Below are 236,116 nucleotides of genomic sequence, written 5' to 3'. Positions count from 1 at the left end.
ACCCCTCACACAGCACAGCAATTCCTGCCCATGGATCCTGTTCCCATGCATTAATAAAGTCATCTTTTTGCACCAAAGGTATCTTCAAGAACTCTTTCTTGGCCGTCAGCTCTGGACCCCACGAACCTCCCATCACCCGGAAACTTCATCATTAGGAGTTACTGGATAGTATGGTAAATTTATATCTAACTTTAAAAAGCTACTGTTGGGGCGCCTGGGTGGCTCAGTCGGTTAAGCGGCCGACTTCAGCTCAGGTCATGATCTCACGGTCTGTGAGTTCAAGCCCCACGTCTGGCTCTGTGCTGACAGCTCAGAGCCTAGAGGCTGTTTCGGATTCTGTGTCTCCCTCTCGCTGACCCTCCCCTGTTCATGCTCTGTCTCTCTCTGTCTCAAAAATAAATAAAAATGTTAAAAAAGTAAATAAAAAAAAAAATAAAAAAAAAATAAAAAGCTACTGTTTTCCAAAATGATTGTGATTTATGCTCACATCAGCAATCTATGATGGTTCAAGTTTATCCCTATCTTCACACACTGTCATTGTCTGATTTTTCATTATAGCCATTCGAGTGAGTGTGCAGTTGTAATTTATCTCATTGTAGTTTTAATTTACATTTACTAAATGACTAATGGCACTGAGCATCTTTTCCTGTGTGTATTAACTATTTGTATATCATCATAGACAGGTCTGTGTAAGTCCTTCGCTATTTTTTAATTGGATTGTCTTATTAAGTTATAAGAGTTCTTTATGTACTATGGATACACCTCCTTATGATTTCAAACATTTCCTTTCAGTCTGTGGTTTGTCTTTTCACTCTTTTAATGGTGTCTTTTGAAGCTCAATAATTTTCAATTTTATTGATTAAACTTATTACTTTAAATGTAATAATTAAATTTGTCAATTTTTTTTTAAATGACTTGTCTTTTGCTATCATGTCTAGGACTTCTTTGTCTAACCCAACACCATGCAGATTTTCTCCTTTGATTTCTTTTATCAAATTTATAGTTTTTTAAAAAGTTTATTTATTTATTTTGAGAGAGAGTGAGAGAGAAAGCATGTGAGCATGGGGGGGGGGGGGTGGTCAGAGAAAGAGGGAGGGAGAGAGAATCCCAAGCAGGCTCCAAACCACCAGCGCAGAGCCCTATGTAGGGCTTGAACTCATGAACCATGAGATCATGACTGAGATGAAATCAAGAGTCAGATGCTCTGCTGACTGAGTCACCCAGGTGCCCCTATCAAATTTAGTTTTAGTTTTTATATTTAGGCCTATGATCCATTTAAGATTAATATTTTTGTGTATGATGTGAGGTAAGGAACTAAGGGTCTTTTGTTTGCTTGTTTGTTTTTTTGAAAAGACTATCCTTTCCACATTGAATTATCTTGGTACATTTGCTAGAAATCAACTGACCATAAATGTAAAGGCTTATTTCTGGATTCACAACTTATTCCATTAAGCAATGTGCTTAGCTCTGTGCCAACACCACACCATCTTGATTCCTGTAGTATTGTAATAAGTTTTGAAATCTTGACGTGTAAGTTCTCCCACTTTGTTCTCTCTCTCTCTCTCTCTTTTTATGTTTATTCATTTTTGAGAGAGAGAGACAGAGCATGAGCAGGGGAGGGGCAGAAGGAGAGGGAGACACAGAACTCTAAGTAGGCTCCAGGCTCCTCTCGGTCAGCACAGAGTCTGACGTGGGGCTCGAACTCATGAACTGTGTGAAATTATGACCTGAGCCGAAGTTGGACACTAATCGACTGCGCAACCCAGGCGCCCCTGTTCTCTCTTTTTTTTAAATTCGTGTTCTAGGACTTTTGCATTTCTATGTAAATTTTTAGATCGCTATGTCAATCTTTACAAAACAAAGCCTAATAGGAATTGTCAAAAGCTGTGAAAGGTCTGAGATTTTACCCTTATTGCAAGCTAACAAGTTATAGAAAGTTTGCAGACCTCTACTTTAACCCAACATTCCAGGCCATTATTATGTCTCCATTCCATTTTACTTTTCTCACATTGCGTCCTATTCATTTCTTAAATGGGTCATTATTGCCCCTAAAGGATACATAGCTTAGCCATTAATATGCCTTTGTTGATCTCTCCATAAGAATGTCCTTTCCTGGGACACCTGGCTGGCTCAGTTGGTAGAGCATGTGATCCGATCACTGGGTTGTGAGTTCAAGCCCCATGTTGGGCATAGAGTTTATGTAAAACAAAAACAAAAACAAAAAAAAAAAAAAAAAAACAGCTGTTTTTTCCTATTATCTTTTCATACATGGATCCTATCTATTCTTCAAGGCCCCAAATCAAACATCCATCTTCCCCCTTTCCTGCACTTTCTTCATCTCTTCAATCAGAAGTAATCTTTCCTATCTCTGATTTCTTACAGCACATTATCTCCTTACCACCCGGCTTGCTTTCCTTTTATTTGTTACTTACACATCTCATTTAAGTCAGTAGAAATGTTTTGCGAGGTTTTTTTTTTTTTTTTAACCTCAATACCTGGGATTCATTGTCTCGCTGCATTGAAGGATGAAGGCGTGGACACAAAATAAAACGAGCAGCAGGCAAAAGTTTATTAGAGCATAAGATCAGAAAGAAAGAATTGTATGAATGCTCTCTTCATTCAAAAGTGAATGCCATGTATGGAAACCAATTTGACAATAAATTTCATATATTAAAAAAAAAAAAGTGAATGCCAGAAACTGTAGGCAAACTTATAAAACTCTGTTCTATAAGGTTTTGATCAGCCCCTCTCCTTCCCCCTTGTCCCTTCTCAGGTTTCACCCTTATTGGCTAGATAACTCTAAATGCCTAGTCATTCCTTTTTGATTGGCTCGTTTCCGTTGTATGGGGGTGTTCTACGGCCAAACTGTTCCTTTTGGGTCATATCTTTTATGGTCTACTACTTATTTTTAGTTAGGTCTTTTGTCAAATTCCTGAGGGAAACCTGAGGGGGGCGGGTAGGTGGTGTTTGTTACATTCTTAAGAGGAACCTTGCGCCCTCAGGTGTTTGCTAGTGGTCAGACGCTCCCCAGCATTGTTTTAAAATATGTGTTTTCCCCACCCAGGACCTTCAAGCCTTAGCCTCTCCCTTTCTGCTTACTGAATCTTATCTTTTCCCATCCTAGAACCTGTATATTCACAAGGCCTGTACTTCCCCTAGTATTCTTATACAGGGTCTTAATCTATAAATATGTTTGCTGAATAGAGTTCTTTTGGTGTTAGTGTGATTTTCCTGTTCCTGCTGTTAGGTGACAGTGCTCAAACCTTCTAGTAACAAGAAATCCCAGGCTTTAAAGTTAAACAGGATTCTGGTTCTGTGGCTTATTAATTTGCTGAGCAAGTATTTAACTAGAAGTCTTTTTTTTTTTTTTTTTTTAAGTTTACTTATTGGAGACTGTGCGAATGGAGGAGGGGCAGAGTGACCCTGGGAAAGAAAGACTCCCAAGCAGGCTCCATGCTGATGGGGGGGGGGGGGAGGTGGGGGGGTTGGGGGGGCTAGAACTCACTAACCACGAATCATGATGTGAGCTGAAATCAAGAGTTAGATGCTTAACCGACTGAGCCCTCCAGGCGCTATCTTATCCTCTGCTGTGAAACAATCTTGTCTTACCATATTAGGAGGTGCAACAATACAACCAAAGGAACTTATTCGTTGCTTCTGTATAAAACTCTTTATTTGTATTGATCTTTTTGGTGCGTATTGTGATTGATATTGTAGAAGATTTACATTAGGGGTTAGTCAGCTAGCATTTACAAATGATGGTGTAGGCCGTTTGTGATGATTTGAATCAATGGCGTTACCTACTAGACATATAGATGCTACCAATGCTCCCCAAATTAATATTTGATAGGTTAATTTTTTTAAGTAAATGATGGTGATAGTTTTATTAGATTTTCAGACTTCCTTGCTTCTCCCTCCCTCCCTCCCTCCTTCCTTCCTTGGAATAACAGAATAAGATGGACTATGGGTCCCTCAAAGTAAGGTAAAATGTTTTGGCCTGATTCCAGTATGGAACAAAGTTTCCATATTTTATCTAAAATCTTTGCTGACATAATTCCTCCAATGTTTCCTGGAGAATTTCTAGAACTTGGACTAGAACTTGTGAATTATGCCAAGGAGGACACCTGATTGGCCCACAGCAGGGTTAGAACTACTTTTTGTTTGTTTTCCTATTAAGTATTGGGCTTATTTGTAGGGAGGATAGAGTGAGCCAAATGACACTATTGTATATATAAATATATATATTAAAAATGAAGATGTTTTTTGAAGGAAGATTGGTGGAAACTCTATGGAATATCAGAGACTTTCTGTAGGAAATTATAGCTTCTATTTTGATACAGGGAAAGGATTCCTGTTTGACAGACCTCTCTAAACCTAACATGGACTACAGAATCACCTCCCTTGATCTTAACTTACAGCAGAACATTTAAAAACAATTTTTTTTTTTTTACCATTTATTCATTTTTGAAAGGCAGAGACAGAGCGTGGACGGGGGAGGGGTAGAGAGAGAGACACACACAGAAACAGAAGCAGGCTCCAGGCTCTGAGCCATCAGCACAGAGCCCCAAGCGGGGCTCGAACTCACGGACCGCGAGATCACGACCTGAGCCTGTCGGCCGCTTAACCGTCTGAGCCACCCAGGCGCCCCCGAACATTTTGATAATAAATCAAGATTGGTGAGGTTTTTGTTGTGTTGTTGCCTGAGGATGTTTCTGAAGTTTCTCCATGAGATTCCCTGTATTGCAACATTTGTTAAATCGCTCTACTTAGCAGTCCTCAAAGAGTACTGGGAATTTCCAATTTAACAGAATGTTGGCAGTAACAACTGGGCACACTAGGACAATAACCTGTTTCCCTTTAGGTCTCTGATGTGTGAGTGTACCTAGATGAGGAAGAGGATATTCACTTTCCGGTACCGTGCAGCACAATTCATCTCCTCAGCATAAACCTTGGTTTGGACAACACTTTGGTTATCACGCATGGGGGCTGGGAGTTTTTTCTCTTCCGAACTAAACAATGATTACAAGTTTTTCAACAAAGTTCTTTCCGCAAGATCCGTTTTCATTCCAAATTACACAAACCAGGTCCTCTTCCTCTTTGCTTTCTCTGCTTGCAACGCCCCTCCCACTCTTCTCAAAACCGGGGAAGAACTCGTACTCATCCTTCAAGATTCAGCTCAAATGTCTCTCCCTGGTGGAGGCTTCCTCAACATGCCAGGCAGAGCCGGTTACTCTCTGTCTGCTGCTCCCGTAGCTCATTGCGAGCAACCGGGCTTTTAACACAGCACAGTGGGTTTCCATTTATCGGGCGGGTCTTGCCCCCGCGGTCTGAGCTTCCAGCGCCGAGACCGCGTCTTTTAGTCACTCCTCCCCCCAAACCCCGTGAGGATCGTCCACCGTTTGGCACATGGTAGGCTCAGAGAAGTTGGATGACTGAAACTCTTATTAACTGGCGACCTTCTGGCCACAGGAGCAACAAGCGACCCAGGTTCCTCCCGACGTGTGATAGGCGGCTCAAGTGAAGGAGGAGTTTCAGCTGGCACCCGGTTCCCGCCAAGCCAGCTTTTAAAAACAAACAGCTGCAGATACCGAGGCATAGAGGGTGGGCCTCACGACGACCGCCTTTCGTGAACCCAGGTGGGTGAATAGCCGCCAGGTGAGCTCGCTAAGGCCATTTCGGAGTTTGCTCAATTAAGGGAAACGTCTTAGAGCACTCGGGGTCCCAGAGCTATTTCTCTAACTCTGGGCAGGAGACGCTGTCCGTTTTTTTCTAACGGTAACAGGAAGTCGAAGGAAAAACGTGGGATTCAGAGGTTTGGGCCTCTCAGACACGAGGATCGCCGAGGATCCGGGTCTGACGTCTGTGAGGGCCGGCGCCCAGCACTCCGCCACCCCAGCCCCTAGGCAGAACGCCCACCGCAAGCGGCCGCTCCCTCTTTCACCCTCACCCTCGGCGCCCCGCCCACTCCCGGGCGCTGAGCCGCCATCCTCGCGAGAACACCGCTAGCCTCGCCTCTTCGGACTCCAGGCTCTCGCGAGAAGAGGCTTAGGAGCCGGCCTGTAACCTGCCCCCGCGGCTCTGCTGGCCGCAGCCGCCTGAGTGGCCGCTGCCACAGACACCTCCAGAGGGACCCAGTTGAGGAGGAAGCGGAGGTGTCGCTGGCCCCCCGCCTTCGCCTAGGTCCTCCCTGGACACTCAAGAGGGACTGCAGGTTCGAGGGTGACTGGACTCACCTGGGGAACTCGGTGGGGGCGGCGCCGGAGGCTGGGCTGGGCTGGGCGAAAGAGGAAGGGGGCGGAGGGCGAATCTGGGCTTGAGCGCCGGGCTGCCGTGGCGGTGGTCTGGGTGTCTCAGACCCTGCTGGGAGACCGTGGGTGGGGTTCTGGGCTCCGGCAGCTGGCCCCTGATTCGGAGAGGCAAGGAAGGGATTTGGATTTTCGGCGGTGCTGTTTTTGGGTTGGGAGTCCCGAGGCCCTTCCCCAAGGGATGAAGGCGATACCCTCATCCCTCCTTCCCTGGGCAGAGTAACCCCGTGCCCCGCCCCTTTTTCTGTCACCACTGGGCTAACGCAGCGACATCCTTAGGAGGGCGCATCACAATAGAGGATAGAGTGGCAAGGCAGTCTCCCTTTGGGTGAAGAGGAGTGAGACTCCAAAAATGTGCTGCGTGGTTTTCTGCTGTAACAGTATCACGTATGGTGAAGCTTTGTTTTCCCAAAACCTACACAGAAAAGCTGCCTATTTTTTCCTTCTTCAGATGCAAGTCCCGTAACACCCTTTTTCCTCCTTAATGGGGTGCTGGGACACGAGACATAATTTGGTAATTTGTTAGTGTGGGGGTAGTGTGATCATCCCTAGAGCCCGTGGATTTGGTACAGTAGTTGTCAGTACTTAGAGTCCATGTTAAAAAGTCGCTAGTCCACACTTGCTAAAGATAGAGCGTCACTTGCTTGGCTTTTTGTGCACTTAGCATATGAAGATTATTTAACTTTTTTTGGTCTTTTAGAGTCGTCATGCTTTTAATTTAAATGAATCTCAATGAAACAGCGCAGTATATTGGTTTTATTTGGTTAGGCACCCCCACCCCCACTCCCCACGCGCACAAGGCTTTGATCAAGGCCTTTTAGAGAGGGAATTAGGGATAAATTTTGAATGAAATAGACCATAGAGATTGGAATAAGAAGTCTAATGAGGAATGCAACCATAAGGGCCAAAAAAAGTTTCTGTGCTAGAGAGCCCATCCAGGACTGAAGTCCAAGCCTTGAAAATGAGGACTGCAGTTGTCATTTGAATGTAAATTGAAAAGCGGTAGAAAATACTTGGGAAAGGACTTGATGGTTGTTAAGACTGTTTAAAAGAGTGTGAGAATTACTTTTGAAGGTGTAAAGTGTTTTATAAATTTCCCTAACATTTCTCAGAGTTTATGATCTATCTGCTATTGTTATACATAAAGAGGAAGTAAGGGGGATTCTGAAGTGTGGAGTGTGGTAATAAACCATGGAATTAACATAGTGTTCAATCAGGAAAGCTTTCAGTAACTCAACAATGTTTTTGAGCTCTTTCACCTTTTTTCTCCCAAAAAAGCTTTCAGATGGGCTTTTTACTTCTATGTCACCCTTCCACCAGTCAGAATATTTTCTTTCTTACACTTTTTTTAAAGCCTAATGAAAAAATATTTTAAAATATTTTTTTAAATGTTTATTTTTGAGAGGAGAGAGAGAGAGCTCGAGTGAGAGCAGGGGAGGGGCAGAGGGAGAGGGAGACACAGAATCTGAAGCAGTCTCCAGGCTCTGAGCTGTCAGCACAGAACTGGATGTGGGGCTAAACTCACAAACTGTGCGATCGTGACCTGAGCCAAAATTTTTTTTGTTATTAACTATTAAATTGCAAGCCAGCAAGATCTGCTTTGTGGTTTTTTTTACATTTAGGTGACTTGGTAAAGTGTGAGAGTGATCTGGAAAATATGCACCTTTCATAGGAGTACATTATGAATAGCAAACTCCTACGCCTTCAGGTACCAGGCAGATGAAAGTAACTGCACTAGAGGGTTTATGCTTCATCTTAGAGGGAATCTAGTTCTCAGGTCCACTTGTTTAGTGCCATACATGAATATAGGCCCAGTTTTCAGCCTTCTTAATAGAACACAGTATCTTTTGATTTTTGCTTGAACCCAAACCTGTCAGTAGTTGTAGCCTGCTTTCCAGTTTGGGACCTCTGTTATAGGTCAGAATGAGTAAATTTTACAACTGAAAAATAAAAAAGATTTAAAGCAAGTATCCCAATTAGTTTGGAATTTCAGACCTACGAAGATTTGGGGAAAATGTCAGGTCTAATTGAAAACAGGTAAGTTTAATAGCCAAACTTAATAACTTTTAAGTACAGTAGGGCAAATGGAACTGGTATTTATTAACATTTTAACTATGGAAACAACTGAAGAAGAAACTTCTCAGTATTTATGGTTTAATGACTCAGGGTTCTTTTTTCTTTTTAAATATAATTTATTGTCCAGTTAGCTCACATACAGTGTATACAGTGTGCTGTTGGCTTGGGGAGTAGATTCCCGTGATTCATCGCTTACATACAACACCCTGTGCTCGTCCCAACAAGTGCCTTCCTCAATGCCCATCACCCATTTTCCCCCCTCCCCCCCATCAACCCTCCGTTTTTTCTCTGTATTTAAAACTCTCTTAGGCTTTGCCTCCCTTTCTATTTGAAACTATTTTTTTTACCTTCCCTTCCCCCATGGTCTTCTGTTAAGTTTCCCCAATTCTACATATGAGTGAAAACATACGATATCTGTCTTCGCTGACTGACTTATTTCACTTAGCATTAATACCCTCCAGTTCCATCCACGTTGTTGCAAATGGCAAGATTTCATTCTTTCTCATTGCCAGCTAGTATTCCATTGTATATATAAACCACATCTTCTTTATTCATCAGTTGATGGACATTTGGGCTCTTTCCGTAATTCAGCTGTTGTCAGCACTACTATAAACATTGGAGTACATGTGCCCATGTGAATCAGCACTCCTGTATCCTTTGGATAAATTCCTAGTAGTGCTACTTCTGGGTCGTAGGGGAATTCTATCTTTAATTTTTTGAGGAACCTCCACACTTTTTCAGAGCAGCTGCACCAGTTTGCATTCCCACCAGTAGTGCAAGAGGGTTCCCGTTTCTCTGCATCCTCGTCAACATCTGTAGTTTCCTGAATTGTTATTTAACCACTCTGGCCGGTGTGAGGTGGTATCTCAGTGTGGTTTTGATATGTATGTCCCTGATGATGAGTGATGGTGAGCATCTTTTCCTGTTTCTGTTAGCCATCTGGATGTCTTCTTTGGAAAAATGTCTATTCATGTTTTCTGCCCATTTCTATACTGGATTGTTTTTCAGGCGTTGACTTTGTTAAGTTTTTTATACTTTGGATACTAACCCTTTATTTGATATGTCATTGGCAAATATCTTCTCCCATTCTGTCAGTTGCCTTTTAGTTTTGTTGATTGTTTCCTTTGCTCTGCAGAAGTTTTTTTATCTTGGCGAGGTCCCAATAGTTCATTTTTGCTTTTATTTCCCTTGCCTTCAGAGATGTGTCGAGTAAAAAGTTGCTGTGGCTAAGGTCAAAGAGGTTGTTGCCTGTTTTCTCCTCTAGGGTTTTGATGGTTTCTTGTCTCACATTTAGGTCTTTCATCCATTTTGAGTTTATTTTTGTATATGGTGTAAGAGAGTGGTCCAGTTTCATTCTTCTGTATGAGAGAGACTGTCTTTTTTCCATTTGGATATTTTTTCCTTCTTTGTCAGAGATTAGTTGGCCATACATTTGTGGGTCCAGTTCTGGGTTCTGTATTCTATTCATTGTTTTATATGTCTGTTTTTGTGCCAGTACCATAGTGTCTTGATGATTACAGCTTGGTAGTACAGGCTAAAGTCTGGGATGGTGATGCCTCCTGCTTTGGTTTTCTTTTTCAACATTACTTTGGCTATTCAGGGTCTTCTGTGGTTCCATACAAATTTTAGGATTGTTTGTTCTAGCTCTGAGAAGAATGCTGGTGCAATTTTGATTGGGATTGCATTGAATGTGTAGATTGCTTTGGGTAGTGTTGACATTTTAACAATATTTGTTCTTCCAGTCCATGAGCATGGAATGTTTTTCCTTTTCTTTGTGTCTTTCATAAGTTTTCTATAGTTTTCATAAGTGTCTTTCATAAGTTTTCTATAGTTTTCAGCATACAGATCTTTTTACATCTTTGATTAGGTTTATTCCTAGGTATTTTATGGTTCTTGGTGCAATTGTAAATGGGGCCGATTTCTTGATTTCTCTTTTTGTCGCTTCATTATTGGTGTATAGAAATGCAACCAATTTTATACATTGATATAATCCTGTACGTTGATTTCATATCCTGTGACTTTGCTGAATTCATGTATCAGTTCTAGCTGCTTTTTGGTGGAGTCTTTCGGGTTTTCCATGTAAAGTATCATGTAATGACTCACACTCTGAGCAAAGCTGATTTATAGGTATCTTGTAAGGAAATTGGTTTATTGAGAGGCCCTTTATTGTACTTGTAATTAATATGTGAAGTTAAATTCAGAGGACCCTCTGTAACTCATCTATGGTTTTGAATGTTTATTGGTTGCTCTGCCATCTCACATTGTCTTCTCAGTCATTGACACTTACTGGAAGCAGTATTGGTTCCTTGGATTCTGTTCCTGGCAGATGGGGTGAGGAGAAGGTGCATAGTGATAGAAATGGGATGGGGAGAGTGTGATGTGAAGCAGGCATTCATGTTCCTCTTCTTTACGTTGTACATTAAAAAACTGATTTAACTAGTTTTTCTTGTAAGAATAGGTACTTTGACAAAACACAGTGCATTATACATTGTAGAGCTTGGTGATATTTGTAGGATTGAACCCCGTGGATTAAAGCACATTTACCCATTAGTATGAAATACTTTAATCACATAATCTGATTCATATTTAGTTGGGCTGAAGGGAATGGAAGTTTAGAGGTCAGACCAAGAAGAAAAGTGGACCTTAGGCACATTGAAGGCAAGGTGGAGGGTCTTTGATGGCTGTAAGGGTGAGAGAGGAGGCTAGGTAAGGGAGAGAATTTTGAAAAGGAAGATAAAATGGTGAAGTACCCTTTTGTCTACTGTGTAGTTTTACAAAGTTTTACTAAATTTACCATAACGCCTACAAAGACTACAGAGAATATTGATTTTTTTATGAGGACTACTTTGGTAGTTTGAAGACTTGATTTTCTACCTTTTAGCTCAGTCTTCTCAAATCAGACTAGTCTACTATCTCTTCATCAGTCCCTCCTCCTCTCTCTAGTATAGGAAGTGAAACAGGCACTGTGTAATATGTCTGTTTGTGAGGTGTTGCTGTTTGAGAGTTTTAAAAACATTCTGAAGTGGGGCGCCTGGGTGGCGCAGTCGGTTAAGCGTCCGACTTCAGCCAGGTCACGATCTCACGGTCCGAGTTCGAGCCCTGCGTCAGGCTCTGGGCTGATGGCTCGGAGCCTGGAGCCTGTTTCCGATTCTGTGTCTCCCTCTCTCTCTGCCCCTCCCCCATTCAAGCTCTGTCTCTCTCTGTCCCCAAAAAAAAAAAAAAAAAAAAAAAAAAAAAAAACGTTGAAAAAAAATAAAAACACTCTGAAGAATCTGTTGTGTATTTGTGGAGATTATGTTTGAAGGGGGAAACATTTTCTGCTTCCTGTGTTTCTGCCATGACTTGTAAAGTAGGAAGTTCTCTTTTGGAAGTAGCTTTCCTCCTTTTTTCTATCTCCTGAGCTGTCTTCCCAAGAAAGCATTAGGTGAAGCTAGAAGGGATTGAGTATGTTTTTGCTCAGTGCCTTTTGGTTCTGTTTTTGGAGCTCCCAATTCTTAGGATGTACATTTTCTGCTTGTGTGTATGGTAGATTTATCTGAGCAGGCTGGGGCCTGAGGAGGGAAAAAGAACTGGAAAGCTACAGATCTAAGTAAGTTTAATTTATGTTTGAAGTAATAGGAAGCTTTTTTGGCAACTGGTTTTAGCTGTATTTTTATCTTTGACTCCTGTATTTTGTTTCTTTGTTGGTTATGAACCCACAGTAAGGGGGGAAGAGGTAGTTATTGGTGTTCATTAAGGGAGGAAGAACTGTTTAATAATTTTTTATCCTTTTGGATAGAGTGTTTATTAGGGTTCAAGTTAACATTGCATTTCTTCTATGGCTTGCTCTGGTTTACTTTGGCATCCTTGAAACACACTTCCTTGCTAAGCAGGTAGCAATCTAAAGCACAGAGATGGAAGACAAGCAATCAGAATTCAGAGATCCTCCCTGAGAGAGGATCAAGAGGTTAGTAAATGTTAGTGGTAGATGATGGGAATACAGTGAACTCTGAGTACTTGAAACAGCCCAAACTTGAACATAAACGAATAAAGATTTTATGTAGAATATGTGATCTTATGTCACAGTAGATTGCTGAAGATCAGTAAGATGTTAAGAGATATCTTTGCCATTCAAAGCATCTTTCATTGCCCTTAATTAATAGTTTATATTTTTCTGATTGAAAATGTAAAATATCTGGGACTTGGTGCTTACTTTTATCTTTAATTAGTTGAAATGAGTTATCTATTAATATTTTTGGTCACAAATTGAAATTAACATTTAGTATTTGGCTGAGGATGACAGTCTCATAGTGAATCACTGATTGAAGTACTTTATTAGAAACTATGCATAACACTTTTCTGAGGCCATTTTAATTATAATCCTACTTTTCTGCTTGTACTACCCTACTTGGGATCATTTAGATCTGAGTTTAAACAGAGATGTTAGCTCTGTGAGGTTACTTCACCTCTATGAGCCTTTGTTTCCTCACATGAAAAGTGGAACTAGAACACAATTGTCATGAGTTTAAGAATGAAATAAAAAAAACTTATGTAAAAGTGCCACGTAAATAGTAAAGTGACTATCACTTGTTAGTACGTTTTTCTGTGCTTATGCTTCAAAAATAGCACACATCCATCAGGGTAAATTTACATCTAGCTATCTCTCTTGGATAGAAACAAGTTCAAATGGCTGTTTACAGCTTCGCTATATGGCTCTTCCACTAGAAATTATAAAGGTGTTTTTTTGTTGTTTTTTATTCTAGTCAGCACTGAACAATAGGAAGTTCTTTTTCTTGCTTTTCATGTAGGCATCCATTGACTGATGTCTGGAATTCTATGTAATTTGAATGCCAGATGGAATAGTAGCATAGAGTGAGATGGTTTGGCAATTTAAAAATCATTTATTTGGAATGTCTGGGTGGCTTAGTCAGTCAAGCATCTGTCTCTTGATTTCGGCTCAGGTCATGATCTCAGGGTCAAGAGATCTAGCCCCACATCTGGCTCCGTGCTGGGTGTGGAGTCTGCTTAAGTTTCTCTCCCTCTGTCTCTCGGCCCGTGTCCCATTTGTGCTCTTTCACTCTCTCAAAAAAAAAAAAAATTAAAAAAATAATCTGTTAGGATACTGTTATCTACTTCTAAAAAAATAAAATCATTTTTACCAATTTGGATTGTTTCCCTTTTGTTTCTTTGGTCACTGCTATAGCAGGTAAGTAGAAAATTATTCTACATTTTCTATTTGTAGACTACATTAAGTTTCACCTTAAAAATAAGTTTTAGGGGCGCCTGGGTGGCTCAGTCGGTTAAGCGTCCGACTTCAGCTCGGGTCATGATCTCACGGTCCGTGAGTTCTAGCCCCACGTTCGGCTCTGGGCTGATGGCTCAGAGCCTGGAGCCTGCTTCCCATTCTGTGTCTCCCTGTCTCTCTGCCTGTCTCCTGTTCGTGCTCTCTCTCTCTCTCAAAAATAAATAAACATTTAAAAAAATTAAAAAAAATAAGTTTTAAAGCTCAGAAACCTCAGAATCTCAATCTGAGATCTCAGATACAAAATTGTACAAGAAAGTATTTTGATAATTTTCTTATTCTTGAATGATCATACAAATAGTGCTGAATTATTTTAAAGCTAATTATTTCATTCAGGGCAGCGTGCTTTATACAATGCAGGATTGAATTTGATTTTTCTCACATTTGGAGAGCAAACAACACACTCTGCTCAGCCCTTTTGGTTCCTCATTTGTTAATTGAGACTTTTCTTCAAGACGTTCCTGTAAGATGGTAATTGTGGGGCACTGTTGTTTCCTTCTTATTGAGTAGTCCACATTGTCTGAGTTTCTCTTTTAAAAGTGAATGCTGAGTTATTAGTGGTGGAATTATAAAACCATAATGCTGAAAATACTTGAAATCATTAATACTCTGATTTTTGGAAGAATAAATTGAAGTGCAGAATAAATCCTCTTACTTGATTTTGATAAAAGTTATTGGCTGGTAGTGGGAAAGCTGAGACTAGAATACAGATCTGCAAGTCTCCTGTTTCTGAGTGATTTATTTCAGTTATCTCCCTAGTGGGTTGCATGTACTTCTGGAAGTGTATGAAAAACTTGTTTGTTGTGCCATTTGAAAGAAAAAATAGAACTTCCATTTATATATACTTTACTCAGTCCCTTTTTTTATTTCCATTTTGTGTTTATGTAGTGTATTTATAATACTAGAAAGCAGTATATATGCATTATTTATATACATGTATGCATATGTTGTTGTTAAATTAGTTGAACTCAACATTAAGAAAGGGGTAAAAGTGTCATTTTAGAAGAAAAGTGGTGTGACATCTTTCATTGCTTTCATTTGTCATTCATTAGTGACTGATAAATTTAACAGTAGTCTTGAACACTTGTTGGTTTTGAAATTGTTTTACAATGAGCACTTTGAAAAATTACTTATGAAAGTATATTTTTGGAAGTAATTTCTTTTCGACCAAAAAAGTATAATGCAGTGCATGCAATTTGGGACATTTAGCAAAGAGCAAGGAAGAAAATAGCACTGAAATCCCATGACCCAAAGATTATGGCTTCCAGAATCTGTCGGTCAGTCTGTCTGCCTCTGTCTTTTTACACACGCACACACACACACACATTTATTCTCTATGTAACGACTTAAAAATTTTAAGAAATTAAAAGAAAATTTGAATAATATAACAGATATGTAATTAGATTTAAAAATTAACATTTCTTCCCTCCTCTTTCCTTTCCCCTTCCTCTTATCATAAATGCTTTGATAAACAATATTTGTAGGATAAAATTTTAAAAGGGTTCTTGTGTCAAAGTGTATGATATCCTACAAGTTTTACAATTTATATTCCCACAAGCTTGAGTAGCCATCTTCTCTATACTTAAGCCATCACTGTTTGTCATTAAACCAACCAGCAAACCTTTGGCGATTTGATGGGTTAAACATCTCAGATTTAACTTGGGTTTCTTATATTACTAGTGAGGTCGAATATTTCTTCTTTTCCCCTTTTTGGCCACTCATATTCTTTTTGTAAATTGCTAGTTCGTGAACTTTGCCCATTTTTCCATCATAGTATTCAGGTACTTTAATATGGATATATAAATATTCTCTATATATTTAAGATTTTAATTTTTTATTTTGTATGTAAAATCTTTTATAGTTTTCTTTGAGTTTTATGTAGTCTAACCAATCCTTCTTGAAGCCTGTGTGCCATCCTAAATCTGATCCCTGATGAAGTTTTTACTAGTTTTTGTTGAGAATATTAGCTTAAATTGGCTGGCAGCACATTCCTGTTTCTCATACTAGCAGTCTTTGGCTTGATGGTTTTGTTTTGTTTTTTTTCTGAGACTTGGAAAGGCTTAGATACCCCTTCTTTATTCTGAGTCAGATAATTATTCACTTATATTTTCTCCTTGATTTTGTTGTGATTTTATGTTATACTTTGAAATTTTTAATGTGAAATTTGGAAAGGATCTTCTGCTCAAATAGGTAAGCAGTTAATTTTTTTTAGAACCTGTATCTAACCTTGAATCTGTCTGTAATCCAGCTATCTAACTCTTACTGATTTGAAATGCTACCACTAGCACTTTTTATTTTCTGGGAATAGCATTTTAATTGGTTGTGTATTAAGTTTGAGAGACAGTGTATATATATAGTATGTTGGAAAAAACACTGAATTTGACTATAGCGGTATGTATCTGTGTCCTAGCTTATTTATTAGCTATATGACATTAGGCAAATAACATAATCCCTTTAAGCCTAAGCCAGTTTCTCAATTTTTTAGAAAGGCATCAGTAGAAGACCTCTCTTGTGTCTTACAGGATTGATATGTGGATTAGCATAGATAATATATGTGAAAATCCAACCTGTTATCCAAGGTTTCCTGAATTAGATGCATCTAGCCCCTGTACCTCCGTCCTACTTGAAAAATCTCAGTAAATATTTTGCTGTAGTTCACTTAATGCTGAAACATATTTAACCTACCACTAGTCTGGTAAACTTCCCAAATGAGGATAGCTTCACCTTTTTCTTCAAGAACCCATTTTGATAATGTCTTGGTCATTGCTTACTATTCTAGATGGAGGTATTTAATAGGACTGGAATGCATTTGAGTGACATGGCAGTCCTTTTCATTGCTACTAAATCTGCACTTACATTTATAATGTGCATCTACTGTTTATTTAAACAAAACCAAAGAAACTGAGTGTTGCAGTTTAGAACATGCTAATAGTAGGCCTTTTATTTACTTAGAGTATATAAATTAACACAGTGTTCAAATATCAAAACTATATTAAAAGAATACTCAAAAACCTTCCTTACATCTGTATTGCTTTCACCCCATTTCCATCTGTCCCTGTAGGTAACCATTTCTATTAGTGTCTTGTTTATCTTTCTAGAGTTCTTTTTGCAAAAATAAATAGATGTATATTTGTGTTTATGTATAGATATATGTATATAATTTGTTCAGAAAAAAAAAAACAAACCGTATCCTACTTGTTCTTCACTTTCCCCCCCCCATCTAATAATATATCTTGGATATGATCGATAATTGTACATGGGGATCTCCCTTATTCTTTTTTATAGATGCATAGTAGTTCATTCTGTCGATGTACCAGTTTATTCATTTAGCCTCTTTTGACGCACATTCAGATTGCTTTCAGTTTCGTGCCATTACAAATAATGCCACAGTGAATATATTTTGAATATTTTGTTTAGTATTTGTGGAGTTGTATCTTCAGGCTAGATTTTTGCAAGTGGGACTGGTAAACATTTGTATAATTTAGATATTATAAAATTTTTCTCCATGGGGGTTATATTGTTTGTTTTTCATTAGCAGTGTATGAGAATGTAGAGAATATCTGTTTCTCCTCAGTCTTACCAACACAGTTTATGGTCAGAATTGGAGATATTATTTTGCATTTCTCTTATGAGTTAGGTTGAACATACTTTAATAGATTGAAGGCCATTTACCTTTATTTTTCTGATAATTTCCCATGTCTTTTGAACATTCTCTATTTCTTGTGGGGGAGAGCTGTGGGGTTTTTTCTCTTTTTAAAGAGCTTTTTATGTAGTGAAAAGTATTTTTTAAGTTTTGTTATTTCTGCTGCTTTTTGTAGTACAATGGTGTTTATTTTTATGTAGACAAATAAGAAAGGCTTTACCTTCTTCCAGATTATAAAGGAAATCACCTATTTTTTTCTAGTATATGAATGATTTCAGTTTTTAAAATAGCTGATCCATTCGGAGTTTATCCTAGTATTTGTGAGGTACGTGTTCAATTTTAAGTTTTCCCAAATGTTATTTATCCGTTTGTCCCAATACCACTTATTAGTGTCTGTCTTTTCCTCAAGTGATTTGAGAAACCACTTCTTTATCATATATAAAATTTCATCATGTTTTAGGGATCTATTTCTGGACCTTTTATTCTGTTCTGTTGTTTTGTCTGTCTATTCATATACCAGTGTCACAGACTTTTAGTTTTTGTAATAAGGCTCAATGATCTCTGAATATAAGTAATTTTATTATTTGTTAAATTTTTTTTAACGTTTATTTTTGAGAGAGGAAGAGAGAGCTCAAGCCAGGGAGGGGCAGGGGGGGCGGGGACTGAGGATCGGAAGCAGTCTCTGCTGTCAGCACGGAGCCTAACATGGGGCTTGAACTCACAAACAGCAAGATCATAACCCAAAGTCAGATATTTAACCGACTGAGACACCCAGGCGCCCCGAAAATAATTTTTATTTTATTTATAAGTGGAACATTACCTGTAATATTAAGATACAAAGATATGTATAGTGTGTGTGTGCAAGTAATTTGTCTCAAGGCAAATTTTAGATTCCTTAAAATGAAACATTTAGAGGACAAAACTATTTTGGTGGGGGAGGCTCTGATATTCTGCCTCTAATTGTGCTGGCATATATGATAGTTACTAGCCACATATCGCTTTTTAAATTTAGATTAATTAAAATGGAAAATTAAAAATTTCCTCAGTTGTACATTCTAAGTGCTTAATAGCCACATATGGCTAGTTGCTACTTTTTGTACAGTGTAGACATAAGCCATTTTCATTAAAACACGAAGTTTTGTTGGGTAGCACAACAGTCCAGAACTTGAATATACTTATGGCCTTTTCTGGCCTGTTGAGTTGATGGCAGATAAACAAGCAAAAATCTGAAAGGAATAGAGGGTAGCAGGGATAATGAACAGGGCAAAATGGAACAGTATAATAAAGGTTATATGAAGGAAATATATAACTTATTTAAAAAGTCTCAGAAGGAAAAAAATATTTTTTAAAGGGTCATGGAGGAAAAAAGAAAACAATTAAGAGTCTTTGTTTAAAGGGTGCTTGTTCTTAGGAGTTGAATGTAATCTCCTTTGATTTAGGCACTTCATCAGCTTATTGGAGATTTGCCTATATTAAATTTTATGTCAAGGTGATTTGTTCAATTAAGATGTTTTCAGTTTTGAATGCAATACTATTTGGTCATACAAGAAAAGGAAAAATGGGGACATATGAACAGAAAACAAAACTTAAAATTTTTTTAGAATATTAAAAAAATCATAGGTCTTTTGTGAGTTTTAAGAATTTAGCACTATAAACAGCATCTAGTTCTTTACAAATGCTATCCATGTAATGCAGGTACTTAGAAAATGCTTAAGATGTGGAAAGATTTTCAAACATTCATTGATCTGTTTAAGATGATAAAACAAACATTTCTTGAAGTGTTAGTGCCTTGACTAAGAAGTCAGCAAAATTTGAATAGAAATTCTATGGGGCGCCTGGTTGGCTCAGTTGGTTGAGCGTCCGGCTTCGGCTCAGGTTTTTTGGTTTTTCAGGTTTTCGGCTCACAGTTTTTGAGTTCAAGCCCCGCATTGGGCTCTGTGCTGACATCTCAGAGCCTGGAGCCTGTTTCAGATTCTGTCTCTCTCTCTCTCTCTCTCTGTCTCTCTCTCTCTCTCTCTCTCTCTCTCTCTCTCTCTCTACTCCTCCCCTGCTCACATTCTATCTCTCTCTCTCTCAAAAATAAATATTAAAAAAAAATTAAAAAAAAGAAATTCTCCATTTTTAAGAGTCTCTTATGCTTTGATGGGGGGTGGGAGGGAGGGGAGGGTGGGTGATGGGTATTGAGGAGGGCACCTTTTGGGATGAGCACTGGGTGTTGTATGGAAACAAATTTGACAATAAATTTCATATATTGAAAAAAAAATTCTATAGAAGTTGTAAAATCAATTACCTCAAAGATTTTATCTCCAAGTAGCCTCTGGAAGATCAGGGGCTGAATGTGAGTTGGCATTGGAAGTTTTACATTTTGGTGGATTAAATAAGGAGGCCTTTTAAATAGCCAAAGAACTTTACTTTTAATGGAAATTCCATGCAATTTTATTAAATCTGTGACTATCTCTAGCGGTTAGCAAAACATCTGAAGAAATGTTAAGTACCTAATGAATACATTTTGAACGAAAGCATAAATCATTTAAATTTGATATCATGGAACTAGTTACACAAAATTTAGTCAGACATAATCTAGTATAAAAATAACCTGAATAAACTTCTTAACTTTATTCACTTGCCTTACTTTAACTGTATCCAATCAGAGAAGGACAAGCCTTGACAATTGAAAGGGCTTCCTTCTGTGAAATTGACCCACAGCTTTAAGGAATATTTTGGGGAAACTTAAGGGTTATTTGATAATATTATTTAAAATGTTTTCAGGGCTATTTCCTATACTTTCCCTCCTTTAACCCCACTTTCTTAGTGTATATCTCCTGAGAGCAAGTATTGACAATAAAAATTGAATTGTTATAATTTTTGCTCATTTGAGGGTAGGATTCACATGATTGGTGCTCTTTACCATAACTAAAACATGGGTATAATTATATGGTACTATTCTTTTTTAATACAAGCAACTAAGTTTAAGACTGTCCAAAAATCTTCATAATTTATATTTCCCTTTACTAATAGATTGTGTTAAATGAAATTTCTTTCATCTTAATGTTAAAACATTTTGTAAAAGCTTATATATCAGTTGTACTAAACTGTGGGGACACACTTGAATCATACTTTCTTCTTGTCCTTAAGGATCTTACAGTTTAATATAAGACACGTGGCAGAAACATTCTACCAGTGCATAATGATGGGGCTTGGCACATGCTACCCCAAAATGTGGTACCTTGGCATATCGATTACTTTAAGCTGAGGGAATGTGAGAAATGGCATGTGTAGGATGGACTTTCTGACCTGTCCCTAAAGCAAGTCAAAAAACCCTCATGAGAGGTATCTTCCTTTATCCAGAGGAAAGGATTATTCTTCTCTCTGAAGATGAAGAGATACAGAGAAGAATCAGAGGAACAGGCAGTTTGCTACACTTAGCTCATACTCTGTCCTGTTACATCTTTCCACAACTTTCCACTCTTCATCACATAAGAACTAAATAAGAACCCTCAGATTAATGATTTCTTCAGGTTTTAATTTCTTTATGAACGCTCCAGTGTCATGTAAAATTTATATTAAACAAATCTGTATGCTTTTCTTCTGTTAATCTGTCTTTTGTTACAGGGGTTTCAGTTGAGAACTTCCAAGGGTAGAGGAAAAAGATATTTTCCTCTTCTATAATATGTATTGACATATTGTAGAAGCAGTCAGAAACAAACAAACAAAAACTACACTTAAGCAAGTAAAATTAAACAGGGAAGATAATTTCTGTAACAGAGCCACCTCCAAGTACTTTATTGTAGATAATGCTGTATTATGCAAACAGCATGTGTTATACTCAAATACTATAAGGAATATAGTGAAAAGTCTCATTCCAGCCTTTCTGCAGAGGCAACTTTGTCATAAGTTTTATGTGATATTTATAATGATTTTAAAAACATATGCATGCATGGGTATATATATTTTATTTATTTTTAAAGTAAGCCCTATGCCCAACAAGGGCCTTGAACTCACAACCCAAAGATCAAGAGTCACATGCGCTGCTGACTGAGCCAGCTAGGCACATCGTGTTTGGTTTGCATATGTATTTTTATTTTTAAATTTAATTAAATTTTTTATTTTTTTAAGTTTATTTTTATTTATTTTGAAAGAGAGAGAGCAAGTGGGGGAGGGCAGAGAGAGGGAGAATCCCAAGCCCCATTGTGGGGCTCAAACTCACAAACTGTGAGATCATGACTTGAGCTGAAGAGGCAGATGCTTAACCAACTGAGCCACTCAGGTGCTCCCTGACTCATCTATTTTTTATAACAATTTGATTGGAAGTTATAGGTAATAGAGAAAATAATGGTAATGAGAATTATGTTATTTTTTCACATTTAAGGAAATTGAGGACTTGGAGGTTAAGAAGCTTCTACAAAGTCATACGACTAGTTTTTCTGATTCCAAAATCTTTTTGTCTTAGTCACTTAGTATTGTGGCAGAAGTAGAAAGGTTCCCACCAGTTTTCATTATCAAAAGTTATGTGTGTCATTATGGCAGTGAGCAGTGGGAAGATAGCTAGAAGTATCCTTGATGGTAATGGGGACAATATGATTTAGGTTTTTTGATTAAAACTTGGTTTAAATATGTCATGCTAATATGTTTGATAATTATAAGTATTAAACATCTCTGCTAATTTTTTCACTTTCTTTTTGAATTTCTTTGTAAATTTACATCCAATAAAATTCTCTTTCTGGTGTACAGGTCTTATGAATTTTGACAAAGGCATACAGTTGCATAACTACCACCACCGCAATCCAGATATAGAATAGTTCCATCACCCCCCCCAAAATTAACTTGTGCTGTCCCCGTGTAGTTCCCCAAGCCCTAGGCCCTGGCTGTTCTGTTCTATATCCCTGTCTTCTCAAGAATGTTATAGAAATGGAATCGTCTGGTATGGAACCTTTGAGTCTGGTTTCTTTAGCTTACCATAACACTTTTGAGATTCCATTTTGTTGAGTGTATCAGTAGTAACTCTAATTACTTACATGTTGTATTGTTAGATGCTTTCCCACCTGTGTTTACAGATAACATCCAGTCTTTGTTTCTCTGTAGTCTATGGATTGGGTAATTTCTACTGATCTGTTTTCAAGTTCCCTTATTTTTTTCCTCATCTTGTGTGCTGTTTTGCCCATCTAATGAAATTTTCGTTTTAGTTATTCTTTCCAGCTACAGCTGAAGTTTTCATTTTTTGATAATGCTCATTTATTGAGAATCCCTTTCTGCCATTCATCAAGACCACCTTCTTATTGTAGTTCTTTGAATATATTCCTTTAATTGTTTAAATATGTGGTTTGAAGTCATTCACTAAATCCTATATCTGGGCCTACCTGGAGTCACTTTCTATTGATTGCTGTTTTACTTTCTTATTTCTTTGCATCGCATAATTTTTGGCAGAAACCAGGGTATTGATTATAATGTTCTTATGAGTATTGTTGTTTTGTTCTAGTGGACCATTAAGTTGCCTGGACTCAATCGCAAACATTGTTTCCCAAGCAGTGTATACCATCTGATATCTGTGCTTAGTTCTTACTTCTTCCAGCTACTTGTTTTTTAGTATGGTCTCCTGGGAGTGAGTGGAGGAAAGTGCTCCCGCCACCTGTGTAATTTGGTGATCAGCCAAAAATTTGGGCCTAGATTACATTCACATTTTGGAGCTCACCCTCCCTGTACTTCCTCTACTTTTGGATATTCCCTTTTAATTTCTAGCTTCTCTGGCTCTGGTGGTTTCTGTCCTCTGACACTCTTAAGCCAATAAAGGTTTCAGCTTTCTGCTGCTTGGGCTGTGTATGGTTGGGCCTACACTCGGTTTAAAAAGCATCAAACTCCTAGATCTTATGCCATGCAGCTTTCAAGGGTAAATTCCTCTGTAGTCTACCACAGAGGGCCTGGAGTCTCTCCTCCATGCATGTGTAATTTAGCCTAGTAGAATTTATGTTTAGATTTTGGGCCATACCTCTGTGTGGTTCTTTCACTTCCACTATGTCTGACTTAAATTTCCAGCTGCACTTCTAGTTCTGAATTGTTTTCTCTACTACTTTGAGCTGTATGGCTGGCTGGTTTCCTTCACCATATTTCTAGGGGATTGGGAAGGGCACTCAGCATAAGAACTTCATCTGAACACAAAATTCTGTTACCTTTCAGAATATGCTCTTCTTTCACTACTTTATGCTTTGGGATATTTGCCAGTGCTTTTAAACAGTAGTTTTAAAAATATTTTATCCAGGTTTACAGGGGGCCTGGGTGGCTCAATTGGTTAGGTGTCTGAATTCGGCTCATGTCACCATCTCACGGTTTGTGGGTTTGAGCCCCACGTCGGGCTCTGTGCTGACAGCTCAGAGCCTGGAGCCTGCTTCGGATTCTGTGTCTCCCTTTCTCTCTGCCCCTTCCCTGCTTGAACTCTCTCTCTCTCTCTCTCTCTCTCTCTCTCTCTCTCTCTCTCTCAAAAATAAACATTAAAAAAGTATTTTCTCAAGGCTTAAATCATTGTTATCTGTAGGAGGCTCACATGATTGCTTAACTTGGCTGCCTGTACAGGTTTCTTTTCACCCCTCTGGTTTACTTTTCTTTTAAAAGTTGCTTCTAGGGGCATCTGGATGGCTCAGTCAGTTAAGTGTTGACTCTTGATCTCAGCTCAGGTCATGATCTCAGGGTTCCTGAGATTGAGCCCCATGTTGGGCTCTGTGCTGACAATGCAGAGCCGGCTTGGGATTCTCTCTCTCCCTCTCTTTGCCCCTCCCCGCCTCTCAAAATAAATAAACTTTTAAAAAGTTGCTCTCACCTGTTGTTTTTATTATTTTTTAAGTTTATTTATTTTGAGAAAGAGCAGAAGGGACAGGGAGAGGGAGAGAGAGAATCCCATCAGGCTCCACACTGTCAGTGCTGAGCCCGACAGGGGGCTCAAACTCACAAAGTGTGAGACCATGACCTGAGCTGAAATCAAGAGTCTGAGGCTTAACGGACTGAGCCAGCCAGGCAACCCCCTCCTCCCAGCCTGTTCTTTTTCTTTCACAATTATCTGTAGCAGTATTCATTCTCTCCAGCCTCTCCAATTATTGATGTAGTTAAAATATCCTCTGGATACTTGCCTTTCTTTGCAGCCAAAGGCAGTCTTGTCTTGGCTCTTTGGGCTGGTATCACTGTGTGATTTTATTCTTTTCATTGTTTTTCCACTTACTTATCAGGTCTTTCTCTCCAGTAACCACCACACTTGAATTACTTTGTTTGCAAAGTTTGAGAGAGAAAAACAATTTCCCGTTAATAGAAAAGTTCTCATATAATGACACTATTCAGAATGAGATCCCAGTAGGATGAACAAAGCCACAAGATGGCTGAAGTTTAAAAAAAGACATCTGCTGGCTGTAGGGAACAAATGTTATGAATTTCTGTATACCTAGCTTAGTATGTTAGAAAGAACATGGGCTTGGGACACCTGAGTAGCCCAGTTGATTATGCATGGACTCTTGATTTTGACTCAGGTCATGATCTGGTTGGTGAGTTTGAGCCCGCGTTGGGCTCTGCACTGACAGAAGCCTGCTTGAGATGCTCTCTCCCTCTCTCTCTGCCCCTGCCCTTCTTGTGCATGTGCCCGCCCTCCATCTCTCTCTCTCAAAAAAAAATAAAATAAACAAAAAGAACATGGGCTTTCTGTTAGACTGGGATTCTAATGTTAGCTCTAAGATCTTTTCATCTATAAAACATGATTATAATACTAGCTTGTTTTGAGCTTTAAATAGGAGAAAATTAAACTTCCTAGCCCACTGATACATAACATAGGACAGAATAAAGTCTCCATGTACTATCCTTTTTTCAAAAAAAAAAAAACAAAACTTTTCTATGAATCATTGCCATTAATTAATACTACCTGGAAATAGTATCCTAAAGGCCACTTATTTATGTTATTATAGTCTTGAAGATTCTGTTCCCCCACACCCCCTTTTTAAATAGTAATATCCAAGAGAAGAGAAGTAATTGAATTGCCTTTTTCCTAGTTGACTTTTGACAGTCTCCTGAATGCATGTCTCTAGCCAGTTGGCCTAGTTGTTCCTCCCTCTGCAGAGATTATATCTAAATTATTTAGAATTTAGATTATTTCTTGTCATAGGCTCTGGGTCTGGAGTTTTCTCTTGTCCAGCAAGAGAGTGGACGCAAAATTGAAATGCAAGAGAGGCTAATGTCTGGGAGGAGACAGGAGCCCCTAGTAAGGGTCCTTGCTCTGACCCTTGCTCCATTTTGATTAGGATCAGAATGGGCGTGCACAAGGATACAGTGAAACCGTGGACATTAACTCATGGGCGTGGGAAAAAGAGGTTTTGAAGATATGCAGTGTTAGGGGTTTGGGTCAGTACAAAACAAAATTCTGGTGCTTGCCTGGAGGTTGTATACAGCAGACAGGAGGCGCCACCTCTGTTTACCTAAACTGGCCAAGAGGACAAGAAAGACGAAGCATGCTACCTCAGGGTCAACAAGGCACCTTTCTTTTGCTAATTAGTTCCACTCAGGGCAACTTCTGCTGGCTGTTTTCCATAGTCCTGTTTACCTGTTTACCTATTTTGGTCCTTCCTTCCTGTGAAAGCAGCTTTCTGCTATTTTACTAAGTTGGGTGGCATTTCAGCCCTGAACACCTAATCTTGTTTACCTCATTTTTGATGCTTTCATCCTGAGGCTTTTCTATTCCTATATCTTTGTCCTGTACTGGGAGCCTATGCCCTGTTTACCTAATCTTGTTTACCCAAACTTGGGTGTGTTCATCCTGTGGCTTTCTAATTCTTTATGCCTTGTTAACCCATCAGTGCAGTCTCAGGGAATTCCTAAGTTTATTCCCCACAATTTCTGTCATGCCTAAAAAAGCAATGAACTGTGACGTGTTTTCTAAGAACTTTGTTTCTAGTAGTCCAGTAATTATGTTTTTGATGATTACAAGATCCATACAATAATAAACTTTAGTTTGCCTTGTATGAAGTATACACTGAGGAGCCAAAAGTCCTCTATTTTAAAGGATCTTTTTATGGTAAGGAGTTTAGATCAGGACATGGAGAGTCATTAAAAGTTCTTAGATAATTTTGATTACAGTGCAGCTAGTATAGACTGAATGGTGATAAAGAGGTCAACCAAAATCCTTACTGATACATGTTAAGGATTCAGCTGAAGGCAGCAGCCTTACGAATGAAAATGGAGAGGAGTCAAAATTTTGAAGTAGACTTGATGTTGGGAAATGAGAAGTCAAGGATGACTTCGGAGTTCTTGAGTTAGTGAATAGAGATGACATTAGTTGATGTGGGAGGCCAAGGTAGAGCCTGGCGTTGTTGAATTTGGGGTGCTTATTGAAGAATTCAGAGATAATGAAAACGGTGTATGTAGTATGTAAAACCTGGTGTTCTCAAGGGTTTGGTCCTCATGGTTTTTTTGTCCGCTGTCTCCCTGGACCCAGCAAATGAAGATGGAATCCTAAAGAACACCCAAGTTTTAATGGAGATGAAGAATTGGGTAATGGTGTAAGAACTATGCAGGTAGGAGAGAGACACAGGAGTAAGTGGTATGTGGAGCCATCAACTGAGGCTTTTTTCCTTTACTAGGGTGAGATTTGGAGCACAGGAACAATGCCCAACTTGATTTAGCATCTTATAAATAGCTTGGCGTATCATATTTGGTGTTCAGTAAGTCCTTGAATGAATGAATGAATGAATGAATGAAATGAAATAAAATATAATGTCACTATGATGCAGAGATTGATTAAAATAGAAGAAATTATTACACATTTCAAACTAGTATATGTGTGTCATTTACCTTTTATCTATTTGTAGTCTTGTTTATAGCTTATTGATAACATTTGAAAGTATGCCAGCACATGTAGGCAAATACAGGCATATTTTTTCCAGATATCGCAGTTTGAATTTCCCTTGTTTTTAGCCTGTTCGTAGTCTTGACTATTGGGAGTAAGGATTGGGAAGAAATCTTTCACATGGTGATACCCAAGTTTTATTGACAAATGTAAATATGATTTTTCAGTTGACCTTTTTGATAACTTTCATCTGAAATTCTTTACTTTCTTGTGTCTGGCTGTAAAATACATGCTTATTAATTTTCATAGATTGATTAGTAAGACCTACTGGTATTTCCCATCTGCTACCTACATGCTACCCACTGTAAAATGTTGGAAAATGTAGATCTGAATTTGCCTTATATATTCTTTGAGGTTCTGTTTTTTAGTCACTTTCTCTATCATTCTTCCCCCAGTGGACATCTTTGGGTATCCAGAGGGGTGTGTCTTATAGTTAAATGTCAGGAGGAGATAAAACGCTCTTGTAAAGAAATGTTAATGCCTGAAATAGCTTATTGGAAGACCTCCAAAGTAAGGAAAAAATTCTAAATCTCATTCTACACAACCTACTAAGCCTCTCTACGTCTTTATTTTTCCTTTTTATTTTTCTCGATACTTGTTACCACCTTTTTCTTTTTCCTTTGTCTGATTTGTTCTTTCTTACCCTTCTCTTCTGCCTCATCTCTCCTGTACAGATAAGTAGATACAATATCAAATTGAAGTTTAAAGAGTTTCTTTTTTAGTAAATACATTTTTATAATTAAAAACTGAAGTGAGATTGCAATTTTTTTTTCAAAATAATTTTATAGTTTTTATGTTCCTCTGATATCTGATTGATTTTTAATTATTCACTGATCCTTAAAGAAACAGGTTTCCTTTTCCAGGAGCATTCAGCATATAAACTGTGTGGCATTTACTTAGCAATTTGAATTAGCCATTGTACAATTCTCTGACTTTGCGTTTTCTATTATTTTTTTAAGTTTATTTAAGTAATCTCTATACCCAGTGTGGGGCTTGAACTCACAACCCTGAGATCAAGAGTTCTGACTGAGCCAGCCAGGTGCCCTCCTTTTCTGTTATTTTAATTTCACTCCTTGATCTACCTACTTGTTTACATATTTATTATATTAAAGTGTCCACTTATTGTAAGATTTCAATTGTTTTTGAAAAGAAAGTATTAATTAACTATGAAGAAAAAATTATCAAATAGCGAAAACAATTTCTGTAAAGTGGAAATCTATATTTTTTAACCTTTTATTTTTTATGGAAGTAATTCTTTTTTATGAGCTCTGAGGTAGATTCAAAATTTGAATGAATTTACCTTCAGCATTTTTTATGAGACTGTACTGGAATTTTTAAAAAATTTTTTTCTTTTTTAATCTTTATTTTTGAGAGAGAGAGAGGGAGGGAGGGGTGGACAGAGAGAGAGACACACACAGAATCTGAAGCAGGCTTCAGGCTCTGAGCTGTCAGCACAGAGCCTGATGCGGGGCTTGAACTCACAAACTGCGAGATCATGACCTGAGCTGAAGTCGGACGCTTAACCGACTGAGTCAACCAAGCCACCCCTATTGTATTGGAATTTTTTATAAAAGTAAGGTATAGTATTTTTCCAAATCTGGATTCCTTTTGATGTTTATGTACAATTCCCCTCACTTCCCTCTATCAAATCCATCTTGGAAAAGTGCATAGGAAGCATGTAGGAGTGGGTGTCAGGAAACCTCTGTTCTGGTCCAAATTCTATAACTTTGTTCTGGATTGTCTAACCTCATTTAGTTGTGTGTGTGTGGTTTGTTTGTTTGTTTGTTTTTGATGTTTGGAGACTCTGAAAGTCAAATTTGATTATATCCAAACAAAATACTCCTGCTTGAACATTTATCAAGATCAAGACTTCATTCCATATAATAAATTCTCATTATTCTTTATAATCCTGCCATTTACCGACATTGTGATCTTGGCAAAGTTACTAAACTACTGAGACCATTTTGTATTCTGTTTATGATAATAATGTCCACCTTGTAAGGTAAAGGTTAAATTGGATAGTGAATATACTTTAAAGTACTTAGCTCAGGTGTTCTGTAAAGCTATTGTTAATTTTCTTATAATTTAATGACTTTAGTAGAAAAAACAGTCACAAGTCTCGCATGTGAAAAGGCATGAAATGTATGAATCACATCAATACTGTATTTTTGTGGTAATTACAATGTAAGGAAACATCACGGTGTTTACATACTTTTATTTTAGAGCCCACACTAAATTTCTACAGGGGCTCTTAAAGAAATAACAGCTTTGTTATTTGGTTTTACTAGATGCTTTGTTAAGCATCTTAAAACTTTTAGTAATTAAGAAATGTATTCCAGGTGAAATTTTGTCCAAAAGAATCATTTTGTGGAATTGCTTTGCTTTTTTTGGTTCTATATTAATGTTTGGAAACTTGAGGTACCCAGAGGGCAGTTAAGTGTATTTGCTAAGTATAAATAACACACTGTTAAACTGTTGCATAGGGGTAAGCAGATTTGATAGACAAATCAGATGAAAAGTACCTAAAAAGACTTATGGTGTTTGTTTTAATCCCATTTGTGGCAGTTTGTATGTCTGATATTTTATAATCCTGTTCATCACTTTAAAAATCTGTCACAGTAGTGTCAGAAAGCATGTAAAATTGTTGACTATTTTATTCTGCGTGGACCAGATTTAAAGGTCAACACTACTCTTTCACGTAGGTTATGGGTGCTACATATGCTTTCAGAGCAGTAGTGTGAGGAAGCTTGAAGTGGGATGGCAGGACGGCCTCATCCTTATGACAGTAACTCCAGTGATCCAGAGAATTGGGATCGGAAATTGCATAGTAGACCTCGTAAACTTTATAAACATTCAAGGTAGGTAGAAAATATGTATTTCACATATCAAAGCTCTGATAAAATTGACCTTTATAAAGAACCAAACTGCATTTGGTTGTGGCAAGTCCTGCAGGGGTTGGGGGCTGGTTTACAAAGAATTATGTTTGTATTCCTCCTTAAAAAACTTGTACAGAAGCATTTCTTTCCTTTTAATTTTCTTATATTTGTATTTATAATTTTCTTATTTGTATTTATTTGAATTTTTGTTTCTAAGTAATGTTAAAATCTCCTTAGTGATCCTGTGAATAAATGCTATAATTAATTTAACTGTGAACCCTGGCAAGACAGGTTAGTTCTTTGTATTTAAAACTCTCTAGTTGAAATTTATTTTGTGTTCTAAGTATATTGTCTGTGTAGATTATATATAATAATTTACAGGCTATGTCATATTTTGTTGTCATCTTGATACTAATGGGAAAATCAGTCTTTCTGCAATGACTCTACAGGTTCATTTAAAGTTTGATGCATTGAATGAAATTCATTTCAAAAATTTCAGCCCATTTATATATTATATGTAAGGCTTTCATTTTGTGCTGTGCAGCTTAATGAGGAATACTTCATTTAGAACACTTCATTATCTGATAATTTACTGTGTTAATTGGCAGCTCATAAACCTCACATATTGCAGGTATGTAAGCATGTTTTCCTATAGAGTATTGTGCTTTGTGAATATTTACTTAGGGAATATTAACAGGCATTTAACTTACTGGAATGTAAAGTTCTAATCTGATAACTGTTAGTAGTTTTCGTGAAAATGCCATGATATTGAAATCCTGTTTGTAATTTTTTTTTTGAAATCCGTTTTGTAATTTTAAAGAAATAATCCAGGTACTTTTAAGCCATATGCTGTAGCTAGAAAATATGAGAAATTGGTACTTTTTAAAAAAGTCTCCTGACGAGATGTCTGTCTTTATTGTGGACTTTTAATGTGGTGAGGTCTTGAGTGAAAAAGTTAAGTTGACTTATTAATTTATAAGTGCACAACAATGGTATGAGTGTTTTTTGGTTTGTTTTTTTGGGTGTGTGTGTGTTTGGGTGTGTGTGTGTATGTGTGTGTGCTTCAACCAGTGCTCTAGTACTTTTTCTTTATCCTGCTTATATGGATAATTATTTTGTCTTTGAGATTAAAGAGAAATTAGTTTTATCTCATTAAGTGTGGGCTATTTATATCTGCTATGTTGTATACATTTTCCAGGTGAATTCTATGTTATCCTTTCTAGTTCTTAATATTTTTTTGCTAACGTACAGTACTACATTATATGTAAAATGGTGACTTCATATATAGGTAAAAATAAGCTATTGTTTATTTTATAAAAGGTGCATGCATACAATGAGGAAAATTTATAAAAACTAACAGTATTTTTTTTTCATTCCTGTATTTCAGTGATAAATATCATAGCTCTTCTTGATAGCTATAGCATCAGTAACTTTTTGATGCTTTTTTTCACGTAGACTGCATCAATATTGGTTGTTTCAGTGAAAAATATTAAAGAGAAATAGAAAAAAAATACCAATACATTATTTGTTTTAAATGAAAAGACCGTGAACTCCTTTGGGCTTATTTTAACCACATTTATGGAAATTCTGCCCAAGGGAAAATAGCTTACTTTTAGAGACCTCTTGATCTTATACACTTAGGAACATATGACTTAGGATACTTTAAAAATGTATACAATTTGACTTTTTAAAAATGGCATTTTTTTGGAATCGATATTAAATTAATTGGGAGATTTTACAAACTAACAATCAGCAAATATTGTTAAGAACTTGTACTCATTGCAGGAGAGATTCAGAAGTTTGTCAGGGTTCAGCTTGCCTGGGTGGCTCAGTTGGTTAAGCAACTGACTTGATTTCTGCTCAGGTCCTGAGTTCGCGGTTTGTGAGATCAAACCCCGTGTTGGGCTCTGTGCTGATAGCACAGAGCCTGTTTGGGATTCTCTTTCTCCCTCTCTCTGCCCCTCCTCCACATGCATGTGTGTGCATGCACTCTCTCTCAAAATAAATAAAATGAACTTAAAAAAAAAACTTTGTCAGGGTACCAGCATGGAATGCTTTAATATCCACACGTGGAACAATTAGAGGACAACAGGGCACCGAACTGTGGTAGTGAGTTGTAGTAAAATAAGAGTTCAGAGAAGGATTCAGTATCAACTTGAGTGGGTAAAAATGAGACTTGAACTAATCTTTGGATGATTAGGTAGATGGAGGACATTCCTGCCAGGGACTTTCTGTAGGTAACTGTGACTAGATTGGAAGGTGGAGCTCTATGAATAGGAAGTATTACCGTCCCCATTTGACAGATGAAAAAAAAAATGATGTTAATAAACTTGCCCAAGACCATCCAAATTCTAAATTGCAAAGTTAAAATTTATAACCAAGTTTCTCATTCTTTTTATTTTTAAAAATGTTTATAACTTATTATGGTACATTTTAAATATATGCAAAGTAGAGAAAACGGGTATAATAAACTCCTCTGTACATATTTCTCAACTTCAGGTTATATCAACTCATGACCAGTTGGGTTTCATTTATGCTTCTACCTACTCTCATCCTTTTTTTTTTTTTTTTTTTAATGTTTTGTATTTTATTTAGGGATATTTAAGTGAAAGAAAGCCAGACTAAACACGGTTAAAGTTAGAGGTTTGTTTTTCTTTTATGTAAGTTCACAAGTAGGCAATACTTGATGTGGATTTAGTGGCTTAAGTATATTAGGATCAAAAATCTCTGATATTCTTTGTTTTTTCTCATGATTGCAAGATGGCTCCAGCCATCATGTCTACCTTCCAGACAAGAATGAGGGAGAAGGGGGCAATGGGAAAGGGGTTTCATTTGTATTAGGAAATTAAAATTTTCAGAAATTTCTAGCAGGCAGGCATCTACTTATAAATTGTTGGCTAGAACGATGTCATATGGTCATCTCTGGATCATAGAGGCTAAGAAATATAGATGGTCGTGTTGCCACCTGAAACTGAGTTGGGGATTTAAATTTATAAAAAGTAAATGTCTTAGTCTGTTCATGCTGCTATAAGAGAATACTGTAGATCAAGTGACTTATAAACAACAAATTTATTTCATATGGTTCTGGAGGCTAGGAAGTCCAAGATTAGGGTGCTGGCACATTTGATATCTAATAAGGGCTCCCTTCCTGGTTCAGACAACTCTCTTTTTGCTGTGTCCTCACATGGTAGAAGGGGCTAGGAATCCTCTGGGGTCTTTTTTATAAAGTACGAATCCAATTCATGAGGGCTTTGTCCTCAACCTAATTACCTCCTTACCTCCAAATAGTATCACATTGGGGGAATACATTTCAATACATGAATTCGGCGGGGGGGGGGGGGGGGGGGGGGGGCACAAACCTTCAGTCTTTAGCAGCAAAGAAATGAGCATTCCTTATTTCTTAGTGATTCAGTTTTTACACATAATTTAAAAAGTTGTCTTGTTTAAACTTATATTTTGTTCTATTCCCATTTTGGAATTGCATGCATTTTTCAGTCTTTTTTTCTCCCCCACCTTTACTGGCAAGTGTAAAAATAAATTTCTTGAATTCTAAAAGTAATAACAATAGTTACTATATAGGTATGCTTACCAGTGAGGTTTGAGGGTTTAGTGGGCATTGCCTTGTGGTTTCATTTCCATCTAATAAACTTTAAGGTACTTTCTTCTCTGAATTTTCTTTTGAATGTAGATTTGGTATGTATAGCATTGTGATATAAAAGACAAGACAAGGAAGCTAATCTCAACACGGATGTACTTCAGGGTGTCTCTTCCCTCTGGCTTAAGCAAGTGCATACAAATAAATGGGTTAATAAATTACTGAACTTTGTTTCTTTTTGAATAGTTGTGTAGTTAATACTTGTGTAGAGGCCCTTGTAGCTTGCTGAAAGATCCATTTCAGCTGAAGTGTATTTGGCCTGAATTGCAGCAGCTTTCTTTAGAAATTACAATAGTTTTTGTATTTAAAAAGGAAAAAGAACACCTTTTCTGTACAACTAGCATTAAAATGGCTAGATTGACAATATGCTTATTAAAAGCTCTTGAATATTTGAATTGGGTTAAATACAACTATTTAAAACTCAGAGCTGCAGTCTGCTCAGGTTACTAAAGATAAACGTATCATACACATTCAATATCAGACTTTGCTGCAAGGTTTCATTCCCACATACAAGTACGCATGCTCATTTCTTCTGAGACTGCGTGAAGATTGAGCTTTACAGTTTCCTTTTTAAGCCACTTTGTAGTCTCAGTTTAGAAATAGAAAAGTTTGGTTACTTTAAAGAATAGTTCTTGAGTGGATTCTTAAAGTACACAGAATATTTTTCCTTTGTTTTTTAAAGAGAAGCTTTACTGCCCAGAATGAGTACACAATAAGATATTGAAAGGAAAAGAAGAAAGTTAGCTGCATCCTAGTTTTCTAAAACCTGGCAAGCTGGCAGAGCTAGAATTAGCATTACAGATGGCATTTGGCAACATAGCTACATATCACTAAGCCCTCATCTCCTGAGTTTTCTTCAGCCTGTCTATCAATTACAATATCCAATCACTGCACAGAGATGGAGAAATGGGATGATCACAGCTCACACGATGCTGTTTGGTTAGAAACGTCAGTGCTGCACAACCCACGGCTGAGTCAGTGTCTGTGAGAAAATGAACTGAATTAATATGTAGAGGGGGTTGTAGCTCTGAACATTTGCAGCCTAAATAACCGCAATAGCATTATTACATAGTAGAGGGAGGAAAGCTAGAGGAAGTCTGTGGACAGGTGAGGTAGGGGGAGACTGCATATTTTCTGATGTTCAGAAGAATCTTGAAGATGATGGAAATATCAGATGTGCTAAAGTTTCCTAGTAATGCCCAAGGATGCTGACCTGGCTTTCAGTGCTGCATTGTTTGAAAAAGCAGAGTCCCTTTATACTCTGATTTCAGAATTTTTTTCTTGTTTTTGTGTGTCTACCTTGGCATATACTAAAGTAAGGTGTGTATTCATTTATTACATGATATCACTGGGTTATAATTCTATACATCTATGAATATGAGAGAGATTGAGAAAGATGTTTGGCCTTTATTTCATTATGATCATTTACTTTTCTGGATGAAGAGATCATATGTCTTGATTGTCAGCTTAATGGCAAGTTATTTAAAATCAATGGAGTGTGTTTTTACTGTTTTCATGGGTTTGATGTTTTTTATTTCGTTTAAAGTGTTAGTAGAATCTTCATGTAACTTGAGAATGCATTATGTTTGGTATTGTTTTTTATGACTATCATAAAAAATTTAAGGAAAGGCTAATTTAAAATAATATTTTTAATATGTTTGAAAATGAAATTCAAGATATACAAATAAAATCGTTGAAATAATTTCCTAAAGAAGGGGGTAAATGCATTTTTACTTTTGGATGAATTAATCATTAGTTGAACCACTTACATGTAGTAGTATTTTACAAAACTGAATACATTTGAATGATGACTTTTAATTGGTTAAAATGACTTTTTTTCTAGTCTTTTAGAACGTAGACTCTGAATAAGATGCTGCCATTGAAATAGAGAGTAAATCAGATAAGTTTTTGGATTATTGCAAGTTTATTTTCAACCACACAGAATTTATAAGTAAAGATAATTGTTCTTGTTATGAGATTTTCAATCTTAACAGGTGACATTGCTTACTTTATTTATATTTGGAAATTTTAGCTCAGTATTAAACAATTTGACTAATTTTTTTTCTTTTGTCTTCATTATCCCTAGCCTACTGACCCTCATTTTGTGGGGGTTGGGGTGGGGGGGAGAATATACATTTTAACATTTTTTTTTTGTTTTTAATGGTTTTAAATGGTTCATAACAGACTTTCCTTGAAATGACGGGAAATCCTTGTGATTTCCCCCCATTTAATTTTTAAAAGTTTGAATGGTCATCTTAATGGTTGTCACGACTTATTTATATATTTAGGCTAACTGGTATCTTGTGTTGGCTTTTTTTGTGGTTTGGTGACCAGAAATGTTTTTCTAAGCTTGTTTTAGAAATAGAGTTATAAAAGCAGAAATCTCAAGCTAGACCTTTTTGTCTAATACTTTATAGAATATTTTCTTTGGTTTTGTTGGTTCTCTTAAAATAATAATGCCTGTGTTATTGTAAAAGTGATACATATTCATTACATGATTTATAAATATAGAAAGCACATAGAAGAAAACAAAAATGTTATGCTGTGATCAAAAGAAATATACTTTAAATATTTTTGCATCTAACCTTTTATTGTGTATATAAAAATATAAAATCACACATATCTTTAAAAGTGGTTTTGAATTATTACTACTGTATATACTGTTATATAACCCTTTTTTTAAACAATCATGAACATCCCCTTTGTCACGAAATAGTCTTTTATAGCATAATTCTTAAGAACTGCATAGTGTTTTGTGTGTATATATTTTTTAACTTGCCAATTTGAGTTTTCCCAACTTTTGATTAGAGAAAAGATATCATGATTCTATAGGATAAATTTCTCTTAAAAAGGAATAATGTCTTAGGGAGTTAAGTACAAATGTAATTTTGATATTTTTTGGACAGAAAAAGATCCTTAGTGTGATTACACAATAAACTCTTTAAAGATATGCACTACTTTTAAAACAGAGCAAATAGCTAAGATTGCCATAATAAAGTTTATAAAAAATAAATCTTTATGAGAATTAGGAAAGCAGGAGCTCAAATGAGCTGAGATGTTTAAAAAATGCAAAGACCAACCAAAGGGTTTCTTATAAAACATTTAAAAAGGTAATCAAGGAAAGTGTAATAATAATGCCTAGCAATGAAGGAAGAGAAAAAATCCCTTAGCTCTTAGGAAGCTTCTCTTTTAAAGAGGAAGAACAAACCACCACTACCACCAATAATACATAATAACAAAGCAAACATTGCTATGAAGGACATAAAAGACAACATGGGGATAGAGATAAAGAATACATCTAGTTAAATGGATTACCTTCTCAGCTAGTTGAAACATCTTAACCTTTACAAAAGGAAATGCCTATAAAATTTTAAGGTTATTGGTATTTGTGGTTTCTAAAGGTTTTAGAATACAAGAAGTACTAAAAGATAGGGGAATCTAGGTCTGATTTTGAGAAGTAGAAGATTTTAGAACAAAAAATGAAAGGGTAGTTTTATGACTAACTTGAAGAAAAATAGGTTAAAAATGATCCAGAATGGGTTTGCTAAAAATAGATGGTCAGAGCAACTTTGATTTTTTTTTCTGATGCAGTTGTTTGACTAGTAGCAATATAATGTATTTGGACTTAAGCTTAGTTTTTGGTAAAGTCTTTTTTTATATCCTTGGGTGTATGGTGAAGGAAAAATGAGTTAGCTACAAGTTGATTATGTTAACATGATTTCAATTTTGAATGACCCTACCCAAGATTAATGATCTTGGAAGGTGGCTTTGTTCTTTGCTTTGTCTCGTTGCACATCTGGAAAAGGCAAATTAACAAATTTATAGGTGACCATGAACAAAGAAGGACAGTGCATGATCAATTAAATGATCCAGTATGATCTCTGAGTTGGTATTGTTGGACTAAATTAAAATGAATTTTTTTTTGGAAATCTACGTAAGACCTGAAAAACACTAACATACATTAAGTTAGCATGGCTTTAAAACACTGCACATGGAAAAGACCTGGGGGTGGTTTTTGGCAGTAAACTTGATACAAAAGTACAATATAACTGCCATCATCCCATTTTCTCCCCCACCCTCCCCACTAAAAAACCATCATAATTAATGGAAAAGAAGGCTAGAGCCACTCTGCTGTACACCAAAGTATTGTCTTTAGTTCTATGTATATTCAGAGGAAGGATGTGAAGAAGTTAGAAACCTTCTAAGTTTAAGGAACTGATTAGAGGTCTTGGGGGCAACCCTGATTGATATTAAGGAATCTCGTTATAAGAGGCATCTTCAGATATGTGAAGATTTGCCCTTTGGAAATGACATTAGACTTGGTTTGAGTCAGACTTGTTTGAGATTGAAGGCATGAGCTCTAAAATTGAACTGCTTCGTTCCCATCTCAGACCTGCCACTTAATTTGCTATCTAATTTTAGGTGAATTCCTTAGCTTCTAAAGCTTCCATTTTCTTGGGGAGCCTGGGTGGCTCAGTTGGTTGGGCATCTGACTTCGGCTCAGGTCATGATCTCACTGTTTGTGGGTTCGAGCCCCGTGTTGGGCTCTGTGCTGACAGCTCGGAGCCTGGAGCCTGCTTGGGATTCTGGGTCTTCCTCTCTCTCTGCCTCTCCCCCACTCATGCTCGGTCTCTCTCTGTCTCTCAAAAATAAAGCTTCCATTTTCTCAACTGGGGATGGTTTTGAGGATTAAATGAAAATATATGTAAGGTGCTCAGAATTGTGCTTGGCATGTATTAACTGCTTAGATCTTAGTGTTGTTGTTACTGTTATTCGGTCCTAGTAGATAGGGCTAGGACAGTGGTTTTCAACTAGAGGCATGATTTTGCTCCTCATTTGGCTGTGGCAATGTCTGAAAGACATTTTTGGTTGTTAACAACTGGGAAGAGGGAGTGCTACTCATACCTAGTGGGTGGAGGCCAGGGGTGCTACTAAACATCCTACAAGGCACAGGACAGTTCCCCCACAACAAAGAATTAACTGGCCCAAAGCCCTGAACTAGGGTCGGATGACAAGGTTTAATTAAGCTTTAATGTTAAGAAAAACCATCTAAGTCAGCTTTCCAAAGGTGGAACAAAACTGTTTAAAAAAAAAACAAGTTACCCTTCCCTGTCATTAACAGCAATAGGTCAGCCAATTCATGAGAACTTGGTAGATGAGATTCAGAAACGAGATAGGTGTTTAGATTACATTTCTAAAAGGGTTTTCCTGAACTTAGATTCTGTGTTTCTCTAGTTATTTCTCATGATAATACTTAGGCATATTGAATGCCCAGTGTCAAAAGGCCTCTGATGTAAATTCTCTCATTCTTTAATTTTATCAATCTAGTTTAGTTTAGCAGGGTAGTTTAGATTTTTAATTTAATTTAATTTTTATTTATTTTTTTAAGGTGGTTTTATTGAAGCATGGAGACAGGACCCATGGGCAGAAAGAGCTGCCTAGATTTTTAATTTTAATTCTTTTACTGCTTAAAATTTTAGCATGAGGCATAGAGAAGGGAATTTAATGGAATAAGTCTGTTTTCAAAAGGACATTTGGAAATATGAGTGATTGTGGAGTTGCTATAATTTCTCTCTAGAAAGGTGTTTTGTGAAACTAATTAGTTAAAATATTCACAATTTGATATATATTTCTAAAATGAAATCTTGTATTTGTATTTCATACCTTTCTTCCCACTGTTTTATTTCCCCCCTTTAGTAATAAGTAGGATAGGTGCTCCAAAAGGTTTTTAAAAATAGTAATTTTTGAAGCACCTTTAACAGTATGTGATTATGTATGCATTATAATATTACTCTCAGTCATGAATAGCAACTGGCATAAAGTACTCAGTATATATTTGTTGAATGAATGACTAATCAATAGATACAAAATATATCTGACCATTAATTTAGATCTGTGGAGTTTTTAATAGTGGTTAGCTATATTTTAAAGCTACTTTATAATTTTCTATGGTAGGGAGCTGCTTGAGAATGTCAAGTATTTGGAGATTCCAATTCTTAAATTTTTATCTCTAACCCAGACCTCTCCCCGGAACTTTAGACTTATGTGTCTAACTCGTTATTTGATGTCTGCATTGGATGTTGAATAAACATCTCATTCTTTAACATGTCTAAGATATATGTATCCTTTTCAAACCTAAGCTTCCCATTGTCATTCTCATCCAGGAAATGGAACTTCCATTCTTTCAGCTGCTCAGACCAAAATCATAAAGTCCTCCTTGACTCCTCTGTCTCATATCCTACATTTGATTTCTGAAATTTCAAAGTCTTTTTTTAAATGTTATTTTTGAGAGAGAGAGAGAGCATGAGCAGGGGAGGGGCAAAGATGGGGGCGGGGGAAACCGAGGATCCAAAGTGTCAGTGCATAGCCCAGTTCAGGGCTCGATCCCACGAACTGTGAGATCATGACCCTAGCCGAAGTTGGACACTTAACCGACTGAGCCACCTAGGCACCACTGAAATTTCAGAGTCTTATTCTTCAAAATATCTAGGCTAGTCCACTCTGCCATGTTTGCTGCTACAACTCTGGTCCCAGTCGCTTTTAGCTCTCACCTGGATTATTTGCAGTAGCCTCTGAATTGGTCACTTGATTCTACCTTTGCATCCTTTCTTGCATTGTCCACTTGATCTGACATAAGTTAGATTATGTAATTTACAGTTAACTGGTATCAACAGCAAAAGCCCTTTATTTATTTATTTATTTATTTATTTATTTATTCATTCATTCATTCATTCATTCATTCAAATTCAAGTTAGTTAACATACAGTGTAGTATTGGTTTGAGTAGAACCCAGTGATTCATCACTTATATATAACACCCAGTGCTCATGCCAACAATTGCCCTCCTTAATGCCCATCGACCATTTAACACACCCCCCGACTCACCTTCCCTTTAGTAACCCCCAAGTTTGTTCTCCATATTTAAGAGTCTCTTATGGTTTGCCTCCCTCTCTGTTTTCATCTTATTTTTCCTTCCCTTCCTCTATGTTCATCTGTTGTGTTTCTTAAATTTCACATATGAGTGAAATCATATATTTGATTTCCTCTGACTTATTTCACTTAGCATAATACACTTTAGTTCCATCCACATTGTGACAAATGGCAAGATTTCATTCTTTTTGATGGCTGAGTAACAGTCCCTTGAATGTATGTATGTATGTATACACCGTGGATATATACCACATCTTCTTTATCCATCAGTGAACACTTGGGTTGATTCCCTATCTTGGCTATTGTAAATAACCAGTAAACTTGGGGTGCATATATCTTTGTGAATTAGTGTTTTCATTTTCTTTGGATAAATACACAGCAGTGGAATTGTTGGATTCCACCTTGTTGGATCGATCATAGAATAATTGTGTTTTTAATTTTTGGAGGAATCTTCATACCTTCATTTTTTGTGGAACCCTTCCACTATGGCTGCACCAATTTACATTCCCACCAACAGTGTACAAGGGTACTTTTTTCTATTGAACTTTCTTGCTGCTTGTTGTTCCCTGGAGCTGCCTTACTAGACTTGTTGACAATCTAACAATGGGATTTTTTAGGAAGAGAAAGATGTTAGGATTTAGAACTCATATTAAAACTACTCTTGGGCTGTATTTCTTGCTAAAGTTGTTTTTAGTGGGGAAATCTGGGATTTAAGTAACATTTAAAATATTTCTATGGGAAAAATGGATTAAACAACAGACTTACAGATGACCTTTGAGACCATAGCTCAGTCCCCAGTTGAGAGCTTCCCTTTTCAGTAATTAGCCTTTGTTCCTTGGGAAACTGACAATATACTAAGCAGAAAAAAAGCTTATAGAAAGGCTAATTGACAAAAGGGGGTGGGGCGGAAGATGAGAGAAATTTGCATTAAATTTGTTGAAAATAGACTTAGAAATTTGATAGCATTTCTTATATCATCACAGTTACTGACACTCAATGTAGAAATGGGAAACATTTTCTGTAAAGGGGTGAATAGTAAATATTTTTGACTCTGTGGACTACACAGTATCCATTATAATCACTCAGTTTTGCCATTATAGAGTGAAAACAGTCATAAAAATGTATAAACGAATGGGCATAGTTGTGTTTTAATAAAACTTTATTTACAAAATCAAGTAATGGGTTGCAAGTGGTCCATGAGTCATGGTTTTGAATCTCTTAACACCTTAAAAACTATAAACAGCTTACAGATTAAGTGCTTAAAAATATATTAATATGAAATCATTTAAAAGGCTTAGTTAAAAAAACTAAAACATAAAATATACTTGTTATAGTAATAAAAACTTAGTTTTCCCCAAAATAAAAATAGGCTTTAAAATACTGCTTTTTTAAGGACAGGCTAATGGATAGGAACATCTAATGCAAAATTTACAAGGATGCTAACCTCACTTTTAAGAAACGGTATATGTTAAAAGCTTGATTAAGTGTTTAAAACACCTTATAAACTGTAAAGCTTTGTATCCCTGTACACACACACACACACACAGCAAAGAATAAGCAACCAGTGAAGGGAAATGCTTAGATATTATATGTACCCTGAAACTTCAGCTAAGTTCAACAAACATTAATAAGATGCACCAGGTTATGATGTTAGTTGCTGGAAGTGTTTAAATATAGGCAATATAATTGCTCAAACTAGGAAAGTGCTTTCACATAAGGTTGTAATATGTGTGTACTATATAAGGGTGCCACACAGAAATGAGTATCATTCACTTTATAGATATTTTACTTTTTGTGTATTTATTACAACTAGTTTCTCTTGGATACCAGCAGCAGTGCTTAGTAATATCAGTTACTTCCACTGCTTAGTAATATCAGTTACTTCTGAAGATTTTTTATGTATCATTTCCCTCCATTTTCTCTCTTCTCTCTGAACATATATTATTTGAATGTTGACCTCATTGATTAATTCTCTAATTTTCTCATCCTTTCTCTCTTTATTTTCTATATTTGTCTTTCATTCCCAATATTATCTTTCAATTCTTCTAGTAATCCTTTAAAGCTTCTGCTGTTGTGTTTTGAATTTCTAAGACTGCTCATTCTCTATTTTTTTTAAAAACAATATCCCTCTCCTTGTTTTATGGTTATAATATTTTTTTCAAATCAGAGTTTATTAATTATTGTTTTGCTCTTTTTCTCTCTACATTGTCTGTTTTCTTTTTGTTATGTTTACTAAACTTTTTATTATGAAACAGTTTTAGATTTATAAGAAATCACAAAAATTGTGTAGAGTTCCTAGGTACTCTTCACCCAGCTTTCTTTAATGATAACATCTTACATAAGTGTAGTATATTAGCAAACCAGGAAATGAACATTGGTACAATACTATTAACTGTAGGCAGCAGTTTTTAGATAAACTTTTTTTTCTAGTATATATCCTGTGATATTTTATCAAATACATAGATTCATGTAACTATATCCACAATTAGGAAACAGAACTGTTGCATCACCACAAGCAAACTCCTCCCTCCTGCTATCTCGTTAGCATCTGGCAACCCCTGATGTGTTCTCCATCATCATAATTTTGAGAATATTATATAAATGGAATCAGAGAGCATGTAAACTTTTGGGTTTGGGGTTTTTCATTGAGTATAATGCCTTTGGGTCCATTCACATTGTACATATCAGTAGTTCTTTTTTTTATTTCTGAGTACTACTCCATTGTATGGATATACCACAGTTTATCCCTTCAGAGATTGCAATACTGTTGGATTTTTCAAACTCTATACATACTACTTTACTATTTCCCCCCCCCGTAAGAGTTTTTTTAGTTTTACTGAACAAAATAAAAAAGACCCTTAAATTGCTCTTCAGTCCTTAGGAACTTCCCTGCCATTGGAATCTGTTGCCGAAATTGGAATTTTGAAACAAATTAGGTGGCAAGGTCATAAGCAGAGGTTCATACAAAATGAACATTCTGAAGCTTGATATAAATAGATACTTGCTTCTGAGAGTGACCATCTTAGTAAGATTTAATTTTGGCAGGAGGAGACTTACTGCCTGTTGATTTATCTTTTGCTTCAAAGCATGATTTTGAAGTTAAGTGAATAGTTGGTATAAAATAAGTCGGAAGCATAATTAGCTTATAAAGTTGCAAGATTTAAAAATGGAAGTATTTTCTTTTGGCAATAGGATTTGTGTTTAAGGTTGGTTTATTAGCGAGGTGCTGTGAGTGATATTATTGATGAAAATTGTGATCTTAGGGAATTCATGATTATGAATTCTGATTTGGGTTTCTTGTAGTAATTGTTGGGTAATAAATGCTGATCTGTGAGGTTTTCAAGCGGTGATCAGTTGGAGATGGTAATTGTTTTTAATCTTATTGTCTAAATGTTTATGGTTTCATGAGAACAAGAACCATGTTATGAGAGGAAATCCAAGAATCTATGTTGGTTAGTAAAAGAGAGTTTAGAATTTATTAGGAGAAAGGCATGACTTTTATTACTTAAGTGTAATTGAAATGGCAGGTAGAAACTTCTGGGAGGATAGCCTTAAGCAAGCCATGTTTTAGCCAAGAGGCCAATTCTGGTGTAGAGTTTGATAAGTTTTGATATAGGTATGTACTTATGAGAAACATCACTGCAACCAATAAATGAACATATCCATCACACCCAAAAGTTTCCTTGAGGTCTTTTTTTTTTTTTTTAAATATTGAAGTATAATTAACATACAATGCTGTATTAATTTCAGGCATGTAACATATTGATTCAACAGTTCTTTACATTTCTCAGTGCTCACCACGATAAGTGTAGTCACCATCTGTTACCATACAACATTATTACTGCAATATTATTATTACTTTTTAAATTTTATTTATTTTGAAAGTGAGAGAAAGAAAGAAAGGATGAGCAGGGGAGGGGCAGAGGGAAAGGGAAAGAGAATCCCAAGCAGGCTCCATGCTCCACGCTGAGCCTGATGGAGGGCTTGCTCTCTGAATGACGAAATCACGACCTGAGCCAACTTAGTCACCCAGGTGCTCCTTCAATGTTGTTGACTATATTCTTTATGACGCACTTTCCATCTCTGTGATTTACAATTGTAAGTTTGGACCTTATGGGGTGCCTGGGTGGCACAGTCAGTTGGGCCTCCGACTTTGGCTCAGGTCATGATCTTGCGGTATGGTCTGTGAGTTTGAGCCCTGTGTTGGGCTCTGTGCTGATAGCTTAGAGTCTGGGGCCTGCCTTAGATTCTGTGTCTCCCTCTCTCTGCCCCTCCTCCATTTGTTCTCTTGTGTTCTCTCTCTCTCTAAAAAATAAGTCAAAACATAAAAACGTTTTTTAAAAATTAAAAAAATTGTAAGCTAGTACCTCTTGATCCCCATTATCTATTTCTCTCATTCCCTCTACCTACCTCCCTTCTGGCAACCACCAGTTCTCTGTGTTTCAGAATCTGCCTTTTGGTTTTTGTTTTTGTTTTTTAGATTCTACATATAAGTGGAATCATAAAATATTTGTCTTTCTCTTTCTGACTTACTTCACTTAGCACTATACCCTCTAGGTTCATTCATGTTGTTTCAAATGGCAAGATCTCATTCTTTTTATAGCTGAGTAGTATTCCATTATAGTATATACACTGCATTTTCTTTACCCATTCATCTATTGATGGATACTTGGGTCGCTTCCATGTCTTGGCTGTTGTAAGTAATGCTGTGATAAACATAGGGATGCGTGTGTCTTTTCTTCTTCCCTCCCTTCCTTCCTTCCTTTCTCCCTTCCTTCCTTCCTTCCCCTCCCTCCCTCTTTCTTTCTGATTTTACTATTTTATTTTATTTTATTTTATTTTATTTTATTTTATTTTATTTTATTTAATGTTTATTTATTTTTGAGAGAGACAGAGACAGAGTGTGAGTGGGGCAGGGGCAGAGAGAAAGAGAGACAGAATCTGGAGCAGGCTCCAGGCTCTCAGCAAGCTGTCAGCACAGAGCCTGACGCGGGCCTCGAACCCACAAATCGTGAGATCGTGACCTGAGCCAAAGTCGGACGCTTAACCAACTGAGCCACCCAGGCGCCCCATCTTTCTGATTATATTTTTAACTAATCTCTACAGCAGTGTGGGGCTCAGACTTACAACCCTGAAATCAAGAGCTGCATTTACTGACTGAGCCAGCCAGGAGTCCCACAGATGGATATATCTTTTCAGTTCTGTTATTGTTTTCTTTGGGTAGTGGAATTGCTGGATCATATAGTATTTCTATTTTTAATTTTTGAGGAACTTCCACCACTGGTGTCCACAGTGCCTGTACCAATTTACATTCTCATCAACAGTCCATGAGGGTTCTTTTCTCTCCACATTTGTTAATTCTTTCTGGTTTTAGCCATTCTGATTGGTGTAAGGCGATACCTCATTGTGGTTTTAACTTGCATTTCCCTGATGATTAGCAATGCTGAACATCTTTTCATGTGCCTGTTGCCCATCTGTATGTATTCTTTGGAAAAATGTCTATTCAAGTCCTCTGCCTGTTTTTTAATCTGGTTATTTGTGGGTTTTTTTTGTTTTTTTTTTTTGTTTTTTTTTGGGGGGGGGTGTTGTAGAACTTCTTCATATGTTTTAGATATTAATCTCTTATTGGATATATCATTTGCCAGTATCTTTTCTTATTCAGTAGGTTATCTTTTGTTTTGTTGATGGTTTCCTTTGCTGTATGAAAGCTCTTCATTTTGGTACAGTTCCAATAGTTTAATTCTGTTTTTGTTTCCCTTACCTGGAGAGACATATCCATAAATGTGTTTGCTAAGGTTGATGTCCAAGAGATTACTGCCTGTGATTTCTTTTAGGAGTTTTGTCCATCTCACATTTAGGTCTTTAATCCATTTTGAGGTTATTTTTGTGTATGGGGTAAGAAAGTGGTTCAGTTTTATTCATTCGCAGGTAGCTGTCCCGTTTTCCTAGCACCATGTATTGAAGAGACTTGTCTTTTCCCCATTGTATACTCTTGCCTCCTTTGTTGTAGATTAATTGAATATATAAGCATGGGTTTATTTCGGGGCTCTCAGTTCTGTTTCATTGGTCTGTGTGTCTTTGTGCTAGTACTATATACTGTTTTGATTACTGCAGCTGTGTAATGTATCTTGGAATCTGGGATTATGATACCTCCAGCTTTGTTGTTATTTTTCAAGATTGCTTTGGCTATTCAGGGTCTTTTGTGGTCCCATACAAATTTTAGTATTATTTGTTCTGGTTTTATGAAAAATGCTGTTGGTATTTTGATAGGGATTGCATTGAGTCTGTAGATTGTTTTTGGCAGTATGGACATTTTAATGATATTAATTCTTCCAACCTGTGAGCATGGAATAGATTTCTATTTGTGTTTGTCACTTTCACTTTCTCATCAGTGTTTTATAGTTTTCAAAGTACAGGTCTTTCACCTCCTTGGTTAAGTTTATTCTAGGTATTTTATTCTTTTTGGTAAAGTTGTAAATGGGATTGTTTTAATTTCTCTTTCTGCTACTTTGTAGAAATGGAACAGATTTCTGTATATTGATTGTGTGTCTTGCAACTTTACTGTTAATATATCAGTTCTAATAGTTTTTTGGTGGAGTCTAGGGTTTTCTATATATAGTATCATGTCATCTACAAATAATGAGTTACTCTTCTTTACCAGTGGATGCCTTTTGTATCATTTTCTTGTCTGATTGCTGCAGCTAGGACTTGTACTATGTTAAATAAAAGTGCTAGGGTGGATATCTTCGTCTTGTTCCTAATCTGAAGACAGGCTCTCAGTTTTTTACCATTGAATATGATGTTAGCTGTGGGTTTTCCACATAAAGCTTTTATTATGTTGAAATACGTTCCACCTAAACCTGCTTTGTTGAGAATTTGTATCATGAATGGGTGTTGTATTTTGTCAAATGCTTTTTCTGAGATGATCATATGGTTTTTATCCTTTCTTTTGTTAATGTGATGTCACATTGATTTGCGAATATTGAACCACCCTTCCATACCTAAACTTTACTTGATTGTGGTGAATTGCTTTTTTAATGTTTTGTTGAATTCAGTTTGTTAATATTTTGTTGAGGATTTTTGCATCCATGTTTGTCAGAGATCATGGCCTGTAGTTGTCTTTTTCTGCAGTGTCTTTGCCTGGTTTTGGTATCAGGGTAATAATGCTGGCCTTGTAGAATGAATTTAAAAGTTTTTCTTTCTCTGCTATTTTTTTGGAATAGCTTGAGACGAATAAGTATTAGCTCTTCATGTTTGCTAGATCTTGCCTTTGAAAGTGTCTAGTCTTGTACTGTTGTTTGTTGGGAGTCTTTTGATTACTGATTCACTTTCTTTACTAGTAATTGGTCTGTTCAGGTTTTCTATTTCTTCCTGATTTTGGAAGATAATATGTTTCTAAGAATTTATCAATTTCTCCTAGATTGTCCAATTTATTGGCATGCTTCTTTGTATTTCTGTGGTGTAAGTTGTTATTTCTCCTTTATTTCTGAAATATTTATTTGAGCCTTTATCTTTTTTTCTTGATGAGTCTGGCTAAAGGCTTATCAATGTTTATCTTTTCAAGGAATCAGCTCCTGGTTTCATTGATCTTTTACTTTTTAATCCTCTATTTCTGCTTTAATCTTTTCTCTTTTTTCTGTTTTAATCTTTACTGTTTCCTTCCTTCTGCTAGCTTAGGGCTTTGGTTGTTCTTTTTTCTAGCTCCTAATTTTAGTTGTAAGGTTGAATTCTTTGTAAGGTTGAATTGTTTTGAGATTTTTCTTATTTCTTGATGTAGACCTGTGTTGCTGTAAATTTCTCCCTTAGAATTGCTTTACCTGTGTCCCAAAGGTTGTGGACCACTGTGTTTTCATTTTCATTTGTCTTTGTGTATTTTTTTATTTCTTCTTTGGTTTCTTGGTTGACCCATTCATTGCTTAGTAGCATGTTGTTTAGCCTCCATGTATGTGTGTTCTTTCCAGATTCCTTCTTGTGATTGCTTAAAAAAATTTTTTTTTAATATTTGTTTATTTTTGAGAGAGAGAGAGCACAAGCCAGGTAGGGGCAGAGAGAGAGGGAGACACAGAATCCAAAGCAGACTGCAGACTCTAAGCTGTCAGCACAGAGCCCGACCCGGGGCTTGAACTCTCAAACCACGAGGTCATGACCTGAGCCAATGTTGGTCACTTAACCAACTGAGCCACCCAGGTGCTCCCCTAGAAAAATTGTTTTTAATGTGTATTTATTTTTGAGAGAGAGAGAGAGAGAGAGAGAAAAAAAAAAAACACAAGTGGGGGAGGGGCAGAAAGAGACACATACAGAATGTGAAGCAGTCTCCAGATTCTGAGCTGTCAGCACAGAGTCCAACACAGGGTTTGAACTCACGAACTGTGAGATCATAACCTGAGCTGAAGTCAGATGCTTAGCCAACTGAACCACCTAGGCACCCTTTGTGATTGATTTCTAGTTTCATGCTGTTGTGGTTGGACAAGATGCTTAATATGATATCAGTCTTCTTAAATTTATTGACTTGTTTTATAGCCTAACATGATCTGTCTTGTAGAATGTTCCATGTGGACTTGAAAAGAATGTATATGTTGCTGGTTTTGGTTGGAATGTCCGTAAATATCTGTTATGTCCATCTTGCCTAATATGTCTTTCAATCACTGTTTCCTTGATTCTCTGTCTGGCTGATCTATATATTGATGTAAGTGGGGTGCCAAAGTTCCCTACTATTACTGTATTACTGTCAGTTTCTCTTTTTATGTCTTTTGATAATTGCTTTATGCATTTAGGTGCTACTCTGTTGGGTGTATAGATATTTACAATTGTTATATCCTCTTGTATTGTTCTCTTTATCATTACGTAGTGCCCTTCTTTTTCTCTTGCTACAGTCTGTTTTATTTTTTATTTTATTTCTATTTTTTGATATAGTCTGTTTTGAAGTCTCTTTTGTTATAAGGCACCTGGGCTTTTTTTTTTTTTCACTCCCATTTGCATGGTATATGTTTTTCCAGCCCTTCTTCACTTTCAGTCTGTACATGGGTTTAGGTCTGAAGTGAGTCTCTTGTAGGCAGCATATAATGGGTATTGTTTTTCTTATCCATTCAGTCATCTAGTGTCTTTTGATTGGAATTTTTTTTTTCCATTTATATTTAAAGTAATTATTGATAGGTATGTACTTATTTGCTTTCCGGTTGTTTTTACAGTTTTTCTCTGTTCCTTTCTTTTTCTCTTGTTCTATTCCTTCCTGGTATGATGGTTTTCTTTAGTGTTATGCTTGGATTCCATTCTCTTTATTTTTTTGTGTATCTATTATAGGTTTTGGTTTGTGGTTACCATTATGTTCATATATAACATCTTACACATATAGCAGTTTATATTGAGTTAATGGTCACTTAAATTCAAACACATTCTAAAAGCATTAAATTTTTATTCCTCCTTCCACTTTTTAGGTATGTGATGTCATATTTACATCTTTTATTTTGTGTATGCCTTGACTGATTTTTGTGGATGTAGTTTGTGGATGTAATTGTGTTTCAACCTCTGTGCTGCTTTTATAAATGATTAATCTACTACCTTTGTTACATGTTTGCTTTATCTATGGAATTTTCTCCTTTCATAATTTTCTTCTGGTTGTTGCCTTTTCTTTCTAATCAAAGAGTTCTGCTTGGGATCCCTTGTAACTCTTCCTTCTGCCTCTTTCAACACCCATATTCCATGCCCGTACAAGTACCACTTTATTTTCTGACACTGTACTTTAGTTTGTGTTTCCTAGAGTTTGATATAAATGTTCCCTTTTTTTGGATGGTGTAGTGATCTAGCTTCCTTCGCTCAGTATAATTTTGAACTTGACCCATGTTGTAATTTGTATTAATAATTTGTTTCTCCTTTTTGTTGAGTAGTATTCCATTGTATGCATACACCAAAATTGTTTATCCAGTTACCTGTTTATAGGCATTTAGGTTGTTTCCAATTTGGGGCTGTTACAAGTAAAGCAACTAACAATGTTTGTATCTTTTTATTGACATATACTTTTATTTCTTTTGGGTAAATAGGTAAGATGGAATGGCTGGGAGAATATATTTAACTTCTTAAGAAACTTTCATACTGTTTTCCAAAAACGGTTTTCAAAGTGGTGGTACCATTCTACATTATCATCAGGAATATGTGAGAGTTTGATTTTTACACAAATTCATCGACACTTGATATGGCCATTCCTTTTATTTAGCCATTCAAATAGATGTGAAATGGTGTTACATTGTGGTTTTAATTTGCATTTCTTTAAGAGTGATGATGTTCAGCATCTTTTCATGTCCTTAATTTTTTTTTCATCTGTATATCTCAAGTTTTTTTTTGCACATTACTTTGGGAGTTCTTCATATTCTAAATACGTGTTCTTTATCAGATACGTGATTTCATTCTCTTTTTTGGGGGGGGGGTTATCATCATTAGATTTATTTTTTTTCTTTATTTTTTAATTTACATCCAAGCTAGTTAGCATATAGTGCAACAATGACTTCAGGAGTAGATTCTAATGCCCCTTACCCGTTTAGCCCATCTCCCCTCCCACAGCCCCTCCAGTAACCCTCTGTTTGTTCTCCCTGTTTAAGAGTCTCTTATGTTTTGTCCCCCTCCCTGTTTTTATATTATTTTTGCTTCCCTTCCCTTATGTTCATCTGCTCTGTATCTTAAAGTCCTCATATGAGTGAAGTTATATATTTGTCTTTCTCTGACTAATTTCGTTTAGCATAATACCCTCTAATTCCATCCACATAGTTGCAAATGGCAAGATTTCATTCTTTTTGATTGCCGAGTAATACTCCATCGTGTATATATATGACATCTTCTTTGTCCATTCATCCATCGATGGACATTTGGGCTCTTTCCATACTTTGGCTGTTGTTGATAGTGCTGCTGTAAACATTGTGGTATGTATGCCCCTTTGAAACAGCATACCTGTACCCCTTGGATAAATACCTAATAGTGCAATTGTTGGGTTGTAGGGTAGTTCTATTTTTAATTTTTTGAGGAACCTCCATACTGTTTTCCAGGGTGGCTGCACCAGTTTGCATTTCCACCAGCAGTGCAAACGAAATCCTTTCTTCCACATCCTTGCCAACATCTGTTGTTGCCTGAGTTAGTGTTAGCTATTCTGACAGGTGTGAGGTATCTCATTGTGGTTTTGATTTGTATTTCCCTGATGATGAGTATATTGAGCATTTTTTCATGTGTTTGTTGGCCATCAGGATGTTTTCTTTGGAGAAGTGTCTATTAATGTCTTTTGCCGATGTCTTCACTGGATTATTTGTTTTTTGGGTGTTGGGTTTGATAAGTTCTTTATAGATTTTGGATACTAACCCTTTATCTGATAGGTCATTTGCAAATGTCTTCTCCCATTTTGTCAGTTGCCTGTTAGTTTTGCTGATTGTTTCCTTCCGCTGTGCAGAAGCTTTTTATTTTGATGAGGTCCCAATAGTTCATTTTTGCTTTTGTTTCCCTTGCCTCCGGAGACGTGTTGAGTAAGAAGTTGCTGCGGCCAAGTTATAGAGGTTTTTGCCGGCTTTCTCCTCGAGGATTTTGATGGCTTCCTGTCTTAGGTTTAGGTCTTTCATCCATTTTGAGTTTATTTTTGTGTATGGTGTAAGAAAGTGGTTTAGGTTCATTTTTCTGCATGTTGCTGTCCAGTTTTCCCAGCACCACTTGATGAAGAGATTGTCTTTATTCCATTGGATATTCTTTCCTGCTTTGTCAAAGATTAGTTGGCCACAGGTTGGTGGGTCCATTTTTGGGTTCTCTATTCTGTTCCATTGATTTGAGTGTTTTTGTGCCAATACCATACTGTCTTGATGATTACAGCCTTGTAATACAGCTTGAAGTCCGGGATTGTGATGCCTCCTGCTTTGGTTTTCTTTTTCAAGATTGCTTTGGCTATTGGGAGTCTTTTCTGGTTCCATACAAATTTTAGGATTGTTTCTTCTAGCTCTCTGAAGAATGCTGGTGTTATTTTGATAGGGATTGCATTGAATATGTAGATTGCTTTGGGTGGTATTGACATTTTAACAATATTTGTTTTTCCTATCCAGGAGCATGGAATATTTTTCCTTTTTTTTTTGTGTGTGTCTTTTTCAACTTCTTTCATAAGCTTTCTATAGTTTTCGGTGTATAGATTTTTCACCTCTTTGGTTAGAGTTATTCCTGGGTATTCTATGGTTTTTGGTGCAATTGTAAATGGGATCAATGCCTTGATTTCTCTTTCCGTTGCCACATTATTGGTGTATAGGAATGCAACTGATTTCTGTGCATTGATTTTATATCCTGCAACATTGCTGAATTCATGGATTAGTTCTAGCAGTTTTTGGGTGGAATCTTTTAGGTTTTCCATATAGAATATCATGTCATCTGCGAAGAGTGAAAATTTGACCTCCTCCTGGCTGATTTGGATGCCTTTCATTTCTTTGTGTTGTCTGATTGCTGAGGCTAGGACTTCCAATACTATGTTGAAAAACAGTGGTGAGACTGGACATCCCTGTCTTGTTCATGACCTTAGGGGGAAAGCTCTCAGTTTTTCCTCATTGAGGATGATATTAGCATTGGCTCGTTCATATATGGCTTATATAATCTCAAGGTATGATCCTTCTATCCCTACTTTCTTGAGGGTTTTTTATCTAGAAAGGATACTGTATTTTGTCAGATGCTTTCTCTGCATCTATTGAGAGGATCATGTGGTTCTTGTCTTTTCTTTTATTGATATGATGTATCACATTGATTGTTTTGCGGATATTGAACCAGCCCTGCATCTTAGGTATAAATCCCACTTAGTCATGGTGAATAATTTTTTTAAATGTATTGTTGGATCTGGTTGGCTAGTATCTTGTTGAGGATTTTTGCATCATCAAGGAAATTGGTCTATAGTTCTCCTTTTTAGTGGGGTCTTTGGTTTTGGAATCAAGGTAATGCTGGCTTCATAGAATGAGTTTGGAAGTTTTCCTTCCATTTTTATTTTTTGGAACAATGGAATTCCTCTGGAAAGCCATCTGGCCCTGGACTCTTGTTTTTTAGGAGATTTTTCATTACTAATTCTATATCTTCACTGGTTATGGGTCTGTTCAAATTTTCTCTTTCTTCTTGTTTCAATTTTGGTAGTTTATATGTTTCTAGAAATTTGTCCATTTCTTCCAGATTTCCCATTTTATTGATGTAAAATTGCTTGTAATATTCTTATTATTGGTATTTCTGCTGTGTTGGTTGTGATCTCTCCTCTTTTATTCTTGATTTTATTTGGGTCCTTTCCTTTATCTTTTTGATCAGACTGGCTGGGGTTTTATCAGTTTTGTTAATTCTTTCAAAAAACCAGCTTCTGGTTTCATTCTGGGTTTTTTTGTTTGTTTTTTTTTTGGTTTTTTTGGTTTTGATAGCATTGATTTCTGCTCTGATCTTTATTATTTCCTGTGTTCTGGTTTTGGGTTTCATTTGCTGTTACTTTTCCAGCTCTTTAAGGTCGTGATTTCATTCTCTTAAGTGAGAATGAAATTTTGCTCTTTGGAAGAGTGAAAGTTTTTAATTTTGATGTAATCCCAGTCCATCAATTTATTAATGAACTGTGCTTTTTTTCCCCCATCAGAGTTTTATAATTTTAGGTTTTGGATTTAGGGTTGTGATCCATTTTGACTTCACATTTTGTATATGATGCAAACTTTAGATCAGAGTTCTCCCTTTCCTGCAACTCACCCCCCCACCCCCCTTTCTAGGTGCTGGCAGTGGAATATACATTTATATTCATTCGTTTCAGCACTATGTGATCAAAAGACTCTTGAATTAACTTTGAACCCTTATTGAAAATGTGTTGTCTATGTATGTATGTGGGCCCTTGCCTGATTTATTGATCTAGTTATCTGTCATCATGCCAGTAGCATCCTGTGTTCATTCCTATAGCTTTATAATAAGCCTTGAAATTAGGTTGTGTTACTGTTCCATATCTGTTCTTTTAAAAAGTTACATAGACTATTGTAGTTCCTTTGTTTGTCTGTATGAATTTTTAAAATCAATTTGTCACTTTCGAGTAAGAAACCTCAGTTTTTTATTAGAATCATAGTGTATCTGGAAGCTTGAAATCAACCACAGGAAAAAGTCTGGAAAACCTCCAAAAGCATGGAGGTTAAAGAACACCCTACTAAAGAATGAATGGGTCAGCCAGGCAATTAGAGAAGAAATGAAAAAATACATAGAAACAAATGAAAATGAAAATACAACAATCCAAACGCTTTGGGATGCAGCGAAGGCAGTCCTGAGAGGAAAATACATTGCAATCCAGGCCTATCTCAAGAAACAAGAAAAATCCCAAATACAAAATCTAACAGCACACCTAAAGGAAATAGAAGCAGAACAGGAAAGACAGCCTAAATCCAGCAGAAGAAGAGAAATAATAAAGATCAGAGCAGAAATAAACAATATAGAATCTAAAAAAACTGTAGAGCAGATCAATGAAACCAAGAGTTGGTTTTTTGAAAAAATAAACAAAATTGATAAACCTCTAGCTAGGCTTCTCAAAAAGAAAAGGGAGATGACCCAAATAGATAAAATCATGAATGAACATGGAATTATTACAACCAATCCCTCAGAGATACAAGCAATTATCAGGGAATACTATGAAAAATTATATGCCAACAAACTGGACAACCTGGAAGAAATGGACAAATTCCTAAGCACCCACACACTTCCAAAACTCAATCAGGAGGAAATAGGAAGCTTGAACAGACCCATAGCCAGTGAAGAAATTGAATCAGTCATCAAAAATCTCCCAACAAATAAGAGTCCAGGACCAGATGGCTTCCCAGGGGAGTTCTACCAGACATTTAAAGCAGAGATAATACCTGTCCTTCTCAAGCTTTCCAAAAAATAGAAAGGGAAGGAAAACTTCCAGACTCATTCTATGAAGCCAGCATTACTTTGATTCCTAAACCAGACAGAGACCCAGTAAAAAAAGAGAACTATAGGCCAATATCCCTGAAGAATATGGATGCAGAAATTCTCAATAAGATACTAACAAATCAAATTCAACAGCATATAAAAAGAATTATTCACCATGATCAAGTGGGATTCATTCCTGGGCTGCAGGGCTGGTTCAACATTCGCAAATCAATCAATGTGATACATCACATTAATAAAAGAAAAGATAAGAACCATATGATCCTGTCAATCGATGCAGAAAAGGCCTTTGACAAAATTCAGCATCCTTTCTTAATGAAAACCCTCGAGAAAGTCGGGATAGAAGGAACATATTTAAGATCATAAAAGCCATTTATGAAAATCCCACAGCTAACATCATCCTCAATGGGGAAAAACTGAGAGCTTTTCCCCTGAGATCAGGAACACGACAGGGATGTCCACTCTCACCGCTGTTGTTTAACATAGTGTTGGAAGTGCTAGCATCAGCAATCAGACAACAAAAGGAAATCAAAGGCATCAAAATTGGCAAAGATGAAGTTAAGCTTTCACTTTTTGCAGATGACATGGTATTTTACATGGAAAATCCGACAGACTCCACCAGAAGTCTGCTAGAACTGATACATGAATTTAGCAAAGTTGCAGGATACAAAATCAATGTACAGAAATCAGTTGCATTCTTATACACTAATAATGAAGCAACAGAAAGAAAGAAAATAAATAAAACAGAAAGAAAAATAAAGAAACTGATTCCATTCACAATTGCATCAAGAAGCATAAAATACCTAGGAATAAATCTAACCAAAGATGTAAAAGATCTGTATGCTGAAAACTATAGAAAGCTTATGAAGGAAATTGAAGAAGATATAAAGAAATGGAAAAACATTCCGTGCTCATGGATTGGAAGAATAAATATTGTCAAAACGTCAATACTACCCAAAGCTATCTATACATTCAATGCAATCCCAATCAAAATTGCACCAGCATTCTTCTCGAAGCTAGAACAAGCAATCCTAAAATTTGTATGGAACCACAAAAGGCCCTGAATAGCCAAAGTAATTTTGAAGAAGAAGACCAAAGCAGGAGGCATCACAATCCCAGACTTTAGCCTCTACTACAAAGCTGTAATCATCAAGACAGCATGGTATTGGCACAAAAACAGACACATAGATCAATGGAATAGAATAGAAACCTCAGAATTAGACCCACAAAAGTATGGCCAACTAATCTTTGACAAATAGATCTTGGAAAGATCTTTGACAAATATTCTTGGAAAGAATGGAAAAAAGACAGTCTCTTTAACAAATGGTGCTGGGAGAACTGGACAGCAACATGCAGAAGGATGAAACTAGACCACTTTCTTACACCATTCACAAAAATGAACTCAAAATGGATAAAGGACCTGAATGTGAGACAGGAAACCATCAAAACCCTAGAGGAGAAAGCAGGAAAAGACCTCTCTCACCTCAGCCGTAGCAATTTCTTACTTGACACATCCCCAAAGGCAAGGGAATTAAAAGCAAAAATGAACTACTGGGACCTCCTCAAGATAAAAAGCTTCTGCACAGCAAACAACCAACAAAACTAAAAGGCAACCAACGGAATGGGAAAAGATATTTGCAAATGACATATCAGACAAAGGGCTAGTATCCAAAATCTATAAAGAGCTCACCAAACTCCATACCCGAAAAACAAATAACCCAGTGAAGAAATGGGCAGAAAACACGAATAGACACTTCTCTAAAGAAGACATCCGGATGGCCAACAGGCACATGAAAAGATGCTCAACATCGCTCCTCATCAGGGAAATACAAATCAAAACCACACTCAGATATCACCTCACGCCAGTCAGAGTGGCCAAAATGAACAAATCAGGAGACTATAGATGCTGGAGAGGATGTGGAGAAACGGGAACCCTCTTGCACTGTTGGTGGGAATGCAAATTGGTGCAGCCACTCTGGAAAACAGGGTGGAGGTTCCTCAAAAAATTAAAAATAGACCTACCCTATGACCCAGCAATAGCACTGCTAGGAATTTACCCAAGGGATACAGGAGTACTGATGCATAGGGGCACTTGTACCCCAATGTTTATAGCAGCACTCTCAACAATAGCCAGATTATGGAAAGAGCCTAAATGTCCATCAACTGATGAATGGATAAAGAAATTGTGGTTTATATACACAATGGAGTACTACGTGGCAATGTGAAAGAATGAAATATGGCCCTTTGTAGCAACATGGATGGAACTGGAGAGTGTTATGCTAAGTGAAATAAGCCATACAGAGAAAGACAGATACCATATGGTTTCATTCTTATGTGGATCCTGAGAAACTTAACAGAAACCCATGGGGGAGGGGCAGGAAAAAAAAAAAAAAGAGGTTTGAGTGGGAGAGAGCCAAAGCATAAGAGACTCTTAAAAACTGAGAACAAACTGAGGGTTGATGGGGGGTGGGAGGGAGGGGGGGGTGGGTGAGGGGTATTGAGGAGGGCACCTTATGGGATGAGCACTGGGTGTTGTATGGAAACCAATTTGACAATAAACTTCATATATTGAAAAAAAAAAAAAGATCTGTAGATTAACTTGTGGGGAGAATTGCTATCTTAACAATATTGAATTATTTGACTTGTGACCATGGTAAATTTTTCCATTTATTTAGGTCTTTTTAAATTACTCCCAGCAATGTTTTTGTAGTTTTTGGCATCTTTGGTCAGATTTATCCTTATATATTTCAAGTTTTTAATTCTATTGTAAATAGTGTTGTTTTAAAATTTCAATTTCTGGTTATTTTGTTGCTAGTATAGAGACCGTTGAACAACATGGATCTAAACTGTGTGGGACTACTTACACGTGGATTTTTGTTTTTCTCAATAAGTATACATACAGTGCTGTAAATGTATTTCCTGTTCCTTATGATTTTCTTAACGTTTTCTTTAGCTTACTTTATTATAATATACATATAACATACAAAATATGTTTTAATCAACTGTTTATAAGTAAGGCTTTTGGTGAACAGTAGGCTATTAAATTTTGGGGGAGTCAGAAGTTGTACGCAGATTTTCATTTGTGCATGGGTTGGTTCCCTGTGTAACCTTGTTAATAAACTCATTAGTTCTAGTAACTTTTTGTACTAGACTCTACAATCGATGATTATATTGTCTGCATATAAGGTTGGCTTTACTTCTTTTCCAATCTGTGTGCCTTCAATGTCTTTTTCTTGGCATATTTCTCTGGCTAGAATCTTTCGTACATTGGTGAATAAAAGTGGTGAGAGTGGACATCTTTGTATAAGTATGATGTTGGTTGTAGGTTTTCCATAAATATCTTTTGTCCAGTTCATGAAATTCTGTTGTATTCCTACTTTTGCTGAGAGGTGGGTTTTTCTTTTTCTTTCCCTAATCAGGAATGGGTTTTGTATTTTGCCAAATGTATTTTGTATGTTTAGTGAGATACAGATTTTTCTTCATTAATTTGTTAATATGGTGAATTATATTGATTGAGGAAAGAGTCTTTTATTGAAGTATAATTGACATAGTAATTGATTTTGAGTATTCAAACAATCATGCATTTTTAGGATGAATCTCATTAGATCATGATGTGACATTTGTATATATTGCTCTATTTGGCTTATTAAAATTTTGTTGAAAATATGCATATTCTGAGGGATGTCAGTTTTTAGTTTTCTTGTAAGGCTTTGTCTGGTTTTGGTACCTAGGTAATGCTGACCTCATAGAATGAATTAGGACATATGTTTTCTTCAGTTTTCTGGAGGAGTTTATGTAGGTATTAGTGTTATATCTCTCAAGTGCTTGGCGAAGTTCGTCAGTGAAGCCATCTGGGCCTGGAGTTTTCTTAGAGGGAAAGTTCTTAACTGCAAATTCAATTTCTGTAATAGAAATAGAGCTATGCACCTTATCTGTTTCTTCTGGAGTGAGTTTTGGTAGTTTGGAATTTGAGCAGTTTTTCAAAGTTGATGAATTTATTTGCATAAAGTTATTTATAATATTCTTCTATTACTCTTTAAATATAGGTGACCTTTGTAGAATGTCAATTTTCTCATTTCTGATACTCGAAATTTGTATCTTATTTTTTTCCCAGTCTGGCTAAAGGTTTATAAATTTGTTCCCCCCCAAAGAAATTAGGTTTTGTTTTCATTGATTTTACCTATTCTTTTTCTGTGTTCTATTAATTCTGCTTTGTACTCTGAGCTTTATTAATGATTTTTATACTTTGGGTTTGATTTAGTCTTTGTTTAGTTTCTTTTTCTTGTTTTAAATGTTTGTTTATTTACTATTTTTGAGGGGTGGGGGTGGAGCACAAACAGAGGTGGGTCAGAGAGAGAGAGGGAGACACAGAATCTGAAGCAGGTCCAGGTCTGGGCTGTCAGCACAGAGCCTGACAGGGGGTTCGAAACCACAGACCATGAAATCATGACCTGAGCCGTAACTGGATGCTTAACCAACTGAGCCACCCAGGCACCCCTAGTTTTGTTGAGTTTCTTAAGGTGAAACTGAGGTGGTTTTTTTTTTTTTTTTAAGAACTTTCTTTTTTTTTTTCTAATGTAGACGGGTAATGCTATAATTTGCTCCCTAACCACTACTATAATGTCGTGCCATTCTACAAATTTTGATTATGTTGGGGTTTTTTTACTTGAACATTTTCCATTTTCCCTTTTGCTTCTTTGCCCCATGGGTTATTTAAAAGATGTTATGTAATTTCCAAATATTTGGGAAATTTCCATATATCGTTCTGTTACTAAATTTTAATCTAATTCCATTGTAATCAGAGGACATATTGTATGTGTTTAAATTCTTTTAAATTTATCGAGACTTGTTTTGGTGCCCAGAATATAGTCTGTCTTGGTAAATGTTTTGTGTGGATGTGAAACACATGAAGTTTTTGCTCTTACTGGGTTAAATGTTCTATAAATGTCAATTAGGTCAAGGCAGTTATTAGTGTTCAAATTGTATTCATCTTTCTGATTTTCTGCCTACTTGCTCCATTAAGTATTAGAAGGAGAGTATTGAAATCTCTGGTCATAATTGTGGAGTTCTTGTAATTTTATATTTGTAGTTTTTGCTTCATGTATCTTGAAGCTCTGTTATGAGGCAGAAGGACTTTTGGGACATGCTTTTATTTGTTTTATTTTTTATTTAATTTTTTGAGAGAGCATGAGTGGGGGTGAGGGGCAGAGGGAAAGAGAGAATCCCAAGCAGCCTGTATGACCAGCATGGAGTCCAATGCAGAGGAGCTTGATCCCATAGACCTGGGATCATGACCTGAGCTGAAATCAAGATTTGGAAGCTCAACTAACTGAGCCACTCAGGCACCCCTGGGATGTGCTTTTAATGAATATGTTCCTTTATTCTTATGAAATGCCTTGGTCATGTTCTTTGTTCTGTGGTCTGCTTTGTCTGATATTAACATAGCTACTTTGGCTTACTCTTGATTAGTGTTTACAATGTTTTATCTTTCATTATCCATTAATATTGTACCTCTTTGTAGCTTTATATTTAAAGTGTGTTTCATGTAGGCAGCATATAGATGGGTCTGACTTATGTATCCAGTGTAATGATAATCTTTTGTGGGTTGGGCCACTTACATTTAATGTAATGATAGATATGATTAAGGTTAAGTCTGTCATCTTGCTGTTTATTTTCTATTTGTCCCATTTGTCCTTGTGTCCCCATCCTCCCCCTTTTTCCTTTGCCCTGTTTTAGATTAATTGTATTTTTTTTTTTTTTTACAGTTTTGTTTCCTCTTTTGTTGGCTTATTAGCTGTAATTCTTTATTTCTCTACTTTAGTGGTTGCTTTAGGGCTTATAATACACATCTTTATTAGCCTATCTTCAAATGATATTACAGAACACAAGAAATGGTTTAAGAGCCACAGTAGTGTACTTCTGTGTCTCTCCTCCCAAACTATGCTATTATAGTTATATGTGTATGCTATAAACCACATGCTGTATTACAATTATTGTTTAATCCTTTAAAGAGATTTAAACAATTAAAAAAGCCTATATCTTCCCAGGCAGTTATTATTTCCAGTGTTCTTCATTCCTTTATGTAGATTCATATTTTCATCTAGCATTACTTTTTCTTCTAACAGGCTTCCTATAACTCTTCTTAATAATGCAGGTCTGCTCATGATGAATTCATTCATCTTTGTGTGTTTGCCTGAAAATTCATTCCCCCCCTTTATTTTTTATTCATTTATTTACTTATTAAAGTGTATTTATTTTGAGAGAAACAGAGACTGTGTTAACAGGGAAGGGGCAGAGAGAGGCAGGGAGAATCCCAAGCAGTCTCTGTACTGTCAGAGTGAGCCCAATGTGGGGCTCGATTTCATGAACCTTGAGGTCATGCCCTGAGCCGAAATCAAGAGTCAGATGCTTAACCAACTGAGCCACCCAGGTGCCCCTGGAAACTCGAAGACCGTAATTTGGAGCAGTTATCTCCTTTGTTTTTGATCTTTCAGGGATCACTCTTTCTTTGCTGATATGCTGTGTCTTGCAAACCATTGTTTTATATATTTTATCCATTTTGGTTATTTTTCCAGATAGGAAAGTAAATGCAGTCCTTGTTATTTTGTCTTGACTAGAAATAGATGTCAGTCACATATCTCCAACTCTTTTAAATGCAGCATGAAGCAGACTTATCCCCTCTGAACTTGCTTGTCCTCATTTTCTTTTACACATGTTAATTATTTTTGCCCTTGGAGTGCTTTTCTGATCTAAAATTATTTAATTAAATAAAGTAGGACATCATTAGTCTTCCATGACATCTGGTTTTGAAGATCTGATTCAGAGTACATTCCACTTGGGAATGAAAAGAAAGAATGGAAGTGTATTATGACAACTTTTGTATTTATTTAAAATCTATACAGTTTAGAAGCAAAGCCAGTATTTTAGCAGAATGCTTAGTAGTATTTAATGTTTCAGTTACAGGGATGTCTGGTGGAAACGTTTTTTCAATTAATCAGTCTGCTTGGCCCTTGCTCAAACTGAAATTTGTCCTGCATTTGCCTTAGTTGTAGTTGTTGTATATACCATATCCATTAGATTATCAGTTAGATTCATATTTTGAAAATGCGCTTCTTGACACATTTAAAACTTAACTGCTAGAATAATTTGAGGAGTTAATTTTTTCAATATATAATCCTTCCGTTATTGTAGATTGCTTTCTTTTTCCTACTTTAGGACATAAACCAGAAAGTCCATTGTTTCTACTCTAAGGTTTTTACCATGAATGCAGTAGAATATTTTCTATTCGAAGAAAAAATACGTTTCAAAGATGCAATCCTACTCTGATCTCTTTCACTGAAAGAAGGTGGTAGTACAATTTTTTATTTTTTCTATAGGTTTATGAAAGACAACTGACAAAGGGTGATAGGTTGTCTTTATTTTCCTACAAGTAACTCTTAGGGTAAATGCAAAAATTGGCCTTATCTTTTATCTTTGTAGTCTGTTACAATGAGGTGATGACTGATTTTCATAATGAAAGAAACCACTAAAATAACAAAGAATTATAGGTAATAGGCCAACAGAGGAGATGACCCTGAAGCACTATGGAATTTAAAATGAAATCAAGAAGATTAAATTTTAATTAGTGTGGTTTCAGTGATGGAGTGCAGGGTAATATTATGGAGGGGGCCCTGGAATGAATCAAAAGGCTTGAGTTACAGTGTTACTAGCATATCTACTAAATATCTCGTGACTGAGCAGTCTCATAAGTGAACTTTAATATCTTCATCGGTCCTAACTAAACTAGTATTTAATGTGTGATTCTTTTGTGCAGGTACATTGCTGGTAGCTTGCTTATACTTCTTTTAATCCTTATATTAAGCCTACAGAGTAAATCGAACCTGTATTTTACACATGAGGAAGCTAAGGTTTCAAAATGTTAAGTAATATTCAACAACGTTGAGCAATTAAGTATTCAAGTACAAATCGATTCTAAGTCTGTATTTCTCTAAAGCTGTGAAGTTTCTTCTATTTTTGTTTATAAGAAACTGTAGTATTTTTAAACCATGAACCATGATATATGCTAAGATGGTAAATTTCCAGTATATTAATTAGGTCTGGCTCTGTTCTGTCAGTTTTCCTACCTGCAATGTATTTTGATTATTAAAATTTTATTTGCCAGCACCTTGGTTCACCAGTGTTTAACTTTATAGTGATGTCTTATTCTTCTGAGATCTTAAAGCATTTATTATCTGTAACTTGTTTATTAAATATTTAAGATATATTTAGCCATTTTACATGTGAAATTTGAGATAACTCTTGTTTAAATTTCTACATGTTCATGTATTACTGCTACACTTAAATCATAAGTTCCTTGAGGGTGCTTCTTTATAGCATTGTGCACATAGTACATACAAGTTTATAAATAATTTTGTTACTGAATTCTGTCAACCACATTAATCATCATTCTCAGTTATTCACTTCTCATGAGCAGATTTACCTAAGATGTTTTAAAATTTTCAATTCTGTGACTTTACACAGCATAGTAAAGTTTTTAGAGAAATGATTTTGAAAAATTATGAAGAGTTAGTCAAAATCAAAATTAGCTGATTAAAGTTAGCATGTAGACGTATTTTATTTGGCTAGGAAACTAATTACTTTGTCCCATACCTCATTTTTTTAAGAGTTCCAGAAGCTGGTGTTCTTGCTCCACCTCCCCATCCCCCAAATCAAAGAGAGCAAAGTATTTGAACAATATTTAGGAGATGTCGGTGGTGTCGACTACTATTACTACTATACTAACTCAAAAGTTAATGAACATTTCTGGGCTTTAGTTTTGTCATTCTTAAAAAAACTGAATTGGATTATATGATCTTTAAAGATACAATGTTTCAGAATTTATAAAACCTACAAGTTTAAGGTAAATTGCATTTCAGAATTGTAAAGTAGCATTTGATTCTTACACTTCAAAATAGTAGTAGTTTTATGTTAATTGCTTTTTTCTTTAAAAGCATTTGTAATCTTACGTTCTACTTTTATGGTTAATTTTGTTTTCTGACTTATTAGTACTCCCGCACGTGTTGCTAAAGGAGTTGTTGACCACACCAAAATGAGTCTACATGGTGCTAGTGGGGGACATGAACGATCAAGAGATAGAAGAAGGTCAAGTGACAGATCGCGAGATTCATCTCATGAAAGAACGGAATCTCAGCTCACTCCTTGCATTAGAAATGTTACTTCTCCAACACGACAGCACCATGTTGGTATGTAAAATTCACTAACCTTCCTGACGTTTTTATAAGCATGCAGTTACCTTGTTAAAGCAGTAATGACAGTGAATTGTGCGTAGTACTTCAAGGTAAAATTAACTTCTATTCAGTTGCTTCTATTTAAACTTAGCTTCTTGCTATGAAAAGATCAGTTTATTAAATGAGACTTAAAAATGAATTTTTTTTAAAGAATCTAGGACAGTCTTCTAAAAGAAGTGATTTTAAAAAGGCTTTAAAACTGTGATAAGTAGATTTTTTAAATCTTTCAAATTGATTTTTATCTTATGAGATACATGGCAGTGGTTTATTTTTTAAAATTGTAGTAAACTATTGATAGTAATTCTTGGTTAATCATGCTAGAAAAGGAAGTAAAAGCTAGAATAACCATCATGTAATTTATTTTGAATTTTGACAGAATTTTTAATTCAAAAAACAAGACGAAAAAGAAGGTGTGAAGTGTTTTGTTTTCTTGACAAGTAGCTCAGGTCTTTTTCTTCCTACTTATTACTATAAATGAACATTATTATACTTGAGGTAAATACATTGTGTGACTATAATGCATGCACCAGTCTGAAGCAGAGGTGCGTAAGCAGTCTGAGCATGCTGATTTTCTTATTTTTTTTTATTTAAAAAAAATTTTTTTTCTTAAGTTTATTTATTTTTGCGACAGAGAGAGACAGAGCATGAACGGGGGAGGGTCAGAGAGAGAGGGAGACACAGAATCGGAAGCAGGCTGCAGGCTCTGAGCCATCAGCCCAGAGCCCGACGCGGGGCTCGAACCCACGGACCGCGAGATCGTGACCTGAGCCGAAGTCGGACGCTTAACCGACTGAGCCACCCAGGCGCCCCAAGCATGCTGATTTTCATTTGCCTCTGGGGAAGGGGCAAATTTAATACCTTGACTTAATATTTGAGGTTGTTTTTGATTGTTCCAAAATTTTTTTTTAATGCTTATTCATTTTTGAGAGAGACAGTGCGAGCAGGGGAGTGGCAAAGAGAGAGGGAGAGACAGAATCCAAATCAGGCTCTAGGCTCTAGGCTCTGAGCTGTCAGCGGGGCCCTGAACTCACTAATTGTGAGATAATGACCTGAGCTGAAGTCAGATGCTTAACCAACTGAGCCAACCACCCCTGTTTTTGATTGTTATAAATCAAAATCGTTCATCTTAGGGCCTAATTATACAGAGAAGTTATCATATCAATATCAAAGTAGGTCCTTAAAGTCAAACTAGCACTGATAAGCCAGAAATCAACACAAGTATAAATAAGTTGTTGTATGCTAAGTTCATTACCTGGGAAGAGAATAGGAGGGTGTAATAAATGATTTTATTCAGCAAATTTTGCTTTTGGGATGCTACCAGCATTCTGGAAACAGGCAATAAAATGGAGGTGTCAGAATATCTCTGGAGATATAGCCGACCTAATTATATAATCAGTAAAGCTGTACAGAGTGTTCTAAGTAGCCTGACTCATGGAGGAATTTGGCAGAAGCTGATGAATCTGATGAGATGGAGGTACATTTTTAGGTCACCTTTAAAGTTTAGTTATCTAGCCTCTAAAGGGAATTTACCACAGAATCTAATCTTAGTTTTAATTTTCCCTTTGTAGAATATTAGAACAGCTAAAGAGTATCTTCTGAATTTTAACACTATTTCCTACCTAATTAAAATTATAGATAGTAATCATATGGTCCTATAAAATTTGTGGCAGTACTTTTATTCAAGCAAAAGTTATAGCATCAGCTGTTGAAGCCATTTTATTTGGGAGACATTAAAAGTCATTTGAAAAATACAAATACTTTCTGTGTCCTTAGTGACTTTTTTTCTTCCTTTGGGACCTTGCTTTTGTGAGATAAATTACTAGTTTGGTAATGCTCTCATTAACATAGTGAGAGTCCTAAGTTTGTACTTTGTGTTCTCAGAATAGTACTAATACTTTTAGAATTTAGGACAGTTAAAATTGGTATTTTTATTAATCATTTACTAGCTTTCATTGCTTAGTTATTTGAGTTGGAAGACTATTCTGTTCTTGGGTTTCTGTGTATTTACAATAATATCATAAAATTTCCCTTAATTTTGATTGGTCTGGGTCAGCATTAGCCATCAGTACATCTTTAAAAAAAATCTACAACAATTAATTTAGAAAACATTTTGATGTTTTAGGTTTTATTGCTGGGAAATAATATTTATGGTGTTCTGTGGAAATATTACTTGAAATCAAAAAGGAGAAATAGTGTGATTTAAAACAACTTTTCTACATCAGGATTTTTAGAAGCTATATGTGGATTTTGAATTTTTTAGAGGACAATTTGCATAGCTTTTTTAAACATCTTTCTTTCAGAACGAGAAAAAGACCACAGTTCCTCTCGTCCAAGCAGTCCTCGTCCTCAGAAGGCATCTCCAAATGGTTCTAGTAGCAGTGCCGGGAACAGCAGCAGAAACAGTAGTCAGTCAAGTTCAGATGGTAGCTGTAAGACATCTGGGGAGATGGTGTTTGTATATGAAAATGCAAAAGAAGGAGCTCGGAATGTAAGAACGTCGGAGCGAGTAACACTGATAGTGGATAACACTAGATTTGTTGTAGACCCATCCATTTTTACTGCACAGCCAAATACAATGTTGGGCAGGTTTGTATTATTGCCGTTCTTTGTAGTATTATAAAGCACTTTCACATTATTTTATTTATTTATGTTTTATAGTAATTCTTTCTTGGAATGTAACATTGCTGTTGGTACAGATGAACTGAGCTTTGGAGGTTAAATAAAGTGTTCAAGTTAATACAACTAGAAAGTGGTAGAGCCAGATCTTAAACTTAAGTTTTTTTTTTTAGTTCATTTTTATTTTTTATTTATTTTGAGAGGGAGTGTGTGTGGGGAGGGGCAGAGAGAGAATCCCAAACAGGCAGAAGCGAAGCCCGACGCGGGGCTTGATCCCACAAATGATGAGATCATGACCTGAGCTGAAACGAAGAGTCAGATGCTTAACCGACTGAGCCACCCAGGCACCTCTTGAACTTAGTTTTATTTCTAACCATCTTTGCTGTATCAGCAGGAAAAACAAATGCATATATTAGTTAATGAAGATAGGGTCCCAAACGATCTGCACAGCCGAAAACCTTAAAGTGTATGTGACAAGGTAAATTTAACAGAAATAATGTGCTTTCTTCACCTGGGGGCTCCCAAATTCAACCACCGAATATAGCAGGCATCAGCATTGTTTAAAGAAAAAAACCCACCAGGTTGGTTATCTGAAAAGTCAGCATAAATTGTCAGTTTGATGTAGATACTTAAAAAAAAGAAACATTATTAACAAGTAGTTAGTAGAATGAAGGAGAGGTACTAGCCATCCTCAAATCTTTGCTGGTTCAGAGTAAAGATTAACGTAGTTTGTAGTTGTGGGAACTGCAGTCTTAAGAATGATACAGTCAATATACACTTGATTTTTCAACGTGTCCTAAACTAGGATCAAATACCTTTTCATTGTAAAATTAGTATCTTTTTCTATTCACTCAAGTATAAAAAGAAAGAGGATATAAATGGAATAGAAGTTAACATGTAGAAAAAACTTGTTTTTTTTTCTAGGTCACATATGAGGAACCAACTATTTAGAATGTGTCTGTGTGTATGTGTATGTGTGATTTCTTAGTATCTCTGCGTATAGAATAAAAGCTAACGTATGACACTACATTTTCAAATAAATGCTCCTTTTAACATTGGCAATTAGACTTTATATCTCTCAGGAAAAAAATAATTATGGCTTTCATGTATTTTTAGCAGCACAAAGGGGTGTTATTTTTTTTTTTTAACTTTTTTTTTTAATGTTTTATTTATTTTTGAGACAGGGAGAGACAGAGCATGAACAGGGGAGGGTCAGAGAGAGGGAGACACAGAATCTAAAACAGGCGCCAGGGGCGCCTAGGTGGCTCAGTCGGTTGGGTGGCCGACTTTGGCTCAGGTCATGATCTCGCGGTCCGTGAGTTCGAGCCCCGCGTCGGGCACTGTGCTGACAGCTCAGAGCCTGGAGCCTGTTTCAGATTCTGTGTCTCCCTCTCTCTGACCCTCCCCCGTTCATGCTCTGTCTCTCTCTGTCTTAAAAATAAATAAACATTAAAAAAAAAAAAATTTAAAACAGCCGCCAGGCTCTGAGCTGTCAGCACAGAGCCCGACGTGGGGCTCAAACTCACGGACCGTGAGATCATGACCTGAGCCGAAGTTGGCCGCTTAACCGACTGAGCCACCCAGGCACCCCACAAAGGGATATTATTGATGGGAGGTGTCAGGAGGATGACTTGACACTATTAATACTTTTTATTTTTACCTAAACTTTAAAGAAACACACTTAAAAAGTAGATATTTGAAATTTTGCTTCATTTGTTATGTTACATTTTTTAAAAAAAGAAAAAACAAAGCCCAACAACATATGTGTGTGTGTGCATATGTGTGTGTGTGTGTATCCAGATTGATCTGTGTTCTGCTTTTGTAAAAAAAATTCAAGTATTTAAGGGACACCTGGCTGGCTTAGGCTATAGAGCATGGGATCTCGGTGTTATAAGTTCAAGCCCCACATTGGGTGTAGAGATTACTTAAAAATTAAGTTTATTTTTATTTCAAGTCTTTGAGAAAATTACATGACATTTGATTCCTGAAAGACTGTTGTCTTTTTTTTTTTTTTTTAGATCAGTGAAGTCATCTTTTCCAATGTCAGTTGAGTAATTAATGAAAATTAATATTCATGGGAACTATAAAAAGCATTTGGCATTCTTTTGGAAACTTTGAAATGAAAAAGCTTTGTTTTTCGTAGATTTCTGTGTTATAATAAAAGAGGAAACAATTTAAATTGGGAAATTGTTGAGTGGAATACTCAGCCATGTTTACTTTAGGAACAATGGTATCATGGAATTCTGAGGTTCAACTTCCTTTAATCACAATTTTTAAATTGGGAAAATTTCAAAGAACATATTCTGCAAGTTGCCTCTTGTCAAAATAGTTACTGTTAAAGGGCCAAGAGTATTACTTGAAAAAATAGAAATTGGTATTTTCTTATGTAAAAATTAATATTAAGAGCTTTTTACTCATTTGTTTAAACTTTTCATTCATCTCTTAACTTCTTCCTTCCTCTCTACCTGAGCATTTGATTGCTGTTTTTTTCAGTTCTAAGATGCAAGTGTAAGAATTCCGAGTGATATTTCTTAGATTTATAGTGAAAATTATGAAAAGTGAAACAGCCTCATCTTCCTTTTTCCTGTATGTGCTGCACTACAGCATTAACTTTGAAGTGAAGAAGGCAGCAGTCTTAAGGAGAAGGCATAGATAACATGGTTTCCTTTTTCTTTTTCTTTCTGGTAAGATTATTATAAAAATCATCTTTCCCCCTAGACTGATTGATTGATTGATGGATTTTTTTTTTTCCCCCTGAGAAGCAGGAGCTGGAAACTTCTTTAGCTTCAGAATTTTATCATTTGATTTTGTTTGCTTATAGGGAATCTATACTCTTGTTCCCTCCCATCAGAAAGGAAGTACTTTTACTATTTCTTCATTTGTTACATTTGCCAAAATAAATTGCTGATAAGAATTTTTGAGGTAGGGGCACCTCTACCTCAATGGCTCAGTTGGTTAAGTGTCCGACTCTTTGTTTCAGCTCAGGTCATGATCTTACAGTTTGTGGGATCAAGCCCCGCATCAGGGCTCTGTGTTGACAGCATGGAGTCTGCTTGGGATCCTCTTTCTCTCTCTCTCTCTCTCTCTCTGCCCCTTCCCTGCTTGTGTGCATGCTTTCTCTTTCTCTGTCAAAAATAAAAATAAAGAATGTTTTGAACTAATCTGATAAATTTTAATTCCTTTTTACTTATGTACATGAAATAAATTTTCCCTCTGAAGGAAGTATCGTGTTTGTTACATTTCTCAATTATTTATCATCATAGGATGTTTGGATCTGGCAGAGAACATAATTTTACACGTCCCAATGAGAAGGGAGAGTATGAAGTGGCAGAGGGAATTGGCTCCACTGTGTTTCGAGCTATTCTGGTGAGTGCTTGTTTCTTACGTGTATTTGCTAAATCACATAACCTCTTTTTGGTAGGTACTTGGACTGGAAGCAGAGTTCGATTTGTATATCTGTATGCAGAATATTGTTTTAAAAAAATACCATTTCATTTATTTTTATTTTAGTACATAAAGGTAATACGACACAAATAAATGAATTTTATGACTTTTGCACAGATAGGACAGGGGATGATTTACCTCTTAGGTATAAATAGGCAGTTCTTTCAAGGGTTTAGTGATAATACTTCTGGAGTCATATTACTCCTCCCTTCCTAATTCTCTTAAATACAATAAGTTGATCATTTTTTGCTACCTGAGAATGAATGAGACTATATGAATTTTAATATTTTATTGCACATAGCTGGCACTGTGGACAGTTATGAACATGTAAAAGTCATCTCCAAAATGTAGTTGTTAGCATCTTCATTTTAAACCTTGTTTTGAGATTTTCACCTTTTATTTTGATGAATATTTGAATTAGTATTAGAGTCCCTTCTTATAATTTCAAATTAGTGATAAAGATTTGATTTATAGTGTGTGACAGTTTATGCCACAGTCTGAAAATACGGTTTCCTGAAATAATTTTAGGGAAAGTAGGCAGGGGGATCCTGAGGTACAAGATAGGAAAAGAAATTGATCTTGATTGGGTTGTTAGTACTTGGACAAGTACCAGAAGACATCTTGCTTCCACTGGTGTAGCAGCTTTATTAAGTGCGTTATTGTGGCTCAGAACCCCAAGGAAGCTTGATGGAGGGGGGGGGGAGATCTTGATTTGGGGGATAAGTGCTTACAATTCCACTTGACCCTCCAAGTAGAGGTGACAAGAAGTTTGGGGGCTAACCCTTAACAACTTTTCAAGTAGATTTTAGAAATGAGGGCTAGTGATTGTTCATCATAAAATTGGACACACCAAAGAATAGTATTTGGAAGAATATCTAACTGTGCATTCTGTTTATATATTTTAATATTTGGATATGACTTTTAAGTTCTTTATTAACCATAAATTTTGCTCAATTTTCTAGGTAATATTGAAGGTAACTTAAAATCTGTCACTTAACTTTTTTTTTTTTTCAGTTTATTTATTTTGGGAAAGAGGGAGAGGGGAGGGAGACAGAGAGAGAATCTGCACTGATAGTGCAGAGTCTGATGCAGAGCTTGAACTCACAAACCAAGAGATCATTACCTGAGCTGAAGTCAGATACTTAACCAACTGAGCCACCCAGGTGCCCCTTACCTTTCTTTTTTAAAAAAAGTTTAAAAATTTGATGATAGTTACATAGAAAAATAACTTGCAGAGGGGAAAATACATGTGAATTGGCATGATACAGTAGAGAGAAGAAATGCATCATTAATGGGGAGACCTGGGTTCTAATCTTTCCTCTGCTATTAAATAATCGTATGACTGGGTGAGTCAGTGAACCCAAGTTTTCATATTGGTAAAATGAAGAAGTGGTTAGATGAACTGAGGTCCCATCTAACTTTAAAATTCCACAGTTCAGAAATCTCAGAGCTCCACTGTTTTTGAAAATGCTGCCAGCTTAATTTTAATAAAAAGGTTTTGGACACCTTGTGCTCTAGATGTTTTATGCATTCTTTACTTTTTTTGTAGGATTACTACAAAACAGGAATAATCCGTTGTCCTGATGGCATATCTATTCCTGAACTGAGAGAAGCATGCGACTATCTTTGTATTTCTTTTGAATATAGTACTATTAAATGTAGAGATCTCAGTAAGTATGATGTTTTTTGTGTAAGTGGTTTGCAGAGTTACAGTATTGGAATGAAAAGCCTGAAATAGTGCTATTTACCTAGGCATCAAATATTTAATTGGATTATAAAGCATTCTAATACCATCAAGATGATTTGTGGAAGTCTACAGAGATCTTTACAAGATCTTGTGCAATTTTCCAAAACTTTTTAGAAATTTTATGTATATATTTATGTATGCATGTATTTATTATTTGGTAGACTCTCCCAGATTTCCTCCTTGATCCCTGTCTCTGTCTTTTGTTGCAACTCTTTATCTTCCAGCTTGGGAACCCTGGCTTTGGTCAAGTACGGTATTTGGCTTCACTCTTCAGATCACATCAACCAAAAATTTAATTATATTTGTACTTTGCATGTGAAATAATATCTTAAGCCCCTGTGGAAGATAAAAATAATTCTCAAAAACAGTATTTGTCATTACATATCTTAAACTGGATACTTAACCCTCAGTTCATACAAAGGGCTAAGTCACTTTGAGAACATCAAACAGCCTCAGAGCAGTCTAGAACTTTGAAAATCCTAACTTTTTGATTGATATTTTCCCCTCACTACCTCCACAACATCCCTCCCTCTCATTGTTATGCCATGCCTGGGGTGGGGTGAGGAAGGGTGATAATACACAGAAAGGTTAAAATAGAATAGGAGAATTTTCAGATATTGACTTGGATGTTAAGTGGTTGAAGAAGTTCAGGAGAGGTTATTGTGGGGTAGAAGGATTGAGAAAGAGTTCAGAAGAAGCAGGTAGTAAAGAATAAATAGGAATAACTTAGAAAGAGTAGAGTAGGGAGGTGACTCTAATGTTGAAATTTTTGGAATAAAGATGCAAAAGATATATTTTGAAAACAACTAGTTGGAGCAGAGACTTTGTATCAGTACCAGAAGGAGATGGGAATAAATAAATGGACCACATTATGGAAAGTCTTTAAATCCAAACTCATGTTCTTATATTTTTATCCTATATACGGTGGAAAGCCATTTAAAAAGTTTCCTATGCATGGTTATAACCTTGTTAATCTCAGCCTTATGGTTATCTTTACCTGATTAACCTAAACTCAACACTAGCTTGGCATACCTTCTCAAAAGTTTAGTGTGTTAGAAACTGGGAATGGAAATATTATTTAGAAATTTAAGGCACCTACTGTATGCTTTAATATAGCTGTTTTTTTTTTCATACTTAGTTAAGCTCTCATTGAAAATATGTGGCCTTATTAAGTTTTTCCCTAAGTACCACTTTATTATTGCCAAAAATTCTTTAAAAAGTCTCCATAAAAATATCAGTAGGTTGAGACAAAGTGGCTGGTCCACGTCTGAGTCCATTTCTCTATAAATGATATTTAAAAGTTTAAAGTCAGATAGTTGGACAGGTAGAGCATACATGTGTAAACACAACCAAAGTTTGTTTTTTCACATCTTGAAAAATGTTTTTACTAAACCATGAGCATTATTATAATTACAGATTTTTTAGTTCACGTCCTGTGGTTTTTATTCATGGGAACATTTTTAATTTCATTTCATATAATTAGATGTTGAATTTTGGTGACTGTCAGATAAAAAATTGATGTGGATTTGGTTTTGTAATCCTTTGGACATAGACCTTGTCATCACTGTTAAGTCTCATTTATTTGTTATGGAATTAAAGGTAAGAGTCTTTATGTAAAATACATGCCAAATGGTTTTTCTAGACTTTTGGCTTTTAAATAATTATTTGTAACTGTTTCTAGAGTATTTGTAATACACGTTTTTTAAAATGTAGAGATTCTCTTAGACTTTATTAAAACTATACAGAATTTGAAGAGACAAAATGGCCTTTTAAAAACATAAAAGGATAGTGTAGGTGTAGGCTTGAGTCAAAACTGCATTTTTTCCTGCTAAGATGTGTCTTAACTGTATACTGGAATGGCACTTTACACTAAGATGTCTGTCTCTCTTAACTTAAAACCATACAAGTACTAAATGTTTATTGAATAGAGAGTCCTGGGTTTTTTGGACAAATTATTTAAAACTTTGTTTCTTAGTTCCCTCATCTTTAAAATGGAGACAATAATATTACTTATTTCACAGGGTTGTTGTGAAGATGAAATGAATAGTGCTTGACACATAGTATTATATACAGGTTTCCTTTTAAAAAAGATAGCAAAATTAGGAAATAAAAGTAAATTTAAAAAATATTGTATCATATTGTACATGCTATTTTGTAGTATTTTTACATGGAAGTATATTGTGAATAATTATATTAGCAAATATGTTTTAATAACAACTTATTTAATGGCTTATCAGTCATTTTCTGCATTTTTATTGAACACATAGTTTATACCAAATATTAGGTATATGAAAGGCAACAAAAAAAAGACAGAGTCCCTGCTTTCATGATGCTTGTAGTATTGTGGGGAAGACAGACAAGTAAATTATATTATGGTGTTAGAGAAATAATAGAGTACTAAATGAGAATATAGGAGCCGTACCTAACTCAGGAGTGGAGCCTTAAGGAAACTTTCTGGAGGAAGGGGAAAAGAAAGTATGTTCCAGACAGAAGGAATTGTATGTTCAGATTAGTACAGGAAGGAACTGACTTCTTAATCTTCTGTCATAGAACTTACCATATAGTGAAGGAACTCTATGGCAAATAGTAGCTCCCCAACTATGCTGTAAATTTCTTCAGTGTCCATCTTCTCAGGCAAACACTGTAATCCACATAAGGGTTTGAAAACCACAGCTGAACTCAGGAATGAAAGCCCAGGGCTAAAAGAAATGAAAATATAGTATCCGTGGGTAAAAGTGGTATGGAAAATGAAATTTAAAGTTTGAATAAAGCACCAGTTCGGAGGGCCCAAGAAGAAAGACACTGTAGGTAGGACACAATGGGACTGCAACCAAAGGCTAAAAAACTAAAGTTATATCAAAGCTATTGAGAAAGGGAGATCAGAGGTAGAGCCTAGTTATGGAGTCATGGAAACAGAGAGACACCTAAATGACAAGAGTGACTGTGTTCTTTCTCTCTCTCTGTCTTGCTCTATTTTTTTTAGTTTGTAGCATTAAACCAGTTTGAACTTGAGGGTAGGGACTGTACCTTTCCAGCTTGTGTCCATAGTGCCTAACACATGGTAAGGAAGGACTCAATAAACATTTGCCAAATAAGTAAATTATTTTATCCCTCATGCATTTTTTAGGACCCTATTCCAATTCTTGTCATCTTCTCTAGTACCATTAGTCTTTTCCTCTCTATGTAATCTTCAGCCTCAGACTCAAATCTGACCTATGTCTGTTGTAGATATTAAAAAACAATTATTTAAAATATTTTAAGTGAAGGGGCGCCTGGGTGGCTCAGTCATTTAAGCGTCCAACTTCGGCTCAGGTCACCATCTTGCAGCATCAGGCTCTGTGCTGACAGCTCAGAGCCTGGAGCCTGCTTCGGATTCTGTGTTCCCCCTTCTGTCTTTGCCCCTCCTCTGCTTGCACTCTGTCTCAAAAATAAACATTAAAAACAATCAAAAAATAAAATATTTTAAGTTTTTCATTGGAATTATTTGAAGTTAATGTTTTAGAAGATAACATATTTACTGTACCGTCTCCTCCAACTGCTATTTACTAAGTTTTATTTTTATTTCTTTAAAAAAATTTTTTTTTACATTTTACTTATTTTTGAGAGAGAGCGAGCGCACGCGTGAGTACAAGCGGGGGAGGGGCAGAGAGGGAAACACAGAATCCGAAGCAGGCTCCAGGCTGTGAGCTGTCAGCACAGAGCCTGACCCAGGCTCGAACCCACAAACCGCGAGATCATGACCTGAGCTGAAGTCAGACACTTAACTGACTGAGCCACCCAGGGGCCTCAAGTTTTATTTTTATTTCTGCTCTTTATTTTTTGATATTTTGTATTTTTGTTGTGTGTAAAATATGTTTAAATTTTCTAACTGCTAACATATGAGAAAACTACTGAATTTTGTACATTTGTATTTAGCCATCTAACAGGATTCTCTTTATTTCTAATAGTTTTTCAGTTGGTTCTTATATATTCTTGGTGGATAATTGACTCTGTTGTAAATAACACTTTATTTTTTTTTTTATTCTTGTTTAAATATGTATTTATTTTGAGAAAGAATGAGTGTCAGGGAGGGGCAGAGAGAGGTAGTGCAGAGCTCAATGTGGGGCTCAAGCTCACAAACCATGAGATCATGACCTGAGTCAAAATCAAGAGTTGGATGCTTAACCAACTGAGTCACCTAAGTACCCCTAAATAACACTCATTCTTTCTCCCTCCCTCCCTCCCTCCCTCCCTCTCTAGATAGATAGATATCTTATTTAATTGTCTAGAATATTTTGAACGTTGTTTCAAAATGTAGTGATAATTCTGGCTGGTATCCCTGTCTTTAAAGGCATTTCCTTTAGGTTTCACTATTAAGTCACTCCTTTCTTCTAGACTCTTTCTTCCTTTGGCTCTTTGACATCCTTCTTTCAAGTCTTCTGTTTATTATTCTCTCACTTGCTCCCTGTTCCTATATCTCTTGAATGTAGTAATTCTCAAGCATTCTGTCTTAAGCTACCTTCTTTCTCACAGAATCTGTACATTTATTCTAAGTGATGCCATTCATCATTATGGCTTCAGACATTTCCTATGCAGTGTGGATTTCCAATTCTTTAATTCTTTTTTTAAAAAGTTTTTTTTTAACGTTTACTTGTTTTTGAGACAGAGAGAGACAGAGCATGAACAGGGGAGGGGCAGAGAGAGAGGTAGACACAGAATCTGAAACAGGCTTCAGGCTCTGAGCTGTCAGTACAGAGCCCGACGCGGGGCTCGAACTCACGGACCGTGAGATCATGACCTGAGCCGAAGTCGGACGCTTAACCGATCGAGCCACCCAGGCGCCCCTCCAATTCTTTAATTCTTAAGTATCAGCTATGTGTTTCTAGTTTACTGCTTAACTTATAATCCCCTCCCTTCTTAATCAAGCTTTCTAGGAGTTCCATGTATGTAGTATGAGTGAGAATAAATATGAATGAGTATAAATATAAATACGAAGTGATGGATAAGACATTGTCCCTGCCTTTATGGCATTTATAGTCTAGTGGGGAAGACAGGCATTCGACAAGTAATAAAAAGCTGTGAAAAATGCAGTGAAGAAATGAGATGCTATGAGAAGTGTGTGGTAAAGGGACTATGGCAGATCATCTCCTTGACATTAAAGCTAACACCTAAAGGGGTGGTGAAGAGGATAAGATGCTGACTGTTGCAGGCAGCAGAAAAGGTGTTTGCAGGGGCTGTCAGGTTGGAAGGAATATGACACACCTAACGAACTGAAAGAAGGGAAGTGTGGCGAGAGTGGAGGGATGGAGTGTGAGAGGTGAGAAATAAGGCCAGAGGAGTAGGGAGAAAACAAAATTTATTAACTGGACAACTATCTGATGACTGTTCATTCTGTACCATTCTCTTCTGAGTTCTGGGGATACAGCATGAACAAACCAGGCAAAACTTCCTGTTCTAATGGAACTTAATACTTTTTGGGGGAAGATACACAATAAACCAGGTAAACAAGTAACATATGGTATGTTAGTGATAGGTGCTGAGGAGGGGGAAGAAGTAAGGAAGGGACATAGAATAGCCAGAGAAGCCTTACTTGGAAAGGAAAATTTAATTTCAGGCAGAGGCTAACAATGAGTGCAACCGTTGAGGCAGCTTGCCTGGCATATTTGAGAGCAGCAAAGAGTTGGAGTAAAGGAAGTTAGAGTGTTCGTAGTAGGAGATGAGGTTAGGTGGGGACCTAGGTCATGTAGGGCCTTTATCTTTTGGCTTTTATTCTGAGTGAGATGGGAAGCCATTGGAGGGTTTTGAACAGAGGAGTGATATGATCTGTGAGGTTGCCGTGTTGTACCATTTCACGGGGCACTGGTCACACAGAATTTCATGTAGAGTTGTGTGGTGCTGTAGTCCTGATCTGACTGTGGCTTAAAAGGATTACTCTTTGCTGGTGTGTTGGAAATGGACTGCAAGGAGAAATAAGGTAAAAGCAAAGAGATAATTAGGACGCTGTTGCCATAATTCAAGTAAGAGATAGTGGTGGCTTAAATCAGGGTGGAAGCAGTGGGAGGTGATCTAATTCTGGACATGTTAGATGGTAGAGTTGTGGGATTTGCTAGCTAACGGAATATGGGATGGGGAATAGAGAAGAGAACTTTTTTTCTTTTTTTGAGAGAGAGACAGAGGATGTGAGCAGGGGAGGGGCAGGGAGAGAGTAGGGGGGAAAGGAGAGAGAGAGAATCCAAGCAGGCTCCATACTGCCAGCACAGAGCCTGATGTGGGGCTTGAATTCACGAACCATGAGATCAAGACCGGAGTCAAAGTCAAGAGCCAGACGCTTAACCAACTGAGCCACCCAGGCGCCCCAGAAGAGAACTTTAACTTGAAATGTGGAGTTGCCATTAAGTGAGATGGGGGAGACGTCATAGGGAGCAGAAATTTAGAAGCTTGATTTGGGACATGTTAAATTTGAAACCCTTACTAGACATCCAAGTGGAAATGCTTAGTGGGGCATTGGGTATACATGTTTACAGTTCAGGAGAGAAATACGGGCTAGACTAAATTTATATGTAGGGGATATACATATATATATATATATATATATATATATATATATATGATGTATATATACATATGTAAGACTTATGTGGGCTATATGTAGTGTTTAAAGAAAATATTTTTTTAAAGGACAGTACACATTGATGTGTGATCTCCTTTTTCATGTAACAGACCTTTATGGACCAAGTTGGGGATCTGGGACTTTTATTTTAAGGATAGTATAAGCCGTGACAGATTCAAACTAGAGGAGATGCATAATTTGGCTGCTGAGGGGAAGATGAATTACACAGGGGCCGAAGCAAACGTTGGGGGAATGTGATTAGGTTTTATAGTAGTTTGGTGAGAGTTAAGGATGACTTGGACTTGGGGGTGGGCATTGGGGATGGAGTGTGTTCGGGTTAATTATTGTTCTGCAACAGACCATTCCAGACATAGCATAAAGTACAATCATTTTTATTCTGTGGGTCAAGAACTCAGACCAAGTAGAGGTGGCTTTTGTCTGCTTCACGATGTCTGAGTCCTCATCTTATGAATAATTGAAGGGCTGAGGTGACGTAGAAGGCTGCAGGCTTCTTCACTCACATGTCTGCTGCCTGCACTCGGATGACTCAAAGACTGAGTTCAGCTAGGACTGTCAAACAGGGTACCTACACATGGCCTCTTCATGCATCTTGGACTTCTCCAAACCTGCACACTAGGTTAGGTTGGGAAGCATTTGGAAAGTGAGCATTCCCCAAGACCGAAGCAAAACCACAAGTCCTACACTGTCACCTCTGCAATGCTCCCCTGGTTAAAGCAAGTCAGTATAACCAGCCTACATTAAAGGGGAGGGTTAGACTCCACCTCCTGGGAAGAGATGTCAAGGTCCCACTGCAAAAAAGCATGAGGCATAAGAGATGTTGCACTTATCTTTAGTTAGCGTATTCCAGAGAAGGAAATGACACCATTCCAGGTGTATTTAAGAGGTAGACATGATAAGCCTTGGGGAATAATTGAGTTAGGATATGAAAGAGGAATCAGGGATTCACTTATTTATTCTACAAATATTTAAGTTCCTATTATATGCCCGGCACTCTTCTGAGATGATTCTGAGAAATGAATGGGATGATGTGGCCAGTTTAAGAAAACAGTGCAGGGAGAAGCAGATATGATTAAATTCGCTTTTGAATATATTGAGTTTGAGGTACTTGTGAGGTGGCATCCCAGTAAAGATTTTCAGAAGGCAGTTGAATATAATGCATCTAGAATATAGAAGATGAGAATTAGTAGAATAAATTTGGGAATTATCAGCATAAGGTAGGAGAAGAAAAGACAGTTGTCCTGAGAAACATCAGTATTTAATGAACAGCTAGAGGAGAAAGAGCTGGTAAAGATGATCGAAGAACATCCAGAGGAGAAAGAAAAACAGGGATAGTGGCTTCGGAGAGTCTTAGGAAAGAGAGTGTTTTAAGAAGAAGAGGGTGATGGTCTTCATAAGAGATTCAACTGAGAATTCAAATAAAAACATGATCTAAAGATGTTCATTATTTTTACCAATCTACAGGTCATTTGGAATCTATATTGAGAGCAGTTTTGAGGAGTACTGAGTGTAGAAGCCAGATTGGAATTGGTTCAGAAGTTAAAGGAAAATCAATATGTTGATATATCTAGGAGTTTGACGATAAAGGGAATTAAAAAGAAATGATAATGGGAAGTAGCCTTCCTATATATCTAGCAGTTTGGTGATAGAATTCAAAAAAAAAAAAAATCATAATGGGAAGTAGCCAGCCTAGAGAGAGGCATGGCTAAATAATAACATTTTATTTAATCATTTGTTATATCATTATATGTTATTAATAACTATTACATAATTAGCAACATGGTTTAGGGGGGGAAAAGCCCTCCCTCCGGAGACTATAGATTAGATTGAGTTCTAATTCCTTCTCTAAGCCTCTCAGTAGTTCTGAATTAGTAGTGCCTTAAATAGGAGATAGGACATTGTCATTGACATAGAAAAACAAAAAAGATTAGGTCAATGCAGGTGAGTTTGTGGCTGTGTATTTGGGAAATTGAAGTTACTCGTTACGTCTGTACTTAGCCTTTTGCTTTCCTTATCCCAAAATCAATTCACTTCTTTGCCTACACTGAAATATTAATGTTTGTGAATAATTTTCTGAGAAAGAAAACATGGGAGATGGAATGTGGGAGCTATTTTAGTTCATATGGACAATCTGAAAAGATCCTTAAGATATACCCTAAGATACAATTGGATATATTGATAGAAGACAACATGATATAGTAAAAACTACCCTGGGCTAGGGAGGGGTTGGGGGATTTAATTCTGATTTTGCAAATTAGTTTTATAACCTTGGGCAGATCACTTATGAAGTATAAAATGGAGCTTGTGTTAGATACTTTTAATTGGCCCTTCTTGCTGTAAGATCCTACAGTTAGTTCCATAACATCTCTTCCTAGGATTTTTTTTTTTTTAATATTTATTTTTGAGAGAAAGACAGAGTGTGACTAGGGGAGGGGCAGAGAGAGAGGGGGGACACAGAATCCGAAGCTGTCAGCACAGAGCCCAATGTGGAGCTCAAACTCACGAACTGTGAGATCATAACCTGAGCCCAAGTCGGACGCTTAACCGACTGAGCCACTCAAGCACCCCCCAAGTTTTTTTTTAATGTTTGTTTATTTTTGAGAGCGAGAGAGAGGCAGAGCACAAGCAGGGGAGGGGCAGAGAGAGAGGGACACACTGAATCCAAAGCAGGCTGCAGTCCCTGAGCTATCAGCACAGAGCCCGGTGCAGGGCTTTAACCCACAAACTGTGAGATCCTGACCTGAGCTGAAGTCGGATACTTAACCAAATGAGCCACCCAGAGGGCCCCTAGGAAAAGTTTTGACAAAATAATAACCACTATTATTTTGTCTGTAGGGTTGGATGTTGTGTGTGTGTATTCCTCCTGCTCTTCTTTTACTCGTCAGTCATCAAAAAAATCAAGGTATTTTTGTGGGTTTCGTTTCAGGTGCCCTAATGCATGAGTTATCAAATGATGGTGCTCGTAGACAGTTTGAATTTTATCTGGAAGAAATGATCCTGCCTCTCATGGTAGCTAGTGCCCAGAGTGGGGAGCGAGAATGCCACATAGTAGTGCTTACAGATGATGATGTGGTTGATTGGGATGAAGAGTATCCACCACAGATGGGAGAAGAGTATTCACAAAGTAAGTGTTGTGGCATGTTTTCTCTCTCTTGAGTCATCATAGATTCTCTCTGTATCTTATAATACTGACCAAAGGACAGTTTTTATAAAGAAAGTACGTTGAATTCTTACCTACACCAGGTCATCAAACCATGGGCTGTGGGCCAAAATCCAGCCTATTGCCTGTTTTTATGAATAGTTTTATGTATTGTCTTTTGCTGCTTTTGCGCTACAGTGGCAGAGTTGAGTAGTTGCAACAGAGACGGCATGGCTCACAAAGCCCAAAGTAATTACTCTGTGGCCCTTTAGAAAATGCCTGTCATGCACAGAAATGGTTTGCTCTTTATTGAGTATCTGGATCTTGATGGATTTTTTTTCTTTGCATTTAGAAAGAAGCCTTCTACAGAAGTAGATCTTGGAGTTAGATTATAAAAAAATCAGCTGATTTTTTTAGATTAATTTTTATTCATATATAAAATGAGAAGCTTCAACTCATTGATTTCTAGGGTGATTTTAAGTTCTAAGATATTCCCTTTTTAGTATCATATATGTGTTCTGGAGGATATAATGATCCTTCAGAAAGCTTTGTGGAACTATAGTTAGGTATTTCTGACCAAAACAGCTTATCTTGAGCATTAACAATGACTCTTTCCTTAATAGACTTTTAAACTTTCTCTGATATGAGCCTTTTGATTTTTTTGTTGTTAGAAAATTTATATTACTTTTCTTGATGAACCCAATATAATATTTTTGAGCAGTTTTATAGGTTTGAGAAGATAGAGCTAAAAGAATGATTTGAGGAACTAGATAAAAGAACCCAGCACCTTGTTCTGTACTCCAGTCTATGTTGACTTGGTAAAGATTAGGGTTTAAGTGAAAATACAGGAATATAGAAACTTACAGAATGCCTTAGTCTCTGATTTTTTCGTTTTACTTATCCTTGTCTAAAAACAAAACAGTCCCCAAGTGGTATTCTTTTTGAAGATATCAAAAGATTATTTTAACATAAGTTATAGAAGCTCTTTTCAGAGTTTACATTGAGATGCTCCCTTTGTATGATACACTTAGTGTTGTGATTCTTCTCTGGACAGTTGTAGTAACAGCCATTTCTGTTGTGTTTCCTCATTCCTAGCTTGTTTTCTGACAGTTTTCTGTAATAAAATGTGGAATAACAAGTTGAGCAAAACACAGGAAAAATGAAAGGCTAACAAAGATTAAAAGAGATATACTAGAAAGTATAGAGCCAGCTATAGAACATAGAAATGACATGATAGTGATAGAAGAACTATGGTTGACCTGGCTTTTCCCTCTGAGTTGTTGAACTTTCCATGTCCGTGTTCTTTGGTTTGTTTTCATGTTTTTCATCTTCAGCTTGGAAACTTAAAGAGGACTGAAAACATTTTTACTTAATTTGCTTAAATATATTTCATTTTGTGCTAAGATGTTCCAAACTAAAGAAGATTGATTTGAGGAAACACAGCCTCTTCAGCGTGATTTTCCTAAATGTGACATACACCATTCATTGAGATGTCAGCAAATTTTTGTTTTAAAATACCAGTAATCTTAAGGATGTAAATCACAAATTTACCCCATGAGTAGCATCTATATACGTATTTTCCTTTTATTGGCTCTTAAACCAGCATGTTTGGTTTGTGAGTGTGTTTTTCTTTTTTTGAAAAAACCTTTGCAGTTCACCTTTTAAGGGAGATAACTCCACCTGAAAGAGAGAAGGCGAGGAAGGTCCATCACTCTAACTCCCTGAAGTTCCCAGCACATTTGGAAGACTCAACATGTTGTCAGTGGAATGTCTGTCCTTTGCAAAGCCAGTTTGCTCTAAACAGACTAACCTAGGCAGAACATGCTCGAATCTGCCATTTTTTAACATCAGTAGTAAATGGGGCTGTTCGCCTGAATTGGAAACAGTTTGTGGGGAGGGTCTTTGCCTTTTTGGGGAATTATTAATAGTTGCTCAATCCGTGAAATATAAGATGTATCCATTTTATAGTTTCTGACGAGGCAGTTTTTCCCCTTCCAGACAAGGCCTTATAGGCATTACAGCAAAGTCCTTGAGTTGGGCTGCTTGATAATGATGTGATATTGCTATCTTTTGGTTCTCTTATTTGAAGAAATTGGGGCAGATCCCATTCTAGTAAGTTTGTATATGATAAATCTTTCAGAAGGAGATTCTTCCTATGGATTGGGTTACCTGATTGGTTATTAAAGCTTTTCTGGTTTCAACTTAAGTAGACATTTGCTTATTCATTAACTGTACTGAATTGTCCTGTCATGTTGGCTAGTCACCCTTCCGCATCACTGCATCCATGATTTGGGCTTATAGGGTTGTCAGGCCCCTTTGAAGATGGAGATAATTTTAAGTTTATCTCCAAGTACTTTGATTTTTATTAAGAAAATATTTCGGTGTTTTTTGTGTTTCCAGTTATTTATAGCACAAAATTATATAGATTTTTCAAGTACATTGAAAACAGAGATGTGGCCAAATCAGTTTTGAAGGAAAGAGGTCTTAAGAAGATTAGATTGGGAATAGAAGGTAAGACATTTTCATTATTTTCTATTAATTTTCTTTAAAAAAAAAAAAGGGCTAAAAATTGAATCCCATTTGGAGTATAGTTTGAGAAATACATACTTTGAGAAGAACTCAAGTGATTACTAGATGAATGCTCATGCAGTAGACCTATAAATAACAAATGTTAGCTTCCTTTATCTGAGAAGATAGAAAGCCATTAGAAATTATTTATTCCGTAAGATCCCCTAACAATATAGAGAGATGAATTTATCTTTTCTGCCATAGGTCACCTTGATGATTTTTGAGCCCATATAGTATGTTTGGGCACACATGTACATGTTCCCATAAGATTGGCAGAGCTCTTTGCCCAGTTGTGATCATTGGAGCTCCTCAAAGCCGAACAGAACTAAAAACCACTTTCTGAAAGTGGATGTAAAAGCATATTAGTAACTTACTGGTTCTTAAGGTATAATAATAGTTAACTTATTTTCACATTAAATACAAATTTCAAACTTATTTCATCTTCTTAAATGCGTGCATTTTTAGATGCTTTTACTTTGTGATTTAAATAGATTTTTCCAGATGTCACGTCAGATACTTTTAAGTGCCCTTACTAAGAACAAAGTATTTCCCTTGGCATAATATGGCAAAGTGTAAAGATTAAAGGTTCTAGAGCCACACTGCTTGTGTGTTTAAATCCTATGACTTAATAGTTGTATGACCTTGGCCAGGGTGCTTAACTTCTCTTTGCCTCAGCTTCTTCATCTAAAATGAGAGCATTAATGAGTACTTTATAGGGCTATTATGAGGATAGAGTGAACCAATACAGGAGAACCACTTAAAACAGGGCCTTGCACATAGTACTCTCTCAGTATATTTGTGATGCTGATAGTGGTGTTGATCAGTGACCAGTTGAGCTGTTGGAGATGACAGTAATGGGCTGCTGAGACATATGGGAAAGAACAACCAAAAATAGGGTGTTTGCAGGAAGGGGAGGAGACTTTGGGCTTAAAAACAGTGGAATTGCTCACACATTTGCTTCACCAGTGTGTGTTGTTCTCTGTCATTTTGTAAATAGTGGAATTTAGCTGTTTGATTTCAAAGCTAGAAAGAAGGCACCTGGAAGCTACTGTAGATTAGGAGGTTGAGGAAGGCCTCCCTAAGGCAGACATACTTGAGCTGAAGCCTGATGACAAGTAGTTGTAAAAAAGCCTTACATACTATGCTAAGGACTATGGACTTTCCCTTGAAGCATGAGGAAACCATTGGTAGGGTTATTTTAACATTTATTTATTTTTGAGAGAGCATGAGTGGGGGAGAGGCATAGAGAGAGCGAGACACAGAATCCGAAGCAGGCTGCAGGCTCTGAGCAAGCTGTCAGCACAGAGCCTGATGCGGGGCTCGAACCCACGAACCGTGAGATCATGACCTGAGCTGAAGTTGGATGCTCAACTGACTGAGCCACCCAGGCGCCCCAACCATTGGTAGTTTTTAAGCAAGGCTGTAATATTACACTTGTGTCAGTGTGGTGACTGTGTGGAGGACAGATTGAAATATGGTGAGATAGGAATTTAAAAGACTTTCTAATAGTCCAAGAGGAATCAAGGACAAAGGAATAGATCTGGAGACCTTTCTGAACTCTAGAGCTGCCCTTCAAATGGTAATTGATTGGGAGTGTGAAACGACATCCTGCAGAAGGTCTTGAAAACGTTTTTAGCCCTGCTTGCCCCTGAGCTACATACGTGCACATTCCATACATGGCTAAATATACTAGCTACCAATGATGCCTACATACATCCTTTATGCAATAATTATAGAGACCCTAGTGTATGAGGTTTTTCTAGTTTTTTCTGATGTAAAAAATTATTTATTTAGCTAAAGAGAGAGCGAGCATGAGCAGGGGAAGGGCAGAGAGAGAGAGAGAGGGAGACGAGAATCACAAGCAGGTCCCGCACTATCAGCACGGACCCCGATTGGGGCTCAAGCTCTTGAACCATGAGGTCATGACCTGGGCTGAAGTCAAGAGTTGGATGCTTAATCGACTGAGCTACCCAGGTTCTCCCTAGTTTTTCCTGATTCTGATATGGTCTGTGGCCCATGAGCTTAATCTTGCCCATTGCCTGTTGTTTTTCCTTCCATTGTCTGTTCTTTATAAAGTTTTTTATTGGAACATAGGCATGCTCATTCGTTTACATATTTCTGTGGCTGATTTCACTTTATAGTGGCATAGATGAGTAGTTGAAATCCAAGCTAAAATGAGCCTGAAATATTTACTGTCCGGCCCTTTACAGAAAATGTTTGCCAGTCCCTGGTCTAAACTAGCAATTCTTGCTAGTAGGAGAGAAGGAGGGGACTTACAATAGCTTCTAAGAAGTGTTAGGTTTTTGGAAAAATTACCTTCCTGGTAAATGACTGAAACTTTTCCCAAACTAGAAGTGTCTTTGCTGACCTATGTGCAGAAGTGTACTTAGAACCAGTGAAGCTGGAGAGCTCTATGGCTCTTTATCTTTTAACAACATCAACAACAAAAAACTCAAAGCAATATAAAGAGGAGATTTAGGTTTAAGGAAATTAGAAGGCTAATGTGGCAATAAATTGGAGGCCTTGAGGCAAGATAATCCTGTGAAGGGAAAGGTTCAGCAATGTTAAGGACACACAGGTAGAGCCCAAAATGCACTCCATTACATGCCATTGTATTTGGGACCTATCCCCTCCATGCTTTTACTTTATGAATGTTTTTCTGGTGGTTGGTGTATTGAGTGGAGAGGATGGGAGAAACCTGTATGAATTGTATCTGTAGGGTTTCAGTTTCTGGCTGTTGAACTGATGACTAAGGAGATAGAATATTGGTTTCCCTTCTTTAATTTCTGTTTGTTCAGGAACTACGGCAGAAAAGCCCTCTGTAGGCTAACTTGCGCGAGAAGTGTACAGGGGTGTGTGTGTGTGTGTGTATCCTCAGTTTTTAAAATTTTTGTCTCCTCCAGGTTATCCTACCTACAAAGAAAAAGTAAAGAAAAGGCCTGGGGGCCGCCCAGAAGTGATTTACAACTATGTCCAAAGACCCTTTATTCGAATGTCTTGGGAGAAGGAAGAAGGAAAGAGTCGGCATGTAGACTTTCAGTGTGTAAAGAGCAAATCTATCACCAACCTTGCAGCAGCTGCCGCAGACATTCCCCAGGACCAGCTGGTAGTCATGCACCCGACTCCACAAGTAGACGAGCTGGATATTCTCCCGATGCACCCTCCTTCTGGCAACAATGACCTCGATCCTGATGCACAGAATCCAATGCTGTGATGCTGATGTTCCTTGAAACCATCGCATGCTACCCTTCACGGTGACGTCGCGCTCTCCTCATTCTGCACTACAAGGCCACGCTCTTCATCGTGAGATGCACATAACAATGTTTAGGATATTGCAGTGGAGGCTTTTTTAAAGACCAAAGGTAGCTGAATGGTTTTTTAAATGAGTACAACTCTAGCATCCTGAGGTTCCAGTTACATAAATGTATTTGTTTACCAGTAGGTTTGTGAAATTGGTTCTTTGTATGGGGGACTGTCCTTTTTCACACATCTAGATATTTTCAGAAGTGGTGAAAATTGGCAGCTGGGGTCTTTTCAGCTTGGATTGATACTCATCACACCCCAGGTAAAATGTAGAATATTACATAGTTGCACTTTATAAATGGTGGTTAAATGGAACTGTTCAAGCCATTTTTATAGTTGTGATGCACAATATAACTGAAATAAGTGCTTCTATCAAAGTATTCCTTCAGTAAAATGTGTATAGTTTGCTGCCCATGATGAGCAAAAAAAAAAAATGAGTATTTATCATTGGGCTTATTTGAATGATTAGGATGAGATTCAATGCCCCTATCTATCTTCTCTCCAGTGCTGTTCTTGCCCTTTTACAGTGAGTCACATGCAGGAAGTGTGAACATCCAGTCTGCCTTACCCTTTATCTGTTCAGATATTTATTTACTAATTTTTTTTTCTTAAGAGTTATGGGATAGGAAAATGAAGTGTTTGCTCTTCATTTACTAAATGATTGTAAACTCGAGTTTTTCATCAAAATAAAATTCCATTGTTTTAATGTTTCTCAAGTTTATAACCATCTTGACCAGATCCCTTAGTCTCATAGATTTCCTGTCTTAGTGGTAGCTCATGGACCTCCAGTTTGGTTGATGTGCGATGAAGCACTTAGATTCCCTATTAAATCCGAAGCAGTGTTTGAGCTAAAAAAAAAAAAAAAACATTTTCTAGTCAAATCTAACATCAAGAGTGATGGCTTTACTAGGTTATAGGAGAACCTTAGGTTTCGGAGACAATTTCTGACACTGGTTTGGTGCTTTGTCCGTTATACTGTGCTGTTCTTCTTAGCAAACTATTTGTGCAAATTCTTTTGAAAAAAATACTCTGTGGCCCAATTCACGAAGGAAGCAAAAATGCTTTGGGTCAGGGGTTACTTACTGTGTGAAGCTATACAACCATGAGCAGAGAGGAGTTGTAGGAAATAAGCCCATTTGCTACACCTACTCTTGAATCTGTAATTTCATAGGATTTGAAATATGTGTTTAAGCAGTAACATTGTACTCACATAAAACTGCCAACTATTTGGGGAGGAATTATTTTAACAGTATAGCTAAGCTATTAACACAGGGAAATTCTGTAAGTCCTACGTTTGTTACGAAGGCCAGAAAGGCACTGTAAATGTTATGGGTGTGGCTTGTCCTTAAACACCCACTGTAGAAAGTTGATCCAGCCCTGTAGCACAAACAGTATTTATAGAACAAGGGAAACATTTATTAAAAATATTTAACTGTCTAATACATTATACTTTAACCCATATTTATAGTAAAGGATTCTTACAAGGAAGAATAAACGGCTTTATGATACAATTAGTATAAGAAATATCCACATGGGGGACTTCTTTGTAGTGTAAAAACACCATACATCTGAAATGACCATTTGCATATAAAAGCTACCAATGATGCTTCTGTGCACGATGATTAAAAAATTCAACACAAACAGAATCCAAAATATACAATTAATGCAAGCTATCCACAGCTAGCCCAATAATCAATGATGAGAAAACACTGGAGCAGGCTTAGTTCCACTTTGTCTGAAGTTACACATAGTAAGATTGACTTGTATCAATGGCTCTGAGGTGGCTTTTATGAGGACAGTACATAAAAGCTGTTCTCTCCTTATCCAGTAAACTTCACAGACTGTAAAACTCCACCAGTAATGCACTTTGATACTGTAGCTGTTGCCAAAGCAACATGTAGTGTTTACAGCGGCCATGGCAAGTCACTGAAGTCAACAGGACCTCCCAGCCCAGCATCTGCTTCCAAGAGACTCATTATGACGGCCATTGCTGCTTCATCATTGCTGGGACTGCTTGAGCCTTGGTCGTTTTCTATCATGTCTATGCCTATGTGAGGGTTCTCACCTGTGGGAGAAGAGGAAGACTGGTCAGTCATAATCCCAAAGCATGTTTAATATTAGTAGTACATAACAGTAAGGGGAGAATGGTGAGAAAGACTGTGTTGAAGCTGCATTGCCTTTTTTTTTTTTTTTTAAACTTTGCTGTGTCTCAGAATAACCAACTTTTTAGAAACAAAGTGCTGAAAATGCAATAAAGATAAAAAGCATTGGAGTTGACCTCATTTTAATATTCTGACATAACCAGTTACAAGGAGGGAGATACAGAAGGAAAGACAAATAGGAAGGTAGGGATTTAGGAAAAAAAAGATATGGAAAGACAAATGGAGAAAAAGATGGGTGAGATGGGAGAAACAAACTCTTTATCACTTCATGACTTTTAATACCCTCTGAAATGCTTATTGATCATCCTTCCAGGCTTTATCTCTGAACCTTCAGCAGCTCTCCCACTGAAGATTTCTGGCCCACATGGGAAAATGGCTGTCTCTAGGCTGCTGGAGTCTCCTTTTGACTTCCAGGGACAAACCTGGAATCTCCACCTGAACTCAACCACTAAACTGAACTTTGAAGTAAAGATTTAAACAAATTTTAAACTAGTTTAGAACTAGTGTGTTTTATTCATTTCTTAAAATTGACTTCATGCCAGATGTTGTGCAAGCTTCTGACAGTGGAAACGAGTAATAATGCTACTTACCAAGAATAGAAGAACTATCAGAATATGGATAACCTGGGTTTTCCTGAGCCTGCCCTGGTAGTAGGCCACTAGAAGGAATGTCTGGAGTCCCTCCATTTAAAATCTACGAACAAAAAGTGAAGTTTTTGTATCACTAACAGTTTTAATCAGTATTGGACTCAAGATCATCAAGAAAACGAAGCATGTTGAAAAGAGAAAGGTAGGGGGGGAAATGTCCAGTTTCCTATTCGAGGATTTCAAACAGGAAGGTATTAGGAATGGTCACAGTAAGATAAACCTCTCCCCCAAATTATTTTCTCTGGATGATTCAGCCCACACAGGCAATTTAAAGACGGAGTAAAATCCCTAGAGCATTTGTTTACCTTGGATCACACTATTCACATGATTCTTGAAGGCCAAGGACTAAAACCTCAGCAGCTGATTAGATTTCCAAGGAGGCAGTGATTGCGAGTCTTGCCAGTAGGTGGCATTACAAATTGAAAACTCCAAAGACCATATGTTTATGTATGCTGTATTTATCAATATTTCCTATATGCGAAGTTACAACTAAAAATTTTTAAAATTAATAAACCTATTATATGTTAACCTGAATAGCATTTTAATGAAAAATAGCTTTTTTAAAACAACAAAAGTTCAGAAATGTCCTTTTTTTTTTTAAATCAAATGTCTGGCTTAACTGGATTTAACTGGATTCTCATTTTCTTCTCCTGTTTAGATGTTGTTTGGTGGAAAAGGGAGGTATATTTGAATAGTCTTTTCAAATAACTTTGGTATTCTGATGATTCTATATCAAGACTCAAGTGGAAGTTTCTTAAAGATTAGGTACAACGTGGAATCTGAAACCTTATCGGTGAAATTCTTGTACTCTAGTATATAAAAATGCATCGGTGTACCTTTGGATAATTTTGCGTTGGTCATTTGGAAAATACTGGCTGAGTCAGGCAGATCTAAATATTGACACATTTCACCATACATCAAAACATCACCATCCTTAATATTACCTCTATCAGCAGAAATACCTTTTAAATTCCGGGAAACTGGTGAGCTCAAAGTAGCAGATACAAGTTTTCCAAAAACTCTAAGCTTTGCTTGAAAGCTAAAATTTTCTCACTGGCAACAAACACTGTCAGTTGTTTTCCTTGCACTCACGTACATTTTCAAGAAAATGTCTCTAAATACTCAAGTCTGAATAACCGCAGTTTGCAGTAGTAAAAATGGCATATGCTATGACAAAAACAATTTGTTTAGCTCATAACTTGGTCATGCAAGTGCTTTCCTTTGAGGCAACCAGGGCAGTACATAGTTCATGCACATTCCCCAGTTGTATCAGTATGAAAACATTGACTCAAGGATTTTATGCGGTATTTTTACTGCTTATTAAGGACATTCTAAAACCGGCTTGAAAATTTATTTTTTTGTGAGTTGATGGTGGTGAAGAATACAATGACTACTAGTACAGTTTGGTGCCACTGCCGTGATTTTTGCAAAAGCACCAGTTTTACCCGACACTGCTTTTGCGCTGTCAGTTCCTGTATTAACAGTGGGAGAAAAAAAAGTTTTACATTATGAAAATAGTTTTGGCCTTGGGAGACCCCTGAAAAGGTCCTTCCCCCCTCAACACCCCTCCCCTGCCCTCCAAAAAAAAAAAAAAAAAGACTGCAGATGATATTTAGGGGAGCTGCCACTTTATCTGAACCTACCTTATGCCTCTGGATGTCCAGACTCTCCCTGGACCTAGGAGGTTCACTTAGAGCCTCACTTTTTAAGCTTGACTCTGAATGAACTAGTTGTCAAACTGAATGGCTCATTTTTGGACCTGCCCAATTTGAAAGTGACTGGGAAGGGCTGGAAGCCTGGGGCCACCTTTACTCTCATGGCTTTGGCACAATGCTGCTGTCATTTCTAACTCCATCTTGTTTAAGCTGCTCTTATAAGTCCTGTTGCTGAGGACTCCTATTCAGAATTTCTTCCCATTTTTATAAGCCCCCCCCTGCCCCCCCCCCCCCCCAAAATTCCGTAAATGCCTCAAAAATACTTGGGGCATTGTGATGTAGAGTACACTTCTGGATCTCTGCAGTTGTTGGTGTGAAAAGAATCAACAGTCGAGACCTGAATTTAAGTTTTGGCCTATACTTGTTAAATGATTAGCCCAGCATTTAATATTTGGGAACTTAGATTTTGTCACCTGTACGGTTGTTAGACTAAGATGAGAAAATGTGTAAGTTCCCTGAGTAATATTTAAGCACTCTACTGGAGTGATAACCTTTCAAAACAGAGTAGCGGGATTCTTGGTAATACCAGGAAGTCAAAGGTCTAAAAGTTGAAGTGAGAAGCAGAGAAGGGGAGCCCACCCTAAGGAGATGCTGGACCCAATATGGATGGAGGATCTTGGGATAGAACAGACCTAAGAGCAAAACCTGCAAACAGGGATTGAGGATGTGCCAAGCCTAGGCTTTATCCACTGGTGCTATTTTCTGAGTCTAACAAAGGCCAGGAATTTTCACATATATTACCTTATAACAGGGCTTAATGTGCAAAGATGCCGGCTGTCCTAACCTATAGTAGCCTCGTTATAAAACAATAAAAAACAAGAACTAGGACTAAATAATTATACAAGGGCACATAGCTAGCACATGGCAAAGCCAGGCTTCAAGCTCGGGTTTTTCATTGACCACTCTTACCCATTAATTGACTTTCAAACCTTTATCGGGTTTGGAAACTTATTTTCAAATAGAAATTTTTACAGAAGATTCATGTATAAAATAAAGCTGCCCTGGTAGAAGCAAGAGTCCCGACCTTACCCTTACCCTCTCCATTCCCCCAACTGCCCTTGCCCCATCCCACCTGCCAGCACCACAGCTCCTGGTAACCTGAGCCTCTGAGGAATGCAGTTTTGAAAACCCATGTCCTGCGCTTGACACAATTTGTGTTCTAGGAGTCCTGTCTGTGTAAATTACTAATATTCTTTCTCTCTGTATGTTTTGGGAGATAGGAGAAGGATGATCTATGTCCAAAGATGCTGGCCCTTGGATTATCCTAATCTATGTTGACATCAGGCACTATAAATGCATGTATGATTTACAGTTAAGATGGCCCCTACACTTGTAAATTATCTGGCAAAGATGGAAACAAAAGAGTGGTTTCTAAGCCTATTTATAGTGCAGTCTTCTAGCCAACTCTTCATGAGGGCTGGTGACATAAAATTCTTGTGCTGTCACATCACAGGAAACCCAGGTAGCAGATCCCCCAGGTATTCTGCAGCTGCAAAGGCATGGTTTGGCTTCCACAGCACCAAAGTTGCTTCTGGTAGTATTCCTATTTCCAGTGCCTGCACTGGACACTGAGGATATTTTTCTCCCTTGACAGTTCTTGGTAAAGAACTAGATAGTTTTCGGTGCAAGGCACTCACTGATGCTTTCTTCATGGGAGCTCTTGAAATACTCCCTCAGTGTGGTGGCCTCCCCATTCCTTAGAACATCCTTTCTGCCTTCCTGCATTCACATGAAATAAATCCTCTAAGGATGTCAGCAAGCCTCCCTAACTCCACCGGTATGCATTCTACCTCAACTCCTATAGATGCATTTACTTAAAAGGAAAAGAGCGTCCACGTTGTTTCAGCAACCATCACTAATTATTTACTCCCACCCCCAGTATTTCAACTTGGAAAGAGGCCCTCCAGATCAAGAAGGGCCTTAGTCTGAGAGTCATCAGCCTTACCTTTTTGCCTCCTGGAGAAGAGGCATCAGGGGGAGGTGTACTTGTGATATTTAATGGGCTGGAGCCACAACTGGAAGGCGATGACCCTCTTATTCTGTCAGAGAAAAGAGGAGTTAGTTATTTCGTCTTTCATTTTCTTCAGTGGTGTGTGAGGGGTGGGGGTAAGGAGAAGGATGAAGACCCAGAATAGGGATTGGCAAACTTTTCCTATAAAGGATCAAACTAACTATTCTAGGCTCTGTAGGACATATGGTCTTGGTCACAATTATCCACTTCTGCCATTGTAGCTTGAAAGCAACCATAGACCATATGGAAATGAGTGAGTGTAGCTGTGTTCCAATAAAATTATATTTAGGGCGCCTGGGTGGCTCAGTCGGTTAAGCGTCTGGCTCTTGATTTCGACTCAGGTCATGATCTCATGGTTGTGAGCTGGAGCCCCACGTGCCGACAGTGTGCAGCCTGCTTGGGATTCTCTCTCTCATTCTCTCTCTGCTCCTCCCCCACTTGTGGGCGCACCCACAAGCTCTCTCTCGCAAAGAAGCAAACATGTAAAACATGATATATACAAAAACAGGCGAGAAGCTGCATTTATCCCACAGGCCCTGATCTAGAATGCAGACCCTGGAGCCTAGCATCTCCCTGACAAAGCCCTCGGATTAGGGTTTGCATTTCAGGTGGTTGAGTTTCAGGCCAGTTTCATTTCTTACAGTATCCAGATCTCAGAGTTGGAGGGGGCCTTAGAAGTTCCCCCTGTAGCTTTTTGCATACCATGGACTAGAACCCACAGCAAGTGACCTATCCTCTTCCCTACAAATACTTTTTATCTAGTGAATATTCTAAGGAAATGGAATGTGCCAGGGTGGTTCAGCCACACCTAGAAAGTAGCCTTGCAGTAGTGGTAGCGGCAGCAGCAGCTGTCCCCACCGCCTTCTAAAGCAACAGGTGATGAAAAAGGGGTCCGAGTCCTCTCAGCTAGTATGTTTCTCAGTATAGTAGATTAACAGAGAGAAGAAGTCTTAGAACTGCAAATCCACATATATGCTCGCCAGGCTCAAGGACCTCAGGAAAGGAAGCCATGGCCTAGCGGTGAAGCTCGAGTATGGTGGCTGCTGTGTGACCACCAGGCCTTTAGCTTCTACGTGGATGAATGCAACTTGCGGGTTACCCAAGTACCCCTCCCTCCACTGCCTAGTAGCCTTCTGGCCATTGGCCTGTATTGCCCTGTTCTGTAGAGCTGGGAGTGAATAAGCTTTCTCTCTCCTGGATCATAAGCTCCTCGAAGGTAGGTTACAGCTATATACCATGCACCCTTAGAACACACAGATGGGTACTAATTGCTTACTGAAAACTTAGTAAGCTTACCAAACTTACTAATGCTCACCTTCGTCTCTTCCTATTCCAGTCTAACTTTCCATAATGATTAGCACAACACTTTGGACATCTGCTCAGCCTCCTACAATGAATGGGCTCTTACAATTTTTTTTTTCCCTGTCTAAACTTCTTAGCATTATTTATTAGGATTCTTAGCAATCTCCCTTCCCTGCTTCAGCTCATGCACTCTCCCTTTTTTGTGTGATCATAAAGAAAACAGACTTCTCAAAGATTATAAGATCCTTGACGTCAAGGACTGTTTTCTACTGTTCTTGGGTGGTTTCAAGCATCATTATCAGTGGTTGGTAAGATTCTGATTATCACTGCACACTGCCCCACATCTTGAAGTAGACTCAAGGGGCCATACCCATCATTCACAGAGGGTTGGAACAGAACTATTCTACCCACTGGGATAAGAGCCTCCTCTATGGCTAATGAGAAAGCAAGACCAGCTTTCAGTTCTCCTGAGAGAAAATCCATGGCAGGAGAGAATAATTTTTCCCTTCTCCTACTATGTTCCATTAAGTGTGCATTCCTAAGGACCTGGTTACTACCCTCTTGATTCCCCAAATTCAGATGAATTTATAACTGCTTCCCTCTCAATCACTACTCTTAAAGACTTAGATGTAATTAACAGTGTTTGAGCACACACTATTGTCAGTTTCTGTTGTAGGAACTTCCCGGAGATCTCTCACACTCCTAGGGCAATCCTTGAGAGATACAGTTATTGCCCCCTTTTATGGTTTAGCTCAACAGACACCAAAAAGTTAAGTGAATCTCTTAAGCACAGCTAAGTAGAGGCCCAGAACTCAAACCCAGGTAAATTGCTTCTGCTGTCTTTCATATGGAAAAGAAGCCCCCTCAAGAGAGCTTCTATTACTAACTGAAATGCTTGGTCTCTATTACTAAAGCCAGGCAGCTTTTTGACTAGAAGCAGCGAATGTCTTGTTAAGGCCCAGGTCACCGGCTGTCATCACTCTCCTGTAGTCCTATAATGTCCATGTTCATCTGTCCTTGTTAGCTCCTTAGTAGTAAGAAAATTTCCTTTAACTCTGGCCTGTTTGGGTTTTGCTTCTTTAAGGCAAGATTTTTCGTTCTCGACACTACTGACATTTTGGACGGAAAATTCTTCGTTGGGGGTGGGGGGAGTTTGGGGGGGAGGCAGTCCCATGTCCTGCAGGATGTTGAGCAAGCTGCATCCCTGGTGTCTATCCATTGCATGTTTAGCAGCAACATTACCCAGTTATGGCAACCAAAAGTGTCTCCAGCCATTACAAAACATCCCTTGAGGGGGAGGCAAAAGGCCCTGGATTGAGAACCACTGGTTTAAGGGAGCGACTAGAAGATATTACTTGCCTGTGGATCTCCATGATTTCTTCAGCAATCATTCGACCTATTTTGCCTGCCCCAGCCCTGGTTCCCCCTGGAATCCCTGGAACAGTGGGGTGGGTCCTCTTTGGGCCACCTACAACAAAGGAATCTGAGAGTGGGAAAGGGGAACCGAGGAAGAAATGCTATTATCAGTTAAAACCAGTTCATCTCGTGATCCACTTGAAGTTCCACCTTAGGGTTATGCCCTAGAGGACAGCAGGGCCATAGCTTGTCAGGAAAAGGCATTCCAGCAGAAAGCTCAAGTTTGCTTCCAGGATCAGAAGCCAAGGCAAAGCATTTAATTCCCCTCAGGCACTCAACATCTGTTTCCTGACCACCACTGTACTGCCGGCCAGCCTCACAAGTCAGCATCTCTGCCCTCAAGGAGCTCACTGTCTAACAGGGAGACAGACAAGAACAATGGCTGAAACAAGGTGTGGTAAGTTTGGCAGGGAAGCGCAAGGCACCCCCACTCATCCAGGGCCAAGTGCAGCTTCCTGGAAAAGTTGAACTCTGAGCTGAGTCTTGAGAGAGGAGTATAAATTAGCTTGGCAGAGAGGTAAGGAGGGGAAGGCATTCCACGCACAGCAACTGATCTATGCAAGACCACTGAAGCAGGACAAAACTGGGGAGATGACTCCAAGAAACTCATCATGAAGATGATAAAGGAGTGATAGATGAGACTGAAGACAGGTACCAATCAGATCAGGAAAGGCCTGGGATGCCATGTAGCATTTGGACAGTATCCACGGACGATAAGGAGTGCCAAAGGACTTGACACAGAAAGGGCGCTCAGATTGGGTTATTGGAAAGTCCACTGCATGGAGAATGATCTATAGTGGAAGAAGGGGATTGGTGGCGGGTGGGTAGTGAGACTAGGGTTAGAAAGTTATCTGCAATAATCCAGATGACAGATGGGAGGGCGATGGAAGTCTAAGTCCCTAAGTAGAAGGGACAGGATTTCGTGTTCAGATACAATGGGCGAGAAGGAGTTGTCAAGGTTTCTGGCTTAACCAACCAGATGAGGGAGTGCAGAGAATCGGTTTGGAGATGCCGAATTTCAGGTGCCTTTGAGACTCCTGGTGGCTCTGTCCAGGAGGCAGTTGGAGAGACAGACCTAGAGCTCCGGAGACAGACCGGATGTAGGAGTCACTGATGGAGAGGTAGGGGATGAAGACAGCCAAGCAAGCAGAGGTGGTCCCGTGGAAGGATAAGTCAAGTGCAGAACCCAGGGGCTGGAGCCAAGCCAGGGAAGGAGCCCCACTGGGTGTGGCACATACCCCAGTGCTGACACCACCCTCCTCCCACCCCAGGAGCCAGTCACAGTCAACAAAACGCACTTCACGCAACACAGAGGAAAAGCGCAAGAGGAGAAAGGACTTTGCGGTTTCAAGGGCTTCCAGGGTGCAGGCAGCCTCAAGAAAGGCAAAATAAGCTCCGGGTTTTCCAGGCTCAGCAGAGAAGATGAGATGACCACGTCGTTAGCGCTCATCCCCTTGAGGCCTCCCTCGTTCCATAAAATATGGTAGCTGGGGACACCAAATACTTGGGGGGATGGTATGCTGGCCACAAGCAGCTACTCATGGGCAAGCCCCGATGCCCCTGCGGGACATAGTTACCTTCTCCAGAGGGCAGCATGCTGTCCATGCTGTGGGGGGACGCTGTGAGCTGCGGGAAGGTTGGGTCCCCGCCTTCCAGGACGTTGGCTCTGTGAACATCCCAGCAATAAGGAAACATGAGTCAGGCCTGCTCACGACCGTGCAGCTCGCACCTCGGCCAAGGTGTCCAGGGTCCACTGTGGACCTGGACGGGCCAGAAAACGAAGGGTCTGAGTGGCTCAGCAGGTCTCCTGTCTCAGCAGTGGCTCAGCTGTCTGAGAACACAAGGGACATCATCCCGGCCTTTGGCCTCACTGCCTGCCTGGGCCTTCCTAGTTTGTGTGGGACACGGTCCAGCAGAGATGGTGACTGTGGCAGCCCGCCGCCATAGCTACAAGGCCTCCTCTCCTGCCAGTCTGCAAGGCACCCCACCCCAGCCCCTCACTCAGCTCTAGCCACAGGCGGGGCTTTGGACACCACGGGGAAAGAGAGGTGTGGTGCAGTCCTTGCCAAGGAAGAGGTCCTTCCCTTCTCACCTAGCAGGCCTTTGAGGCAACGCTCCAGCTGCCAGTGCTCAGGCTACCGGCCTGGTGGGCAGGGATACCCGCCCATCCTCAGCCAAGGCTACTGTGAGCTGGCACCTGTTTGTCACCCCTTCTCCGCATGGCAGTACCCGTGGATGTCCTGTGTGCAGGGCCTTCAGAATTCAAAAGCTAACTGCTTTATTGGGAAGGAAATGTTGCTGTTTCTTGGAGCAATTCCACAAGCCAGGGGCCTGCATGCTATGCGTACTGAAGCATGTCGTTAACAGAAATTTTGGCTTCTGCCCATCCTGAGGCTTCACGGGATATGAACAAGGTAGCAGTAAAGGATGTGATGCCGGCTGTCGCCTGTACCCCCCTTGCCCAGGTAAGGAGCCCAAAGCATTGATCTCTGAAGCAAGGGAGCCTCTGATAGAGGAAAAACACTTACAAAACAACAGTGTTGGTTGAGACGATGTATTCTACTTCCTTGGTCCAAGGGTTCATGAAACTGAACCATCGACTCCGCAGCGTGATGAAAGAACCATCTTTGATTTTAAACTTATAGCAATTAGTCGTAATCTTTTCTCTTGTCTGTAAAACTGAAAATGAAAAAAAGAAACCATGAATGTTGTTTCCTCAGACCCATGTATTAAAGTAACCAAATCCTAAGCGCACTCAGGCTCCATGGCATCACTCTTTAATAAGCCAAGGGAGCTGGCACTCGGAGAACAGGCTGTTTCTGAGGGTTTGATTCAGAGCCTCTCGACGGCATTTATGAATTTCTTGCTAGTTTTCAGTGTACAAAATGGAGGCTCTGGGGAATAACTGACTGCATTATAGACATCTGACCGGAATCGGCTACGAAGTGAACCACTAATGAGAAAAAGCCCTGTCCAAAGGGCCCGTGTTCTTTCCCCATCATCAAGCCAGAGGGCAGTACAGCATTTTTAGGACAGCAGAATCCAGGGAGGTCACTCACCTATTCACATTTTACTCTTTTACGTAACTAACAAGCATCTTTCGTGTGCCAGGCACCGGAGATAGAAGAGGAGACGGGATGGGACCCCCACCCTCAGGACAGGAATGAGACACAGCTATGCAGAAGAAGAGGTCAGAGCCTCGAGGGAGGAAGAATCCAGCAGTGCCTGAGGAGTGGCAGGGAATGAGGAGATGTCTCTCTGCAGGCAGGGGTGAGGCGTGAAGCTGAGGAGGTGGGGCAGGGCCAGGAGGGGGAGGGTCTTGAGTGCCTGTCAAGGGTATTTGGCCTTGAGTCTAAAGGCGGGAGGTTTAAGCAAGGATGTGACGGTATGGAGCTCAATCGACTGGGGCATAAATGGGCTAACTATGAAAGATGGAAGGTGACTGGGGGCAGAAGGGAACACAGAGGCCTGCTGGATGTCTATCACAGTGGTCAGCTGGGCACAAGGGCTGAGCTTGGGTTGTGGCAGTGGAGGTGCAAAATGGGGCCTCTTTGGAAATGCATGTCTGAGGTGAATGGACAGGATCTGGTGGACAGTGAAGGAACGGGTCAATACTGGTTCCTCTCTCAGGAGGCTAACATGGGCAGTGCCCTAAGTCAAGAGGAAAATACAGGAGGCATTGCAGGATTTTATGGAAAAGAGAATCAGATCTGTTGGAGCCATACTAAATCTTTACAGGGTCCGTGTAAATTCTCTGGGCAAGAGATGCTTTCTAGAAATTGAACTGTCCTATGTACACAAAAGTGCTAGGCTGTCAGTGGGTTCTCTGTAAGGAGACAAACAGGGCCTGGGAACATCGGCTTCTCCTCTTCGGAGATGTTCTGGCCTGGAGATTCCTAGGCTGGCTGACATCACTGGGGGCAGATTTCTCTGGAACACTTATGTGGACTAGTGTCGAAGAAGAGGGACGCCTTAAACTTAAGGCCTTTTGTACAGCTTACCTTGCCTATGACATTCTGCGAGATGTCCTATGTCATCTTGGTGAAAATATTCATAACATGATGTGCCTAGAAGTTCTTGCGGTAAATATGCCAAAATAGCTGTTGCCCTAGAATTTTTTTTTAGAGAAAAAGTTAATTCAGACAATTAGCCTCTCTGCAGTGGATGAACCCCACTACCACCAGTGAGAACAAGGGTCAAAGCTGGCTGGATTTTCAGAGGGCTTACTACATGGATGTATTTTTGTTGGTGCACCCGAATCTAACCAACGCTATACAAACAGAGGGAAAGAAAGTAGCCTTTCAAAGGGGTCATCATCCCAAGAAAGGAGGCTTAGAAACGATAACAAGTCAGATAAAAATGTGGTAGGCAATCTAAACCCCAGTGCAAATTTCCATTTTACTACCCCCCTCTTTTTTTTTTTTTTTAAATCAGGATGACCAAACATTGGAAGTTATGGCGGCGGGGGCCATAAGGACCTTGAAAAGTGGTGGTGTCCTTTTCCAACACACAGTGACTATTTCTGATAGCCAGAAAAATGATCTGCCTGTGAATATTCTCAAGGAGGCAGCAGAGAGCAGTGGAAAACACGACGTCTGGGTTCTTAGCTCAGGTCCATTACCACTAAGCTGTGAATTGGAGGTAGCCAGTCTTCAGGCTGGGCTCCAGTTCCTCACCCGTAAAAATTAAGATTGGACCAGATCAGTGTGGCCAACAGAGCTTTCTGCGATGGAAATGTTCTAGATCTGTGCCATTAGCCTCATGTAGCTATTGAATACCTGAAATATGGCTACTGAGCCTGAGGAATTTTTCTTTACTCTTTTTTTTTTTGTAACTTAAATGCAAGTTCGTTAACATACAGGGTAATATTAGTTTCTGGAGTAGAATTCAGTGATTCATCACTTACCTATAACCCCTAGCACCCATCCCAAAAGTGCCCTCCCTAATGCCCATCACCCATTTAGCCCATCCCCCCACCCAACGCCCCTTCGGCACCCCTCAGTTTGTTCTCTGTATTTAAGAGTCTCTTATGGTTTGCCTCCCTCTCTGCTTTTATCTTCTTTTTTTCCTTCCCTTCCCCTATGCTCATCTGTCTTGTTTCTTAAATTTCACATGAGTGAAATCATAGGTATCTGTCTTTCCCTGACCTATTTCGTTTAGCATAACACACTCTAGTGCCATCAAGCCTGAGGAATTTTTAACTTCATTTTGATGAAATTAAACCTTGAACAGCCATATGAGATCACCACAGCCAAGGACTACTCCATCAGACAGCTCAGGACTAGATCATCTTCTCCAAGCCCTACATTCCAGAATTCCAGTCACTGTAGTGGCCCAGGAACAGTCCGTACATTCAGATAGCATATATCATGGCTACTATTTCTCTTCTGGCCATGGACAAACCACTCTACTTCACCATCTCTGCATACCAAGGACATTAAAGGGAAACATCTCTGTATTTATGATGATATTCCGAGAGGTCTCAGTTTTTAGCAGAGATCCCCATCACTTCCTTCTCTCTTAGAAAGCCAGCTGATGGCCCAGTCTTCTCTGCTTCACTCAGAGCTGAAAATCTTGTACCATTCTTGTTCAAGGGTAATACACAGACTCTTACCTCTGGTCTACAAAAACAAACTTCCCGTCTATCGCGTGCCGAGACACATATTCCATAGACTTCACCCTGATTTCCCCGTTCACCGGCTGTGGAACCACGTGAGAATGTAGTCGTCCGATTGCGACAAGGCAGCTGAGATTACAGCCCTCGTTGTCTGGTTCACTGTCTTCATCCAGCCCCATCTTTGTGGGCGGCCAGCTCTTCAGATACCCTGTGCTGTGGATGGTGCAGAAGCTCTTTCGATCTGCTAGAAAGCAAAATCCGTGGTCAGTGTCAGCACAGCGCCGTGTGCGCGGACACGGGCAGCCTTGGGTGGGCTGGGATGCCAGAAGGGAGTCAGAAAAATAAACAGAGCTTTACTCTCCGGAAGTGAGACTCTAGTGAGAGAGGACGACACAGAAATAGACAACTATCATCTGGGGTCATATATGCCGAGCAGGGCCGGTTATGCCAAGGCCGTCCCATATACCAAAGGAAGAGGTATCTAAGTCTACCTGGAGAGAGGAGGCTGCCCAGGAAAACAACATAGGAGGTGGATGGATCAAGAAGGATGAGCACTGGCCAAGGGACTAGAATGTGCGGAGGCTGAGAATGTTCCAAGGCACAGAGGTGCGCCCTGTACAAGAGACAACAGAGAGCTCTGGGTGGTTCAAAGGGAAAGGGCAAAGCTGAAGCCTGTCTCCAGCTGAAGACACAACACAGATTGAGGGGCAAACTGGGGCAGATTACTAGGGTCTTAGACTATTTGCTAACAAATGTGTTTATGAGATGGGCAGTGGAGAGCTTCTAAAAGTATGCAAGTGGGGAAACAGCAAAAGCAAATCGTGCTTTGGACACCCGAGAAGCAGAACGATAGGTAAACTGGAAGAGACTAAGAACCAGGAGGAAGACAAGCATGCACCAAGAGGTGATGACCACTGGACTCTGGTTCCACAGTGAGGATGAGGCAGGGAAGGATGTGGGAGAAGTTTCTGAGAACTGCTGAGATTTGGTATGAATATCAAAACACTTGGTATGAAAGAGAATGAAGAGAACGCCAACAGTTTTGGATTGAATTAGCTGCTGGTGCTATTCGCGGAGCCAGGGAAGAGAGAATACACAGTATGCTTTAGAGAAGAGGGAGAAAGGTTTCACTTTGGGACACACGGAAGACGGGACACCTGTGAATTTCATCAACAAATCCTTATGGAGTGTTTCCCAAGCATCAGGTCTGTAATAGTTACTGGGAAACTGGGAAACCAATCAGACGTGCCATCATGGAGTTTCTAGTCCAGTGGGGGAGACAGATTTCAAATAAACAACTATACCAATAAGGGCACAAGTGCAACTGCAAGAACATGCTAGAAAGAAAATCTGTAGGGTGTGACAGGAAGACGTAAGGCGGCCTGAGGGAGTGAGTGGCAGACACTGATGCACATCCCTAAAGGACCAGCTGAGCTATTGGGCTGAAAGAAAGCTGGGGGGGGGGTGGCATTCCAATCAGAGGGGTCAGTGTGGAGAGACCCTGGATAGAAAAGGGGGGTTGGCATCGAAAGGGAGTCGGCAGAGCTGAACACAGGAGTGCTGGTAGGAGTGGAGGGTGCGTGGTTGTGTTCAGGACTCTCAAATTTTCTTCAAGAGCAGCAGGCAACCCTGCACAGTTTGGAGCAGGAAACTGATGGAAAGACTCGCTTTACAAAGATCATTTTGGGGGCGCCTGAGTGGCTCAGTCGGTTGAGCGTCTGACTCTGGCTCAGGTCATGATCTCACGATTCGGGAGTTCAAGCCCTGCTCCAGACTCTGTGCTGACAGCTCAGGGCCTAGAGCCTGCTTTGGATCCTCTGTCTCCCTGCCCCTTCCTTGCTCACGCTCTCTCAAAAATAAAAACTTAAAATAAAAAAAAAAAAGGTCATTTGGGGTACTGTGTGGAGAGATGGAAAGTGTAAGGAGCCTACTTCGCTGGACGTGGGGAGAGCAGAGAGTGGCCCGGGTCTGAGTGGCACGGTAAACAGGGAGGTAGATAAACATACTTCAGAGAACTTCTGCAGAAGGAATTCATTGTGGCAGGATTTTGTAACTGACCGGATGAAGGGAGGGAGTAAACCCAGCTGAGGGTGCCTCCCCAGCTTCCACTACGTGATGGTGGGGCCATTTACGTCAGGGGAAGCTCACGCGGTCACTTTTACACAGATCAGGTTTGACATGCCCTTGAGCTATCGGAGCAGGTAGATTTCAGAAGTTAATTTGTGGGTCTGGAGCTCAAACTAAAAACCTGGGCTAGAAATACAAACTTGGAGGTCACTGGCATCTAAGTGGCGCTGTGGGCTAAAGCAGTAGAGGACATTACCTATGGATCAAGTGCAGATACAAGGGTGGCTCAGGACAGAAGAGGAGCCAGTGCAGGACCTAGGAGGAGGGCCTAGAATGGCAGAGGATGGGGGAGACGGGAAGAAAGGGTTCGTGGAATCCTAGGGAAGACGACACTTCAAGATGGAAGAAGAATGTAGTGTCCATTGTGTTTCGCAACATGAAGGTCGCTGGCGAATTTAGCCAGAGTGTTATGGTGGATTGGGAGGATGCTCATAAAGCGGCTGGGATTGTGGCTCAGAGAATTTTTTCTCAACCACATTAGAACAAACAGAGTTTAAACCAAGGAAGCTCTCCCACGAACCTCTGTCATCGTGACACCCACCAGGGCTTTCCAATCTCCTCTGCTCCCCAACGGCCCTACACCCACAGTGGGGGGGGGGGGGGGGGGATTGTGGCACGCTGGCCGCCGTCCTGGGATCTGCAAGGCACTGAACCAACGCCCCGCCGAGCACTCCAGAGCAGAAAGCCAGCCTGAGCGGTATTGGGATTTTAAAGCGGTGGAATTGGTTACCTTTTTTCTTTGAGCAGGTAGAGGGGAAATCCTTGTCTTCAACCTTTACCGAAGGCCTGTTACACTTCATCCTACAGAAGAAAGAACGTCGTGCTCCAGAACATAATCGAGACGGCCCAGGGGTTATATCTGTCTTAACTGGAAGTCCAGCTGCAAATCAATACACAAAATGTGATAAACCGAGAGTAGTATTGTCTGTCAGGAGGGGGAGTGTGGCCTGGAAGAAAGCCTCTTCTTTCCTGCCTCACTGTTTTAGGTGACGGGAGAGTAACATTCCTCAGGACAGTTCAGGCCTTACGAGACGCGTGGGTAAGTGCGGGTCAACTGAAGTGTTTCCAGATCCCCCAGAATGCAGCCACTGGACAAGTGGAGTTGCGCTGGGGACGAAAAGAAATCTAGCATGGGGCTCCCATCTGGCAGGAGCTTCCGACTGAGAAGGGAAATGCAAGTTCCCCATGGAAAGAGGAATCATGCCAGGTGATGTAGGATTAGTGCCAAATCAATGGCAGAGACGGTATGTGTTTTCCAGAGAGGGAGCTTGGGCTGGCACTGGAAGGATGGGGAAGATGTGGACACTGGAGTGGGAAAGAGGACGCAGAAGAGCCTCAAATTCTCAAGCCTGGCTATATGCCAGAGGCCCCTGGGGGGTTAATCAACATAGGTTCCGGGACCCCGGTCTAGATCTGGCTACTGAACACGCGCAATGTGGCTATTCTTTAAGTGTGAATATACACAGGCGTTCAAAGACTATACAAAATAAAAAGCCTCATTTTGAGTTACTGGGTTAAATTTTAAATCACACGTGTGGCTTATACGTGTGGTTTGCTCATGTCTCCACTGGCCTATGCTGTTGTACACCAACTGAACTGGTCTCTGGAAGGGGGAACAGGACTACGATCCTGCCATGACCGCCGGCTACTTGTCCCCAGAACGCGTCTGGGGAAAACGAGCGACCGCTAGAAGAGGGGCCGCCAGGGCTCCCCCTGGGTCTGCCCCCTCCCCCCGCACCTCCCACAGGGCCGCCCTGCCCTGTGATCTCCACCCGAACGCACACAGCCTGGCCCGCCCCCGCCCCTGCTCGTTTCGCTCCACAGCGGGAGCTACACCTCTGTATCCATCCAGAAACGTTTGCCCTGCTCTGTTCCTCTCTTCACCTGGCACACAGTAATTCATCCTTTCAAACCCACCTCAGTCGTCACCTACTCCACCTACTCGGGGCTGCCTGTCCTCACGCCCACACGGGAATGAATCATCTGTTCTCCAGGCCTGCTACTCCTTCCACGGCGGTACCTGTGCTGCAGGCTGCCGTCTACCTTCTCCTCTCCCTGACTCTACGGTAGGAGCCTTAAAGGCAAGGATCAAACATCATCATCTTTTTCTCCTCACGTCACTAAAAAAATTTGCCAGGCCAGACAGGTAGCAGGGGCTGCGCCGAACTCTTAGGAAGACGACCGCCTTAGTGTCAAGGATGGTTTAAAGATTCCTCTGGAGGTGTCACCCTCCGGGAACGGAAGTGGAGAGTGTGGAAGCAGGAAAGTAGTCGGGCCTGACTGTGCCGACCCACGACATCGCAACACTGACACTGGGCCTGCTACCTGCCAGGAACTGCCCCACAGGCTTTACGCACGTTCGTGTATTTAATCCTCACAACATCCCGATGAAACAGGTACTATTTTGTAGATCAGGACGCTGAGGCACAGAGAGGTGAAGTAACTTGCTCATGGTCACACAGCTTGGGAAATGGTGGAGCCAGGAAGTGAGCCTAGCACTGTGATTCCAGACTCCATCCTCTTAACTGCTAGAGTCTGCGGCCTCCCACGAGACTGAGACTGACGGGAGGAGAGCTACCGGGCAGGCCTCACACCGGAGGCCCAGGAGGGCTGCGGGAGGGGGAAGCTAGGGTTGGATCGGAGCGGTGGTTCCACTGCTGCAAGAAGGAAGCCGGGGCGGGGCAGGCAACTGATGAGGAACAACCACTTTGGTCAAAGAATCTTCGATTTAAATGTCAAATTTTATCTTAAGAGGCTGCAGATGCGTAACTCAGGTAAACAGAGGCGATGTTTCCAAGGGGAACAAATCGCACTGGTGTGAGCCCTTTAAACTCAGAAGCATGCAGTTGCGAACTTCTAGATTCTTGGGGGGGAAAACGACTGAAAATCAGAAAGAATCAAAGTAGCTGTTGTTCCTCTCGGTGAATTTGGACGCTGAGTTGTTTCTCTTTTATGTACGTGCAACAAGACCAAAACAAACACGAAGGAATGTAGATAAGTGCATTTAGCCAGAGACCCAGATAAAGGGCAGAGGAGGGGGGCCAGAGGCCGAGACCATGGGGCACATGCTGCGGTCTGAGTGGCCCCAGGAAGCAGCCTCAGCCTCTCCTGTACTCACTTTTTGCATCTATGAGCCGCTCCCGGGGCGCCGTGTCCGAGGAGGAGAGCTGCTCCTTCACTTTGGCGATATCTTTAGGGTGCAGGTAGTCAAACAAACTCTGGCCAATCAGATCGTTCTGCGGGGAGGAAGCATTAAACCGGCAAGTCAACAGCACGTGGTGTAGAACTTCCCCAACCAGTGCCGTGCCTTTGTTTTGTATTTCTAAGCGTGAGAGTTTCAAGCATTGCAAATGTGAGCACGTACACGTGTCCAATCGCTTTGCCTAGGTATAGACACAGGGAATGAGGCACCGGGAGTTTGGTTGTGATAACGCAGGAGCAGAGAAGGGCTTACTTATATTTGTAATTATATAAATAGCTCATGCTCCTCCAAGGCAGGAATCTTTCAGCGGAACGCGTTCCCCGTGATTTATTTCTGATGCCCACGAATGCCCGTGCAGGAACACAGGGCGTGGGTGCTAATTCTAAGCCTTTCCGTTCTGAAACAAGCTGTGTCAGACTACGTGCCGCGACAGCCTCATTCTTTGCAGAGAGGATAAAAACTTCCTTCGTCACTATTCTCTGAGACCAAAAAGAGCAAGACACTCTGGGGGACCTGAAACATTAATTTCTAATTTATGTGTTATTTTGATTCTTCAGTTACCAGCTTTCCATGCAAACACCAGCATGTGAATGAGTGAGTGGGTGAACAGACGAATGGGTGGGGGAATAAGAACTCCAGGGACAGAAGAGGTGAAAAGCACTGCTCTAGAAACTTTCATAAATGTTTATCTTATCTGATCCGAAGAACAAATCATAAAAGGTAGGGGTTATTACAATCATTTTCTCTTAGGGGAAGCCAGGGTTAAGCAGAACTAAAAAAGGGACACCTCATCACACACACAGTGTGGGTGGATTCCCATTTTTTTTTTATCCTCTGGTATTAGATTATCTGCCTTTCCTTGCTGGGCAGCCCCTCCCCCACTCCCTGCCCCCTTTAGTTGCGGGATATTCATTTCATCGCAATAAAGCATAAAGCTGCTGGGGAGATCAGCGTCAAACCCTCCAGTGAGGGAAGCACGGAAGTCCTAAAAGCTTTTTCTACATTTAAATTCATTCCTCTTTGAAGAAATGAAGAACTTTCTGGAAGAAGCCTTGGGCATGGGGGTTACAATACAAGCATTTTACATGACTTGTATATTCTAATTATTCTGGAAAGGGAAGGTGACCTCTCTGGCGGCTGTGAGGCTGCCCGCCACCTATAGACCCCGGAGCAGTACCTGGCTGTAGTTGAGGATCTTGAAGACAGACTCTGAGACAAAGAGTATCTTCCCTCGGTCACATCCTACGACAAACAAAAATCCATCTGCTGCCTAATCAGGAGAAATGGATAATCAATTTATCACACTTTAGGAAACACGATCTGTAATCACTCTGATCGCAAATAAGGATTTCTTTGGTACGTATCCAAAGCACGGAACTGCGCTCATCAACCGTAAAATTCTCTCCACGGCAGACATATCTCATCTAATGACTACAAGGGGACAGTCCAGCTGAAGTCATTTCTTCAACGCTGAATTCACTTTAAGAATTCTCCTTGGAGAATATGAAGGTTCGGCAAAGTCCTATTTTATTGCTTTAATTGTAACGGTCTATGCAGAATCACAGACTCTAGGATTGGAAGGAAACTTTAAGATCAAAATCCCCTCTCCAACATCCTGGCCACCATCTGTCCTCAACTTGGACACTTCCACTTACAGAGCGCTGTCTCAACATTTGGGGCGGTGTGTGGTTTGTTTGTGGTTTTTATGCTGCGGGTCTGGGGAGGCGCTGGGTAACTAGCATTGTTTTTACCCCCACCCCCAAAGGATTCCAACGTACACAGGGTTGAGAACTGCTGCTCTCAAATATCATTCCTCCATCCAGGGCCGGGCTGCTTATATCCCGAGAGAGACAAAAAAGCAAAGCCAAAACTTCTCCCCTACATTCTTTTTACCTCTTCTTTACTTTAAATACAGGTAAAAATCTGAAGTCCCAGTGAAGGCAGGTATGGAGACAAGATGCTGTTTATTGGACTGAAGTGGATAAATACCAAAGTGTCCGAGAGCTCAGGCTCCATGGTGTACACGTGTGTGAATCCTACCCACGAGTCTGCAGCTGGACAACTACCCAGCTCCCACAGGGCTCCCCCCCGCCCCCCGGGATGGGGAGGTCACATACCCGCTCCTGTGCTCGCCCCTACAGTTCTGATTCAACATCTTGCTTCGTTCACTAGTCCTTGGTCTGTTCTTTGGCCAACCCTAGAGAAACTCTAGTCCCTGTTCCACAGAAGGGCCTTTGGGGATGTAACTGAGTTCAAAGAACTCAGAAATGAATTCATGTGCCAGAGGCCCAATAATGGCGCATGCACCTGAGCGGAGACGCAAGCAGGAGGGGCTGAATCACTGCGGCTGAGAATGAGGGAGGCCGCTCAGCCGGACGGGAGCTGCGGGTGGGCTTTTCCCGAGCTGGCCCTCGGTGCTAGCAGGGGGACAACATCGGGGCAAGGGACGACAGTGGAGAGGAAGAGCCTGTCCCAGCCCCATCTGCTGGAAGCCCCATTCTGTCAGAAAATAAGGTATTAATAACTTTGCCTTCCCTGGCAGCCCATCTCACACCTAGCAGGAGTGCTTTGGGGCTTTTTGTTGATGAAGTGAGGTGCCACAAAAGGGGCCTGTGACATCCTGGAGGGAATGCTGGGCCTGAAGCCCTGACCTGAGCAAAGTGGGTTCCAGCACCTCCAGGGAGAGAGTGGGCTGCAGAGGCCAGCATAGGGGAGGCTCAAAACGTTCAGGCTTTCACTTCGCCACCAGAGGAAGGAGCCGGGGCCCAGGGAACAGCAGACGAGCAGAGACTAGGAGGAGGCCACCACCAGGGCCGGGCCACAGGAGGACGAGGGCCGGCTCACTCTCGGGGGAGGACAGGGTCAGTTATAGGTGACACAGAAGTCCTGGGGGGTCTGCCTCGTTTTCAAAACATGGCGGGGGGGAGGGTGGAAGATCGGACGTTACAAACTAATCCGGCTGACCACTCCTTGACGCTCTCTTCGCTGAAGACATCCTGAAAGTTCTTAATAAAGAAAGCAGTCGGCCAGATGGGCACTGGTAAGCAAGAGCAGAAGTCCACCTTCTGCCGCCAAATGTTTCAAACCCCATCTGAGCGGACCCTGCCTTCTGCTGAAGCAAATTCCTGGGACCTGGGCAGGAATTCCTGGAAGGGGCAGGCGTTCTGTGGTACGTCATAGCCATGGATACGTGCCAGGGAGGGGAGCAAGGTTCCAGCGGGGAAGACAGATCAACGCTGATGCCTTTGGGCACAGAGGCACAGGAAAGGCAAGGCCAACACGAAGCATTTAGCTTAAGCAGCACTGAAATCCTTGCGGGCATCGGATACGAAATTTAGAGAAGTTATTAAGCATTCATCATTACAAAAGGAGCCAATTCATATATATTATATACATAAATACGGAAAAATATATAGATGTGTTATATAGAATATGAACTTCACGTGTTTTATATATAGGCGTTCAAAACAAAACACATTTGTACATGTACCTGTACATGTAATTTTTTTTCCTTAAAAACAGCAAATTAGGAGTATGGCAATCAGGGCCAGCCACGTTAATTCGTGGGGCCCAGTACAGACTGGAAACGCAAGGGCACTTGTTCAAAAACGAGGGCCTTCCAGATGCCAACAGCAGAGCGCTAAGCCAAGCCCCAGGCCACATGCGGCCGCGTAGGTTATGCACCCGTGAAGCCAGCCCCGGTGGTCTCTCCAGAGATGCTGCAGACATGGTTTACATCTTCATTCAGCAAGGCTCCCCTGAGAACAAGGACATCTTCATGAAGAAGGATGGACAGAGGCGGGCAGATCTGTGTCTGATTAACCGTGCCCTGAGGGTGGTGGCCAAAGGGCCACTCCGAACTTGTGGACGCCCTGGCCCCCGTCTAATGTGTTTACTGTTGACTTGGATTTACCTGGAATGGTGCCATGCACATAAAGCAAAGCCTCAACAGGATCTGTTGTGTTAGTGCATGAAAGACACAGAAGGCAGGCCTAGCAGATCTATTAAGTCACAAGAGGCTCCAAAGGATCACGGACAATAAACTGCAATGTAGGACCATCCGATAAATAGATTTTGACAGAAATAAAAGAGAAGTTCAAAAGAACTCAGTGCACCTATACGGGATAGAGAACACCTGGCCGAACAAGAATCTACACACACGAGATGGGGAGGGACAGTAGTACAGCTTCCCAGAGCGTGGCACTCATATGATGGCTCTTTGGCAAAGAACGCACCAGAACCATTCCACCCCAGGCCAACCAGACCACAGCTGAAGTTCTGTGCCACCTCTATAGGAAAATCTAGCCAACGGATGTGGCTCTGCAAAGTGTGTGTGGCAAATGCTGACGGCGGGCCAATTCCTAACCCCCTTCTCTCTTGCTGGCCTCTGCCACGGAGACTGGACAAATCTAAATCCTTGGCCTGAAGCTAGGGGTGATCAGGTAACATCTCCTGGAGAAGCTGACATCTACTATGAAGCTTTCAGGAAGGCGTATCCTTTCTCGATAGGAGGGACAGCTGGCCTGGACCCTCCCCTGCCCCTGGTTTCTGGCTAGCGGCCATGCTGAGGAAACAAGCTGTACGCTGGGTCAGCAGGGCTGTCCGAGAAGACAGAAAGAGCCTGATCCGTCTGCCCTCGTTGAGCCACTGCGCAAACTCCTTGTGGCCCCGCCGCGGGACCAGCTACGTTTGAGAAACGCAACCCTGTTTGTTCATTAGGTCATCTGTTCCTTGCAGCGGAAAGCTTTCCGATTCAGACAACCTATCAGGAGGGGACGGATAGAGAACACTGGAGTGAACACACAGACCAGATGCACAGAGGACCGGAAGGCAAAGTAGAGCCGGAAATGATGGTGACGACGGAGTAGCCTGTATCCTAAGGCTTGGCAAACGCCTGCTCAAAGAAACGGGCCCAGATGCCGTCAGGCCTTAGCAAGCAAGGCCCACCCTGGCTGTGGGGGGTTGGAGGCTGCTATCGCTCCCAGTGAGATTTTTCTAGTTTCCTTTTTACAGTTTGCAAGAGGACGTGTTTCTGAATCCATTTGTTTCTCTTTAGTTTCCAAGTGGATCTCACTCTCGCCAGAGGCAGACCTAACGCTGCACGGCGCCACCTCAATGGCCTCTCTGCAGAGACGAGCAAGATGAAGCAAGCGCTTCAGTCAAGAGGGGAAAGCCTCACCTCCCCCATTTCTTCTTCTCCTCGGGCAGAGGAGTCTCTGGAAGCCCTGTTGCTTTGATGGGATGCTGGCGTAAAGATGTACGCGGAGGCTTTGTGCGAGCGGTTAAGTGAGGAGAAGGGAAATTCTCCGTTGTTAGCAGTCTCCGCCCCTTTCTAAAACCTTCACTCAGGAATGGGATGCTTAACCACCCATTTTTAACAAAACCCTGCCTCCTCTGAGGCACAGGTAGCCCGGGCCTTCAAGCTTTGTCTAAGCAACGGTGGAAGGGGAGGAGAAAGACCCCAGGGAAGGAATGTGAAGACCGTCCAGACAGACAGACGGAGGCGGAGACGAAGTGGGCCTCAAAGGGTGTTCAGACATCAAATTCCCACACGTGGGCACCTCACTCAGAAATGCGTCAAAGTGTGGACAAAACCATCACCTGATTGCAACATACCCTGAGAATGAGGTGTTTCAATTCATCATCTGACAGAAAAGTTGGTTTGTAGTTCGCTTCTGTGTATGGATTGGTGGCACCTGAGGGAGGGAAAAAAAAAAAAAAAAAGAAAGAAAGTTGGTACCCTTTCTACTCAGGTAATGTCTTGTTCCACGTCACTGCCTCCAACCTTCCGGATGTGGCCAAGTCCCTACCACCCGGGACTGCAATCTTATCTTCTTTCTCCTCAACAGACACAGGGGGCTAGAGGGGGCTTCAGACAGAACCCACCGTTGCCCACGGGGGACCTGACGAGTTTGCTCTGGTCACTGTACGGGAGCCAAGAGGTAACAGACCGAAGTAAAAATCTGTTTCCACGAGAGAAGGCAGCTCTGGAAACCAACCCACAGAGGCTCCCGGAAGGGTCCCCTCCTCCCAGGATCTACATTAAATGGGTTGTCTAGCAGTCCCTCAAATCCACGCTCCCAGCCTGCCTGGGAAATCATCCAGTCTGCCAGGCCCTGAGTAAGTGAATACATTGTAGAAGGCATCTAGTGGGAGTTCTTCATCAGGGTGAGGCAACAGAGCTTGGCACTCCTTCCGTGAGCCACGCTGGCTCCTCTAGCACGGAAAGGGGACATTTAAAAGGCCGTCAGTCTGGCATCTTACAGAACAAGGCCAGCAGCGAAGGACCTGGAATCTGCAGAATGGTTAGAACAGCGAAGCAATAAAATGGAAAAGATCCGTAACCATTCCAAGTACCGTAGTGAAGGAGGGAGACAGGATGGGTCTGGGATTTTCAGATCAACCAACAAGGCACATACAGAGCCGCATCCCTGTTCTTTACGGTAACTCGACGTTTGTCACTCGTTTCCTTCCACTTTAAATTTTTTTTTTTTTTCAACGTTTTTTATTTATTTTTGGGACAGAGAGAGAGACAGAGCATGAACGGGGGAGGGGCAGAGAGAGAGGGAGACACAGAATCGGAAACAGGCTCCAGGCTCCGAGCCATCAGCCCAGAGCCTGACGCGGGGCTCGAACTCACGGACCGCGAGATCGTGACCTGGCTGAAGTCGGACGCTCAACCGACTGCGCCACCCAGGCGCCCCCCTTCCACTTTAATAAGACTTAGCTTCTAGTAATCGAATCTCTATCATCTTCACTAATAGGAAGCTTTAGATGCTATTCTCACAGCACAGGACATAACATGGCCATGTCTGAATAACACTCAGAAGTCAGACAAAACCGACCACTTCTTATTTCTGGTGGCTTTGGGGAAACATAAAGACTCAAGTCTTTTACCACGCAGGTCACAGGTCTGACTAAGCACCCGCTTTCAAATTTCCTCGGACGGTCCAAGACTGGCTATGGAAAATGCCAGGAACAGCATTCGCTGAAGTTGCCCGATACACCGCAGATTCCTCCTGTGGTTTGGGTAAGTCACTTCCACATTTCTGCCTGTTTTCTCACCCACCCCACATTCAGAGAAGAAGGAAAATTCTGCCTCCCTCACAAAGAGTCTATCTGGCTTGGGAAAATTCCAGGAACATGAAAATATCATCAGTGTTCATCCCTGACAGTAAAACGCAGCAAGAACCATCAACCAGTGACTCACTCTTTAGAGGAGCCATGAATTCTCCTCTTCAAAACGGAAACAGACTTTTCTGTGTCACACTGTATGGGTGGGGTCCAGGCACACACATATGCCAAATGGACATCAGCAGTGTCCTCTTTGGCGTGCGTGTAGCCTGATTATCATGTACACATGCAGACACGTGCACAGAGCACAGACTCTACCCGTCACGTCTATTGCTGGAAATTACACGCCTGTTACTCAAGGCTACACATTGGCCAACGACTGACAGTGCCTTGGGGACTCGGGAACATCCTAGGCCAGGGTGCTAAAGTTTCTGGGCAAAGGCTTGAAGAATAAAGCCCCAGGTCTCACCTCGTAATGTTTTCATGTGCTGAACAGCCATCCTTAGCACAGTGAGCTTATCTAATTTCCTGGACATGGCATTGCACGTAGGTACCAAAGACGCCAATTCGTCAATAAAACTGTTCATTTTGTCCCGACGCCTCTTTTCAATCTGGCTGTGAGCTTCCCTGAACAACAACAGGAAAAATGATTTCTATAAAACGAAAACGAGCCTCATGGAAGCGATGACAAAAATAAGTTAGAACTGCTTTCGACATTCGCCGGACTGGAGCATCTTTAGAATTTGTACAGTGTTTTGAACTAGACTTTTCTACTGAAGTCACCAGAAAAGGGGCTTCACTGCCACGTCAGTATTACTATTTTTTATGCTTAGCTCATATTCAGAGACATAAAGAAATGTCTTCTCAGAGTTAACTCTACTGCTCATTTCTCATTTCTTTTCCTCTTAGCCTCTGTCAAGTTGGATTTTAAGACGGGTGTAGAAGGAAAGCGAAGGGAGGTGGGGGGTGCAAAGAGCAAAGCCTCCAGCACAGCCACTGGGGGGATCCTGTGGTCCCTCGGTGATCTCTGGGGTCTGTGAAGACCCCACTGTGTGGCCTGTCAAAGACTCACTGACCGAGTCACCAGGTAACGGACGCTGCCATCTTTGGACTGACGATGACCCCACCAAGATACAGCAGATGCCACATCTGTCCCAGGAGCTTCCTCTGAAGGCTGTCACACTCCCACCTCCCGGGAGTTGCTGCCTGCCGAGGCAGGAGGGCGCATTCACGGGCACACACGCTTTCCCTGACTGGCTTACCCCTGCCGTTCGGGACTGTCCCCCGTGGCGGCACGTCAGCAGTGGAAGTGGAGTTCGCTGCCAGAGCAACAGGGCCACCAAGCAGGACCTCCCACCAAGGCTGGGCTGAGAGGGGAAAGCTACCAGTCTCGAGTGAGTGCAATTCCGCAGCTCCGATTCTGTGTCATGACACAGCCTCGGATGGCCCCGGGGCTACTGCAGGAGAGCGGAGGGCCCACATGGATGGGGTCAGCGAGCATGGCTAACGGCACGAAGGACTGAATTAGAGAACCTCCTCGAGGGAGCAGGCAGCCCCCATGCCTGGCCTTGCGGCGCAACACGGGCTGCTTCGCGGGGCAAGGCCCAAGAGCAGAGTCACTGGGCTCGGTCTCTTTGGGAGGGCCCTCCGGTCAGCAAGGGGCAACCCGCTGAAGATGGAGGAAAAGCTTCAGCCTTAATGGACTTCCTGCTACTTCCCAAGTCCCCTTCACGTGAAACGCGCTTCGAGAGCCACGAGTGAAGTATGGAGAGGGCGAGGGGCAGGCAGTCACATCAAGCCAAGGCCCCCACCCCCTTCCGCATCTCCTAAAGGATGCTTAGACGGACAGGGACCAGACAGAGCCGCCTCAGCGGTCCTCAGAGGGCCCAGAACCAGGACAGTTTACAGGGAGAAAGAGGGTCCATGCTTACCTTGTTTTGGGTTTTGTTTTTAAATACTTTTTGGTTTTTAAGTTTATTTTTATTTATTTTGAGAGAGAGATAGCAAGCAGGGGAGGGGCAGAGAGAGGAGGAGACAAAATCCCAAGGAGGCTCTGCACTGATATGGGGCTTGAACCCACAAACCAGGAGATCGTGACCTGAGCTGAAATCAGGAGCCAGATACTTAACTGACTGAACCACCCACGTGCCCCTACCTTGCATTTTTGATCCTTCCTTGGTGCTCTGTATATTCTAACCTGGAGGGGGGGGGGGGGGAAGAAAAAACAAAAGATAAAACACAATCCCTGGGAGACTAATGGCAAAGTTATACAGCTCTGTTTTCTTCCCAGTTGAATTCATTTCCCTGCTTAATCCTGCTCATCTCTCTCAACACACGAGGGCTCTTGGCTGTTAGCCACTCTGGGGGCTGGGGGCTGCGGAGACCATCTTGAGCTCCCAGGCTCAGAGGCTCCTAGCTTATCCCCAGTCGAGGACATGGGTGAAACCCACACCAACTACACAACATGTAATTATATAAAGAAAATGGCTATAAAGGATGAAGTTCATGACTAGGTTCATGGTACCTTCCGTGAGGGTCATCTTTGTCCGTGTCCATGCTTTCTCTGAAAAAATGAGAGAACATAACTATTTGTTAACAAAGACATACAAAACTGTTTCTTACAATATAGAAGGCTCTCATTTATCCAGAAACTAAGTAATCAGAAAGCTTAAATAGCCAGTGTTGACTATCGACTTAGAGTCCAACAAAGACAACTTGAACCTCCTACACAAGGACTGCTTCTCCAGAGTATCAAGCAAAAGCTAGGTGTCGTCTCCGAAGAGTTTGCACGTTAACATCTTTTACAACATATTTTGAACATCAGGAATAGACAGCATTATGGAAATTCTTAATCAGAGTATCCAAATAACTATACTACCTCATTCCCCTCATTGTTCTGGATAAATGAGGTCCATTCATTTGCAAAACATACCAAGCCTCAAATATACGTGTGCATACATATATATTTGGGGGGGGGTGGTGAGGTGAAGAGGGGGAAACCAAAGTACCCACAAAGAAGCACTGAGCAGAGCCCTCAGGCAGCTTTTCAAAGGCACTGCTACCCAATGTTCTGGTTCTCAGCAAGGTAGGGAACCCCCAGGTCCGAGGAGCTGGGATATAGGGCAGGAGAGGGGCTGAGGGTCCTGGGTCACCAGCAGGGATCTACCTCCCTTTCAGAGACTCCAGAGATCCAAGTTTCAGGGCACCTTGTGGTTCGGTAGAAAACAGATGGAAATCCTCCAAGGAAGGAGTTCCAAATCCTCCTGGGGTGAGCTCACACCCTTCTCCAGCCCCTAAGTTTACCAGGAGGGCACTGACGAACACCTGAGCTTCTCTTTTTCTTGTATCCTATTAAGAACAGAGGGATGTGGCCCTTCAAACAATGTAGTCTCAAGGGCAAAAACAACTTTCCCAGGGGCACTGAATCACACTGTGGGCATTCTAGAACAGTGGTCCAACCAGGAGCCCTTGATTTCCTCATGGGCAGGGAGTTTCTGTAGCTAGTCCTAAAGCTCAGAAGCAATCATTCAGGCCACGGAGGAAAACGAAAACTCCCCCTCCCTTTTTGTCTAGACTCATGTGTGGTCATGGAGGCCCAGATGATCATCCCAGGTGAAGAGAGCTCCGCCTGACCGATCAGACTTTAGCACATTCAAATTACAGGGAAAGGGATCATGGGTGCCTAATGGGGTCTCCATGAATCACAGAAGATTTGCAAACAGGGTGCATGAGGGAAACCTGGAGGTCTCGGGTGGGGACAAGGTTGGAAACCACAGGTTGAGAGAGCAGAAGTCTTAGAAGGCACCAGTGACTCTATCAGCACTTGCCTAAGACAAGTGGTCCCTGGAGAGCGTCTCCTGGCCTCCCTGCTGGGAGTGACTACACCCTCTCCGTACTCACACCCACTCTCCATCCCCTGGGCGGTTGCTTGCTCAATCATCTGGGGTCACTTACATATTAATCATAGCACCTCCTAGTGGGCATCTGACCTTCAGCCACTGTGCTCCCCAAATTCGACCTGTGAACTTCAGCAGAAAGGACATCTGCTGTAGGGGAGACACCTCCTTGGAGATTTTCCCTCATTAAACAAAAGAAAACCTCTTAAGTGGACATTTGGATGAGATTCCACGCAGTTGCCTCAACAAAACAAAACGTGCCTTTGAGTGTTCTACGCAGCACCCTACTGCCTGGGGGTTTGTACAGATACAGAAGAGTTGACTGGAAGTGTGCAAATTTACTTACTCAAAAGAAAAGTCATCAAGTCTAAAAAGAAACAAAAGTACTATTTAATATAACAGGTACATACTAATTTAAATAATGTTTCAGGACAGTATCAGTGTTCCTACAGTGTTTTGGGAGAGGACCTGTACTTATTCCTTCTACAAACACAATGAAGCGGCTGAGGTCTTCCTCCGAGAGAGGCCCTCCGGCAAAGTTCTCTTTGAAATCGCCGAGATTACATCCATAGGCTTAGCCAGCTTGCTCAAAGGAGCCAAGGATGACGAAGGAAGGGGTGAAAGACCTAACTCGGCTTTAAGGTTCTTCCTTTTCCCTTGACGTGGAACAGTGTGGGGACAGGAGGGGGTTCGTAAGTGCCTCAGCAGTGCTGGAGGCTGCCTCCTGCTGACAATCCACGGGGAAGAGAAAGAAAGAAAAAAAAAAAAAGCCAATCACGTGGCCACCTAGACTTGGATCTTTCATTTCCATCCCTTTGCACCAAGAGGACCCCTTCTTCCAGGAGGAATGGTAGATGGCCCCTCGATGTTCCGGAAACGGACACCAGGTTTGGCCAGAGGAACATGAACCCTGAAGGGCTTACTGGTAGTCGGTGGAGCTGCCTTTCCGCTTGCGGTTGCAATCCGTGCCGCCGGGGCCCAGGGGGCTGGAGAGGAGGTCGGTGGTGCCCGGGGACATGAAGTCACTGATTGTTGAAGAAATGTCCATTCTCTGGTCGGCCATTGGAGGTTGGGACCTAGCACAAGGAGGCACAAAGGCGCATTTGTTGCCACGTGCTCTTCTCACATGGTGGCGGGCCAGGGTGGTCTGGTGGAGGGCCGGGTACTTGTGTATTGCACTAACACCACTCCCACCCAGCCAGCTGGAACAGGGACGTGGCAGAAAGGAAAGAGCGTCGTTCAGACTTCACGAGTTATGGCCGAGCATTTAGGTTCACCTGCTCACTGTTCTGGTGAAGACACAAAGCTCAGAGAAACCGGGTGGCTTCTCCCGTGCTACGGCAGAACCCAACACGCTAGGAGTTCTCGCCCAGAGCTCCTACCTCGGAGGGGACCTGCTATTCCCTGACGGTTCGATTTTCTTCCAATCTATAAAGCAAACAGGATTCCCTAGTTATCTTCGTATTTTTGTTACAACTTTTGAAAAAGTGAGGGGAAAGCAGAAAATATCCTTTCTCAGACTTGAAGTCTCTCTTGGGAGCCAGGAAAATATGGTCCCTCCCTATCACCGGGCCAGGCAAAAATCTGTCCCATCTTTCCCAGCTGTCCGTGGTACCCCACATCCCCTGCAAGGAAAAGCTGCATGAGGATATAGAGACCTTGTAGAAAACTTTGCAAAACACCTTGAGAATTCACATTTCAAAAGCGTGGAGTCAGCCGGCCCAAAAGAGAGGCTGACAAGTACCTTGCAAGGGACTGCAAATCCAAGCCGAGTTGAGAGGGCCGCGCACTGCCCGAGGACGGGCCGAGCTCCACACCACGTGACCCGGGCGCTCACTCCCTCTCCCTGGGCTCAGGTTGCTTCATCTGCAAAGCAAGAGGGGAGACTGTGAGGCCGTTTCCAAGACGATGGTCACGGCCACAGATTAGTGCACCAGGGTTAGGAGTGGGCCAGCTTTTCACTTGCGGGGCCACTGCTGGAGGGAACATCTTTGTGCTCTATCCCCAGGCAGCTGAGCTATGATCTCTTAGGACAAATCTAAAAGCATGACAGAAGGGACCGCACATAGTATGTCTGGGTACATTCTGGAACACCGTGCTTCAGCAGAGCTCCAATAATTTATATCCCCAACAAGAGTGCCTGTCAATCTGAAGAAAAAAAACAAATCCCCATTGGTTTTTACTTGCATTTTTAAATGATTACGGATGGTGTCCCTATGTTTATAGGCATTTCTCTGGTTTCCTTTGTGCCCACTCATGTCCTGCTTTTCTACCGTATTTTCTTCAGTACGGACGGGCCTCCTAACTCATGTTCACCTGGACACCTGAACCTGCTGGAAGGAAAGCACACAATGAACTAGCTGCCCTCACTTTCAATCCACGACCTCTCACCACTGACACCAGTGCTGCCGGTGGCCCTGGAATCCCCTTCTCCGCTCCTGGGAACATCACACCTGCTCTTTTGTCCCCATCCGTACTCTCAGCTGATACTTTCTGCTCTACTTCACTGAGAAAAGTGAGCACATCTACGGCCCACCTACAAGCTGCTGCTTAGGACCCTCTGCCCCCGAGGGGTGGGGACTCTATCCTCTCCCACTACTGAAGACCAGCACTCCCGAAGTCTCCCCCTGCCTCCGACCCTGCACCATCCACTTTCCCCCCTCTACTGGATCACTCTCCTTTGGATAAAAACACACAACTCTCCTCTTGAGGAAAAAACAAACGCTTTGTTGAACTCTACGCCCTTCTAGTCCCTACCTCATTTCTCAGTTTCCAATTCCTTTCCTTTTACTTGCTATAAACCAACTCAAATTGGGCTTTTGTACCCATCATTCCAATAAGACAGCCCCCGTTAGGTTCCCCAGTGACCTCCTCGTTGCTAAATCCAGTGGCTGGTCCTACATTCCCTCCCTAAGTGCCCCATCCCAACACCTGCTGGAGCTGATCTGTCCCTCCTCATTGGCTCTCGGCCTTGGGGAGGCCAAGTTCTCATTGTCCCCTTCCGCTTTACTGGGGCACCTGTCCCCTGATGGGGTCTTTTGTTGGTCCCTCCTCCTCTCTCACCCCTACATTGGGGTCCTGCGAATGTCATCACACTTCCTGTGTTTATACCCACTTCCTAAGAGGTCTGTGTACTTTCATTGCTTTAAATATGATCCACGCTAGGAGAACTCCCAAATATATACCTCCAAGCCTGGACATCTCCTCAATTCCAAAGTTATGACTGTTTCCCGGATGTCTCCCTTTGAATAGACAACAGAGACCTCAAACTCAAGTATCCAAACCAAACCCCTGGTCCTCCCCAAGCCAGGCCCCCTCGTGATGCTCACATCAATGGTACTTCCATCCTTCTCAATGCTCAGGCCCCAAACCTAGAAATCATCCCAACTCCTTGCTTCCTTTCACAGCCTGCACCAGATCCATTAGACAATCCCATCAGCTAACCTTTTTAAAAAAAATCCAAATTCAACCACTTTTCCCCCATTCTCTTTTCTATTTCTGCTCAAATGTCACTTTGGCAGTGAAGCTTCCCTGAATGTCCATAGCAGCACCAATCCCCTCTAACCGCCCCACCCTGCTTCATCTTTACCCACAATCCTTATCAATAATCTATTTACTAGCTTCCTTTCCGTTAGACTAGAAGCATCAGAAGGGCAGGGATTTGGTTTAGTTCACAGCTTACACCCTAGTAGCCTAGAACACTCTCTAGCATAAAACTCAATAAATAGGGGCACCTGGGTGGCTCAGTCGGTTAAGCGTCCGACTTCAGCTCAGGTCATGATCTCATGGTTGGTGGGCTCGAGCCCTGAGTCAGGCTCCGTGCTGACAGCTCGGAGCCTGGAGCCTGCTTCCGATTCTGTGTCTCCCTCTATCTCTCTTTGTCCCACCCCCAATTGAGCTCTCTCTCTCTCAAAAATAAACAAAATTTAAAAAAAATTAAAAAAACAATAGATGTTGAATGAATAAGTTTGTATGTTAGGAATATTCATTCTTGTATGTCATAGATGTCATAAATATCAGCCCCCTTTTGGCCTTCTAACTTTGCTTACGTATTTGTAGGCACAGTTAAAAGTAACATTAAAAAAAAGCCTTTTCTCAGCCCCAAAATACAAATGCCCTCTTTACTAATATTTTTGTAACTTTATTTAGCTCTTTATCCATTTGGAAATTATTTTTGATACACTACTTACGGTTGGAAACTTATTTCCGTCCAATGGATAGATAACTGTGCCAACACCATTTACCAGACCTTCTGTTACCCGTCATTTGAAAGGCCACCTTTATTGGTTTATTGTCCTATTCCGTTCCTTTGACCTAGTTACTTCCAGTCCAGTCCTATGCTATTGTGGCTTTATAATACATTTTAATATTGGGTAGAACAAAATCTTCTCCCTCTTACTACTTTTCATCTTCAGAATTCCCCAGTTATTCCAATGTATTCCTTGAGAAGCAGGTTATAATCGTTTAATCAGATCAACGGTGGCTGCCATGATAATCCTCATTATTACTGACAGTAGGAGAAGGAGACCAAGGAGGAGTAGAGTCCTACCCTCGGGGTCTCGGCGACCCTCTGGGCTGCGGGTCAGTTGCAGGGTGCCACGTCTAGCCCCCACTGTCTCTTTGTGAACAGCCAGACGACAGCCTGAGGTGGACTATTCCAAGTTCCAGGGCTCCCGGGAGAAAGCACCCTTCCCAAAAAGAACTCCCATGGGAACTGCCAATGACAGCAGGTGGGGGGGTTGGGGAGGTGATTTATTACCTGAAGTTAGAGTTCTTAAAGCTCAGATCCACTGCGAGAGAAGCAAGGGGCCACGGGGCTTATCGGTCACCTCAAAGCGATTTTCATGTTTTGTAGTTTCCTTTCGGGCAGTCAACTTCTTCCAGAAACCTACAGTGGGGCCCACAAGAAAAGAACACCCAGCCAGGTCACTTGGGGGAAGATAAACTGAACGATCTCCTGTTGGCTAAGGGACACGGGGGAGCTAGCTCCCGACTCCTGGTCAGAGGCTCACAATCCCAGCCTCCAGCTGCCTATTAAACCCAACTGCGGACACATGAAGGAAGCTGGCAGGCGAGATTTTTCTACAAAAAACAATCCTTTTTAAGTGATTAAACATGGATTCCTGGACGTGCCTTTAAGAGAAAGAAGATTAGCTGTACTTTTCATTTCTCCTACTGGCTCTGTGTCAGGCACTGTTCTCACCGCATCATGTAGATTAATGTATTTACACCCCAAAACAACCACGAGGTAGACGCTACTATTTTCTTCACTGTACCGATGAGAAGGCTGAGGCAGAGAGAGACGTGAAGACACTAGCCCAGGTCACACAGCCGCGGGGCCCCATCGCCGCTGAGGACAGCCTCCGCTCTCTCCCAGGTGAAGAGCCGTCCGAGCGCAGACAACAAGGAACAACAGAAAACAGGCCTTCAGGAAACACTAAGCCAAAGCACGTGCGCACAGGGCCAATATCTGAGACTGCTAGAGGCAAGGTAAGAGGTTTATAGGAAATGCCCGTGAAGCTCATGTACAGAGTCTGGGCACCTAGAGCTAAGGGGAAAGGCAATTCGGAGAAGGTGCTTGTGTTATCAAATGGCCTGCCGCCCTGCCCTTCTCCTACTGGCGGGAGACGGGTCTCCTCTCGGGCCTGTGGTCCCCGCGTCTAGAAGGAACTGGCTCTAAAGGAAGAGGGCCACACCTGCCCTCCCATTCCCTTTCTGGAGACGTCAACATCAGGTCTTGAGTGGGCCTTTCCTGACCTTTCTGAAGCAAAAATTCTGGGGTTTCACAGTCTGCTGGCTACTTCTTGCAGCCTTTGGAATACCTTGGTCTTGAACGTCCAGAAATAGGGCTGCTTTTGTCCTCTTGACTTAAGCTTCTGTGTGGTCTGATTCAGACACCCTCACTGACCCGGGTAGCCACAGTCTGGACACGTGCAAACAGCAGGACAGGATTTTGGGGTTCTAGTCCCTAAGCCTCAGCTGAACAGCCCATGGACATCAAGTCCCCAGGGCAGTGCTGCCCAAGCACTTACCCTCCAAGAGTGTCTTCACCACGCGTGACTCGGATGGCGACACCAGGGCTGGTCTGGAGCCCCCCCACCTTTGCAAGGACCCCTCTCACAGTTACCTGTTGTCTCTTGGAGCTCCCTCCCTGGGTTCGGTCTGATTCCCCACATGGGTCCCACGCTCTCCTCCAGCCCCCAGATGAGGACCCACCCTGGGCACCCCCTCCTTCCCTCACCCTGCTTGCCCTCTGACGATGGGCCACTGCCTCCCTCCATGCCGTTCTCCTCCCCAACCTGGGCCCTCCATACTGTGGTCACAGATAGGATCCCCCCCTTATTTAAAACACTTCAGTAGCTCCTCCCCTGCTCTGCCCCAAGCCTTCCAGAAACTCCCTACCAGGAAACATCAAACCTCCACAACAGGTTGGTTGGTTGGTTGTTTGCTTGTTTGCTTGCTTGCTTGCTTGCATTTCCTGCCCCGCCCAGCCCTCCCCATCTGATGCCTAAAGCTCTAGGCACTTAAGTTCTCAAGAGCACGTGACCTCCACTGGCCCACGCTGCTTTGCCCTTTACTAATTGGTCACCTGGTGAACGGCTCTCCTTTCAAGTGCCTTCAGGTTGAAGGCATTTCTGGCTCCCCCGAGAGGCCTTCTGGCTCTGCCCATGCTGTTCTGACCCTTCTCTTCACACCCGCGGCCCCTCCACTCTCTGCCCCGCCTCCGTGATCTCACTATTAGGGAGTCCCCTGGTACCGCACCTCACTCTCTTTCCCTCACTTCTCCAAAACTTAGATGAAGGCTCTCAGTACCAAAGCCCATATGAAATTTCTTATCTGGATCAGTTGTTCCAATACTCAAATTTCCTTTATAGAAATAATGAATGCTCCCACAAATGCTGGCACTATATTTTGCAAAACAAAAATCAGAAAGGCCTTTCCCGTATGCTTGGACAAAGTAAGGAAGCTTGAATCAGCTGTGACAAGTATTTCTGGAAAGCTGTCTTCTCTCCAAGAAGGTGTTCTTAGATGTAAGACAATGAATGAAACAACAAAAGAAAACCCCTCTTTCTGTGATTTCTTCCGATAGAGAACTGAGCCCAGGGAGGGAGCTCCAAGAGACAATAGGTAACTGTGAGAGGGGTCCTTGCTAAGGGGAGCTCCGGGCCAGTCCTGATGCTGCCATCGAAGTCACACATGGCAAAGACACTCTTGGGGGAGCCTGGCCTGGAATCGGGGACCCCATGTGTGTCCACTTCTGAGCTGGAGACTTCCAAAGGAGGGGGAGGCTCACCGGATGTCAGAGGAAGCAAGGCACAAAGAGACTTGTGCAGTGTGCTTGGGGAGAGCTTGATGGTACCCTCAGTAACCCCTCAATCCCCTCGTGCTCCTTGGAGCTCAGGAAGAAGAATCTCAGGGGCTCCATACAAAGGAGCACGGGGCTGGAAGGGGAGTCCCAGCCTCGGCTAGCCCCTGCAGAGCACCTTGGCAGCTGAGAAGGGTGAGGGTGAGCCGAAAGCCGGAGAAACCCACAGGGGTCATCGACGAGAGGATGAGAAACCCACCCATGTCATCTACAGGAGGATGACCACATTGAAGACCACCGATGGCAGACCAGGCGTCTCTCTCTGCTTTCCCTCCTCCTTGACCCAGTACCCCAACATGCTACAAGAAGGGGAGGGGGCGTGTAGCTTGCATTATGGTTCCAACTGTTAGCCTCCCCTCCCTGCGAGGACAGTGTGCAGGACGCCCCAGTGTTGGCCCTGCCACGTGATTCTCCTTGATGGATGAATGCCAGCGGAAGGGACGGCCTCAGCTTTCTAAAAGAATCTTTACCACGTGTTCCTTTGTGCCGAGAGCGGGAATTTCCCGGAGCGAGGCTCCTCCTTTCGAGGAGGTCCCGGATGGATAGAGGCACGAGGAAGAAATAAAGCTTTGCTACTGGGAGCCACTGAGAGGCTGAGGCTGGGTGTCACTAGGGAGACCAACTCTTCTGTTTGCCTCAGACCTTCCCACTTTAGCACCGCAAGTCCTGCCTCCCAGAAAACCCGTGTCCCCCACAAACCAGGACAGTCGGTCACCTAGTTCCTACCGCTGCATCTCTCACCCATCCGAAGCAGACCGACACAGGCAGGACGAAGGAAGCACAGACGGGATCCTGGAGCCACTGACGGATCCCCTGATCTGGGAGGAGGGAAGGGACAGGGATGTTCACACTGGCCTAGTTTCATCTTCACAATAACCCATCCGTTAATTGTGGTCATTATCCCCATTTTCCAGGTGAGGATGGAGGAGGCAAAGCTAACTTGCTTAAGATAACGCAGCTGGCAGGTGGGGACGGAAGCCCAAGTGTGCCCGGCTCCATGCTGGGTCTTCTGACTACCACACCACTGCCAGTCCCATCCCCAAAACCACCCCCAGCCCCAATCCAAGCATTCCTGGAGCAGGCATGAGGGGAAGTAAGAAAAGGCAATCCTAGTTCAAGACAGCTACAGAACCTGAACCAATAGGTTTGTCTCTGGGCTTCCTGGCAGCCAGGGCAGAGAAGGAAACGTCCAGCCCTCACACTGGCTGGGAAGTGTATCCTCCGGACAGACCGACCAGGGAGGGGTATCTGTCAGGAAGGTTTATGGGACCTGAGCAATGCCGGGCCTAAGGGCTCTGAGGCAACAAGCTTTGTGAAAGAAGAGAGTGCTTCCCCCTTTTAAAATGGGACCTCAGTGAACACCTGCCCCGGCCTGCCCCTACCCTCAGGTGTGACAGCTGATGGTGCTCTGTTAAGCCACGTTGTGAAGCCCCAGTATGTCACTAGGGTGGCAGTGTTTGATGGCGTAGCTTAATAAGAGGGCGTGGCTTAGGAAAATATGGACGCTAGGGAATCAGCATCCTCGATTACCCTACTAGCTGTATGCTTACTGATTTGCTTCCTCAAAACCCCAAGCCTTCCAGTAAGGGCCCCTGCATGGCCATCTCTGTATCCCACAACCTTCAGGGGCCTGCCCTGGGCACAGAGGTGTTCCAGAAGTACTTTCCCTCCCTGCCTACCCCCCCCCCCACCCCCGACCAACCCCAGAGGGCCATGGCAGGTGGCCCTTGGTCCCATCCTCCACGTTCTCCACGATGTGGTGCTGGGGCCTGGCTCCAAGTTTACTGAGGGAATGGATGAGGAGCTGCTCTAGTCCGTTCAGGTGGTGGTGGTCTCTGAGCAGAGGCAAGAGGCTGGAGGGGCTCTGTCTCCTCTGCAAGTCCCTGGGCCCTCCATGGTCTCTATGACAGCCTGTGGGGAGTTCAGTTGCCTTGCTTTGCAACAGATGCATTTAGAGAATGTTCGCCCAGTAAGGCCAGGTGCTTTGAGCCTAAGGTAACAGGTGTTTGCATCGGGGTCATTCAGCGAGGATTTGTCTAGCCCCTAGGGCACTGGGGACACAGGGAGGAATCAGCAGTCCTAATGTTCAAGATCCCCTCAATCGAGTTGGAGAGACAGGATCTAAATAAAGACATGACCGCATGCTCGCTGCAAGGGGCGGAGCCAGGCTTACACTTGCACAAACAGCACAAGTCCGGGATGTGCCTCTGCCGTGGTAAGTGGCAGAGATCTGCGGAGCCGTTATGACAAACTTCCAGCAGGTGGCAGTCAAGTGTCTTGAGGAAGGAGGGCCTTTCTTCCCTAGCTGTGAGGCAAACGTAAGGGACAGGAGCAGAATGGAGGAGGAAAGACTTAGCTTAGGGGCTGGTGTGTGTGTGTGTGTGGTGTCGGTGAGGGAAGGAGAAGGAACCAGGGTGGCGGTGAGACTTGAATTAGGGGCTGCAGATGCTTGCCTGGTGGACTGGGCTGTTGGAAGTCTGTTCTGAGCTGGGGAAAAAAGCACTGACCGTGGCTGTCAGGGGCCAGGGGATCCCTGTCTGTGGCACCTGTGGACAATCCTGCTGGTAGCTCTAGATGCTTGGGAATCCCGGAATCAAGCACAAATCAAGGAGGCAGCGTTTGGAAGCACAGGGCTTGGAGGGCCAGTTGAGAGGGTCTCACGGGGGCAGGATTTGTAAGTCCTGGGGAATTCTGTGAATGAACACAAGGCTGGTTCTTGTGGAAGAAGTCTTCAACACGATCAATGGAACAGGACCTACAACATCCCAGTCTCCAGGGGCTACTGAGGGCCCTTAGTGGGATTCAGAGATCTCATGAAGAGTCACGAGACAGAGCACGCACCTCGCCCAGCACAAGCGCTTAGTAAATGTTTGCTGAATGAATGATAAAAGAGATGCCTTCTTAGACCTTCGCCAAGTCTATTACTGAAGTCTAGGAAGAAGAACCTTTCTTCTTCTTTTTTTTACTGTATAGAATAAGAGAGCCTGGCCCTAAAGACTCAGAGGGAAGAACACTATTTCCACCAGAAAACTTACTGCCTGAAGTTGAAGAAAGTTCTGGAAAACTTCCGCATCTTGTTCTAAAGGAAACCAAAGGATGCAGTGCTGTTATCTCGTGGTAGAATCAAGACACTGGTGTGAGGGAGAGCAGACGGGGAGGCCTGGGAGGCACTCTGAGTTCCAGGTCAGGGCTGTGGATGGAGGCAGGCTGGCCCAGCCAGCAGGGGTGGACCCAAGGAGGGTTGAGACTCTGAGGAGAAAAGAGATATGCCTTCTCTGAGGATGTGGGCAAGGTGAGAGAAAAGGGGAAGAATACTGAGCAGGTGTTTCTCCAGAGCCGGTGGATCAGGCATGTGACGTCCTTGGCACTTTCACAAGCAGGGGCTGGGGAAGAGCTGAGACTCTCCCCCTGGCAAGGGGCAGGTGGGGCATGGACAAAAGGGCGAGATCATGGGCACATGAGGAGGGAGGGCAGGGCAGCGGTCAGTGCAGGGCCTCTGGAGCCAGACGGCTGGGTTCAAATCCCAGCTCTGCCACCTACGAGGTGTGCGTCCTGGGCCAGTTCCGTGACCTCTGGGAGCTGTACTTTCTCCCCCGTAAAATGAGAAGGATGCAGTCACAGACTGAATGAGCTCAGTATCGGAAAAGCACTTAGAACGCTCATCAGATTAACTGTGCTTATTGAAATGGAGGGCCTCACGCTGCTGAGGAAAGGAGGGGTAGGAGGCTGTGGAAAGGTAAGCTGTGATGTCAAAGAAATGAAACTCAGACGGGACACTCTGGAATGAAGGAGCTCAGAAATGGTAAGAGCAGAGTGTGTGTGCCTGCCAGTGGACATAAAGAACTTAACAGGGGGCTCTGGGGACCAGGAGGGAGTCAGTGAGGGGGGCTGGGGAATGGGTAGAGGAACCTGGGCATGGGGTGGGGGCCGGAGGAGAGGGCAGTATTTTGCAGCAGGGAGGACTCATGACAACTGGAAAGCTGAGTGGTATTTCGGGAGTCCAACCCCTTCATTTTACTTCAATGAAACCAACATACAGGGAAAGAGCTCCTCCTACAGAAAGCTGGGAACAGGATCATGAGAAACTTAAGTCAATAGCTGATAGTAACAGAACTGCCTGGGAAGGTGAGGTGGAGAAAGCAGGGACAGTGATTTCCCTACAGAGACGGGCACCACAGCGGACAGCTGGCTGCCCAGGGCTGGGGGACTCCCAGCTGAGGGGTGTTGGGGGACAGGAAGTAGATGTCCCTGTTATGGCTCACCTACCATAGGTTTTGGCTGACAGGTAAGGAGGCCTCAGATGGTTACCAGGCGCCCAAGGCCCTCAAGCAACCCCCTCAACGCACTCTACTGAGCACCCAAATCCACCAGGTAATTTGTACGGTGAAAAGAGTCAGGGAGTTGAATAAGTTTCCACCACAAACTGCATGTGGCAGTCAAATTTCAATCGAGGACAATGTCATAATCATGAAGACACCGTTAGCGTGCGGGTCCACAGTCACTCATTCGTTCATCTTTCAGCAAATATTTGCTGAGGGCATCCACATGCCAGGCACCGTTCTCCACAGCGGGACTGCGGGTGAAGACACAAACATCCTTGTCCTCACCTGGTACGCATTCTGGGGAGGAGGGCAAGCAGAGACGAGTAAGTAAGTGATGCTGGCAGGTGGGGAGCGCTGGGGCGAGAACTCAGAGTCGGGGCGGGAGGAGCTCTGGAGACGTGGCAGCGGGGAGGTGAGGAGGTGAGACGTGGAGGGAGGAGCACTCCAGGCCGGGAGGAGCCTGCACAAAGGCAGAGAGGGAGCCGAGGCTGTCAGGGGACCAGCCCTGGAGCAGGGTGGGCACAGACCACGTGGTGCCTGGCGGGCCCCCGTGAGGGCCTTGGTTTTGCCTCTGAGTGAAGTGGGGGGATGATGGGCCCCCACTTGGGGCTAAGCCTGGCTGCAGGGTTGAGAAGAGATGGTGGGGAGGGGGGACCTGTGTGTGCAGGTGCATGTGGCGGTAGCGGTACTGGGTGGGTGGGTGCACCTGCTTGTGCGTGAGCGTGCCTGTGCCTGCGTGTGTGCGCACGGGTGAGCGTGATGCGTGTGCGTGTGTGGGAGTGAGTGTGCACATGCTTGCATGAGTGCGTTGGGGAGGCCCGCGAGGAGAGGGCTACGATGGCCTGGGGAAGGTGACACAGCTCGGTCCCCGCCCAAGAGTGCGGGCAGTGAGGAGGGCATGACAGGGCTCGGGGCTGTGTGGCCAGGTGAGGTGATGAGTTGCGGTCACTTCCTGGTATACTCTGGAGGAACAGCTGACCGGACTTTCTGATTTTTTTCTGGCATGAGGGGTGACAGCCACTCTGTGAACTGCACAAAGGCTCCCAGGTATGGGGGTGCCTGGGGGTGAAAGTCCCAACGTGAGCTCTACTTGCCAGGCTGCATGCCCTGTGTGACGGCTGGAGGAAGAGGGATCTCTTGTCGTCCAGCCAGAGGCCAGCAGCCATTGGTTGGGGAACTGTTAAGTGAGAGGCACGACGAGACATCGAAGTTGCAGGACGGAGTGCACAGCTGCGCACTGCACTCCTGCTGCCCCTCCCCTCCCATCTGGAGCGGAGACTGCCTCCTGGTTACTGAGCATCACCCCTGCTGGGGACGGTGCTGACTCAGATGTGGCTTATTTGGTGGGCATAACAACCTTTTGGGAAAGGCATCATCATCAACATAGTGTAGAAGATGGCAATGAGGCTCAGAGAGGTACGGCCACTTGTCTGAGATCACACAGCCAGCAGGGGGAACAGACACCCAACCCCGATGTGCCCAACTGGAGAGCTGGGCCCCACATGGTTTGTGTCTTCAGTGACTCAGCAGAGGAAAGCGAAAGTAGGAGATGTAGGGCAGGGCCAGCTGAAGCCCATCCCACCTCCTTCCTATGAGGCAAGGATGTCAGAACACAGTAAGGACGTGCCCCGACCAGGGTACTGGGGGGATGGCCAGTGTGTGTCTAACAGATGGTCCTCTCCGTTTTCACTCGCAACAACTGGAAACCTTTCTGAAATGTTCTTGTCCACCTGCCCGTCCCGTGAGCACAACTTGAGGAAGACGATTTGATCTTGGGATGGATCTCAAGGCCTTCCCCCAGTGCCCCAGCTCCCAGATGTTGCTGTGAGTGTTCCGGACCCCAGAAACATCCCTGCAAGTTCCTCTTTTAGCTAAAACGGAATCTGCTTGTTTGCTTTCATTCCTACGCAAGGAATAAAGCCATTATTTCAGTGATTTTGGTTTCCTTTTTCCAAGCTTTGGTTACAGCAAGTGACCGTCACATGCTCAAGGGTCTGGAAAAACACGAGTTCGTAAGGTGCTTTTCCTGGGAAAATATTCAGTGCAGGGACCACAACAAAAATAACAATGCAAAAACCGTGGCAGCAGAGACCACACGCTGGGCTTTTATGTTGTGCCAGTCAGTGTTGTTTCACTGAGTTTCCAAAGAAGTAACTAATTCTCAGAGATGTGAAGTAAATTGCCTGAAATTCTTAGCTCATGAACAAGAAAGTCATGATTCAAACTCAGGTCAGTTTGACTCCAAAGCTCTGTGACAGGTGAAGGACTCTCGTCCTTTCTTAATTAGACAAAACAAAAATAAAACCTCCTATAAATCGACAAAAAGGCAAATACCTCCCTGGGAAACCAAAGGTTACCAAGAGGTAAATTCACAACATTCACACAATTAATTCGTGTAGGCAGAGGACATAACACAACATGGTTAAGAACAGGGGCCTGGCCGGTTCTCCTTTCTGTAAAAATCTACACATGGATGTTCAAAAAAAAAAAAAAATGTATGTACAGGTGGGAGAGGTGAAAAAAAAACAGAGATGGCAAAGATGAAAAAAGGTGATAAAAATTCCTTTTCAGACTCTTTATGTATTTGCTAAAAGGGACAGGGGAAAACATCAAAACACCTTCTTTGTCTGACAAAGGATGCCATTAAAAATTCTGACGTCGGTTACATATCCTTAATGTAAAAGGACATTTTTTTAAAATTTTTTTTAACGTTTATTTTATTTTTGAGACAGAGAGAGACAGAGCATGAACGGGGGAGGGGCAGAGAGAGAGGGAGACACAGAATCTGAAACAGGCTCCAGGCTCTGAGCTGTCAGCACAGAGCCCGACGCGGGGCTCGAACTCACAGACCGTGAGATCATGACCTGAGCCGAAGTCGGACGCTTAACTGACCAAGCCACCCAGGCGCCCCTAAAAGGACATTTTTAAGAGAAATCAAGCAATTTTTAAATTAAGTTTTTATTGTTTATTCGTTATTCTTTTATGCTTTTTTAGGACCTAGTGTAGAGACTCCTTAAGTTCTAAAAGGCTCCTGGAAGAATTATCTGTCCCTAGGTTCTCCTGCCCATTTTCAGAAGCAACCAGTTACAGAAAGTACCTTTGTGTTTCTGAACAACCGCGGATGGTACTGCTCATCGACACCCCAGTTTTAACCGGGATCTGTTCACTTCTCGCCACAGAAAAGGGAAATTCACCTCTCTTCTATTACCTCTGTCATTATAGGCATGCATAAGAACCTAACCTCCCATTCAGCCAACAAAGTTGCATAATTATTTCGGGCAGATGAATATTCAGCTTTCATATTTACTATGAGCATGTAAATCCTAGGCGCGGTGGGGGCTATGTGGGGTATTCTGACCCCATTCCTTTGCTGCATACCTTTCTGTTTCCCTTTAATTGTAACCTGTTCTTTTTAAAGTTAAAAAAGATACGTCTAGGTATGTATATTTAACCCATTCTTCTACATTTGACTACGTCTCCCTTCAACTTATTCAAAAAAAACCATTTCTTTTCACTTCAGGTTTATCCTAAGGTTCCTCCAGCTAATTTATAAGCTAATATGCACACGCGCGCGCACGCACACACACACACACACACACACACTCCCTCTCTCATACTTGCAAAGGTTAAACAAATATTTTAAGATTCTTTTCACTTTCCTGCAATTTGTGAATAATATAACACACCAACACTTATAATTTCAAACACAATCTGCATAATACCCTGACTATAACACACAAAAAATAAGTTGGTTAAAATAAGATACTACGTACAGAGTCAATATGCAAATGTTGGGCACAGCTACTCCAGAAGACATGATGAAAGATCTAATGAGGTGCTTGGACCTATTTATAACGCATAGTAAACCTCATATACTTGGTGGTTGTGTTCCTGGAAAATTCTGTATATATTAAAAGCATGCAAAAATTATGTGTGTTTAGGTGTAAAGTAGAGTCATATTCCAGGCTCGGTCAACAGGGTTCCACCTCCATGAGTGCCCACTGAACTTCAGGAGGTTGTGTAGGATGCTGGACAATCCTTTGGTCTCCATGGGTGACATGCAGCAAATCCGCTTCCTGGAAGACAGCCCTGACCTCATGACCATCCCTGTCACAGCCAAATCGCCCTGCACATCCCAAAGACGTCCTACAGGGGGCGCTACGTGCCCATTCAGAACCAGCAGTTGGTTCAACTCTAGGTTTTCTACAAAGGGGCAAAGAGACACTAAGATCTTTATCCAAAGTCATATAGGAAAACGAACAGCAGTCAGGAGCTGATAAGGAGAAGGGGTTAACAGTAGAGGAAAAGGAAATTCTATTTGTGGTTATTGTCAGACATAACAGAAGTGCCAGGTGCCTTTTGTTATGCTCACCGGGATCTCATCTAATCCTCCTCCTATCAACCTAAGGGGTTAGTTCTATCAGCACCTCTAATTTTCAGATACAGACACCACCTTTCAGGGAGGTTAGGTCCTTGCTCAGGACCCCAAATTAGATTTTGTCCAATCCTTTCTCTATTGCTTCCAGCTGCTTTCACTCCAGGTCCCTGGGCCTGCACCTCAGGGATCAGGTCCCTCACTTTGCTACTTAAATCTTTAGGAACGACTAACTGGGGTGCACGCTGTCTGAAAAGCAATGAACAAAAAAGAAAGATGGTTCAATCCCAGCCTCTCGGCCCTCCTGGTTCAGCCACCGTGTGGCCTGTGCCCAGAGGTTTGTAAGTATGGGAAGCAGACTCCAGATGAAGCCAAAGACTCCTGAAGGAGCCCAGCCTGACCTGCCAGAGGTCAGGCCAGGACAGCCAATGTGACCGCGGGGACTTTTCCTGCCCTGGAAGGCCCATGCCTCCACAGTCCGTTCCACACTCCACAAGGTGGCAGGCAGCCCAGGGGCTGCAGCCCACACCACCGATGCAGGAAGGGCCAGACACCGAGCGAGGGCTTGGTCACCAAACCTTGAAGTGTCAGGTGTGGGGAACACTCTAGAACAGTCACTGCAGCTTCATGGCATGTCCGCCTCTGCTTATTTAACCTTCAAATCATCCCTATAAGAAGATAGTGCTATTTCCACCTTACGGAAGAGGGAACCAAGACCACAAAGGCCTGGCATCTAGATACAGAGCTGGCGAGGGGCAGGGCCAAGGCTCAAGCCCAGGTCAGACCGGCCCCAAGCCCTCCCTCTCCTGCCCTTCCTGGTTTATGCACTTCAGAGAAAAAAAAAAAAAAATGTGTATTTGACACCCTGCACCCAGCTTTGGAGGGCAGGTGGCCATCACATCCCCCTACCCCCTAACCTCTGGGGCTGTTCTGTGAGACTGAGCATTGGAGCAAGTACCTGAAAAGGGGGTCCACGCTTATAATCCTCAGGTACCTTTCTCCCTCAGCTTTCTGGCCACAAAACCATGAATAAGCACTTTAAACAAGGAACCCGTTGCATCAGACTTGATGTTCAGGAAAAGAAAATACAAATAGCCCATATTTGTCATCCTGATCGAAACCCACCCCACGGGGCCTGGTGGAACTCGGACGAACCCATCTGTTTGTTGATGACCGTGCACAGGCCTCTGCCCCATAGCCCACTGTGTGGAAACAAACCCTGAGGATATTTCATAGAAAAGGGTTCGACTCAGGCTCCGGTCAAGAGATTTCTTGGAAAGTAAGTCAAAGCAGGGCCAGGCCCCAGTCTAGCAGGCGACGAGCTTACATTGGGCACCCGGCCTGTGACATGTTATAGCCTCACAGCTAAGAGCACAAGCGTTGGAGCCAGACTGCCGGGGTCCACATGTCTGCTCTGCTGCTTGCTTGTGTAACTCTGGACAAGATTTGACCTCTGCTCCTCGGTTTCCCCATTGGTAATATGAGAATAGAGACAGTACCCGCCTCACAGAGTGGTTGGAGGCGGTAATAAACGCAACTCACGTAGAGAGCCTACAACAGTGCCTGGCACATGGTGAGCACTCAGGGTGCCTGTCGTTGATGGGACTACTGATTGCCATGTCACAGAAAGAACGGTTGATGGCTCTGGAGAACACAAACCCTAGTGAAGGAAAGGGGGTCAATGAGGAGACAGGGCCAAGAGGCAGAATTGGGTCAGAAAGAAGAAGGATTTTCTAACAAGCACACGTGTCCAAAAGACGGAGCAGGATGCCTGGGGTGTGGGCGCCTGAGGAGGCCCAGGGGCCCGCCTGCCTGTCAGGAACAGTACAGATGAGGTTTTCCTGCACAGGATGGTGGCCAGAGGAAGTGACCCCTGATGCCCCTTCCCACTGGCCCACGCTAGGACTCTGATGACGAGCAAGTAAGTGCCGATAGGCAGGGTGCGGCTGAGCCGCCTGAAGGAAGCGGGGAGAGACTTTGGACCGTCTTCACGTACACAACCTTCGGGACTTTCACTTCATTTTCTCAGAACACCATCTGGGGGGTGGGGGTGGTGGCGGCAGTGGACGCCATGACCAGCAATGGCTCGGTGAAACTCAGAAGTGTTTCTTGAACACCTGTGGGGTGCCTAGCAAAGCAATTCAGAAAGCGTGAGATGTCAGAGCCGTGGCAACAAACTATCAACATTTTCTTACTCCGGAGAATCGAACGACAGCACCATTTACTGAAGCTACTGTTACTGGGGACACGGACTGTGCAGTCATCAGGTGGGCCCGCTCCACAGGCAGCGCCTGGGGCAGGAGGACCGGGGGTCGTTCCGGCTCACAGGCAGCCTCCCAACCATCGCTCTGGCAAGGTTTTGGTGTTCTTTACCACCGAAACGTCCCCTGACCTGGTGTGCTTGGTTCTCTGGGCACAGGCGAAGACGCTGGGACACAGGGAAATGGCCAGGAGCAGGGGAGAGGGAAGGGAATACTCTGCTCCTTGAAAACGGATTCAGGAAGCATCCTCCACCATCATTTCAGTATCACCTTTGTCAACTATAAAAATGGAAAACATCCTTCAGAAGCAGAAACCATTTTATCAATGAAAAATTATCAGACGGTATAAAAACCACGATACCAATCCAAGAAAAATGATCAAATTCTGACACGAAAGCTCACCCAGCTATTTTCCAAGGATTTCGTGTATAATCGTGACTGCTAATTTATATGCTCTCAACTCTGAGAACTCAAAAGTGGGTAAGCGGCGTATCAAACCGATTAAGAAAAAAAAAAATTTATGGAGAGGACGCTGGAGACATTCTTTGTGCCGATTTCAGTTCTTTGCCTCCTGGAAACGCCCGCCAACATTGGTGAGAACCACCATCTGGAGTGGTTGGGGACTTACTGGGCAGGAAGACAGACCATCTCTTCTGCCTGGTAGGTTCCCGTCCCAGGCCATCGCGGTCCTTCCCCCTCGGGTGGCCTGGCTCTCTGCAGCTAACCCCTACTGCTGCTTCCTCCTGTATCTCCTCCCCGCTTGCTCCTCTCCGTGCTGACTGCTACGGCCTTAATTTAGGCCCCAGGCACGCCCCTCCTGGCCTACTCACATCCTCCCAAATCACTGGCCTCCAGCATCGCTAAGACGTGACTTTTCCAGAAGCTTCCACAGTCCATCCTTCCTCAACCTTTCTCCCCCCCCCCCCCCGCCCCGCCTCCTCCCAGCCTCAACAAGAGAACTAACACCAAGGCGCACTTCTGCGGGCACCGTGCAGGGCATCAGCCCAGGGAAGACAGAGACAGGTGCCAGCTCACAGGCCAGCTCCCATCCAGGGATACTGGCAGCCGAGTGCTGCACGAAGAAGGGTCCCGAAGGGCGGAAAGAAGCCACCATGAGCAGCACCTGGGAGCCCGAGGACGGGAACCGCCGGGCTCAGCCCCCGCCCCACTCGCCATCCCAGCTTAGGGCAGGGCGCCGCGCACGCTCTGGACCGCCTGTCCCTGGCCTGTGCTCCAGTCCCGCACTCCCTTTGGTGTTCCCGTAAGTCTCCTCAATGATGCGCTTTGAGGGCCCCTCCAAAACCGCCGTCTCTACTTTCCCGGGCACCACTGTGGCACCATACTCTCCTCCCCCAGTACTCGGCAATCGTGCGGCACCCTCCTCCTTTGGCAACCTCCCAGCATCCACGAGGCTTTTCCAAGTGGGTCGGAGAGCAGCTGCTTTTACCTTTGCCTCAGTGTCCCAATACACAGATTCCCAAGTCCCCCTCACCATTCCCCCCACTCAACTCGCCGGCTGTTGTACTCACACAGCCCTGTCTACTTGAGCACGTGGCGGCCACTGGCCTGTCTTGATGTCTGCCTGCCCGAGGCTGGGAACGCTGAAGGACAGAAATCACATCTGTTTAGCTCGCTGGCTCCGGGCCTGGCACAGGAGGGCCCCGTTAGAGCCCTGCTCCGCCATGACTCGCTGAGGAGCCCTGGGAAGGAGCCGCCCTCCTCCCTGGGCCTCAGCTTCCCCACCTAGACTAAGATGTACTCGGAGCTAGAGGGTTCCTGACGCCTTGCCCAGCTCCGACACACCACGAGAACACAGGCCACGAAGGACCAGCTGCGTGTCTTTCCTGACTGTGCGGGTAATAATCACTCAGTGATATCACCCTACAGCTCCTCTGGGTGGCACGGATCTGCCATTGCGAGGAGTGAAAACCCGGGAGCAGATACCCAGTGCTGGGGGGTGGGGGGGGGGGGTGTGCGCTTGTACCGCTAAGTATAATGGACAGCGAGGAGTGATTTTCTCTCCCTTTGAGAACATAAGTACACTCTTCTATATTTATACACCCCATCTCCTAATTTAGGCAGTGTAGAACTTTTTCTGATCAGCACTCACTTGCCAATAATCTCGCTCTACATCTAAATGAAGACTAGGAGTCATATAAGTTCACAGATTGAATGGATGGCTGATTTACAAAGCCCTTAAAATGTGGCTGCAGGCCGACGCTGGCAACCCCATAATTAGATATGGCATGCTCTGCGATGATGTATTTTTTACTGTTTTTTAATAACTCAGTTCTCCTTCTGGGATGAGGGGAAAAATGGAATTTGTTAAAAATAAATCGAGATTTAGTGGCTTTTCAGCCTTCTGCTGCTTGTTGCTCACAATATTCTATAAATAAAAGCAGCCCGGCCCTATAGTGCACTGTAAACACCCACAGACACTCAGAGCCAAATTCTTCCAATTATGACCCTGTGCCAGTTGCCAAGCTACTGCAAGGACCCACTTGAAAGGCGGCCATCTAGGCCATCTTCTGATTAAGCCGCCCTGTGACAAGGAGGAGGGCCTGCCGCTTTGGCACTGTGTCTAGTCTGAGATAATTGTTCCGTTTTCTTGAAATTAAGCCCTTTCCTCGTGATCGAATTACAATTCAGAGGTAGATGAGAAGCTAACCACCTGTCCATCCGTCCATCTGCCTGGGTCACGCGTGTGCCTGAGATCCTGGGCTGTCACACGCCGGACTTCCATCAGGCGGCAAAAGTGCCTTCACGACAGCGTCTTTAACTGCACTGAGCAAATCAAGGTCAAATAAAAGTGGGTCAGCAAAGAACATGACAGGTGAGTCACAGGCGGCCTGCCCTTCTACTCAGCAGCTTTCCTCACTGATCAGTTTGGGTCCCTCTTGTCCAATGCGGCAGACTGAGACGGTCATTTAAAAATCTGTATTAGACCCCGCGAGGGACGACGTGGTCAGGTCGACTGCTCTGGGGCTCAAATGCCATTGCACAAGCTGGGGCTGCCCCGGCTGCCCAGCTTTCGTGTGGCCCCGACCAGCCCTTGAAACACTGCATGCAGGGAATCAGGGGATTGCCGCGTGCCACGGTCTCACTGAGAGAGAAATTACTTCCAGTTCCTTAGGAACCGGAATGCTCAGGGCAGCACTGAAGCACAATGGGCTCCGGCTAGAAACCAATCACCCCCCCCCTCCTCCCTTCAGTGGCAGTTCTCCTGCGGGAGTGCTCCGAGGGGAGCACAAACCCCAGCAGGCCCAGGAGGCCTGCAAAAGGCCCCAGGCCACAGATCCAGCTGCGGAGGCTCAAACACTGAATGGGGAACCAATCGGTGAGTTCTCCCAAAAGAGAACTGATAGGTGCTCTGTGGCCAGATTTTCCAAACTCAAAACTGGGACCTACACTGAAAGGGGTAGAACTGTTTACGGCTGGAAAGTTTGGGACCTGGGGGTCACAAAACACGGAGCCTCATTAGAGAGGTCTCCCGTGGGTGTCCCATCTAAAGTGGCCCTTCCTTGGGGCGCCTGGGTGGCTCAGTTGGTTAAGCGCCCGACTTCGGCGCAGGTCATTTCACGGTTTGCGCATCGGGCTCTGTGCTGACAGTTCAGAGCCTGGATCCTGCTTCGGATTCTGTGTCTCCCTCTCTCTGCTCCTCCCCTGAACACACTCTCTCTCTCTCTCTCTCAAAAATAAATAAATGTTAAAAAAAAAAAAAAAGATTTTTAAAGTGGCCCTTCCTATAACTCACTTACCATCTGGGGGTCCTCATTTCTTAATTTCTGAAATGGTCTCTTTTCTTTGGGCCCCCCTCTGATTAGAAGGTGAGCCTCATGAGAGCAGAGACCCCCTCTGTCCTGTTCTTGAGTATTTCCAGGACAACTAGAATGGTGGCTGGCTCATGGTAGGTGCTCGATAAATATTCAATGAGTAAACGAATCCATGCCAGACCTCTGGAAGACCATTCTGCGTACCAGCGTCTCTCTATGTTCATGGCCATGGTATGAGGGGAAATCATTACCTCTTCTGTAACAATGAGAAAAGCAAGGCTCAGAGAGGGTGCATGTTTTTCCCAGGGCTGCACATCTAATGCGTTCATGGAGCTGGGATTCCAAGCCAGGCGTGAAAAGTTCTAATCCTGGCTTTGAAGTGAGCATCTGTTGCTTTTATAATTTAGAAAAAGCAAAGGAGAAAAACTTTAGAGGAAAAAGTACGCATCAGAAAAAGCTTTACATCAAATGATCTAACATATGACAGATTCGGTTCCTGTGCCCTAAAACCCCAGCTGCAGAGGGCATCGGCACCACAGGCCCGTAGCCAGAGCTGGAGGAAGGGCTCTGGGGCCCCCATTATGGAAGGTCCATTCCTGTCTTTCCGTGGGGCTCCAAAGGCCAGGCAGGAAAGGGAGAAGCCATCAGCAGTGACACCCATGACTCCTATCGCTGTTAGAAACAGCAAGCTTATTCCAGAATTTGCTGGAAAGTTTCCAAGGAGAGGCCTGCAAGCAAATTAGAAGACTGCGGAGTGTTTGGAATCTGACTTCCCTTTATACCCATACCTTGAAAATTGGAATGAATAAAAAAAAAAAAAAAAAGGAAAGGAAGCATACTTTTTAAGACTGAAATTTCAAAAATCTTAAAATTGAAAAGCAGAGATTTACATATATCTCAATTTAGAACACTGAACCCTGCTGACGTTAAGCTTCTGAACCTTTATAATCTGTATATCACAATAAAATTCCTATTAGTCTGATGATATTTTGGGCCACAACTCCTCCCCGGCCTGTCTGCTAGATGCAGGCAGTGGTTTGAACTGATGTGTAAATCAGCAGGTCGGTCCATCAAAATGACTGGCCAACTCTAGTGCGTGGACACATTTCTCAAATATGGGAAAGTAATGAAAATGGCAGCTTGTATCGATAAAACAGGTTTTTCCAAATGCTACCAGGACAACCTGTGAATACAAACACCCTACAGAAAGAAAAGCCCCTCCTGATTGTGAATGAGGGGTGGCAGGACTAAAGAGAACCACATAAGCTAACCTTTCAGAACAGAATTTCTTAGCTACAATTAATTTCTGGGTGGGCTTCGGGGCAGGTGTCTCATTAACAATATTCGTCTTGAGAGTATTTACCACGAGCATTTTTTGGAGAGAGGCTCCATAAAATTCACTAGATTCACAAACTGATCTGTGACCCCAAAAGACAGGGACCCCCACCAGCCGTCTCTGCTCTCTCTCCCGTTTTCTTTGGACAATCCTGTAACATAAACAACAAGATGGCTTTCAGAGTAGACAAGATGACATTGACAGTCAGGGAAAGTCGCCCAAGCTCTTGCCTGAACAGCCCGGCCACTGGGACTGCTCACATCAATGAGTGAAAAGAGGTCATTGGCTGGAAGGGACTGGGGGGCTACTGAGCTTTACCTTGAGCCCAGTGCCCAGAAGAGACCAAGAGAGCAAACTTAGTGACCAGTGTGTCTTAGGCAAGATGAACTTGGGAGCAACATTGTGAGACAGGAGAAAGAACAAGGGCTTGACAGCCAGGCAGGGCTACCTTCAACCCTGGCCACGTAGCTTTGAGACAAGGATGATGACCATGACAATGGTGACGATGATGCCAAAGACAATATCTACCAAGAGCTTTTACCGACGGCACAAAGTCTAGCGTAAGGTAAGCAAATACTTATATACTTGTGAAATAACATATGCTGTTAAATTTTCGCAGCAACACATGAACCTTCTCTATATTATCTCCATTTCCTATATCTGGAAAAAGAAGGTGATGAAGATTAAGTGGCATGCCCAAGGTGCACTGCGAGGTTGGGATTCCAACCTGGGTCTGTGCGACTCTAAGCCCACACTCTCAACGACTAAGGTCCACCGCACTGCCAGGCCTTGGCTTCCTCATCTGTGAAAAGGTTAATAATACTCACCCTGGCAGGGTGGTAAGGGTTGGACAGAATGCACGGGAAGTGTTTAACACAGTACCTGGCACACAGGAACTCCACAGGATAGCTATTAATGCAATGTAATGCGATGGCATCTGGACCTTTGGAAGAGAGAAGAAGGATGGTGGGAGGTGGGCATCTGGCTATACAGATGGTGCAGCATTTCACTTCACGGGGTTCGACAAACAGGATTAGGAACTTTGGACCAAGGCTTAAGAGCCTGGGATGGCATATTCTCGGGAACAGAGAAGGGACACCGCAGCAGGATGGGTAGGAATGTGTTTACTCTGAGATGAAAGGCTTTTCTTTGAAAGTTGGAGAGGACTGGGGACTTTTTGGAAGGAGGAATAAGTCAAGCCTCAAAAGAAAGTTTTCAAGAGGCAGCGCCAAACAGCACGGCTATTCCTGGGCTACAAATACATGCCCACCGACCACCCGACTCTCTGACACCCGAGGGAGAAGAGTCCCTGTGCGTGTTTGCAGCAAGGGAGATGCCGAATCCCCAGGTTATTGGTAAACCCTGTCCGGAACGTGGGCAGAGCAGAGGATCTGTTGTTACAGCAAGTCTCCTTTGGAAGTCAATATGAAGAAAAGTACCCATTGCAAGCGAGAACCAAAGATTTAGTGTGGCTTGTGGTGTGTAAGAGCAAAGGGCCTGTCTGTGGGAAAAAGTATCAGCCTCACTGACATTGCCATCTTGACTACCCTCTTATTGAAAGACTAAACGGGGGAGTCTGGAGAGCCGCAGAGTCGCTCCTCAGAGAGCCAATGGCACTGCAGAGAATGTGCATCCCAGGGCTGACGTCTGCCGGGGGAGAAGAACATCACGGAGTATCGCCAGGCTCTCCCCAGACCAGCTTCGCCCCTGTGTTTCTTAGAAAGGAATTGCTCTACCAAGTTACCCCAACAGGCACCAAAGACGATCAAAGGTCCCCACACCCTGTCACGGGTCCCCTCTCCTCTGTTCCCACAGCCCGACGCAGGACGCAGCATCAATTTCCTGGACCAAATTAACTGCCTCTAACTAGTTCTGCTGCCCCCTCCTACAGTCCAGCCCCCACACTGCCACCAGCTGGCTTTCTAAAATAAAAGTGCTGACCACGTCACTCACCTCCTGAAAGATGTCTACTAGATTTGCACTGCCTACGGAATAAACACCAAAGTCTTCACTTGCATTAATTCATTCATTTTTTTTCTCCCCCTCACCAATCTAATGTGTGATGATCACCTCCTGCGCGCCAGGCTCTGTTTTATGTCCTGGAGATAGAGTGGTGAATGAGATAGGTAAGGCAGGCACCCGTCCTCGTGGATTTATATTCTAGGGCAGTAAGACAAATACTAACGAAGACAAACAGATACAGAAGTCAGGTAACAACGGATGCTAATAAAGAGAAATGAGGCAAGCTAAGAGGATCAAGGGATCGGTTAAAGGGTGGGGTAGGACAGCGCATTTTAGTCCTTGAACACGGTGACTAGAAGTCTGTTCCTCTCTGGCCCTCATTTGAACGGAGAACAGAGTGCAGCGAAGGTGAGCCAGGCAGTGATGTCGGGGAAGACAGATTCGGGGGGAGAAGAGCAAGGGCAAATGCCCCGAGGCAAGAAAGAGGAACAGCAAGAAAGGCACAGTGGCTGGAATGGAGTGAGCAAAACAGAGAGGTCTAAAAGGAGAGATCAGAGAAGCAAGAGGGGCTGGCAGGCCATGGCAAGCAGTTCTATTCCAAGCATGCCGGGAAGCCGTTGGAGAATTTGGGCAGGGAAATGATACCATCTGATTTTACCTTTTAAAAGGTCATTCTGCCTGATTGTGTGTAGCAGTGGGGCCCGAGCAGAAGCAGGGAGACCTGCTGCGAGATGGGGGGCATCTGTAGGAGGGGAGGGAGGGGCGGTGCTTTCAGGGTTCACTCTGATGGGAAACCTGTCAAGAACTGTCCGCAGACAGCGTGAAGTGCAAGGTTTGGAGCAGGATCCAAGGTGATGCTGATATGTTGCGCCTGCGTAACCAGGGAAATGGTCCTGCCACATAAAACGGGGAAGCTGGGGGAGGGGCAGGGTTACGATTTTGCCTTTTTTCCTCCTGTTAAGAAGAAAAATACCAAGACTTGTATTTAGTGGCATTGGGTCCGGGATACCCATTAAACATCAATGCGTGGATGCTGAGTGGGCAGCGGGTATGCGGGTTGGGGCTCCGGAGAAAGGTCCGAGGGCGTCGTCGTCCCGACCACCACCAGGTCCTCCAGCTGTTGGCCCCAGCTCCAGACACGCGGCCAGGCATCACTTCCTCCAGGCTCTGGCCTCCTCCTGTCTGGAATGTTCTGCCTGCATACTTCTGCAGTGTAGACTCTTACCAGTCCCTTAAGACTTGCTCAAAAGTCACCTCTTGTCTATGAGGCCCCTCCTGACTGCCCAGGGGAGAGCGCCTAAGCCCCTCCTTCTCCCACAGCGCCCTGTCACGTGCCCCGATGGCCTTGTGTCACCCCTATTTTTGCCCTTCCTCACTGTGAGCTTCCCAAGGGCAGTGAGTGCAAGACTATTCCTCTGTGCACCCTGCCTCCTAACATAAGGCCTGGGCACGGCAAACATTTGCCAAATGAACGGAGTTCTCTCTGTGAAGAGACGCAAAGGAGCCACCTGCACGCAGGCTGGTGGACACTGCCACTGCTGTCCTCAAGGGGACAGGGGGGGAAGTCAGGCGTCACCACAGCACTGCCACGGCTCAATGTGGTAGAACGGTATCTGCCCTCGAGCAGTTTCTCAACAGCACGCGGGAGCTTCGAGAAATCCATGAGCTTCGAGAAATCCACCACAGATGTGGTGAGGTGTCGTGAGCACCGCACCTGAGAAACGTGTCGGGTCTCACTGCAGGAACACCCAGCGAGTCCAAAATCAAAGCACTCAGGAGTCAGAGACGGAGGGAAGGAAACAGCCCTCGTGTACATGGACTCCTGTCCTCCTGACGGTGAGCCCGGAAGCAGGTCCTACTTGCCTTCTTTCGCAGACACAGGCAACGAGCATCCAAGAGGTTAGGTGATTTGCCCAGGGTCACAGAGCCGGGAAGTACGGGAACCAGGATTCACACTCAGGTCTTGGCCAATCCAGCGCCTGCGTTCCTTCCAGCAGATCGTACCGTAGGCAGGATCCTTAGGGACCCTCTCAGCCCCACAGTGTGCCAAGGATATGTAATTCTGGGGAGGGGATGTGATCTACCCACTGTGACTGAGGAGTCACTAAGCCCCTGACTCCCGGGCCGGGCTCCTAGAGCACTGCACGTGCACGGTGCCAGGCATTTCTTACAGGGCACAGGCAAAGCCGAGCACAAAGTTTTAACAATCCAACCTATCTGCTTTCAAGTGCCCTAGAAATAAAAGCGAGGGACGGGGCGCCTGGGTGGCTCAGTCGGTTAAGCGTCTGACTTCGCCTCAGGCCATGACCTCGTGATTGTGGGATCGAGCCCTGAGTTGGGCTCTGCACTGACTGCGCGGAGCCTGCATGGGATTCTCTCTCTCTCTCTCTCTCTCTCTCTCTCTCTCTCTCTCTCTCTGCCCCCTCCCCACTTGTGCTCACTGTCTCAAAATAAACTAAAACAAAACAAAACAAAACAAAACAAAAAAAGTGAGGGGAATGGGAAACTGTATTTTGTACCAACTATTCCTGTGATCCTGGGACCCCATCAACAGGTGGGAAGCCAAGTGAGAACGCCGTGAGCGCACGGAGAAGGTCACAGAACTAGCCCTGTGAACCAAGCGGACTAGCCTGTGGCAGCCTTCTCATTCTCTGGGCAAGTGTTCGCTGCCCACCTACTGTGTGCGAGACACTGAACAAAGCAGCACAGGACAGGGAGAAGCCCGGCGTTGAACCATGGTTCCCCGATGTGTGTTACAACCAGCACATCGACCTCTCTAAGCCTACTTTCTTCATCTGTAAAGAAGAGCCCTGTTTCACAAAGCTGTTCTGGCTACTGAGTGGGGTGACCCATGCCCCGGGTATATGGCAGTGACCCAGTCAGCACCAAATGGCCGGGGGTTTGTTCATTGCTGAGAAAGCAGAAGAGCTTTACTCATGCTGGAGAGAAAAGGAGTGGATGAAAGGTAGCCACACCAAAGCTCTTGTAAAAACTTGGCAGGACTGAAGTAGCATCAATCCTCTGAGGATTTACCAAAGCATAAAGAAGTCCTTTAAGAAACTGTGAGGCACTGAAATATCTTAAGGCAGGGTGGGGAGAAGGAGAGGCAGAGTGAAAGGAAAAAGGAAAAGAGAGAGAGGAAGGATTTGAATAGATCAGTGCATTGGTAAGGGTCAATGAAGTTAACATATATATATATATATATATATATATATATATATATATATATATACATACAAAGTAATGTCATTTGATTGCTGATGGATAGAGTTGCCTATTCATTATGTATATTCTTCTCCGTCAAGCTCCTATTCAATCTTCAATACCCTACTTGCTTGATAATTTCTTCCACCACCACCACCCCCCCATTCACCTGGAGGTTAATTAATCTTCGCTCTGTTAGTTGATTCTTACAATGTACACGTTACATGGTCTCTGCTCATTGGGTTCCCCTACCTAACAGTGAATTCCTGAGAGCACATGTTGTATATGATTCATCTTGGTGGCCTTCCTCTGTCCCTAGGATCCCCAGCCAGCAGCCAGCAGGTTGGAGCATCCCCAGAGGAGAACCTTCTCTCTACAGCAGGAAAAGGAGCCAGGACTCATATTTATAAGTATCCATTCTATGCTGAACATTTGAGAAGCACATTCCAAGTCTTAATTCATATATTCTTCAAAATGCCCCATGAGGGAATTATTATCCCTATTTTGTAGAAAGGAGACACTGAGGCTCAGGGAGGTGAGGTCAACAGCCAAAGTTTCATACTGCTAGTAAAAGTGATGAGGCCAGGATTTGATTCTCGGTCCGTCAGACTCCAGATCCCCTTGTTTTCAGTAGACCAGCCCACCTGCATGAGTCTAGTGAAGCTGAAGGCATCCAGAAAGGATGAGTGGTCTGGACATCAAATCTCCCTGCAGGCTCATAATGAGGTTAGTGCTAAGGAGCTTTGACCAACACAGGGTAACCTGTTAGCAAAAGCCAGGCACCAGGTCAGAGGGACAGAGAGGAGGCCTTGGGAGAAGACAGAATTCTAAATTTCAGATACAGTTAGCAAACGGCAAATTGACCATCTCCCCAGACCCATCCTGTCTAAGGAGAAGAAAACACATTCTGGGTCAGCAGTTCTCAACCACGTGTGATCAGTTAAGTCCCCTGGTCCAGAATTCACAGATCCTTTCTAAACACTGGGGAAACATTCAAGAACACGATCCTAAGTGTTAGCACTCCTGGGAGAAAGCTGTGGACAGAAGTGACCACAGGACATCTGGGAATGTCACTTCCTTGTCCTTTCTCCAGCCCCAGCCCAGTAAAGGAAACTTCCATGGTGCGCTGTAGGCCCAAAGCTACGTCTCAGCCTCACAGGGGTCTGACTCCACTGCATTTGGAGGACCTGCGTCCAAGAGACTGTTCCTTACCAGCTGTGCAACACTCAGTAAGTCAGATCTTCTTTGGGCCAAGTGTCCCCAGATATAAACAGGGGGAGGAGGAGAATGCCTGCTTCAAAGGGAGGTCGTAGGGACGCTATGAGAAAACACATGTGGGAAGAAACTGTCCATGTCAAACGGCGTTCAGATGTAAAGAAGGGGTGCTGGGAATCGTGGGGTACCTCACCACATCACCTGCTGCCCCCCTCCCCAAGTGTCCTGGGCTTAAGGCCCGGCACTCCCGGGTGCAGCTCCTTCAGTGCCGAGCTGGCCTCTGTACCGATGGTTCAAGGGAGAACACAGGAGCACTGGGAGAGCTGTGGAACAGGAAGCTGTGATTTGGCCCTCCTCTTCCAAAGGCTACCGGGCACAACAACAGCCCTTAAATAAGTAGTTAACAATTGGCTACAACAGTTGAGGAACATTTTTGTCATCATGCAGGATGATAACCATCACCAAAATCAAAATATGAAAATCATTTAATTAAACCTATAGACTAAGACAAATGTATCATTTTGATGGCATATTTGTGAGTTTTTAAAGTTTTAAGTGTTTAAGCAAAAAAAAAAAAAAAAAAAAGAAAAGAAAAGAAAGAAAGAAAGCTAGATAATTAAAGTTATAATTGGATACTCTTGGGAGAAGCATGAATTGGTACAGCCTTTTGGGAGAGCAATTAAGCAATATTGATTCAAATTATATTTAAAAAAATTTTTTAATGTTTATTTTTGAGAGAGAGAGACAGAGCATGAGCAAGGGAAGGGTAGAGAGACAGGGACACACAGAATCTGAAGCAGGCTCCGGGCTCTGAGCTATCAGCACAGAGCCCGATGCAGGGCTCAAACTCATGGACCGCAAGATCATGACCTGAGCTGAAGTCGGATGCTTAACCGACTGAGCCACCCAGGCGCCCCTGTATTGTTTCAAATTTTAAATTCAAACTATTTAAGTTGGAAGTCCCACTTCTTGGTGCCTATGCCACAGAAAATCTCATGTAAAAGTTCACAAGCGTGTACAACAATTCCCACATCAGCAGCCGTGGCGATGGCAAAAGAGCAGAACCTGGGTGTCCACCAGCACGGGAATGATTAAACAAACTTGAAATGTATCCATACCATGGAGTTGCCAAACATAAGGCACGTCTACCTGTACGTAGCGACTTGTAAAGATGACCATAAGCACTGACAGTCGGCCACTGAAAGGAGAGCTACAGGATGGTACAAATAGAGAAATTCCATTTTTACAAAACAAAAGTGAAAGTGTGTATGTTGGAGATAAGGGCAAAGGAGGTAGAAGGAACACAAGCGAATGAAAAAGTCCAGGACTATACCCAACAAAGTCTCAACTGCCCATCGGTGGAGAAGGCTGGAGGTAGAGAAGTCACGAAGACTTCCTTCTTTCATGCGAGTGCACTTCAGTGTTGTCTGAATCTGCTACAAGTGTAGACTCCTTTGTGATGACAAAAACAAACAAAAATAGACCTAAAAGGTCACAGAACGATGATAATTTTTAAAATTCCAGTGCTTGCAAGCACTCCCCTAAAGTAAGCACCCCGGGACGTAGCACAGCCTCTCCATCTCTGCCGGTGGCCACCGGCCCTGTGCACACCCCTGGGCTTGCCCAGGAAAAGACTACAGGTGGGGATCGTCTCCAGGACAGAGAATCTCAAATCCCTCAGCTATTTCAATAAGAATTCTACCAAATTACAACTATTTCAACAAGCTGGCTAATAAAAAGGACTAAGTGTCTTAGTCAAATTTTATAACATCATAAATTACTGAATTCAAGTTCACTTGTTGGCAGCCTCTCTTAAATAGGGGCCATCAAAATTGATATCCTGCATTACCCAACATTGTATGTTGACTGATTGAGTCTCCACTGAAGAGTTCTTAAAAACTGCTTAATGAGGAAATCCCACGGGGAGGAGAGACGGTGACTCCCCCAAATCCAAAACGGGCCTATGTAAAACACTATAGTCACTTGGGTTCTCATAAAATCCCAGCTTATGGGGTGAAGTAACCTTCCTATCTATGGCCAAAGTTGCTGATGAAACAAAATAATCCTAAATCAATTCAGTGTCTACGAGGTGTTGGGTTACATTTAGGAGAGACCGCCCAGTCCGTGACCTGCAGGCCAGGTGAGCAGCTGGGCAGGGCTGGGCAAAGGTGGGTAAGGGTGAGCAGCTGGGCAGGGCTGGGCAAGCCAGAGAAGCCACTGGAGGAGGGACCGCCACTCTTCCCCAATGCCATCAGACCTCCGATTTTTCACGCAGGTTAGAAATCCAGATTTCTAGACAATATCTACCATGTGTCAAGTGTTGGCCACATATTCCAAAGTTTTACAATGTCGTGAGCACTGACAAAATACATCTGCCAGCCAGATGCAGCCCATGAATCAAGTTCTCAACCTCGGCCTGAAACTATCTACATTTTCTTAATGGGTCATCTTTGTGCAATTTAATTTTTAGAAGGATGGGAGGAGGCAGGCAAATAATATGGAACGAGAGTCAAGTGTTTGATAAGTAAGAAAATATTTCTAACGTACTTGAGGAAACAATGGTAGTTGTCTGGGTCAAATTCTGAAGAAATTGTTAAAATTTGTTGGCTATACCAGGCATGAAGCACTTGAGAGGGAGAACTTCCCGGGTCCAGAGCAAATTTCCACAATTTACTGTCAATGAATCTCCAAGAACTTACTCGACTATGTTTATCGTAGGACATTGAAAATAACAACATCAAGTACAGATGCCAGGTGTCACTCAGGCATTCGGCATCCGGGAGCACCAGTGTGGGTCACGCAGCCTCTGGGCAAGATTCCAAGAGAGGCCTGACGAATCTCCCTCCAGAACCAAAACCAAACTCAACCAAGACTTTAGAGTCAACATCAGAAAACTGTGCTCATTTTTCCCAAAGCCAAAAAAGTCACAGCTATATTTGTGCTAATAACAATATCTGCACATAAGCTGCAACTCACAAAGCACTTTTCTGAAGCACTAGCTCACTCCTCGGAGCCTTTAACTGCATCGTAGACTTTGTATCTCGTCCAAAGTCGTCTTACAGTTACTGCTAATGACACTACTTTTCAAAAGCGACAATGATAACAGATTATTTGGCATTTGCTACATGCCAGGGCTAAGCACATTTTCATTTCCCCTTCACACGAGCCTCACAGAGGTGATCACGAGGATCACCATCCCATGCGGCAGGGGAGGAAACCGAGGCCTACAGAACTTGGGTGGGCAGTCTGAGTTACACCATCAGCAGGCACAGAGCTGAAATACTGAAGCAGGTCTGCTGGGGCCCGTGCTCTAAGCCAATCTCAATTTGCTGCTGGCAAGTGTACCCAAGGCGTGGCCAGGGTCCTTCTGCTGCTCCTCCCCCACACCCACTTTCCCCACTTGGTCAGAAGCCATTCTTTTTATTTTTATTTTTCCCACTCAAAACTGGTATGAATCACTCCGGGCTCAGCCAGCCTGGCCCTACAGGGCCCCAGAGGCCTGGTGAGGTGCCCCTGAGGGACCGGCTTCCTCGCTGCCAGCTTAAGGAGGGTAGCCAGGCCTGCTGGGGTCTAGCTGGGGCTTTCACGTCACCGCTGTCTGAATAGGGTCTGGGAAGCGGGTGCTGACAAGTCACAACAACCCTGTGAAACGGTCACTGAGGTACCAAAGAGGCGGGTGGAGGAGAGGGGAGGCGCCTGCAGCTTGGGAAAGGAGAAAATATTTATTTAGCCAACGGCTATGAAATATCTATTATTCGAGGCCCCATACCAGACCCGTGAAAGAGGGAGACACTGTCTCCAATGTGCACAAGGATAAATTATGCAAACAAAAACACGGAGCAAGAAACACACACACAGCCCCGTTCATACACATATACTCACCAACACAGGCACACGCACTTGCAAACTGCATCGTCCAGCAGCTGCCCTTAAGGCGGTAACCTCTGTGCTCCCTTCCCCAATTCCACAGACCCCTCGGCCCTGACTATGCCAGGTACTGCCCTGCCACAGACACCACACCACGGCTGGTCCCCAGGGGTGCCAGAAGGACAAGGAGGGCAGGCACACAGATCACGATGGCCCTCGGTGGTCAGAGCCATCCCCCAGAGTGTGTGCAGGGCCACAGGAAGGTGCTGGCTCTATCCTAAGGGGAGAACAGGGTCCACTTCCTTACAAAAGGAGGAGGAGGTGGAGAAAAAGACAGAAGGAGTGGTCCCGGGGGTCTGAGACAAAGGCATCCCGGCGAGGCACAGACCCTTCCTCAGCACAGCGACTCTGACATGGAAACAGGTAAGGGGTACAGGCTAAAGCGTGCGGGGGCCCTGGGGGGCCCCTTTGGCCCATCTCGCCAGATGCCCGTGGTGCAGGGGGCAGGGAGAAAAAGCGGGACATCAGGCAGGCTGTGGGGCAAGTCCATGTGGCACACCTACCTACAGGGCAGACCCCCACAGTCCTGGGCTCACCGGGCTGCCCAGTGGAGGGGCAAACGTTCACCGATCTACAACCACACAAGTAAACGAAAACCGGCCTCTGTGGCGAGCACTGCAAATGAGTGGGAGTGCGGGCTGCGGGCACGCGTGGCAGAGGGACCGCGGTGCAGGAGGGAATGGGAAGGGCGCCAACCTGGTCGGCACACGCGGCAAACCCCCACTCGCATGTCCCGTGTTGACCTGGGCCTCAGTCCCCTCAGAGGGGGCGTGTGGGATCATAATGATGACACTTGCCGCAGCCAACACCTGCCGAGGCCCTGCCACCACGTGCCTGCCCGCCAAGCACTCTGCCTGGGCTTGCCAAACAGCCAGCGAGCCGTAAGCGGTATGTGACGAGAACGGTGATGGTGACGATCAGACCCAGGTTTCTTATCGGGGAGGTCAGCGGACGCTTCCTAGGAGGCAGCACATCAGCGGAGGTCTGAAGGCACAGAGTGGGCATGGACCAGATAAACCAAAAGGAAAATGCATCCATGCGGCGGGTAGTGCCTGAGGACACCTCCGGATGAGGACAGCAGCTCCAAGTGCCAGCTGGAGCACTCTGGTCAGCAGGACGCCTCTGTGGTAAGAACGGCTACTTCCTCTAGGAAGCCCTCCCAGCTTGCCGTGAGCCCCCACGCAAAAGCTGCACGTTCAGTACAATTCCCCAGGTCTGTGGCAAAACTAGGAAGTGGAGAGGACGCAACGAGCGTTGAGCCGATGGCCCCGCGTGGAAACACGAGCACGTACTGACTAGCGCCCGGGTGCGCTGTGCCCGCTCCCATGGGGAGTACAGACGCTGACCTGGCATCTGCGGGGTCTGAGCCTCTTCCTGCGCCACTCGTCAGTGTTCACCAAGGACTTTACAGGGCTCCAAGGGCAGCTGAAGAAGCCCCCGGGCGTGTCCACAAAGGACCGCTAGCTTGTCCTCACCCCCTAGCCAGACAAGTATTCTCAGCTAGATGATGGGGGAGAAAAGCTGTCAGCGGTTAGCAAGAATCGTCATTTTGGCTAATTTAGGAAATCTGGGATTCACCCGGGCTGAAGCCGGGCAGACCTCACTCCTGATGGGCATTCCTTGATGGGTTATTTTTCATTTTGAATTGCTGTTACTGTTCCATCGACAAGGGAGTTTTCTGAAAGTCGGGGCAACGAATGTAAGGAAGTTACATTCCTGAGGCCCCAGCATGCTGGGAGACACAGCAGGCGGCCACACACCCACACCCAGAGCAATGCCTCCTGCACTGAAAGCTGAGGGGACAGGCGGGTGGCTCTGCCCAATGCCATGGCCTATGAACCTCCAATTTCAAGTACATTTGATCACGTTCTAAGTCTGCGCAAACAGACTTTACTATCCTTACTTCAACACACACTTCCTGAGCCGGATGTACTATGCTGGTACTGAGAACCAAGTGTGTGTGTGTGTGTGTGTGTGTGTGTGTGTGTGTGTGTGTGTGTACACGCGCACACGCATGTGGGGTCCCCACCCTTAAGGAGCTCAGTTTACTGAGCATAACAAGTAGTAAATCAACAGTGTGCTGATAAGCACTTTGGAAGAGAGAAATGCAGGGTGTTGTGGGAGCCAGGAGGAAGGTCGTCCCCAGGTCACAGCGAGGAGCAACGGGGGAAGGAAGGTGTCCGGAAGACTGGAAACCTGAACTGAGCTACTGAAATGGGGAGCAGGGCGCAGGTCATTCCCTAGAGGGCCCAGAGGTGATGGCTGGTGGGAGGCTGGGCCGAGGTTAGAAATCCATGAGGAATGTGCCCACAGGCCAGATCATGAAAGCCTGCAGGCCTACCAAGGAGCTTAGGTTTTATCCTGCAAGCAATAAGGAGCCCTTGGAGAGCTTTAAGCAGAAGAAAGCCATGATCAGATGTGTGAGTTATAAACATCATGCTGATAAGGAGTGTGGGGGTGGGATGAGGGAGGACAAAAATGGCCACAGGAAGAGCAATTAAGAGGCTTTTGAAAGAAATCCAAATGATGAGTCCTAAGGGAAGGAGTAGGGAGGGAAGAGAAGGGAGTGGACAAGTGAGAAGGCACCCTCTTTACTAGGATGGTCACCCACAGAACAGGACAGAGGAGGGAAAGGACAAAGCCAGGGATGACTCGTGAAGGAGACGCAACTTGGGGCTGCAGTCCCAGGCAAGGCAGGTGACACAGGGAGACAGACGTACCTGGCCGCGGGGCAGGGATGGGCCCGAGGTGCCCGCGGGCAGTGGACAGCAGCCAGCAGCGCAGCCTAGGAGGAGGTTCTGTGCTGGATATGTAGTTCTGGATGACTGCAGGGTAGAAAGGAGCACTGCACGGGCTCCGCCAGGGAGAATCCTCACGGTGATGAGAAAGGGACCAAGCAAAACCCTACCAAGCTAAGGACAAAAGAAAGAACACTAGCAAAGCAGGATGTGGAGGCAAGGGCTTTGGGGCTGGAGGAGAACCTGGAGAGGCAGGCGAGGTGAGGCAAGGCGAGGCGAGGGAGCACCTACCGAGGAGGGGAAGAGACAGTTCAGAGGCCACAGACGAGGGGCCGGAAAAGGGAGTCCTCACTGATGGAAGCAGTTAGGTGTTAGCAGCCACGACCCAGCAAAAGAATTAAGGAGTGTTGACAGTTCAGCTGACGTCTGTAGAAGTCTCAAACAGAATTATGACTTTTCCCCCAACAGCCTCACTGTCTTGCTTCATTTCTTGGTGGGGCCTTCCGATGACCCTAACTAAACTGTTGGCCACCCTCTCCCTTTACTTTACTTCAGGGCGTGATCACGCCTGCCTGACCTTACACACCACGTCTCATACCTTTATTCTGTCTGTCTCCCCTACTAGAAACATCTTCTCAGGAGTAGCCTCATGAGGACAAGAGGCCATGTCACCTCTACAGCCACGGTGCCAAGAGTCAGTGCCTGGCACACAGAGGTTAAGCACCTTGTCCCAAGCCTCTTGGCTCATTACAAACAACAAATATTCACTGAGCACATAGGACATGCCCAAGCCATGATAGATGCTGGGGGTGTGGGGGGAAACACCCAGCCCTCAAAGCTTAAAGTTGAAGGTGAGCAGAGACAAATACCAAATATTTAAACAAAAAGTCGATTATAATTGCCGCAGAGCTAGGGCTGAAATCTGGCTGTCATGCCTTCCAGTGATATTTCCTTTCCAAGCCCACGACTGTCAACCTTCTCCAAGTTCCTCCAACCCAGGAAAATTTTACCTGGGGAAACAGTTAAAGCGATTAAGGTTTGGTCTTGATTTCTTGCAGAGATCCCACACTTCCTCCACCCTTTCACCAGACTCCTAGGAAGTGGAAACACCCACACTAGGCTCTGAATATTTAACCCGCATAGCTCAGTCCGTCCCCAGTCCTTCTACATAAGTGGGAGGATTAATTCCAGACTTAGGTGAGAGAAAACAGGAAGCAGAGTCACCTGGGGGTTAGATCTGGGTTCAAATCTCCTGTAACCTTGGACAGGTTACTCAGCCTCTTTATGATCTGATTTCCTCACTACTGACGTGAGAAAACGAACTCCCCGTGTTGGAGGCTGTTGCAGAGAGGACCTAAAGCGACACCTGTAGAGCACCAGCACCATGCTGGGGACCTACTGAGGGCTCCATAAATGGTGGCTCTGAACCACTTACACCTGCTGCCTTTGTTCCCAGATCTCAAACTGCTACATTCACACAAACCAAGCCAAATGTGACTTAGAATCCAAACCAAAGAACGTACACTCAAAATGCTCAGAGCACAAATTGACAACCTGGCCGGATGACCTGAGGAAGTATCTCAAACTCCCATACATGGGCCGACCCTCCAGTAAGAGGTCTCATTTCAGTCTCCTGGTCTACCCTCTCTTCCCCTCCATTGTGGCAAATGCAACTCTTTCGCCGACAGATCACATCTTGTCTTCTGGCAGGAGTCCAGACATGGGCTGGGTTCCGTGTGCAAGCTGCGGCACAGCCGTGAGCACCACGCCTCCAAGGGCGAATAAGAACACAGTCACCAGCCCAGGGTGCACACAAACCCCCAAGCACCGCTTGGCTCCAGAGAAGGAAAAGAGCACCGGTCGCAGCATGTTGTGCCTGCCTCAGAGCTAAAGAAAAGGTAACTGCGACATGCAAATGTGTACTCCCTTCTTTTAAGGCCCACACTCTCTACGGGTGGTCTATTTTCCTAGTGTCTTCGATTCTTTATCCCTCATTTATGTCCAACCCTGTGCAGCCTGGAGCCCTCATCCCCCATTCTCCTCCTGTGGCATCATGTTCCTCAAGGCCACCTGTAACCAACTTGTCACCAAGTCAGCAGCCTTCCTTCAACTTCCTTCTCCATGGTCCCTGCTGCCCCCTTCTCTTCCCTTCCTGGGTCTCTCTCCTCCTTGGCCTTTGGTTCTCTTCTACCTTTTTCTTCCATCTGGAATTATGCACATTCCCCAAGGCTCAGCTCTCTGCTCATCATGGGGAGAACTTATTTAATCCTACGGCCTCCCTTCCACATCTCCAGACCAAACCCTCTCAGTCCCAGCTTCATCCCTGCATTTCCAATTGTCTACGGGACATTTCCTGTGGATGAACCACTGTGATCCTGAACTCAGTGTATCTAAAACCAGATGCACCAACTACCCCCCTCAGTCTCCAATGTCTACATGTGCCAATGATGCCCCTGTGAACCACCAAGTTTAAACTTCCATTTTCTTTGGCTCCTGTTCTTAAAGTCTAAGAAGACTGTAAATTCTATGGTTCTCCCTTTGCGATAGCTCTTCTATTGGTCCTTTGCCCCCATTTTCACCACTGTTAACCACATGCCATCATGCGCAGATTGCTGCTGTTCCTTTGAACAAGCCCCATGCCTCCTGTCCAGCTATGAGAAGAACGGTCCTAGCATGTCGCTTCTGCCATTTCACTTCTTTTCCCAAAATAACCTCAATGGCTTCCCACTGCCTCCAGGACAAAGTCCAAGTGCCTTAGCCTGACATTCAGGGTCCAGAGAAGGAGTCTGCAAACAACAGCCCACAGGCCAAATCCTACCTACCGCCTGTTTTTGTAAATAAAGCTTTACTGGGACCCAGTGGTGCCCATTCATTCATAGCTGCTTTCATGCTACAACAGCAGAGCAGAGTAGCTGTGATAGAGACCGCATGGCCTATGAAGTCAAAAATATTTACCGTCTGACCTTTTACAGAAGAAGTTTGCTGACCCTGGTCTAGAACAATCATCTCTTGCCAAAGGTCTGGCCCATGACTCCTCTGAAGCTCTTGCTCCTGTGGGTCTGTTGCTGAGCCCACTGCCTTTGTGTCTTACGCCCACTTTCTCAAACCCGAAAACCTTATTTCACTCTTCTCCGGATTTTTCCTTCAAAACCCAGCCAAAGCCCACCCTGCCATGAGCCTGGGTGCGTCCACCCCCTACACCTCCTGGATGCCCCTCCAGAGCATCTACTTCATAAACCTACAGTGAAATTTCACTTCTCCTGTGGATCCCTTCTGCCTGTACTACCGGCTTCTCTAGAGTCTAGGCTTGGTAACCTCCACAGAGCTGTGCCAATGATAACTTTCTTGCCCTTTATTCCAAATACCGATCCTCAACAGCATAATTTGGTAAGAAGGCATCAAACAAACTTACCAGTGAAGGCCTAGGATTCCACATTTGAAAAGTTAAGCTTGGGTCCAAATGCGTGCACTCTAGTCAGCACCACCTAAAGCCAACGAAATAAGAGTTCAGCTTAAGAGAGGCTATTTATACACTGTCTTTCAATTTACAGCCCCCAGTAAGTTTTGATTTACCATCCTCTCAGGATGCCCATTTCTGTTACTTTGCCCAGAAAATTGTGCTCATTTTTCAAATCCACTGGACAGTCTTTCCCTAAGAAGCCTCCCCAGTGTCCCCAGCAAGCCGGGCACCTCCCCCTCTCAGTTCCCATGGAACTCTCCCATGGCGAGACATTTATGGCAACACGTGACACGTGGGAGCATAATTTCTTATTTAGGAATGGGGGTCCCTAGAGTCTAGGCTTTTCAAGAGAAGAGGCCTGTTAAATTTACCCCTACTCTTACCCCACTGCCTAGAACGCTGTGGGCATTTAGGTAGTCTTCAATAAATATTTGTAAAATGTGAGGAAAAACAACCCACTTAATTCATTACCACATGCCTGGGTATTGAAAATTCTGCTTGATCACAATTTTCCCTATAGAAAGGCATGCCTCAATCCCACTGCTTTTAATAAGCAATGGCTTAACAGGAAGGGTTCATGAGATTAATGGTCTAAATGCACACCTTTGGAATGACACTCCCCTGGGCAGAGAGGCTTCAGAGGCTTCCAGAATCTAAGAAGGCAAGCCCAACTCCGTAAGCAGGCTGCCAGGCCTGCACGAACTGGCCCAGCCTGAGTCCACAGCCTCAGCTCGAGTGGCCTCCCCCACTGACCCCACAATCCAGACAAACAGGCCTGATAGCGGGCCTTCTCTGTATTCCCTCCAGCTGGAGGTCCTTCTTCCCTTCCCTCCAAATTATCTCCTATTGAAATGCCATCCATTTCAAACACTATGTCCCAGACCCAGTTCATGATGGGGCCAATAAGTTGTTTTTTTTTTTTTTTGTCTCTCTCTCGTGTGTGTGTGTGTGTGTGTGTGTGTGTGTGTGTGTGTGTGTGTGTATGTGTGTGTGTTAAAACATACATAGCAGAAAATTTATGATCTTAACCATTTTCAAGTACATGGCTCAGTGGTATTAACACGTTTGTGTTACTGTGTAACCATTACCACCATCCGTCTCCAGAATTCTTTTCCACAAAACTGAAACTCTATACCCATTAAATGATGACTACATGGTCTCCCTTTCCCCCCACCCTTACCCCCAGTCTCTGAAACCCAGTATATTTCTGTGGAATGAATAAATGCTGGATAAAGACACGAATGAATCTGACCTCAACCCTCCTCACAAAAGCCAGAAGGGCTGTCCCATAGCACTAGACGCCCATGGCACTGTCTTCATCATTCTTGGATTTCTTTCAATCAATCTACAGCAATCCTGTTTTGCACAACTGTATTCTTCTTCAGTGGGTAAACTGTGGCTTCTTTTGAGAGGTTAAGCTCTGGTCCAGAACATGCACTTGGCCTGTCCTCCATGTTGCCAGACCCAACGGGCAAGCCTTAGTCTTTGTCTTATAGCTCTTGATATCAGTAAACCATTCCCTCTTGCTTGATGACTCCTTTCACTTGGCTTCTAGGACAGCACTCTTGTTTTCTGCCCGCTGTTTCTCACTGGCTGTTCTTTCCTTTTGCTGGTTTTTCCTTCTCTCCTTGCCTCTCAATGTCAGAGTGTCCCGGGGCTCAGGCCTCATTCTCATCTCTTCTCTGTATGCCTTTAGTCACCCCTCGGTGATTTCGCCTAATGTCACGGATTCAGATACCATTTGTATGCTGAGGATGCCCAGACTTTTCTCCAAGCCCGGACCTCTCCTTTAACTCCTGGCTGGTAGGATATATCCAACTGCCCGCTTCAAGTAAGATGTCAAATAGGAGCTCTGTGTAAGTCATGTTCAATGTCCCAAACTTAACATGTCCAGTGCCGACCCCTGGCCTTCCCCCAGACCTGCTCCTCCAAGTGTTCCCCATATCAGGCTAAAGACAACGTTCGTCAAGTTGTCCAGGCCAAAACGTTTATAGAGTCATTCTTGTCTCCTCTCTCTTGCTCCATATCCAATCCTCACCAAAATTGGTTTGTACTTCAAAATATATTCAGAACATGACCATTTCTCACCCCCTCCACCATTACCAATATAGCTGATTACAACAGCCCCTGCACAGGTGTGCCTGCCCCCCACCCCTCCCTTGCACTTTGGCTCTTGGTAACACTCCTCCCTCCATCCACAGTCTATTCCCAGTACAGGAGGGAACTGGTCACAACGTAAGTCAGAACAGGTCATTTCTTTGCTTAAAATCCTGAAAAGCCTTCCTAGCAAGGCCAATGCCAAGGAGATGAATGTTTATAAAGTAGACCTGCAGGCCCAGGGGCAGGCATGGGGGGGGAGGAAAGGTCTTCGGGCCAGGGCCCAGCTCCCATCCATCTGTCAAATGGCAGTCCTGGCTGTGGCTCCTATTATCTGATTGCAAAAAGAAAGGAAACTTTAAAGGGAGACAAATACAATCAGTCAGCTTCCTTTTCCAGTTGAGGCACCACAAAAAGCCAACAGCACTCACATTTCTCAAGAAGTACATAAGATATGTCAAGTCTGCTACCACTTAATAACTGGTTTCCAAAGATAAATCTAGCCTTCTGGAGAATAGTTATTACCCCCCTTGGTGGTGGGGGGGGGATCCTCCTTAAGCCCCTCTTTTTCTTGCCTCCTCCAACTGGTCACCAAGCCCTGGTTGCCTCATTGTCTCTAGACTTTCTCCCACTCCTCTTTACCGGTGGGGCGGCTGGCGGTGAAGTCCAAATGACACAACTAAGGGCTTTAATTGGCTCAGGTCTCTTCGGCTCTCCTTACAGCTACAGTGGCAACCTCCTAACCTCTACTCACTTATTTATTTCCAACCACAAACCCAGACACAGTGTCTGTAATGACTTTTAATAAAACCTAAATATGATCAAGTCCTCTGTTTAAAACTCCCCAAAGAGTTCCTACCTTGTTGTACCATAAATTCTTCAAAACACAGAAACCATGCTAAATACTCTTTTTTTATTTTCCATACATGCTTTTCTTCTGCCTTCTTAAAAAAGACCATGAAGGCCCCAACAAGGGTGGGCAAATGGTCCAGCCCGATTAGACTACTCCACTCCCTGGCTGCAATGACAGGCACAACATCCAACCTAAGCCAGGCAGAGACTTGCTCTAGAACTGACATATAGATGCAGAGAAAGGAGTTGTCCCTTCACTGCAATTGCTGGACTGGGTCTGTCAGCAGTGGTGCCCCCACGAGGAGCACGGTCCATCTGCAGTAGAAAAGACTGATGCCAACATACAAAGAATAGCAGACAGGGAGCCAGACGGACCACTGGCAGCGTCAACTCCCATTCTGGAACCCCTTCCTTTTGTGAACTCCTGTAGCATCCTGCCCGACTACGGAACCAGTAACTCCCTGCTTATGCCTCCACTACCAGGAGTCCCAACTGGCACATCATATAAATTTCCCATTATCTGTGTTTTTCCCATATCTGTTTTTTCTCTTTGCCTGGAATGTGTGCTCCTTGGATTTTTACACAGCAGCCATACCTTTAGCGCTATGGAGGCTTCCCTGAAGGACAGCACAGTTAGTCCAGTCTTCCAGATGTGCTCTAAAATGCCTGGAAGGCACCCGTTCTGCTGCACCATAGACTCCTCCTGGTCTTCCCAGCCTTAGCTGGTTGCCCAAGCTAGAACCCTCATTCTCAACCTGGTCTCCTCACACTTCCTCGTTGCCATGTGGACTTTCCTTTTCTTGCTTTCTGTCCTACCACCCCCCTCCTTGTCTTCTCCTCACTGCATTCCAGCCACCCTGGCCATCTTTACCCTGCTGTTCCTATACCCTAATGCTCTTTCCCCAGTTAAACATACAACTCACTTCTTCACTTCATTCGCTACAGTATACACTATGGTACAAGTTCACAAAAGCCCATTTCTTTTTTCTTGGGGGCACATGGCTAGACTCTATTTCCCAAAAGCCTCCCTTGTAGTTAGAAGTAAACATGTGACTGAGTTCTCACCAATGGGTGGGAGAGATGAGTGCTCCTTCCAGACTGGCCCATAAAAAGTTCCCCACAAGGGGCATATTGGTGCCTTAGTCAATTAAGCACCGGACTCTTGATTTCAGCTCAGGTCATGACCTTACGGTTCGTGAGGTTGAGCCCCACATTGGGCTCTACACTTATCGTGCAGAGCCTGCTTGGGATTCTCTCTCTCTCTCTCTCTCTCTCTCTCAAAATAAACATTTTAAAAAATTTAATAAAAATACAAAAACTTCCCCACAAGACCATCTCTCTTCTTATTCATCCTCCAGCTGAATGGAAAGCAATCTGAGGGCCTTAAAGAGGGCAGGCCTTAAGGAATGTGGGTCCCTCGGTAACCACAAAGAAGGAGCAGCCAAACTGGAATTTTTCTGTACAAGAAATAATGTTTTCTTGGGTCGATAACACTGAGATTCAGGGGTTTGTTTGCTACTTAACCTAACAGCTTGGTCTCCTTCTCAACGAGACCTTCTCTGACTACTCTAAAATTCTCCTAACACTTCTTAGCCAACCTCCTTGCTTTATTTTTCACCATAATCTTATTACCATATTGGATAATGTGTATTTTATTATTTTGTTTTCTATCCCCCCAAATCTGAATGTGAACTAAAGGCAGGAAATTTTTGCTTTTTATTTTTTCCTTTGCTGTATCCCCTGGGTCTAGAACAGTGCTGGCCATGTTATGAACAATCACTTATTGTTGAATGACTGACTGACTGAATGTATGAATGAAGTACATGGGCTCCAAGGTCAGGAGGGCCTGGGTTGAGGCCCAGCTCTGCCATTTATTAGCTGTGCAACCTGGGGCAAGATACTCTACCTCTTTAATACTCATTTTCTTCATCTGTAAAATGGCGGAAGTAACAGCACTTTCTTTATCGAGACCGGGAATAATTAAGATCGTGAACATAAATCCCTACATAAATCCCTCAGTACAGTGCCTAATAACAGCTCAGGTTCCATAAATGCTAATTGCTATTGTTATCAACTCAAGGCCAGAGGACAAGACTGGGTGTTAGGCCCTAGCAAGGTCATCGGGAGAGCCATACTTTGCAGCAGAAGTTGAATGGATATTTAAATGCACAAACTCTTCTGGAAGAAATCGTGACAAACACCTAGGTAGTGAGATTTAAGAACTGCCTAAAAGATCCCAGTAAATTGCCAACGATCAGAAAAACATGACAACTGGTGTCAGGGGTGATGAAAAGTGTGCGCACAGTCTGCAGAAAAGTGCTACTATGGAAAGAACGCCACCCAAATGATGAGAGATCACTTTGTACCTTTTAAGAAACAATTTTCACAGCAAAGCTCCAGTAAAGAGAGGCCCCTTGCATCATGGGGACAAGGTAATAAGGTTATAAAAATGGAACTCAAATAAACCACATGCAGGGCCCACATGGGCCCAATTTCCCAGGAAAAATAGCAATTGCTACAGCATTCAGATAAGGGAGTCACGCTTGGGCCTCGGCATAGAAAACAGCTTTCAGACATCATTAGGCTGCAGAAGAGCCACCGGGTTTACCAAATTAGCAATGCCAGCTCTCACCTGCCCCTCTCCGTCATGTTCATCTCTTTCTACCCACACGAGGACACGGCTAATGATACCGAAAGCCTGTGCCTGCTTTGCCATCTTCAAAATAGAGAACCCTCCAGAATGAACAGCACGGTGCAATCTCCAGAGGCCCGCCCGTGGAGACCTTGGATCAGACCTGCTCTTAGATCTCACCTCATGGAACTCTGCAGTGCTGGGCCTTGTAGACAAAGCATCACCCACCCCACCCCCACCGCCCCAAGAAGCTCTTTCTACCTGTGGCCCCTCGGCTCTCAGCAAACTCCCCCATCCCCACCCTAGAATCCCTTTCATCTCCACTCTGACCCCTCTCCCACCTTGGTACCCCTAATCACTGGCACTCCAAGCCTCTGGTTCTAGTGTCTGTTCTCCCCCTATATCAGAGGCGTGGCAGCTCTGTGGTTAGGAACAGAGATTCTGGAGCCAAACCAACTGGGTCTGATCTTGGCTCTACAGCAGGACAATCTTGGGCAGTTGATGAGTTACTTTATGTCTATTTCTTCATCTGTAAGATGGAGGCAATGGTAGCGCCCCCCTTGGGTCACTGTAGGGATTAGATGAGTTAATATATAGGAAGTGCTTAGACCCAAGCCTGGCATCTGATACATGCCCTAAAGCAACACTGCTTCGGCCAAACCCCAAACATATCCCCATGTCCTTCCACCTCCATTTCCTCTGTCAGCCTTTTTGTTTTGCTGGGACTGTCCAGTCCCATCTCAGCCAGTCCTTTCTAGTGCTGTCAACAGCAACTCCCCCCCCCCATAACACCTTTCTTGACATCCCCCGTCCCCGCCCTAGCCTCCCGAGGAGATGGAATCCCTCTCTCTTCTCTAACAGAGTAGAGCTGACTGCCCCAGGACTCTCTTCTTAGTCCCCAGTGAAGGACCACCAATTTTAGACTTGTTTTGTCCTTCCCACTCCCAGTTCGTGGGCTCCTCAGAAACAAGGGGGGACTGGGTGTTTTCTTCCCCAGTTTTTATTCCCGGCAACTCAGCTGACATTTGCCGGTTAAAATGGTCCACGTAATCATCAACCAGAGACTGAAACAGCAACGACAGATCATCTGGGCAGAGGAAGCCTTCCCCGTCACCCCAAAGCCACATGGATTCCAGGCTAAAAAGAACACTCAGAACCAAGTCATTGACACTGGTTTGTTGGTTTCATTCTGGTTATTTCCTTATGACCAACAAAAAAACCAAACTGTTTCAGCAAGTTTGCAACCTGCTTCCACTTGGCTCCACAGCAGGATGGTCTTGGACGATCTTAGCTTCCACTGCTAGGAGCACTTCCTGACAGGCTCGTTCTGGTTTAAGGAGACATTGGAGTTTTTTTCCCCCCTCGAAAATCCCATTTACTTTTTCTTGCTTTAGGGATGGTTCATGGGCTTGCTTTTTCCATTTCTTTTTTCTTTTTTTCTTTTTTTTATATCATTTATTGTCAAATTGGCTTCCCTACAACACCCAGTGCTCATCCCAACAGGTGTAGGGGATTTCTTAAAAACATCGTGAACAAGTGATCACTGTTTATTTTACTGTTTTAATCAAAGCATCAAAAATATAGGGATACAGAATTCCTCAATTTGAGCAGAGAAATTACTCCTTAAGAGAGTGTACTGGCTCACCTCTACACTTAGGAACAAACAACAAGTCATGTATTACTTGTAAATACACAGCCTTTCACTTATATCTCATTTCACATTACTGTTACCCTGCTTCTTCATTCGTGGAAAATACAACAAAAACATTCCTAGCATTTAAAGTAAATTTTAAATATATCTTCACGACATTTTTCTTGAAAAAAGAAATTCTGATTCTCTGTGTGATCTTGGGCCATTGCCATTAGCTAGATAAATGCCAACGTAATAAAATCATTCTGCAATACACAAAGATGGCCAATGTAGCATTAGCTGAAAGAACAAAAATTAAAAGCAAGTGAAATGCCCCATAACAAACTCATGGCTTATTGAAGGCACTCCCTCGATAGAGTATTATGCGGCCATCTTAAATGAGCATGATCAAAACTAGGGAGCCACATGGAATGGGCTGAGGATATAATCTTAGGAGTAAAGGGAAGGCAGATATGTGAGCATACGTGCTGGAACCATCAGGGTTGCCCTGGTTGGGCAGATCAGGCCCGGTGTTTGAAATCAGATGCAAAGGGGGTGCCTGGGTGGTTCAGTCGGTTAAGCGTTCGACTTCAGCTCAGGTCACAATCTCGCGGTCCATGAGTTCGAGCCCCGCGTCGGGCTCTGGGCTGATGGCTCAGAGCCTGGAGCCTGCTTCCGATTCTGTGTCTCCCTCTCTCTCTGCCCCTCCCCTGTTCATGCTCTGTCTCTCTCTGTCTCAAAAATAAATAAACGTTAAAAAAAAAAAAAAAAGAAATCAGATGCAAAGGAAAGGAGGAGAAAGCTAAGAGGAGATCTCATGCAACAAGGCCAGAGGGAATGATGGTAGCTGTGTGAGAATGAGGCCCCTAGGCACAGGGCAGGGGCCATGTTTAGGAGAGCAGAATCGGAAAACAGGACTGCTTCCCGAAGCCAAGGTCATTTCAGCAATTCCATCCCAAAGCAGGCAAGGGGGATGGGAAGAGAACCCTCGCTAGTTTTGCAGAATGAATCAATCCCTGGGTGAGTGAACAATTTTCAAACGCCACTCAGTGTCAAGGCTAGTCCTCTCCACAGTGTGGCCATGAGGCCTCCCACCTGAAGGTTCAGTCCCACCCAAGCCTGCAGGGTTAATCCTGACCCAGGGCAGGAGGGATATAAGAGGCTCTGGCCTAGAACCCAGGGGTTAGCGTTCTGCTAACCTGGCAAATAAAGAAAGTGAACCACCCCAAGAGAATGAGTATCTTGACCAAGGCCTCACAGGGAGTTATGGGCCATGCTGACTCTTAAATCTGAGTTTGCCAGTCCCTGGGTTTAAAGCTTTTCTGAAGAGCACCCTGGTACAAAACTGACTGATGATTCGAGCTGACTGGCCCAGTATAGAGTGTAGAAAACCAGCTCATTCCAGAGAAACAGTGGCTTATGAATTGGTGAGCCCAACCAGACCAGGGCAGGACAATCTCTGTGACCCTGGGACACCAACAGTACCCTTCAAGGAGAAAAAGTCCACTCCTACACCCAGTCTGTGCTAAACTCCCATTTTTTTTTCTTTTTTACGTTTATTTATTTTTGAGAGAAAGACGGAGACAGAATCTGAAGCAGGTTCCAGGCTCTGAACTGTCAGCACAGAGCCTGACGTGGGGCTCAAGCCCATGAACCATGAGATCATGACCTGAGCCAAAGTCGGATGCTTAACTGGCTGGGCCACCCAGGTGCCCCTAAGCCCCCACTTCTAACTCCTCAGTCCCCTGCACTCTGTTGGTTCAGCTGAAGCTCTGCTGTCCTGTGGGTGCCAATGTCCGTCCCTAATGGCATGGCCTCTGGCACTGGTATGCCACCTGCAGGTCTCACAAGACAGTCTATCTCTGGACAGGTGACAATGACTCCAGAGCTCCTCTCCACCTCCCCTGACCCTTTTGATTCTTATACCTATCCATCAGAATCCCTAAACCGGACCCTTCCCGCCAAATACAAGGGGCCAAATTCATTGCCCTGGCATTTAAGGTCTCCCCTCATATGGCCCACACCACCTACCAAATCATGCCTCCCAAGGCACCCACCCCTGCTCCCCGGACCAGGCAGGGGCTGCTCTCCTCTTCCTTATAACATCCCCAGAAGCCATGCTCTCCCCGCCAACCCCAAGTCCCCCAAGAACCAGCCCAAGCTTTCTCTGCTTCTCCCCTCCAAATACACTGGTGTTACTCACACGGTCTCCACTGAATGAGCGTAAGTTGAATCATACTGTCTCCTTGGTTCCTGCGCAGCCAAAGGGCCAGACTCTCACTTGTGGAATGAGCAAGCCACCCAGATGCCGTCATTCAAAGGACTATGCACAGGAGGCACTCTGCTCCCCCAAATTTGTTCTAAACATACTGCTAGAGATTTTGTCACTTCAGTGGTTGTCAGACTCTCTCATGACACCCCTTGGGAGTGGGGCTGCAAACATTAGACAGCAATGCTGGAGCCAGGACCACTGGTGAGGAATTGGAGAGCTCTTTCCACCTGTCATGGCTGCCAGTGGACACTTCCTGAGCTCCTACTATGTGCTACCCCACAGGCACAGGTCCTTAGGGTACAAATCTGAACAAGTCCGTATTTGCCCCACAGGACTTTGGGCTCATACAGGGAAAAGAGTGAGACGTGTTCCACTGGTGCGGTGTGATCAATGCCACGGAGGGAGAGGACACAGAAGGAAGGGCAGCAGGGAGCAAAGGTGGCCACGATGCAGTTCAACCCAAGAAGGGGCTGGGGAAGGGCTCAGAGAAGGCCGCGCGGAGCTGGTCCCAGAGGGATAATCGATACCAATGATGAAGACGACGGCAGCGAGCGCTTACTGCGCGCTCACTTATGCTAAGCACGGGACAAAACACTCCACTTGCTTTATTGCAAACTCATTTACTCCTTTATTAGTGAGCCCCTGCTATCTTCCCGCCACCATTTCACGCACTGGGGACACAGCAGTGAACAAAATAAACACTGGTCTCTGCCCTCGCAGCTTACCTTCTATTGAGAAGAGAGACGATAAGCCAAGTAAGAAAGTAAACTGCAGAATATGTTAGATGACGTTAAGACCTAAGAGGAAAAAGAAAACAAAAGGGAAACAGGGAAACATCTGGGGGGCAGTGGGCTGAATGGTACGACTTTACACAGGGTGGCATGTGAGAAAAGACCTGAAGAAGGTGAGTAACCACACCATACAAATATCTGGGGGAAGAGCATTCAAGGCAGAGGGAGCAGTCAGAGGAAAGAGCCCGAGCCCGAAGCCAGCTTGGCATGTTTGCGGAACAGCAAGGACTCTCTCTGATGTGGCTGAAGTGGGGCAAGAGGTGGGCAGGTGGGATCAGTGCATTTGGCCACATGAGTCATGCACTGCGTAACTCGGGGTCGGGGGGGACACCACCCACATGCACCAGTGAGCTACGCATGACCCGGCCTGCTTGGTTACCCACCAGGCCCTGGGCTGGGAGATGGGGTCAGAGAAGCACCAGGCAGCCCTGGGGGCCCTGCTGAGGATTTGGTTTTTCCTTTGAGTGAGACAGGAAGCTACTGTCGAGAGGGTTCTGAGCCAGAGGCACGACTTGATTGGACCCCGGCTCACTGGGTCACTGGGCAGAGCGCATACAGAGCAGGGTAAGGGTGGAAATAAAAGACCACTGCAGAGGCTACGGCAACGATCACACTCAAGTACATATAGTGTTCCCCTCCCAATCCCATGAGGGAGTTCTGTGCTCACTCTTTCATAGATGAAGACATTGAGGCTCAGGAGAGATCTGGTAACTTGCCCAAGGTCACTGGGTTAGGCAGTAGCAGAACCACTGGGATTGGGAAGCGGGGGAAGAGAACGTTCTAGGTGGAGTGAACAGCACCAGCCGTGGAGCAGGAGTTTGGCAGGGCCTGCCACACTTAGGGAAGGGGAGGCTCATGGTCCAGAGGATCCAGAGCCCGAGGGAAAACGACAATGGCAGCCAGCGAAGGCCTGTCTGTTCCCTGTCTGCTCACACAGATGCCTACCAGTGGCATCCAAGCCAGTCTGGCTCCTTGGACTAGAACAAGCACCTCCTAACCCAGCTCCCTGCTCCATGCTTATCCCTCCCACTTCAGTCCATGGGCAGCCAGAAGAACCTTTAGAAAATATGAATCACTTATTGTCTTCGTGCTCTCAATGCTCCAGTGGCTTCCCATCATACCAGGCACACGGGGGACCCTCAGATGACATTGAATGAATAGATGACTCCCTCATCCCTGCCGCCTCACTCAGGCACGTCCTGTTTCAAGCCAGTGGAAAGGATGACTTCTTCCTTCCCTCCTTAGCAGAGGGAGGCAAACTCATGCTGAGGAGTGCAGGGGTGCCGGTCAGCCAGAAGTCCAGGCAGACGTCCTTGGTCTGCCTGGACCAAGCCAGGCCACCATATTAACCAGCTGAAACCCATGAGGAGGGAGGGGAGCCATTCAGACCACCTAAGACGCAACTTTTGGATCCGACTTGTTTTAAACAAAACTGCTTATTCCAAAGCAGACTGGACACTCTCCACCACGCTACGGCCAAGTAAAGGAGGCCTACACACAGCCCGGGCCATGATGACTGTAAGAGGCACACTCCACCCAGCAGCCCTGGCCCTGAGGCCGGCCATGAAAGGCTTTCCTCACTGAGTCGGTGTATTTAAGGGGTGGACCCAATGACTGAAGTCCTCCCTGAACACAGGGAACCCCAAAGTTGTCTCAGAAACTGGGGGAAAACTATGAAACTAAGGTTGGGACAAAACTTGACAAATTTCAGTCGGTCGATATTTGGGACCAAGGGGTAGATTTCCCAAAGGATGACGACCACTCCCGGGGTGTAAATCCAGGCCCTCTCAGGGCCACACTCATTCCAAAGCCCTTTGTTCTCCATAGAAAAAGATACACACACATCCTTACACGTGCATATATGCAGATATATTTTTAAAGAATTGGTAACAACACAGAACGGATGAGACTAGTAAACAAGACCCCCCTCCACAAGAAAATTAACTGAGTAACAAAGGGCCTTCCTGTAGGCCCTGATAGGAGAGTTAAATGATCACCGTGGGCATGACTTATCCTCTGGGTGGCAGAGAAGTGAGGGGGGGCTCTGGAAGCCAAGTGAGTCCCAGACTCCTTCAGGAGGCAGGTAACTTGGTTTCCCATACTGCATCAAGCCAGTGTGAGGCAAGTTCAAAGGCCTTGTTCTCTGGACAGGAAGACGGGAGAAGAAGGGTCAGAAAACACAGACATTAACAAGGGCTGTAGAAGGAAGAGTGCGGAGTCTTCATGGGAGGCAGGGTCCTGTCTGTCCTGGTTTTTCAGAAAGATGGGGCACAAAGAACAGGACCAATGGCTGAGCCCTCGATCTGACAGAGAAGTGTAATAGAAAAGAAGACTCGACAGGGAAGCTCACATCTCCCCAACTTCCAGCTTTTCTGGGCAGCCAAAAGCCAAGCCGACAGTGATGCTCAAAGATCCTGTAAGTGTCAGTGATCAAGAGTTTCAGGACAGGCAATGGCACAGTAAACTACCCTGAACACATTCAAGACCAGACCTGGAGAACAGGGTGTCAGGGAGGGGGTTACTATAACTAAAACGGCAACAACAAAATAGAAGACCCTGTCCCTGAAAGGATCAGTCCAATATCCTGCTAGAAGGACACGGAGAGGCTGGGCCTCGTTACAAGTTGTAAATAAGAGAGAAAACACAAGCTTGGCCATGGAAAAAGCTGCAGCGGGCACTGACTGGGACTTCTTTGTGCAAACTGGCTCTTTGCTCTTCAGAAAAGAAGGATGTGCCCCCGGGGTATGCCTTGGCTTTTGCTCTCTCCGCCTGTACGCCCAGGCCTGGCCCAGGCGGACTGAATGGGAGAAGCAGCTCAGCTTTACTGAGATATCCGCACCCCTCCCCGCCCCCCCGAATCTCCTCCCTCCCCACTAGAAAGCACAGGGGGCGAAATAGAAGGAGCCAGGCCTTTGAATCATCCTAACCCCGGCCCTCCTGCTCCACTACAAAAGGGTGCATGTAACCATCTCTGGGGCCGCTCTTACAGTCTGTAATGAGCTTCGTTTATTTCCCTGTGAACCGTTTCTCTCTCCCACGAGAATGAAAGCTCCATGACAGCAGACAGCAGGTCTGCCTTGCTCATCACTATGCCCCCTGACGGCATCTGGAACACTGACTGCCACATTGCAGGAATTCAACAGATCAGTGCATGGCTTCAAACACCAAGCAGTCATCTGTAGGAGCTGTGTCAGAGCGCGTCCTGCCGGGTACGGGCCAAGTGCTAGGTGGATGGCCCAGGGACTTCCCCAACGTCCTGCAGTCAGCTCAGTACCCCCACCCTTTCCCTACAGTCCCTGACCCCTCCTCTTCATTCTGTCCCCAGAGCACGGCTCAGGTCACTCACCTGAGCAATGACAAGGGCAAGGGACAACTGTGACAGAAAAGAGCAACAATTAGTTCTCCTCAGTCTGTAAACATGGCGGTGGGAAGAAGCCACCACCAAATCTACAGTCACAAACAGAGGGAGGGAAACATGCACAGAGGACATTGGTAATGGAAGAGTCTGAGAAAACAAAGGGCAGGGTCACCTGATCCCAGGATGATGGAGCCAGGGGTCCCCGAGGAACACAGGAGTATAAGATAAAGGAGAACAGTCACACGGTGAATGGGAAACCTGCAAGGTTCATTTCCTTAAGTGACCGTAAAACAGGCTGGTCAAATTCCAGGAGCAGAGTTCCCCCGGACATCTTTCCTGACATGTCACAGAACGATTGCTTTCTGTGTTGATTTCCACAAAGGAAAACATCCTCTTTCTAACAAATTCCTTACCTTGTCAGAAAATCACCTCGATAGGCCTGAGTTAACATGAGAGCCTATAGCCCAGGCCAGGTTGCCAAAAATCAAAATTCTTCATTTGGCTGGAGGGTATTAATTTATAAGACTCATTTTTAACTAGCCGATTATGATTATAACAGCAACACACGCTCACTGTTGAAAAATAGAAAACCACAGGGAAGGAGATGAGAATAGAAATCACCTCAAATTCTACGAGATGAGAACCATTGTTAACACTTAGGTGCTTTTCCCTCCTTCTATGCCTGAGCCTTTAACAGAGTCAAGAGCATACTGTGAATGTAAGTTCAATTCCTGCTTTTTTTTTTTTTTTTTCAGTAAAGTCCGGTTAAAAATACTCCACTGTGTTCCAGGAAAGAAGATCATCTTTAGTGAATAAACACATTAAATAAAAAAATGAATCAAAGTTAAAATTTTTTTTTTTTTTGATTATCCACTGAGACCCCATTTCTCCAGCAAAAGAAAAAAAAAAATCACTCTGGCCAGGATAGAAACAGTCCACAGGATAGAAACCATAAGCTTGTTTTTGTATTCTCTTATCTAGATCATATTTTCAGTAAACATTTATTGTTTTGAACAAGCCACATATTTTTTTTTTTCCAAATCAACAGAGGAATTTTATAACTACATCTTACTATTTTGAAGCAAGAGGTCATGTTCTAACAGCTTTGGGAAGGTTTCATCTTCTAATCTGCAGGAAGACCAGACCAGTTAAAAATGATCATTTCATATTCGGGGACCATAACATCCAAATGGAAGTCCTAGCTCCCCTTTTGTTGTATTCTGTCACCTCGTCAGTGGAGTAAGCAAGTGGCTCTGCCAAAGACATATTATATGTCCTATGCTACCTGGTTGGGAGCTGCCCTGATGTCTGCCCACACCCTGGTGGGGTATGTGGCTCTACCTTGGCCAATGAAGACCTTGGCCAATGACGAACAGAAGAACAACTCTGCCTAGCAGAGAACACTGTCCAGGACCAAGATCTCCACACAATGCAAGTTTTCCCCACCACTGCACCAGGTGCTGGGGACATACAGGTGAATAACACAGACGCTATGCCAGTTTCCATGGAGCTCAGTTTGCAGGGCACTTCCCCTTCCATTACTCACCCTAAGCCTGGGAGACAGGAAAGGCCATCACCATTATTCCCACATTGTAGATGATAAAGCAAATGTTCATCAAAGCCTTCTGCCCCAGGTTATGAAGCAGAAGTGGATGGACTCAAACCCAGGTATTCTGACTCCTAGCTCAGTGCTCTTTCTACTGTACCACTTACATTGATGAATTTCCTCTGACAACTGAAGTCTTCTAGATTATTCATATTCCCTCCAGCACCTCGGCATCTCTGGAACCTTGGTTCTACCTGGCAGCCTCATCTCTGAGCAATGAGTTGCCCTGACTTCTAGATGGCTACATACGCCAAGATTTCTGTGTGCCTGCCTAGATCCTGACCCTGGACTCAGGCATCTTCCCAGCTCTCCTGGCACCAGCTTCAAACTCTATTTAATCCTTCCCACTGGTACCACAATGCAGCATGCTGCAAATTTCCCCTCATGTTCTATATCCTCTCCACTTTTAAATACAGTTTTTGCTGGACTCATGACCTCCCACCTCAAGATGCTTCTCAGCCTCCTTCGTAGTAAGATGTAGCCGTACCTCTAGTTAGTACAACTAACTAACTAATTCTGGCCCCTAGAATAAAAGAATGTGCTACTACCAGGTCTTGCCCTTAAAATGACTGCAGGTGTTCCCCCCTTAGCTTTTCCCTCAGGAGATGGTAAAAATGGAAGCTTCTGCCTTCAACCATCAAGTGGAAGCCACATGTTGAAGATAGAAGGCTTGGACCACTGGCTGCTAAGGACTAGTTTCAGCCATGGTCCATGGATCTCTTTAATACAGGAACTTGCTTGGTGTCCCAACTGAAAAGGCTTGAGCGAGACCAGTTTTACATTCTCCTAGTAAAGCCCCTTGCCACCAAATAAATACTTTTTTAAAAAATAATTTTCTTAAATGTTTATTTATTTTTGAGAGCCCTGTGGGGGAGGGACAGAGAGAGGTGGAGACACAGAATCCGAAGCAGGCTTCAGGCTCCAAATTGTCAGCACAGAGCCTGACGCAGGGCTTGAACCTATGAACCATGAGATCATGGTTCATAGATCTCAGAGAACCATGAGATCATGAACTGAACCAAGTCAGACGCTCAACCAACTGAGCCACCCAGGTGCCCCACCAATTAAATACTTTAAAGGGGAGGTTCAAACCTATATAGGAAAACGTTCCATTCAGGTTTGTTTCATGGAAAGCTTCTAAAAAATGAAATTAGCAGTACCTCACAGATGATTTATGTTCAGATCACAGGAAAAATTGAGAGGGCCCAGAGAAGTAAATCAGCCCCCTGCACTTATAGGAGGGGAGAGAGCTCTAGGTGACAAGAATGACCAACTCTCTCTCCTAAAGCAGTTCACTCCATTCCTGGAAAAGGCACCAAGAGCTGAAATGATGTGAGCCAAGGCTAATTTCTCCATGGAAACAATGTGATAACAGGAGCTTGTGTTCCTAACCAAGAACTTGATGGTCAACTTTTAAAGGACATTACATAAATTCCATGTTTTATCATCTATTAAAGCCTTTGGACTTTTTTTAAAAATTTGTTTTAATGTTTATTTTTGAGAGCGAGAGAGAGGAGACAGAGCACAAGTGGGGGAAGGGCAGAGAGAGAGGGAGACACAGAATCCGAAGCAGGCTCCAGACTCTGAGCCCAGAGCCAGACATGGGGCTCGAACTCATGAACCGTGAGATCACGATCTGAGCTGAAGTTGGACGCTTAACGGACTGAGCCACCCAGGTGCCCCAAAGCCTTTGGACTTTTAAAGCTAAGAGGGCTGTTGGTCCAACAATATACTGCAAAGCTATATGTGTGTCCTATGCCATACAAAGTAGGTGCAAACCAATTGCCCAACACAACAACCATACATGACTTTTTATTTATTCTGATTCTCTAACAGTGTGTAGCACAAAATACTTCACCTTAATAATCCCTGCTGACTTCTCAATACAGTAAATCAGATCACTTAACATTTTCAACAGACAAAGTGAAAAGAAACTGGGGAACAGAGTAAGAGTTAAAGTCAGAAAAGCAGTGTGTAAGTCCTGGCAGTGCTACTGACTTAGCTTTGGGACCCCAGGCAGTCGCTTAAACTCCCCAAGTATTTCACAGCCAGCAAAACAAGTCTTTCTAAACACCTCTCCTCATGGCGCTGTGGTGAAGACTAAACAAGACAATGCATGCAAAAGTTACTTTGTAAATCACACATGGAGGTAAATAGTATCATCAGGATCTTGACATTTGCAAAGGCTCTTGTGGGGAGATTTTGACAAGCATGGTAATGAACACTGAGGGGAGTATAAGCTACACTTTTTGAAAAACTGACCCAGAGCAATCCCTTTCACTGTCTTATTTTTCTTTCCTTAAAATTCCCACATGCATTAGCCAGCAAGAGTTAGTCAATCTGCTACATTCAGTGTTGGCATCATTTTGCTCATGAGCTTTAAGCAGCCAGTGAGAGCTGCTCGATGTCAGCCACGGGCTACCAAGAAGAGCAAGCCACAGTGAGCTGAGGCCACTGGGTGACATGTCATTTATCAACCAAAAATGCCTTCCGGAGATCCACCGTGCTGTCAGAAACCTCAAAACCAGGGGCAGGAAGCATGTGGGGTGCCAGGAAAAGGAAGAAAGAAGGTAACAGTTGAGATTACAGGCTCCGGAGACTGTCCTGGGTCTGAATCATGGCTTTCCCACCCACTGTGTGTTATCTGAAGCATCTCTGGGTCTCGGTCTCCCTAATTTGAAAGTGAGATTGCCAGTGTCCACCCCACAGGGCTACTGTATTAAGTGGGAAAAGGCATATAAGCACTTTGCACAGTTCTTGGCATATGGCAAATACTCAAAGGTTAGATATTGCTATGAATCATCATCATCATCATCATCATCATCATCATCATCATCTTCCTCGTCATCCATGCAAAACTAAGAAAAATTAAGATGTGGCACATCTCCAGTCAAGACTTTGCTACGGGCTTTGTAATCAGGTTTTACCTGGACAGCATGCTGGCTCACCCATTAGCTCCTAGGCTAATCAAGGTTCTTCTGGATTTCTGCCTCATGTCCCAGGATAGGTGAAACATCCAAGCATACCCAACTGGCCAGTTAGCTAGATCCTGGCACTTTGTTTTCTGGCTCACACCTGCTCATCATTATCCTGAGAGGTGTGTCCAGAGAAGAGATTAACGTGAATATCTGTGCCTAACCTTCCAGTCATGCCCAGGCTGTGGCTCCCCATTTCTAGGGTGAAATACATTGTCACCTTTAAAATATGGTCATACCCAGCAAAGTGAGGCCCGTCAGCACCCATCTGGTGGACAGCGCCTCATCCCCAAACAAGCCCTGGGGGCGGAAACTTCCTTCAGCTCCTCCAGACTATCCCTGCAAGGCCAGTACACCTTCACTATTAAAACTACGATGGCTGCCCCCCTTCAACCAGGGAGCAACGTTGCAGCTTTCAAACCCCTTATTCTTTCCTTATCTCACTCCAGCATCAGAACCACGCTGTAAGGGGCTGGATGAGAAGTGTTACACCTGTGCCACTGATAAGGAATCAGCCACAGTTTGAGACATTTAGGTAATTTGACTTAGGCTATCTGGTGCTTAAGTAGCAGAAGCAGCCTAGAATGCAAGTTATCTTGTTCCTAATCTGGTGCTCTTTCCAGAAAATGTGGGTATTTGTTTTTTAAACATTCAACTTCCATAATGGTGCTTTGCTTCTGGAGAATTCATTAAGCAAGGCATTTCGGTCACAGTACAGTGCAGATTCACATACTTGAAAGGCACTCACAGGCAGATGTTGCCTGCACTCTAAAGATCTAAAGGGTGACAGAAAACAGCCATGCCGATTAACATAATTGACAATTCCCAGCTCTGGCTCCCTCCAACTCCTGTCTGGATTCAGCTAGCAGCCTCCTATCAGGTCTCTGCTGCAGCTAGTCCTTCTTTGTTTTCTTCAGTCCAACAGAAACGCTCACACTGGACTAATGCTCTAGGGATAATTATTTCACATCACTGAAATGGTAATCATAATCACAGTGGAAACAACTTCAGTGATTCTCCTTCCACTGCTTAGCAGTCTCTACCTCACCAGGTAAACTTTAACTTGTCACTTAACCTGCAGTTTCTTCATCTACAATATGAAGGAGTGGGCTAAATAGAGCCTTGTTCACTTTCAGCTCATGACTCTAACACCCCAACTAAATCCAAATCCTGCAGGTGGAGGACACTGGGAGACAGCAGAGTCCAATGGTCAAGAGCTTCTATGACTTGGTTTTTAAGCTTGGACCCTCTACCTTAGGGAGGTCTCTGGATCACTCTGTGCTTCAAGTTCGTCCTCTCTACAGTGATGCTAACGATAGTTCCACTACGTGGGGTTTTGTGGGCATTAAATCCGATAATACATGTGAGGTGCTAAGGACATCATAAGAACTCTGTATATATCACCAATTGGTATCATCTGAAATGGCATGCATCATGTTTAGGCACTGACTAATTTTCCAAACTTAAATTCCCACCACTATTTGAGAACTCTCCATTCTAGGCAAGTCTCTATGCAGGTTGGTCATTCCTACCTCTGCGCTTTTAATGGTGCTATGTCCCCCCACTCCATCCACTCCCTGGTCTGTGAATCTAAATTCTACCCATCCTTAAAGGTCTGGATTAAACCTGCTCATTTCTAAGAGGCCTCCTCCCTACCATAACAACTCACAAAAATCCCTCTGGTCTCTGAATTCCTGTAGTACTTATTGGTAGTCTAGACCACTTTATTGGCATTATACATGGCCTTGGATTATTTTTTACCAACAGATTAAACTGAAGGCTCCTTGGGTACAACAACTTTCTTCTCTTTTCTTTTGTTTTTTTTTTTTTAAGATTTTATTTTTTAAGTAATCTCTATACCCAACATGGGGCTCCAACCTACAACCCCGAGATCAAGAGTTGCCTGCTCTACCAACTGAGCCACCCAGGTATCCCTACAACAACTCTTTCTGCTCTTCCTCTAGGTGTAGCCTGGGTGCCGGGTATAATGGCCCTTCAGACATATGTTGACTGAATAAATAAACGTGTAGTACTATGCCCAAAGAAATACACAGTACATTTTCTTTTAGTTGATATGGTTCGGCTATTGATTTGTTGTACTTTGAGGCCAATTAAAGATAACACAAAGATGAACATCAGCCAGGCAGGGACAACCATGGCCAGTTAAGTCCTGATCATCAATAAAAGATACTGATATCTGGCCAACCTGAATAACAAGAAAAACAAAGATGTCAAAAGGAAATGGTAATCTACATTCCAAAGTACCTTGCGAGACCAAGCTCATGAGCCTACACAGTTAGAGAGGAAAAGAAAGTTGAGGTTTTCTCAGGCTGAATTCATTCATTCAGTAAGTATTTATTGAGTGACTACTCTGTGCAGACACTGTCTTAGCTGCTGGGGTTACAGCAGAGAACAAAACAGACAAAAATTCCTACTCATATTCTAGCATCTGAGGAGGAACACAAGGTATAATGCCACCTTCCAACTCCAAAGTGAAATCCAGCAACAACTTCTTGCCCCAACTCCTTGCTGTGCCATCAAGTAAGGAAAAGAGAAAAAACAATCAAGCATCATTCACAGCTGATCAAACAGAGGCCTTGCTAGAAGTGCTGTTTCTGTCCTGATGAGGCTTCCCTCACTTGAATCCAGTGGGGAACTCTGCGACAAAGCACTCTGCACCCTAAGCCATCTGAATGCTAACTCCCTAACACCCTATGTCCCAATTGAGCTCTGCAACTAGCAAAGCTAGTCGTTTACACAGCAAACTTCTCAAATGGCAAATGTGGTTCATGATGCCAAAAAGAAACTCAGAGAGGGGGAAAGGAGGAAGGGAGGGGTGGTCGTCAGTTAAAGGATCAGGTAGGTTTCTCTACTGCAAAACCCTGAGGCTCTTTTCTCCTTTGGAGCAGAAACCTCTTCCATCGTCTAAAGCCTTAAAAAAAAATTTTTTTTTTTCCTCCAGCAGGATACTGAAAATAGCTTTGCATTTAACATTTAAAATTGTTTTTGATCCCACACTCTTTCAGCTCTGCTCTCTCCTGCAAATTCGTTCCATTCCCTAAGGGCACTTATAAGTATAATTCATAAGAAACAAACCATAGTCACCATTTTTATCCCTAAGAGTTAAAAAGAAAAACCAGTTTACATAATTATATGGAAGATAAGTTGGCCAAGAACACAGAAATCTTATCTGGACCAAAAGTTCTAGGACAAAATTTCTTTCCACTCATTAAGAAAGACAGCAGATCAAAGTCAAGGTTCAGACGGAACGTCTAACTGCGGAGCACCATACACAGAACTCCTTGAGCCCCTCATGTCATTTGAGTACATCTACTTCAAGAAGAAACTAGAGGTAGTCATTTGAGGTAGGTTTGAACGATGAAATACATGTATGTTTTCCCACTGTGGTGAGAAAACAGGGTTTTATATCCAAGAAGGACCTGAGACATCAAAGTTCAGCGAGGGCGGTTCGCTCAAAGTTACTCAGCAAGTCAGGGACTGGGCTAAGACTGGGCCCCGGGCTCTCCCAGTCCCCCCAGTGCAGGGCATTCCCTACTCTGCCCACCACTGTCTCCTTTATAACACAAGGAGCTAAATCTTAAAGGCACAGAGGCAAGAATTCCTTTTATAAAACTTTTTGGCAGACAGGAAAAATAGGAGGTGTGACCGAGGTAAATGAGTCCCATTAAGGCTCATAGTAACTGACCTATAACACCATCTAGATGCGGGGGTCTGGCTGCAGAAGGCTCCATTAATGCTGATGATACTTCAGCACTAAACAGTATGGTTTCAGCTACAGTCAGCGTGAAATGACTTTTGTGGGCTCGCCAGGGAACGAAACCACCATTTAGTTCATCTTTTTCTCTACAGAAAAACTTATCCCATGTTTCAACTGCCTTACAAATGAACTTGTGGAACAGAGCTGGTTTTAAGATAGCTGTGCATGTAAAACAGAATTCTGAGGTCTGAAGTTCTGCACTAAACACAATTAAAACTTCCATAGTTGGTGATACATGCTAGGTGTACATTGATGAGAAAACCCTTCAAGCTGTGAACTTGCTTGTGTGCCATATAAAGTTTTATTAAAAGCCTCCTGTGCAGAGTAGAGTCAACTGCTATTTATACAATTTACAAATGCTCCAATTCTGTATGCAAGTATTTACAGGGACTTTCTGGCACTGGGTGAAGGTTACAAGGAGGATAAAACATCTGTACACAAGTGTATCTCATAATCCGGTTACAATGGCCTTTACTTTCCTCAAAAACAAGATACTTCCAACCTCAGGGCCTTGTTTCCGCATCCTGGGACACCTTTCCCCAGAGCTTCCTGCAACCAAGCTCAAATGTCACCTCTTCAGAAAGGCCACCCCAGAGGACCTGGCTAAAGCAACCTCCTTCCCATCATCGCTATTGTTTTACTCTATGTGATTGCTTTCCTCGCATCTATCACGACCAGGAGCTAACGTCTTCAATTGTTTATCTGTCTCTTGCTGGGACTCTGTTTTGTTCACTGCTGTATCCCCGGTGCCTGTAACACTGCTGTGCACACGGTAGGCCTCCAACACACGACACTGAAGGAGTAAATGAGTACAGTTGGAGAATGGGAAGTAAGGACAAGATATTTATTCATGGAACAATTAAAAAATGAGAGAACTGGCCATCCTGATTAAATACAATGTGATAATTTGCTAATTATGAAGTACCACTGCTTCTGAATGAATGGCTGGCAATCAAAAGTAAAAAAGAGAGAGCGTGTGTGTGTGTGTGTGTGTGTGTGTGTGTGTGTGTGTGTGTAAAGGGGGCAAATGTCACCAGAGGAGGCTTCACAAAGAAGTGAGATTCAAGGCAGGCTAAGAGGTCAGGCCACCGAGGTCAAGGGGGAGACATGAGCAAGACAGACAGCAGGGAAGAGTATGGCATGGAGTAGCCCAGGTAGGGCAGAGACAAGCAGAACTGAACCTCGGGCACCCGGCCCATTCCGGGAATGGGGCTTGGGGTGGAGGAGCTGGGCTGGTGAGGGGGACCAGGGCCGGACCTTGGGGAGCCTGGAGCCCTGGACACGCGGGTGTCAACCACGTGCCACTGCAAACAGGGCTGTTTTGGAAGGCAAAGATGACCACACTGTGTGGGAAGAATTGAAGGAAGTAGAGGCTAGAACAGGAAACCGGTTAGAAGATGGCCTCGGTGGTCCGAGCGTCAGGGGCAAAAAGAGCTTCTTCCCTCTGCTTAGATGTAAGAAAAACACAAGTGAGCAAGATGTCAAGGAATTCTGTCCCCCTGGAAAAGACGATTGCCAGAGTATTTCACGGTAGCATTCCATGGCAGATTCAGGTCAACTTCCCATACATCCTACACTTGGAGCACTCGAGGAGGATAACGGAGGTTCAAAACAATAGCTCTGAGGGCAGAGCATGTCTTTCCAGGCCTTCCAGCTCCAAGATTAATGACATTCAGTAAAGCCTGTGTTTATTATCTTTTTATTCTTTGGGGAAAAAAGTGGTATCTAATTCCACTGTGCAGTATATATATTTGAACATTATATAACACATTTTTATGTAACAGGTTCTTGACATAAGACAATGTTTCCCTTACTATCTAAATGTATTCGGGAAACAACTGACATTAAAAATATATATATACACCAAGGCTGTGGGTGCCTGTCTTTGGGTTAAGAAGCTGGGGAGAGGAGGAAGAAGGTGAGAGACTCTTGAAAAGGGCTCCTTTGCATTTCCTCTGCAGATGGCTACCGGGGGAGGCAGGGGTACTGGGCTCTGTTCAGAGGTCCATCTCACACCTGGAACCATCCCGGAGGGGCTGGCTGAGCCACACGGGGCCCATGTCAGAGCAGTGCCGCAGAAAGGCACGAGGAAGCAAGAGACAGAAATGCACAACAGGATGTGAAGAGAATGCTCACAAGCCCTTGTAACTGCTGCCAGGGTGAGACCCAACCGTGCGTGGCGTCCCCCGCAGAGGACTTCAGTCCTGCTGGAGAGCAGGTGCACAACCACATCTGTCGGCTGTAACACGGGTTGCCAACCACTACGGGCCTCCTGGCCTGCTGGCACGGTGCGGGGCACTGCGTACACAGGATTCAATGTGGGGGCTCCCCCCTGCAGGCCCCGACTCCAGGGGCTTGAGGGCCAACTCCGGAGTCCTCTGGGCACGAGTCCTGTCCTGCCCCATACCAGCCGAGTGACCCTGGGCAGTTTCCAAAACCACTGCACTTGTAAAATAAGGATAATCACTGGACCTACCTCATGGGGTTGTAAGGAAGATTAAACAAGTTCATAAACATAAGGTGACTAACATCTTTGCTGGCACATAGTGTTCAATAAATGCTAGCCGCTATTACCATCATTATTACTATTTCTGTTTTGCAAATGAGGTAAGTCAGCCTCAAAGAAGCTAACTAATTTGCCCAGGCCACACATTTCAAATGGTAGTTGAAGGCATAAATACATGTAAATGTTTTACTCAGTATACGTACAAAATCCAATGGGTAGAGTATTAACCAGAATATGAAATCAAGACCTCCATTCCCCCTTCTTTAACCAGACTGGATGAACATGAGTTTATACTATTTAAAAGGACAGCATGTGCTAATGTAAAAATCATTTCTCATCATATGCCAGCACTCAACGTTCCCCTAAAGCAAAGATGACTAAAGCGTATCCAATCTTATCTTCCCTACCACGAAAGTCCCCACCTCAAACCCCCCTTCCCTGTAAACCCGCCTACTCATGGCCATGACCACTGGTGCCCCTGGTGCATCCCATCCCCTTTCCTCCTCCTCAAGATCATCAATTGAGATCGGGCAAACACATCCTGAAGGCTCCCTGTGCCTGTGATTTTGGGAAACCAAGATGAACTCCCCCAAACTGCTTAGCCTGAGCAAGCAAGACACATATTCCCAGAGACGGCCCAACACAACACAGATGCGGCAGTACCTAAGAATCTGAGCTAGATCAAGAGCTGGAGGGTACTGCTACCAGGTGTGGGGAGGAAGAAAAACAAAATGAATAGCTCCATAGCTCCTACAGGACCAAGCAATTGAGCCAGGTCTTAGAGAAGAGTAAGATTTGGACATCAGTTGGAGCACGGGAAGAGCCAAGGGCCGGTCCAGGGAAAGGACAGCCCTTCAGTTTGACCAGACAGTCCTGTGCACACAGACAGGCAGGCTGGATATGGAAAGGCGAGAGGGACCAGAAGCACCAAGAGCTAACATTCACTGAATGCTTACTATGCGCCATGAATAGCTTCACGTATTTTTCATAGTTTTAACTCATTCAATGTACACCACAACTCCTTGAGGTAAGGACTCTGGAGATCCTGGTCTTATCACTGAGGACATCAAGACACAGTGAGCACAGCAACTTGACCAGATCATAAAGCTGGTAAGGAACAGTTAGGATATGACACTCCAAAGTCTGCACCTTTAACCGCTCAAACAAACTGCCCCTCAGGACAGCTTGGCTGTGAAGGGGTATAGGCAACAGTGTGTCAGGAGGATGAAAGGAGACAGTGCTTGCAAGCAGTTTGCAACCTCTAACTCCAAGGTCACAGATGCCGGCTCCAGGCTACTGTTAATGTGTACAGTGAACTTGCTAGCCGCCGAAGCAGAAGAGACAGATCAGGACTGCAAGTGGGACCCTGGTGAGTGGAACAGTGTGAAGCGCAGAGCCAAGACAAAAACGTACCTTTAGGGTATGCAGCAAGAGAACCAAGAAAGCATCATGGCAAGGCAGAAGAAGGAGGGGATTTCAAGAAGGGAGGAAAAGACAGGGTTACAGCTGCAAAGGGGCCCAGAACGACCATTCTGCACTAAGAACGGGTCCCTGGAATTCAAGACTTAAAGACTTTGGAGATCTTTGAGAAGAACTATAGAGAAGGCTGAAAGGAGCCAGAGGGTGGGAGCTAAGGGCAGAGCAGATGAGAGAGAATGAGGTGAATGTGCACAGCCCCTGTGAGAGGTTGCTGGGCAGGGAGGGGAGAGATAGACACACAGGTTCAGGGGTACCATGTACAGACCAGTGAAAGCCGCCTGCTGCACAGCAGGCCCGCAGAAGGGCTGTTTCTTCTCCTTCTATCCTTCCTCTCCTAAACTGAGAGGAAGGCTTTTCTGGGGTTGATGAGGAGGCTGAGGACAAACAGCATGAAAAGCTATTCAGCGGGCAGGACCCTGGCAGCGGTGGGAGGGAGTGGCAGCAGGCACTGAGGGAGGGCTTCCTGTGTGCCAGGCATTTTACACGCATCATCTCCCTTGATCCTCACACGGACTCCATGAAGCTGGCACTGTCACTACACCGCAGAGGAGGAGCCTGTGGTCAGAGGGGTCAAGCACTCGTCTGATCCAAACCCCAGTCCCAGGTCCTGCCGCCAGAGTCAAGGCTCCCACCCAAAATGAAGGTCTGAGAAAAAGAAAGAGGGGAGATCCACTTACTTTTTCTGATCTGGAAAGAGAAGAGAAGCCACGGAGGAAAGAGACAGGATGCTTTGAACAGGAAGGAAGAGATGCTGAGGGGGCTCAAGTCAGAGCAGGTCTTGTTTCCAGAGAGAAAGAAGGGAAAAGCAAGGGTGGGTGTTTGGGGTTAAGTCTGGGTGTTGGGACAAAGTAGCAACGAGGAGAGAAAAGACCCGAGAAGGGCAGCATGTGGGTGTTTCTGGACTCCTCACCACCCTCAAGGTCTAGAAAGGATTTTTTTTTTTACCTCCCTGCAAGTATCTACCATGATGCTGACTAAAATCACTCCATAACTATAACATCGTAAGGGGCAGAAACTGTTTCCTTAATACTGACTTTCTCCTACCACCCTCAGAGCTGATGTTGCAATCACAAACAGAAGAAATCTCATGGAAGGAAGGCAACTCTTCCACCAAAGAGACATATTAAATATTTAGTTTTCACAGATTCTCAGGCAGTTTTGTTAACACAGCCAAGTCTTTCTACAGTGCTTGTTCATTGTTTAGTATATAAATTGCACAGAGATTGTCGGTATTGAGGGCTAAATCTGAAAACACGACCACTTCCTTTTCTTCTCTGTGGCATGCAGAACCTCTTCTGCGAGAGGCAGACAAACTCCTGAGTAATCATCATTTTATAAATCATTCTAAATGGATTCGTTCAAACCCCATCTGTTGTTCTGTTGAAGTTTCCTATGAAAATAGGACTTCAGCTCAGATGTTCTGGAGGCTTGAGCAGGTAAATACCAACCTGAACTCAAATGTATTAAAACTTTAGATGCAGAGAACTGTAGCGCAGAAGGAACCTTTGAGATCACGTACTTCAACAGCCTGACTTTCCATCTGAGACAAACAGAACCCAGAGAGGTTCAATGACTTGCCTGAAGCGGCACAGCCATGAAAACCCAAGTCTGGGCAAGGACCAGCATGTTCTAACTCTCAGCTAGTGCTTTTTACCCCACCTGTTCCTTTCTCTCGCCCTCTTTTTAAACTGTAGGAGTTAAAATAAGGCACAAATTTAACTACAGTTTTAAATAATAATAATAATTATTATTATTATTATTATTCACTGGCTACAACAACCATCGAAACCAAAATACCTCCACAGATCCGGGTTCAGATGACACAGGCAATTTCAAAGCCTTTTCTAAACAGCATTCAACGAACTGTTTTCAAGTGAACTCAGTAACAGATCATGGACCGAAAGATTCAATTTTGTGTTTTAAAAAATATTTTGGAGTTTCATTGATATGGAAATTTAATTTGACAGCAGTGATTTTTTTTTTTTTACTTGCAAGCTCGAAGAGCATGAGATTATTCAAAACTGCTCAAGAGCAGCAATGATTATTTTAAGCTCATGATTCAACCAGTACATTAATTAAAAACTCCACCAACCCAAATTGACAGATCCTGATATCAATGGGACCAGAAGAATTAAAATAATAGTTGTCATATAAAAATAGATGAAGGGGAGAACAGCAGCAGATGTCAGAAGGACAAGCAAGCCTTGTGTGAAATGAGATGCATCTAATGGGCAGCTTTTGTGGATTTTTTTTTTTTTTTTTAACGGAGATCCTGGAAATACAGGTACAGCCAGGAAATGCTTCTGCACAAATACCGAATCTTATTTCTGGAAGCTGGGTGAGAAAACTTGGCTAATAATTGCATGCTGAGGAGTAGCTTCGTAAGCAGGGAGAAGAGACTAGCAAGCGCCAAAGTGCCCAAACAACGCTTTGGACCGGGAAGGGGCCAAGGGGCCGAAGCGGAGGAGGGAAAGGGGGCTAGGGAATGTGGGGTGAGGGGTGTCAGCCTGCTCCCGCATCGGCCAGCACTGCCAGGGACAACCGACGCCGATGTTCAGGACAACCCTTCCTTCCCCTGCGCCTGCCCTCCGACACCCGCCTGCCGTCCGGAGCAGGCTTTTGTGACCCCTCGGGGTCACCGACTGAAGCCCGACAAGGTCGGCATTAATTTCTACTCTTCCACTTCTACCTCAGAGCCAACGAGAGCTCTCGTGGCTGTCAACGCTCGGCAATCGCGAATGGGAACCTTTCTTCCCTGACATCTGTCAAACTCGGTGCAAGAGCCAGCCTCGCAGCGCTCTCCGCGGGGCTCCCGGGCTTCCAGGGCGGGTGGCGGGCCCACACCTGGACGCCGCGGGACGTCCCCGTGCCGTCGGGCACCTGCTCAGAGACCACGGGGGATCCTCCCAGGGCCGCCGAGGACCCAGACGGCGCAGGCCGGACGAAAGTTCGCAAGCTGGGGTCTGCCCCATCTTGGAACCCGGATTCCCGGGTGCAGCGCCAGGCCCCGCGACTGGGCCGAAGGGGCGAGCAGGCTCGGACTCCCCAAGCCCGACGGAGACGCCCTCCCCACCCCCTCCCAGCCCCGCTGGCTCCCGAAAGGGAAGTGGAGGAGATGGGGAGGAAGGGCAGAAGAGGCACTGCTTGCCCAACGCCCTTGGGGTGCAGCCGTCAAGAATGGTCCTCTCGAGGGCTCCCACCCCTCCCCCCCAGCTCCCAGGGATACATTCTAGGACTCGCCCAGAGCCGGATCATTGCTCCCAAAGGGCGGAGCTGTCCCTTTAAGAGGCAGCTGGCTGCTTCCTCCCTCCTCTCCCCACCCCTCAGGTAGCGATGCCCCCTGAGAGGAGGTAGGTACTCCCGCGGACACTTTCCCGGTCCCTTTAAGGACGCCTGCGGCACCTCTGCCCGCCCAACCCTGCAGTGCCAGCCCCCGCGAGAGAGGATGGGGGCGGCCGGGCGCGGCGCCTTTAAGGGGCGCAGCCTCCCCGCGGCTGGGGTGGGGGCAGGGAGCGGGCACGGGCCCTTTAAGGCCGGCAGCGGGCACGTCGGGCAGGGTTCCCCGGCGGCCGGGCTGCGCCCGGGGCGGCGGCGGGGGCGCCGCGCCTGCCAGGGTGCTAACGGCCCCCGACGGGGTGCTCGGGGCCGCGCCGCCGGCCGCGGCCGGCCCGACACTCACCGTGGCTCGCGGGAGCGCCCGCGTCCGCGCCCCCACTCGGATCCCGCGGCGGCGGCGGCGGTGAGTCCGGCGCGGGTAAACAGGCACCTCCGTCCCTGACCTACTTTCTGCCTTCCCTAAATGTCGCACCACTAACCTACTTTCCGACCAATCCGCTCCCCGCCGGCCCAGGCCCGGCCCCCCGCCCACCAATCGCTGTGCCCAACCCCCCTTCCCCGCCCACCAATGGAGGAGCCGCGGAGCCCGGATACCTGCCTCTTTCCGCCAGCCAATCCGAGCGCCCGAAGGGAGCCGGTCTCGGCGGTCGCGCCCGACCAATCCGCGCGCCGCTCGGCGGCCCGCTGGCCAGTTGTGTGGCGGCTAGAGAGGCCTCTGACCAATGGCGGGGCGGTGGGGGCTGGTTTACCTGCTACTTTCCCGCCACCAATCGCTTGGCGCACAGAAGCACACGCCCCGAGGAGCAGACCAATCCGCGCGCTTTCCCTGGATTTCCTCGCCCCTGCCCTTTCCCTTCCCTTTAGGTCTCCTGCTCGCGGTGGCCACTGCGGGTGCAGACGCCGCACTGCTTGCGGTCGCCTGGGCTGTCCCTCTTCTGTAGGACCCTGGCTTGCTTCTGGCTCAGCGGTTTCACCCCTCCTCCTTCTCTTCTTCCCTCGGACACCCGGACGAAATGCAGCGTTTCCTCACTCGCCTCCCTGCGACTCCATCTAGGAAACCAATTTTAGGAACGCAGAGTGCCAGACCCTTCCTAAAACACCCTGGCTTGCCAAAGTCCAAACGGGAGAACGAATACTTACTATTTCTAGGAGGCTTTCCCATCCAAGCTTCTTAGGTTCCTTTCGTTCGTCCTGACCTCCAAGTGTCCCGTTGGAGCTGTCATTCTCGTTGTTCAAAAGAGAAAACTCAAGCCCGCGGCGGTTCCATTGCATTTCCTTCCCGGGGCCGGGTTTTGACCACCTACTGTGTGGCAGACACCGTCCCGGCGGCCGGCCGTCTCCACCGCGAAAAGCTGTCGAGGGAGTGGGACAGAAGGAAACAAATCAATATTTCATAATAAAACACAACTTAGGTACTGAGATGACAGCGAATCTGTCTTACTTTTGCATCTCAAGCACTCAGCAGAGGGCCTTTAAGCACAAAGATCTCTCAACCCTTCTGCTTGTTAAACTCCCCGAATGCAAGGGTGGTGTTTTGTTTTTTTTTCTTATACTCACCCGCCTCCTTTGAGCACCTAATGGGAGTGAGGTAGAGGGATGGGGGCAGGGGCCTGACATCTAGCAAGTGATTGACAAATGTTGTTAACTGGATACACGAACAAATGGGATTAAATCACTTCAGCCAGTTCTATGACCCAGACTAGCCCCTACGACTCTAGAATTGTAGCCTCTTTCCTTGAACACAAACATTGCATTTTAATCATCGTAAAATCCTTGCTGTCTCCAGCTCATTGCCAGGCACAGAGTGGTTGTCCAATATGCACTTATGGCCTGAATATCAACTGTTCTCAAGGTCAACTAACTTCATTGGTAGCTTACTATTTTTTTCTAAATTTATATGCAGGTGGAATCTTACTGCTGTTTACTTTGTCCCTGCCCTGATTTCATAAGGAAACCACTTTATGTAAGTGGCGTTTTAGTAATGCACTTCCCAAGATATTGTGGACAAGATAAAGAAATATAGGCCTGGATTCTAGTGTAATTAATTGGGTGAATAACTGGCTTAAGCAACCATAACCTAAAGATGCTGATAAATGAATTTGTGTCAACCTGAAAAAAGAATAGAGTGGATCAATATTTGTGCAGCATCAATCATGTGATAAATGCATTCCCTGCATCTTCTCCCTTAGTCCTCACAACCCCATTTTACAGATGAGGAGACTGAAACTCCAAGTTTAACCGGCTAGTCCAATGTCATGCAGTAGATGGCAGATTCCCAATTCAAAGCAGGTTTATTTGACTTCAGAACCTTCACACCATACCAGTTGCCATCAGAATGGCAGAAGGCTCTCTCCAGGGCCCAGACTTCAAAACTTCCATCAGTGCTTTGAATGAAAACCCAGAGGATTTGCATCACATTTCTGAATGATGCCAAACCAGGAGGGGAAGAGATGCCATTACATACATAAGCTGAATGCAGTGTTGGAGCAGTGGGCTAGCTCTTACAGGGATAAATGTGGGGGTCTCACCCTGGGAAACTAACTGCTGAAAGGCAAAGGTATCTTGACGGATGCATGTACAAGCAAGCCTAAATGGGCTTAGGTGACAGACAACTCAAATCTGAGTCCTTAGTGAAATATGGCTGCCAAAATAAATGAATGCTGTCTTAGGCAGCATTGATAAAAGTCTGACGTGTAAAGCAAGTTGGGTGTTACAGTGCTGCCCAGTGTTGCTCATTACACAATGTCTCCAATTAGGGCTTGGCAAGAAAAGTATCTACATGCACAAGGAGAGGGACCAGGATATAAAGAGGCTGGGAATTATGTCACATGAGGAAAGATGAAAGGAAGCAGAAGGTTTTGCCCCCAGGGGTACAAGGTAACTATCTTCATGTATTTGAAGGGCTGTCAAAGAGAAGAGTATTAGACTCATTCTTCAGAGCCCTAAGGGGTGGAAGGAGGACCTGTGGGTAGAACCTCTCAAATGAACCAATATGAAGAGTTTTCTAACAACTAGAACCTCTTCTTCCTTGATAAGTTGAATTTCCTGTCACAGAAATTTCTAAATAAGAATTGGATGGCCAGGGGTAGGAGCGGTCCCAGGACAGGTCGTCCTTTTAGGACTCTGCCTCTCTAAGATGAAGTGCTTCTACCCTCATACCTTGGTTCTCCTCTTTAAAAGTTTGTCACCTTGACTTTTCCTACGCTCAGTGGCCAAGCTACTGTTTCTCCTCACATGAGCCTGTTCTTCCATAGGTAATTACACATTGTGTTTCTGTCTGTTGGCCATCCCAACCAACCTCCATCTTTCACTGGTACCTACTTCCCTTTTGTTTTGTCCCTCCTAGAATACTGGTTTTTAATTCTCTGGGCACTGTTAAGGTCAAAGTGTTGTCCTCATCTAAAATTCACTGTGCATGAACAGAATCACAGAGATACAAGGAAGGGGAAAGAGAGCTTTACTGAGCACCTACGGTGTATCAGATGCTTTAAATACATGATCTAATATGCTATTCTTTTTAACCTTGCCGATTGATATGCTCACTCTCCACACTTGCAAGGTGAATGCTTTTATCAAGCAGTGTAACCTCCTTTTACCCCAGTTTCCTCATCTGTAATATGGGGATAATCTAATATCGACTTCACAAGATCGCTGTGGAAGTTAAATGAGACAGTAGGAAGAAGGCCCTTAGCACAGTTCCTGGCACACAGTAAAGCTACAATACATACTAGGTTAGCAATTCTATGCAATAGGTATTTACTGCACCCACTTTACAGAGAAAGTCAGTGAGGATAAAAGAGTATAATCCACAGTAGTTCCCCAAACTCTGATCCGTGGTCAGGTCATTGGAATTAACTGAAGAGTTGTGTTTAGTCTGTTCATTTGGGTTTTTTGTTTGTTTGTTTTTTAAATATAGAGTCTCAAGTCCTAATTTGGAAGGATTCCGATTCAAAATCTTTGGTATCTGACAGGTAGTCCAATTTGGGAACTGCTAGTCTAATGGAATAAGTCCAGGCCCCAAAGTCAAACAGACCTGAAGTCAAATTTCAAGACTGCTGGACTGAATGGAGGAGCCAGTGACAGGACCGGGCAGTTGTATTCTCTTTGCAAGGAAGCTGGGAAGCTGGAAAGCAGAAAGTCAAGTAGCAATGTGTTCCTATAAATAATAGTAATTACAATAATATTTATTGCAGGTTTACAACGTGTCAAGCACTATTTCTAAGAGCTTTATATGCATCAACTCATTCAATTCTCACAACCCCCTACAAGGTAGATACTTTTAGTATTCCCATTTTACAGGTGGGAAAATAGAAGCACAGAGAGAGGTCTTAAGATCTCATGCGAATTAGGCAATCTGAACCCAGAACTCACACTCTTAACTACTTCAGGAAACCCCCTCTTCCTTTGGACAATTCCTTTGGAAAACAAAGAAACTTCATACTTTAGAGACACAGATTCAGGAGTCATCAACTTAAGGGTAATGAGTTGTTTGCGGTTTCAGGTAGAGAAAAGGAAATTACCCAGGACTATGTCTTAGGGCTAAGGGTGTCACCTCACATTTAGGGGATGCAAGAAATAGAAGCCTCTTCACCTAACTTAAGCCCAAAGGGGGAGGTTTATTGGGAGCAGACAAGAATATCTCATAGGAAGAAGTACAGCTAGCCGTGCCCCCACCCCCACCCCCCACAAAGGACCAGAGCTGCGGCACCATTGGCACAGAGCACTTCCCATCTCCTCCTCTCTCTGAGGTCACATGTCCCCTGGACTTGGCTTCCCTCTGCTTATGTGCCTTATGATTCTCTTTCTCTGTAGCTCATCACCCTCCGCCCCATTTGTACCTGGCCCTTCATGAACGCTTTCAGCCACGGGGAGAGAAAGAGAACAGGAGAGGCTCAGACAGGTCGTTCTCAAAGCTGGGGGTATGGACTGAGCAAGATCCCCCAAAGGTGCTACTGAAGTGAAAGAAGAATGAGAACAGGAGAAAATACAGAGTAGGAACAGCAAAAGAAGTGAGCAGTGAATAGCTGCGTTTGGGAGACTTCAGAAGAAAGTCTCAGCAGACAGGTTGAGAAGGTCACAGAAACTTACACGTGAGGCAAAGGTTTTGGTTGGAACACCAAAGAGACTGTTTCACTAACACTGCGTCTACAGCCACATCTGCCATAGGAAATTAGGGAAATCACAGACAGAAATGCGTGAAGGTGACATGGTGCCCAAGAGTACAGACAATTTTGTAAAGACGTTGGTTATTTAAGGGGAAATTAGAAAAAGAGTTGTGGCCATCTCTCAGCAGCCAACCCAACTGAAAGTGGTCTATGTTTATAGGTGTGGGTACGATTTTATTTTTTTAACCAATGTTGACTGTCTGGACACACAAAAATGGAACCTCTAAACATCGGGCATTAGTGGGCTTACCAGGATTTATACCTCTCTCAGCTGTTTTTGAAAAGACCTTCCTTGGCTCTTTTTTAAATGGGATGGTCATACCAGCCCAGAGCGGGAGAGTGTGTGCCCTAGACCGTGTAATTAGGCTTTAGGCTACATCTTGCTTGCAGACATGGCCAATATTCCAGAGACCTTGGCGTTCAAATGTCGAAGGGGCTTTTCCATTTGGCTGAGGGGTGTTTGCTAGAGGGAGCTAAAACACCAGTGACCACATCACTTCTCAACAGAACCCTGAAGAACAAATAGACACTGTCTTCAAAAAACTGGCATACTTTTTGCCCTGTTTTACTAGACTGAACAGCACTAAAATTCAATCTCTGGATAATATATACACATGTATGTTACATACATATTATTATATATTATATATGTGTGCATATATATATGTGTGTATGTGTGTGTATCTCCATTCAGGCTAGTAAAGTCAAGTGTTAAGTCATTTAAGAAACTCATTAACTAAAAAAAATTACAATATGCTTTTGAAAAAGAAAACAGGGGACTGATTGGGGGATGTGACCTAACATTAGCAAAGCATGCTATAAGAGTGTGGTAATTAAAATAGTCTAGTATTGGTTTAGAAACAGATCAAGAGATTAATGAAAAGGCATAGCATCTAGAAACAGACCAAAAAGACACAAAAATTGAGTATAATATAAAGGTGACTTTTAAATTATTGAGGAAAAACATGTGGAGTTTTCCACAAATGGTATTAAAACAACTAGCTAGCCATATGGAAACACATAAAGTTTGCTCTCTTCCTAAAATGTAACCCATCACTATTTAGGATTTAAATGTAAAGAGTGAAATCTATAAAAACATGGGAAGTAGGGCACCTGGGTGGCTCAGACGGGTATGCATCCAGCTCTTGATTTCAGCTCAAATGATGATCTCATGGTTCGTGGGTTTGAGCCCCAGCCTCTGTGCTGACAGTGTGGAGCCGACTTGGGATTCTCTTTCTCCCTCTCTCTCTGCCCCTCCCCTGATTGCGTGTGTGCACATGCTCTCTCTCACAAAATAAATAAAAATTTTTAAAAAACCAGGGGAAGAAACTATGAATAAAATTTTTACAAACTTTAAAGATCTTTCTAAACATAACACAAAATCCAGGGACCATAAAAACAAAGGTGGATTACATAAACACACACACACACACACACACACACACACACACACACACACACACACATCATGAACAAAAGAACAACCAGCAAACAGGCCCACAACATATTATTAAGAATGCACCATACATATTCTAGTTAAAAGGTCAAAAGTTGGGTATGAGATGTAGGCAATGCTTCTAGGGACATTATTTAAACTTGTCATTCGTAACAGAAGAATTCCTCTATGAAGCATTACTCCTTGTAAAGTTGTCTGATTTCCTTGGCTCTCTCTCTTGGGTGTTTCTGGGTTTTTTGTTTTGTTTTTTGTTTGTTTGTTTGTTTGTTTTAATAAAAGCCAATAATCCCCAAGCACTACCCCAAGCAACAAAGCCTGTTTGATTCTCTTCAGCAATTCTGGGCCCTTTACTTCACTTGTGTAAAAACTACTGATTCAAAACCTACCTGAGGGAGACTTCCTACCTGAGGAAGACTCCCATCTTGTACAAGAATGTGTGTCCATTATAAGAAGGTTGCTGCTCAAATCCCTGCATTCTCTTTGCAATAAAAAATAAAAAGACCCAAATATCCATGGTTTTTTTTTACAGGTTATAAAAACTAGTACATGTTTGTGACTTAAAAAATTTGGAAAACACATGAAGAAAGACACATGAAGAAGAAACTAAACATAATCTATCGTCTCATTAAGCGGATATAACTCCTATTAAAATATTGATGTGTTTTCTTGGCGAAGTTTTCTTTGTAATTATATTATATTGTGACCTTTTATCACACTGACTTTGTTTTTTATCATCCTGCTTTTTAAAACTGATCCGTCATGGGGCGTCTGGGTAGCTCAGTCGGTTGAGCATCCGACTTTGGCTCAGGTCATGATCTCGCAGTCTGTGAGTTCGAACCCCGGATCGGGCTCTGTGCTGACGGCTCGGAGCCTGGAGCCTGCTTTGGATTCTATGTCTCCCTCTCTCTCTGTTCCTCCTCTACTCACACTCTGTCTCTCTCTCTTTCAAAAATAAAGATTTAAAAAATTAAAAAAAAAAAACTGATCCAGCATGAACATTCCTCCAGGCCATTCAGCTTTCTCCTATAACATGATGTCCTAATGGCGATGGCATATACCATTGCGTGGAGGAATCATACACCATTAGGCAAAACTCTTATTCCTAATTGTCCTTCATTATAAACAGTTTTGAGTATGGTATATGCTTATTAAATGGGCCCACAGCTTTCCTACCCTACATCATTATCATACCGGGTTTCAAGAAATCAATCAGCGTAGACGAGGAATAAAACTTACATATTTTTCCTTGACAGTTTTCGTGTTGTCTCCTCCCGCAACTGCTTCTTTCTCTCTCTGTATCATAAATCTTACGTTAGAGACACAAGAAAATTTATATGCCGTCCAATTAAAAACAAAACTGGAAATGACTATGGCTTGATAAGTGTCTTTGGAAAATTTATTACCCCAATTCTGTGTTTCAAAGGGCACTCCAGCTATCTAAAGGATTGATTTGCAATAAAACTTACTGTAAATAAAGATATCCAAATCTTGAGCACAAATGGAGTCATTGAGTTTTGATTGTATTATTATTTTTGTCTCTTGTGCCATGTCATGTCTTTTATTCTTCTACTGCTAAATAAATTCTTTGTGCATTTGTGCATCTGCCAGAGAGAAGCAAGGAAGTATAATCAACTGCTGTTTCTTCTTAGCCATTGGAACACTGGATAGGTGGCAAAGTTGAAAGTCATCAGCAAAACAAAGTTGTACAGTGACCCCTGTGCTTGTAAATCTCCCTCACTCTCAATGCCTTTGTCCACATTACACTGGCTTATACCTGCTTCTCTGCTTAAAGGTCACTTCCTCAGGGAAGCCTTCCCGGACCTCCCAGCCATAAAAGCACCCTGTATTTCCTCTCTCAAAGCACTATCGCACTTGTAATTTCTTGTCTTTCTATAGACTCTGGGAGGCAGATACCATCCTTTATGGTTCACTCAGCTCTCCTGTAGCTATCAAAGTGGCAGCACATTCACAAAAACAGATACTGTTTGGATAAGTGAATAAACAACAGTGAAGAGATGTAAAAGTGAGGTGTACATTTTCCAGGCATACACACATCTTCTTTCGTAGACAAATATAGGAATCACCCCCTCCAATCACCAGCCCACATCAAAGAAAACTTCCCAGACCACGCTTTCTAAAATAGCAGCCTCCTTCCAGTTATGGAAGGAAGAAGTCACAGGGAGGAAAGGTACAGCATAGGGAACATAGCCAACGATATTGTCATAGCGCTGTATGGTGACACATGGGTAGCCATGCTTGTGGTGAGCACAGCATAAGGTATAAACTTGTGAAATCACTACCTTGTACACCTGAAACTAACGTAACAAGGTATGTCAATGATACTTCCGTACAAAAATACATGAAAAATAGCAGACACCCTGGGGCCCTGGGTGGCTCAGTCGGTTAAGCATCCGACTTCGGCTCAGGTCATGATCTCGTGGTCCGTGGGTTCGAGCCCCACATTGGGTTCTGTGCTGACAGCTCGGAGCCTGAAGCCTGCTTCGGATTCTGTGTCTCCCTCTCTCTCTGCCCCTCCCTTCTTGTGCTTTCTCTCAAAAATAAGTAAACATTAAAAAATTTTAAGAAAAATAGCAGCCTCTCCATTTTACCCCATTCCTGTCCTTCTCTCCCCCCTCACCCTTCTTTATCTTCTTCTTTTTTTAATGTTTATTTTTTTTGAAGGAGAGAGACACAGAGTGTGAGTGGGGGACAGGCAGAGTGAGAGAGAGAGATAGACAGAATCTAAAGCAGGCTCCAGGTTCCAAGCTGTCAGCACAGAGTGGGATGCGGGGCTGGAACTGACAAACCGCGAGATCATGACCTGAGCCGAATCCAGAGGCTTAACGACTGAGCCACCCAGGTGCCCCTATCTTCTTTATTTATTTTTTATTTTTTTTAACGTTTATTTATTTTTGAGACAGAGAAAGACAGAGCATGAATGGGGGGAGGGTCAGAGAGAGGGAGACACAGAATCTGAAACAGGCTCCAGGCTCTGAGCTGTCAGCACAGAGCCCGACACGGGCTTGAACTCACAGACCGCAAGATCATGACCTGAGCCGAAGTCGGACGCTTAACCGACTGAGCCACCCAGGCGCGCCCCCCATCTTCTTTTTTAATAACACTTACCATTAGGTGACATTTTGTTACGTATTTATTTATTGTATGTTCTCTGCAATGAGGTCTATAGGGAAGGGGTATTTTTACTGCTCTATCTCCCACACCTAGAAGAGTCTCCATCGTATGTATGGTCAATGTATAAATGTTGGCGGAATGATTGAATGAATAAATGAGTAGGTAAGATTCCACAATGTAGCACTGTCGCACCATTTTGAGTGGCCATGTCAGACTTCAGGAAAGCCCCTCACATGATAATATAGGGACAACAGAATAAACACTTTTCCCCCCAATTTTTCCTTTAATTAGTTGCAGTGTTCTTGCCACGTATTAGCCATTTTTACAGTTGCTGCTACCAAAATCTTTGTTTTGTCACCTAATAGTTAATTGACAATACATTCAAATAAAGTATTTCATGGAGTATAAAAAGAAACAACAACAAACTCTCCTGCAAGTTATAAGGGGAATGCTCTCTCTCAGTTTGTATTGTGTCGTTTTATTTTTTTGTCAAAGAGTCCAGCAAGAAGGGGTAGGACGTTGATTCACCTTCGAGAAACTAAGTTGTTTTATCAACTGGATAAGATATTGTGCCCTCCTTTAAAAATGTCAACTATAAAGTTAGAACATAAACACACAGAAAAAGTCAAAGAAAATAATGTGCTAAATAATGCTGCACGAAAAGTAAGACCCCCATCACATACAGAGTAACTAAAACTTTGTTACGTAAGATACAGACATAGGGACAAATTTGCAAGACTTCTAGAGATACGTCAATAATTTTATTGAAGAGTTTATGGGATAGACTTTCTGCAAAGTCGTTTATAATAATAAAAATGATTTTTAAAGGAAATCAGGAGAGCCGAGTGTTCCAGAACACTTCATGTGTTCTCTGGCACCACTTCATGTTATTCTGGTTTTCTCTCCTTAGAGTCACCAGTTATCCAAATTGTACAGCCTTTGAGATAACTTGCCCCGGTTGAGCTGGGATCCCTGGAAAATTCCAGCGTGATCTGCTCTTAGGTCTTGGATCGTACTTTTTTGTCTCAATAAACTGGGAAATACCAAGAGTCACATTTTGTATGTCCAGTTCCAACATGAAATTGAAAATAACTGACAGCATACTAGTAATGCTTAGCATTATTTTTATTTGCAGATATTCTCCAGCATGAAGCCCTGCCTCTGGGGAATATACTCTGCTGTCTAGGGATCTGGCGGAGAGCTAAGAGACCACCACACTATAAGCCCACAACCCCACAGCCCACACAAAGTCAATGTCTTAATCAAGAGTCCCAGTTGGGGCCCAAAAGAGGAAGTTATATTTTTCCCAGAGGCCATGGTCAGAGACTTCATGTTTCCTAGGGACAGCAGGTTTCAGAAAATGCAGGTGATTAGCTGTACCCATGTAATTCCTATCTCATTTATTCCTCCACTGTCTTCCCCTATCATGGGTGCCATACTGGCATCTTGGAGGGTTGGTGGTGACTCCTGGTTCATTACAATATTTAGGAGTTAACCTTTCCACGTAGGTGAAACTAAAAGAGTTGGCAGCCTTCCTGGTAAAATCATATTTCCTCCCCACCCCTGCCTAATCCTAGGGCTTAAAGATAGATCTGATAAACAACAATTTCATTGTAACCAGGGGGAAAGACTACATTAAGTTTCTCAGTCTATTTAATACTTCATCCCAGGTTTTCAGCATCCAGCTGTGTTCGTTTGTAAGACATTCGATATTCTCTTATTCCACAAATGGAATTCTTTTTGACAATGATGAATGAATGAAGTACAATGCAACTATTTTTAGTATGGTAATTGTAATTAAAAGGCAATGGTATGATACTCTTGCCCGAGCATGTCTGAGATCTCCCTTCCATTTTCTCAGAACAATACTTAATATGCCTGGTTGCAGAGACTTGTTGCTTGTTTCCCTTCTGGTGAAGAATAGGTAACACTTGACATTCTTCTAAAACAAAGTGAATGGTGTGTCTGAAATTGTGGTTTTGGCCAGACACAATCCTCTCTTTCTCCATTTCTTCATTTGCACATTCCGGGGAATGAAATTTCTTCTCCACATATAATGGTAAATTACCATGAACCTAATCAATTTCTTAGGAAAGTAATTCTACTATATACCTAAACATTTTTTTTAAGTGTAGGATAGTTTGTTATTTTGTTGTTTAAAAATAGACAAGGCAGGGCACCTGGGTGGCTCAGTCAGTTAAGCGTCCAACTTCAGCTCAGGTCATAATCTCACAGTTTGTGAGTTCAAGCCCCACATCGGGGCTCTGTGCTGACAGCTATGTCTCCCTCTCTCTCTGCCCCTCCCCCGCTCGCACTCTATCTCTCTCAAAAATAAACATTTAAAAAATTTTTTAAAAAGAATAGACAGAAGGCATACCTAATAGTAACTGCCACTTTCTCAGGGCTTTCTAAATAGTCTCTCTATATTGACTTAAGCCAACCCAGTGGACATAACAACTCTAGAGGTAAGTTTCTATTTTATCCTCATTTTATAGATGAGGAAATTGATGCATAGCAAGTTTAAGTAACCTGTTCAAGGATATTAGCAAGCAAATAGCAGAACCCCAATTCAAAACTGGGCATTCGGCTCCAGTCTCTGACCTCAATCTACATGCTGTCCTCACAGCAGCTCCCTTGGCATCTGAGCATTACTCCCATTTGGTGGATGAGGCCACTGAGGCTTGGAGAGGTAAAGTTACTTGCCCAGCATTGCAAAACTGGTAAGCAGCTAACCTAGATTTCAACCCAGGCTTTAGGTCTCTTTGGTTCTAACATCTGTGTTCTTTCCATCCCTGAAATAATGCTGCCTCAGTGCTTTTATTCCTATGGTCCTTTCAGAAAGTATATTGTGCCCTAACTAGATTTGTGTGTGCTAGTGTGAAAATCCAGCCATTGCAAAGAACTTTTTTTTCCATAAGAAATGTTTTCAAACTTCCAAAGTATCGTCTTAAAAATGACTATTTGCCATTCACATCTGAAAGTTAACAATCAATCAAGATTAGAAAATAGGGTCCAACTCTACAATGTTAGGTGCCATGGTCTTTTGAAAGGTAAAAAAAGATTCCATTTTGTTTCTTATTCTGCAAAGGGGCTACCAGGATGGTTGAACTAGCGACATACATTGTCTCTAAAATAAAACAAAGACTATAAAAACTGAAAACATACATAATGCTTTAATTTTTTTTTCTGATCAGTTACTAACCATGCTTCTAAACTGTGCTTATCCTCTGCAAAGCAAGCAGTAAGAGGCCATTAACTGCAATGCAGAAAGCTTTTTTTTTTTTTTTAAAGCTTCCCTCTCCAAGTTTTTGTTTGCAGGCAAGTCCTTGGTGCGCACTTGAACACGCTAGGGAGACTGCACCAGCCGGGCTGCCTTGGAATGATTCTAAAGATAAAAACTCCTTGAAAAACAAGCAGTCAAACCTGATTATCATAGAACCCCACAGAATAACACATCACTGATATTTTTTGTACACACGAAGACCCAAAAGGCCTCGTATATGTTTTTTTATTTCTGTTTCAGCAAATTTTAAGCTGAAGTGTGACTTCCATGTTCAGCATTAATGGGCCTTTTGCTGTGCTTTGAAATTTGCTGTCGTCCATTTCCTGTGCATTTACTGTTTTTGAGACCAGTTCAGCCAACTAGAGAGTCCTGCTCACTCTATCCTTCCTGGGTCATCAGAATCTGATTTATTGAACAGTGGTCTTCCTCCTACAAGGTGTTCCCCCTTAAAAATATCTATCCTTTAAAATAGCTGTAAGGGTGCCTGGGTGGCTCAGTCAGTTAAGAATCAGACTCATCATGGCAGCTCAGGTCTTGATCTCAGGGTTGTGAGTTCAGGCCCTGTGTTGGGCTCCACACTGGGGGTAGAGCCTACTTAAAAAACAAAACAAAACAAAACAAAACAAAAAAAACAAAAAAAAACATATAAAAACAAAAAACAGAACACAAAACCAGCTACAAACCTTAAAAGAGAAACATTTTAAGTGCTGCTTAAAAGAGTATGCTTGGGAATCCATTGGTAGAGGAACCACTCTTGCAATAAAACATTAAATGAGCTGTATGTGTATGTGAGCAGTTACTTCATAGAATATAGAGAAAAAAAAATGTTGAGCTTCAGATTTAAAAATGTCTGGAACTTGGGGCACCTGGGTGGCTCAGTGGGTTAAGTGTCCAACTTCGGCTCAGGTCCTGATCTCACGGTTTGTGAGTTCGAGCCTTGCATAGGGCTCTGTGCTAACGGCTCAGAGCCTGGAGCCTGCTTCGGATTCTGTGTCTCCTTCTCTCTCTGCCCCTCCCCTAACTTGTGCTCTGTCTCTGTCTCTCAAAAATAAATAAACGTAAAAGAAATTTTTTTTTAAATGCCTGGTACTTTGTGTTAAGTGTGTGTGCATCCCCACACTGATGTCAACGGAAACATTTATTTTCTGTAGATACATTGCTCAACAAAAATTGCTATTCTCTCTCTCTCTCTCTCTCTCTCTCTCTCTCCCCCTCATTATTGTTGACACACATCTCAAAAGAGGTTGTCTATATTTGTGGCCTCCTGTTACTCACTTCAAAATCCTTCCTTATCTCCCTATATACCCATTTTTCTGAACGACATCCTAAAGTCAAATGGCTTTTCCTTAGTCTTCAGTCTCCTTAATTTGAGAACAACACAAATGAACAAAATTTAAAGCTGGAAAAATAATTACCAAAGTTGATTTGACATCTCTTAAGTGATAGGAAATGGTATTTTGCTGCTTAGTAATTAGACATAAATATTAACTAAACATTGTAAATAGCTTTAGTTGACAGTGTTGCTTTTACCCATTCCAATCAATTTTTATTTTTCAGCGGTTGCTTTGCTTTATTTGACCAGCTATTGAATTTTATTTCATTTAATATTGTCTATGCACCAAGCACCATGCTAAACATTTGGTACATATTATTTCATTTATTCCTTACATATGTGCTAAGATTATCGTCCTTATTTTACCAGAGATGAAATGGAGACCCAGAATAATTAATGCATCCAAGATTATGGCTAACAGTGGAACAAAGATCTGAATCAATCTTTTTTAGACAAGAAAGTACTTGCTCTCAGTTCTCCATATCTACACACACTATCAGTTGTGATCATTTTTTTTCTGGCACCACATACATTTTAATACTCAAGGCACGTATGCATTATCCCATCAGTCGGCCTGGCACTCAGTAAACATTTAAGTATTAAGTAAGATTCCACAATAAAGAAGACACAGTCCCATCTACCAAGACATTCATGGTGTAGTGGGGAATAGAGGGCAATAAATGTGGCACAGAGCAATGAGAGAGTCATCCCAATAGAGAGATGTATCCAGTGCCATGAGGGTGGGGAATGGCCAAAATCTGCCTGGGGAAGTGAGGAAAGTTGTCAGAAAATGGCTTTGATTTGAAGAGAGATGTGAAGGGCACAGAGAAGTTTGCAGGCAGAGAAGAGACAGACGAGGCTTCAAGGCAGCTGGGCTCCAGCATCTGGGAGGGGACATTCCTGTGCCTTCAGGCTCCTCTGTCCCTCCAAAATCTCTGGACTTACTACACTTAACTGGAATAGCTGTCAGCTTGTCCTCATCAAGAAGAACAACTTATTGTAGAGGTAAGAGGTGTCAGATTCTTCTGATGTAATACTCTTTTCATGCCCTATCCCCATTCCTCCTTACTACTCTATTCCAGTGGTTCTCAGAGCGTGGGTCCTGGGCCGGCAGCAGCACCTGGGAACGTGTCTGAAATACAAATTCCTAAGAAACAAAACAAATGAGCAAAGGGACAAAAAAAGGAGAGAGAAGCAAACCAAGAACCAGAGTCTTAACTAGATACAACAAACTGATGGTCACCAGAGGGGAGGATGGTGGGCAGGTGGGTGAAATGGGTGATGGGGATCAAGGAGGGCGCTTATTGTGATGAGCACCGGGTATTGTACAGAAGCATTGAATCACCATATTGTATTCCTGAAAGTAACATTACACTGTATGTTAATGGATCGGAATTTAAATACAAATTTTAAAAGAATGCAAATTCCTAGGCCCCGCTCCAGATCTACTGGATCAGAAATTCTGTGAGTGAGCCCAGCAATCTGGTTTAACAAGTCCTCCAGGTGATTCTGATATATGCTGGGGTTTGGGAACCACGACTGTGCACTTACTGTCCTCAGTATACTTGAGAACAGTAGAGCTAGGTTCCCTACTGAGCTGGGAAGCGTGACCCATCTCTTTTGGTCACTCTTGTATGCCCTGTACTTAGGCCAGCACGGGACACATAGTAGGTGTTCCATAAAACGTTCGTGGAAAGAAAGAAAGAATGAATAATTACAAAATGAATTCCACAAGTATATGGAAACCTTCAAGTGCTAACACCCTTAGAAGAGCTCATGTAATGCCGCTGAATTGTAGACGGCTGGTAAGGGGCACCTGGGTGGCTCGGTCAGTTAAGCGTCCGACTCTTGATTTCGGCTCAGGTCATGATCTCACGCTTCCTGAAATCGACCTCCACGTCAGGCTCTGCGCTAACAGCACGGAGCCTGCTTGGGATTCTCTCTCTCCGTCTCTCTCTGCCCCTCCCTCTCCTCTCAAAATATATAAACATACATACAAATCAATCAATCAATAAGTAAGTAAATAAATAAAACAAACAAACAAATAGATAAAGGTCTGGTCAGAATGGGAGGGCGCAGAATGTTGGGAGGTCCTGGGAAGGAAAGAGAATTAACATTTGCTCAGCACTTGTCTACATGCTGGGGACTTTTCAAAGGCTTTCTAGTAACTCCCAGCAACCCCAGGAAGAAGCTGTTCTCATCCTCACCTGAAAGACTAAAAACTGATGTTCAGAGAGAAAATGTGCCCGGAGGCACAGAGCTGGCGGTGGGTGGCACAAACCCAGTGCCCTTACTCTTTCCTCCTCTCCATGTTCCCACTATAGACCACCACCGGCAGCCAAGGAGCGGAAAAACGGAAGTGGGAAGCCCTGGTGGGAAAGACAAACTCCATGGACCACTTTGCCCGGCATCATCACTGTCACCTCCACTCCACTCGTTTGTTCAGGATGCTGAGTTAAGCAGAGGCTTTAAGCTATTAGTGATGCGTTCGTAGGCATTTTGTTCCATTCTTCATCGCCTTCACAACCCTCCCGGCCTCGACTGGCCTCAACATCATACCTTCTCTCATCTTCTCCTGTCTGCGTGTGCCTTTTCGTCCACCTTCACTCACCCTGAATGGAGACATCAGCTCGCTGAGCCTGCCCGTCTGGGCTGGAGGATGCCTCCCTTGCTGTGTCACATTCAGCTGCGGGCTGCGCTTCTGACGTTGCCCTACGTGAATCCGTTCAGCTTCAGCTTTGCAATCATCTTCCCCCCAGAACCCAAAGATTTTGGTTCCTGCAAATGTTTACAGATTTCTTCCTTCTGGAGAGGTTCAACGGCACGTTCATGACTCTCCAACTACCAGCTCCAGCCCTGGGCTTGTCCCGAGCTTCACTCCTACATCTGTCTATCTGCTGGGTGTTTCACCTGGGTGGCCTGTCTTCACCTCCAGTGCAATGTGCTTGAACTGAACTCATCAATCTATTCTCTTAACTTTATGCTTCCTCCCAAACTATTACTCTTTCTACCACATTCTACTACTTATTTGGCTTTAAACTGACCCACTTAAGTACTGGGCCTCTCCCTTCCTTTGTAGTTTCTCTCTTCCTCCTTTCCTCCCGCCTTTTCTTCCTTCCCTTTCTCTCCTCTTCCTCTTTCCACAAGCAATTACTGAGCACTTACTATGTGCCAGCCCAGGCATTGTCTCTGCCTTCCTGTAGTCTACATGCTAGAAGAGAGAGAAAGCCGACAAGCAAGCAAGCAAATAAACGAATGGTAGCTTGTGGTAAGTACAGCGAAATAAATAAATAGGGCATTATGCGGAGAATGAGCAAGAGGGAGGCCAGGAAAGGCCTCTTGGGAAGGCGACATTTAAGTCAAGACCTGTGGGGAGCAGTGGTGGGGGAGGGTGGGGTGAGGCGGCTCTTCATACAAGGCTTGTTGGGACCAGAGCTCAGTGAACTGGTGGAGAGTGGAGCATCCAGGAGTGGGCAGGGACAGACCACGTGGGGCCAGAAGGACAAGCAAGGGATTCACTCAAAGTGCTGTGGAAGCCTTTAGGAAGATTCTTGTGGGGAGGGGTCTAGACCACTGTACCCTGAGAGGAAGTATGAAGCGGACGGTGACCTTTCCAGCTGCTCTCTGGAGAAAGGATTGGAGAAGTGGGGAAGCCTGTGGATTTACTTTCATCTTGCAGCATCTTCCTGATAGAACATCTTTCTAACTAGGCCTGATTCTCTTCCTTCCATCCGAACTGTGAGAATTACATTCTGCACCATTCAATCGCCGTTCCGGAGAGAGGGGGTCTTGGGGCTCGGTAACGAGCAACATCATCATCAACAATAATAATAGTAGAGCTTGTTGGCTATTGCTATGTGCACTCAGTATGAATGCGTACATACGTTATATGTTTTAATGCTCAACAGCACTACGACGGGTCTGCAATTATCTTCAATTCACAGGTAAGGACAGAGAGGTTAATTAACTTGCCCAAAGTCACACAACTGCTAAGACAAAAAAGAACTGAGACCATTTGTGAGTAAACATGGTAAGGCTTTGATGGTTTTCTCCTTTCTGTTTTCCAGACTCAGTGTGGAAAATTCAAATTGTACAAATTGATGCAAAGTAGAAAGCGAAAGCTCCCCATAATCCTGCCCCTAAGGTGTGACTTGGAACTTCCACTGTGGTTTTGCCCCAGAGGTGCTGAAATACATCATATTGGCAGTGCTGAAAAGCTCTCAAATACCAAGTCCTACGAAGGGGCGAGTCCTCTCTGAAGCTGGTGTAGAAACAAAGGGATATGGAGTCACTTTCTTACCATCTCTGCTGCCGGAAGTGGACGCCAAACTGTTCTCGCGCCAAAAGGAGCCACACCCGTTGGGGGTGAAAGAACTTTTAGCCAGTTTATATCACTGCTTAGAAGGACAGGCCAAAAACAGCAGGAAGAGGACAATGAGAGGTTACCTACACCCACGGCCGAGCAAGAAAAAGTCAGAGGCCAAATCTGGTTGTTCGTTTCTAATTGTCATGTCTCATTAAGAGAGACCATCTGGGTTTCCCCTGTAAGAGAAACTACACCTTCATCAGGAAAACTAATCACAACAGAATGATATTCTGGTGTCATTTCATAATTCTGATTAAAAGCCGGAGGTGCTCACATTTCTAAACCCCGCTGTACGACAGGCTGTTTTCCAAACAGGGCTAGGCCATGCTAACTGTTGAGTAGGAAAACTCATTAGCATCCTGTGTGAATTATCTTGTCTTTTTTTTAGGACCGGAAATCAAATGGGAAGGGTTCCCTCCTGTTCCAAGTGAGTTCCAGAAGAATTACTCATGCTCCTTAACCTATGAGTCAGACAGGAGTCTAGGAGAGTGTTTCCAAAACAGGCCGACAATAAGATAAACAAAGCAATTGATATGTGACAGTCTGGACAGGCAGGGCTGCAATTGGCCAAAGTGATGGGGTCAAGAGTAAGAGGACGGGAGGCCTGGAATGGCCGAGCTGCCAGGAGAAGCCCTGGAGAATCCGAGCTCTGCACACCAGCTCAGAGCGCTTCCTGAAAGTGAATGTCCACCCGGAGATTTGCTTTCAGATCCTTTATTCAATTCCATTGACTTAGTGTATGGAATTCCTGCATCCTCCCCTCAAATGACTCTGAGGGCCGACTGCTATCACACTGCACCTCCTGGCTCTCTAAAAGCTTTGGCCAGCCATGCGTTCTGACATTTCACAACACAGGATATTAATCATTTGGGGACTCTGGGCCCGTTCCCAGTGTCCATGTTTGCCATTGTTGATCTGCAGCCAGCAAAATAGCTCCTAAATGAACAGAGGCTTCCCCGAATTGAGATATAAATTAATCAAGAAGGCTCAGCTTAGGAAATAACCCAGCACCAAGCTGGATTCTCTCCTGGGCACGGAAAAAAATAAGCCTCCTCCCTTTCCCTCTGGGAGGGAGGGTGGGTTTGAAGCCAGGTCTCAGCCCTGTCTGAGCCTGCGAAGGGCCTACAGGCGTCTCCTCAGCAGAGGTGTTGTGGTGTGCATGGGGCCTGAGGACCCTGCCCCTCCAACCGACTCCCATCATCTGTAGAGAAAAGGGCAGGGTGGGTGTGCAGCGGAAGAGAAAGGACTGACAGGTGTTTTTGTTCTTCGCCCGCGAAACCCACCGAGGCCAGGCTGGGGCGTGCGGGGGAGGGGCGGTGCCCATCGTCCACAAGGAGTCCGTGATCTTCCCAAATACTGCTCCCATCACCTTCCCGCCCCTAGAAACCTCTGAGAGAGCCCTCCCCACACACAGTTACGGGAGAAATTCCACGGCGCTTCATAGGCCATTCAAAGCCCTTCACTCCCGGTCTCCCAGCCTAACTCGGCTTCATTGGCGGGCCCTCCCTGGCCCTCTCATCACGCCTGCCTAGTAGTTCTTTGCTGACCACACTGCGTGCTGTCAGCTCTGCTTTCTTTAGTCGCCCTGTTCCTTGCACCTGAAATGCCAGCCTCCTGCTGACTGCTTCCTGCCCAGGCTTCCCCTCTGCTTGCAGGAGGGCCCCCACCCCCACCCCCACCCCTCCTGATCTGTGTTTCTGTCACACTGCGTCCAGGCACGCTCGCTCTTCAGATGGGTGTTGGCGGGTTTGGGATGACACCGTGTGCCAGTCTTCCCTGTGTGTCTGATCCATCTCTGGCTCTTGAATAATCGACGTCTAATCAAACCAAGAGGAGTTTTATGTATCAGTTATTACGCACTTTGCTTTCTCAGATGATGGTCGGAGTTTGAAAGAAGCTGCACCCAACAATGGACGGCCTCCATGCTTTTCTTCTCCCAGCTTTCTGCAATTTCAATTTGACTTTCAGTAACGCTGGGCTTGCGCCACCAGACTTACAGTGTTCAGTTTCAGAGGGTAATGATTTCAGGGTGCACAGAGTTCTGTGTTTAATTGTTTAGCATACGGACAGAGGGCGAACCTGGGTTGTTCTCCAAGTCCCCCTCTCCGTCTCCCCCTTTCACACACACATACACAGCCCACAGAGACAGAGATTCCTAACTGTGCAAATGAGATTGATGGTACAGAATTTAGCGTGTAATAAAAACCCTAAGTGCCGCTTGTTTCCAAAAGCTGATTAGTTGACAGGAGGGCACGGCAGGGCCTCAGCAGGGGTAGGTCCCTCAAAGGGATACCAAAGAAGGCGCGTGCATGGTGGTATTTTGGAAAACAGTCTCACTGACTTGCCTTCCATTCTGAGACAAGCTTCTCCTCTCCTCAACGTTTGTACACGCTGTTCTCTCTGCCTAGAAAGGCTTTGCCCTTCACCCTGACCCCTGCATTACGGAAATGCCTTCATCCTTCAGCGTCAACTTAAACATAACGGCCTCAGAGGGGCCTACACTCAACGGCCTCACACTCTCCCTTTCAGCCTCGTTAGTATTTCCTTCAAAGCCCTGCCAATTATTATTATTGTTATTGTTATTATTATTATTATTATTATTATTATTATTATTATTATATGTCTGCCTCTCCCGTTAGATGGAAAGCAACAACTTGAAAGGAAAAAGGTTCATGTGGTTTTATTGATTAAGGTATCCACAACACAGAGTAGCGGTTTAATAAAGACTTTTGGGTGAATGAAGGTAGTCTAAACCTACGTTCCACTTGGAGTTACAGGGTGCATTTCCCTGCCCACTCAGCTCCCTGGCCCTGCTTCCCCCAACTTGCTTCCCAGGAACATACCTCCCTTACGCTGGGGGTGTCTTCTCTCACCTTCTCCACTCAACACATTTTCTGCTCGCTTCCCAATGCCTTTTCCTAGGTCCCCTCCATTGTGACACTCTCCCCAGGCTGTTAGTTACTCCCGTTTCTGGGCTCCCCCAAACACTTTGACTTTCTTCCGCATTTCCCCATAATTGTGTCTTTTATTACAAGATCTTGAAGGTATTTTTAGAAAACCTTGGGCAAACATTACAGAGGTGTGTAACGTTAAAAGTGACATGCTCCCTTCCCTTCTCACGTTTCTGGTTGACCTTTGGTACCACTGAGTACTGTTCTCTGCCTTTACAAGCATACATTAAGTCTTTTCTTTCAAGTAAATTTTTAAAAAGGGACCATCATATCCTTTCAGGAAGTAAGAAACAGATCATACAATAATACTGTGTAGTGACATTTTTCAGCGACTATGTCTTCTTTTTCTTTCCACATTGGAAAAGAGAGAGCAATCTTGATTTCTTTTTAAGTTTGTTTATTTTGAGAGAGTGAGAGAGAGCAGGGGAAGGGCAGAGAGAGGGAGACACAGAATCCCAGGCAGGCTCTGGGACGATCTTGAGCCAAGATCAAGAGTTGGACACTTAACCGACTGAGCCACCCAGGCACCCCAACCTTGATTTTTCAATGACGGATTATTGGCCCATGTATACTTGCACTATGGTTTAAAAGAATCAGCTCCTGGGTGTGTGAGTGGCTCAGTTGGTTAAACATCTGACCTCGGCTCAGGTTGGAATCTTGTGGTTACGAGTTCGAGCCCGACGTCGGGCTCTGCACTGACCATGTGGAGCCTGCTTCAGATTCTCTCTCTCTTCCTCTCTCTCTGCTCCTCCCCCACTTGTGCTCTCTCCTCTTTCTCTCTCAAAATAAATAAACTTAAAAAAAAAGCTTTAAAAAAATCAGTTCCTTCATAACTATTTGGGTGGCTCCTACTTTTTTTTTATATACAAGCAGTACCGAGATGAATCCCCTTATACATCTGAGTGGCTATTTCTCTGGGATATATTCCTAAAAGTGGAGCTGTTGCCTCAAATGGCCTCCCATTTTGTATTTTGAGAGCTATAGCCTGATTGCTAAAGCAGCAGTGCCCATGCGTGGTGTGTAAAAATGTCTGCATCTTCACAGACATGACTGGGTATCGTCACTATGCTTTCTCTCTCTTATCTTATTGGTCAAAAAATTTTTCTGTCTTCAACTGTTGCAGTTGAATAGATTTTAATCACCACTGTGTCATTCACCTGTAAACTATTATTGCTACCCATTGCTCATTTTCTTATTAGAGGCTTCAATTTCATTTTTTTTTTACTCCTAATTTTCAATGTTTATTTATTTCTGAGAGAGAGAATGAGAACGAGAACGAGCGGGGGAGGGGCAGAGAGAGAGAGAGAGAGAGAAAGACACAGAATAGGAAGCAGGCTCCAGGCTCGGAGCTGTCAGCACAGAGCCCGACGTGGGGCTCGAACCCACGAACCGCGAGATGGTGACTTGAGTCGAAGTCAGACCCTTAACCGCCTGAGCCACGCAGGTGCCCTGTCATTTTTGTCCTCATTTCTAATGGCTTTTTTAAAAAATTAGAGTCAAACACACACAGCATAAAATTTGCCATCTTCACCATTTGTAAGAGCGCGTTCACTCTGTTGTGCAGGCATCTCTATCATCCACCTCCAGGGCTCTTTGCACCTTGCAAGACAGAATTCTCCTTCTCCCCCCATTCCCCTCTCATTTCCCCCTTCCCCCAGCCCCAGGCAACCCCCCTTCTCTTTTCTGTCTCTATGAATTTAATGACAACTTGGCTTTAAAATAGTATGCACGTAAACTCTTATTTGTTATAGAGGTTAAACGTATTTTTCCCCACAATTTTTAGCTTGCCTTTTAACTGTAATGTCTCTTGTCGTGTGGAAGGTGCGCATCTTTTTAGGCTTCATGTTTTTATGTCAGTAATTATGACTATCGCTTGCTTTATGGCTTTGAAGTCTTGTGTTTTGTTTCGCGGAACTCCTCAGCCCAAAACAATCAAGTATTTTCCTGATTTCTTCTAGTCATAAAATTACCGTGGTCACTGCCTCCTTCACCCTTTACTGTTAGGTCTCACCACCTCTTGTCCCTCCCTTATCGCCACATCTAAATTGAGTTCCTAAAGCCGTGATAATCTAGGCCCCTGAGTCTTGGCTTTCCTTGGTCCCAGCCTGCCACGCTCAGCTGCAGCACTGGACAGAGCCAATGCTCTGCTTCTGTTTGAAAACACCACCTTGACCTCACGCCACTCTGTTTTTGCTTTTCTCCCTATATCTTTGGCTACTCTCTCAGCTTCTTCATTCAACATGTTTTTATTGAGTATCTGCAATGTACCACAGCTATGCTAGGTGCTGGGGATACAGTGGTGAACAACACAGGCAATGTTATGGCCCACTGCCTCCTTCAGCGTATGGTTTAAGAGGTGAGACATGAGACGGTCATATATATTCTCTGTATCGGCTACTCGGTGTGTGTGCGTGTGTGTGTGCGTGTGTGTGTGTGCCTGAGCGTGCATTTACATATTTACAGTGTCACAAAAGCATATAACAGGGAGGAGGTGTAGGGGAGAGGGGAAGTCAAGAAAGGACAACGTGAGGAAGCCATATTTAAGCTGAGCTCTGCAGGATGAAAAAGTGTTAGCTGGGTGAGGAGTGGACAGTTGGGAGGCGTAGCTTCCAGGAAAAGGAAGGAACACGGTGCAGACACTGAGGTTAGGAGGATCTTGGCAAATTCAAGAAATTAAAAGAAGGCCAGGGCAGCGGGAGTGCAGGCAACAAGGTGGGAGGTGAGGTCGAAATCATGAACAAGGAGCCAGGTCATGCAGGGTCTTGAGATTTACTCCCAAGAGCAATGGGCAGTTATCGACAGCCTCTCTTCCCCTGCTTGTTTCCCTACTTTGGATGCGCCTTGTAGATGGGTCTTTGGTGCTCTGCCTTCTCTTGGCTCATTCAGGCTTATGGCTAAGTAATCTTCTCTCAATGGTTTATTCCTAAAGCCTAATATCCTCCTGAATTCTAGTCCTTTTCCCAGCTACCCCCTATGGTTATTACTAGAGCATCTTGCTGGTACCACAAACGTAAATGTCGGAAAGTGTTGGACCTCATTTTCCTTTTCAAAATCCTTCCTTCTCCTGTATTTCCCATCTTGGTCAACGGTAGCTCCCCTGCCCCACCCCCACCCCCATTTTCCCTTTTGGAAACATTGGTGTCTCCTTGAATACCCCTTCCCTTACTTACTCATTCCTTTATTCTGAGGCTACAGGAGGGACCGCTGGTGAAACTTGCATTTTATGGAGACGACCAACAGTAAACCCATCAATGTATATTATAACGCCAGTGAGTAAATGGCACGTGCTATCATAAAAGTAAAGCACGTAGCAAGTGATGGGTGGGAATGCTGCCTATCTTCATCAGAGCAGGTCTCTTTGAGGAGGCAGCTTTGAGGAGACGGAATAGCAAATGCAAAGGCCCAGAGGTGGGAGAGTGCTTGAGATTCAGCAAAGCCCTAAATTAACTCCCCGTCTCTCATACCTGAATTAGTAGTGTTGTCTCACTACTGATCATTCAGCATGCTTCTGGATTTACCTTCTGGTTGCACAAATTTGAGCAAGCCAGTCCTTTGCTGACGCCTTCAGTTACCCCCACCCCACAGAAATGAAGCACAACTTCTTTAGCCTTACATTCAAGGCCCCTCCTGCCGTCCCATCTTATCTCCCACTGCTACCTTTCACATACCCCAAACTCAAGTCACACTGTACTCCCTGGTTCTCCATATAAGCTTCTTGCCTTCCCACCTCCAAGCTTTCGTACAACTGGCTTCATCTTCCCATAAAGCATTCTCTCACCATCTTCCATCTTTCTAAGACCTAGACTTCTTGAATCTTTCCTCATCAACCAGGCAAAGGGGATCCTTCTTGCCTTTGGACTTTTACACTTTTCCAATGATGCTAATTACTCTACCCATGGTTATAACTCTTTATTAGACACATCTTATCTTTCTCACTAAATTATAAGTTCCCAGGGGTCAGGGTCCAAGGGCACTTTCCATCTACACTGCCCAGTCCAATGCACTCGGTGAGACACTCCCAGCATCTGTCAAACGAGTGAACTGTTGGCTCCAGAGTATTTAAGCTATTTTTGGAGAGACAACCAAGTCCTAAGTTCATCCAAATGAATAACATAAGAGAGTATATCATGGAGGAATACCTCAGGTAACATGGTGTATGGACTATAGGGCTTCGGGGGGGGGGGAGATCTGTAGAAGGTGGATTGGTCAGGCAAGAGCTGATGACTATTCATGTTTCTGGGGGTGCTTGCCATGTGCTGGGCTCTAAGCTGAACACTTTATTGCATAATATCACCCCTCTCTACTGCCCTATGCTACTGACAGACCCAGGCACTGATATAATACCCACCCTACAGACAAAGAAACTGAGCCTCACTGTTATAGGATCTACAGATGTGGGATCAACACCCATGCCGATCTGGTCAGTTAGCCTATGTCAATCATTCTAGTATTCGGCCTTGGGAAAGACCATGCTGTGGAAACAGGGTTTGTGCGTTATTTCCCGTTTCATTCCAAAATGGATTTGAAGCCGTTAAATACAAGCTGAGCTATGTCAGAGAGGAGGGCGAGGATTTGGAGAGGAGGTAGGTGGTTCGGGTTAGGGAAGCAGCTATTTGTGGGCTATCAGGCAGACTCGTTCCTGGACAGAAGTGGAGTGTGTTCACTAAATTGGAGGATGTATCTGGAGTCTCACTGGAGACTATTGTGTGGAAGGTGTTGAATGCCAAGGAGGACTGTTGAATGTTAATGTCCTAGGATCCAAGGAGACGTTGAGGGTTTAGGAGCAGGCCAGGCTAGACCTCTATTTGAAAAACATTCATTGGGATAGATTTTACACTAAGCTGGTGAATGGAAAAGTAAGATTCAGTGAGTCAGCCCTTGCTTGCTCTCCAAGAGCTGACCATCGTTGGGGAGAAACGGGCCATAGGGCGCAACGCACAGTGGAGACAGAGCTGGGAGAGGGGGGTTTTAATGAAGGATGGCAAGAACTTCCTAAGGTTGTAGCATTTGAGCTAGGCCATGCAGATAAGTGACGATGGAGAACAGAAGATGGTGGCTGCTTCTGGGCCAGGGGAAGGTGGTTTTCAGGGAGGGCTCCCTGGTAATTATATACAGGCTGGGTCATAATACGTGTCTCTAATACATTTTGGGGTGGAGGGGCGGAGATGCACTTAAGGCCAAAAAGCCATCGGCCCAGGCAGCAGCACCCATGAAAAAAGACTTTGGGGTCTTGGCAGTGAGCAAGTTCAGTGAGAAAATGGGGCTGCCTCTGTCAAAAGAACTAAAGTAATCTGCGGCTGCCTTAAAAAATGATCAGTGCTGCCCAACCAGCTCCCGGGCTGTAGCCTGAGAATCTTCTCAGTTCTGGGGGCCACGTGCTAGACCAGCAATTCACAACCAGGGGTGAGTTTGGCCTTCAGGGGACATCTGGCAACGTCAGAGACGTTGTTGTTACACTGGGAGGGGTGGCTACTGACATCTAGTGGGTAGAATCCAGGGATTCTGCTAACTATCCTACACTACACAGGATGGCCCCCCACTTTTGCAGCGAAGAATTACCCAGACCAGATGTCAATAGTGCCCAGCCTGAGAAATCCTGCTCAACAGACAAAGCATGTCAAGCATGGCTCGTGGTTTATTTACAATAGTGTCATTAGGAGCAATTGAAGTAGCTGGGAATGTTTATCCTGGAGGAGATTTAGGGACCTGATAAGTGTCTTAGCAAAGCAGGCTGTCCAGAGCAACTGCCCAAATTTCCACCATCACTCAGCTTGACTATTACGATCAGAGTCCAACCAGACCCAGTGTTTGGAAGATTAAGAAAGTCATTGTAATAGCAAGTGCTCAACAAGCACCCACTGTATTTCAGGCACTAAAGTAAGAGCTGTATGTTTGCCAACACATTTAATTGTTCCAACAAACCCACCACAGCCAGTTTTCAAGTGAGGAGACGGAGACACAGAGAAGACGGTAAGTAACTTGCCTACGATCACAAATCTTAGTGAGCAGCAGAGCCAGACTTCGAATCCAGGCAGCTGTGCTCTTTTTTAAAAAAAATTTTTTTAACGTTTTTATTTATTTATTTTTTGAGACAGGGAGAGACAGAGCATGAACAGGGGAGGGTCAGAGAGAGGGAGACACAGAATCTGAAGCAGGCTCCAGGCTCTGAGCTGTCAGCACAGAGCCCGACACGGGGCTCGAACCCACGGGCCGTGAGATCATGACCTGAGCTGAAGTCAGCTGCTTAACCGACTGAGCCACCCAGGCGCCCCCAGGCAGCTGTGCTCTTAACCACCGTGCAGGATTGCGATGATGCACTGAGAGAGCTGTGTTTGAGAGACACAGGTCAGGGGCACGGCTCAGAGCCTGGAGCCTGCTTCGGATTCTGTGTCTCCCTCCCTCTCTGCCTCTCCCCAGCTCACACTCCGTCTAGCTCGCTCTCTCTCTTAAAAATAAATAAACGTTAAACAGAAAGAGACACAGAGCAGAGCTCAAATCCGAGCTCTACTACTTACTAGCTGCGTAACCACGGGCAGTTTCCAACCCTGCAGAATAGGGATAGTAGGATGATATGTGATTGCTAGCCCTTCCCTACTACTCGTTCTCACAACAACTCAAGGAGGTACAGGTTTACTAGCCTCATTTTACCTATACGAGGATTACTTACGTGGCTTAGAGAGGTTGAATAACTTGCCTGGGGTCCCACATCTAAGTGGAGAGCTGGGATTTAAACCCACGTCCGTGCGGTTCCAGAACCTGGTTTTAACCACAAAGCTGTACATTCGCAAGCACACAGCGAGGGTAGCAGGACAAAGCATACGAAAATTTCCTGGAACGTAGTAAGCAGTTAACAATAGCTATTTGTTATCATCATAGTAATCATAGTTATGATCTTCGTGACCGGCTCAGTCAAGTGTGCCGATGGCAAGACAAGGTTCTGGCCGAAGGAGCAACAGCAGCAGAACATCAGTGATGCCGTGGTTTGTGTGCAGATCACAAGCCTGCAGCCAGTGATTCCAAAATCCTGAGCTTCAGGCTCCTCGGTAAGGTGGTGACACTTTCGCTCCATTTGTCCTGTGCTCTCTGCACAGTCTACTATTCATAGAACAGGAGTGGGAGGAGCAGGGACAGTGTGAGGCTAATTTAATGTCAAGGTTCCATAGCCCATACATTTCATAGATTCCACTTAGTCGTAATAAGAAGAAGAAAGGAGACGAATGTAGTGCCTTGTGCAAAACCGGAAGAGCCACCACACATTCACACGCTTTGCTGTGGATAGAACCACAGCTCACCTGATGGTTAGTTCCACCCAGGAAGGATTTCATTTTCAAACAATTGCCTGGTTTCATTGTAGGGAATGCTGCGGGAGCATTTGCCACAGGGAGGGGGCGGCATCTGCCTAGCTGGAGGGCTGGCAGCACACAGAAGCTGCCTGCAGGGGATTCTTACGTTAGGAATCCCGGCCAAAGGGATGCCAGACAGGAAGAGACTGGAGAACTTCTTGAGTGGCAGAGGTGGACCCAGAGGGCAACGGGAGCCCTGGGCAGAGGACCACACACACCCAGCCTAGCTGGGGGAGAGTGACCAGAGAAACTTACACAGGGAGGGGAGATTTGAGCCAGACCTTGAAGGATGAATAGGGGTTTGCCAGGTGGAGAAAGGCAAAGGTGTGGAGACAAAAGAGGCCAAGAGCACTGCGCAAGTTCTGTGGCCTGGGAGAACGTGGCCACGCCTGAAATGCTTTGTGGCTGGTTGCAGCAGGACCTCAAGGAGAGAGGGGCAAGGAGGGCAGGGGATGGGGCTGGAAATGCGGGCTGGAGTCAGCTCATAAAGCGCCCGTAGCTGTACAAAGAGATACACAGCACGGTGCAACGGAAGAGATTTCTGGCTATACAGTGTGACGAGAAACAACCTGTGGGTGTGTCAAACCTGGTTTTGAATCCGAGTTCCATCACCTATTGGCTATGTGAGCGAGATCAAATTACCTTAACTCTGAGTCTCAGCGTCTGTATTTATAAGATGGGGACACGCCCACCTCACGGGGTGTGGGGTGTTTGGATGAAACAAGGTGAAGTGCAAACTCCTGGCACAGGCACAGCACACTGCAGCCTCTCAGTGAGTGTTAGTTTCCCCTTTGCTGGATAGGTGAGGGGGTGCTCTTTCCAGCAGGGCAGAGGTTCAACCAGACTTCCCTTTTAGAATGGCAACTCCAATGGATCGTCCTAAGGGGAAAGTGGAGGCAGAGAAGACTCAACACTGAAGATGGGTTGCTTTCCTAGTATCAGCCTGTAAATGTCAGATTTTAACAGCTTCCGTTTCAGGGGTTTACATTCTCATTATCAGGTACCAGATTCTGGGGCTATAGCCTGTGGTTCCAATATCTGAACCTCCCTTTAAGAAGACTGGGTATGTTCACTCATACGTGGAATTTCAGATACAAAACAGATGAACAGAAGGGCAGGGAAGCAAAAACAATATAAAAATAGGGAGGGGGACAAAACGTTGGAGACTTTTAAATACAGAGAACAAACTGAGGGTTGCTGGAGGGGTTGTGGGGGCGGGGCGCTAAATGGGTAAGGGGCATTAAGGAAGACACTTGTTGGGATGAGCACTGACTGTTATACACAGGGGATGAATCACTGAAATCTACTCCTGAAATCATTATTGCATGATATGCTAACTAACTTGGATGTAAATTTAAAAATTCAAAAATTTTTAAAAAGAAGACTAGACAATGGACTGGTTAGCTGCCTCATTTTCCCAAAAGTGGAGAGACCAGTTTGAAGAGACACAATTCAAGCAAGCTCAAGTTTATTTGGTCATGTACAAGCTGTCTCACTTCTGTTCTTAACTTCATTTATTCATCTAGTAAGGATTCATTGAGCGGCCACCAATAAGTGGGTGCATGGGTGTTTAGGATACAATGCCCACCCTCCCGTCTGTGTGGTTATATACCATCAGAACTCGAAGAAAGAGCCATCCCCTCCCAATGCCCACATCTTGCCAGGGCTTCCCACTGGTCAGCTAGATGCATCCTTGGCCTTTATGGAGGGTATTTAGCTGGTCAGGGAACATGGTCCGGCAAAGACAGTCCTGCTGGAAAATTACCGCACTGTGTGCCACACTTTATCAAGCTCCATTTTCTAAGATCTCAGCACAGAATCGTGAATCTGAGATCGGAGCTCCTGAACTCTGTCTTTCTGAGAAAGAGGTCAGGAAAAGATAGATGATGAGAAACAGCTGATGGGCGATACTCACTTCTTACTTCCGCTTGGACTTGAGGTAATATACTCAGAGAGGGGAGCGGATTCCTGAGTTTGATAAATCGGGGAGTCTTGACTCAAGTCAAGAGAACTGAGACAATTAACTAAGAAAATGTCTATCAGTAAGGTTAAAGAAGAATGCTATCACTGAAACAAAAAAAGAGTGGAATCCGTGCTGCCCAAACTTCCACACCTCATTAAGACACCCTCAAATCCCTGCCTTTCCCTCCTCAATTTAGACCATTGTCTCTTCCTTTTATGGATCATTCTAAAAGCGTCCTAGAGGGTCTGCCAGCTATGGGTCTGCTGAGCCATCCATTCTCCATCGTGCCCTCAGATTACTGTCTCCAGAAGGAAAGAAGGACCCTGGCCCCTCTTCGCTCAGGTCCTTCTCTGACTCCTCGATTCCCTCGGGGAGTTGGCTAGGAATCAAGGCTGCTCCTAGCTAACCCCTCCTGAGTTTCATCTTCTGGCAGGTCTCTTTGTTTCACTCAATCTATATTATTCATCAGGACAGGACTGGGGACCAATGGTGTTGAAACAATGTCCTACAGGGTTAATGAGGTTGGAACCAGCAGAACGTTTAAAGCTTATATTTCAGAGAACTGTTTCCCCCTAATCAGCTATTGTGTCTTTTGGGACCCCACTAACAAACCCACTGACTATCTCTGTAGAAGCCTGGACTCAAGGTCAACTGATATGGTTTCAGCCTAGAAGCAATCAAGGCTCTACATTCTTTACCTCAGATAACGAGCCCAAGACCCCATCCAGTTTATACCGGCTCTCGGAGCACGCCCATGGCCCCTTTCCCTTGTCCTAAGATAACCTCCTGTCATCAGGGGCTGAATTTTGCTTTGTCCTGATGTTGTCTCCACCCCAAAGTGAACGTGGGATATATGTCACATGATGTTTGCTCAATGCACACGCTCCACCTTTCCTCACGAACAGTCATAAGTTTCCCTGTCCTTTTCATCAATATGTACATCATCTCCTACCCTGAATTTCCCCTTTAAAGGCCCCTTAACCCGGAATCTCAGAGATGGTCTTTGCACATCAGTCTGCCCTCTCCCCAGGTTACTGGGCTTCTGAATAAAGCAAACTTCCTTTCCAGCCAACAGTTGTCTGTCAAGTATTTGCTTTCAAGCAGCAAGCAGTCAAACTTGGGTTTCCATAACACTGTCGCTTTATAGCTTCGAGTTATTTTCTTTTCCATCCCTATTTCCTTCACAATCCAGCCCAGTTATCATTCCTCCCAGGTACTGTTTCTCGCCTCTCCCTCCAGGGTATTAACTATTCCCTTGACTACAGCATCACCTCTGTATTCCAATGCCCCTCCACGCATTATCAGCACTGTGTTTACCTTCATTGGACTCCATGTCTTTCTTGCCTGCAGTGATCTTTACGCTCAAGGCCATGGACCCTGCCAGGCACAGTGCCTATCACATGACACACGATTCCATATGTGATTTCCTTGAGTTAAATCAGGTGATGAAATGGAAGGCAGGAGAAGAAGTATTCCAAAATAGAAAGAAAGGAAAGAAGGCCAACCAAATCTGGTTCCTCAGCAAACAGTCAACACCACTTCATGGGAGGAGTTCCCTTGTAAAAGGGACTGGGGACTGGGCGCTGGGCACTGTCCAGGCTTTTCCCTCATGGAACATTCCTTACGAATGTGGGCCTCGGGGCCAACCCACCTGAGTTCGGAAGCCGGGCCTGCCACTTGCCGTGTGACCTCAGACAAGTGACTTACGCTTACTATCCCTTGGGTGTTCACCTGTAAGACCAGGGTGACGATGGACGCTAATCATACAATTTTGTCACGACGACAAATGAAAAAACTCTTTGTCTAGCACTTAGAGCAGTGTCCGGCATAGTGAGCATGGGATAAATGTCAGCTCTTATTAAAGAGCTTGCAGTCAAGCCAGCCTGGAATAGCATGAAGATCAAGCAAGTCGTCACTGAGAGCACACGATTTCCTTAACAGAATCCATATGCACGCCTGCAGAAGGGCCCAAGGTCTGTTGGGTAGTTTCTTTGATGAAATGGTCAAGGATGGGGCTTTGATGCTAGAGGCGCGACTGGGGGAGAACAGATGTGATGGTTGAAATGACTTTGAGCTGGCTCTCAAGTTTTTGTGGGACATTCAAGGCAATGCCTTGCTGGGAGCACCGAAAAGGAGCTGGGGGTCTGTGAAGAGAAGATCAGGCTGTTAGCACCTGGGGGAAGAGCTGTGCAAGGAAAATCAGTTTTCAAAGCCGAGCTTTGGATCTACTTTTCTCTGGGGTGTGAGGTAACCCTGTACTTGGCCTTCCCGCGAGGTCCTCAGTGGAGTCCCCTACATGCTCACTGCCACTGCAGCTGGCTTCCCTTCTCCCCCCACCCCCCCCCCCCCCCCCAGAATGTGAAGTCTGGGCTCAAGGTAGTCGGTGAGAGCAGTGGTGCTCCCAGAAGGCCAGCTACATCATCTGTACAGATAACTGCAGCCCAATGTGAGAAGTTCAATGAGAATGGCACTTGGGGTACCTTGAGGCAAAAGAAGCAAAAGCGGCCTTGGGAGCAGCTGGAGAGGACCAGCGTGTTGCAATTGCTAAATGTATAGTTAAAAGGCAAGGTGGAGTCAAGTTGAAGTGTCTTGCAGCCGCCCCTGAGGAGTGCCTGCCCTAGATAAACTAACTAGATAAACACTCTGTCTCTGGGGCATTACCATCACCTCTGATGTTATAGCCAATCATGCTCTTTCCAGCCAGGATGAGTAAAGAACACGGCACCTACCCACAAAGTTGACATGGATGTCTCCATGTGTCTGACATGCCAATGAGGGCCAAAACCACAGCACTGGAAAACCTCCAGAAGCCTCCGTGATATTTATCTACGAGTTCAAGCATTTGGACGCCCTGATTCCAACTTGAGTTCAGACCTCTAAACCCCAACTCCTTTGAGGCATTGTTTTTCGGCTGACCAGCTCTGAGCACTCACCACCTGCCAGTCTCCACGCTACGTGCTTTACTGACCCCATCCCTTTTCACCCTCCCTGAGACCTGCTAAGTCCAGTGGCATTATCAGCTCCACACTACAGATGAGAAAAATTGAGGTTGAGAGAGGTGAATTGACCAGTGCAAGGTCACACGGCTTGCAAGTGGTAGAGTTGGGATTTGGGCCCAGCCAGGTCTCTTGGAATCCAGAACCTGAGATCCTAAAAACTGTGTTAGTTAGTATGGAAGGGACCACAGAGCATCCAGTTCGGTCAGTTGTGCACCTAGAGGGTGCAACTTGCATGGGGAGCGCAGGGGACCTGGAAACTACCGTTGCTTTGTCAGAAGCATCACTGCTGTGTTATACCTGGCAAGTCAGTAAACCCTCCTGGGCCCCAGTTTTCTTTTCCCAGAGAAGAAAAAGGAAGGGAAGGGAAAGGAGGGGCAGGGAGGGGTGGAGGGGAGAGGAGGGAGGAGTAAACCGCTCTATCTTCCGCATAGGTTTGTTTTAAGGAGCAGCTGCAAGAGAAAGCCTCATATAAGGAGTGGAACAGAAGGAGAGCCACTGCTTTGTCGTCCTAAACAGACAGCAGGCATATCCTAGTCATCTTTTATGGGGTAGCTAATTTCTGGTACATGTAGCCAAATGTGATTAACAAGGAAAAGTTTAATATAGAACCACTCCCTTTTCTGACTCACTAAAAAAATGAGATAATCTTGAATATTGCATTAAAATAAAGAATTTAAAACTTGAGTTTGATTTTTGGCTGCTCTATGCTAAGCATTTTCATATGCATTTAATCTCCAGTAATACAGAATGAGGCTCCCAGATGGTTCAGCGATTCGCCTCCAAACACAGAGCTAGTAAGTAGTGAGGATTTGAACCCAGGGCCGACCGGTTTTACCTGCAGGCACTTTTCACGCAGCAAGGGCCCCGGCGCAGATCCATTTGAATATAGAAGCGAACAATTCTGTCTTCATAAGACCCCCGCTCTTTCAAATGAAGTCACCATAACATCTCAGGGATGCTCCTAATGTCTCCATGCATCCAAAATGGAAGAGTTTCCTCTGCCATATCAAAGTCTAAAACCTTAGTAAAATCCAACCTGAGCTGAACAAATTAACCAATCTCAAAATGTATAAAGAGCCAACAGAAGATAAGGATATATAAGGTATACCACTTGCTGAGGATAACTTTCGGTCTTGAAGTAAAGGAGGAATTTTTTAAAATGAAGGACTACATTGAATGTGAAGCTTATTTAAAACAGTGGCATGAAATTAAAAGGTAAACGACAAACTGAAAAACATTTGTACCTGGGCGCCTGGGTGGCTCAGTCATCGGTTAAGCCCCAGAGATCAGCTCAGGTCACGATCTCACGGCTTGTGAGTTTGAGCCCCGAGTCAGGCTCTGTGCTGACAGCTCAGAGCCTGGAGCCTGCTTCGGATTCTGTGTCTCCCTCTCTCTCTGCCCCTCCCCTGCTTGCACTCTCTCTCTCTTGCTCTCAAAAATAAATAAACATTAAAAAAAATTTGTACCAAAGACGATTAAATAGTCAAGTGCATGATATATGTATATGAAGAAGTAATTCAGATTTTAAAAGAAAAAGACCAAGACCTCAATAGATCAGTAACCTACGGACACAAAGAAAAACTTTACATAAACAAAAAACAAATATTAAACCCTTATCCTGATAAACATTCTTCCTGAGCAGTAATCAAAGAATTACAGAATTAAAATAATTAAAGAATTAAATTCTAAAAGATTCTAAAATTCTAAAATTAAAATAATCTTTATCATCATAACACATAACAGTTTGATAGTCCCTAATATTTGCTAAGTACATAACATATATATATTCACTTAACCCTGAAAACCACCTTAGGAGATAGTGTGGGTTCCATGTCATAGGTGAGGAAACTGAGGCCCCTAGAGGTTTAATAACTTGCTCAGCTCAGAACAAACTTGACTTTTGTTTAATAAGCTCACTCACTGACATGCAGATTGGGGAAAGAATTCAACAGAAGCAGAAATCTCTCTGTGGGCAGTTGTGCACTGAATTGTTATCCTGCCCAGCCCTGTCCAATATAAATATAATACAAACCACACGTGTAATTTAAAATTTTCTAGGAACCATACTAAAAGCTTTTTTTAATGTGAAATTAATTTTAATGATTTACTTTCTTTAACCCAATATATCAAAATATTTAATTCCAGCATCAGTAATCAATATAAACATTCACATTACACTTTTTACCCTAAGTCTTAGAAATCTGGTGCATATTTTATGCTCAAATTACATCTCAGCCCAGACTAGACACATTTCAAGTGCTTAATAGTCACATGTGGCCAGTGGTTACATGTCAGATGGCACAGATCTAGAGGAGCAGAAAATGGAAAATGGACCATAATATCCAATGGTGAGGAGAATGATTTAGAAAAGTATAGTGTATCAGTCTCTGGAATTGTATAAAGTCATTGCCAGTAGTAATAATAAAAGCCACATAGGAATATATTAAATGTTTATGCTTTGTTAAGTACAAAAAATCAAAGAATACTAAATATTAGGTTAGTAGACACATTTAAAATGTGTCTACATGCAGAACGTGGATGAAAGAGAATGTGTAAACATTAAAATAGCTGTGTTAGCAGGGGCACCTGGGTGGCTCAGACGGTTAAGCGTCTGACTTCAGCTCAGGTCATGATCTTGCAGTTGGTGAGTTCACGTCCCGTGTCGGGCTCTGTGCTGACAGCTCGGAGTTTGGATACTGCTTCGGATTCTATGTCTCCCTCTCTCTGCCCCTCCCCACTTGCACTTTCTTTCTCTCTCAAAAATAAACATTTAAAAAAATAGTTGTGTCAGCATGCTGGGATTTAAGGCTGGTTTCTTTGTCAAATTCTCTTTTCATTTAAATAGGCATTCAACATTTATTTCTAGTAAGAAACTTTTCTGAACAGAAAAAAGACAGAGAAGGAATCTTTTATATAATAATACAAAAGTTTTAATATTTTTTGATATTTTTATAAGCCATATATCCCTAATAAATTCCACATACTACTTATCACGTGGGTTTATTCTTGATATACCCCAGTAATTTTTTATGTAGATTCTGGATTTTGAGATTGCTGGTCCCTTTTTTTTTTGTTTGTTTATGTTAATGTTCATAAAAGAGTTGAGTCACTAAAAAAAGGTCATTCACAAACATTTGAATAATACGTTATCTGGATAATGTGGTGCTAGGACCTTTGTTCACATCGAGCATACATTTTTTAAAAAATTTGTTTGTTTGTTTGTTTGTTTGTTTGTTTGTTTGTTTGTTTTGAGAGAGAGAGAGGAAGAGAGAATCTCAAGTACACTGTCAGTACAGTGCCCTATTCAGGGCTTGATCCCACAAACCGTGAGATCATGACCTAAGGAGAAATCAAGAGTCCGACGCTTAACTGACTGAGCCACTTATGTTCCCCTGAATGTACACTTTTTATAATGCGTTCTTTTCTTTGTCCTATGAGCTGTCCTGAAAGTTAACCCAAAAGTTAACTCATGCCATTTTTCTGTGGATTTCTAGAGTTAGAAACCAATACATAAAATCGTGGCTGCTTCAGAAAAATACAGAAATTTTGATTTCAGTTTTCATTAACATGCCTAGCTCAGAAGCAGAGTTCGGAGAGAAATGGGTAAATGAGATGGAGAAAGACGCCTGGAATCACAAAAATGATTCCAGGATGGAATCCAGATTTATCCCGAATTCACAAGGATTCCAGAAATGGATGGATTGGATAAAGAAGGATGGCTAGAATCACAGATGGCCGTGTCCTGGACTTAGAGAAGCAGCCTCTTCAGGGCATGAGTTTGGGGGCAGAGAAGACAATTCTGGTTCTGCCCCCTACATCCTTGGGGAACTGCATGTTCACTTCCAAGTCTGTAAAATCAGAGGTCGTAATTTCAAGCCTACAACCCTACAGGGAGAGGGTTAAATAAGAGAACCCACTTCCCTAAAGATCTGTCATTTTCAGAGATCATTAGCTGCAACCGCTGATTTTACCAGCGTGCTGTCAACAGGCTTGGAACCCAACCAGTTTGCCTTGCTTGAATCAGGGCTCTTTGAACACAAAGGCCTACAGTCAGGCTCTGAAGTCAGAGCACTGAGTTACAGTGTCAGTTCCACCAGCTTCTGACACTATGACCTTGAGCAAGTCATTTACACTCTCTGTCTCAGTCATCACACTTGTAAAGTAGGGACAATCTTTGTGTCTAGTTCAAGATTGGTGGTAGTGATTAAAAAAAGTCAAACTAGGGGCGCCTGGGTGGCTCGGTCGGTTCAGCGTCCGGCTTCAGCTCAGGCCATGATCTCACTGTCCGTGAGTTCGAGCCCGCGTCGGGCTCTGTGCTGACAGCTCAGAGCCTGGAGCCTGCTTCGGATTCTGTGTCTCCCTCTCTCTCTGCCCCTCCCCTGCTCATGCTCTGCCTCTCTCTCTGTCTCAAAAATAAATAAAAACATTAAAAAAAAAAAAAGTCAAACTAAGCAAGGTGTCTGTCACATTGCAAGTTCCCAGTAAATGTTACCTGTCACGAGTAATAGTCCCCGAAACTTTCTTTGAACGCTTTCATTGTTTCCAAACCAGTTCTTATGATCAGCCTTATTTTATAATCAGCATGTATATTTTACTCCTCCATCGGTGGAATCTTTTGTCTAGAGTGTAAATGCTAAGGAATTAAATTTTGGTATTTCTAGACAAATAAACTCGAGTTGGGGAAGGGGGGGGCATAGGACCACACCACTAGAGGGAGTATTGGCAAAATTTTATCTCTGACATTGGGGGGCAGGCAGTTTCTGCAGTGGGAGAGACACTGATGGAAGGAAGAGAAGGAGGAGGTCAGGGGTTCAGATGGTCATGGAGGTATGGTCCTGATGAAGGAGAGCTTGCAAAAAATGAGCAGGGAGGCAGTGCTGCACCTTGGTAATAACCATCATTTATTGAGCACTTACTGTATGCTAAGCCCGGTGCCCTTTATTATCAGTTTCTGTTTCTGGAAAATGGGAATATTAATAGTACCTCCTTTATAAGAGTTGTCAGCACTTTAAGAAATACTACGTATCAAACATTTGAACACGGAGTGCTTGACACGGAATATAAAGTTAGTTGTTACTAATTAAAACTGTCATGTTCCAGGTGAGGAAGGCTAAGTATATGGCCCAAATCACAGAGCTACTAAGTGGCGGATATCACCTGGAGTCTGATTCTGATGCTCTCAACTCTGTACAGATCCCAAGTCAAGTGGAGGTTTCCATTCTCCTCCTGCCTGGTCGAGCCCCACCCCTCAACCTTCCAGTGGTATCTGGACGGTCTCTGCCATCGCATGGACCGGGACTACAGCCCTCATCCTGCCTCCCCCTGCCTGTGTGACCTGAGCAAGTCACTTCGCCCCTCTACAACTCAATTATCTGTCATCTGTCAAGTAGAAGGCCTTTTATCTTATAGGGATTTTATGGGGGATTCAATAAGGTCTTCTAAGTAGAGTGCTTAGCCCCAGTGCCTGGCCCGTAAAAGGTACTCAGTGGCTATTAAACTATTATTGTAAAGTGGGCTCTTGGGTTCCTCACAACCAGAGTTCCATGCCGCTGATATTTCCACACTTAACTTTATTCCGGAACAGCCTGCGACAAAAGAGAATACTAGAAACTTAGGCTTTGACAGCTCTCTCCCTCTTTGTAATATGCCACGTTCTTAATTCAGCCCCGTATGAATCAACGTGGCCATCTCTTCTGGCCTCTAAATTCATTGATGGTGTCATTTGGCGATGAAATGCCAGGGCACTTGGATCCAACCGTCCCACTGACGTTCTCTGGCTTTCCCTGGGTGAACGGTAACATTTTCAAATGGATAAAAATCTCCAGCCAACGCCGCTCTCCTCCTCCAGAGCAGATTTATTACAGAGTGGTTGGCATTTCCACATGCTCCGCATTTGTCAGTGTCAGATTCATATGCATTCTTAGGTGTCTGTACATATATAGGAATAATTTAAATCTCCAGTGAACAAAGGCTATTTTTCTAACTTGGAGGCATTCCAAAAGATCTTTGCATTTCATCTATTTTTAAGTGTTTGTGTGATTTAAAAGTATGGCGATATCAAATGATAGAGAGGAAGGCTGGATATTCAGCTTCCAGCAGCCGAATATCCACATTTGCCACGTATCAGGCACTTTTGTACACAATATTTACTTAACCGTGGGATGGGGAGGCATTATTCTCAGTCTACAGGGGAAGAAACTGAGGCCGAACACGACGAGCCCTTTGCTCAAAGTGGCATATACTCCAGTCCCGCCAGCCGAGAATGGTGGAGGTGGGGCGCTAACCATTCTTGCTCCATATTCCACGTTCCTGCCATCTTATCACAGCTGCCTCTGCCAAATAACACCCACTCATCCATCTAACAAGTATTCACTGAGCACCTACTGAGCGGCACTTTGCGAGGCTCTGGTGATAGAGCAGTGCAAAAAATAAGCAAAAACTCTTGCCTTCAGGGAGCTTACGTTCTAGTGGACAAATAACACGGATCAGTTCTGTGACTGGGTTGCATTTCATTGGATGCCATGGGGGTGGAACAACAAGGCAGAATGCCGTGATGGCTGAGAAGTGGTTTCTGTTCCTCTCCAGATCACACCAGCATGGGATGTATACAGGGCAGGTTTTTAGGGGAGGTCTGAGAAGAGTGATGGGGTGTCAAGCTGGGCCCGTTCCTCCCAGGCCTCTGTTTTCTCCCCTGCAATATTTAGGCTGCTCTCTTTTGGGACTTGGGGCTTTGACAGCCCACAGTGCTGCTCTAGGGCAAGTGGAGATAATGCGGGCTTCTGAGCAGCAGGCCACGGGGCAAGGCGTTGTCGGTGGGGATAGAGGAGAAGTTCCAGAATGCCCAGAGCAGGTGCTCAAAAAAGAATGGTGGGCACACCGAGAGCACAAACACTCCTTTACTCAAAATTCCCTAGTGGAATCAATGGGAAAATAATGACTTATCTTCCTGTTGATCTTATTTTCAAAAGCACTATTGTCAGCAGCCATTCATTCAACAATTCCTCTGTGTCAGGTACTGGACTACGTTCTTTGTGTGTGTTGTCAAACTTAATTCCGGAAAGAAAAAGAAGAAGAAGAAGAAGGAGGAGGAGGAGGAGGAGGAGGAGGAGGAGGAGGAGGAGGAGGAGGAGGAGAAGGAGAAGAAGAAAAAGAAGAAAAAGAAGAAAAAGAAGGAGGAGGAGGAGGAGGAGGAGGAGGAGGAGGAGGAGGAGGAGGAGGAGGAGGAGAAGAAGAAGAAGAAGAAGAAGAAGAAGAAGAAGAAGAAGAAGAAGAAGAAAAAGAAACTGAGATTCAGAGAAGCCAGTGAATGGAGAAAGTGAGATTTGAAACTGAATCTGTCCAGCTCTAAAGCTCCTGTCCTTTTCCTCAACACCAAGCCACCTCTGTGGTTCCCCACAAGCCTTCAAGGAGAATGCGGGATTAACCAGTGATTTGCTCTGTGTCTTTAATATCCCTGCGATATTAAAGCGGGTCTGTGGACCAGCACCATTGGCACCACCTGGGAGCCTGTTAGTAATGCAGAATCTCGGGCCCCCACCCAGACCTCCTGAGTCTGGATCTGCTTTTCAGGGAGGCTCCCGGGCACATTAGAGTCTAAGCAGTGCTCCTTGAGACCTCTTGCCAAAAGCGACGACATAGGCACTCTGAAAGGTGGTGGAGTGCTACTTCTCTCTGGCTTCCAAAGTCATCATTTCTAGAATTGAATTGATGGCTGTTGCTCAATCTAATCAAGAAGTGACAGTTTTAAAACTTGTTTGGGTGCCTCTTCACGAACGTCGGGATGGAAGAACCACTGAGTGAGCCACGAAGTGAGCTTTAGGAGGACAGGTGTCAAGGATGTTTCCACAGCCTTTCTAGGAAAGGGGTGCTCATCGTGAATGACTTTTTTACCCCCAGTGGGAATCTCAGATCATATAGACAGCAGTTTGGAGGACGAACAGTATGTGGGCGTGATGCCCACCAATCTGGATACAGGACAAGGTGTGGTGGGGCTGAGCTTTTATTTCACACTGTGGTCTTAGGCAAATCTTCAAAATCTATTTAGCTAGTGGTCTTGGCCTGGGAGCATTCAAAGGAATATCTGGGTGTTCTCGCGCCATTACAATGATGATTAGGGAAACTTGTTTTTAAGGCAGGAACATTAAGTGGGGTTAATATTCTGGAACCTCGAAAATGCATAGGAGTTTACTAAATTGTTAGTGCCTTCCATCAACCAATAACCCAATCGACCATTAAAAAGAATTTACTGGGAAGTTACCATATGTCTAGGAGTACAAAGGGGATAATGCTCCGGGGGCAGAAAATAGAAATTATGAATCGCTTCCCACCTGCTCTCTGTTCCACAAAAACCAAGCACAGTGATGAGTGTGAGAAGCCCAGATGACAGGCCCCCGGGCACGGGGGGGTGGGGGTGGGGTGCTTGGTGGGTGGCAGGGAGAGGACTGTGTTTCGCTTTCCATTTTCCTATTCGCTCTTAGCCTGACCCCCTTGCCTGGCATCCAGGGCAGAATTTCCAAAGGTCACCTCAGCTCAGCCTTTCCCTCTTCCACATGCAGTCCCAGAGTCCTAACCACTACCTTGGGAATATCTCCTCTGCCTGCCCTCCACATCCCATTCATTAGCCCAAGCCCTCTGTGTTTAGGCTTCCTGTCATCCAGGATAAATCAGGTCCCCTGCTTCCTCAGCAACCTTGAATGGCTCTCATGGGCTTCAGGAGAAAGTCTCCCCTCCTCAGGTTGGCATCCGTGACCCTCTGTGATGTGGCCCCACACCGTCTTTCTAGAACGTTGTTTCCCTTCGTTCATCTCTCGCCACCTTCAGCTACAAGGCTGCAGGCACCACGCCGACCCCACAGGAGCCTGCACCCAACCCCACACCTTAGCCCCATTCTATTCAGACTGTTCCTTCAGGCCCGCTCTCCAACTCTCGAAAATCATCCCTCTCCCTCAAGTAGGTTAACGCTTGAAGTCCTTGAGGACTTTCTTAGTTTCTGCTTATTACTTGTTGGAGTCTGTCCAGCATTACAGCTTATCAAAATGTTTTCCTCCTTTGTTGGATTGTGGGTTCCCTAAGGACAGCGGTCACATTGTAATCATCTTTGTGTCCCCAGAGGCTAATCCAGTCCATGTTTCTTAAGTGAAGGAGATTGGTGCGCGAGGGCCACCACCCACGGATGCCTCAGGGATACACTTAGCATGAAGAGGCGCTGGAGGGTCTCTTCCTCCTAAGGCAGAATGGCTCCATCACTTACTAGCTGTGTGATATGCGGAAAATGAATTAACCTCTCTGTGCCTGTGTTCTCCTTGATAAAACGGAGCTGACAATTCTGTCTACTTCACCGGGCTGTTGCATGGATGTAAATGAATGTGAGTTCAAGAGCATGCAGTTGCCGCTGTCTGAACATTTGCACTTCTGTGACCTTTGCCCTTCCTCCCTCCCATGCCCTTCCCTGTCACCTGACTTCTCCCACCAATTCCTCAGATTCTGACTTTGATGTCACTTCTTCCTGTAAGTGGTCCCCAGCTCCCCCATGTCTGCAGCAAGTGCCCCTGGCATGTCTTCCTGCAAAACCTTGGCCTTCCTCTGCCACGCACTTGAGTCACTCTGGTGTAATTCCTTGTTGCTACGGCAATAACTATGGCGAGAACAGTAACATGTATTGAGCTACTACTATATGCCTGGGGCTATGGGAGGTTGTCTCTCAGGCACTATCTTATTCAATCCCCACAGTGACTGTATGAGGTAGGTTTTATTATGCCCATTTTACAGATGAGGAAACAGGAGAGAATAAATTCAGTAAGTTGTCTGAGATCACCCAGCTGGTGAGTTACAGGACTGGGATGCAAACTGGGCTCTAACTTTGGGCCCATGCTCTTTTTATTTATTTTTTCTTATTTTAGAGAGAGAGAGAGCACGAGTCGGGGAGAGGCACAGAGGGAGGGAGGGAGACAGAGAGAGAGAGAGAGAGAGAGAGAGAGAGAGAGGGAGAATCCCAAGCAGGCTCCATGCGGAGCCTGGAGCTCCGTGCAGGACTTGATCCCACGACACTGGCATCACACCTGAGTCAAAATCAAGAGTCGGACACTCAACCGACTGAGCCACCCAGGCACCCCCGGGCCCATGTTCTTAATAATATACTAAATGCCCTCGGCACCAATGCCTGTCATGTTCTAGAATACAGAAAAACAAACAAACAAAACTGAAAAAGCAAACACCTAAAGCCCGTTTAAAACAAATACTTGCAAACTGATAAGCACTGTAAGACTCCTCCACCGTTACTCCTTTCCTTCTCTGGCGGCGGAGGCGGGGGACCTGGAGGGACACAAAAGATCATCATTCCCTGGTTTACGGGGTGGTGGGGATTGTGAAACTCTGCTGTAGTTAACTGAGCTCATTAGAAACCCACGGAAATGAATTAAAGAAACATGACTTGTACCAGCCTACCTAGCCACATTTTAGGTTCCTGGGGCATATGGGCACAAGCTCATTTAAAAAGCATTTTTAACAAAAGCACACAACAGAAATGTTCAGCATATGTTAGAGTAGGTAGAGATTCATGGAATCCTAAATCAACTTGCTTTTTATAGCCATTGGGAGAGGGGCAAATTGGTGTGAGGCTTCTCTTCCATCCGTGCACACCGGGGAGAGGCCGGGCTGAGGAGCAGAGTGGCCAAAGGGAGTCTGCGGACTGGAGGGTCCCAAGCCTCCAGCCCCCACCCTATGGCAACCCCCCTCCCCCTCCCTCCCACATCACTTGAAATATGTTCTTTCATGGTCCTTGTCTCCAAGGCAGTGCCAGCTCTAAGAAACTCTCCCCAAATGTTGTTTTTTTTTTTTTAAGATGACATAAATAATACATCTTAATTACAAAATAGGCTTAGGGGGGAAAATTATCCTTACTCCCACTTTCCTAAAGAAAACATTTTGGTGTCTATCCTTCCAGGCTTTTTCTTTTCTTTTCTTTTTTTTTTTTGGCTGTTGATGATACATATATATACACACATAAATTGTACGTGTATATACACATTTACGCACATGTACATATAGGTCTTTACATCTATGCACGTATTTAATTCCTATACCATATTGTGATTATATTAAAGGTTTTGCAACCTGCCCCCCTCCCCGTGGCAGGCCACCGTTTGAAATCAATAGTGCACATCGACATTGTCATTTCTAGTAGTTCTATGGTATTCTGTCGTAAGGCTTATCATCATTTATTTAACAAGCCAGTGTTGTTGGATGTTTATGTTGCCTAACCAGCTGCTGTTGTCAACAACACCTCCAGGAACATCCTCATACGTACCACTCTGAGCACCTGTCCTATTATTCCTTAAAACAAATTCCGTAGGCACTATATCTTAAAAATTACTAACTACCACTGGGTGTTGTAATCACTCCTTAATTGCTTGGTGTGAATTCATTCAAAGGCGCCTTTCTTTATAACACTTACGAGCCCTGGCAAAAAAAAAAAAAAAAAAAAAAAAAAAGGTTTGCTGGAGGGGAGGGTGGGTGGGTGTCAGGGAGGAGACCGGAGAAGGGATGTCTTTGGGATGTGAGACATCACCGGAGGAAAGTAGGACTTGGTGCCACGGGACTCATAGAGAATTGGAAGCTCAGACTGAGGATGCTGGATTAAAAACAAAATAAAACGAACCACAGGCCAGAGGGCCGAGATGGAAAGCCTTCAATGTTTGCCTCTCTGATCTGCACTTTCACCAACACTGGATCCTGGGCATGAAATCTTGGAATGGCCATATTTGCTGGCCTTTTGGAAAATATTTCACCAGTCAAGAGCCACAAAAATATTCATACTATTTCATCCAGTAATAGGACTTCTAAAAACACTTCCTGAGGAACTAGCAGCCGTGTGTGTGAAGATGTTCCTTACGGAGTTACTTAAAGTAACAGGGACTTTTACTCAATGAAAATACTCCAGTTTTGGGGGGGTTCTTTTTTTTTTGAGGACTATTTTATTTTATTTTTCAAATTTTGTATTTAAATTCTAGTTGGCTGACATACAGTGCAACATTGGTTTCAGGAGTAGAATTCAGTGATTCATCCCTTATATACAATACCTAGTGCAAAAACAGTCAACAGCTAACCAAATTATGGTAGAGCTGCCTGATAGAGTAGCATACAGCCATCTGATGCTCGCTGTGTGACCTCAGGCCAATTGTTTAACCTCTCTTCTCTATTAAATGGGGGTACTAATATTTGTCATTGCAGGCTTGTTGTCAAGATTAAACCAGATAAATTTCAAAAGCTCCTATAATGGTACCTGAGGCATGAGAAGCATTGAATAAATAGCAACTAAGTATATACAGAATATGTTGCGCTTTTGGAAATGAATGTGAAATAAACAAAAAGCTGCCCACAAAAGCATCCGCACACACAACACCTGCTTGTCCTGGGGGGAACCCGGGCATCCGGGGCTGTGTATCTTTTGTCTCAGTGTGCGCTTGGTGGTTCTTCAGTCTCAAGACCTGGAGACTCAGTCTTGTCAAAGCCCAGGGGTGTCAGGCCCTGAGAAGCTGTCCTTACTCTAAATTAACCAAAGCCTGAGGTGCCAATGTCCCCATTTACTAAGAGAAATATAAATATGTGGAACAGAGATATCTGCCCCACCACTGTGATGCTTTCTCTTCCTAGAGCAAGGAGCCGAGTGAGCCAAAGCAGAAGCAGAAGCCGTGATACAGGCTTAAATCACAGGGGGCGTTAAGCCCCAAAGAGACACACAACCCAAATGCCCATCGATGGATGAACGAACACACAAGATGTGGTATAGACATGCAGTGGAGTACTGTCCCGCCTTAAAAAGGAATGGAATTCTGATTCATGCTACAGCAGGGATGAACCTTGAAAACATTATGCAAAGTGAAACAAAGCAGACAAAAGGATAAACAAACACTGTAGTATTCCACTTCGATGAGGTACTTAGAATAGGCAAATTCACGGAAACACAGAGCAGAATAGAGGATACCAGGGGCTGCGGGGGAGAGAACAGGGAGTTACTGTTTCACAGGTACACAGTTTCCATTTGGGATGATGGGAGAGTTCTGGAGATAGATGGTGGAGACAGTTGCATAACAGTGTGAATGAATTTAATGCCACTGAATTGTACACGGAAAAGGGTTAAGATGGTACATTTTGTGTACATTTAATCACTAAAAACAAACGAAGAAAACCCCCAAATCTAACGAGGGAGGTAATATATATATAGCATAGTGGTTAAGAGCGTGGGCTCTGAAGCTTGGCTGTCTGGGCCCACATTCTGCCTCTGCCTCCTTATTCGCCATGTGTCATTGGGCAAATTACTTACACTCTCTCTTACCCATCTGCAAAATGGGTTATACCTACTCCCTAGAGTTGACATGAAGATTATTAATATGAGTAGGTCTAGATAAACTTCTTAGTCTTGGAACAATGCTGTGCACACAGTGAGTCCTTTGTAA

General features: G+C 43.5%; 3 protein-coding genes across 33 annotated transcripts; 1 reads left to right on the top strand and 2 right to left on the bottom strand.

Moving 5' to 3' along the window:
- Positions 1–5,177: 5,177 nt before the first annotated feature.
- BTBD10 (BTB domain containing 10) lies at positions 5,178–92,446 on the top strand. 14 transcript variants are annotated; one of them, XR_006208610.1, is made up of 10 exons: positions 5,799–6,211; positions 29,876–30,031; positions 64,586–64,782; positions 67,128–67,413; positions 70,707–70,809; positions 72,437–72,557; positions 82,168–82,365; positions 84,781–84,891; positions 87,852–88,310; positions 90,727–92,446. XR_006208610.1 is itself a non-coding variant. In XM_042959348.1 (9 exons), exons 2-9 carry the CDS (start codon positions 29,931–29,933, stop codon positions 88,160–88,162), a joined length of 1,428 nt encoding a protein of 475 aa, XP_042815282.1. In that variant the 5' UTR covers positions 5,178–5,636; positions 29,876–29,930; the 3' UTR covers positions 88,163–89,691. The 14 variants fall into 14 exon arrangements, 13 of the variants coding, with proteins under 13 accessions (XP_042815282.1, XP_042815287.1, XP_042815277.1 ...); XM_042959348.1 differs by lacking the exons at positions 5,799–6,211; positions 90,727–92,446 and adding an exon at positions 5,178–5,636 and having other exon boundaries at positions 87,852–89,691; XM_042959343.1 differs by lacking the exon at positions 90,727–92,446 and having other exon boundaries at positions 87,852–89,691.
- On the bottom strand, positions 5,630–6,552 carry LOC102964044 (atherin-like). Its single transcript, XM_042959356.1, has 2 exons — positions 6,234–6,552; positions 5,630–5,769 (listed from the first exon to the last, which is right to left on the bottom strand). The coding sequence occupies exons 1-2, from the start codon at positions 6,503–6,505 to the stop codon at positions 5,736–5,738; spliced, it is 306 nt and encodes a 101-aa protein (XP_042815290.1). The 5' UTR covers positions 6,506–6,552; the 3' UTR covers positions 5,630–5,735.
- On the bottom strand, positions 89,713–189,119 carry ARNTL (aryl hydrocarbon receptor nuclear translocator like). Of its 18 annotated transcripts, none has more exons than XM_042959321.1 (23): positions 189,015–189,119; positions 159,312–159,384; positions 131,394–131,568; positions 129,822–130,035; positions 127,502–127,604; positions 124,180–124,308; positions 121,165–121,286; positions 120,344–120,496; positions 118,049–118,087; positions 117,680–117,721; positions 115,994–116,151; positions 114,067–114,146; positions 109,628–109,720; positions 108,367–108,484; positions 105,979–106,128; positions 103,119–103,365; positions 101,506–101,612; positions 100,033–100,183; positions 99,082–99,170; positions 97,448–97,571; positions 94,721–94,814; positions 91,004–91,106; positions 89,713–90,316 (listed from the first exon to the last, which is right to left on the bottom strand). In XM_042959321.1, the coding sequence occupies exons 8-23, from the start codon at positions 120,481–120,483 to the stop codon at positions 90,156–90,158; spliced, it is 1,896 nt and encodes a 631-aa protein (XP_042815255.1). In that variant the 5' UTR covers positions 120,484–120,496; positions 121,165–121,286; positions 124,180–124,308; positions 127,502–127,604; positions 129,822–130,035; positions 131,394–131,568; positions 159,312–159,384; positions 189,015–189,119; the 3' UTR covers positions 89,713–90,155. The 18 variants fall into 18 exon arrangements, with proteins under 18 accessions (XP_042815255.1, XP_042815257.1, XP_042815258.1 ...); XM_042959323.1 differs by having other exon boundaries at positions 127,513–127,604; XM_042959324.1 differs by lacking the exon at positions 127,502–127,604.
- Between the last annotated feature and the right edge of the window lie 46,997 nt (positions 189,120–236,116).

Source organism: Panthera tigris, chromosome D1 (assembly GCF_018350195.1).
Source record: "Panthera tigris isolate Pti1 chromosome D1, P.tigris_Pti1_mat1.1, whole genome shotgun sequence".
Taxonomy (NCBI): domain Eukaryota; kingdom Metazoa; phylum Chordata; class Mammalia; order Carnivora; family Felidae; genus Panthera; species Panthera tigris.
The sequence above is the reverse complement of the archived record's forward strand: the minus strand, read 5'-3'. Positions and strand labels throughout refer to the sequence as shown.

Excerpts from the sequence above, each read along its gene's own strand:
- ARNTL (XM_042959321.1), bottom strand. The coding sequence starts at position 120,483 with ATGGCCGACCAGAGAATGGACATTTCTTCAACAATCAGTGACTTCATG. Across the intron at positions 118,088-120,343 it reads GGCAGCTCCACCGACTACCA|AGAAAGCATGGACACGGACA; the intron begins GTAAGCCCTTCA and ends TCATTTTTTCAG. Across the intron at positions 101,613-103,118 it reads TTTGTTTTTGTAGACCAGAG|GGCAACAGCTATTTTGGCAT; the intron begins GTAAGAGTCTGT and ends AAAAAATTCTAG.
- BTBD10 (XM_042959355.1), top strand. The coding sequence starts at position 34,900 with ATGCCCAAGGATGCTGACCTGGCTTTCAGTGCTGCATTGTTTGAAAAA. Across the intron at positions 70,810-72,436 it reads CTGTGTTTCGAGCTATTCTG|GATTACTACAAAACAGGAAT; the intron begins GTGAGTGCTTGT and ends CTTTTTTTGTAG. Across the intron at positions 84,892-87,851 it reads GATTAGATTGGGAATAGAAG|GTTATCCTACCTACAAAGAA; the intron begins GTAAGACATTTT and ends TGTCTCCTCCAG.
- LOC102964044 (XM_042959356.1), bottom strand. The coding sequence starts at position 6,505 with ATGAGGGTATCGCCTTCATCCCTTGGGGAAGGGCCTCGGGACTCCCAA. Across the intron at positions 5,770-6,233 it reads GCCCCCACCGAGTTCCCCAG|AAAAAAACGGACAGCGTCTC; the intron begins GTGAGTCCAGTC and ends TGTTACCGTTAG.